The 259,384-nt window shown below is 36.6% G+C and overlaps 1 long non-coding RNA gene and 1 other non-coding gene across 3 annotated transcripts; one reads left to right on the forward strand and one right to left on the reverse strand.

Annotated features, from left to right (window-relative positions):
* The first annotated feature begins 75,803 nt into the window (after nucleotides 1-75,803).
* Nucleotides 75,804-75,906, forward strand: LOC145511762 (U6 spliceosomal RNA). Its single transcript, XR_014058143.1, has one exon. It is a non-coding gene; the product is annotated as a U6 spliceosomal RNA (small nuclear RNA).
* Nucleotides 75,907-121,176: 45,270 nt separating this feature from the next.
* Nucleotides 121,177-243,262, reverse strand: LOC145510421 (uncharacterized). 2 transcript variants are annotated; one of them, XR_014057005.1, is made up of 4 exons: nucleotides 243,074-243,262; nucleotides 162,136-162,242; nucleotides 141,982-142,060; nucleotides 121,177-123,033 (listed from the first exon to the last, which is right to left on the reverse strand). It is a non-coding gene; the product is annotated as an uncharacterized LOC145510421 (long non-coding RNA). The 2 variants fall into 2 exon arrangements; XR_014057006.1 differs by lacking the exon at nucleotides 141,982-142,060 and having other exon boundaries at nucleotides 162,136-162,245.
* Nucleotides 243,263-259,384: the final 16,122 nt, after the last annotated feature.

Raw genomic sequence — 259,384 nt, forward strand, 5'->3', positions numbered from 1 at the left:
TTAGATTATTGCTATTTCTCCCAGCCATCTTGATTCCAGCTTGTGTTTCATCCATGTGCTTAGAACATGCTAGAAGGTTATAAACTAAGGCAGGATTTAACACTGCAGTTTTGAAGCAGAATTTCTTCTCTGGGAATCCTGTTTTTTTCCCTTAAGGTCTTCAAATGCTTGGATGAAGTCCCGTCCAAATTATCAAGGACAATTTCCTTTAGTGACTCATTGGAAAAGACCCTGATGCTGGGAAAGATTGAAGGCGGGAGGAGAAGGGGAAGACAGAGGTGAGATGGTTGGATGGCATCACCGATTTGATGGACATGAGTTTAGTAAGTTCTGTAGTTGGTAATGGACAGCGAAGCCTGGTGTGCTGCAGTCCATAGGGTCACAAAGAGCCGGACTCGACTGAGCAACAGAATTGAACTGAACTGAAAATCAATTGATTGCAAATTTCAACCATATCTATAAAATGCCTTCAGAGCAACACCTACTTTAGTGTTTGATTAGAAAACTGGGTTCTCTAGCCAAGCTGATACATAAAACTAACCATTATGCATTTTCCCTTGTATGATAAAAGTGAGAAAATGAGAAAAAGAACAATACACACACACACACACACACAAAGTGGAAATGGTTGTTCCCAATGGAATGTTTGGCATTCATTATAATTAATGGAATGAGAGTTTAACATAATTAATGCAAAGTTCAAGTTCAGTTCAGATCAAGACACAGATTGAGCTATGCATTTTGCTCTTCACAAAGGCTCTGGAATTTGTCTGTATTATAATCTCAATGACATTACAAACTAGAAGAGAAGACAGGTATGTAGATTACCTTCAGCTCAAACAGAAAGCTTGAGAAGCTATAGAAGTAACAACATTCCAAAAAATACATATCATATCTGTGTTTTTTAGATCAATACACAATCCTCTCAGGATATGTTCTAAGGATGAAAAGTTTTCTAAGACTGCTTTTACTTTTTTTCCCAGGAACAATTCCCAGAGCATAATTTAGCTCTCCTATGACTTAATATAGTTATTTCCTTATCAGAAGAGAAAAACAATGATTTAAAAAAAAACACACACACACAAAAAAGATACGCTCAAAATATTTTCAGCCTGTGAAAGTTAGGCTCAGGAGGAAAAACCACTGTGCTGGGGGAAGACTGAGCATAAAACTCTGCCCATAATAGTCACATATCTTTTCTCCTTTTTTGGCCTGCGTTTTATTGACAGAATCTGTGACAAGAAACTGAACAGTTGTGTTGTTCCCAGACGGAAGGGCTCATATTTGTAGCAGTCCCATCTTTTGTTAGAGGTAAGCGCTAGCACAAAGTTGATGGATGAGACCATTATCCATTGATAGTCATTAAGATCGAATTACCCAGATAATCTTCTTGTCTTTCTTCTCCCAAATTCTTGGGTAGGATCCAGGAAAAGAGAGAGGTGCTGAATTACTATATTTATTATTGTGCAGAGCTTGTAACTCAACCCTCATTCTCCTTCATTATATTTTCAAACTATCAGGGTTAATTGACAGCAAGCCTTTATATCTAGATTTGTTCCCATTACAAGTTCTGTGTCCTTGACTACACAGGTAAGGTAAGAACTTTAATTACTGCTGTAATTAGATGTATTCAGGCAGCTGTGCTTTAGTTAACCAAAAGTAAACCTCAAAAATGAGCTATCTTTCTGCAACATTGACAGGGATGCCATGTTTAGTGTCATTTTCTGAGCAATCAAAAGCGTGGTAAGTAGGCAAGAGAATTTAGTCTGAGGGATTTCTACTCCCTCTCTAATTCTAATCACCATCCTCACTTTATCCCTCGTCAATTTTTGTTTTTTTTTAAATAGCAGAGTACTATAATCTGTAAGGAAAATACTATGAAAGAGATAGGATGGTTTTGAAAAACCCATACCTTATTGGACTAACAAGACGCCAAAGAAAAAGAAATACATCTTTGATGTGGTAAAATGACAAATTAACTTACTATGTCTAATATGTTATTATTTGAATTAGTTTCCTTTAAAGGAAGACATTCAGAGGAGTATGTGCCACCAAAATGTACATAGTTTTCTACCTGTACTAATTCACCCCTCCCTTACCTAATCAATTATGGAAAAAAATTTTTTTCACCAAAATTATTTACATTTCTCCAAAGAGAGTATACAGGGGGCTTCCCAGGTGGCTCAGTGGTAAAAGAATCTGCCGGCTAATGCAGAAGATGTAGGAGATGTAGGTTCTATTCTTGGGTCAGGAAGATCCCCTGGAGGAGGAAATGGCAACTCGCTCCAGATTCTTGCCTGGGAAATTGAATGGAGAGAGGGAGGCTGCAGTCCATGGAGTATCAAAAAGTTGAGCATGACTGAGTGACAGGGCATGAGCATATGTGCATGAAAAAGAATATACAGTCAGCCCTTCCTATTGTTGGGTTTTGCATTTGTGGATTCAACCAACTGTAGATAGAAAATATTCTGTAAAAAATTCCAGAAAATTCCCAAAAACAAAACTTAAATATGCTGGATGCTAGCAACTATTTACATAGCATTTACATTGTATTTATAACTATTTACATAGGACTTACATTATATTAGGCATTATGAATAACACTGAGGTGGTTTAAAGTCTACTGGAGGATTGTGTAGGTTATATGCAAATACAACACCATATTATACCAGGATATGAGTATCTGTGGATTTTGGTATCCATTGGCTAATTTCTGATATATATCAGCTGAAATGGCTCAGCTGGAGCTGAGGATCCACTTCCAAGATGTCTTCCCTCACATGGCTGGCGATTTGTGCTGTATGTCTCCAAGAAAGTGGGGAGTGGAAGGCACACTATCTTTAGGGTTCCATGAAATTCTGAAATCTATACAGGTCCATATTCCAGTTCATTTATTAGGGCTTAGTACTACTGCCTAGGAATGACTCTCCTTAGGTTGTTGTTCTGACCTTTAGGCTCTTGGTTCTACCTTCTGTGTCTTCCTTTCTTTTCCATAAAGAATAACTGTTTGCCCCTGAGTAGTTTTATCAGGCTGCTTTATCTTATAGTGGTTCAAAAATCTAAAGGTCACTTTTCATTTTTTTTCATTTTCATTTGTACTGTCACTGTCCATGTTAGCCCAAGGCATCACTGTTTCCAACCACAAAATTTACTTAAAATTCAGTAGCTTTTAAAATGACTCTTATTCCTGTTCATCTAACCAAAGTCATAGTCAATAATCTTTTTAGGTAAGTCCTTCTCCATTTTTGTCTTCCTGTAAGACTACTGACATGCAGCTCTCTTAAGAATTTTAGCACTGTTGTTTAATGGAAAAGAGCTATGAGCTGTACTCTTAAGGTTCTTAGAAGACTTGATATGACTGAGTGAATTTCTAAGGCAATCTTTAAATCTTCAGAGGTATTAAAAATGATGCCATATTCCCACCCTGGATTTGATATGTGCTCTGAAATCCATTCTCATTTGAGAATCTTGGAGAGGCCAGTAATATGAAAAGCTTTTTTTTTTAAATTTCACAAGACCTGGCAGTTTATATCTCCTTTAAATTCACTTGAAAACTAAACAATACTTATAAAACTCATTTCTTTTCTCTCTCATTTTGATAGGATAGTTATACTGATTGCTGTTTAAGTCCCAGTAGGAGACTATAGATAGACAGGGAAAACTAGGAAACTTTGAGAGACCACTGTAAGTTAATAATCACTCAAGAAAGCAATCAGAACATCGTGGAATGAAGCATGCTTGCTTAACTATAAAGTCGAGAAATAAAAGCACAAGATATGCCTCAGGCCATTAGGTGGAAGAAGATTGTCACTACTCTTTCACTGACTTGAATAGGAGCTATCATAATCCTAGACTGACTTCATAAGGTCACACAATCTCCTGCCTGATATGAAAGGGGAGCTAGTGATGTAAGCCTGATGGCTATTTGAAGAAGGCAGTCTTTTCCCACTCCCCCACTTTCCTTGGACTATAAAGTTGTAGCCAACTTAATCCTGGAGGGCAGAGCTCCCTCGTCAGCCTACTTGCATCTCTCAATAGCATCCTATGTTAATAAATCTAATTCTTGCTTATCATTTTGCCTCTCACTGAATTCCTTCTGTGCTGAGACACAAAGGACCTGATCTTCAGTAAGTCCAGACTCCAGGTGAGTGGTTCTAATTAAAAGATTTTGAGTTCAAGTCCTAATTAGGGCTTTGGCCAGGTTTGAGTCCTGGCACGTAGGTTCAATCCCAGTCTGAGGTTCATGGTTTCAATTTTGTCAAAATCATCTGTGAGAAGGAATTGGGTGGAAATTTCAGTAGTCTGCCCAGTAATCTCTAACTAGATCATTCAGTTCATTAGGTACATGTTCTGTCTTCCACATTGTCAAAGGCTAAGTGTGGTTACACTCTTTGTCACTATGTAACAAGGGTCTCCTTTCTTCCAGCTTCCAATAATGTCTTTCTCTTATTCTTTAAGCCATCACTAACATCTTTGAGTGCCATCAAAGATGTGTTAGTAACATTTTCAAGACTCTTTAATATTTCCCTGACATCTTCCTCAAAGTCTTTCCAGCTTCCACCCATTATCCAGCCCCCAAGAAGCATGTTTTATATTTTGCTGTGGTAGCACCCTACTTCTCATTAACAAAATTGATTGTGGTTATCTATTACTACCTGAAGTCTATTCCAAAACCTGGTGACTTTAAAGAGAAGTAACATTAATTTTGATCATGATTTTCCCATTAGGTGAAGGCTCAAAAATAGCTCATCTCTGTTTTATTTGACATCAAGTGGGGCAAAGGTTAGGGATTGTTCTCTCTTGAAGACCTGTGCATTCGTATATCTGCCAGTAGATGCTGGTTGTCAGCTGAGACCTTAGCTGGGGATGGTGACTAGGACACCTACACATGGCCTCTCTGTTTGACCCAGGCCTCCTCACAATAGGGGGGATAGTTTCTATGGGCAATCATCCTAAGGAGAGAGGTGGACAGAAGACCGATCACCTTTTATGATCTAGGCTGAGTTGAGTTTTATGAGATAAGGTAAGCAAAAGAGTGAGATCATAATTTTAAACAGGAAACCTTTTCATTTTCTTTTACTTTTTATTTAATTTCTAACCAGATATATTGATTTTGAATAAACATCTTTAGCCTTCTAAAATTAAAAGTTTATATTAAAAGTGAAAATTATATAATGTGTGGGTGAGATACTGCTAGATGTACTATAAATGAAATAAAATTAGCAGCAAATATAAAATTAAACATTAATTAGCAAATCATATATGAATAAGCAATATTACCAAAGATGAGAAAATTCTTACTAAATTCTTAACTAAAAGCAAAAAATCTTTTAAAGTCTTAGAGCAATAAAAAGAGTTATAATTATAAACAAATGTAAAAAATCATATGAAGGACCTTTTAATTATCCACCGAATAATTCTCTTTGTATTATGATAATATTTCATAATATTTCATCTATATGTTAATTAAAATAAACCCAGTAACTTCTAATGGCATCTTTAAATGTATTTCTTTGTCCCTGGAAACAAAACAATTCAATGTGTACTGTGTGTGCAAGGTAGATCGCTTCAGTCATGTCCGACTCTGTGACACTATGGATTGTAGCCCTTCAGGCTCTTTTGTCCATGGAATTCTCCAGGAATACCGGAGAATACCAGAGTGGGTTGCCATGCCCTCTTCCAGGGGATCTTCCCAACCCAGGGACTGTACCCAGGTCTCTTATATCTCTTGCATTGGCAGGCATATTCTTTACCACTAGTGCCACTTGGGAAGCACCTCAATGTATGCTAAGGTGAAGTGAACGTATCAGTTCTAGATAAGATATTTCACTATTAGAGTGTCAGAATTATATGGAACTTACCCTACAAACTTTTAACAACATACTTGCAAAATAACCTTGAGCCCTACGTAAATCTAGCCTGGTAAATGCAGAAAGACGAATTTCACTCATCTATACCATCACTCTAACACTTCTGAGATTATCTGGAGTTTCCTTAGAATTATCATTTTTACAAATACAATTCCTGAGTTATCATACTTCACCATGTAATATTTTTAACTTTTAGTAAAATTTGTGTTTTTCTAATTCCACAGCAAAAGTGTTTTCATTTCAAACTAAACCCAAACAAAATAGAGTTACTTATAATTTCACTTAAGTAATCATGCTACAATTTTTATCAATATCCTTCTTTTCAATTGCCTCTTTATTCTTCTACTTGCTTCCATCTCTCTATTTTTGCTTTTTTTCTAGTTTTTCTCTGTAATTATCATACACAGCACTTTTTGTCTTAACAATCACTGAGCTAGAATATCATGATTAAAAAATTTATAGTTAAATGTGACAATATTCTATACCTATATTTAAATAATTTCATAAGAATCATTTAACATAGGAAGTTTATGTGTCCATTTCATATATTTAAACATCTGTTATCATAGATAGTCTTACTGGAAATGAATTTTTGCACTTAATTAGCACAGCACTTGAGCGAGAGATTTTGGAAACTTTAATCTTGGATACTGGTAATGGGGGTTTATGCGAGCTCTCTGTACCTAAGTTCTCTCCAAGTCTAAGAAAAAGAAGAAATCATGAGGTCTGTTCAAAGACACTTCATAAGTAAACACATTTCTGATTGTGAAATCCATTCAATTTAAACATATTTGAAGTGTCATTTGTGCCTTATTGGAAGAGCAGACATGATTCTAGAGGGATGCACCAATGATTCTTACATTAAAGGGATATTTGCTTCAAAATACAACTTGTATTATTTAAAAGTTCTTTTTCAGCTATGATTCAACCCTGACTTCAAACCGTCATCACACTCCCACTGTTTTCTGACTTAAGAGCTACCAAGATAGTGTGCCATGATCAAACCCCAGTATGCTCGAACAAGTTAACTGCTTTGTAAAAGCGTTATCTTCTAGGAAGAAAAGAACTGGTCCAGAGACAACTATCTACAAGATTTTTGTTGTGCGTGAACGATATTTTTTTTTCAAACTTCAGGTATTAAAGGGGAAGCTCAGATAGCAAATATTACATAGTTCAAAGCTGCTTTCAAACAGAGAGGTTTCTTTCTGTTACTGTTTACCTGAATGAAAAATAAATTGTAAAGGCTAACTGACCAATAAATGGTTTTTAAGCATGCCATTTAGTTGTGCTTTCCCCCCTTTTCATTTGAATCCTGTTTTGATTACCATTTTTCAGAAGCTTTCAAATGTTTATAATTTATCATAAGGACTTTCCTTTCATACAGCCCTGTACTTCCTTCCAGCGGGCACATCCCAGCATGACTCCAGCATTTACAGAGCAAGGATGACTCCTAATAGCCTAGTTTTTCAACTGCAAGTGGAATAAAGGCTAATTGCAACAAACCACCTCAGTTTAGTAAAACTAGAAGTCTCCTGGCCAGTCAGACAAATCCATTAGGATTTTATTGGGTCCTAAAAAGAGTTATGTGATTCCCTAGGATCCAATCCTTGTCAATCAGGCATGGTAAATTGGATTCTTGAATAGGGAAATCCCTTAGGGAGAGTAGATGTTATCTAGATCAGATGGAGTGATTTTTTTCGACTCTGTGCTCACTAGATTCTGTTCTCTCTTTAGTGAACCAATAAAACCATAATAAGTATTGATTAACCCATTACTGAGCATTATCCACTGGCTTCTGCCTGGCTGTATTTAAACACTACATTGTACTTTCACAGTGCCACCGTACAGACACTTGCCTTGCTTTGGCCCACTTGCCAAGATGGCACCAAGTGTACTTCTTTTCAGCACAAGCTAAATATTTCAATTATACTGCCTCTATCAGCTTCCAAGATGTCCTGCTGGCTTTCTGAAGGAAGAAGATCATGCCGTTGTTTCTGGTACAATCAAATATATGTGTAATTCAAGTGTTGAGTATTTTCAAATCTCAGGGATTGCTTTTCACTAGTGGAAAAAATACAAAATCTCACTATAAGACCTAAGAAAGTTTTTCATGTTGAAAAAGAAATTATCCTGTAGAGTCGTCTTGCATGCATACCTCTTTAGACAAATTATGTAACTTGCAGACTATTTACGATGTCAATACAGGAAGTTTTCACGTGCACACAGCTGATTTTATTAATTATTGAAAAAAATGTTATGACATTCAGTTTTCAGAACTTTGTCTGAAAGAAAAATCTACAATATTTTCAGAATTTGCTCCTGACTACTAGCTTGCTCATGGCTCTCTGCCCTTCTTTCTGTGTGCTTCTTAATAGTTAGAAATGCAAAGATCAGGCAGATAAATTAAGTTTGATTAAAGAGGACAAGGTCATGTGCTGAATGAAGATAGGTCAATCTCAGGCATCAGAGCAAAAAACACACACACTTTTTAAATTTGCATTCGCATGAATTATTGTCCTTTTGGAAATTATTTTGTTTCATATTTATCCAGACTACATACATAGTTTTTAGGGGGAAAAAACACACTTTGAAAAATTGATGTGTATTTATGTTATTTTGTAGTTTATAGTCCCCGAGCCTATATTGCTTTTTGTGTTCATTACAGAATAGTCATTTGATCAAGTGATTTTCAATACATTGTCAAAATAAATTACATTCACTTCATTAGATGTACAGGAAGTGTAGCTAAAGCAGGGACAAGTATTAATTTAGGACTCTGCAGAAACTGACACTCCATCTTATGACCCTGAGGCTGTATTATTCAAGATACCTAGTGATGGAAGGAAGTCTGTCTCCATAGCAATTACCTAAATCTTTTATCAGTCATTTCTGGAAAGAAAATTAGAGCAATTGTGTCAGGATGGTCATATGGGCAGAAATTGCACACTCATTCAAACCACTTATGTCTCTGACTTTGTCCTTGCTTGATCGCTGCTTTTGTTTACTACTCTGTGTTTGAAAGCTTGATTGGACATGAGCAGATGTGCCAAACTGTAACCACAAAAGGTCGGCCTTTTGTTTTCTTCTCATTTCTTTCTTCCTTCTTCCTTCCTTCCTTTCTTTGTTTCTTCCTTCTTTTTTCTTTCTGTTTCTTATTTTTATTTTTCTTTCTTAGTAAAATTACTGGATTGCACTGCTTCACTCTAGTAAACAAATTACTCAAATTAGGCTAACAATATTAAGAAAACTCAATTAGATATACTTAAAATAAGCTGCAGCATCTTTTCTTACTCATTAGTATTACACTCAGTAATATTTAATAGTCAAGAGTGCAAAGAAAATAATGCAAAGAATGTATCTCTTATCATATTATATGACATGTGAGTATTAATTGATTAAACAACTGATGTCATACCAGGAAACTTGTCAGTGTGGAGGGCCACTGTTTAAATGTGATTTTATTAATCTCATCTAGAAGTTTTAAATGTATTAAAACAAATTGGTAACCAAAGAAGACTTTCAGATGCACCATGGGAAAAGCTTGAAAAATCCCTCTGGACATTCAGATTTTTGCACTGTTGGATTTTGAAATAAGAATAAAAAACTTAACTCTTGATCAATAAGAGTTGCAGTTTTCATTGAGTGGTATGAACAACGCAGTCTAAGTTCTCCCTTCAAGTTCCTTGTTCAGGAAAATTTACAATTAATGGCTTTCTACAACAGCAAAGATATCCCCTTCTTCATGGCTCAGCTAGGGACCTGCCAGACTAATCTATTCCCAGTGGGCTGGCCATGGTCTTTTACTCTATCTGTCTTAGCATATTGATTTCTGAGCTGTCTTATTGGTTCCTAACATAATTATAGCAGGAGTGGGTCTCTTAGTACAGCTAATACATTTACACTATGGCATCTAAGGGAGCTTATTATAACGGCATCCGGTAGTGCCACTATAGTTAAGAATCAGTTTCTATTTCTATTATAAAGCCCATTTTTCAGGAATTTTTATCTTAGCAGTTTTAATTTATTCAAAGGGAAAAAAAACCCAGTGGCTTTGTGTCATCCAAGATTCACATATCTCTGCCCTTAAAAGTTAATATAACTGAAGTCTCTATCCTTGCCACACTTTTGACATTTTCAAGAAAACAAATGATATTTTCTACTCTCTAAGATATTTGACATAGCAACTAATTTGACACAGAGTTCAGTTGTGGTATCGAGAGAGGTGGTTTTTAATAACTTAAATATTTTATGAATAGCATCTATGATTACATTTTCATCTACAAAAGGTACGATGATTCCTTGACCCCAAAGATAAAGTAAATATGTTGATCCGCTAAATAGATAGAGATTTGACAGAAACAATATTTCTTGAATAGAAAGACACCATCAAGATGATCTTTTACTGAAATATTCATAATAGACTTCTCTTTATAAATATGATAGCATAGTATGTAAAGAAAGAGACATTGTCTGTGTAGGACAATTTTGCTCATTTTGCTCAAGTTAAGATATACAAAAGATTTCCGATATGACTGATAGAAGATTGGTTTGTATTTTCATAGATTTAAAAATATGAAGTTGTCTTGTCTAAAAAGTATCATGGTTAATTGGGAGTTAGGTGATCTGGCCATGGATGACTCATTCAATTTATGAATGTGCATTTGAAACATTAAGCAGTAATGTCTCATAAATTAAAATTTTACTGAGGAATTGTGTCCTCAGATCTTTGAACTCAGTATGGACTCTAGAAAATACCACAACTTCCCTGCTAGATTATATCTGTTTTCTCTGACCATTCTTAGATGTACAGGAAGATGATGTGAAAGATTCAAAGTTAACTTTGTGGTATGGTAAATTCATGATCTTTGAATTTTCCTTGTCTATATTTATACATGCAAACTCAAATTAGGCTATGGTAAAATGAAATTCATATAACAGCCACTTTGGCACTGGAATTATTTTTATCTTTTATACTTAACAACAGCATAAGAACTTGATAGTATCATATTACACATGATTTGTAATTTGTATATAAAATATATACAACATTTTACCATCTACAATATATATGTAGATAAATAAACCTTTCTGATAATATAAAATTTATTTCCCTAAGAAAATGAAGTTATAATCTGAACATTCATTTCTAAATTGGTTATACATCATCAGTTATACTTCCCCCTACTATAATACAAGATTTCATTTAATATTACTGAAATGGGGTTTGTTTCACCTATTACACCTATTTTTATATGTGTTAAGCATAAAATGGGAAAAGATTAAAAAATCCCTTGTGTACAAAGCTTACAGCTTAGAAAAGTGAAAAGTGTTATAAATGCCATAGTGGAGGTAAGTAAAAAATATTGACAGATTTAAAGCCCAGAGGAGATAGTGACAATTTTGAAAAGAGAGCCAAGAAAGGCTTCAAAAGGGATGTTAATGTCCCCTTTATCTGCAGTTTTACTTTCCCCAGTTTCAGGTACCCAGAGCCAACTAAAATCCAAAAATATTAAAAAGGAAGATCTCCAAATAATATCATAAGCTTTAAATTGTAGTTTTTTTCTGAGTAGTGAGATGAAAACTCATGTCCTCTGGCTTTTTCTCATCTTGGATATGATTCATCCCTTCTCTCAGCATATCCCTCCCCGTTAGTCACTTAGCCTTCTAGGTTATCAGATCCACTGAGGAGATATTGCAGTGCATGTTTTTGTTACCCTGATTCTCCTTAAAAATGGCCCTCAAAACGCAAGAGTAGTGATGCTGGAAACGCAGATATGCCAAAGAGAAGTCAAAAAGTGCTGCTCTTAAGTGAAAAGGTGAAAGTTCTTGACCTAGATGGGAAGGGAGAGAAGTGTATGCTGAGGTTTCAAAAAATGTTCAGTAAGACAAATCATTTATTCATGAAATTATGAAGAAAGAGAAAGAAATCTGTGCAAGTTTTGCTCTACCATCCAAACTGCAGAAGTTACAAACATCCTGGACGATGAGTGCTTCATTAAGACAGAAAAGGCATTTTCATGTGTTCAGTTCAGTAGAGTTGCTCAGTCGTGTCTGACTCTTTGCGACCCCATGAACTGCACCACGTCAGGCCTCCTTGTCCATCACCAACTCCCGGAGTCCACCCAAACCCATGTCCATTGAGTCGGTGATGCCATCCAACCATCTCATCCTCCATCGTCCCCTTCTCCTCCTGCCCTCAATTTTTCCCAGCATCAGGGTCCATTCAAATGAGTCAGCTCTTCGCATCAGGTGGCCAAAGTATTGGAGTTTCAGCTTCAACATTAGCCCTTCCAATGAACACCCAGGACTGATCTCTTTCAGGATGGACTGGCTGGATCTCCTTGCAGTCCAAGGGACTCTCAAGAGTCTTCTCCAACACCACAGTTCAAAAGCATCAATTCTTTAGCACTCAGCTTTCTTTATAGTCCAACACTCACATCCATACACGACTACTGGAAAAACCATAGCCTTAACTAGACAGACCTTTATTGGCAAAGCAATGTTTCTGCTTTTTAATATGCTGTCTAGGTTGGTCATAACTTTCCTTCCAAGGAGTAAGCACCTTTTAATTTCATGGCTGCAATCACCATCTGCAGTGATTTTGGAGCCCAGAAAAACAAAGTCCACCACTGTTTCCCCATCTATTTGCCATGAAGTGATGGGACCAGATACCATGATCTTAGTTTTCTGAATGTTGACAATAAGATATTTTGAGATACAAAGACCATTCAACTTTTATTATAGCATATTATTATAATTGTTCTATTTTGTCATTAGTTATTAATCTCTTTCAGTGCTTAATTTTTCAATTAAGCTTTATCTTAGTTATGTTATGAATAGAAAATAATGTAATATATATATGTGTGTATATATATAATAGAAGGAAGGTTATGGCCAACCTAGATAGCATGTTTAAAAGCAGAGACATTACTTTGCCAACAAAAGTCCGTCTAGTCAAGGCTATGGTTCTTCCAGTGGTCATGTATGGATGTGAGAGTTGGACGGTGAAGAAAGCTGAGCGCCCCAGAATTGATGCTTTTGAACTGTGGTGTTGGAGAAGACTCTTGAGAGTCCCTTGGACTGCAAGGAGATCCAATCAATCCATCCTAAAAGAGATCAATCCTGGGTGTTCATTGGAAGGTTTGATGTTGAAGCTGAAGCTCCAATACTTTGGGCACCTCATGCGAAGGGTTGACTCATTGGAAAAGATCCTAATGCTGGGTAGGATTGGGGGCGGGAGGAGAAGGGGACAACAGAGGATGAGATGGTTGGATGGCATCACCGACTCGATGAACATGGGTTTGGGTGGACTCCGGGAGTTGGTGATGGACAGAGAGGCCTGGCGTGCTGCAATTCATGGGGTCGCAGAGAGTCGGACACGACTGAGCGACTGAACTGAACTGAACTGAACTGATATTATATATAGTATTCAGTACTATCTGTGGTTTCAGGTATCCACTGGGGGTCTTAGAACATATCCTCTTATATGTTCTAATGGAGGGCTATGATATTTGGGGGGCTTGCCAGGTGGCTCATCAACCCTGATATTCATTGGAAGGACTGATGATGAAGCTGAAGCTCCAATACCTCAGCCACCTGATATGAAGAGCCAATTTATTTGAAAAGACCCTGATGCTGGGAAAGATTGAGGGCAGGAGGAGAAGGGGGCTACAGAGTATGAGCTGACTGGATGGCATTATCAACTCAATGGAAATGAGTTTGAGCAAACTCCAGGAGATAGTGAAGAACAGGGAAGCCTGGCATGCCACAGTCCATGGGGTCACAAAGAGCTGGACATGACTTAGTGACTGAACAACAACAATACAAAATGTGGTACAACAGTAAAGAATCTGCCTGCCAATGCAGGAGACATGGGAGAGGTGGGTTCAGTCCCTAGGTTGCAAAGATTTCCTAGAGAAGGGTACGGCAACCCACTACAGTATTCTTGTCTAGAAAATCCCATGGACAGAGAAGTCTGGCAGACTATAGTCCAGGAGGGTCACAAAAGAGTAGGACACAATTTAGCAACTGAGCACATAGCACATTATATTTTGGAGCTATGTTTTGAAACATAAGTAGATAGTTGACCGTATATTAAATAGCTTCAAGCTGTCATGGCTGATGGAGTAATCAATTGATTGGTTTATGTGTTTATTTACCTATCTTATAGTCTTCCTTCCATAGGAGGCTGTTTTCAGTGTACTTGCCTATAGGAATATCTTTTTTTTTTCTCATTCTCATTTATTTCTTTTAATTTATTATAGGAAACCAAGTAACATACATCAGGTCAACACAAGGATCAAAAATTAATTAAAATCTGGGTGGCCATTCTAGTGGCTCTGTTACATGTAAAATGCAAGTGTTTTGTGTCCTTTATGATATCTATTTTAGATGCTCTTAGTATCTCTTGGCTTGGCTGCATTCCATCTATGGGATGGTGGTGGTTTAGCCACCAAGTCGTGTCCAACTCTTACAACCCTGTGGAGTGTAGCCCACGAGGCTCCTCTGTCCATGGGATTCTCCAGGCAAGAATACTGGAGTGGGTTGCCATTTCCTTCTCCAGGGGATCTTCCTGACCCAGGAATTGAATCTGGGTCTCCTGCATTGCAGGTAGATTCTTTACCCACTGAGTTACAAGGGAAGCCCCCCTGCTATAGGAGGAAGTTACTAAATAGTTTGCTTCAGAGTAAGTAAAGTTGAAATTTAAATTGAAATTTTTGGTTACTGTGTACATATACTGAAACAAATCTGTTTCCCTCTTCCTAGTTTTGTGGTTAGCTGTGGCTTTGTGACTTTCTTCAAGTCAATAGAAGGTAGAAGGAAGGGATGAGATGTTGATATGCTTTCATGCTCTTTTTGTTCTTCTTTAGGATAGATAGCATGGCTCTATTAGGTGCTAGAACCATAGAATGAAAGGTCCTCGAATCATCCTGTGTAGAAGAACCATTCTCCCTAAGCTTGCAATTTCACCAACCTGGAACACCCATATGACCGAATGTAAGGTGTCTACAACTGTTACAGTAATCCAGGTGATCTAAATTATTACAACATGCTATTTATGTTTGGGTGTATATATATATATATATATATGTATATACTTATTATAGGTTATAATTTTAAAGTTTATGTATATTACATTTCAGTTTCTAAAATTTTCAATTATTTTTTTCTTAAGTATATTTTTAAAAGCTGCTTTTTATTTTTATTTTGTTTATCTTTCTTGCTTCATTAGTTTTCTTTAGAGAAATTCTGGGTAAGACAGATTCAATGACTATATGGGATATAGGTTTACTTGTCTGTTTTTAAATGGATTGGCAAACTTAGCTCAAAAAATCAAGTTCAGTTAGAACTTGTTCAAATTTCTGATGATATGGCTGATAGTTTTGAGTGCTATGTCACTCCAGTGGTGTCTGACTCTTTGCAACCTATGGACTGTAGCCTGCCTGACTCCTCTGTCCATAGGATTTTCCAGGCAGGAATACTGGAGTGAGTTGCCATTTCCTTTTCCAGAGGATCTTCCCAACCCAGAGATCAAACTCAAGTCTCTTACATCTCCTTCAATTGCAGATGGGTTCTTTACCACTAGTGCCACCTGAGAAGCCTTCTAACCTATAATATGTCATTCTTTCCTGTTGCAGACTCTATTCACTAGATTAATTTCAAATATCGATGCATATGATTTTAAAATTAAGAAATCAACTCATGATTATACTACCAAAAGGTCAATCCTGGAAGTTTATAAGTTAGATAAAATTGCAATAAGCTTTAAAGACAGCATTTAGCCAGCGCTCTTGAGTCATTTAGATTTTGTCAGAACATTTCACAAAGCATTACAGTTAACTTTTTCATACTAAAAATACTAGACATTTAACTTTTTTAAAGCTATCTTGTGTGTTCTGTATAAAGCATGGAATTGCAGTGGCACAGGAATTTTACAAATAAGTAAAAACAGCTTAACCAAACTTTTCAAATCTTCAAAAGGATTTTACTCTGGTTTATAATAGAAGTGCCCATAGATTCCCAGTCACAGCAAGATGGTTGAGCACTGCAGTAATACAATTCATATTCATAAAATAGGCTTTTCCGTGGTAAAGATGGCTTTACATTCCCTGTCATAACAAAGAAGAATTGCCAACTATTTATTTCAGTGTTCCTAATTGTTGTCAAAATGTGACCTGAAACTCTGACACAGAATTTTTCAAAGTCAGGCTTGCACAAGGCATGCGCATTTATCAATGTTTATCCCTCATTCACCTAGGCTGCAGCACTTGTGAAGGTCTGTTTTTATTTAATTCTCAAGATTTTGTTGTTAATGGGAAAGCTGTCTCATAAATTAGGGAAGTGCTCAATTACAAGCCTGACAGAGATTGATTTTTGTTCTGCTATTGGTCACTACCAGCAAGTGAAGGCCACAGAAACCACAACTCCAGCTAATGCGCGTCACTTCAAAGGTAATCCCGGAACAAGCATTCCTCAGGAAGGCAGAGAGCATTGGCAAGCATTGGGATGTTGTTTCCTGTTCTTTAGCAATGACCTGAACGAGTATGTCCTGCTACCTGGTTATATGTGTTCACACGATAGAATAATGTAACTTTAAAGAGTTTGCATATAGATTTTACAAAAACAAAAGGAGACAAATTAAAGACTTCAACCATCCAAAGTAAAACAAGAAAATATATCTTAAAAGATTTGATACTATGTATCAAATAGATAAGGCTTCCCTGGTGGCTCAGCTGGTAAAGTCCCATTTGGGCCATGTAACTTCACAGTATTGATTCCTCATAAAGGAACATGTTGGATTTAGTCTCAGTATATCATCATTTGGGCTTCCCTGGTGGCTTAGACAGTAAAGCATCTGCCTGCAATGCAGGAGACCTGGGTTCAATCCCTGGGTTGGGAAGATCCCCTGGAGAAGGGAATGGCTACCCACTCCAGTATTCTGGCCTGGAGAATTCCATGGACTGTATATATACAGTCCATGGGGTCTCAAAGAGCTGGACAGTACTGAGCTACTTTCACTTTCACTTTCATAAAATAGATCACTAATGAAAACCAACTGTAGAGCACAGGGAACTCTACTCAGTGCTCCGTGTGGACCTAAATAGGAAGGAAATCCAAAAAAGAGAGGATATATGTATACATAGTGCTGATTCACTCTGTTGCACGGTAGAAAGTAACACAGCATTGTAAAGCAATTATACTCTAATTAAAAAAAAAAAAAGATTTGAAGTTGTAGCCACCACATTGGACTCTGCAAAATAAAATGGTTCCTGAATGATATTAAGACTCAAATGTGAACTTTAAAGTATCTACCTTAGTTCAGCTAAATATTATGAATTCAAAGATTCAAAGTAATCTTAAAATAAGCTATAATAAAGAAATGTCTGAATTCTAATCATTGAAGAAGAAATTTTGGTAGTTTAAAAATGTAACTTTTTTTCCTTTGGCTTTAAGATGATGAATTAAATTTCTCTTTCTTTTTTTAATATCTAAAATGACAGCATGATATTAAAGAACTTATTTAATGTATTTAGAAAAATCTAGGGTTTTTTTTGCCTAAAATAATAAAAATGTGCTATTTATACACAAAAACTGTGAGATAAATCATGTTAATTTTAATTCTCAGGAAGATCCATTCTTGCTATCTCAACATGGTGTTGCCTACGTAACAACCTCTTGCCTCTGATATCTTTTATCATATTTTGACTGCTAACCAAATCATCCTGTTCAGTTTTGTCAACAAATTATTTGCTTGCATAATTACATAAAGCAAAGTATAAGAGTTAACAGATGGAGGTCTTGGGAACTAACACCCCTATGGTTATAACAAAGTGTCTAGATTATTCAAGATATTAAGTGATTGAACAAAACACACCCTAAATACGAACTTTTGCTCCCTAGGATTAAAAAGGACATTTAAAACATATGTAACTATTGTGTCATTTTAGCATTCTGACATGTACTTCTGTTAGCTATCACTTAGGCTTCATATTCAGGTTGTATATATAAGTAAAGGTATGGTTTATATAAAACTATTATAATTATTTATATAAAACTATTTATATCTCTTCTCGTACATTCCCCGCTAAGTTAAAAGTTTATTTAAATGCATCAAATCCACTGAAAGATCTGAAATGGATAAATATCTCAAAATTTTCTACAAAACTTCTAATTGATCTATATTTTTAATAATATGAAACAAAACAATGCATATGTTATTTAGAGTTTCAGAGTTTGTTTTTGGTTGAGCAATATAGTGCTAGGATATTTGTGTTGTGTAGACAATAAAATTTAACAATGTTTCCCTGGAACTCAAATACACATTTCAGACTTTTCTATGAGAAAGGAATAAAATCAATTTTCTTAGGAGCAAATATAAACTGAAAGTGCTTTCAAGAGAAATAAAACGGTAATGCCCTAAAATTTAAAGTTCCTTTCTTTTTTAAAGTAACATCACAGAATCTTGGGATTTTTATATATATTTTTTTTTCTGCTTTGTGATGTTTTCAAAGTCACCTAAAGGCAAGCCTGCAAGCCTGGAATATACATCGACTATGACTCTGTTTTATAAACAGTCTTCATGAAATAGCACATTTGTTGGGAGCCGAGGATGAATATCACTATGGTTATTAAATTATTGTTCTTTAAAAAACATTAGACAAATAACAGGAAATCACGCTGTGCAGCAGGATAATATAATAAGGCTTCAATTATAAGAGTTATGAACAATAAGTGAGCCTCTAAATGGCAAAGTTGAAAGTGGCCTTTTATTGTAACTTAACATTTTCATGGTTTAGAACTTAAATCACTGTTTCTTTAGCAAAAAAAGTGTGCCTATCTATATAGTACATATAATTTTCTATAAATCTATAGTGCAATAGCATTTGAGGAAATTTACTTTGTAGTTTAATTTAATGAATGCTATTTACAGCTGCATTTCATTTTCTAGTGACTGAACATTTTATTAGCTTTGATAGTTACCAAGGACCCAAGTATCATGCCCCTGTCATACTTAAACATACTTTGTAGACCATGATTTCAACTCCATGATAGTGAGTGGTTAAGACTGTGTGTTGCCAATGCAGAGGGCCGTGGTTTGATCCTTTGTCAGGGAACTAGATCTTGCATGGCTCAAGTAAGAGTCCACATGCCATGTCACAACTAAAGACTCCACTCGCCATGTCACATGGGCATTGGATAGAGTGATAAGGTTATACATATCATACTTCATGAGCATGAGTTTAGGACATGTAAAAATTCCTCAGAAGTTTATTCATTCTCATTCATTTAATCTAGCAATGATTAATCCCTTGATTATCTTTAATTATTTCATTGGCTAACAAAATCCTTCAACAATCGTCTCAAATATCGTTACCTCTTTGAAGATACTCTCACTCTCATTGCAAGAGTAATTTATTTATTCACTACTCCAGTATCTCCACATTTCGTGACAACTTCAAAGGATATTGTAATAGCTCTCATTCTTGATCATTGATTCTGTGCCTGACATGTGTGTGTTACTGCATTTGTTTCAACAACCTCATATATAGAGGTAAGACCTAATGATATTAATTAGATAAATATTCTCTAATTAATAAGAGAAATATTCTCCTTTCACAATGAGGAAGACTTACAAAGGCTAACCTATAAAGTTGTCAGCAGAAAAGTGATGAAGCTTGGTCTGTACTCCACGTCTTTCTAATTACACAGTTCATTCTCTTCTCTATTGTTTTTACTTTACTCACAGATACAAAATCATGTAGATTTAGTTAAAAGTAATGTGATTCATAAAGTAATGTGAGTCTATGTTAGAGACAACCTTTTGCTTCAGATTGTCCATTTAAAAAACACCCCCCCCCCAAAAAAAAAACAGCTTAGTTTATCCATACACAAATAGGATGAGTAACTTTCTAGAAGCTCCCTCCCAGAGACTTGTATGAGAAATTGGCAGGGAAGGTAGGGAAAGAACACCAGTATGTGTGGTAGGCTTCATTATTCACCTCATTTTTCCACTCCTTGATTCAGAATATTTTGCCATGGCCTCATCATAGATAAGTATACCTTTCTGTTCCTTGACTTGGAGCTTGGAGATGTGACTTGTTTTGGCCAATGATAAATAGGCACATGTGATAGTTTGCTAGTTTCATGCCTGAGTCAAGTTCACACATGTCTCTCTCTGCTTCCTGACTTGCACTGTTGTCATTGCCAGAAGAAGAATATACCTTGGGTTGGCTACAAAAGGATGCTGAGTGAAGTTGTCTAGATGGACATGTGCTGTGCTGTGCTTAGTCGCTCAGTCATGTCTGACTCTTTGGAACCCCATGGACTATAGCACCCCAGGCTCCTCTGTCCATGGGTTTCTCCAGGCAGGAATATGGAGTGGGTGGCCATGCACTTCTCCAGGATATCTTCCCAATCCAGGGATTGAATCCAGGTCCTAGATGGACATATCTATGAGCAATTGACCCCAGCTGGCCCTCAGACATGTGAATAATATTAGATGATTGTTCCTTTAATTCACTGGATTTTGAGATATTTTGTATTTGTTATGCAACAATGTCTGTGACTAAATCCTCATGTGTAGAGAAAGAATCATATTGAGTTAGTGTTAGTTTAACACTATTCTTGGTGAATGAAATATAGTATTGTAATGGTCAGTAAGGCATTGCCAGTATGATACTTTGATTTCCATTATTTCTAAACTTTATCTTGATAAGCAGGATAAAGTCACTGAGCTCATGATAATTAGAAAAATGCTTTAATGATCAGATTTAATCTTCTACTTCTGACATAATAAACTTAAAGGAGTTAGATCAGTAAAGACTGGCTGGGCTCTTGTAGGTGTAATGTGATGGGAAGGTCTGAGGAAAGTGGTACTCTAATGGATTACTGTGTGTCACTGTGTAACATCCTTCCTTTAACACCTTTAATAGGTGTGTGCTAAGTTGCTTCTGTCACGTCCGACTCTTTGTGACCCTATGGACCATAGCCCACCAGGCTCCTCTGTCCATAGGACTCTCCAGGCAGGAATACAGAGTGGGTGGCCATGCACTTCTCCAGGAAATCTTCTCAACCCAGTGATCACATCCAGGTCTCCTGCATTGCAGGCAGATTCTTTACCATCTGAGCCATCAGGGAAGCCAAAAGGATGATATACTGAGACTAAATCCAACAAGCTCCTTTATGAGGAATCAATACTGTGAAGTTACATGGCCCAAAGGGGACCCTAACATGGCCATTGTTCTCTGTATATTCTAGTTACATCCTGAATCTAACTCAGAATTTCCAGTAAATAACTCTCAAGAAATAGAACCGATAGGTTCCAGTGCATAAAGTTCTCAGGAGAGATTCCCATAAAGACCATAGCCTACGTTCAAGATGAGACAACAAAGGTAAAAGCTCTTTGGCCCAAGAGGTGCCTCTTAAATTTGAGATGCAGCAGTAAAAGATAACATCTGCCTGATGTTTGGCTTGCCTTTCAAAATAGTCCAGAAATCCTGCTAAATGTCTCTGGCCAGCTTCCTCTGTAATCATCCCAGCATGTATTCTAAAGCTTCATTATTATTCTGAGACTTCTTTGGTTTCCCACTCCTCTCCTACTCAAAACAATGACTTTTATTTTTATTTCACATAGAAAATGGAGGTTACATGAACTACCTCAATTTTCTTCCCTTCCATTTGTATACCTATTAGCATTGGCATCAATCTCAGGAATTCTTCCTATACAAAGCTTCTCCTCTAATGCAATGCTAATTTATTCCCATGAGCTCTTGATTCCTGAGTCCTCGACCTTTCATTTTCCACTGAATCCTTTAGTACACAAGCATGCTGACATATCATCCACCTTCGCACACGTTCCAACTCACTCTCCTCTCTAGCTATCTTTACACAACTCTGTTTTTTAATCAAACTTATAGAAAGAGTAGATTAATTTCCAGTTTAAGCCTTAATAGCGTTATTCATATCGACTAATTTTCCATTAGACACGACCACAAAAGTCAAACAAAATACATAAACTGTTTAGAATCATTATGGTATCGATGCAGGGGGGATTTGAGGAACCATAATTTTGAAAGGAAGAGGGCACACAGAAGTCAGTTTTTCACTAACATCTGCTTTTTACCACAGGTAATTCACCACTTTTTGTTATAGAAAAATAAAATTCCTTTGAAGGGAGGCAGATTCTCTGTGCTGAGGAGAAAAATATTAGTTAGGGGCTGCCAAAGTAGCTAGTACTGGAGGAGAAAAATCCTACTGAGGCGGGAACTGCAAAAATGAAACATTATTTGGCAATAAAAAGGAATAAAGTATTCACATGATACACACCATGCATGTTGTAACTCATCTAGTAACTACTAAGATAATATTTAATAAAATTTCAACAAGAAACTAGAAAAAGAGAAAAATAAAAGATACTAGAATAATCCTAAAGTAATAAATAACGGAGAAACGATAAAGGACAAAATGACAATAGGAGGAAAAGAAAATAAGAAAAAAAAAAGATTTTTAAATTACTGTTAGTACATACATGAAATGTAAAATTGAACAAATATAAATAATACCTTAAGTGCCAAAGACTGTCAGACTGAATAAAAAGCCAAAATCCAAATACATGTTGTTGATAAGAAACATATGTTAACTATGTGGGCAAATAAAGATTTAAGAAGAATATTAAGCATAAAAACTCTAACAGAAAAAAGCTAGGACAGCTATCTTAACTGTAGAAAAAAGTGGACTTTAAGGCAAAATTATTACAAGATACAATGATAAGCATTTGATTTTAAGAAAGATAAATTCAATGGAAAGAGTAATTCTAAATTTATATATATCTACCACAGTCACAAAATTCATAGAACAGAAATTTATACAACAAAAATAGGATTAGACTAATTGACAATCCTATTTAGACAGTTAAAAACACTTGTCTCAGTAATTGAGAACGAACAGCAGAAAAAAAGATAGTAAGATTAACAATGACCTGAGAAACACAAATAATCAGTTTTAACTAATTATCATATATCAAACACTATATACAACAGTGACAGGTTACTTATTCTTTTTAAGCATGCAAAACACATTTATCTGGTTTGATATAGTAGTAAGCAAATGTGTATCAAACTGATAAATGAGAAAAACGGGATTAAAATATTTTAATAATTAAAGTAATAAAAGAGAAATGATAGAACAAAAATATGAAATAAATATAAAACAAAAAGATGTAAAAGGATCTGGTAATTTCATAAAATTATATAGTAATTATATAAAATGTAAATTGGATAAATGATTCAGTGTTCACAAGTAGGAGTATTTACTGCTTTTAACATGTCAGTTCTATCTCAACTATGTTAAAGAATCTATACAACCCCCCATAGAAATTATATGTGCAGACCAACAAATTGTTCTATTATTCATACAGAAAAGCAAAGGACCAAGCATAGCTAATACAATATTGAAAAGCCATCAGTAAAGGAAGACTATGATACCTGGTGTAAACAATGAATATAAACTATAGTTACAGCAGTTAAGATAGTATTGTACTGATGCAAGAATAGACAAAAAGACAAAGAAATCGACATACACAATGCGAAACAGATATGTTCATATACTGCCATCTGCAAAACAGCTGTGAAGGACTTATTTTCTATAAATGGTGTTGGTTCTCTGGGATCTCTATATGGGAAAAACACATAATCCATACATGATATTACGAACAAAAATCAATCACAGATAGATTGTAGACTTCTATGTAGAAAGCAAAACAATGACGCTTCTAGAAAAAAATGGCAAATAACTCCATAATCTTGAACTGGGAAAAACATAGTAAATAATACACAAGAGCATTAATAATTTGAACTTTGTTAAAAGTAAAATTAAAATTTCTCATTTTAAAAACACCATGAAGAGATAGAAAGACAAGCCATGCTATGGAAGAATATATTTGTGCTACACATGTTGAAAAAGACACTCAGAACACACACAGAACTTGAACAAACCAATAAAAAGACAGAAAAACAAGTAAAAAAAAAATGGTCAAAAGATTTGAATGTATATTTCTCAAAAGAATGCTAAAATAATTAGGTTTCAGAAAGATGCAAATTAAAATTACAGTGAAATAGAATATATAACTGCCAGACTGGCTAAAATGAAAAAGATGGAAAACAGTAAATGTTGACAAAGATACAGAGCAACTGTTTTGCTGATGGAATGTAAATTAGTACAACTTTAGAAAACTTTATTTTTTATTAATGCCAAATGTATGTCTACATTATGATTTAACAATTTCTTTTTTAGACATATACCCAAGAGAAATGGGTACACAACGCCCAAAATATATGCACAAGAATGTTAATAGTGGCAAAGGTTGTAATAACTGAAAAGTGATAGTCACTTTAACAATGAAGAACTTTTCACCAAAAGGACTAAAAAGTGGTTATACATTTTCGAGTATATCCATACAATTGAATATAATGAAATGCAAAACAGCAAATTATAGTTACATGCAACAACAGGGGTGGATTTTGCAATCACTGCTTGAGAGAAAGAAGCTAGACACAAAATAGTATGTTTTACATGATACCATTTGTGCGAGGCTGAAAAACAAGCAAATATAACCCATGACGATAGAGATCAATATAGCGGTTGTCTTCTAGAGATGGGTGGTTATGACTGAATGGAGACACAATAGAACCTTCCGAGGAGCTGGAAATTTTCTGTCTTGAACTGAGTGATTGTCACACAAGTGTGTCTGAACATAAGTATTCACTGAGCCTTTCCCCTGAAGCGCTCTCTTTCTCTCTTTCTCCCACTCTCTCTTTCTCTCTGTATTTACTGTCTCTTAATTCCTCACTGTGACCATTTCACTACATGCTGCAACCAGCTTTACCCCTCACCACTCCACTGAATCTGCAATACTAGCTATGTCCATCAATCACAACCCTTTGCCAAATTCAATGAAGATTTTTATTTTTGTGCTTTTCCATTTTTAAACTTATCTTTAATTGGAGAATAATGCTTTACAATGTTGTGTTGGTTTCTGTTGTACAATAACGTGGATCAGTCATCAGTATACATACATCCCTTCCCTCATGAACCTCCTTCCCACTCTACTCCCCATCCTACCTCTCTGGGTCATCACAGAGCATTGGACTGAGCTGCTTGTGTTATACAGCAACTTCCCTGTTAGCTCTCTCTTTTACACATGGTAATGTATATGTTTCAATGCTATTCTGCCAGTTCATCACATCCTCTCCTTCCTTCAGTGTGTCCACAATTCCATTCTCTACATCGGTGTCTCTATTCCTGTCCTGAATGGATATTTTTAAATTCCAGTATTCCTTTACTTCTTTGCGGCTACATTTCATATCATTTATTGTCCTTCTGTCCCTCACTATTTCTCATTCACCAAACTACCAGTCTCTGCTGTCTCCGTGCCCTTCCATGTTCTTTCAAAGAGTTGACTATGCTTTCCAGTAGCACAGAGGTTGCCTTGTTACACATGATTTTAAAATGCCTGCTCTGGGCAGATGGATTAGAAGAAAGCATTTGCTCTGAACAAATGAATTAGCAAGAGGACCTCTTTTGGATTCCAGGTGTGCTGCAGGGAAGATGGCCTTTCCGATGAATAGACAGCCATATTTCAGCCTAATTTTCCCCCTTCCTTGGCTAGGAGCCCTTATGTAGAACTTCACCCGGATAACTCTTCTTTGTGATAGCTTGCCTTGAATAAATTTGTTAAAATCCTACTCATTGTGTGTCTCAGTTCAGGTGTGGACTTCTCTAGGATACATCCCCAGCCTTAAGCAGCCTGGCACAGGCATCTGCTGGCTCATTGTGTCCTGCCATCCTCCAGTAGAGCAGTGAACACATTATAGTTATCTGCATGTCTGACTCCAAGGGCAGACTCTAAGGGTAGAAAATGTATCTTTCCAAATTTGTAAATTTAGTAGCATACACATAATGGGCTTCTCAAGGAGCACTAGTGGAAAGAACCTGCCTGCCAATGCAGGAAATGTCAGACGCAGGTTTGATCCCTGGGTCAGGAAGATCCCTTGGGGGAAAGCACGGCAATCCACCCCAGTATTCCTGGCTGGAGAATCCCACTGGACAGAGGAAACTAGTAGGCTAGAGTCCACAGGGTCACAAAAGTTTGGACACAACTGAAGAGACTTAGCGAAAATGCATGCATACATAATATGGCCTATACAAAAAAAAACAAACAGTAAATATGTGCTGAATAAATGAGTGAATAAACCCAGTAGCAAATGAAGTCAAAATAATAACATCAACAAGAAATATGTGGTAATTGAAATGACACATTCAGAGCCACATTTGGAAAACTGAAAAGTTCAGAGGTTTTGAAAGTTAATGGATTTACACAGAATGTGTGCTATGCTGTGCTGTCATTTCAGTTGTGTCTGACTCTTTTTTTACCCCATGGACAGAGGAGCCTGCCAGGCTCCTCTGACCATGGGATTCTCCAGGCAAGAATACTGGAGTGGGTTGCTATGCCCTCCTCCAAGGGAGCTTCCTGACCCAGGGATCAAACCCGCATCTCTTAATCTCTTGCATTGGCAGGTGGGTCTTTACCACTAGCGCCACCTGGAAAGCCCTTACATAAAATAAAAAAGTTAATTTTAGTCCTTTTAAACCTAAGGCCTCTATAAATCATGTGTATTTATTCAGTGTATATGTATATAGTCTTCTCATAAATAGTTATATTTTAAAAACTAAATAATGTTGAGTTCCATTTATCTGTATTTGTCTTAGGCTGAGTCCCTTGGACTGCAAGTAGATCAAATCAGTCAGTCTTAAAGGAAATCAACCCTGAATATTCATTGGAAGGACCAATGCTGAAGCTGAAGTTCCAATACTTGGGCCACCTGATGCAAAAATCCAAGTCATTGGAAAAGACCCTGATGCTGGGAAAGATTGAGGGAAGAGGAAAAGGGGGTAACAGAGGATGAGATGGTTGATAGGCATAACTGACTCAATGGACATAAGTTTGAGCAAACTCCAGGAGATAGTGAAGGGCAGGGAAGCCTGTCATGCTGCACTCCATGGGATCACTAAGAGTTAGACACGACTTAGTGACTGAACAACAAAACTGACAATTTAAAGAACTTGTTGGGTATATCAAAGTAAGGCAGTATAATCATCTGTCTTCAGATACAGCAGCAACAAAATGCCACATAAAATTTACTAACCCACCCCCAAGCATTCCTATCTAAAGTTTCAACACTACACACAGTGACATAGAAATATATAATGTCATAGAAAGTGAGATTTTGAAGATATTTTGCAGTATTTCAAGAATTTGCATTTTGAATTTCATTTCTGCAGTGATTACTATGAATAAATTCATCTTTAGAATTTTGAAAACATCAAATAATTAGGTGAAATAATTTTATATGAGCACATTTGTTATCTAAGACAATGTGCCAGACACTGTGGGTGACATATAAAAATAAATAAGTTATTAAAGCATTTTCCATTTTCAGTGGGGGAGAGACAAACAGTTAGACCAATGATTTGAGATGCAGACATTACTTAGATTGCCCTCTGTGACATCCCCTACCAGCAGTGAAAGTCTGGCAGACTGTACCACTACCAGGTTTTAAGAAGTATAAAAAATTATTTTTTAAAAGAAGATGACCATTTAACTATCATTTTTAGGGGAAAAACCTAGTCATTGGATGCTTTTATTGGATGCTTGAATTCTTGGTAAAAAGAGTTCTGAAGAAAGACTTATTAGTAATAGAGTTTTTCCATTAATGACATTCTCGTATCTAGCTCTTTTCCCCCAGTATAGATCAAACAAAGAAACTTACTTTTTGAATCGTTACTGCAGTTCACACTCCTAAGTTCATACATCATGTGATATCTCGGGGGGAATTCAGCTCTCAGTATCACTGCTGTGGCTCTTCACTTATATTGGCTCTTCCATTTGTACTTATGCTGGGACATGTGCGTGACATCTTTTCAGTGTGAGATGATTATTTCGCTCTCACTGCCTCTTATTCTACTTCTACTTTTACCTCTCAGGTTCAGAACTCTTAGCCTTCTTGAGCAGATGAACTACAGCAATTTCTCCTCCTATGAAAGTTCTACATTTTGAGGTGCACTCAGCTGCAGAATTGCAATGGGACACAGATGTGAAAGTTGAGGGTGTTAGAGGGGTTTGCGACTTCTCCTTGTCCGTCCTGCTGTCTCAGGAAAACAACCCATGTGTCCGCTCACAAAATTCAATCTTTCTTCTCTCACTAGAAGTGCAACTTACTAAAAATATATGCTTTCTTTTTAACTCCGGATGAAGAGAAAGAGAAAGAAATAAGAAGAAAGTAGGAGCTAAAACACCCATTTTTGTCAACTTATATAAAGAAAATTAAGTTTTAGGAAGAGATTTTCCTTGGGAGAGAAACAAGAAGATGTTTATTAGGCTGCTTTGTGTTGTCTGCCATTTAAAAAATGATGTCATTATGATTGTATTTAAGCAGCTGACCAGGAAAATAAATTGAGTCATAATTAGGTTGCTTTCAAGTTTCTCTGAAACAATGAGAGTGTAATAATTTGAAGTTTAGGAATGAAGTGAGATTCCCAGTTGAAATAATGACATTTTGCTTAAATTATTTTTTTAACTTCTATCCTGTTTTGGTCTTGTTTTGTTTGTAGTATATCATTTAAGGTTTTAGTTGAAGAATAGACATAACACTATTTTCAAGTGATAATAAGGACCTAATACATACTAACGAAAAACTGAGGGATAGATGCAAAGATAGTGTAAAAACAGAACAATGGTTTAAAGGAATTAATTGCATGAATAAAGAAAGAATGGTTGTCATCTTGTCTGAGAACTGGAAACAGGGAAGAGGAACAGTTTTGAAGGAAAGACATGTAGACCTTGACAGTTCTCCAGATCTCCCAAAAGAAACATTTCATAATGTTGCCAAAACACCAGTCAGAGAATTAGGAAGTGAGACACATCTAGAGATAGAGTTTTAATAGTCTTTGGCACAAAAGTGAAAGTTGAAATAGTGGCAACTGTTTGAATTTGCCAAACTAAAATGTGTAAGGGAAGAGAATATAGTGCAGGCAAAAATGAGAGGGCAAATTAAAGAAAAAGATCAGAGTTAGAAAGACAATACAGAGATTTCAGGTTTGTAGAAGGCAAGTGAGAGGAGTAATTGAAAGGAAAAGTTTCAACCTTGTTAATTTATGCTGATAGAAATTCAGAAAATTAGACAATAGGGGATAGATTGAGGAGAAATCATGGTATAGGAAGTGTTAGCATGAGAAAAAGCTGAAATTCTTGAAGACTGATGGGAAAAATTTGGGTAGAATTCATATATACGACAGACAAAGGAGGTAATTGTTGAAGGACTCTAGAGAATATCCTGGTATCATTAACACAAATATAAGGCCTTGTCTTGAAAAGAAGTGTTTTTGTTGTTGTTGTTGTTTGTTTGTTTTGTTTTTACTTTGATATTGGAAGAAAAAGAGCAAAATTAATGGTGGCTATATACAAGGAGAATTTGCATAATAGGGGAAGACTTGAGGTTAATTCTCACCCAGATTCTCGGTTCATTAGGAGTTGAAGGTAACTCTTCCAAGATATGTGATATAGTATGTAGTCCTTCAGTATCTCTCAATAGGGGATTGGTTCCATGATACCCTGAAGATACTGAAATACAAAGATACTCAAGTCTCTTATATGTTGATACAATGTGTAATATTTACATATAACCTACACAATCCTCTCATATACTTTAAATCATTTCTAGAGTACTTGTAATACTTTGTGCTTGCTGTTGTGCTCAGTCATGTCCAACTCTCTGCGACCCCATGGTCCATAGCTTGTCAGGCTCCTCTGTCCATGAAATTCCAGGCAAGAATACTAGGGTGGGTTGTCAGTTCCTACCCCAGGGGATCTTCTGTCTCTTGCATTGCAAGGCAGATTCTATACCATTGTGCCAGCTGGGAAGCCCTGTAATATCTAACACAATGTAAATGCTATGTAAATATTGCGTTCACAGTAAAATAAGTTTTGTTTTTTGGAACTTTCTGAAAAGTTTTTGTTCGTTTTTTTTTTCCTGAATATTTTTGATCCAAGGTTGGTTGAATCCATGGATGACGAGCCCATATATACAGGGCCCCGATTGTATATGTTGAGGCAAGATGAATGGGACAGCTGATGTGCAAAATATGAGTAAAAGAATATAGAGTAGCTTTTAGAATCCAACTAAGATTGGTTAGCATGAATTTAGACTGTAACCATTTTAAATGCTTTGTGGTTATTTTTTTTTCCCAGAAATACTTACAATCCCAGAGTCAGGACTTTTTTTTTTTTTTTTTGGCATTTGAGTCCACCCAACATTAGCTGAAAACTTCAAAATCTGGCAGAAAGACAAATGAAGTATGGAATCATGTGAGGCAAGGATAAGGAATGCTAACCTGTGTTAATGAATAGAGTTAATAGCTTAAAAATCATAATAAAGCACATTCAAGGGAAATGAATATTTAAGAAAATTAAGTTTCAAATCAGCATTCAATTTTTCAAATATTTGTGGGTAATAGAAATTACAAAAATGTATGTTTATAACACATTTCTGACAAAATTTTGTTTTTAGTAAAACCTGAATGCTAAAAAGCTAACTTAGGAATGTATTGGAAATTCCTTTAAAAACAAGATAAAATGTAAAGGTGCTGGGGGAATGCTTATACAGCTTCCAACATTGTCCCATAAGTAAAAGAGAATGGAAAGAATGCCATGAATGTAAATGAGATTTACATTAATCCTGCCAAAAATCAAAGTACTCTGAACTCTCCCCAAAGTTGCCCTCAGAAGTGCTTGAAAGAAAATGAGGAGAGATAGCATACAAAGTAAGAACAGATGCTAGAGCCAGACTGGAACAACAAACAACAAAAAAGAAACCACCTTCAGATGACACATTGCTACTCCAGGGAGCAGAACTTGCAACTTCAACAGGAGGGACACTAAGCCATTTAGATAGAATAAGAAAAACAGGAAGCAGGTGCAATAGCAGAAGTTCTCAGTCTTTCAAATGAAAGCCTCCCAACCCCTGTTTCTATTTGATCAAGTAGACAGGAAGTGGCTCATCTATGAGAGACATAAATAAAATATTTTCTAGTTTTCATCCAGAATAAGAATTTTTATTGGTATACGCAATGGAGGAAGATGGGGTGGAAAACTGAGAGTATTTGCAAGGAAATAATTATTTTAAAAAGTTCATTACAATTTGAGTTAAAGAAAAGGAAAAAAAAAAAAGAATGAAGCACATTGAGAAATGGAGAGAGCATAATGGAGTCAATGGATTCTGCATAGACATAAAAGACTTTCATGAAAGAAAAATTTGCAAAATAGGAAGAGGAAAGAAGTTATGATTAAGAAGCAGAGTTTTAACATGAACTGTTGACTTTGTTTTTTAAAAATTAAATGCCAACATTTTTTTCTTAATAAATAATCCATAAAAGCAAGAACAACTCTTTGTTATATATTTGTTGGCTTTTCCACAAGCTGGCTTTAAATGGCCCTGCCTGTCACAGTGAGTGGGTGAAAGTTACTGACTTGCTATGCAGACATGTTCCCATATCACCAAAGAAATGTCTCACTAGTTATGAAATAGCAAGAGGATAATGAATGCCATTGCTGTTGTTTAATGAATATATAAGCAAAGGTAATGTAAGGGAGAACCAAAGGGCGTTATTTTAGGAGTCATGGGGAGAGGTGGAACTATTTGTACATTAATCTAACATTGAGAGTTTTTGACATTCCACATTTCATCATGACACAGAATCAAATTTTGATTATTTGAGTTAAGCTTTATGTCTTTATAGGGAACTCCCCTCTAGCACTTAGGACTCATGTGTACCATGTGGTTATTTATGCTAATTTTTCATCTGTCATTATTCTATCTTTCTTACAGAAAGTTGATAGAACCAAACAGGTGGCCAGAAAACTGGAAGGGAAGTTGCAAAATTTAAGATTCTATAATGAAAGATTTTGAGCCAAGATTTAGAGTTTTCAATGACTGACAGAGAGCAGCAATAAGGAGGGAGAGAGGGTGCTCCATTTGAGATTATGGGCCTCAAAGGAGGTTTTATATGACAAATCTAGAGCCTTGAAGAAGGCCTAGGGACTGGTGCATCTTCTGGAAATTAACTCCTGAGTTGTAGTGAACAAGTTGCTCCCATTGAAAAAGGAGGTCAGGGGAGCAGTGACTTAAGAATCATCTTGCTTCAGTTAAATCATGGAGGTGGCAAAGGTGAAGCTGAAAATAGGGAAAAGTTAATTGAGAACAGAAAATGTTTGTAGGAAGCTGAGGAGGTTGACGTTCAGACTAGATTTCAAGAAAAAAGGCAAAGAGAAGGCTTGCATTTCCAGTAGTGACCATGTAAAACTAGGATGGGAAGTATGGTAGGAGATCCCAATAGTTTCTGACGTCAAAGTGGGTGAGTGCTTCTAATGCAAGGCTCAATGCTCTAGCAGTTTACAGGGCAGTGGCTCCCCAAATCACTCTAGAAAAAAAAATCACTTTTCTAGATGTCTCTAAAAGGCACCTGGCATCTAAATTTTCTCTTATTTATCAACACTGAAGAATCAGTTACTCTTCTGCTGCTCCCATGGGATTTGGTGTTTTTCTATATATATTTTAATATATTTTAATATTTTGTATATTTTTATTTTTAATATATTTTATATAACAAATATATAATATATATTTTATATAAGTATATAAAATATATATCTTATGTATATTTGTATATATTGATGAAGTTGTACTTTTTTCTTTGACTGGAAGTGTTATATCTTAGATTATAAAGGACAGAGTGCTTAATAAGGTACTTAGTCTTAGATCCCGGCAATAGTAAACTAGTAATTATAGGCATAATAATAATAGTACAACAGTGACTTCTCTGCTAGTTGCTAGCATATACTTTTATTATGAATTATTTTATGTTAGACATTGTTTTGTTCCGTTATCAATCAGTCAGAAAATCAGTCTTCTAACTAAATAATTGGGTTCTTCATCCAGGACATTTGGAATGATGACTGAGGCTAAGAGGTAGCAAGTCAGTTTGGGCTGGTCTCCTAGTGAGGGAAGGTATTCACTAGGGCTACAAATAGTCATTTGTCAGAGGTCTTCAGTGTTTGTTCTAAAGCTGAGATGAAATGAATCATTTTATTGGAGATTTAGGAGTACTGTCAATTCTTTTGATGACTGGAAACCAATTAAGCAAGGTAAATAGAGATGTAGATCATGTGTAGGTAAGTGGATAAGGCCACAAATGGTGATTCTAACAGCCCTAAATCTCAAGGGCCTCCTGCTGCGGCTGCTGCTAAGTCGCTTCAGTCGTGTCTGACTCTGTGCGACCCCATAGACGGCAGCCCACCAGGCTCCCCTGTCCCTGGGATTCTCCAGGCAAGAACACTGGATTTCCTTCTCCAATGCATGAAAGTGAAAAGTGAAAGTGAAGTCGCTCAGTCGTGTCCGATTCTCAGCGACCCCATGGACTATAGCCTACCAGGTTCCTCCGTCCATGGGATTTTCCAGGCAAGAGTATTGGAGAGGGGTGCCATTGCCTTCTCTGCAAGGGCTTCCTACAATTACCTTAATCTAGGCATCATAGAATCAGATTCAAGCGTTTACTGAGAATCTACCATGTGCTAGCCACAGTGCAAGGTGTCACCTCATCTCATCCTGGTAACAACTACCCTACAAAGGATAAATGATTTGCAACATTTCACAACTGTGATTCAGGCCCTACGACTCTAAGTTTTGTATTTTTTCTACTATATATGGCTATCATTCAAGATCATAGTTTGTTTGTTTGTTTTCCCACAGCAGAAAACAAATAGATTCTTAGAGCTTAATAACATATATTTATTAGCACTATTTCTTTTCTTTCTTTCTCTCCCTCTTTTATTTCCTCCCTTTCTTTCTTTTCTTCTTTATTCCAAAAGGATAGAACAGTACAAACAAATAGGTAAGCAAATTTAGACAAAGAGAAATTTATGTTACAAAATTTAATCAAAATCACGAGTAAGATACATCAGTTTGCTTTTATTACAAGGGGAAGGGTTTTAAGCTCACGAGAAATCAAGGGAGGGTATGTGTGCATGTGTGTGTGAATACTGGAGTGGGTTGCCAGTTCCTATCCTACTCTATGGCATCTTTCCCACCCAGGGATAAAACTCACATCTCTTGTGTCTCCTGCATTGGCAGGTGGATTCTTTATCATTACACCACCTGGGAGGCCCCAAGGGAGAGAGAAAGAGTTTAATATGTGCCTTAGAGTATTTACATACTATACCATCATTTTTGTTTCCTTTTTGAGTTACTAACTAGAGTATGATAAAATGTTAATATATCTCTAGTACTTTCCACTGTTCCTAATACTCACTGGAACCTCAGCAAACTTTTGTTGAGTAAATGAAAAAATAAATGATTGGCTCAGACTAACCATGAAATCAATTAATCGTCTTGTGAAAATATAAAAAGAATTGTAGGAATTAGCTCATGATTTTTTTGTAATGGTTCCCTCACACCGCTACACTAAAGTGGATATATCCCACAAAAATGTGGCTCATAAATCAGCACTGCTCTGTACCTTTCTCTTTCTTAAATGTACCAGTCCCCCTCTGATCTTTCGTTTTCCCAATAAAGAGATCCTTTATAAGAATTTTAGTCCTCAAGTGTATACATAAGATTGAACAAAAAGAAATTACCAATATTCAACCATATTTACTAAAAACAATTATTTCACATACTGAATAACGTATTTTATAATTTTTAGCTCTCCAGTAAGCTGCCACTGCTGGCCCTTCAAATATGATTGTATTTGAATGCATGCCCAGGTCCTTAATCTTGGATGGCTTCATTTTCCCAAACACTTAGATAGATTCTCTAGCACTCACAAATGTTATGCAACAAACACTTTCTGGTTGGGTCCATGAACAATCATATCAATTTTTATCAACTGTTGCTTTTCCTTTTTAAAGCTTTATAATGCCACCTGCAAGAAGAATTTGTTATTCTCACTTTTCTTCCTTCCAAATTAGGTAGAATATTCTGATCCAATATTAAATCTGCCACTTATTTAGAAATATATTGAATTTGCCACTTAGGCAATAATTCTTTTCTTAGAAAGACAGTATTCAAATATATATAGTCTTTGGAAGTTTTTGCAAAAGTTTAAAATTGCCTTAATTCAATCAACATTATATTCAACACTGAAACACAATAGGTATTTATTTTTAAACTTGTTAGGAAGATCGACAATGTAGTTTCTTTTAGAGCTTATAAGGATCTTCCAAGACAAAATAGCATTTACTCAGGGAGACAAAAAGAAAATTTGCTTACAGCATTTTCCCCAAAGAAAGTAAGAACATGTGAAGCTAAAGTATCCCGCCTTTTTTGGCTACTGTTCTGTTTTGCTTTTCCCATTTGTTTCCCAAATATTGATATGGAAATGATAAAATAAAGAATAAGCTGTTTCCTAATTTTGTACAGCCAAACATTTCTTTAAATTTCACAAATTAAAAAAGTATATGTATTCACTATTGTACAAGTTGTTCTGTGAAATAACTCTAAAAATCATAGTTTATATGCTACATTAGTGTGCGGTTGTGTGGTTTTTAAAGAAAGACTTCAGCAGCTCATAATGTGGTAGTTATTAAGGAAGCAGAATTTTTCCATGAATAGTGAAGGAGCTTGTTTATAAAATCTGCACTACAGGAATTGCCCAGTGCCTGAAGTAGAGGAGCATGACTCTTCTTAGGAGTTGTTTTGTTTTCTTTGTTAATAGTCAATAGAGATTATGATTAACTCATAAAAGTTTTTGGACTGGGGTGTGGATGTGACTCTAAGATAAGACCAATGAAAATTTCATTATTGCTAATTAGAATTCTCTAGTGAGGCTTAAACCAGAAACAATTTTCAATGAGTATAATTTAGAATAAGATGTAGATTTTACAACATAAATATTCAATGTCTCTTTTCAATAGTCTCCTAAAACATCACCAACTTATATTAATATATTTAAGGATACGGTTTCTCTGATTTTGATAATCTATTGGTAATGATGGTAATAGAGCTTCCATTAGTACCTTCTAAAATGTTTATATTAAAACTGTTAAAAGCTCTCAGTATAAAGATGATTTCTAGAAACCTACCAGTGATTTTCATTAATTTTCACAGTAAATGACTAACCACAAATTGTTTAAAAATTCCTTGCTTTCATTTAAGCTCTCTAGTCTCTAACCTCTAATTTCTGGGTAAGGAAAAAAAAAATGCACTAATACATGAGCCAAGGTATGTTCTGGCTTGGGTTGCAAAATTCTATGAGGAAGAATCCAAAGCAAACCAGAAAACTTTCACTTCATTACAACTGCATTAGGGTAAGAAGTCTAGTCTCCTCTCATAGTTGTTTTATGAGGTGATAATGAGGGGAAAATTCTCTGGCCTAGACAATAACACATATTTTAAAGTGGGTTACAACAGATCATTTCAACCTACCCAACTCAATGATAAAAGGGGTTTGAATGACATCTTCTGGTTGAGAATAAGTAGATCTTTTTTTAGATAAAAAGAAGGAAGTACTGAAGCATATTAATGGATCAGCAAACTAAAAGGTGTACTAAAAAAAAAAAAGACAAGCTTTTCCTTATACCCACAATCATGGCAATCTTGTAGATTTCCAGTATATCACTTTGGTCTTCTTAACAATTGGAGATGAGTAGGTCTGAATTCAGTATTGGTATTCCAACTCCTTCAAATTATGTACAATATTGTCCATAGTACTGTGTAATATTCTGATATAATGTAAATCCCAGAGAAAAAAATATAATGTAAATCCCAGAGAAAAAAGGTTATTGAGCATGAAATATGAAGAATATAAAATAAGCTACTTAAATTGTAAAGTATGAATTACACTTTTTGCTTTAAAAGAATGTGTATGTCACTCCATTAATGTTCTTATTGTAAAAATTAACAACAAAGAACAAACCATTAGTACCATGTCTTAGAGACACTGATCACTACCGCAGTAAATCTTCTGTACTCTCCTGACATTCTTTCTCTCTCCTCCTAACACTTACCAGACGTTTTCTTTTTTTATACATAGAACCTTTGATTGGGTATATCATAGTGACATTAATAGTGATAACAATAGTATCTGAGAAACCTTTGATTGAGTATAACAATCTAATAATAATAGTAATGACAAAAATAATAATAGTTTTCATGTTTAGTTTTAAAACTTAGTAGCACTTTCATATTTACTAATCCATAAATCCTCACAGCAATTTGGTAAGAAAACCAAAGCTCAGTAGGTTAATTCACACATTCACTGACACATATCTACTAAGTAAAGGAGTTGAGAAAGGATTCCCCCAACAAAGAATACAACTGAAAATATATTACAAAGTGTTCTAAAAAGCTAACACTTTGATTTGACTATGTGCTGAAAGGAAGATCATTTCTTACACTGTATAGTGAATAGTAGGTGCTCTGCAATATTTAAGGAATGAATAAATTAAGTAAATAAAGAATCAAACCATGCACTAATTACAGCTCTACATTTGACAAGTTTCTAGGGATTTGATTTTCTTATACATACAAAACTACATGGAGATCTGGAGAAGAGAACATTATGTAGAATCTAAAGAACAAAATGGAGACTTCCCTGGTGGCTCAGACCATAAAGAATCCACCCGAAATGCAGGAGACACTGTTCGATTCCTGGGGTCGGAAGATGCCCTGGGGAAGGGAATGGTTACCCACTCTAGTATTCCTGCCCGGAGAATCCCAGGGACAGAGGAGTCTGGTGGACTGCAGTCCACAGGGTCACAAAGAGTTGGACACAACTGAGCAACTAAGCACACACAAAGAATGGAATATCTTCACAAAAATATTTAAATATTTATTCAAATAGGCATAAAAAAGGAGTTTGAAAATTTTTTTAAAAATTAAGTACACCAGTATTTTTTATTTTAACTCACACTACACAAATGAAAAAAATTCCCCCTTTCAGAAAATGCTAAATATACTTTTTACCATAAAGAATACCTAAATCCATAAAATAAGACACAAGTTGTTGTTGTTCAGTCATCCAGTCATGTCTGACTCTTTGCAACCCCACGGACTGCAGTAACCAAGTAAAACAACTTAATTATATGGGCTTATTTTTAAAATATTACTTTACATTCATAATATTTAGAATGTTCATTTAGGAAGAAGAGTAGAAAATTTAACAACCATGTTTTTAATTTCGTTGGTTGCTACTTTGAGATAATAATATTTTGTTTTATGAATTAAATATGATCATATACAAATGTTATGCTTAAAATAAGGAAATATCATTTTAAATAGGAAAATGCCACAGTAAAGTAAACACACTGATGATGTTGACAAAAGTGGAAAGCCGGTGTTTAGCTGCCAATTTTCCCAAGGATAGGAAATTTGAGCCAAACTTTTATTCCTAAAAGTACATACATAGATCTAATGTTGAATGAGGCATGATAGAAGGACTCCATGAATAAGGAAGGATAAATGACAATTAACTTAAACTGATTTGATGTTCTTCATTAGTGCTAAATATTCCTGAATTGCCACTGCCTACAGATGCAAGACACAAAATCTCCCAATCTAGCTTTGCATATTTAGTAGCATATGGAGTCTTGTCAGGCAGCCAAGAACTTCCTCAGTTACTTCATTCTGAAGAACAGGGGTTGCCTCTAATATAATACCTTGAACTGATTCTATTTAGGGTGTAATCTGCCTTGGGTTGCTATTAAGATATTGAATTTTATGAAACAGCTGTTTAATACCATTTGTGAATTAATGAAATCATCATGTAGAATAGAAAAGGCATAAAAAAAATTTAAAAGATTACTTTAAAGCCAATTTCTCTATTAATGGTGTTTCAGAACTTTCTAGAGTTTCCAAAGTGAAATCCTCCAAGAAGATTTTCAATTACAAGGTAGACTATGGAAATTTATTACCAAAATTCAGGAACAATATTCTGAAGAAAAATCTGTTATGCTTATTGCCCAAGAAATAAATGTTAAGATCTTTTAGTTCTTTCCTTTTATCTGAAATGAGTACAGTTGGTACAAATATTAAATTATTGAAGAAATTTTATCAGTGAAATATACAGACTAATGGGGATGCATTTTTGTCGACAGTTGTAATATGGGTTTTCTTGCACGATGAATCATAGGACTACTTTGGAACCAAATCTGACATCTTAAAATGCCCAGAAAAATGAGCCAGGAATGTGGGAAGAGAATCCTATAGGAAAGCTGTTCATTGTGTTGAAGTAATGAACTATTATCAAATGACTAAGACTTTTTCTATACCAGAACCCATATAGATGTATTCAGATATTATTATTCTGGTTTGGATTACAAAGAGTTCTTTAATGTCCCAGGAACAAATTCAATGATGTGTGTGTGTGTGTGTGTGTGTGTGTGTGTGTGTATTAGTTGTCAGTTGTGTCTAACTCTTTGCAACCCCATGGACTGTAGCCTGCCAGGCTCCTCTGTCCATGGAATTCTCCAGGCAAGAATATTGGAGTTGGTAGCCATTTCCTTCTCCAGGAGATCTTCCCCACACAGAGATCAAACTGAGTCTCCTGCATTGCAGGCAGATCTTTACTGTCTGAGCCTCAATGATACAAGCATTTTATTCACAGCTGGACACTTTGAGAGAGTATGGTATGTTAAAATCTCTGATAATTGAACCTATACAAGTGTTTCTTACACCTTGGATTTAGGCTAGACTAATACAGTCCAGGGGCTTCCCAGGTGGCACTAGTGATAAGGAACCCGCCTGCCAGTGCAGCAGACATAGGAGATGCGGGTTGTATCCCTGGGTTGGGAAGATCCCCTGGAAGTGAGCATGGCAACCCACTCTAGTATTCTTGCCTGAAGAATCCCATGGACAGAGGAGCCTGGCAGCCTACATTCCATGGTGTCGCAGAGTTGGACACGACTGAAGCGACTTAGCATGCATAGCATGCAATAGAGTCTAGATTATATAGTTGGCCAGGGAAAGACAAAGTGATACAGAATTAATGGAGTGAACAGGGCAAGATGTACCTTGATCCTAGGGTATTTGGAAATCAATCATAGTTGATAAGAACACATTCTCACAGAAAATTTTCAAAACACTTGTCTAGATTTTGGAGACTATCAAATTGTCTTCCAGATTGACCTTATGGAATGTTGTCATGAATATGCATCTTGCTACCACATGGAGAAATTTACACTCATTTTCCATTTCATCTAGGTCAACCACGATCTTTGGTGGAAATCGATTCTGATCTAGAGAAAGAGTATCCAATGACATGATCTTTAACAGAGTCCATAAGACTATTTAGAAGAAACCAAGTATATCACTTACTGTGGGTTAGTCTTAGGCAGTTCGTTTGAGCGGTTGGCGTTGTCTATTGGGATCTGTTTGTGCATGTGTGTGTGTGATAAAAAATAAGACGGCAGCAGATATAAAGTAAACAATTTCAAAATATCAACTATCTATATTAAAGTAGTGCCTAAATAACATATATAGGAAACATTAGAAACTGAATACTAGTTATGCACAGTCATTTGTCATATCAATAAAATATTTATTTTACAGGGACAGAAAATCTTAGAAGTTAGTCATCTTTTTGTTTGATGTGATAGTCCCTTTATTTTAATTGAAATTTTATACTGGTTATTCAGAAAGCAAATATTAGTATCTAAAAATGGCAGTAGACTTTCTAAGAATGAACAAAAATGCAGAAATTATAATGGAAAAGTAGGTGGATTTTAATAAAGGTAGCATACACCCAAACATCTATTTCTGCTTCATTGACTATGCCAAAGCCTTTGACTGTGTGGATCACAATAAACTGTGGAAAATTCTTCAAGAGATGGGAATACCAGACCACCTGACCTGTCTCTTGAGAAACCTGTATGCAGGTCAGGAAGCAACAGTTAGAACTGGACATGGAACAACAGACTGGTTCCAAGTAGGAAAATGAGTACATCAAGGCTGTATATTGTCACCCAGCTTATTTAACTTATATGCAGAGTACATCATGAGAAATTCTGGGCTGGAGGAAGCACAAGCTGGGATCAAGATTGCTGGGAGAAATATCAATAACCTCAGATATGCAGATGACACCACCCTTATGGCAGAAAGTGAAGAAGAACTAAAGAGCCTCTTGGTGAAAGTGAAAGTGAAGAGTGAAAACATTGGCTTAAAGCTCAACATTCAGAAAACTAAGATCATGGCATCCAGTCCCATCACTTCATGGCAGATAGATGGGGAAACAGTGGAAACAGTGGCTGACTTTATTTTTCTGGGCTCCAAAATCACTGCAGATGGTGACTGCAGCCATGAAATTTAAAGACACTTACTCCTTGGAAGGGAAGTTATGACCAACCTAGATAGCATATTAAAAAGCAGAGACATTGCTTTGCCAACAAAGGTCCATCTAGTCAAGGCTATGGTTTTTCCAGTGGTCATGTATGGATGTGAGAGTTGAACTATAAAGAAAGCTGAGTGCCGAAGAATTGATGCTTTTGAACTGTGGTGTTGGAGAAGACTCTTGAGAGTCCCTTGGACTGCAAGGAGATCCAACCAGTCCATCCTAAAGGAGATCAGTCCTGGGTGTTCATTGGAAGGACTGATGTTGGAGCTGAAACTCCAATACTTTGGCCACCTCATGCGAAGAGCTGACTCACTGAAAAAGACCCTGATGCTGGGAAAGATTGAGGGCAGGAGGTGAAGGGGACGACAGAGGATGAGATGGCTGGATGGCATCATCGACTTGATGGACATGGGTTTGGGTGGACTCAGGGAGTTGGTGATGGACAGGGAGGCCTGGTGTGCTGCAGTTAATGGGGTCACAAAGAGTCAGACACAACTGAGCGACTGAACTGAACACCCAAAATAAAACATGCATATTTAATTCAGTTCAATATTTTAAAATTATTCTACTATATTGATAAATGTAGTTTAGGATTTATTAGGGGGAAAAATCCCTGTATAATTTACTTCTGGGTAAGATATGGATCTGACTATTGTGCTTTTTTCTTATGGGTAGCTAGAATATTACATGTAAATAAAAATTTACATGAAAATGTAAATGTCACATTTTCAAAGACCTGTTTATGCCAATCTTAATTGTTCTCTTAATCCTATAGTAAATATACAAGTAGTTTGGCCCTCACTCCAGTATTCTTGCCTGGAGAAATCCGTGGACAGAAGAGCCTGGTGAGTTACAGTCCACAGGATCTCAAAGAGTTGGACGTGACTGAAGCGACTTAGCATGCACACATGCCTCTGTTGGCAAAAAAAAATCAATCCAGAGTCTACCACTCACCTCATATACCATGCTCTTGAACTTTGGACCATCATTTTCCTACCTTAATCATCCCAAGGACAGACCCCAGACAACTAGAGAAAACTCCTGCACTCTGCATCCTGCTGGCATTATTCAAACCAGTCTGCTTACCCTCTTCTTTCCTATGAAACTATAATAACGGCTCTTGATAGAATTTTTCTCCTCTCCTTCTTCTCCTACCTGGCCCTGGTCCTTCCCCACATTATCCTGCAAGGCATGGCCTGCTCCTTTCTTTTGGGAACTGTGAGGCACACACTATCTTTTCAGTGTCAATTATCTGCTGATCTGTTGGCCTTACCATACTGGAATAATAATAAAACTTTTACTTCAAAACAATTTCAATGGTCTGTCAGTCACTCTAACCTTTTTCCTTACAGATACCCTTTTGTGTATTACTTTGTAATACTCTCAAATATTTTGTAACACAAAAGCCCTCTCACTGTTTTTTGAATCTCATAGTAATATGGTTGGCTGAATAAAGATCTGAATAAGTTAACACGAGCATGCTCCAAGAAAGCTTCTTCAAATATATCCAACATAAGAAAATGTAGTAAAATGTTGCATTTAATTTTTAGAAATATCCAAAATAATAGAACAAAAATGGTGAACAAAATAAGTATAAAGCTAAATGTGAAGAGATTGGAAATTTGGTTCCAAATCTACTATGTAACTTGATATCTTAGAAATATCACTAAGCTGCCTCAGCCTCTTGTCTATCTTCCTTTCAGAGATGATGGGATCCTTTCCATTTTAAAATTACTGCATCTATAATTCTAATGCTAAACTTCTACCATCCATCAAATGCACATGTCTTATGTGGGGCACAGTCTGGCAAAGAGAAGCTGTTAGTTTATAGACACAAATTGCTATCTACCTCATCACACTCTCATGATTACCACTCTTTCTGTGCACCTTTATTTTCAGTGTGTGCTTTTTCAGCATCATTTTATCCTCATTAAGATGTTTCCTTCTGCTCCCTCATACTGAAGTTAAATCATCTCCTCCCACCCTAAAATGTTCTTTATTATTAAACTTTGACATTCCAGACAAGTTCGTCTTCATTACAGTAATTGATTTGATCATTATGATGTAGACTTGATTTAAATGTCATAGCTGAAAAAAGTTTTGTTTTATTCTGCCTCAGGCAAAAAATTGTTTAGTTTAGTCAACATACAGTAATGAAGACTTCATGCAAAGCAACTGAAAATACTAACTGTGATATATATAACACTTGAACATCTTTAATTATCTAAAAAAATGATCAACTTTTTATGCATTACATAATAGTTAAAGTACCTATTTTCAAGTGGAGCTATAAAGGAGCAGAAGAATCTTATAACTGTCAACAATTTATTCTACATAATAAATCTTGTGACAAACGTAACTACACACAATATACTACCATATATATATATCTATATATATATCTGTTATAATTTTGCTTTTCACTGAAATTAATAAACTAAAATTAATCATTGGTGACAAAAATGCAATGTGCAAGATCTCACTCACTTAACAATCAATATTTGTTTCAAATTCATTAAAATTATAAGAAATATATGTATTAGACAAATGTCAGTCTTTTGCTCAGAATCTGCAAAAAACAGAATCCTTTTAGTGACATGTTTCTGTTTTCTGAGTTTATATTTTTAACTAACTGATAATTGTTCAAAATCTGAAGTGAGACATAAAGATGTAGGACTGCCACAAATTTATCACACTGTGCTGTTGACATACTAGGGAAACACACTGTTAATAATTTCTCTATAGACATTTCCATCTTAATAAGCTGCTTATTAAGACAGGGATCAAGACCATCCCCAAGAAAAAGAAATGCCAAAAAGCAAAATGGCTGTCTGAGGAGGCCTTACAAATAGCTGTGAAAAAAGTGAAGTGAAAAGCAAAGGAGAAAAGGAAAGATATACCCGTTTGAATGCAGAGTTCCAAAGAATAGCAAGGAGAGATAAGAAAGCCTTCCACAGTGATCAGTGCAAAGAAATAGAGGAAAACAATAAAATGGGAAACACTAGAGATCTCTTCAAGAAAATTAGAGATACCAAGGGAACATTTCATGCATAGATGGGCACAATAAAGGACAGAAATGGTATGGACCTAACAGAAGCAAAAGATATTAAGAAGAGGTGGCAGGAATACTTAGAAGAACAATACAAGAAAGATCTTCACAACCCAGATAATCACCATGGTATGATCACGCACCTAGAGCAAGACATCCTGGAATGTGAAGTCAAGTGGGCCTTAAGAAGCATCACTACAAACAAAGCTAGTGGAGGTGATGGAATTCCAGTTGAGCTATTTCAAATCCTAAAAGATGTTGCTCTGAAAGTGCTACACTCAATATGCCAGCAAATTTGGAAAACTGAGCAGTGGCCACAGGACTGGAAAACCTCAGTCTTCATTCCAATCCCTAAGAAAGGCAGTGCCAAATAATGCTCAAACTACCGAACAATAGCACTCTTCTCACACGCTAGTAAAGTAGTGCTCAAAATTCTCCAAGCCGGGCTTCAACAGTATGTGAACCCTGAACTTCCAGATGTTCAAGCTTGATTTAGAAAAGGCAGAGGAACCAGAGATTAAATTGCCAACATCTGTTGGATCATCGAAAAAGCAAGAGAATTCCAGAAAAAAAAATCTACTTCTGCTTTACTGACTATGCCAAAGCCTTTGGCTGTGTGGATCACAACAAACTGTGGAAAATTCTTCAAGAGATGGGCATACCAGACCACCCCACCTGCCTCTTGAGAAATCTGTATGCAGGTCAGGAAGCAATAGTTAGAACTGGACATGGAACAACAGACTGGTTAAAAATAGGGAAAAGAGTACATCAAAGCTGTATATTGTCACCCTATTTATTTAACTTATATGCAGAGTACATCATGAGAAATGCTGGGCTGGAGGAAGCAGAAGCTGGAATCAAGATTACTGGGAGAAATGTGCCAACACTACAACATACCTTAAACTTTTAGCTTCTAACTATTCTTAATTATTCCTAACCCCTAAACTCAGCAAACTTCTTTTGCCATAAACATCCCCCTTACAAACAGGTTTCAGATAACAATGTTTCCCATGGCCTCAAGCTGCAGCCTATGTGCTCATCCTGGAACATTCTTTGTAAAGATCCTTGAACAAATGTCAATAGTTAACTTTATGGATTATAACATTCTTTCCAGCCAACTCAACCGGAGGAAGGAAGGAATCACAAGACCTAACTCCTTCATCCCAGGACCGTGCCTGCGGGATGAGGAGAGGGGGTTGGGGCCGTGCCTCCATTTTGTCAGTAATGCCTATCGCGGCTCCCGACATCTTGAGAGTCCCTTGGACTGCAAGGAGATCCAACCAGTCCATCCTAAAGGAGATCAATCCTGAATATTCATTGGAAGGACTGATGTTGAAGCTGAAAATCCAATACTTTGGCCACCTGATGTGAAGAACTGACTCATTTGAAAAGACCTTGATGCTGGGAAAGACTGAAGGCTGCAGTAGAAGGGGTCGACAGAGGATGAGATGGTTGGATGGCATTACCGACTCAATGGACATGAGTTTGAGTAAATTTCCGGAGTTGGTGATGGACAGTTAGGCCTGGAGTGCTGCAGTCCATGGGGTCGCAAAGAGTTGGACACCACTAAGCGACTGAACTGAACTGCGTGAGTGAGTGAGTGTGAAAGTCGCTCAGTTGTGTCCAACTCTTTGCGACCCCGTGGGCTATACAGTCCATGGAATTCTTAGGCCAGAATACTGGACTGGGTAGCATTTCCTTTCTCCAGGAGATCTTCTCAACCCAGGGATCGAACCCAGGTCTCCCGCATTGCAGACAGATTCTTCACCAGCTGAACCACAGGGGAAGCCTGAAGTGAACGGAGCTTTGCCTTAATATGAAAACAGCAAGAAAAGAAAAATAGGGAATATATATATACTACATATGCTTTGTTTTCAGTGTTTGTTTCAATCGGTTGCTATAACAAAATATCATAGATTGTGCAGCTTATATGCACAGAAAAGCATTTCCCATGTGGAGTCTGGGAAGTTGGAGAGCAAGGCACTGGCTAATTGGATAACTGGTGTAAGTCAGTTTCCTGATTCATAGACAGCCTCCATCTTACTGTGTCCTTACAAAGGGGAAGTGGGATTTCTTTTAAAAGTCATATAATCAACTCTCAAAAAAGATGTCCTTTTCATTATAGGGGACTGGAATGCAAAACTAGGAAGTCAAGAAACATCTGGAGTAACAGGCAAATTTGGCCTTGGAGTACAGAATGAAGCAGGGCAGAAGCTAATAGAGTTCTTCCAAGAGAATGCACTGGTCATAGAAAACACCCTCTTCCAACAACACAAGAGAAGACTCTACACATGGACATCACCAGATGGCCAACACTGAAATCAGATTATATTTTTGCAGCCAAAGATGGAGAAGCTCTATACAGTCAGCAAAAACAAGACTGGGAGCTGACTGTGGCTCAGATCATGAACTCCTTATTGCCAAATTCAGACTTAAATTGAAGAAAGTGGGGAAAACCACTATATCATTCAGGTATAACCTAAATCAAATCCCTTATGACTATACAGTGGAAGTGAGAAATAGATATAAGGGACTAGATCTGATAGACAGAGTTCTTGATGAACTGTGGACGGAGGTTCATGACATTGTACCGGAGACAGGGATCAAGACCATCCCCAAGAAAAAGAAATGCAAAAAAGCAAAATGGCTGTCTGAGGAGGCCTTACAAGTAGCTGTGAAAAGAAGAGAAGTGAAAAGCAAAGGAGAAAATGAAAGATATACCCATTTAAATGCAGAGTTCCAAAGAATAACAAGCCTTCTTCAGTGATCAATGCAAAGAAATAGAGGAAAACAATAGAATGGGAAAGACTAGAGATCTTTTCAAGAAAATTAGAGATATCAGGGAACATTTCATGCAAAGATGGGCACAATAAAGGACAGAAATGATATGGACCTAACAGAAGTAGAAGATATTAAGAAGAGGTGGCAAAAATATACAGAAGAACTGTACAAAAAAGATCTTCACGACCCAGATAATCATGATAGTGTGATCACTCACACTCACCTAGAGGCAGACATCTTGGAATGTGAAGTCAAGTGGGTCTTAGGAAGCATCACTACGAGCAAAGCTAGTAGAGGTGATGGAATTCCAGTCGAGCTCTTTCAAATCCTGAAAGATGATGCTGTGAAAGTGTTACACTCAATATGTTAGCAAATTTGGAAAATTCAACAGTGGCCACAGGACTGGAAAAGGTCAGTTTTCATTCCAATCCCAAAGAAAGGCAATGCCAAAGAATGCTCAAACTACCTTGCACTCATCTCACATTCTAGTAAAGTAATGCTTAAAATTCTCCAAGCCAGGCCTCAGCAACACATGAACCGTGAACTTCCAGGTGTTCAAGCTGGTTTTAGAAAAGGCAGAGGAACCAGAGATCAAATTGCCAACATCCACGGGATCACCAAAAAAGCAAGAGAATTCCAGAAAAACATCTATTTCTGCCTTATTGACTATGCCAAAGCCTTTGACTGTGTGGATCACAATAAACTGTGGAAAATTCTTCAAGAGATGGTAATACCATACAACCTGATCTGCCTCTTGAGAAATTTGTGTGCAGGTCAGGAAGCAGCAGTTAGAACTGGACATGGAACAACAGACTGGTTCCAGATAGGAAAAGGAGAACCTCAAGGCTGTATATTGTCACCCTTCTTATTTAACTTATATGCAGAGTACATCATGAGAAATGCTGGGCTGGAGGAAGCAGAAGCTGGAATCAAGATTGCTAGGAGAAATATCAATCACCTCAGATATGTAGATGACACCACCCTTTTGGCAGAAAGTAAAGAAGAACTAAAGAGCCTCTTGATGAAAGTGAAAGAGGAGAGGGAAAAAGGTGGCTTAAAGCTCAACATTCAGAAAACTAAGATCATGGCATCTTGTCCCATCACTTCATGGCAGATAGATGGGTAAACAGTGGCTGACTTTATTTTGGGGGGCTCCAAAATCACTGCAGATGGTGACTGCGGCCATGAAATTAAAAGATGCTTACTCCTTGGAAGGAAAGTTATGACCAACCTAGACAGCATATTAAAAAGCAGAGACATTACTTTGCCAACAAAATTTCATCGAGTCAAGGCTATGGTTTTTCCAGTGGTCATGTATGGATGTGAGAGTTGGACTATAAAGAAAGCAGAGCGCTGAAAAATTGATGCTTTTGAACTGTGGTGTTGAAGAAGACTCTTGAGAGTCCCTTGGACGTCAAGGAGATCCAACCAGTCCATCATAAAGGAGATTAGTCCTGAGTGTTCATTGGAAGGACTGATGTTGAAGCTGAAACTCCAATACTTTGGCCACCTCGTGCGAAGAGCTAACTCATTAGAAAAGACCCTGATGCTGGGAAAGATTGAGGGCAGGAGGAGAAGGGGATGACAGAGGATGAGATGGCTGGATGGCATCATCGACTCAATGGACATGGGTTTGGGTGGACTCCAGGAGTTGGTGATGGACAGGGAGGCCTGGTGTGCTGTGGTTCATGGGGTCGCAAACAGTCGGACATGACTGAGCCACTGAACTGTAACTGTAATCAACTCTCAGACTCCAACTCCAAATATCATTGCGTTGGGGACTGGACTTCAATACCTAGTTGGGAAACTAAGATCCTACGTGCCCCTGAGCAACTAAGCCTCCGTGCCACAACTAGAGAGGCCATGCACCATAATGAAAGGCCCTGCATGAGGCAATGAAGACTCCATGTGTTGCAACTAAGACTCAATGCATTCAAATAAATAGTTTTCACAAAATGAGCAAAGCATATTAGTAAAGTCTAAATAATGGCTTGAAGGTGGTTGTCGAGTAATTGCAAGTGTTTGGAAAGAATTCCTGGAATAGATAAGACATAATGAAGGGACATAAACATTCAGTCTATAGCAGTATTGTATCTGCTACTCAAAAAACGTAACAGCAGGGCCTGTATATGAAGTAGCTGTACCATTAAAAAATGGGTATGTTCTTTAGAGCTAAATGAACAACAAGTGTACCTGTATTACTGAATAGTGGATAGAAAAAAAAGATGTATTAAGCCTTGATCTGAAGGAGGCACCATACAGTATTGGAGTGCTTCAGAAAAATATCATGATAGTTTTTATGCACTTGATTTAATAGAAGTTTAGGAACAATAGTTGTATATGGACACAATAGCCATTTTCTATGCTGTAATATTTAACAGTATTAAAAAAAGCTACTTTAAAGGTATTAAGCGGATACACGTATGGCTGTTCCACCTGAAACTATTACAACAGTGTTAACTGGCTACATCCCAATACAAAATAAAAAGTTCAAAAGAAAATAAAAAGATATCAAACAATATTACTGCAGATTATGTGTTAGCATGCATATACGAACTGCTGAGAGCTGGGAATTAGCTGCACTTTTCCTTTTAATAGTAAAGTGAAACTAATCCCTTTAAATGTGCTGAGATGCTGTTCACTGCCTAGTTTCTTTTGTAATATTTATAAATAATAGATTAGTAGTTCCCATTTAGTAGGTGTATATGTTATACTTTCAACATATTTTTTAGCAACTAAAATTTAACTTTAATTCTATTTTATGTAATCAATTGTAGGATAATTTCCTAGCCTACAATTTAAAAATCATGTCCATTTTGAAATGTATAATAATTTCAATCCTTTTGTTGTTGTTCAGTCGCCAAGTCGTGTCCAAATCTGTGATCCTGTTGACTGCAGCACGCCAGGCTTCCCTGTCCTTCACCATCTCCTAGAGTTTGCCCTGGTTCATGTCCACTGATGGCATCATGTCAGTGATGCCATCCAACCTTCTCATCCTCTGTCATCCTCTTCTCCTCCTGCCCTCAATCTTTCCCAGCATCAGGGTCTTTTCCAATGAGTTGGCTCTTTGCATCAGATGGCCAAAGTATTGGAGCTTCAGCTTCAGCATCAGCATCAGTCCTTTTAATGAATATTCAGGGTTGATTTCATTTAGGATGATGGGCTTGATCTTGCTGTCCAAGGGACTCTCAAGCGTATTCTCCAGCACCACAGTTTGAAATCATCAATTCTTAGATACCATCCAATAGGAAAAACAGATGTGAGAGTATCAAGGCCTGACCATCCCTGAAGAATCCACTGAGCTCCAGAGCTCCATGTGTTATCAATCAGACAGGAATCTCTTCTGTACACTCTGAGACTTCCTTCCCCTCTTCTCCACAAGTGTTGGTTCCTGGGCACTCCTTCATAAATATCCTCAATGTGACACTCTCTCACAGTTGACTTTCTGAATAATCTGTCCTGCATCTGGGTGCTTATTGTGCAAGAGTTTTTAAAACAGTAGGACAGTACATAGGATAGTACATAGGACAGGATTCAAACTCAAGTTTATACAGCTCCAGATCAGCTCTTCTACACTATACTCACAGCCTTCTCATCCCACAAACTAGAAGTCTGTTTCATTCGATCTTCAATCATTTCAGTTCACTCGCTCAGTCGTGTCCGAGTCTTTGTGACCCCATGGACTGCAGAACAATAGTCTTCCTTGCCCATCACCAACTCTTGAAGCTTGCTCAAACTCATGTCCATAGAGTCAGTGATGCCATCCAACCATCTCATCCTCTGTTGTCTACTTCTCCTCCTGCCTTCAGTCTTTCCCAGCATCAGGGTCTTTTCAAATGAGTCAGTTCTTGCATCAGGTAGCCAAAGTATTGGAGCTTCAGCTTCAGCATCAGTCTTTCCAATGAATAGTCAGGACCAATTTCCTTCAAGATTGAACGGTTTGATTTCCTTGCAGTCCAAGGGACTCTCAAGAGTCTTCTCCAACACTGCAGTTCGAAAGCATCAATACTTCAGCACTCAGCTTTCTTTACAATCCAACTCTCACATACATACATGACTACTGGAAAAACCATATCTTTAGACAGACCTTTGTTGACAAAGTAATGTCTCTGCTTTTTAATATGCTGTCTAGGATTGGTCATAGCTTTTCTTTCATGGAGCAAGCATCTTTTAATTTCATGGTTAAAGCCACCATCTGCAGTGATTTTGGAGCCCAAAGAAATAGTCAGCCACTGTTTCCACTGTTTCCCCATCTATTTGCCATGAAGTAAGGGGACCATGATCTTAGTTTTCTGAATGTTGGGTTTTAAGCCAACTTTTTCACTCTCCTCTTTCACTTTCATCAAGTGGCTCTTTAGTTCTTCTTTACTTTCTGCCATAAAGGTGGTGTCATCTGCATATCTGAGGTTATTGATATTTCTCCCAACAATCCTGATTCCAGGTTGTGCTTCATCTAGCCTGGCATTTCTCATGATGTACTCTGCATATGCGTTAAATAAGAAAGGTGACAATATACAGCCTTGACATACTCTTTTCCCTATTTGGAACCAGTCTGTTGTTCCATGACTAGTTGTAACTGTTGCTTCTTGACCTGCATACAGATTTCTCAGGAGGCAGGTCAGGTGGTCTGGTATTCCCATCTCTTTCAGAATTTTCCACAGTTTATTGTGATTCACACAAAAGTTTTGGCATAGTCAATAAAGCAGAAGTAGATGTTTTTCTGGAATCCTCTTGCTTTTTCGATGATCCAACAGATGTTGGCAATCTGATTCCTCTGCCTTTCCTAAATCCAGCTTGAACATCTGAAGTTCATGGTTCACGTACTGTTGAAGCCTGGCTTGCAGAATTTTGAGCACTACTATGCTAGCATGTGAGATGAGTGCAATTGTGTAGTAGTTTGAACACTCTTTGACATTGTTTTTCATTGGGATTGGAATGAAAACTGACCTTTTCCAGTCCTGTGGCCACTGCTGAGTTTTCTAAATTTGCTGGCATATTGAGTGCAGCACTTTCACAGCATCATCTTTTAGGATTTGAAATAGCTCAACCAGAATTCCATCACCTCCACTAGCTTTGTTCATAGTGATGCTTCCTAAGGCCCACTTGACTTTGCATTCCAGGATGCCTGGCTCTAGCTGAGTGATCACACCATCATGGTAATCTGGTTATAAAGACCTTTTTTGTATAATTCTTCTGTGTATTCTTGCCACCTCTTCTTAATAGCTTGTTTTCTTGAAGAGATCTCTAGTCTTCCCCATTCTGTTGTTTTCCTCTGTTCCTTTGCACTTAAGGAAGGCTTTCTTATCTCTCCTTGCTCTTCTTTGGAACTGTGCATTCAAATGGGTATATCCTTCCTTTTCTCCTTTCTTTTAGCTTCTCTTCTTTTCTCAGCTATTTGTAAAGCCTCCTCAGACAACCATTTTGCTTTTTTGCATTTCTTTTTCTTGGGGATGGTCTTGATTACTCCCTCCTGTACAATGTCACAAACCTCCATCCACACTTCCTCAGGCACTCTATCATATCTAATCCCTTGAATCTATTTGTCATTTCCACTGTATAATTGTAAGGGATTTGATTTAGATCATACCTGAATGATCTTGTCGTTTTCCCTACTTTCTTCAATTTAAGTCTGAATTTGGTAATAAGGAGTTCATGATCTGAGCCGCAGTCAGTTCCCGGTCTTGTTTTTGCTGACTGTATAGAGCTTTTCCATCTTTGGCTGCAAAGAATATAATTCTATCTTCAGGATGTCAAATTCTATCCATTATAAAGCATTTCAGTGTATGACTAAGTTTTTATGGTCTTTGCCACACTCAAATTCTCACACAACCGCCTAATTACAGGGATGTGGCAATTTCAGTTCTAATTCAATTACTGTCTTCCCATAGCCCCATTTCTAATTAGCCTTTTCATTTCTTTGAAGCTTTATTTTAACTTACAAGTGGCTAAACTGTATAATAGTTGTAATTGTGCACACAAATTTAGTGTGGTCTAAAGCGATGACCAAGAAACGTGCTTTTTAAATACATCAAACACATATTATAGATATTATATTTTGTCACTTGTACTTTATCATTTTCAAGATTTACTTGAAAAATCTCTGGCACTCTTTAACAACTGGATTTGTACTTTCTGTAGCCTGACAGCTCTCAAAATAAGGTTTTAAATATAAAAGCAATTTCTAAGCTTTCAGCGAGATCATAACAATAGATCCATTTGCCTGTGGAATTAACATCGTACCTCAAGGCTATCAGTATGTCTGCACAGGTTAGCAAAAACATATCTTGATTGCAATGAATGTTCCACATCTCAAAATGACTTTACTTTGCATGCATCATGACTAATGAATACGTGCCTCTTAGCAAACAGCATTGTTTTTGGAGGAAATAAACTGTCGCTAGTCATGTGTGTTGATTGCTCAGATCCCCTATTCAATGAAAAACATCAATGGTTTTTATTTGTTATTTGTGTCTGATAGAAAATAATACCAGAAGCCACTGTTTCTCAGATTTCTTTCCCAGAAAGTCTCTGCGAATACAGCAGCATCTACATGGCTAAGTGCCCCGTGATCTGGGAAGTATTTTACCAGAGCTGCTGCTGCTTCTTTTACAGGGAATGGGCGGGGAAATTCTTTTAAATTAATTCTTTGGGCTGTTCTGAACCCAGACCTCAGCCCACCTTCAGATGTGTGCCTCTGTCCTGGACACTAGAAGGGCTGTTTGAATTTGGACTCAGCTGTCAGCTTCTCCCCCTGGTGTCATCTCTTTCTCTTTTTCTCTTTCTTTTCTTTTTTTTCCTTTTTTTTTTTCCTTTTTCCCTTTCAAAGCCCCATTGTTGCAGAAACTCAGCAATGGGCAGGGACCGCGGCACTCTCTGAAAGGAGACCTAGCTCTACTTTGCCACGGTGCTAAGTTGCGCTAAGCATAACCCACCCCACATCTGTCTAAATCACACTGGAGCGAATGAACTTTTAAACAAATGAGCTGCGTGTTTTTCTCTAATGCTTATTACTAGCTGTGCAGTGAGGCTGCACCAATTTCAAAGGCTTTTCAGTTCCTGCCCAGAACTGAGAGACTGTAGCAATGGTTCTTTGAAGAGAAAACACCACTGTTGGGACAGGCGTTCAGCTTGGGCTTGGCTCAAAGACCTCCAAAAGTGACAGGGAACAGCAGAGGGGACAGTTCTGGTGACAAGCAGCTCAAGAAATTAATATAAATAACATTTTTCTCTGTCCCCTACTGCAAATATTTTCTCTTGCAAGAAGAATCCTTGGAATCTGTCATACATATGAATTCTCTTTCAACTCCAAGGGGCTAGCTTTCATACCTGCCTTTTGGCATCTCTCTGGATTTTAGACATTTTAATCACTACCTTTGATTTAAAAAAACAAAAAACAAAAAAACAACTTTTGCTGCAGCTAAGCCTCTCTCTTTTTGCTTTTCCTGATTTGACATTTGTTAAGCATTTCTAGGAGAGGCTGATTTATTTTTTATTTTATTCTTTTTATTCTCCAAAAATGGATTCCTGAAAGAATCAGATATATATATTTTTAATTTAATTTAGGGATAAAAAACTAAATAAAACATTTTGGTGCGTTTCGCATGAAAAGAATTCACAATACAAGCTTCAATCAACAGGATTTTGGAGAGTGCTTTGGTATGTTAATTAGAAATCATTCTAATCTGTTCAACTACAGAACTTCTATTAGGTGCCCTTGATTGGGACAGTTCAAGTTACAGTCTCTGCCTAGAAGTGATGAAGCTATATTTCTTCAAGAATATCTTATAATTTGGACTTTTCACTCATTTATCCCAACTATTATCTCTTTGATCCAAATTAGTAAGGTTTAATGTTGAAATTTTGGACAATTCAGAAATTCTGATCTAATGAGGGGAAGAATCTAAAGAAAAATTAAAAAAAAAAACAAAAAAAACCCTTTGTTATATATTTCTAAAACTGACAACTGCCCAAGTGTCTCATAGAAATCCTGGGAACACAGCATATCACTTCATATTATAGAGAATATTCATAAAAAATTCCAAGTCAAAATGAATCAATTTGTGAAATTAAACAGACTTAGCTTTATTGCTAGTTCTGTCATTTTACAAAATGGAGATTTTGGTCAATTTTCTTAACATCTCTGAGTCGTGAATGTTTCCTTTGTAAACTGGGAAAAAGATTTGTGAGGGAAAATGTGAAAATAATTCACTAGATAGTACATAGTCAGTAAATATCATTGCTTCATTTTTCCCTTTTCATTGAACTCTTTAAAATTAGAATCCAAGGATTTCCCTAGTGGTCCAGCGGTTAAGACTGGACCGCTTTCCAGTGGTTTGCTTTCCAATGCAAGGGACATGGATTCAATCCCTGTGCAGGAAGATCCCACATGCTGTGGGGCAATTAAGCCTAAGTGCCACAACTACTGAGGCCACACTCTAGAGCCCATGAGTCACAACTACTGCAGCCTGTGAGCCTAGGGTCTGTGCGCCACAAGAGACGCCAACTTCAATGAGAAGCCCACACATTGCAGCTAGAGAAAGCCCACACATAGCAATAAACACCCAGTGCAGCCAAACATAGTAATAATAATAAAACAAAATAATAAAATAAAATTCTTAAAAAAAAAAGAGTTCAAACGTATTTCACTTAAATTCTCAGAAAGGAAGCTTGTCTGACATTTTATAGCCTCTGTTCAACTTCTTCAGAATTGTCCCTGATTTCTCAGGTTGTTGTAATTATTGTTACTATATCACAAAATATTTGCAATTTTGAAAATTCTATTGATACCTAATTTCCATAAAATAAATGCAGTTTGATGAGTTTGACAGATATATATCAAGTAAATAACCCCTCAAATACAGATACAAAGCATTTCTAATACTCCTCAAATTCCCTCATCCCCCTTCCCCATCAACTCCCTACCTCACGATTGACTGAATGTATACCCCTAAAATTCTTATGTTGAAATATAATCCTTAATGAAGTGGTGGTAGAGAATAGAGTTTTTGGAGGTGATTAGGTTATGAAAATGGAGCCCTCATAAAAAGGATTGAAAATGAAAGAAAGAACATGAAAGTAGCCCAGTCGTGTCTGACTCTTTGGGACTCCATGGACTATACAATCCGTGGAATTCTCCAGGCCAGAATACTGGAGTGAATAGCCGTTCCCTTCTCCAGGGGATCTTCCCAACCCAGGGATCAAACTCAGGTCTCCTATATTGCAGGCAGATTCTTTACCAGCTGAGCCACCAGGGAAGCCCAAGAATACTTGAATGGGTAGCCTATTCCTTCTCCAGCAGATCTTCCCAACCCAGGGATCAAGCCCAGGTCTCCTGCATTGCAGACAGATTCTTTACCAACTGAGCCACATGGGAAGCCCAAAGATACTGGAGTGGGTAGCCTATTCCTTTTCCAGTGGAGCTTCCCAACCCAGGAATTGAACTGGGGTCTCCTGCATGCAGGCAGGTTCTTTACCAGCTGAGCTTAGTGCCTCAGAAAAGAAATTCCAAAGGATGTCTCTCACCTCTTCCACTGTGTGAGGACACAGTGAAAAGCTGTTTTTGAACCAGGAAGAGGGCTCTCACCAGAGACCACTGGTGCCTTGATGTAGGACTTCTCAGCATCCAGATCTGTGAGAACGAAACTTCTATTATTCATAGCTGCCAGTCTATGGTATTTTTTATTATAGCAGCATAAGTGGAATAAGATACCCCAAACCTAGGAATGATCTGTTTTCTTTCATAGAAGATTAGTTTTGCCTATTCTAGAATTTCATGTAAAAGTAATACTATAGATTCTCTTCTGTATCTGACTTCATTCATTTGGCATAATTTTAAATGTTCCAAGCTGTTATGTTTATTAGGTTTCCCTGGTGGCTCAGACAGTAAAGAATCTGCCCACAGTGCAGGAGAACTGGGTTCAACCCCTGGGTCAGGAAGATCTGCTGGAGAAGGAAATGGCAACCCACTCCAGTATTCTTGTCTAGAGAATTCCATGGAGAGAGGAGGCCAGCAGGTTAAGTTTATTGCTTTTTAATTTATATTTATTATATTATGTTTATTATGGAAAAGATCCTGTAGCTGGGAAAGATTGAAGGCAGGAGGGGAAGAGAGCAACATAGAATAAGATGGTTGGATGGTATCATCGACTCAATGGACATGAGTTTGAGCAAACTCTGGGAGATAGTGAAGGACAAGGAAGTCTGGCATGCTGCAGTCCATGGAGTCGCAAAGAGTCGGACATGACTGAGTGACTGAACAACAACAGCAACAAGTTGTTATGTGCATCAAAGGGCTTGATTACTGACTAGTATCCCATTATTGTATATAAATACACACTTATTTATCTATTCACCTGTTGAATATTTGTAATGCTTTTAGGGCTTTTATGAAATAAAAATACTGTGAAACTTTTTGTACACATTTTTTGTAGACATACATTTTTGCTCTCGTGGTTAAGTATATAGGAGTGAAATCGCTAGTGTGCATGGTAAAACGTATGTTCGACTTTTATGAGAAACTGCCAAACAGTCTTTCAGTGAATATAACAGATTATGCTCCCACCACCATTGGGTAAGTGTTCCATTTGCATTATCCTCAGATGTGGAGGATTCATTCACTCATTCCTCATTCATTCATTTCTCAGATCATGGCATAATATTAGTATTGTTCCATTTTATTTGTTATTTACTAGTCTGTTTATTATTGCTGATGTGTATTTATTCTATTTTATCACCATACCTCAATTCCCTTATCCTCCTCTTATGAAGAAAACCACTTTATTATGTTTAATGTGTACGTTTTGTGTTTGTATTCTAATAAGATTTCCTGTTGCTTTCTTTGCATATATTTTTAATTCGCCTAAATCATTTCATCTGATGTGACTTTTCTTACTTTTTTCAAACCACAATGTATTTTTTAAGATCCCTTTATGTTGGAGGTAGCTTGAGTTGCCTTACTCAACAGTGTGTATTCATAACATTTAGCTTACTCTCCTCCTGAGAGACACAGAGATTCTTTCTAATTTCTGCCACTACAAATGACATTTTCATGAACATCCTGCACATGATCTGGGTTTGTATCACTTTTCTCTGGAATATGAATATTCTGGGTAGAATTGCTCTCCTCTCCCTAGGAATGGTAATGATTAATCCAGTGTGCTCCCCAGGCTAACTGTACTAGTCTATGCTCTCATCAGCAACACCTGAGTGTTTCATACTCCCCACACCTCCACCAACACTTGGCATTAGCCATCTTTCCAGTATTTTTCAGTCAATTGATGTAAAAGCATATCTTCTTTCAATTTGCATAATAGAAATTTATAGTGATTTCAAGCATATCTTCATAAGATTTTTTTTTACCACAAGATAAACTTAGAATTAAAATAACATTTGATAACTTCTTAAATGAAGATAACCAAGCCCATCCTCCAAATTCACCATAGACTTTAAGTCAATACCACTGTTTCTTATTTTAATCTTCCCTTCACATACATATTTAATCAGAAAATATTTAAGCTAAAACTGATCTCAGTCACTTAGACCAAGCTTTTGGTTTTAAGCGTGGGGACAGTTTCAGATTTGGGGGGAAATTTTGGAGTTATAATAAAAATCTAGAGGAATTTTGTCTTGGAGAATAATATCACTACTGATAATAACTATGCTCCAATATTTCTCAATTCTTTGCTTTTCTGTCTAATCTACCAGTTACCTACTCTTTAGCAATTAGTCTATATAATCGACTCTAGCTGCCCTCTTAATTTTTTCAAGTCTTTGGACAGACTCACTTTTTTAAAACCTACTTTTAAACAGCAATTTTAAAACAGACATTGTCAATATTTCACTTCTGTCACACTCATTTTGAAAGGTATGTGCTATGAAAGTGATTTTTTTTTAAAGAGTCCTGACATCAGCTGGTGGGCCCTTTGTCATATACCTAAAGGTGTCATGGATAAAAATGCAAAGGGAGATACATACTTGCAGTTTTTTGTTTATGGGATAGATTGAATTTCAGTTTGGAGTGTAATTTACACCTTTCTAATTTATTGAAGCAAAGCACCCCAAGCAACAAGGAAATCTGGTTTCCTTGATTTCTTGCTATTCTTCTGTCCAATTAGCTTTTTATTTATCTCTTCCCCATAGCCTAAACACTACACAATTACTTAATTTTATTTTCTAACTCTATTTTCCTTTAGTAGATTCCAAAAAGGAAAATTTCTCACTCTGAATGTAGGATCTTCATAAGTTTCTGATGGATTTTTGTTTGCCCAATATGGTTTATAATAGATTATAGTTTATATGTTTTTAATATATATTTAATTCTTCACCAGTTTAACTAGCAAGATGTTCTCTCTATAAATGTCAATGATTGATTAGACATAACAGCTGCATCATTAGGCCTGTGGATTTTGTTTTGTTTTGTTTTACTTTTTCTCTAAACAATAGAATAATAATTGCGTAAAAAATTATGTCAAGAATTTATTCCCTCTAGTTTCCCTCCCTATCATCTTTTGGAGGAGTCCAACTCAATTTCATACAGATATTAAAATGTATTTTATATGTGTTGATTGTGTATAATTGTTCTATTGCTTTATATATTTTATAGATTTCCTGTCAACCATTACTTAAATTCCAAGTAGAATTACAGATGACTATAACCTTGTCATGACACAAATATAGGTGCCTCTCAAAGAGATAACTCCCAAACAGTTGAAGTATTTCATCGGTAATAGAAGTAGAGCACTAAATCTGTTTTAACTTTTTTACTACCAGTTGGGGATAAAAGAGAATAGTGAAGACCAATATCTCAACAAATAACATGAATCTCTATTTTTTCTATAATTTTAACAATATTGTCAAATCATAAAATCCAAGCGATAGAAACTTTATTTTAAATATAGTTACTCAACAGATTAGAACAGAACTGAAGTAAGTAATACAAATTCTATTTTAAAGTGTTCAAAACTTTCTGCCAACCCAAAGAGTGTTGATTGAAAGAGTGTTTCTATAGATCTTTATGAAACTGGACAGTTGACGTAGGCTTGGATCTGAGTTCTGATGCAATTTAGTTCAGTCACTCAATCATGTCTGATTCTTTGCAACCCCATGGACTGTAGCATGCCAGGCCTCCCTGTCCGTCACCAGCTCATAGAGTTCACTCAAACTTATGTCCATCGAGTTGATGATGCCACCCAACCATCTCATCCTCTGTCATCCCCTTCTCCTCCTGCCTTCAATCTTTCCCAACATCAGGGTCTTTTCAAATGAGTCAGTTCTTCGCATCAGGTGGCCAAAGTATTGGAGTTTCAGCTTCAGCATCAGTCCTTCCAATGAACATTCAGGACTGATTTCCTTTAGGATGGACTGGTTGGATCTCCTTGCAGTCCAAGGGACTCTCAAGAGTCTTCTCCAACACCACAGTTCAAACACATCAATTTTTCAGCACCCAGCTTTCTTTATAGTCCAACTCTCACATCCATATGTGACTATTGGAAAAAACCCATAGTTTTGATGCAGTTTAGGGCCTCAATAAACAAGTAGAAGAGGAACTGCTTCCAGTACACATCTTCATCACAACTGAAACCTCTACATTTTGCACAGCACACTCCATTCAATATTATCATGAAGAGACATGATATTATATTGAGACACTAAGAGAATCCAAGGAAAGAGAAGTAGTATGCTTTGGATTCTAAACTATCTATCATACACTCATTTATTAATATACTGCAAGTAAATTACTTATTGTATTTCTGTTTTCTGCAGTGTTCTAGTAGACATAAAATCACCAAGTCTCTTCTCTTCTGTTATCAGGACTCTCAAAGAATCAGGTTTTGTTTTTGTTTTAGTATTTAAATGCATGTCTTTGAGATGACTACAAGACATAAGGAAGATATTTAAGTGTCAACCTGTCTGTGATAATCCAGATTTTATACATAAACATTGTCATATTTTATTTCAGTGAAAAGAATTCTTATGTCCTTCTTTATCAATCTGGTTACAATGAAAACAATGATGTCTTTTTTTATGACTTCTTATTGCCTTTCCTTGAGCTTCCCTAGTGGCTCAGATGGTAAAGAATCTGCCAGCAATGCAGAGGACCAGTTTAGAACTTTGGGTCAGGAAGATTCCTTGGAGAAGGGAATGGCAAACCCACTCCAGTATTCTTGCCTGGAGAATTCCATGGACAGAGGAACCTGGTGGGCTATATAGTACATGGGGTTGCAAAGAGTTGAACCTACTGAGTCACTCACACACACTCACATACATAGCCTTTGTCTTAACTGGTTCTTGAAGATTAAAAAAAAAATAGTTTCTGAAACAAACAAAAGCATTTTTGTCTTCCAACAGAAAATAGCTCTTTGACAATAAAATTAAGCTTATTTGATGTGTCAAATATTCTGCTACTATGATGTTTTCATTTTTGTATCCCAATAAACTGTGGAAAATTCTGAAAGAGATGGGCATACCAGACCATCTGACTTGTCTCTTGAGAAACCTGTATGCAGGTCAGGAAGCAACAGTTAGAACTGGACATGGAACAACAGACTGGTTCCAAATAGGAAAAGGAGTACGCCAAGGCTGTATATTGTTACCCTGCTTATTTAACTTATATGCAGAGTACATCATGAGAAACGCTGAGCTGGAAGAAACACAAGCTGGAATCAAGATTGCCGGGAGAAATATAACCTCAGATATGTATGGCAGAAAGTGAAGAAGAACTAAAGAGCCTCTTGATGAAAGTGAAAGAGGAGAGTGAAAAAGTTGGCTTAAAGCTCAGTGTTCAGAAAACTAAGATCATGGCATCTGGTCCCATCACTTCATGGGAAATAGATGGGGAAACAGTGGAAATAGTGGCTGACTTTATTTTTTTGGGCTCCAAAATCACTGCTGATGGTGATTGCAGCCATGAAATTAAAAGACGCTTACTCCTTGGAAGGAAGGTTGTGGCCAACCTAGATAGCATATTTAAAAGCAGAGACATTACTTTGCCAACAAAAGTCCGTCTAGTCAAGGCTATGGTTTTTCCAGTGGTCATGTATGGATGTGAGAGTTGGACGGTGAAGAAAGCTGAGCGCCGCAGAATTGACGCTTTTGAACTGTGGTGTTGGAAAAGACTCTTGAGAGTCCCTTGGACTGCAAGGAGATCCAATCAATCTATCCTAAAGGAGATCAATCTTGGGTGTTCATTGGAAAGACTGATGTTGAAGCTGAAACTCCAATATTTTGGCCACCTCATGCGAAGAGTTGACTCATTGGAAAAGACCCTAATGCTGGGTAGGATTGGGGGCAGGAGGAGAAGGGGACAACAGAGGATGAGATGGTTGGATGGCATCACTGACTCGATGGACATGGGTTTGGGTAGACTCCGGGAGTTGGTGATGGACAGGGAGGTCTGGCGTGCTGCAATTCATGGGGTCGCAAAGAGTCGGACACGACTGAGCGCCTGAACTGAACTGAACTGAACTAACTGAGAATCTATGCTACTGTTGATTTGTAGAAAATGTTCTTAAAATATTGCTGTCAATATAGAAATCCAGAGTCTGGCCAGTCCTCAGAACATTTATTGGAGCTAGGGAACTCTCTCGGTAAATATCTGTATCTGTACTTCATCGTTCAGGCAATACTGACAAGTTCATTGAAGCAGACATTTTTACTGCACTTAATATGTTTGCTTCTTTCCATCTCTATGTTCATCCGTATGTTTTTTAATAATAAGAGCTGAGGAAAAGCTATGGTTTCAGCATGGGTAAATCTATTCTGAGTGACTCATTTCACTATAATCCACATGTCCTTCTAGTTACCTTCATTGTGTCATCAGACTTCCCAGGAGAATACTGAAGAGGGTACATTTCCTGTCTTCTGAGTTACAGTAGATATGGAACTAACTCTCATACCATCGTCTTGTTTCCAGTGAGGATGAACTTGAGTGGCATAGTTATAGAGTGGCTCTTGTGGGTTAATTAAAATCTAGATGAAAGATGAAAAGTTGTATCTTTCTCATATGTGGACAGGGAGAAAAATGAGTACTCTATAAGTTTGATTATTAAGGCTTTCAAGCTTTGTCAGATAATAAATTTTTATTCTTTTAATACATTCTACATGCATTGGTCAATACTTTTTTCATGAATTTAGGAAGACATTCACAAACTTGAAAATATACTCAATCTAGGTACTTAAGTTTTAAGTAAATACTTAGCACTGTTAATACAGCTGGTTTCCCTTTGTAATTAGGAAGAGCATCATTTTATTAGATGCTCAAAAGTTGCTTCTGCTTCCTCAGAATATAAATAAATTTATTTTTCAAGTTGATTGGCATAATTATCTTTTCATATTTGAAACAGCACCAGCTACTGTTTAAAGCTTTTAGTTCTCTGTAATATATACTGGCAAAACTTCTGACAATATGTTATAGTTATAACACTTTTCACTTTGGTTTTAAATTAGAATTAATCCCCAATATGCTAGGATTTTTTTTGTGTGTAATAAATGAATTTCTATGTATCTATTTTAGAAAGTGAAAATGTTAGTCACTCAGTCATGTTTGACTTTTTGCAACGTCATGGGCTATAAACTGCCAGGCTCCTCTGTCCATGCAATTCTCCAGGGAAGGATATTGGAATGGGTAGCCCTTCCTTTCTCCAGGGGATCTTCCTGACCCAGGAATCAAACCTGGGTCTCCTGTATTGCAAGCAGATAATTTCCCCTCTGAGCCGCCAGGAAAGCCCATTTATTTTAAAATGTTACTAGCTATTTCTCATTCTGGAGATAGCTGAGAAAATAATCACTCAAGTAATATCCAGCAGAGCTTAATACTCTGTAAAAATCCAGCTGAAAAAAGTTGGATTTAAGTATTTCCAAACTTTTTTCAGAAATCAGAATAAGTTTTCTTCAAATAATATGTTATGTTAAAGCCAAAATGGAAAACAGATAAGGGCTGGGTAGTTCTAGTTGAACTACAAGAGGGGTGCCTGGAGATTCTGTGGGTATGTTTGAGCAATGTCCATAGGTGTATGGTATATCGTTACAAACCTGTGATATTTTGAGTGGTATAATTCCCTTAAATAATGACAACCAGGAATATTATGTAGTGTATACCTAAGAAACTTCTATCATGGCCTTTTGGAATAATGAGTTAAATTTTCTCAGAAAAAGAAACATAAATATATATTCACAGCTCCGGAAAAATAAATCAAGTGGTAGCTAGTTCTGGAATTATGGAATAGAAATACGTTTTTCCTCTTCTATTAAGTACAATTCAAAGCTCTAGATATTACATATTTAAAAAAGAAACATAGAAAGCCTGGAAGGTAGAAAGATGAAGGCAGACCAGCTAGTGACATGGGACCCAAATAATGACACAGTGGTGAGTTTACCAGATATTCTTTTTGTTTCATATAACCAAACTTGGAGCTAAAGAAGGTGGTGACCTGGAAATACCAACAAATACAAACTATAAAGGGTCCATTGAAAGGGTATTCTTGCTGCCAAATATTAGCAAAATGGTAGTCCAGTAAGGGTCTTCCCAAGTAGTTCAGTGGTAAAGAGTCTGCCTGCCAATACAGGAGATGTGGGTTTGATCCTTGGTCGGAAAGAGCCCATGGAGGAGGAAATGGCAATCCACTCCAGTATTCTTGCCTTAAAAAAGCCCATAGACAGAGGAGCTTGGCAGTTACAGTTCATTGGATCACAAAGAGCTGGACATGACTAAGCAACTGAACACACAACCCAGTAAAACAAAAAATGTTTAGGCAGTAACCACTATATGCCAACCAAAGGACACAGAACAAAAGACCCACCCCCAGTCACGCCAGCAAAGGCTGACTGACGATCCTAGACTTCCACACTTACCAGAATAAAATGAGATGCCTCAATCCACCTGCTAGTGTGATGTCAGACAAGACCAGGTAGAGGGCTGTGGGCCATCCCTGACAGTTGGTAATGAGCCCTCTATTTACACAAGCTTTGGTGTAAGTACTGCACTGAGGGTATCCTGAAATTCCAAGGTTATATAGCAGTAACAAGGTACTTTCCCCTCTAGAGTGGGGTGATAGCAAAGGAGGACTAGTGTAAAGTCAGAAATTTTTTAGTGTTAATGAAGCCACATCACCATTTCTGCGGGGCTAGTGGAATGATGTTAATGAAGACCAAGTAAGGAATACCAACAAGGTGCTCCTACTTCTTCCATTCAAAGAAGGGCGGCCTAGTGAGGAACATAAACTCCCACCCCTACTCTGCAGTAATGTTGACCCATTTCCTTGAGTCTCAAAGGAGGCCACAGGGGAAGCTGTACTGCATTTACTGCCACCTGGCAGGTGGGAGCTTTTGTCTTCTTCTTCCCTTGTTAGAGAAGTATCAAAGGAAGCCATCCAAAACTGATTTAAATAAGATCCAGAATCCCATTACATAATGCCTAAGTGCTCAGGCTTCAATATGAAACTGTCAGACAAGAACTAAGAAGATCTCAAACTAACTGGGAAAAAGAAAAAAAGGCACTTAATAGATGCCAACACTGAAATGACAGAGATGTTAGAATTATATGAAGAGTTAAAAAGCAGTCATCATAAAATTCCTTCAGTAGACAATTACAAAGGTGTTTAAAACAAATCTGAAAAATAGGAAATGTCTACAAATGGATTTTTTAAAACTGAATAACACAATAATTGAAATAAACACTCAAACAGATGTGCTCAAAAGCAGAAGGGGACAGAGGAAGAATCTGAGAAGTGGAAGAACAATAGAATTACCCAATGTGAGAAACAAAGAAAATACACTTAAAAAATGAACACAGTTCAGAGATCTCTGAGACTTTGATAATAGAGTTAACATTTGTGTCGTTAGAGTCCAGATATAAAAGGGGAAAGTGGGGAAATGAAAAAGTAACTGGAAAATAATGGTTGAAATAAGTTCCCAAATTTGGCAAAAGACATATTAATACATTTACAAATTCAAGAAGTTGAGCTAAATGGGATAAATCCCCCAAATCCAAAATAAGACACACTATAGTCAAACTTCTGAAAACTAAATCCAAAGACAACATTTGAAAACATCAAGGGAGAAATGATATCTTATCTAAAGAAGCAGAACAGTTTGACAGCAATTTTCTTTTTAGAAACTATGAAAGTTTAAAGGAAGTGGCACAACATTTTTCAAGTGTTATAAGAAAACCGTCAGCTAGTTATCTTAAGTCCAGTGACAGTATCCTTCAGAAATGCAGGGGCTATCCAGACAAAGAAAGACTGAAAGAATTTTTGCCAGCAGACCTAAACCAAAAGAAGGACTAAAGGAAGTTCTATAAACAGGAAAGAATGATAAAGAAAGAAATTTGGGTACATCATAATGGAAAAAGTAATAAAGTAGGCAAAAATATGGAATTATATAATAAACTTTCTCTCACCACTTTAGTTTTCCAAATAATGCTTGATGGATGGAACAAAAATTATAATACCACTTGACATGGCTCTAAATATATGTAGAGGAAATATTTAAGACAATTATATTACAAATGAAGGAGGATAAAAAGATGTAAAGTGAAGTAAGGATTCCACACTTCATATGAACTGGTAAAATGATACCACCAGTAAACTGTAAGTTATCTATATGTAATATTTTGAGAAACCATTGAAAAAAACTACAAAAAGATATACTCAAAAATCCCATACATAAATCAAATTGAAATTCTACAAAAGAGTTCAAATATCCCATAAAAAGAACATTTAAAAAAAGGAGAGAAATTAAAAAATAGAAAAAAAAGAAAAAATACAAAAAATAAAATGATAGACTTAAACATTAATATATTAATAATTAAATCAAACAAATGATCTAAATGCATCAATTAAAAAAAAACAGACTGGCAGAATTCATTTTAAAACATGATGCAACTATATAATGTCTACAAGAAACTAATTTAAATGTAACAATGTAGGCAGGTTAAAGTGGAAGGATGGCAAAAGTTATATCATATAAATATTAATCAAAAAAACCCCAGAATTGACTAAATTAAAATTACTAGAGATCAGGAAGGATATAATATAATGAAAAAGGGCCAAGCTATCATGAAGAACAGTAATCAAAAATGTGTATGCACTAGGAACAGAGCTGTAAAATATATGAAGTAAAAACTGATAGAACTAAGAAGAGATACAGACAAATTCACAACTATAGGTAAAGATTTCAGAGACCTTCTCTCAACAGTTGATAGAAGAACTAGATAGAAAATCAGCAAGAGAAAAACTCAGTGGTGCCCATGGAGCATATACCAAAATAGTCCATACACGGGCCATAAAACAAGCATCAGAAATTTAATTTGAGGTTTAATAACTGATTCATATAGAATGTGTTCAAAACTCAGCATTCAAAAAACAAAGATCACGGCATTTGGTCCCACCACTTCATGGCAAACAGATGGGGAAACAATGACAGACGTTATTTTCTTGGGCTACAAAATCACTGCAGATGGTGACTGCAGCCATAAAATTAAGAGATGCTTGCTCCTTGGTAGAAAAGCTATGACAAAGACAGCATATTAAAAAGCAGAGACGTTACTTTGCCAACAATGATCCGTATAGTCAAAGCTATAGATTTTCCAGTAGTTATGTATAAATGTGAGAGTTGGACCATAAAGAAAGCTGAGCGCTGAAGAATTGATGCTTTTGAACTGTGGTGTTGGAGAAGACTCTTGAGAGTCCCTTGGGCTGCAAGGAGATCCAATCAGTCCATCCTAAAGGAGATCAGTCCTGGGTGTTCACTGGAAGGACTGATGCTGAAGCTGAAGCTCCAATACTTTGGCCACCTGATGCGAAGAACTGACTTATTGGAAAAGACCCTGACGCTGGGAAAGATTGCAGGCAGGAGGGAAAGGGGATGACAGAGGATGAGATGGTTGGATGGCATCACTGACTCAATGGACCTGAATTTGAGCAAGCTCTGAGAGCTGGTGATGGACAGGAAAGCCTGGTGTGCTGCAGTCCATGGGGTCTCAAACAGTCAGACCCGAGTGAGCGACTGAACTGAACTGACTGATAATGTGTTCTCTGGCCACAAATGAACCAAACTAGAAATCAATGGTAAGAGTAGAACAGGAAAATATCCAAACACTGATAAACTAACCAATACACTGCATCAAAAATGGAACAAAGTTTTTAAAAATATATTGAACCGAATGAAAATACAATATACTAACATTTGTTTGGCACGGTTAAAGGAAAGTGAGAGTGACATTTATATCACTAAATTCATATATTAGAAAAGCTTATAATCTAAACTATCTCAAGAACCTAGAACAACAAAAGCAAAATAAATCCAAAGCAAGTCACCAATCATGCCTAGTGCCATTTAATATGGACCTGTGCCAAAATTAAATACTATCTTACTGTAATGTATAATTGTGTTCCATGCTGAAGAGTGAGTCTCACCAAACATATCTAGCAATAGAAGACAAATATTACTAATTGCATCATCAACTTACAATTAACTCACATATATTTTTCTCTTGCCTTTTCAGAGATAAAATGTTTTCAAAGTACAACATTGTATACACACTTTCCCTAGTGGCTCAGTGGTAAAGAATCCGCCTATCAAGTAAGAGACTCGGATTCAATTCTTGTGTAGGGAAGACCTTCTGGAGAAGGAAATGGCAACTCACTCCAATATTCTTGCCTAGGAAATTCCATGGACAGAGAAGCCTGGTGGGCTACAGTCCATGGGGTCACAAAAGAGTGGGACATGGCTGAGCAACTAAACAGCAACAGCAACACACATTTTCACTACATATGTACTTGTCTATTCAATTAGTAAAATGCATTTGAACATGCAGTACAAACTTGTGTAGCCAGAAAAACAGCCATTGTATTTAGTCTCCTTTAGTTTACAGATAATAAAAAAAGTCAGTGATTCTAGAAATATACCATTTTAACCAATTAACCAAATTAAGACAAATTAAACAATAAACTTTTGTACTACATAATGAATTAATTTTATTTTAGCAAATCTTGAAGAAAGTATGTGTTATGATCTCTGGACTAAAATATACTTAAAAAATAAAAATAAAGACATTGTCTCACATTTTGAAAATTGATGTCAAATTAAGTGACTAAATTAGAGTTTCTATAATTACATACTTTTCTACTTCACATATTCAAGAGCAATGTTATGGCATAAAGGAAACTTTTCTTTGAATACTTGAAAAACAATATGGCATTCAATGCCTACAAAATTATCCCTTTATCTCTGACCAGGGTATGTGCCAAAGAAAATTAAAGGAAGAAAGTAAGTGAATACCACAATGGGCAACTTGATTTGGTAAAGATCACAATTTGAGTTAGATCAGTTATGTCCTATTGAAAACTATAAGATAATGGTAAAGCTATTTACATTTGAGCATTGCTGAAACATTCTTCTTTGCTTTTCATTGGATGCTAGGGAAAATTATGTAATTACTAAGTATAATGATGCTTTTTTAATAAGAGATCGTTTCATAGGATCAAAAGACAGGCTGCCGAATTTCTTTTTTTTTTTGCCCATAAAGCAAAAGTAATTGCTTTCTGTTTATTCTTTGCCTATTCTGTGAAACTTATTTTGAAGGTAGTCATACAAAAAATGCTGGCATGGACAATAAGAGGTACTTTCTAGGGTAGGTGTTATTTAATTAAATACAAAAAGAAAATTTAAAATAATACTATGCTCACAATAATGAGACAGCTCTAATTGAAAGCCACTAGAGTGCTTTTAGCACACTCCTCAGCATCAAGCAGCCATGGCAAAGTAGTTGTTCCTTCACAAATCATCTTTCATCAGTTCTGTCTTATCCTCTTATCCTGAGAGGCATATTCAATATAATTATATCTTCCATTTCCCCATTTGTCTTTAATTGGTTAGAATACTATCAATTGTCTGAAATGGGGGTCCTTTAAAAAAATCTATATGTTTAATTTATATATTTATATATATATATATTTGAAGATGTAGAATATTACAATCTCAAATTGCATCTTTCTTTTATTAAGACAATAAAATACAACTCAGAATATTTTTGAGTCACCATCATTAAATTATTAGCTCAATATTACAGGAACAATAGAGCAGAGCACTGAGGTTATTAAACAGTATAGATCTAGATCATCAACTTAACAATAAAATCAAATTTTTGTTCAAAATTAAAGGACTGCATAAATTCGTTTCCTTTGCCAAATTCTACTACATCCTCTTCCATGTTCCGAGTTATATTTGTCAGTGTAGGAAAATATTTAACACCAAATTTAGACATCTTTGAGTTATGCTGTCTTGAATACTAATATCTCTCAGCCAATTTGCATTTAGATACTACTATTAGCTAAAGAGTTATTGATCTATGATAGGTATTAATTCAATGATCAACATAAATACTCTAAGTAGAGCTATAATTACACAGCTAAGTGGATGCTTTCTCTTGAAAAGATTTTAAAACTATTTTAGTGGTATAACAGGATCAGCACAATACCTCCAAACTAGCACCCTGGGACATTAATAAATGTAAAGTTTTAAAAGATTCCATGGCCAAATAAGCAAATACAAAATTAAATACACTCTTGTTTTAGCGTAGTGTGTCTCAGAATTTTTATTATGTTGATGAGTATATTAAGTGGGGCAAACATTTAGAAAAGCTAATCTTTCAATAGGATTAATGAAAAGAAGATTTCTATGAGTAAATATATATAAGAAATATTCTCTTTTCCAACAGACGTAAACAGAATTGTCTGACAAAGTCGTCTGGCCCAGGACATAAGAATAATGCATTTAAAAGAATCATCTGCTGCACATTTTTCATTTGTTGTGATATTTGATCCAAACTATTTCATGTCTTCCATTTAACTTTTGAATAAAAAATTAAAGCTAAAAGCAGGTTTAGTACAGGAGAAGAGCTGCAGAGGGCCAGAGCTAAGCCAGTGGGCTCTATTTTTGAAGCAGCCTTTTATTTCTGCATCTCTGATATCCAAGGCATAGCTTTCAAAAACACTTCTCTTGTGACTAGGTTGCTTTTATCTTTCCCATTTTATTAAAGGAGTTAAATGGAAAGTATTCTGAAACTCCAATTTAGCTTTTATTTTTCAATAAAAATGACAGTCGAAAAACAGTATAACCACAGGAGAGGCAGGGCAACCTGGCACAGAGGGGGTGGATGCCCGCTGAGCTGGGACTACAAAGTGTTTGGATAACACACTCACCAGGCTTTCTAAATACCTTGGTGAGACACTGTCAGAGGAGGGCAAATAATGGTCTTTATCTTTGAATTCACCCCAGCTCTTTCTACTGTCATGAAATTTTTATTTAAAGAAATCTAAAAAGAAGACCATTTGAATATGGTTCTTAAATACTCTAATGCACTTATTTGGGTTTGATGTGCCTTTATGCCATAACTTAGAAAGTATAAATTTCTCATCTTCATTATAAGTAGAATAGGCTATCCCCAGGCCTCTCCCATTAATCATACTGCTCATTCGACAGTATATCCTTAAGTAATATTTACTGAATTTATAGTGAAGTCCTAAGTTGTGAGCATGAACTGCCTCCATAAATAACCTTCTAAAACATCATGTATTTAGAAAAGGTTTGAGATTGTCAAAAGTGCCATAAACCTTGAATAGTTTTAGAATAAAAATCTCAAAACAGGCAGTAATTTCTAAAATATATCATAGATATATTAATATAACTGATAGAGAAGAACGTTCTGCATTGGTTTATTTTATTTTTTGCCAGCATCATGCAGGGTTAAGGTGCTCCTGTTCACTTATTTATTTTAAGGATGGTGTGTGTTCATTGATGATATGATGATACTAATACTTGGTAGATTACGGTGTGGAGGTTTATATTGAATTCAGTATAACAATATAACCTGAAATTACACAAAAGAAATTATGTTAATATTGTAAGCTTTATTTTTCAAAATCTTAAATGAGAAAGAAATTTACATTAGTATTGACCAATAGAGACCTGGAGGTAAATGATAGAGGTTGAGATGAAAGAAGGGGGAAATCTTTCCTTAGTATATTTTGGGAGAGGCACAGAGTCAACAGCTCAGATTCGTGGGTCTGCTATCCTAAGCTGTAAATTCCAAGATCTGAGGAGCAGATCTTAATGTTCTGCCTGGCTTTGCCTTGATCCTGGGTGGAGATATTCTGAATTGGTTTAAAGATGAATAACACTGGGTTTTGCAGTGAGTGGTCCCCTCCAAGTCTTTTCACTTAGACGAGCCAAGTTAAAATATTAGTGAAAATGATTTTCTATAAGAAACATGAAATGAGATACTTAAAGATGCTTCAGAAACGTAATAAGTGTGCCCTAATTGTTAGATGTTATTAAAATGTGACATGGAGGGTCTTCTCCACATTCACACGGTTATCAGATTAATACATTAGTGCATTGTCCTCTCAATCTGAAATTAGTAGTAGCTGCTCTAGGGGCATAAATGCTAATCTAGCCTTCTTTTTACCAGTAGTTACAAGTTCATCAAAGTACCAAAATAATTAGAAGGTTATAATAGATAGATGTGGGCTGAGGGTATGGGAAGTTCCACGATAACAATGTCTGAATCTTCAGGGTGTCTTTCACATTATTTTAGAGGTATGTTTTACTGGTTTTCCATGGTTTCCCTTTTATCATGAACCAGATTAACCAATAGATTTCACTTGATAAACTTCTGTTGAATTTGTGACCATATAAATTGTTTTGACAAGCATGCTTTGTGAAAAGTATTTAAAAGGTGGCTTTATATTTACAGCAAAAGAACCTGTCCCCATATTTAAAATATAGTTATAAATCTGAATATTTTAAATCTACAATTAGCTGCATCAAATTACTGAAAATCATAATGCATCAAGAAAAAAATTTTAATATGTTGTCACATTTTTGGTAACTGTTTAAAGTTAAAGAAAACAGACATGCCAAGTAGATAATACCTAACTTCCATTAAAGAAATAAGATTAACTGTTACACGCCTTGTTTTATAATGAAGAAAGCCATCTGCTTTATCCAAAAAGATTCCTGGAATTGTAACTCTTATTTGGCTCCTTTATTATAGTTTCCATTTGGTAACATTGACTAATTAATAGATTGATTGCCTTTTGTCTATTTTGACTTTGCCGAAAGAAAGAAAGCTTCTTGAGAGATGTGATAACACCAGAAATGGTATTCCAAAGGCCCTGTGATTGCATGACCTGGAGATAACTCATTACTGAGGCAGAAAGAGTTGCTATTAAGGATGGAATATAAGATGCAGAACCTTTATGACTATGTTAAAAACGTTTATGCGTCAACATATCCTACTGCCCACTGACCCAGGAAGTGGAAAAATAGATTTATCATCTAGATAATTCAGGGTAACCTTTCCCTTTGCTAAAATTGTTTGGAAAATTATATAAATTTTCTTTGCTCAAATCAGAAAGCTTTTTTTTCCTGAAATTTGAGATGCTGTTTTGACCAATTGAAGACATTCAGAAACTCCTCTGCCCTCTTTAAATTCAACATCATTATTAGAAAGTGTGCTTTCTGTTATATTCATAGCACTTATGCTGAGCTTAATTTCTAAACAGGTTCAAGTTTTATTTTATTAGGAAAATAATATACAGTCATTGGAAAAATTCAACCAATGCAGGCATGTATAGAGTGAAAATGCATGCGTGCATTGTCACTCAGTTGTGTCTGACTCTTTGTGACCCTGTGGACTCTAGACCACCAGGCTTCTCTGTCCATGGGATTCTCCAGGCAAGAATACTGAAGTGGGTTGCCATGCCCTTCTCCAGGAGATCTTCTTTACTTAGAGATTTAACTCATATCTCCTATGTCTCCTGCATTGGAGGCAGATTCTTTACCCACTTAGCCATTTGCGAAGCCCTTAGGATAAAAGTAAAGGCATCCATATTCAAACATCCCTACCCTGATACTGTCCCCCATGGACAGAGGAGCCAGGGGGTCACAAACAGACAAGACTGAGCAGAAAAAAAGACCCTACTACTCTCCCTAGAACTAGCCACAGTCAGCATTGTTAAGATCACTTCTCTAGACATTCAACAGTTCAATATATCTTCATGGGTGTATACTGTATAGTTTATACATATAAATCGGTACAGATGTTTTTCTACTTCTGGCTTTTTTTAGATAACACTACATTTTGGAGATCTTTCCATGTCAGCACAATGAAAACTGCATAAAGTACCAAAGCATTGAAGTACCAAAATTTATTCAACAACTCTGTATTAAGTTGTGCTAGTCTCTTGAAGATTCTGCTAGTCACAAGAAACGGTGGTCACCATGAAGGATTTTGCTGTTTTTCTAGATATGAGGAGAGACAAGAATTGGGCTCATAAAATCAGTTCCTGAGAATATCTAACTATCTAAAGACCTGCCCTATCAATTTTCCAGGACCACAAAGTTCATCATTTCTGCTCTCCACCCTGAACTCCTTTAAGGGGTGATGGAGATAGCAGCTGCAGCAGCACATGATTTAATCCTTGAAGAGGTAGATTGCAAGCACCCATGGCAAGGGCCAGTGTGTAGCTGACAATCCTCAAGAAGCAATAACTTATTCTGTATTTCTGACATTATACCTGTTCTTTGTAAATCTTTCTTTCAATAGAATAAATACTCATAATACTTCTTTTTATATTTGTTGTACCCTTGAGTATTTATATTTATTAATTTCTCTACTATATGGTGAGGTGTTATTACTGCTGCTGCTGCTAAGTCGCTTCAGTCATGTCCGACTCTGTGCGACCCCACAGACGGCAGCCCACCAGGCTCCGCCATCCCTGGGATTCTCCAGGCAAGAATACTGGAGTGGGTTGCCATTGCCTTCTCCGGTGCATGAACAGGAAAAGTGAAAGTGAAGTCGCTCAGTCATGTCTGACTCTTAGCGACCCCATGGACTACAGCCTACCAGGCTCCTCCGTCCATGGGATTTTCCAGGCAAGAGTACTGGAGTGGGGTGCCATTGCCTTCTCCGGTGTTATTACTATTATCACATAATAAATATGCTGCTTTAAATTATTTATATTGAGTTTTATTTTACATTTCTCTTCTTAAAACTATTTTTGAATATCTGTTTTTTACTTAGACTACAGTATAATACATCTGAGGAAAGCTACTTATTTTAATGAGAGGCAAAAAAATTATACTAACTTTCTTGCAAATATTTAAATTGTGTATAGGAGTACATTTCCCTAACTTCCTATTTCTTCTCTCTCTCCTTTTTTTTTTTTTGACCAATGTTCCATTATCTCTTTACCCTAAGGACCTACAGTTTAATGACAATTGAGTTATCTTAGATAAGATAAACCACTCCCTAGGATTCAATATATTATCTGCTCTTGGCTTCCTAATTTAAGCCCACAGCAGAAGAGGCAATAGTTTCCCCTTGGTTATGCAAAGTTTTAGCCTAGAGGAAAAAGTAAAGAAAGTAGGAATAATATCTGAAGGTTGAAAGGTAGTTTCTGTTTCTTCAGGATTCGGTTAATCCATACTAGTTTTCAAGTGCTTATTACTGAATTTAAATACAGTTGGGAGAGATATCCCTTTGAGATGAGATGTTGCCATTGGTTCCTATTCCAAAAGGATTCTATTCCTTCAAGAGGAATCCTCTACAGTGCAATTGATTTCTTTCCTATATTCTAATCTGCTCCTGTCAAAAAAATAAAATGTGGTTGCTTCGGCAGCATATATACTAAAATTGGAATGATGCAGAGAAGATTAGCATGGCCCCTGTGCAAGGATGACATGGAAACTCCTGAAGTGTTTCAAATTTTTATTTGTGTCATTGTAAGGCAGAAACCAACACAACACTGTAAAGCAATTATCCTCCAATTAAACATTTTTTAAAATAAAAAATAAAAATAATTATCAAAAATTAAACAAAATTACTGAGAAATTTACAAATTGTCTTTCTCTTATTTTAATATCTTTTGATTTCCATTCATAATGTGTTAGGAGTCTATTCATGTGTCCCTATACCTTTTTAGGCACTTACTCCCATATTCATTGCAGCACTATCTGCAATGCTGCTAAGTCACTTCAGTTGTGTCCGACTCTGTGTGACCCCACAGACGGCAGCCCACCAGGCTCCCCCGTCCCTGGGATTCTCCAGGCAAGAACACTGGAGTGGGTTGCCATGTCCTTCTCCAATGCATGAAAGTGAAAAGTGAAAGTGAAGTCGCTCAGTCGTGTCCGACCCTTAGCGAACCCATGGACTGCAGCCTACCAGGCTCCTCTGTCCATAGGATGTTCCAGGCAAGAGTACTGGAGTGGGTTGCCATTTCCTTCTCCGCTATCTGCAATAGCCAAGACATAGAAACAACCCAAGTGTCCATTAATAGATGAATGAATAAGAAAGGACACGGTATATATACACAATGGAATATTACTCAACCATCAGAAAAGCTGGAAAGGCAGGAAAGAAATTCTGCCATTTTCAACAAATGGATGGACCTTGAGCACATTCTGCTGAGATAAGTCAGACAAAGGAAAACAAGTACTGTATGATGTCATTTGCTTCCCAGTAGCTCAGGTGGTAAAGAATCTGGCTGTAATGCAGGAGACCCAGGTTCAATCCCTGGGTTGAGGAGATCCCCCAGATAAGGAAATGGCAACCCCCTCCAGTATTCTTACCTGGAGAATTCTGTGGAAAGAGGACTTGATGGGCTAAAAAGGGGTTGCAGAGTTGGACATAACTGAGTGACTCACACACACATGCACACACTCACACACACAAACACAAGATGTCACTTACATGAGACATAAAAAAGTCAAACTTATAAAAATCATAGAGTGAAACAATGTTTAGCAGAGGATGGAGAAGGGGGAGTATAAAACCGATGTACTTTAAGGGTACAAACTTGGCAACGAGTAGTAAATAAGCTGTAGAGCTCTTCCTAAACTCTTGTATTCCTACCTGCTAAAGTCCTGAATTAAGTGTGGAATCTGACTTCAGTGAGAACAGCTCCAATCGGTATTGTTAAAAAATAAAATTTATGACTTTGGCAATTTCATCTTTCTGTTTCTGTCTGATGTATTTCTCTAATTTCAGCAAGATCTTAAAGTCATCTAAGTTTTGTGTTACTCTTTGTATTATTTAATTTTCTCCTGTTCCTGACCTCTTTGTGGCTGTAATTCTTTTAGGAAAAGGGATGTGTCGCTATTCTCACTTTCATTATGTTTACTATCTGCAAAATTCCACTCTAAAGTTCTTTCACTCGTCTCTTGAGATATTTACCAGTCTGGGACGTTAAAGTTTCCAAAAGTAACAAAAACTTCTCTTTTAAAAATTAGTGCTTCCTTTTTAGAGTAGGAGATTTCTACAATGTTGTTTTTATTTGATATTTGCATTTTGCTGACATGGAGTGATAGTGACAACAAAAGGTACATTTCTACTATGATCTCTGTTTACTGCTGTAATGCTTGTTGCTTCTTTCTCATTATTCTTTTATTTATTTATTTTTTTAAATTTTTTGATATGGACCTTCTTCCTACTTACTTTCAGTGCAGTTCAGCTGGACTTGTCAGATATTAACCTTTCTTGCTGCTGGAGCTAAATCTAACTGGACTCAACTAATTCAAACGTTTTATTTCCCTTTCCCCCTCTTTCCAAATCTCCTGTTTGAAATGTAATAATAAAGCACAATATTTAAAGTTGGTTCCATCCCTCACTGACTTGTTTCGCATCAGAATCCAGGACAATCTTATGAATACTTATTTTAATACTGTATGAATTGTATCATGGCCATTGTGATTTGCAAACTGGGCTATAAATACTCTTGGGAACACAGCTTCTATAGTAGGAATACTAAAAGCTCTTGCAACTCCTTAGAGAATCAACTCTACTCAAAACCTTGGGAGAAAACTATTTAGTATTTAAAAAAAAAATTGGACATATTATAGGAAACATCATAAAATTATTTTAAAGGGTAAAGATGAGACTTTAAAGGAATTTTATGACTACATTCAGCAGTTTTGATCTAAGCTCAACAAATGAATGAAAGTTTACATTCATTCTTCTCTATCATTATTGACAGATGCTGCTAAGAAGTACTGACCCAAATGTTTTGAAATAGTTATATCAAATAAGTATTTTCATTGCCCCTGAGCAAGCAAAGATGCTTCAGAATGAAACACTAACTTAATTAATGTAAAATATATACAAACACACATAGACGTTAAAAATTCAAGTTTTCAAAAAACATTTAATAACATTAGAAAAGTTCATGGACTTTTTAATTAAGTGAAAAATAAAGCTGGCTATGAAGCTTATTGATGATGGGAATTCAACTTTTGGTTACAAAATACATATATTTTATTATGTGTGTGTTAGTTGCTCAGTCATGTCGAACTCTTTGTGATCCCATGGACTTTCACCCACCAGGCTCCTCTGTTCTGGAATTCTCCAGGCAAGAGTGCTGGAGTAGGTTGTTACTTCCTTCTCCAGGGGAAATTCCCATCCCAGGGATCGAACCCAGCTCTCCTGCATTGCAGGCAAATTCTTTACCATCTGAGCTGCCACTATACATATAAACTAAATGCAAATGAACACAACACATAAACATGTTAAAATGTCAGATGCTCTGTTATGTTGGTGGAATTTGATAATTTTCATTTTCTTGTTTATATTTTTCTCTATTTTTATCAATAATTAAACATTCTATAATCAGAACAAATCTGTTTTAGTATTCAATAAAAACTTTCATATTCTATTATATATTCTTTTAGAATAGTGATTATATCCTATTTAACTTTGAGTCACTCAAATGAAAGCTGAAACCACCTACAGCACACAGCTTATTCTCTACATTAACATAACTCTACTCCACCATTAGGCTGTCTTCACCAATATCACTTTACTATTTCATTGTCTTCATCAACCAACATACGTTTACTATTCCAGGAAACTCTTGACCAGGAAGATAAGTTGAAAGTAACTTTATTGTTCATTTAGAAGCTTCCAGGAAAAATCCTTTAAATGAACATCAAGCCATCAAAACTTTTCAATACACACTATTACCTCATATTTATTTTTCAGTGCTAGTCACTCCTTCCCCCATCACCCCCACATTGAAAGATCCTCCATAAACTGACTCCGAAATCTCATAAATATCCTAACTTTGCCTTCTTTCTTCTCTGAGACAAGGAAATCTCTGTCAGAGTGGTGTCCTCACTTATAACATAAGAATAAACTTACTTTTGTTTTATCAACAGGTTTGCCTGGTGAAGTTTCTTTTAGGGAAGGAAAGTTTCTTTTAGATGACAAAAGTGTGAGTAGCACAGAGCCTTATACCATAACAGGTGTTTGCTAAGTATATATAATCTACTACCTGTATATATGAGTATATATTATCCACTAACTACTACTGTGGGTAGGAATCCCTTAGAAGAAATGGAGTAGCCACCATAGTCAACAAAAGAGTCCGAACTGCAGTACTTGGATGCAATCTCAAAAATGACAAAATACATAATCGTTCACTATCACGGTAATTCAAGTCTATGCCCCGACCAGTAATGCCGAAGAAGTTGAAGTTGAACAGTTCTATGAAGACCTAGCTAGAGCTAACACCCAAAAAAGATGTCCTTTTCATTATAGGGGACTGGAATGCAAAAGTAGGAAGTCAAGAAACAACTGGAGTAATAGGCAAATTTGGCCTTGGAGTACAGAATGAACCAGGACAAAGGCTAATAGCGTTCTGCCAAGAGAACGCACTGGTCATAGCAAACACCCTCTTCCAACAACACAAGAGAAGACTCTACACACGGACATCACCAGATGGTTGACACCGAAATCAGATTGATTATATTCTTTGCAGCCAAAAATGGAGATGCTCAATACAGTCAGCAAAAACAAGACCGGGAGCTGACTGTGGTTCAGATCATGAACTCCTTATTGCCAAATTCAGACTTAAATTGAAGAAAGTGGGGAAAACCACTAGACCATTCAGGTATGACCTAAATCAAATCCCTTATGACTATACAGCAGAAGTAAGAAATAGATTTAAGGGACTAGATCTGATAGAGTGCCTGGTGAACTATGGATGGAGGTTTGTGACATTGTACAGGAGACAGGAATCAAGACCATCCCCAAGAAAAAGAAATGCAAAAAAGCAAAATGGCAGTCTGAGGAGGCCTTACAAATAGCTGTGAAAAGCGGGAAGCAAAAAGCAAAGGAGAAAAGGAAAAATATACCCACTTGAATGCAGAGTTCCAGAGAATAGCAAGGAGAGATAAAAAGCCTTCCTCAGTGATCAATGCAAAGAAAAAGAGGAAAACAATAGAAAGGGAAAGACTAGAGATCTCTTCAAGAAAATTAGAGATACCAAGAAAACATTTCATGGGCTCAATAAAGGACAGAAATGGTATGGAGCTAACAGAAGCAGTAGATATTAAGAAGCGGTGGCCAGAACACACAGAAGAACTGTACAAAAAAGATCTTTACGATCCAGATAATCACTCACCTAGAGCCAGACATCCTGGAATGTGAAGTCAAGTGGGGCTTAGGAAGCATCACAATGAACAAAGCTAGTGGAGGCGATGGAATTCCAGTTGAGCTATTTCAAAACCTGAAAGATGACACTGTGAAAGTGCTGCACTCAATATGCCAGCAAATCTGGAAAACTCAGCCGTGGCCACAGGACTGGAAAAGGTCAGTTTTCATTCCAATCCCAAAGAAAGGCAATGGCAAAGCATGTGCAAGCTACTGCACAATTGTACTCATTTCACATGCTAGTAAAGTAATGCTTAAGATTCTCCAAGCCATGCTTCAGCAATATGTGAACTGTGAACTTCCAGGTGTTCAAGCTGGTTTTAGAAAAGGCAGAGGAACCAGAGATAAAATTGCCAACATCTGCTGGATCATCAAAAAAGCAAGGGAATTCCAGAAAAACATCTACCTCTGCTTTATTGACTATGCCAAAGCCTTCGACTGTGTGGATCACAATAAACTGTGGAAAATTCTGGAAGAGATGGGAACACCAGACCATCTGACCTGTCTCTTGAGAAACCTGTATGCAGGTCAGGAAGCAACAGTTAGAACTGGACATGGAACAACAGACTGGTTCCAAATAGGAAAAGGAATATGTCAAGGCTGTATATTGTCACCCTGCTTATTTAACTTGTATGCAGAGTACATCATGAGAAATGCTGGGCTGGAAGAAACACAAGCTGGAATCAAGATTGCCGGGAGAAATATCAATAACCTCAGATATGTAGATGACACCACCCTTATGGCAGAAAGTGAAGAGGAACTAAAGAGCCTCTTGACGAAAGTGAAAGAGGAGAGTGAAAAAGTTGGCTTAAAGCTCAACATTCAGAAAACTAAGATTATGGCATCTGGTCCCATCACTTCATGGGAAATAGATGGGGAAACAGTGTCAGACTTTATTTTTTTGGGCTCCAAAATCACTGCAGATGGTGACTGCAGCCATGAAATTAGAAGACGCTTGCTCCTTGGAAGGAAAGTTATGACCAACATAGACAGCATATTAAAAAGCAGAGACATTACTTTTCCAACAAAGGTCTGTCTAGTCAAGGCTATAACTTTTCCAGTAGTCATGTATGGATGTGAGAGTTGGACTATAAAGAAAGCTGAGCGCCAAAGAATTGATGCTTTTGAACTGAGGTGTTGGAGAAGACTCTTGAGAGTCCCTTGGACTGCAAGGAGATCCAACCAGTCCATCCTAAAGGAGATCAGTCCTGGGTGTTCATTGGAAGGACTGATGCTGAAGCTGAAACTCCCATACTTTGACCACCTGATGAGAACAGATGACTCATTTGAAAAGACCCTGATGCTGGGAAAGATTGAAGGCAGGAGGAGAAGGGGACGACAGAGGATAAGATGGTTGGATGGCATGATCGACTCGATGGACATGGGTTTGGGTTGACTCTGGGAGTTGGTAATTGACAGGGAGGCCTGGCGTGCTGTGGTTCATGGGGTTGCAAAGAGTCAGACATGACTGAGGGACTGAACTGAACTGAACTGAATTCACTAAATTATTCTCAGTGTCTTTGTATCTCTAAGGATACAAAGACTCAATCCTCTTTGTGACTGTGGACTTCCATGATTCAATCCACTTTGAAGACAAACATAAATTGCACCGTACTTACCTTTTGGTGTCAATGGGCACATTTCATTAGAGAAATTTAACTTATACTTTGATATTTGCCCTCATTTCAAAAGCATACTTCAGTGATATTGTTCAGTATGAGAAAGTGTTTTCCATACTGTTCTTTTTCTTTATTTCCCATTGAAAAGGTAATATTTAGTTATGATTTGTTGTGTTCAGTCACTCAGTCATGTCTGACTCTTTGCAACCCCATGGACTACAGCATGCCAGGCTTCCCTGTCCTTCACTGTCTCCCAGAATTTGCTCAAACTCGTGTCCATTGAATTGATAATGCCATCCATCCATCTCATCGTCTTTCATCCCCTTCTCCTCTTGTCTTCAATATTTCCCAGCATCAGCGTCCATTCGAATTTGTCTGCTCTTTGCATCAGGGGACCGAAGTATTGGAGCTTCAGCTTCAGCATCTGTCCTTCTAATGAATATTCAGGACTGATTTCCTTTAAGATTGAATGCTTTGATCGTCTTGCAGTCCAAGGGGCTCTCAAGAGTCTTATCCAGCGCCACATTTTGAAAGCATCAATTCTTCGGTGCTCAGCCTTCTTTACCGTCCAACTCTCACATCCATGCATGCAGAAGTACTTAAAAACCATAGCTTTGGCTATAAGGACCTTTGTCAGCCAAGTGATGTCTTTGCTTTTTAATACGCTGTCGAGGTTTGTCATAGCTTTTCTTCCAAGGAGTAAATGTCTTTTAATTTTAGCTACGATGGATTAATGTAATTAATTAATTTTATTGTCCGAGTCTTCTTGTAGACCTAAGTTTTGAAATATTAGCCTAGTAACAGAATTCATTAGCGCTATTAAGAAATGCAGTGGGTGCTTGATTTCTGGAAGTGTGTTTGTAATGGTTATTCCTAGGCTTTCAGAAGGTAAGCCTTCTCCTTTCTTTGCCAGTTTAGAGCTGAAGAACTTAAGAATGTGCACTGAGAGTTAAACTAAAATCACACACATAATAATCAGCACAGACTTGTGCCAAGTCACTTCAAAGGGAAAGTGTATAACAGCATTTCCTTTAGAAAGTATTGACATGTGTAAAGACAGAACGTTTCAATGGATAGTGGCTGTGGTGAATTCCTATTATGAAAGCAGAGACAGAGGACATTACTAGAGACAAATGGGTCTACCTGGGCAAAGCACTTTTAGGCTCTGTGGCACTATCATAGTTAGTGTGATCAAACTTTAATGTATATACAAATCATTTGAAAATCATAGAAAAATTCAGACTCTTGTTTGAAGGTCTAGAATGAGACTTGAAATTCTGCATACTAAAAAACTGCCAGGTTATGCTAGCATATTTTGAATAGTAAAGATTTAACTGAAAGAAACTATGGCAAGTGGACTTGTCTTGTTTATCTCTGCTTTTTCGATCTTACATCCATCCAATCAACTTCTGATTGCAACATGGCTTCTTTTTTGGTTTATCTAAATAAGAATATTGTTAATCCCAAGGTTGTACTTCTAATTGTCAGTTAATATGTGAGCATTTTAAATTTATGCACTTACTTCTGTGATTCATTAACATGCATTTGCTTCTATCACATGAGATTAACACAAACAATAATAGTTGATATTTATTGAGTACTTATTTCGTGACAGTTATTATGGTCCTTTATATACACAATACAACCTAATCTTATTCTTACAACAATCCTACAAGTTCCTATTTTGAGTATCACTTCACACATAAGAAGATTTAGGCTTGGGACATTTAAGTAATTTGCCTTAAGAAAAAACAGCAAACAGCAGAACCAGATTGAAACTGAGGCCGTCTGCCCTGTGGTAAACAGAGTAATGGCCTCCGGAGATATCCACTGCCTGATCCCCTGAACAGTGAATATACTTTACATGCTAAAAAGGACTTTGAGGATACGACTAAGTTAAAGACCTTGACATGGGGAAGTCATCTTGGATTATCTAGGTGGACTCAATGTAATCACAAAGTATTTACAGGAAAAAGAGATAGATAGTAATACTGGAATCAGAAAAATGAGATATAATGATAGAAATAGTTGGAATGGTGTGAGTTGAAGATGAAGGAAGGGGCTATGATCCAAGGAATGCAGGTGGTCTCTAGAAATTGGAAAAGGTATGTAAACAGATTGTCTTCCAATGTCTCCAGAAGGAATATAGCTCTATGAAAACCTTGATTTTAGGGTTATATCTTGATTTTGAACACAAAATAAATTTGTGTTCATTTAAGTCACCAAGTTTGTGCTGGTTTGTTATAGCAGCAATAAGAAAGGCCCTGAAACTCAGGCTCTTCAATCAGGTATTATGGTTTCAGAATAAGAAAGAGGCAGGGAAAATAGAAAGGAGGAACTGAAGGCAGATTTTAGAAAAAAGAAGCAATAAAACTAGTGACCAATGAGGAATAACTATTTATTTAGCAACTGCTTTGTATATAGCACAGTGCTTGACTTTTATAGATTATATCTTGTATAGCTTTATGACAATTTTCTTCAGTCTTTTATTTTTAATTGGAGGATAATTATATTTAGATCAGTTCATTCTGCCTTCAACTGAGTGACATGGATGACAGTAAATGATGAGAGTACAAGGGAGAAACCAGAAATCTGGGAGTAGGAGCTGAGCATAGGAACTTGGAGCCACCACTCACTAATGCATGGCTGTGGCCAAGTTACTGATCTTCTAAATACATCAGGGTCCCTCTTTGGTAAAGAGAAATACTATTAATTATATCTCTATTATAACATTAGGAAAATTAAATAAGCGAATTTCCTAAAACATATAGAATGCTTGGAGTATAACAAAACACTATTTAAATGTTTGTAAATAAATTGAAATTTTTCAACTCTGAGCAATATAGAAACAGTCCAATGTTCTAAGATAGCAGCATATGTCTAGAGTTAAGAGAAAAATAGGCGAGTTCAAAACAATGAGAAATTGTTTTAACTTTAAAGTTCATTGTAGTCTTTCCTAGCTGATCTTTAAAGATGCGTTTAAAATGTTAAGTGGGAGGGGAAAAGTTGGAATCTTAAATCACTGAATATTTGAAAATTATTCTCTCATCTGTGCATCCTTAGGTATGACATCCTGTCTTCGTACAAAATTTAATTACATTTACTATTTGTTTACTATAATATTCTGACCTTTCTGATGGGTAATATCCTTTAATACAAAGAAAGAAATATATTATCTTTCCTAGGTTTTTGGTTGTCTTATCCCCTTTCCATACAACAGCAATTAATGATCTAAAGTGGCACTGTTCTCCAAATATTTCAAGTTCAGATTGTACCCTCATCCTTCATTTCACCACTAACCATTTTCATTAGCCTCCAATTTGTTAGTAAACTTGTCCAAAAATTTCTGTTTTTAACTTTCCAATCATTTTGCTAATAATAATCCATGATTGTTTCTAGCTTAATTTTTTACTTCAGTCTCAATTATGAATCACTCTCTTCCATTTAGTTGGAGATCACTTGAGACTTATTAGTTAATGATTGGGCTCTCTTTGCATTCAGTAGTACTTTAGATTTTTACCTTTTGACAATATTGATTAAATCCAATGCCTGCAACATTTATTGAAGACCTTTTCAGAACTAGACATAGTGCTAGGTTCAGAAGTGGACGTAAAAGGATAATCAAAACATCCTTTGTCTAAAGGAGTGTACAGTCTGATCAGGGAGAATGATAGGTACATAAATAGCTTTTTGAAAAGGCAGAAGAGATTAGATTTGAAATCTATACAATGGACAAAAGATGGCATATAGCTTCCTTGAATCTCATGCCCAGATTTACTGCAATCACTACTCTTGGCTTCTCCTATGTTTCTTGGTGACAATTAGGTCTAATGGCCTCATTTCTATGTGGAGGATCAGAAGCTGAGCAAAGGATAAGATATTTTAGACCTTTCTATAAAATGTTATTTTTCTTCATATGCTACCGAATTTCCTGTAAATGTTCATTTCCCTTTACGTTCTAAGAGAGCTTATAATATGTATCATGTAAAGATCTTTATAATAATACACTTTTGAATTAGTTACCCATACTTCTAGAATATTAGAAATATATGAATTTTTTAAAGAAACAACTCTAAGAGTCTGTGCTCCCACAGACTTACTCCTAGTCAGTTGAGGAATGTGGGTTTTATTTTAGGTTAACACACGTTTTGTATTTTCATAAAGTATTATTGAATTTGCTTTCTCAGTGTTATTCTTAGATTCCAAACATTTGAAATCTGGTTTTAAATAAGAAACTTGGTGAAGGCATTTAAGAATTTCTAGACTTAATTGATTCATTTTTACTTACTTCCTTAGTGTAGAATTCAGCACATGTGAATGAGAGCTGCTCATGTTGTTCCTTAAAACTTACTGTACAGTTTTGGTAGGAAAAAAACCCCATGCTGAACAACAGAGCTAATACTGAATTTCCCTTCTACCACTGAAGAACAATATGTGCTTAATATTCATGTCTGCTAAGTGACTATATAGATATATTTAAATTATACAAAGCATTAAGGTAATAAAAACCCCATTTACTTCAGAAAATTTGCTTAGCCCCAACTATAAATACAAAAGTTTTTTTTCCTTTTCTATTCTTAAAAATGTAATTTCCTTGCTACCATCTCTTATATCACCAGACTAAAGAAAATTGTACCACCAGCTAATGACCTGAATATTCCCATTAATTTGGAGAATTTTGAAGAAGAGCAAAAAGAAATAGTGACGTACAAAAAGATGTTAAAATGACTAGATGTTTTGGTGACAGTTCTTCAAATACCTTAATTAATTCCGAGGAGATTCAGTGATAAAGAATCCACCTGCCAATGCAAGAGATGCAGGAGCTTCAGGTTCAATCCCTGGGTTGGGAAGATCCCTTGGAGGAAATGACAATTCACTCCTGTATTCTTGCCTGGAAAATCCCATGGACAGACCAGCCTGGCTGGCTACAGTCAATGGGGTCATGTAGAGTCATATTTTAGATCTTGGTGATATCCTCAAAATGTTTTGAAATCACCCTGAAAAGAGATTGCTACCTTTTTCATATTCTCTGCAACTTCCTGCGGTCCCAACAAAAAAGACAGGCAGCTAGTTGCAGAGATTTAATCTTCACCCACTGATCCCCTCACCTCATTCCAGCTTTGATAATGGAATGTCACTAATAGCACATCATTCTTCTTCTATCCCTCCCTGGTTCTCCTGAAGGAAAAGATTAGTTCCATTCATAAAAGTGTAAGGATTTATGCTGTTTCTGGTTTCACGTGATTACATCACCAGTTAGTCAACAGCCGAAAGTCAATAAATATTTGCTGAACACATATTACATGGTAGGCATATTGCCACTTAACATCAATGTGGATTAGATTCCAACAGTTATGGGTTTCTTGGCTATAGAAGAGTCGGGCTCAAAGAAATAAATAAATGCAACATTTCTATGGAAATATTCATTTATATCCTCTCATCTAATGAGATTTAATGGTATCTGAGGCTATCGTGAGAAAAAGAATTTGAACCTTGTTTATAATTAAAGATGAGTAAAAACAGGCCTGATGGATTTGTGGGAGCCCTAGTATATGTCAGATGATATTAGCAAATAAAAGGTCTTCACCCTCAAATGTCAGAGACAAGAGACCCCATTCCTATATGACTCTGGTAAAGAATCTCCTCTTCTATCACCAAGAGAATCTGACTTTCAAAGATTCCATTCTCTGAGCACAACCTATTACTTTTCAGCTAATTCTCTTTTAGTATTGCACTCATATCATTCTTTGATCTGTTTTGGTCCTACAAGTGATTTTATCCTACCACTTTTTATTATCTCTCATCAACTCATATGTCTTCTTCTTTTCCTCACCCAACGTTACAATCATTGACTTTTATTAAACAAAATATTAGGTGCATGGATGCATGCTAAGTCACTTCAGTTGTGTCTGACTCTTTGAGACCCTACGGACCGTGGCACACTAGGGTCCTCTGTCCAAGGAATTCTTCAGGCAAGAATACTGGAGTGGGTTGCCATTTCCTTCTCCAAATACTAGGTAATCTTAGAAAAATTCTGTATCTCAAAAATTCCAATGCCACATGAAATATAGATCTTAATATATAGGACTCTTATTTAATTTGATTTATTTGATCAAGATAGTCAGGAGAAATATCAATAACTTCAGATATGCACATAACACCACCCTTATGGCAGAGGTGAAGAGAAATGAAAGAGCCTCTTGATGAAGATGAAAGAAGGGAGTGAAAAAGTTGGCTTAAAAGTCAGCATTCAAAATGCTAAGATCATGGTATCCAGTCCCATCACTCCATGGCAAATAGAAGGGGAAACAATGGAAACAATGACAGACATTATTTTCTTGGGCTCCAAAATCACTGCAGATGGTGACTGTAGCCATGAAATTAAGAGATGCTTGCTCCTTGGAAGAAAAGCTATGACAAAGACAGCATATTAAAAAGCAGAGACATTACTTTGCCAACAAAAATCCGTACAGTCAAAACTATGGTTTTTCCAGTAGTTATGTACAGATGTGAGAGTTGGACCATAAAGAAAGCTGAGCGCTGAAGAATTGATGCTTTTGAACTGTGGTGTTGGAGAAGACTCTTGAGAGTCTCTTGGACTGCAAGGAGATCCAACCAGTCCATTCTAAAGGAGACCAGTCCTGGGTGTTCACTGGAAGGACAGATGCTGAAGCTGAGACTCCAACATTTTGGCCACATGATGCAGAGAACTGACTCATTGGAAAAGACCCTGATGCTGGGAAAGATTGAAGGCAGGAGGAGAAGGGGATGACAGAGGATGAGATGGATAGGTGGCATCACCGACTCAATGGACATGAGTTTGAGCAAGCTCCGGGAGATGATAAAGGACAGGGAAGCGTGGCGTACTGCAGTCCGTGGGGTTACAGAGTTGGACACGACTGAGCAACTGAACAACAACCATTTAATTTAGTATAGGACTGTACCTGTCTACCCTCTTATCCATAGCACCTAGTGTGATATCTGACACATAATAGGTACTCCGTTATTACTTGCTGAATACATAAGTAGATGAACACATATAAAAAGTATTTGAGAACCACAGATTTGTAAAAACCTAAATTTAATAAAAAATTATCTGAAACTATAAATATTTCTGGTTTTGTGAATGGCAAAAAGACATTTAAAACAGATAAAAGTTAATTCTTATACATTTCCATCGAAGTAACTAGAAAATAATAAATATCATGAAATGTGCAGGTTAAGTGAGATTTGTAGTTGTCTGTTCTATCAAGTATGCTGTGTTATGAAACTATTATTATTTTTGGTAACTCTACAGCTAATGGTGTATATTGAAGTACATGTGATTGTGCAGTCACCCATGTACTTTGTTGTGACTGTATCAAGCATTATGTTAGTTCTTTTGGGGTTCACTCTCAGTTCCCTGGATTTTGAGAGGTAAAATAAAAAACATAATTTTTAGTGCAAATAGAAAAAAAAAGCCCTTATGCTGTGTCATCAGAATAAAAACTATCCATTCAAATTCTACCTTCAATATTTTCTCTCAGCTTTGAAAAACAGTGAAAATGAAAGTGTTAGTCACTCAGTCATGTCTGACCCTTTGCAACCCCATGGACTATGTAGCCTGCCAGGCTCCTCTGTCCATGGAATTTCCCAGGCAATAATACTGGAGTGGGTAGTCATTCCCTTCTGCAAGGAATCTTCCTGATCCAGGGATTAAACCTGGGTCTCCTGCATTGCAGGCAGATTCTTTACCATCTGAGCCACTGGAAAAGCCACAAACTATATTACTGAGAATCCATGTACTTTTGTAAAGCAGCAATTTATTATTCTAATATATTTCCTGAATTTATTAGTATTATTTCCTTGAGATCATACAAATCCCAGTGTTATAATAGATATTTGAGGTTCATTTTGTCTAGCCTCCGATTATTGGTGCTGCCTAATGCATGAAAAGCAAAATCACTTGAGAATCACACTGGCCATGAATTATCTGATTGAAGAAGAGAAACAACAGCAATCAAGAATACTCTTTAATGCATAACTCTAACAGATAGTTTTTAGTCTCCTAAATGGCATTTTTCATCAAACTAGAACAAAAAATTTTAAAATTTGTATGGGAACACAGAATGTGCTAAATGCCTGTAACAATCTTGAAAAAGAGCAAAGCTGGACATACCACATTTCCCGACTTCAAAGATACTACACAGCTACAGAAATAAAAATACATGATGCTGGAATAGAAACAAACACATAGATCCATGGAACAGAATAGAAAACTCAGAAATGAACCCACACTAACATTGGCAATTACTCTCCGGCAAAGGAGGTAAGAATATGCAGAGGGGTAGATAGCCTCTTAAATAAATGATTTTGGGAAAACTGAACAGCTATATGCAAAAGAATCAAACTGGACTACTCTCTTATATGCACAAAAATAAGTTAAAAATTGATTAAAGACAAATATAAGACTGGAAACCATAAAACTTTTAGAAGAAAACATAGGCAGTGGGTTCTTTAACATTGGTCTGAGTAATATTATTTTTTTGGATTTGTCTCCTCAGGCAAAGGAAACAAAAGAAAAGTAAGCAAATGGGACTATATTACACTAAAAACCTAATTAAAAAATAGTTATGCACCTCTATGTTCATTGCACCATATTTACAGTAGCTGAGATATGGAAGCAGCCCAAGTGTCCATCAGCAGGTGAATAGATAATGAAGATATGGTACACATACACAATGGAATATTACTCAGCCATAACAAAGAATGAAATCTTTCCACTTGTGGCAACATGGATGGAGCTAGAGGATATTATACTAAGTAAAATATGTCAGATAAAGGGAAATTCCATATGATTTTGCTTTTATTTCAAACCTAAACACAAAGCAAATGGACAGATATAACAACAAAAAGTCTTACAGACACAAGGAACAATTGGATGGATGTCAGAGGGGAAGGGGGGAGAGGGAGGGAAAGAAATAGGTAAGAGAGATTAACAGGTACAAACATTAAGTTGCAAAATGAATGAGTCATGGGTATGAAATGCAGAGTGTAGGGAAAATAGTCAATAACTATGCAACATCTTTGTATGGTGACATATTGTAATTATACTTATCCTGATGATCATTTTCAAATGTTTAGAAATATAAAATAACTATGTTGCATAACATGAACTAACCTAGAGTTATAGGTTAATCGTATATCAAAACAACTCATACAAAGAGATCAGATTATTGGTTACCATAGGCAGTGAGTGAGTTGGATGGAAAAAATATAACTTCCAGTTATATGATAAGAACTTAAGTTGTAATGTGCAATATGGTAAATATAATTAATGCTGTTGTATGCTACATATGGAAGTTGTTAAGAGAGTAAATCCTAAGAGTCTTCATCACAAGGAAAAATATTTTTTTCTATTTCTTTAATCTTGTATCTATGAGATGATGGCTGGAGAAGGGAATGGCAACCCACTCCAGGATTCTTGCCTGGAGAATTCCACGGACAGAGGAGCCTGGTGGGCTATCGCCCATGGAGTCGCAAAGAGTCAGACACAACTAAGTGACCAACACACACACATGAGATGATGGATGTTCACTAATCTTGTGATAATCATTTCATGCTATATGTAAGTCAAATCATTGTGGCGTACAACTTAAACAGTGCTATATGTCAATATATCTCAGTAAAACTGGAAAAAAACACCAGGGGTTTCTGTCTAGTAATCTTTATATGTAATTCTTAGGTTCCCCAAAGCCTGGTACTTAATAGGTTTACAATAAATATTTAATGAATGGCTGAATGAACATAATCATGATCTTCAAAGAATACATGCAATATTTTATTATCATAAATTCCAATTCTTTTGAAACAGATTTATTGATATCAACTAAGGAGTTCAGTGATATTCTTGGCATTTCTTTCTTCCAATCACTCTTTTTCATCTCTGTTCTGTCAATCTCCTTTTTCTACCCCTTAATGATTTAAAACCTTTTTTATCACACTCTTTGATTAAAATTCAGTTTGGCTTGGATAAAACTCCTGTATTCCAACTGAATCAAAGTTAACAATCATTCTCTTTCCCACTAGGTAAATTCATGGCTGGAATGGAAGTCCTTTTGCTTCTCAATTGTCACATTCCTTGAAAGTGAAAGTGAAAGTCGCTTAGTCATGTCCAACTCTTTGCGACTGCATGGACTCTCCATGGAATTCTCCAGGCCAGAATACTGGAGTGGGTAGCCTTTCCCTTCTCCAGGGGATCTTCCCAACCAGGGATCAAACCCAGGTCTTCTGCATTGCTGGCGGATTCTTTACCAGCTGAGCCACAAGGAAAGCCCAAGAACACTGGAGTGGGTAGCCTATCCCTTCTCCAGAGGATCTTCCCGACCCAGGAATAGAACCGGGGTCTCCCACATTGCAGGTGGGTTCTTTACCAACTGAGCTATCAGGGAAGGCATCACACACTTCTTGACTCATTAGCATTTTACATGGTGGACCATGCTTTCCTTCTTAAAACAATTTCTTCATTTGACTTGGATGCTGCATTCTCTTGGGTTTGCCTTTCTTCATGGACTGTACCTACTCAGTTTCCATTACTTAATCCAGTTCTTTTGCTGCTCTCTTTTTATTTTTTATTTCTTGAACTTTGTACTTTATTTTTTTTTTTTTTTGCTGCTCTCTTAACAATGGAGTGCTACAGGGCTTTGCCTGCAGTTTTCTTCTCTTTCTCGTATTTACTTTCAAGATAACTTCACCCTAGCATAATGTTAAGTGCCATTCATATGCACATGTTAATCATTCATATGCATATGTTTGTCACTCAGTCTTGTTTGACTCTTTGAGATCCCATGGATTGTAGCCCAACAGGCTTCTCTGTCCATGGGATTTTTTCAGGCAAGACTACTGGAGTGAGTTGCCATTTCTTTCTCCAGGGAATCTTCTGGACACAGAGATTGAACCTGCGTCTCCAGCTTTGCAGGCAGATTCTTGACCCTCTGAAACACCAGGGAACACCAAAATATGTATCTTCCTTATTTTCCTTATCTCCAGAGTTATTTAACTCTCTCATATCTAATCACTCATGTTTCAAACTTCAGTGACAAAGACAGAACTCTTAAATTTCCTTCTTTTCATCATCCTCACCTCAGGAAATGACCTCTGTTCATCCAGATGATGAGACCAAAAATTGGGAGTCAACCCTGACTTCATTCTTTTCTTTACATCCCAAACTAGTATAATATTCTCTCCTAAACTAGTATAATATTCAAGGCTTGCTCCATCTTTATCCTACTCTTATTCCAGAGTACTTTCCTGTCCCCAAAGGACTGAGACTGAAAACTACATTTTGCAATGAAAATGGACCCCTTTGAAGCTAGGTTTCTCAAATGTGAATTTGTTTTTAAAATTATATATACTTGCTCAAAATTTGAAAGGCAGAAGTAAGGTAGAGACTATCTTCTTCAATCTTAGATTTTATTTTTCCATGCTCACTAGCAAAGATATGGAAATTGAATGTTTTCTGTGGCATCTCTCTAGAGTTCATTCTCCAGTTTCCTGGGTGCTGAAAAATAGTTCTAACATCATAGATGATGACCAATGACATCTCACTTCTAGCTTTCTGGTTCTTTCTGACATAGCAGAAGCCATACTCTAGCTCCTTCCTCCGATCATTTAAAGGAATTTTGGAGGCTCCTACTTTCCTGCACCACATTCTTTCCTGTTTAAAACAGCTAGAAACATTTTTAATTCTCTGCATTGACAGAACTTTTAGTTGGCATTTCTCCTTTCATTCTTGCTTCTTAGAGTCCTTTCTTCACTCAATAGCCAGAACAATCAAGACTTTTCACTCCTCTGCTGAATATCCTCCAATTACCTTCCTTCTTATTTAAAATTAACTCTATATCCCTCACCATAATCTCTAAGCCTATTTCTGATTGGTCACTGCTCACATTTCCTACCTCTTAATTCACTCCTCTCCTCTTAATTCTCTTAATTCACTCCTCTCCTCTCATACTGCTATAATATATCAGTTACATTTCAAGATATCTGCACTTTTTATCTTTTCTCCCTAAAATTCTCTACCTTCCTTTGCTTTATTCTGCTCTTCATTCATAACTCTCCGTAAATACCACCTTCAGGAAAAGGCCTTCATTCCCTGAATTTGCATTAATATTTCTGTTTGTTGGCCCACCTCTCCTAGGAGAGCAAAAATCCCATGAGGACAAGGACCTTGCCTGTTTTATTTCTTACTGTACTGACACAGAACAGTTCCTAAAAGAAACTTAAAAAAAAAACCAATGATGTGGATTAAATAAATAAATAAGTAAGGTCAGTTTTTGCAAAAGCTTTTGGCCGCAGAGAAAATGTATCCAAATATGATCAATTTTTGACCATTTAAAAATAACATAAAGGTTGGATTTGAAGTGCCTGCTACCTACATCTTATTTGAGGTTAAATATATAGATTATCTTTTTTCTAATAATTCAAATTCACTAGCGTTTAAATGCTTTGGACTGAATTGAAATTTAAATGTTATAGCTTGCTTCCTTACTCAGTTCTGTTCAGTTCAGTCGCTCAGTTGTGTCCAAATCTTTGCAACCCCATGAATTGCAGCATGCCAGGCCTCCCTGTCCATCACCAACTCCTGGAGCCTACCCAAACTCATGTCCATCCAGACATCTCATCTTCTGTCATCCCCTTCTCCTCCTGCCCTCAATCTTTCACAGCATCAGGGTCTTTTCATATGAGTCAGCTCTTTGCATCAGGTGACCAAAGTATTGGAGCTTCAGCTTCAACATCAGTCCTTCCAATGAACACCCAGGACTGATCTCCTTTAGGATGGTCTGGTTGGATCTCCTTGCAGTCCAAGGGACTCTCAAGAGTCTTCTCCAACACCACAGTTCAAAAGCATCAATTCTTCCCTGCTCAGCTTTCTTTATAGTCCAACTCTCACATCCATACATGACCACTGGAAAAACCATAGCCTTGACTAGACAAGCTTTGTTGGCAAGGTAATATCTCTGCTTTCTAACATGCTGTCTAGGTTGGTCATAACTTTCCTTCCAAGGAGTAAGCATCTTTTAATTCCATGGCTGCAATCACCATCTGCAGTGATTTTGGAGCCCCCAAAATAAAGTCAGCCACTGTTTCCACTGTTTCCCCATCAATTTCCCATGAAGTGATGGGACCAGATGCCATGATCTTAGTTTTCTGAATGTTGAGCTTTAAGCCAACTTTTTCACTCTCCTCTTTCACTTTCATCAAGAGGCTCTTTAGTTCTTCTTCATTTTCGCCATAAGGATGGTGTCATCTGCATATCTGAGGTTATTGATATTTCTCCTGGCGATCTTGATTCCAGCTTGTGCTTCATCCAGACCAGCGTTTCACATGATGTACTCTGCATATAAGTTAAATAAGCAAGGTGACAATATACAACCTTGACGTACTCCTTTTCCTATTTGGAACCAGTCTGTTGTTCCATGTCCAGTTCTAACTGTTGCTTCCTGGCCTGTATACAGGTTTCTCAACAGGCAGGTCAGTTGGTCTGGTATTTCCATCTCTTTCAAACTTTTCCACAGTTTATTGTGATCCACACAGTCAAAGGCTTTGGCATGGTCAATAAAGCTTGCTTACTTGGTACTCAGTATGTGCTTACATTGGCTATACATGTATAAATGTTAGGTTTATGGGTCAAAATAGTCTTAAAATGCACCTTTAAAAATTTTAAATACTAGTTTTATTTTTTTTTTCTTTTTTATGGCTGATTCATGTTGATGTATGACAGAAACCATCACAATATTGTAAAGTAATTATCCTCCAAATAAAAATACAATAAACACATCTTTTGATATGGAGAGGACCTACTCTCAGGCTGTTGGCTTCACACACACACACCTCATTCAGCTTCATAACTAACCTCTTCTTGAGCTCAGCACAACGATGCAAACACACCTTGTGGGGCCTGATTCCATCGCTCTTATTAAAGTCATTATGGGCTTCGGAGGTGGTAGAGGTGGCAGGGGGGTAGTATGGGGGAGACTTTTGGAGTAAAGGCTGTAAGATCAAGCCCAAGATGACTACTTTACTTGGAAAATGAGAAACACTCTAAGGTGTAAACACATAATGTACACTTTCAAATATCCAGAGGTAGTTATTGCTACTGTGTGAGAAGGAAAGAATATATTATTAAAAACATTGTGATCTTAACTAGAGAAAGAGAAAGGCTATCAAAATCCTTGGGTTTATTTGAACTTTATTTTGTTTTATACTTTATTTTACACGATTACTGCAGAAACAGTTCAATCAAAAAGACTAATGCCATTCAGGCAACATCCCTTTTGTTTTTTTATTGGTGTTGTTTCATTGAACAACAAAACTTCAAGACATTGTTTATTTATTCAATATGTAAATGCCAGGAAGAAAAAATATATAACAGATATTAATACATAACAATGATTAAAGTACATAAGAATTTTTGTTAATTAAAGTATGCTGACAGAATAAATTTATGTTCCAAAGTCAGTCACCTTAACGTTTATCTCCCAGATCAAAATGTTTATTATGCTTTTAAATATACTATGTATGTATATGACCTCAACAGTAGGAATATAAGCATCATTGTTTAGTTTATACTATTATTAAATTCTGAATGGGTTCCAATAAACAATGAAAATTGCTCTTTAAATTATTGTCCTAAAGAACTGTTTAGCATCATGTGGGTCAAAAGTCAAACAGTTGCTTTCAGCTGACATTCTCTAGTGTTCAAACAGGCAAAACTACATAACCATTTCCTGCAGATCAGTTATGCCATTATTTGAACCAGTGATGAGCATGTTATATTGAACTATTTAAAATCAATTAACAAACAGGTGGCAAAATGGAACTATTTCATGGTTAGCTAACAATTGGGAAAAATTACTAGGAAAATACTTTTTGAGATTTAGACCTCAGTTGCATCAATAACTGTAAAAAAAAACGTTCTTCCTTTTTCACCACAAATGACTGAAATTAGCTGAAGACTGGAAGCTTTAAATTAAAGGCCAACTGAGACCACTTGATTATAGATGCAGCTTCTTGAACTTAGGTGAAAATACTATGTGTCAATTGGAAGAATTTTATCATTAAATTTCTTTTGAGGTTCACAATTTGTTTTCCTCTTGCCTACTTGCCTTTTTTTTTTTTTTGTAAAATTCACAGTTAAGTGCTCAGACTTTAAAGAGTCAATTCACAAATAATAAAGATACTAGAAATACCCAAATAACAAAGATACTATAACATTTTCCTTATTCCTAGAAACACCTTCATGCCCTTTTACTTCCTTCTCAACTCCTATAAGCAAAGATAGATTCAACTTTTGCTGAAGTTTTAAACAATGTAAACAAAATCAAAGAATATGCATTCATTTGTGTCTGCTTGTTGTTATGTTTTTTTTTTTCTTTTTAAAATTTCCATTGTGTTTATGTCATTGATTTCAGGTCTCTCTTCTTATAATACAGCATTTTAAGTTATAAAATTAATGACTTTGGCCTACTTTATATGCATGTGAACATTTCCTTTTTTTTTTTTTAACTAATATTCAGTTGAAATATTTTCGAGCTTTCTTTGTGAACTATATGTTATTTAGAAGTGTGCTGCTTCGTTTCTAAGTATTTGGAAGTTTCTTAGTATCTTATTGCTATGGATTTCTAATTTAATTTCATTATAGCCACAGACTATACTCAGCAAATTTCAAATTTTTCAAAATTTGTTGAAGATTTATTTTTGCCCTAGGATAACATTTATGTTAACAAATATCCCATGTGCATTTAAAAATATTGTGCACATTATAGATTTTGGGGGGTAATATCACATAAATCTTGGCTCCCCAGGTAGCACTAGTGGTAAAGAACCCACCTGCCAGTCCTGGAGACATTAGAGACATGGGTTTAATCTCTGGGTTGGGAAGATCTCCTGGAAAAGCAAATGGCAAACAACTTCAGTATTACTACCTCGAGAATCCCACGGACAGAGAAGCCTGACGGGCAACAGTCCATAGGGTCGCAAAGAGTTGGACACGGCTGCTTGACATGCATCACATAAATCTTAATTAAGTTAACTTGGTTTATCATTTTGTTCAAAATCTTTATCTTTACTGATTTTAATCTTCTTGTTCTATCAATTATGTTTCTTCCTGTATGTATGCTCAGTCATGTCTGACTCTTTGTGACACTTTGGAATGTAGCCCGCCAGTCTCCCTGCCCATGGGATTTTTTAGACAAGTACTGGAGTGGGTTGCCATTTCCTCCTCCAGAGAATCTTCAAAAACCAGAGATCCAACATACATCTCCTTAGTCTCCTATACTGCAGATTCTTCACTACTGAGCTATCAAGGGAGCCCTATCAATTATGATAGTGGATGCTAAAAATTTCAGCTATGATTATTTGACTTGTCTAATTTTACCTTTAGTTATGCCAATTTTTGCACCATATGTTTTGGCATTTACAATTTTCTATCTTCCTAATAAATTATCCATTTATCTTATCAGTAGTCACTCTTTTTCTCTGGTTAATATCCTTTGTTCTGACATCTAATTTACCTAATATCAAAATAGCTAGAAAACCAGGAATAAAACCACTGTATGACCCAGCAATCCCACTCCTAGGCATATACCCTGAGGAAAGCAAAATTGAAAAAGACACATGTATCGCATTACTATTTACAATAGCTAGAACACGGAAGCAACCTAGATGTCAATTGACAGATGAATGGATAAATAAGCTATGGTACATATACACAATGACTATTACTCAGCCATAAAAAGGAATGCATTTGAGTCAGTTTTGATGAGGCGGATGAACCTAGAACCTATTAGGTTCTGACTCACCTGAAGTGAGTCAGAAAGAGAAAGATAAATATCATATTCTAACACACATATAGGAAATCTATAAAAATGGTACTGAAAAATTTATTGACAGGGCAGCAATGGAGAAACAGACATAGAGAATAGATTTATGGACATGGGGCGAGGGGAGGAGAGGGTGAGATGTATGGAAAGAGTAACATGGAAACTTACATTACCATATGTAAAACAGATAGCCAATGGGAATTTGTAGTATGGCTCAGGAAGCTCAAACAGGGCTCTGTATCAACCTAGAGGGGTGGGTTGGGGAGGGAGATGAGAGGGAGGTTCAAAAGGGAGGGGATATATGTATATCTATGGCTGATTCATGTTGAGGTTTGACAGAAAACAACAAAATTCTGTAAAGCAATTATCCTTCAATAAAAAATAAAAAATAAAATAGCTAGACCATCTTTTCTATGCTTAATATTTGCATATATGCCTTTTACCTTCCTTTTCTATTCAACCTATGTCTTTAGAAGTAGACCAATTATGGATAAGCCTTCCTTTTACACATAGTCTGACTCTCTCTTCAATAGCAGTATTTACTCCATATCTATTTACTGTAATTATTAATGTGATTGTACTTAGATCTACCATCTTGCTATTTATCACTTGTCCCATCATTCAACTCCTTTTTAACTCTTCTGCCCTCTTTTTTGTATCAATGTAGTATTTTTTTTTTGTATTTCATTTTATCTTCACTATTGTCTTATCAGCTCTTTGATTTATTTTACAGTCATTACTCTAGAGACTGCAATATGAAATCTTAACATGTTATAATCTAATTAGAGTTAATATTTACCCTTTATTTTAAATGTTAAAACTTGAAAAATACAATCTATTGTTTTCACACTCTGTCACTTTATTTATAAATATGTACATTATAAAGCTCCACAGTGCAATGTTATCATTTTATTAAAATATTCAAGTAACTTTCAAAGAACTAGACAAGAAAAAGAAAGTCTTTTATATTTACCATCTACTGTTTTGGGGTGCTTTTTCGTCTTTCTTATCGACTTCAGTTTGTGGATATTTCCCTGTAGTCTGAAGAATTTTTCTTAACATATCTTACAGCAGAGTAAGCTTAACTCAGCTTTTATTTATCTGAAAAAATGTTCTTATTTCACCCTCATAGGCAAATAATGTTTTTCTGGATAAGTAATATTCAGTTGACATAACTTTTCAGTAATAGATGACCTAAGAGACATAGTAATCATTTCTTCTTACAGATGTTCCATGTATATCTATATGAATTCAAGCCCTGGAAATGTCTATATTATTAGCTCATTACAGATTGTCTTCATTCAGTTAGGCATTGACATAATATCATTGACTTCTACATTCATAAAAATCTTAATGAAGAAATTTTTTTACATATTCTATAAAAGCTCTATAAAATATGTTGTTTATCAATGTCCCTCACATTAAGATCCAGAATTCTATTAAACTTTAGAAATAGAACAAAAGTTTATCTAACTAGGAATATAGGTTTTCTTTAACTAAAATAATTACATGAAAATACATCATATTTCCCTTTTTTACCTTGAGAGTCAAAACAAATCTTAAGGAGCAGTTTGAGTAACTGAATTAGCATAGATGCAGAACATAAAAGAAAATTGCTTTTTTGTATGTGATAATGTTCTATTTTAATTTTATTTTTTCAGGTAGCCAGGGTATAGATATTTTACAAATTATTATCTTACATCTGGCAGAAACAACATAAATCAAAAAGGATTTATATGTATAAACTTATATCATGTTGGCCAAAAACTCTTTCAGGCTTTTTGCAGAAGCTGGTACAGAAAACTCAAATGAACTTTTTGGCCAACCCATATATACATATATATTCAGTTCTTTTCTATGGATATCTTGGATAAGATATGGATATCTTATCAAGTTTCAACCCCCAACCTCCCCCCACCCCCAGGCCACACCGTGAGGAAAGTTTTCTGAAGGCAAATCTCTTGTCTAGAGCTATGGCACCCCACTCCAGTACTCTTGCCTGGGAAACCCCATGGAGGGAGGAGCCTGGTAGGCTGCAGCCCATGGGGTCGCAAAGAGTTGGACCCGACTGAGCGACTTCACTTTTACTTTTCACTTTCATGCACTGGAGGAGGAAATGGCAACCCACTCCAGTATTCTTGCCTGGAGAATCCCAGGGACGGAGGAGCCTGGTGGGCTGCCGTCTATGGGGTCGCACAGAGTTGGACACGACTGACGCGACTTAGCAGCACCATGGTTATGTCACAACTAAAAGAGTTGAGAGTTGAAAGGTAAATAAATGACTACAAAGGAATCATTAGTACAAACAGAGAGTGGAATAATTGTAGGTTTTGAGAATTGGAGTACAACACAATGAACTAATGATAGGAGCACTGAAATAAGGCTCTGTGAACAAACAGGAGGCAGATGTTCAAAAAAAAAAAAAAACTAAGAAAACTGTCTGCTACTTGTACCTGCTTGAGCACGTTCTATCTAAAATGATGTTTAGTACTTTGGCTCCATTAAGAAAAAGTTGATGGTTCACAAACAGAAAAAAATAAAAGAAACTATAGGTGTGAGAAAGTTTTTTCAAAAGTAGTGCTTATTTTAAAACATATTTGACAAATAGGATAAAAACGATGCATTGCCCATCCTTGAACTTTTTCTTTTTTATATACTGAAATATATTTACTGAATACATAACATAATCAGTTCAGTTCAGTCGCTCAGTTGTATCCGACTCTTTCCCACCCCATGGACTGCAGCACCCTATGCTTCCCTGTCCATCACCAACTCCCGGAGTTTACTCAAACTCATCTCCATTGAGTTGGTGATGCCATCCAACCATCTCGTCCTCTGTCATCCCCTTCTCCTCCCACCTTCAATCTTTTCCAGTATCAGGGTCTTTTCAAATAAGTCAGTTCTTTGCATCAGGTGGCCAAAGGATTGAAGTTTCAGCTTCAGCATCAGTCCTTTCAAGGAATACTCAAGACTGATTTCTTTAAGATGAAACCGTTGGATCTCCTTGCAGTCCAAGGGACTCTCAAGAGTATTCTCTGACACCACATTTCAAAAGCATCAATTCTTTGGTGCTCAGCTTTCTTTATGGTCCAACTCTCACATCCATACACAACTACTGGAAAAACCATAGCTTTGACTAGACAGACCTTCGTTGGCAAGGTAATGTCTCTGCTTTTATTATGTTATCTAGGTTGGTCATAGCTTTTATTCCAAGGAGCAAGTGTCTTTTAATTTCATGGCTGCAATCACCATCTTCAGTGATTTTGGAGCCCCCCAAAATAAAGTCTCTCATTGTTTCCATCATTTCCCCATCTATTTGCCATGAGGTGGTGGGACTGGACGCCATGATCTCAGTTTTCTAAAAGTTGAGTTTTAAGCCAACATTTTCACTCTCCTCTTTCACTTTCATCAGGAGGCTCTTTAGTTCTTCTTCGCTTTCTGCCACAAGGGTGGTGTCATCTGCATATCTGAGGTTACTGATATTTCTCCCTGCAATATTGATTCCAGTTTGGGCTTCAACCAGTCTGGCATTTCACATGATGTACTCTGCATATGAGTTAAATAAGCAGGGTGACAATATACAGCCTTGATGTTCTCCTTCCCCGATGTGGAACCAGTCTGCTGTTCCATGTCCAGTTGTAACTGCTGCTTCTTGACCTGAATACATTTCTCAGGAAGCAGGTAAGGTAGTCTGCTATTCCCATCTCTTTAAGAATTTTCCACAGTTTCTTGTGATCCACACAGTGAGGTGTGTGATCCACACATTTAACATAATGAGGGCATATGAATTGCGATGAAATAAACATAGACTTAATCTTAAAGTCATTTTATTTTCATCTAGTAGAGAAAGATAAGTTCATAAATATCTAGAGTCCAAGGTAAATGTGATCTATAAGAGATGTATAGAAAATATGCTAAAGAAGGTGACGAATGAAATTATTTCTGATGAAGACTTTATATATGGTTCAAAAATATCCTTGACTTTAAAGAAAAGATTGATGATTCAAAGTCAAAGATATATATGAAGACAAAGCATTAATTTTTATGAATGTACATTTTTTCTTTCTGTTTCTTTGTTTTTTTAAATAATGGTAATGAGGGGAAGGTCTGGTGGTGATCTTAATAATGGTGGTAAACAATGATTGCACAGAAAATTTTATAAAGAACATAGCACCATGTGTCCTCCAGGATATAGTTACTATTTTAGGAACGATGCTCATTACGTGTGCTGTTCTTAAATGTTGTAATTATAATTCTGTTTTATATAATTAGACTATAAAACATTTTAGCTAATATCCCTGTTGACTTAAGTGGCACAAATACCACCTTTCCTTCTCCTATAAGGTAGCAAACATTCCCTTTGCCTCACTGTTTGCTGTGATCCTTCAGAAGATTTGCCATGGTAGTGGATGGAAAAGTATTTAATCCAGTCATGGGACAATCTGCACTATTTTAGGGAAAGAACTCAGTAACTTGGGTTTACATAAAGGGCCTGCTGGCCAGCAACTCCCTTGCAGCTCATCCTGTAATCATAGGATGAGTGACATGCTCATTTATTTCTTTTGAAATACTTATTAGTCACAGCAGCAAGATTTTTCCCAGGAGCAAATAGCTGACCAATTCTTGCTGCAGTTTAATAGAACTTCTTAGCCTCGGGGATCTCTCTAACTGGGGATTCCACTCGCACAGGTACATGACACAGCCAAGGAAGAAAGCAAAGGTGAGCTCTGCCTTCACCTGCCAAGGGCTCTGTGGTTGACCTCTCAATAAAGGAGGAAAACGGTTTGAAACAGTGGTCGTGCCTGACTGACTAGTGACCAACCAAAGTCCTCAGAGGAAAGAAGATATTGGGAAAGGTGTTTAAACTCTGCCTGAATTGTTTGGTACTCAGACAGTCAGCTTCTCTGAGAAATTATGAACCTAGATGACCCTTGTGGAAAGTCTGACTTTCTGCTTTAAAAAAGATAATGTAAAAATGAAAGCTAATCTTTTTAATCTTTGGACATTCTAACATGCCTCATTTATGAATTTGTTAATGTCGTTTAAAAAAAATCAGAACTTTGCAACTTGCAATGGGTGATGAGTCGTCCTTCAGGAACACACTGTACATTATACATTTTCCTTTAACTACTCATTTATGACACAAAATCCATTGTCTCAAGCTTAGGTGCTTTCCTGTACCTGATGCATATAACACAAAGACTAGAAGTTTTATGAAGGCAAGGACTTTATCTGTTTCATCTTTGTCTCACTAGGGTCTAACATAATGCCTGGTTTGATTGCCAATGCTTAGTAAATATAAAATGTTTAATAAAATTACTTACCATATGCTCATGTATACTTATTGGTTTAGATGTTTCACAATGATTAAAAAATTTCGCAAATGAAACATCATACTAGCAACACAAACAAGACAACTCCAGTCCTCTTATTTAATTGTTCATCACCACCTAGAGTGGTGATCCAAGTGGAAAACTTCAGAATCTTCTTATCAGAATCATTAGTCATTAGTATTTGAAAATGTCAGTTCACTTCTTCAACAAATATTTTGTGGTTTCTTATAGCTATACAACATGAATTACACTAAAATGCATAAGTTGTGATCCTTCAGTCTGCTCAGAGTCATCCTGATACAGAATAAGAGCTTCATAATTAAGAGCTCACATTCATGGTGCAATTATTCAAGTTGTTCTTTTAAACAGTGTAAGTGATTACTCTCATTTAATCAACAAAAAATTAGGTAACTGCTATTATGAGGAAACTGAGTCACAGGGAACTTAATTGTTCCTTAATATTATTCAAATAAGTATGGAATCCAGTAGACCCAGAGACTGAATTCTGAATGACTGCTATGGTGGTTGTTGTTTTGATATTGCATACTGACTGAGTTTTTTTAAGACTATTGGTTGTATTTCTTTTAATAAACTAAGATATCTTGAGCTAACTTTTTCTTTACTGGAGTTTCTTTCAGAGTCAGGTAATGTTGATTTTTGGGAACAAAGACAACAGGAGTATCTGATTAATTGGAATCTGTTATTGAAAAGGGATTGATAGGCATGTATTATAATGACTAATGGAAAGACAAATAGTAATGGTGGAGAAAAATCCATGCTTTTAGGTTATGCTTTCATGTCAGCATGGTAGTGATGGTGGTTTATTTGCTAAGTTGTGTCCAACTCTTGAGACCCCATGGGCTATAGCCTGCCAGGCTCCTCTGTCCACGAAATTTTCCAGGCAAGAATATTGGAGTTGGTTGCCACTTCCTTCTCCATCCCATCAGCATACTGGTGCCTATATCCTTTCCCTACACTTCATCTCATTTTCACTTTTCTAAGTTTTCAGAAATGTTGGAAATATTTCTATCTTTCTCCATCCTCTCCCTTCAGCTTATTGATATACTTTCAGTGGTAATTTGAGTAAACAAATCTTTGCTCTTAAAGCTGTTAATTCAGTTGAAGTGGGTAGCATTTTAGACAATTTAGTCAGTGAAATTAACTTTGTAAAAGATCCAAAGGGTTTGGTTAGGACATCTGACATTCAGTCAGCAACTAAAGTCCAGGATCTGTTCATTGGCACCCAGATGACAAGAAAAGGCATCCAGGAGCTGGGGAAATCTGTCCTGCAATGGGAAGTAAGCATTCAAATGTACAATTGGCAAAAATTCCACAATGGATAAGTTAGTATCCAGTAACTGAATTCAATTCAATTCAATTCAATTCAGTTGCTCAGTCATGTCTGACTCTTTGCAACCCCATGGAGAGCAGCACACCATGCTTCCCAGTCCATCACCAACTCCCAGAGCATGCTCAACTTCATATCTATTGAATCGGTATTGCCATCCAACCATCTCATCCTCTGTCATCCCCTTCTCCTCCTGCCTTCAATATTTCCCAGAATCAGGGTCTTCTCTAATAAGTCAGTTCTTTGCATCAGGTGGCCAAAGTATTGGAGCTTCAGCTTCAGCATCGGTCCTCCCAATGAATATTCAGGGTTGATTTCCTTTAGGATGGACTGGTTGGATCTCCTTGCAGTCCAAGGGACTCTCAAGAGTCTTCTCCAACACCACAGTTCAAAAGCATCAATTCTTCGGCACTCAGCTTTCTTTATAGTCCAACTCTCACATTCATACAAGACTACTGGAAAAACCATAGCCTTGACTAGACAGACCTTTGTTGACAAAGTAATGTCTCTGCTTTTTAATATGCTGTCTAGGTTGGTCATAGCAGCATTTCTTCCAATGAGCAAGTGTCTTTTAACTTCATGGCTGCAGTCACCATCTGCAGTGATTTTGGAGCCCCCAAAATAAAGTCTCTCACTGTTTCCATTGTTTCCCCATCTATTTGCCATGAGGTGGTGGGACCGGATGCCATGATCTTAGTTTTCTGAATGTTGAGTTTCAAGCCAACATTTTCACTCTCCTCTTTCACTTTCATCAAGAGTCCTTTTAGTTCCTCTTCACTTTCTGCCACAAGGGTGGCATATCTGAGATTATTGATATTTCTCCCAGGAATCCTGTAATCAGGTAAGTATCTTTCCTCAACTGACATGGGGATTTTTAGAAAGATATTTAGAGAGAAAATATCATTGTCATAAAAGAGGTAAGAAAAAGATCTGTTTAGTGGCACTTATGGATTTAGTTTTTGATGCATAAAATGGGAAGAGTCAGCAGAATACTCTAAGTGGAAGATTTTAAAAGTTAAAGATACTATACAAAAGTAATTGAGAGAGCATAATCACACATTATGGGGGCTTCCCAGGTGGCACGGTGGTAAAGAATTTGCCTGATAATGCAGGAGATGCAAGAGACATGGGTTCAATCCCTGGGTCTTGAAGATCTTTTGGTGTAGGAACTGACAACATACTCCTGTATTCTTGCCTGAATATCCAATGGACAGAGGAGCCTGATGGGCTAAAATCCTTGGGGTTGCAAAGAGTTGGACACGACTGAGTGGCTGAACTTACGCACAGTCACATTATATAGTGAGAGTTCTGTGTGTCCAGTCATTCAGTTGTGTCTGACTCTTTTGCAACCATTTGAACTGTAGCCCACCAGGCTTCTCTGTCCATGGGATTTTTCAGGGACAACTACTGGAGCGGGTTGCCAGTTCCTACCTCAGTGTATCTTCCTGGCCCAGGAATCGAACACATGTCTCCTTTGTCTTCCGCATTGCAGGCAGTTTCTTTACTGCTGAGCCATCAGGAAAGCTCCACACAAATAATACAACGTCACATGAGTGGTTAAGACTCACTGAAAGAGTGTTAAAAGGATAGGAAGAGGTAGAAAACAGTGATATAAAAGTTAGGGCTGGAATTTAGACAATGTCTCTAGTTGGCAGCAAGAGAAAGAAGAGCAAAAAGTAAAAGTGATAAACCAAAGAAATTCTAGAAGGAGTTAAATGATTCTGTTTGTTACTAAGTATTAATACCACAGCTGGGTTTTCTGTTTGTTTGATATTTTTAAATTAATAACTCTTACATCTGACCCCCTCTCTCTATTCATATAATGAAATCTCTGTTACTGCTGGCCTTTATACTGAACACTTGATTGCTTCTTCATTTATGAAACTGGTTAACTTTATTATGCCCTTTTGTTCTATTCAACTCTGATTGTATGATTCACATAATTAATTTTGACTGAGTGGTTACTCTGTATGTGGCACTGTAAGAGTTTTTAACAGTATTATTTATTTATTTTCCAGGAGAACGTCACACAGTCTCAAAGATTTGGAAGAATTATGAACCCACCTTTTCCTTGATTTTGTGCCTAGGTTGTCCATAGATATATCCATCCTAGTTCTAGTTCCCAAGAGAAAAGAACCTGGAGCAAAGGTTAAATGCTGCTGCTTTCTTTGCAAGGTAAAATCCCAGAGCACTGAGACTGAGAGGAAAAGGGAGTAAGACAGAGGGGAATGTAAAGTAATGTGAGGTAACATGTTGTTGTGCTGCGCTCTGCCTTATGCCAGACCACAAAGATACAGCCAGCATTGACACATGCATCTGCTTAGCCACTCATGACTTCTTTGGATGCACTGTGTGAATCAAACATTGCTCAGAGAACTCTATGGAAGGGAGAAAGGAGAGGAAATTTATCCTCCCATCTTCTGTTTTCCATTTAATGAAACGACTATCGGAGAATTAACTGCCCCACATTTCAGAGCTGTATTTTCCAGTCCCATTGGTAGTTGTTTGGAAAACTATGCCTGTATCCAACCTGGAAGTGATGGGGAAACCTGTCAGGGCTTGTGGTTGGCTTGGCCCTGAGGCCAAAGGAGAAAGGCCTCAGACCTTGTGAGTAGCCCCAGGTGCTGGCACTAAACATTCCCTGGGCTAAGTCAGTATGCTGTGACTGTAGAAGTGTGGGTGGTTCCTCTGAGAGGCTATGCCATGGTGATGATTGAAGAGGGACCAACAACTGAGGGGTTGGAAGACATGGAATCAAGAGGATCACAGAAGATGCATTAACCTGTGCCTGCTATGATATCTCAGAGAAGGCAATGGCAACCCACTCCAGTACTCTTGCCTGGGAAATCCCACGGATGGAGGAGCCTGGTAAGCTACAGTCCATGGGGTAACGAAGAGTCGGACATGACTGAGTGACTTCACTTTCACTTTTCACTTTCATGCACTGGAGAAGGAAATGGCAACCCACTCCGGTGTTCTTGCTTGGAGAATCCCAGGGACAGAGGAGCCTGGTGGGCTGCCATCTATGGGGTCACATAGATTCGAACACGACCGATGCAACTTAGCAGCAGCAGCAGCAGCAGCTATGATATCTAAGCAGTACTAGCTTCTGCTTATTCAGTTTCTATTTTATCATCTCTTAGGGTGACAAGTGGATCTTCCCGGGTGGCTCTAGTTGTAAATAAACTGCCTACCAATGCAGGAGACTTAAGAGACACAGGTCCAACTTTTTGGGAAGAGAAGAGCAAAGGTGTAATTTAAGGTCCCTAAAGAATGATTGAGGGGGGGTGTGTGTGTGTATTTGTGCTAGTTGCTCAGTCATGTCTGACTCTTTGCAACCCTATGGACTGTAGCCCACCAGGCTCCTCTGTCCATAGGATTTTCCAGGTAAGAATACTAGAATGGGCAGCCATTTCTTCCTCCAGGGGATCTTCCCAACCCAGAGATTGAAACTGGGTCTCCTGCATTGCAGGCGGGTTCTTTACTTCCTGAGCTACACTCTGAATTATGTTGATTGCCTTCTTTATTCATTTCACCAGGTAAGTCCATCACTATCTGGTCTTGGCCGCTATAAGCATTTTTCTATTGCTCTTTGTCTCAGGGAGCACTATCCGCCTTTCAGGCAGAAATTGTAATTGTAAAGGTTTATCAAAGAAGTTCAGGATGGTGCAACAATCTCAGATCCTGAAAACCTAATGCCATACCATAACTCAGTCATTACGTGAACCAAAACACCTCTACAATTTCCAGATACTCCTTAAAGGGGCAGTACTGTCTGAGAAAAAGCTCTGTACTGTTCTGTGTGATGAGCATTTATGAGATCTTGGCTTCATGGGGCTTGTACTATAGTGAAATTTTTATTGGAGCAAGTTGAAAACATATTCATGTGACCAATGTGGACACTGTTGGACTCTGTTAGTTCAGTTCGGTTCAGTTGCTCAGTCATGTCCGACTTTGCAACCCCATGGACTGCAGCAAGCCACACTTTCCTGTCCATCACCAACCCTCAGAGCTTGCTCAAACTCATTTCCATTGAATCAGTGATGCATCCAACCATCTCATCCTCTGTTGCCCCTTTCTCTTCCTGCCTTCAATCTTTCCCAGCATCAGGGTCTTTTCCACCTTTTCACATCAGGTGGCCAATATTGGAGCTTCAGCTTCAGCATCAGTCCTTCCAATATTTAGGACTGATTTCCTTTAGGATTGACTGGTTTGATCTCCTTGTAGCCCAAGGAAAAGAGTCATCTCCAACACCATAATTCAAAATCACTAATTCTTTGGTGCTCAGCTTTCTTTGGTGCTCAGCTTTCTTTATAGTCCAACTCTCACATCCATACATGACCACTGGAAAAACCATAGCTTTGACTAGATGGACCTTTGTTGGCAAAGTAATGTCTCTGCTTTTTAATATGCTGTCTAGGTTGGTCATAGCTTTTCTTCTAAGGAGTGAGTATCTTTTAATTTCATGGCTGCAGTCACCATCTGCAGTGATTTTGGAGCTCCCCCAAAATGAAGTCTCTCACTGTTTCCATTGTTTCCCCATCTATTTGCCATGAAGTGATGGCACCAGATGCCATGATCTTAGTTTTTTCGAAGTTGAGTTTCAAGCCAACTTTTTCACGCTCCTCTTTCACTTTCATCAAGAAGCTCTTTAGTTCTTCTTCACTTTCTGCCATAAGAGTGGTGTCATCTGCATATCTGAGGTTTTTGATATTTCTCCTGGCAATCTTGATTCCAGCTTGTGCTTCCTCCAGCCCAGCGTTTCTCATGATGTACTCTGCATAGAAGTTAAATAAGCAGGGTGACAATATACAGCCTTGATGTACTCCTTTCCCGATTGGAATCAGTCTGTTGTTTCATGTCCAGTTCCAACTGTTGCTTCTTCATCTGCATACAGATTTCTCAGGAGGCAGGTAGGATGATCTGGTATTCCCACCTCTTGAAGAATTTTCCACAGTTTGTTGTGATCCACACAGTTAAAGGCTTTGGTGGTGTAGTCAATAAGGCAGAAGTAGATGTTTTTCTGAAACTCTCCTGCAATGATCCAACAGATGTTGGCAATTTGATCTCTGATTCCTCTGCCTTTTCCAAATCCAGGTTTAACATCTGGAAGTTCACAGTTCACTACTGTTGAAGCCTGACATACTTTAAAAAAAATTCCTACTCCCTCTCCCCAAAATTATCCCTCCTGATCATTGTGTCTAGACTTCTGTTATCATGGAACTATGAGCCTTAGAATACAGATGTTTTATTCCTATAATATGCAGTGCCTGATAATGAAGCCAACTCTGAGAACCTCAAGGTTCAAAATGGAGTTTACATGATATCATTTGTACCCTCTATTAAGTGGTAGCTAATAGGAGATTAAACCAGTCCATCTTAAAGGAAATCAACCCTGGATATTTATCGGAAGGACTGATGCTGAAACTGAAGCTCCAACACTTTGGCCACCTGATTCAAAGAGCCAACTGATTGGAAAAAACCCTGATGGTGGGAAAGATTGAGAACAAAAGGAGAAAGGAGCAGCAGAGGATTATATGGTTAGATAGCATCACCGACTCAATGGACATGAATCTGAGCAAACTCCAGGAGATAGTGTAAGACAGGGCAGCCTGGTGTGCTGCAGTTCATGGGGTTGCAAATAGTCAGACAAAACTTAGCAACTGAAAAATACCAGCTATTACTAGATTTTTTTGTTAAATGAGCCAATTATCTCCTTTTACTTCTAAAACTCTTTTATGGGCTTATCTTTGATACTTCAAAAACAACAAAAAATCATATGTGATGCATGGATAGTTTGATGGTATTCTTTTTATGTGCGACTTAGCCATTTCCATGTGTTGAAATGGTGAGTGAAGAGACCTAGTTTATGTCTCTGTTTGCCTATTTTCTCTCATATTGTCTACATGTCAACTTGGAAACAAAAAAGAAGACAACTGAAGGCAAATATGGTATTTAGGCAGGCATAGAAATTTAGCTTTTTAATGTTGGGAACTCCCTATTCTCATTAATATAATCAAAAGGACTTAGACATTTTCAGTGAAGGTCGCTCAGTCGTGTTCGACTCTTTGCAACACCATGGATCCAGGCCAGATCCCTGGAGTGGGTAGCCTTTCCCTTCTCCAGGGGATCTTCCCAACCCAGGGATTGAACCCAGGTCTCCCACATTGCAGGGGAATTCTTTATCAGCTGAGCCACAAGGGAAGCCCATTGTCTCTGTGGGGAAACACTTTTAAACATCATATTGTTAAAAATGCTTCAACTCAAAGCATTTTGTAAAGATAGTGTGTGTGTGTGTGTGTGTGTTTAGTATAAGGTAAAAAATTGCTTGTGCCTTAATCTTATGGGCTTCCCTGGTGGCTCAGTTGTAAAGAATCTACCTGTGATGCATAAAAGGCAAGAGACATTGGTTGGATCCTTGGATGGGAATGATCCCCTGGAGGAGGGCTGGCAACCCACTCCTATATTCTTGCCTGGAGAATCCCACGGACAGAGGAGCCTGGCAGGCTACAGTCCATAGGGTCTCAAAGACTTGGACATGACTAAAGTGACTGAGCATGCACATAATCTTATGTTACATATTTTGCTGCTTGAATTCTAGGATGGGGTTTTTGGTGTCACTTTAATAAGTATGAATGATGCATTTTATTGTGCTATGTATACTTGAGCTAAGTATTAGGAAGTGCTTAATCAATGTTTTGATGTCTGTTGAAAAGACAAAGTGCAAAACTAACCCAAATAGTGTTTTCAAAAATGCACTGCAATCATATTGCATATGTGTACATATTGCCCATGTACTAGTGTGTTTTAGTCTAGTAGTTCCATTAGATCACACTTCACCGGTAATTTTTACTGGTAACTTTATACAGCTGAACTTCACTTATGAAAAAATAAAACATCTATGTTTCTATAAAATCACAGTATTTATTTATTTATTTAATAATTCAATAAATATTCATTGTACCTTTTCCATATTCCAGGTTATCAGCAAAGTGCTGCGGAAACAGTGATGAAGAAGACAGTTATGGTTCTTGCTTTCAGCTAGAAAGCTGGAGATTAGAAGGCATTAAATAGAATGTAATTATAGTATGTAAGCTCTAAGAGGCCTGGAACTTTTGTTTCTTTTGTTCAATGTTGTACCTAGAACAGAACAAGGACTTCACATATATTTGTTTAGTAAATAAATAATAATAATAAAAAAAAACAAGAACAAAGGAGTGTAATATAAGGTCCTATGGAACTGTATAACAGAGAGATTTAACTTAGTGTAGGGGTCAAGGAGGTCCCTCTGTTCAAGTAAAAAAAGCAGACCTATAGTAATTAACCTTATGGAAAAAAATCTGAGGATAGTCACCAGAGGTAGGCATAGGCCAGTAATGGACGAAAGCAGTCAATACTTATCCCAGATGACCTAAGGTAACAGAGCAAGAGTTGACAGGACACTTGATCAAGTGGATCAAAGGGATTTAGTGGGAACAGAATGAGGCACTCCCAAGCCTATGGAGAAGATTATGATTCTATGGATTCAAGTGTCTATCATTTACAATAATGCTTGATTAGAGGCTTGTCTCTAGGTCCCAACGAAAGAACACTGATAAATGATAATGGAGACTTTCACCCCAATACATTCTGAAATACCTTACTAATTGCTTTCTTAAGTCTATTCTCTCCCTGCTTTAATCCATCCTACTTATGCTTGCAAAAACCTCCTCACTGGGCCAAGGAGCAAGGAAGCATTGTGGGAGAAATTATTCAAAAGCACAATACGTGATGATATACCCAAAGTCCCCAATTCTTTTCTTTTGCAAGGGAGTATGATGATCCATGGTAATTATCTGTAGATTCCTATCATTATCCTTACACCAAAACAGTAATGGATAAAGACCGGCCATTGCTAGCACCTTTCAATTCCTTCTGGCAACTAAATGGAAAGGAAGGAGGAGGTATTTGGATTCTAATTTTGGTAATAAGTTTGGCTTTTAGATTTTTGTTTGTAAGACAGTATTCAGTGTGCAGGCATTGTCACTTTATAGTTCTTCATAAAGAAACATACTTGTTCCCCTATTCTTAACACTAACTTCATCATTCAAGTTTCTATTGTTTTGGTGAACACAACTGCTTATGTATGCTGATTTTTATAAATTCTCTTGAAGGAAAGAAGAGGGTACTCAATTGTAATTTTCCAAGAATTTTGCCTTTAAAAAGTTGATATGTAGTCACGGTATCTCTAGGGGCTTCCCAGGTGGCACAGTGGTAAAGATGCAACAGACAAAGGAGGTACAGATTCGATCCCTGGGTCAGGAAGATCCCCTGGAGGACTAAATGGCAAACCACTCCAGTATTCTTACCAGGGAAAATCTTATGGACAGAGGAGCTTGGCGGGCTACAGTCCTTGGGGTCACAAAGAATCAGCCATGACTAACTGACTGAGCACACACACACACCTCTTACCTCTTCCTTCATGATGTGAAAGAGTTAAAAGTCTATTTCCTGGAATTAAATAAGATGGTTGAAGGAGACAAAATAGCCAAAGGCTCTGTTTGAAAGCTGGGGAAGCTTTATGGCTTCAAATCCCACCCCTCTCCCATCACTCTCACCCTGTCACTTCTTGAAATTAACAGTTTCAGTTAGATTTTGTTTGGTCTTCTCAAGTTTGCTCATTCTTCCTTAAATGCAGAAGAAAACTGACGGTCTCACACGTTAGTAGGAATGGGGTCCAATCAAAGGTCAGGTCTTACTGAGAGAGTTTGAATCGGTTCAACTTTAATGACTAAATGCAGTCGTCTTCATTTTCTCTTGCATCAGCATTTAAACAGGGATCTGTAAAATCCTAATTACTGACTAGAGTAACATTATCTGCATTTATCCTCTGTTAACAGATATTACTTTTGCTTATTTCAGGAGCCCTGCCAGAAATTACCTACTGTATGCTCAATTATCCACCTCCCCACAGCAACACATTATTTTAATATAAACTTTTCACTGTAGTCAGCAACTATTGTGTATTTTCTTTAAATTGAGTTGTCATATCTTATTATAAAATATAAAAGGAAATGACTGGAACTCTTAGGGTTAGACAGAGTCATTTTACTGTGGTTTGGCTTCTATTTGCAGCATATTTTCAATCCAGCAGGCCTTAATATGACCATGGGAAAATAGAAGAATCTATGAAATAAACAGAGCAGTTAAAATGAGAAATATGCACTGTATATCCATTGAGTTAAGCCATTTTTAAAAAATTAAATGCAGATCTTTTTTAGTACTAACCTACTGTGCTATGCAAGAAATGTAAATATGTCCTTAATATGAAGATTAATATCTAGGTTAAATCAGTTTCAGGCTTCCTGCCTGATAACAAATCTCATTTACATTCTGAATACCAAATGGGGTTGAGCCAAAAATGTTTGCAAGCTATTTTTTTAAGTTCAATCTTAACATAAGAGTGACAATCTTTAAAGGTTCTCATTGATTGTGGTTTATTATTCAATTATCTAAATGCTGAGCTCAAGAGTAAATGGGAATTCCTCATTACAATCTCACTATGAAATCAAGAAATGTAGACTAAATATGTCAAAATATCTCTCCCACAGTATCTTCTGAGCCTCCTCATGTTATAATATTGGTTATCAAAATATCAGGTTAGATAATTAAAGCAAGGATTTAAAATATAGAACCATTTCTTATCCCTGAAAAGTGATAAATTATAGTCTGCTATCTGCTTTCCCACAATGCAGCAACAGCTTATTTTAAAGGAAGGTGCAAGAATGCTAATGAATTATTAATCAGCCTGGTCTTGCTTCTTTTTAATAATGTTAACTTTCAGCATAATTCACAATCACAAATAAGACTTCCACTGACCAAGCTAACATGTAAACGTTTGATTACTCAAAACATTCAGATCTTTATTTCAATCACTTTATAGGTGTGAAAGGTCTGCTCCATACAATCTCTCTCAATAATTAGGCTGAAAATCTTATGTTTCACAAGGACCTGCTGATGACAATAATAATCACCCAGGCAAACAACACTTGTATTTGCTACTATTATCATTTATGTAAAAGCATTTTGAAAAGAGCCAATTTCACATAGCAGCTGAATGTTTGAGTTCAGAGAAATTGTTTAAACGTACCTGGGAGAAAGAAGTGAGGTGCATAGGCAGCTTGTGAAAAAAACAAATTTTCTTTGTTTATATTTTGAGAATCATAATGTAAAGGAATGTGATTTGCTTTGCTTTTGACAGGGCCCTAATTTGGAAACACTGATTTTTTTTTTTTTTTTCCAGTTGAATGATCCAGGATTGTTAGTTTATATATTTGTTGAAAGTTGGGTCAATAGAATATTTATCAGTGTTTCCCAAGTGTTACTTCTCTGGCAAAGGTATGTAATATGATCTTGATTTATTCCTTTAAAAAAGCCTCAATGCTTTGTTTATCTAAAGCTTTGACTATATGGGAAGCTCTCCAGACCACTACTAGTGATCTCAGATCAACTGTGGGTCTAGAATAAATTTCAACATTAAGCTAAGTGGGATCCAGTTCTCTCTCATGTCTTAAAAAGTAAGGACATGCACATTTCATTCAAGTATACAGTGATAAAGATACTCTCAGAAAATGCATGTAATTCACCTATCTATTGCTGTATATCAGTCTTTCCCAAAAGTTAATGGTTTAATGGTTTAAACAGCAGCCATTTTATTAGCTGACAATTCTGAGGAGTAAGTGTTTAGACAGAGTTTAGCTGAGTGGATTTGTGTACTACATGGCATCAACTAAGGATTTCCCATAAGGTTTCACTGAGAACATAGATTTAAAGCCTGGCAAATGTGGTAAAAATTGCAGCCTCTCTACCTCTGTACCTTTTGGCAAGCCATATAACTTCTCTAAACTTCACCCTATCCATCCATAAAATAATAGCAGTATCTATTCTGTACAGAAATGCTCTTCTGGCTTTTTTTTTTTTTTTTTGGCTAGATTGTCAAGCACTGATGAGCTGAAGTTATCTCTTGCTACAGACACTGAAAGAAAAACTCCTACACTCCCCTTTACATGTTTCTGCTTCAGACCCCTGGATGCACCACTTCAATTGCAAATGCAGTAGTCGAATTCACTAGTTAGAACAGAGCCCCAAAGGAACTTTTCTCTCCTGCTGATCCCTTGTAATTGGTATGTAAAGGGACCCAGGGACACTCCTGGGATATCTTCTCTCCCTCTCCTTGCAAACTCACCTAAGTGTGTGGATTCAAGGTTTATTTTTAGGTAAAGCTTGCAGTTCTATGTCGGGTTTAAGCTTATGCCCATAAGCAATAGGTTGGCTTTTATAACTTTGATTACATTCTAAGAAACTTGTGACTTACTAAAGTCATTTCTCTATTTTCGCTTTCCCATTTTGGAAAAATAAAATTATTTCATACTTCCAATAGAGTTCCACCGAAAGGAAGTGTGATCCACATTTCCCTAGACTTCTGGTTATAATCCCTAGTATTAATAATAATGCCCCAATAACAGTGGTTTGAGGATCAGAGAGTACTCAATCAACTTTAGTTGCCTTCCTCATTTATAAGTTAACTTTTGAATATTCATTATATGAAAGATAAAGACTGTAAACTTTTATATATGAGATATAACTTGAGAACTAAACATAAAAACTCCATTCTTATGCAATTTTTACAAGTTTTGTGGTTGTTGTTCAGTTGCTTAGTCGTGTCTGACTCTTAGTGACCCCATGGACTGCAGTATGCCAGGTTTCCCTATCCTTCACTGTTTCACAGAGTTTGCTCAAACTCATGTCCACTGAGTCGCTGATGCCATCCAACCATCTCGTCCTCCATCGTCTCCTTCTCTTCCCGCCTTCAATCTTTCCCAACATCAGGGTCTTTTCCAATGAGTCAGCTCTTTACATCAAGTGGCCATAGGATTGGAGCTTCAGCTTCAGCATCAGTCTTCTCAATGAATATTCATGGTTGATTTCCTTTAAGATTGACTGGTTTGAGTTCCTTGCAGTCCAAGGGACTCTCAAGAGTCTTCTCCAACACCACAGTTCAAAGGCATCAGCTGTTTGGTGCTCAGACTTTTTTATTGTTCAGCTCTCACATCTGTACATGACCTTTGGAAAAACCATAGGTTTGGCTATACGGACCTTTGTCAGCAAAGTAATGCCTTTGCTTTCTAATATGCTGTCTAGGTTTGTCATAGCTTTTCTTCCAAGGAGGCAGCGTCTTTTAATTTTTTGACTGCAGTCACCATCTGCAGTGATTTTGGAGCCCAAAAAAATGAAGTCTGTCAATGATTCCATTGTTTCCCCATGTATTTGCCATCAAATGATGGGATGGGATGCCATGATCTTAGTTTTTTGCATGTTAAGTTTTAAGCCAGCTTTTTCACTCTCCTCTTTCACCTCCATCAAGAGGTTCTTTAATTCCTCTGTGCTTTCTGCCATAAGGGTGATGTTATCTGCATATATGAGGTTATTGATATTTCTCCCTGCAATCTTGATTCCAGCTTATGCTTAATCCAGCCCAGCAATTTGCATGATACACTCCACATATAAGTTAAATAAGCAGTGTGACAATATACAGCCTTAATGTACTCCTTTCCCAACTTTGAAACAGTCCATTGTTCCATGTCCAGTTTTAACTGCTGCTTCTTGACCTGTATACTGGTTTTGCAGGAGGTAGGAAAAGTGGTCTGGTATTCCCATCTCTCTAGGAATTTTCCACAGTTCATAAGTTTATAGGTATCTAAAATAGTAATAAAGATGTAGCTGATTTCAAGTTGTAGAAATAGCTAGAAATGACACAAGCTTAATGTACACAGTGAATTTTTAATTTTCAATAAATTCTTATTGATATATTTACATAGTTATTGAGACCTACTATGTACCACACTATGGTTTGTATGATATGGGGAGGAACAAGATGAAGCTCACATTTAATGAGTTTATCTAGTGAGTGAGTTGGAGGCTGGGAAGGATGGTGAATTATGGCATAGACAAGTATATGGTTACCCAAAGATACAATAATTTCTGTGACAGTGTTTAGTAGGTGGTGCTATGGGAGCACAGAGAAGTGTCTGACTGCAAATAGGGTGCCAGCAAGTGCTTAAAGGAATAGCTTTCTGTTCCCTTACTCTAATACCCCCAGGCACCCTCTTCTCAATACACACAATCCCTCCATATGGATTCATTACCTGAAAATAGCATAAAAACTCTCAAATCATACTAAAGATCTTTCTTGATAATCCCTTGCCCCAAGTGGCCTAAATAATAAAACCAAAGATCCTTACTATGATCTAAGATCCCTATATAACCTGATCTTCATTCATCTCCAAGTTTCATCTAATGTGTTCCTCCCTATTCTTTGTGTATTCTTAATATCAAACTGCTTATATATTCCCCACGACATTGCATATGCTGTTTGTTCTGTATGAGATTCCCTTATCATCATTGGTTGGGAAATAGACATATTTCTGTCTATCCACATATTTTTCCCTCTAGATAGTCTCTTACCAGTTATTTTCCATTCCAAGCTACTATTGCATAGGCAAAACGTCATTCCCTACTCCCATTATCTTTGGGGTATATGGGAATTCTCTGTATCTTCCCTACAAATTTTGCTGGGAACCTAAACCTTCTCTAAAACAAATTAAGTTTTAAAAAAATGGAACTGAGTTTTCATCTCATTTCATAAAATTGTGCCCGGTTCTTAATTTTTCTTATAATCCTTCAGAAAAATGGTTCTCTCAGTTTTGTTTTGCCCTTCATTGTCATTTATGTTGTGCATAGTGTTTATTATTATTGTAAATAAAGGGACTGCTCTGCCTGGGTGGCTTGCAAAATTCAGTGTTATTTCTTTCTAATCTTTTTCACATATATTATTGCCAGTTACTATTCCATTAACTTCAGAGAAGCAGAAGCTCAAGCTCATAAACCATGGTATTAAAGTCTAAATTTCCATTGTGCTAATTTAGGAGGCTGTTTAAATTATGTGCTGAATTTTTTTGTAAAACTTCATACAGTTCATGCAATTTTTCAAACTGACATCTAGAACTTCTGGTGAAAGGTAGAAATGAGTATTTGGCGAGTATTCACTGACATTTCAAACTCTTTAGGAATATGAAATTACCAATATGAAAGCTTAAGTAGGTAATTTTTATGTTCAACCCAAAATAGAATGATTGATTTTTATATGTAAATTTTATCTTTTGAGCTCAGTTGAAATCCACACTTTTGTATTCCAAGGAAACTCCTCAGAAACTTAATTTGCAGGAAAAGATGCTTTCTTTTGAAGGAAACATTTTTTATAGAGACCTCTTCACTGAAATGTAACTGAGTGAAACATGAGGCTTTGACCATTTGCAACTTTGACCTGAAATATCATTTTGGGTGTGGTATTTATGAGAAAACTTTTTAAAAATAAAAATTAACATAAAGCACACCCCAATATTTTGTGAGAGTAAAAAAATATTGCATAGAGGTGATACAGGGTTTTTTCCTGTAACAGGAGATTTGATAAAATGCTTGGCCAGTTTCATTTGTATAAATGGTCTGGAATGGTTTATGTTCCCACATCAGTTCAGTCATTTAAATGCCAGAGTCTAGTTCTCATAGTTGAGCCTGTATGAATCTGGAATCAGGTAACTAATCATTTGTATTGCCCTGAGCTGCAAGAATGGGAACAGCAGCATATAAACCAGATGAAACAGCTTCATTTACAATTACAAAAGCAAGGGCTTTCACAGAACAGAAAGCAGTTTTACTGTACCAATTCTATTTTCTAGATGGCATCTTCTTATTTGAGAAATATGTAAAAGCATTGAAAATGGTTTTCCTTTTTTTGTGTATACTAATTTTTGAGTTGTTTTATATAGAAACTAGAAACGGGGAGAGCATGTTGACTTATTTCAAGTATATTTTTACTATATAACTTTTTTTGAGGACAAACTATTTATTTTGGGTTATAAAATAATGATCTGAAATATTTGTCCACAATATACTGGATCCTATAATATCATCACTTTTGTATTTTTTTCATATTAGAAGGTGTCATTCACAGCAAATCCTATTATGTTTTAAGATAAGACCATAGTAGTATGATAATGTTATGGATAAAATGATTTCTGAGTATATTGTCTTTTGTATATTCAAAATGACACAAACTTTCTACATAGTAAGACAATGAATTTTTATACAGAGTAAAAACTATATGCTGTATTAGTAACGTGGATAGAAAAAAATCATAATAAATAATTTTTTCTTCTTGACATCAACATAATTTCAGTGCTGCATATTTTTTGGGTTAATGATCACTGGATGATGACATCCACAATAAATTTGACGTAAAAGGCAATAAAGTCTGCTGTGTCATAGAGATATTTTGGAGAAAGAAAATACTGTAACATTTTGGTTTGGGATTTTTATTTTTTAACATATACAAAAGGTTCTTAAATGTAGCTGTAAAGTAATTGTCTTAGAAAGTTGACTCTTAGTCAGATTTTGACATCTGTTAACTGGTTTTATAGAACAGTTTTTAAAGCTGGCTTCAGAGATCATTATGTAACTATATACAAGAACCAATAATGTCAGCATGCCATAACAACAAGTCACTGTGGTTCGATTTCAAATACTGCTGTGCATTTAATAGCTTCCTGAATGCATTGTGTTTTTGGCCCAACAATATGATTGCATTTTGGGGCACAAATTAGCAGATTAGTATTGATAGTTCTTTTGTTCGATTAAAAAAATTGTGTATGTTGCTCTACATTTTCAAGTAGAAATTTTCTTTTCCCTGGAAAGCTATCACATTCTTAGAACAAATAATGAGAAAATGGTTTTATTGTAGGGTCCAATTCTCATGATATTTGGTTTATCATTATGTTTTCTCTGTTTCTTAGAGTCTTGAATGTCAACATGTATTCTCAAATGAAAGGTTTTCTGATTTGAGATTTCTAAACTGAATATAAAAAACAACTGTTGAAATTAAATAAGAATAAATACCCTTGGGATTTCAAAATTTATTTTGATCTTATATTTGTTTTTTCTTACGAACAAGTAACAAGGAATAGTATTTCTCCTTGCCAGTAAAGATGTATTCCATTGTGATATGAAATGATGTATTTCACCCCAAAATGTAGCTCCAGACATAAAACTAATTATGTTCTTTTTTATGGATCCAGTGTCCTAGCTTTATGGAAGATGTTCATCAAACTTTGGCTATGATTTGTGTTCACCAAAGCCCAGGCTCACACATACAGAAAGTAGTTGATAAGTCACATTATGCAATGAGAATGTAAAATTCAATTTTATCCATGTAAAAAGCCCTCAAGCAATATTTGCTGGGTGAGAAAAATACAGACAGCAATTTTTTTTTTATACTGTTCGGGTGGTGCATCTGAATATCATAATACATTCTAATCTGCTACATACATTACAAATCCAGCCATAAGAACACACTTAAGATTTCCAAAGTTAACCTCTGAAGAGAACACTAAAGCCAAATGCTCCTTAGATTTTCATTTCACTACATTAGCAAAAATGTCCTTGGGGAATGGAAAGGCCCCAGCTCATTTTGCATTTCCAATTGTCATACATAAACACATAAAATCGGATATGGACGATTTGATCCATGTTGCGTATGGATTACAAATAAATATGAAAGCCTTAATTCTTCCAGGTCCTGTTCACTTTCAACATGTCTTCTCTATTACACTGGCAGGTGATTTTACCTTCTCTTAACCATGCAAAAGCTATACTGTTTCAAAGCTGCAGATTAGTGATGGTGGCAGCTTATTTCTTTTGGTTATCTACAGCACCATCTTAGTGTCTTGAGGCATAAAAGAATATTATCTGGGTGACAGTTATGGCTGGAGCCATCTATACTGTTCATGCTATCAGCACTCCAAGTGCTCTGAATAGAAATCACTCAGTTTAAGACATTTTCTGTAGTTTCATTAAAACTTAAAATTGCAAAGTGCTGGGAGTTACAACAAAATTTTCAATGAGTCTCTTATGTGGAAAACCATATAAGTGGTTGTTGGTTTTGTTTTCTCTCTCTCTTTTTCTGGATGAGTTTTATCCATCTACATTTGCTAATCTTTGTAAAGGCAATGACCGTGGCAAAGCAACCTATAAATCTGCTTTGTTTCTTGACTTAATTTTCGCCACAAATAATGTGTCACTCTGATTGCATGGAATCATCAGGAGTGTCTTCAATTACTGCACACAGCCTCTGATCATAATACCTTCCTTCATTCTGAATCTGGGGGAGGAAGTAGAGAAAGAGGTGGGGTGAGTGGTGGGAGAGTAAAGGCGCAGCTAGTTCTGTTACAAATGTCAGGTTACAGAGAAAGCGTGTATAGTCACATAAGATAATTTTGAAGCTGGAGTTGTGATTGCAATAATGCCTCGTTCATATCTGCATTTCATTTAAATGCACTGTTTTGACTCACTGAACATTTGTCAAAGACGGTACAGCTAAACTTTCTCACATGACCACTGAGGTAATGACCGCATTACATTAGCAGGAAACTGCATAGCTTGCTGATACTTCCATTTTCCACAGCAGCTTACGAAATAATCAAAATGTGTGCATGAAATGGCGGCCTGCTTTGAATTTATTTTAATACAGAAGGGCTTATGCCGAGAGAAGAAAAGTCTTGGACCCTTGACACGAGAGACAATGACTTTGCACAAAGCTGAATTTTACTAGCATAGAATATGGATATATGAGTACTAGAATTTTCATAGCTATAGGAAGGATAATCTTTCAATCAGATTAATGAGAAAATATATTGCACGGGCCCTACAGCACTTTTTGCTTCCCAGGCTAATGCGTGATTTAAATCCCCAAAGTACATTTTCAGCATTACAATATCCTTTGATAATAATGTTGCTGACACAAAGACAGATAAAAATAAAACAGTCCCCCTTGATTTCCTATTTCAGATTTGAAGTATATTTTCTGTTCTTTGCTACCAATGAAGTGAATTCTATTGAGAAGAGTCACATTTAATAAGACAAAGAGAATTTTCTAATTATGCTACCTGTCAAGATGGAAATCTATGGGATTGCAACTGCAATTGAAGAAACTGGAAGAAGCAGTTGCATATAGTCCCGTTTACTTTGGTGTATGATTGCTATTTGCACATAGATATTGCTAAATGTAAATCAAGCAAGCACAAAGAAGCATGCTTTGAGGTAAACACCAAAAGGCAAGATTCAGAATGATTCTACCATTCCCGTTTCATTTTCAGTAACCAATTTCCTGAGATTTTCTAATTCATCTGTTGAAAACAACATAAACCACTGGAAATGTTTAACAAAGGACAAAATCGAATGCTGTGTTACATAACCAGCTAATGTGAAAACTTGTAAAGCCAAATATACTTATGCAATAAATATACATATATACATAATTATGCATAATAAACTAGAAGGAAGTGACTTTCAGGAAAAATATATACTAGGGAAAATAAATACAATGACTCTAGAATATATCTATATATTTTGTTATTTTGACCTAATTTGTATTATAACTGTTCAGACATTAAACCAAATCTCACTAGTATTCAAATGCTTTCCTGGAAGTTATCACATGCCATTCTGTGTGAGCCTCTGGGGAATGGTTCCATGTGCCCCATCAAACATTACTCCTTTTTTTTCAGCACTGTAATTGTTGGCGCACTATGGCACATTAGACAGGGAAAATAAATACTGTGTTTTCAATGATTTCCTCTTTTGTTATGTAGACACAAAGTTGCACACAATCAATAATTATAAATACCAGCATTTGCTAAAAAATAATTCCAGTAGGTCTCAGATGATAATAATTATGATAAATTGCAATTTACCAGTAACACATTTTCAGAGACACAATGGAAAGAGCAAAAATGGTTAGCAAAATATATAACAGCAGAAAACTTATGTATAGGGATTTAGTTTTAAAAATTAACCTTTAATCTCCAAGAGAATAGACTCTATTAAGTTCTACAAATACATTGACAAGGTATTAAAATGTTCCTATCATGCCATGTGGAGTCACTTCAGTTGTGTCCTACTTTGTGTGACCCTAAGGACTGTAGACTGCCAGGCTTCTCTGTCTATGAGATTCTCTAGGCAAGAATACTGGAGTGAGTTGCCATGGCTTTGTCCAGGGGATCTTCCCAATCCAAGGATCTAACCTGCAACTCTTAAGTCTTCTGCATTGGAGGGCAGGTTCTTTACCAATAGCGCCACCTGGGAAGTCCCATTAAAATGTTCTTAGTTTTGCATAAATTTCAAATAGGTGTTTCTAACATGGAAAAGACCTTGATACTGGGAAAGACTGAAGGCAAAAGGAGAAGAGGGAGGCAAAGGATGAGATGGTTGGATAGCATCACCGACTCAGTAGAATGAACTTCAGCAAACTCTGGGAGACAGTGGAGGACAGAAGAGCTTGGTGTGCTACATTCTATGGGGTCCCAGAGTCCAACACAACTTAGCAACTGAACAACAAAAACTACATAAGTCATATTTTTGGTTTTGGATTCATTTTGTTATCATGCAGAAAGAATGGATATTCTCAAAGCATTAATATAAAAATTAAACTCTGCACATGATTTTTAAAATAAACTATTAGATACTTTAAAAGAAAATCTATCAATTATTATAGCACCACTGCCTTATTTTTTTTTACAATAAGATACCCATTAGAATTAGAATATGACCTAAAAATTACTTTCTGGATCAAAGTTCTGAATAAGCAAAGTTAATAATGCTCCATTTTATATCTACTATTTCACAATCTAATACCCACATGTTATCAGCTGAATTGTGATGCTGGGAAAGACTGAAGGTGGGAGGGGAAGGGGATGACAGAGGATGAAATGTTTGGATGGCATCACTGACTCAATGGACATTAATTTGAGTAAACTCCTGGAGTTGGTGATGGACAGGGAGGCCCAGTGTGCTGCAGTCCATGGGGTGGCAAAGAGTCAGACATGAATGAACGACTGAACTGAACTGAAAAAAATGCATATGTTGAAGTCCCAGGGCCTAATATCTCAGAATATGACTGTATTTGGCCATAGGATCTTGAAAGAGGTAATAAAATGAGATCATTAGGTTGAGCACTAATCCAATGTGACTGATATCCTTATAATAAGAAGAGATTAGGATGAACAAGGTACATAGAGAAGATCATATGAAGACAGAGGGAGGAAATAACCATCTGTAAGCCAAGGAAAGAGGCCTCAGCCAAAACCAACTCTGCAAAGACTTTGATCTTGGACATCTAGCCTCAAGGATTGTGAAAATACAAATTTCTGTTGTTTAAGCCACTCAGTCTGTAGTGCTTTGTTATGGCCTCCCTAGAAAACCAATACACAACATAAGAACATGAAACATTGAGCTGTGGAAGGTTCAAGCCCCTTTCTGAATTTTATCACACCTATCTCTGAATTTTTGAATTATGGGTTGATAATATGATTTTGTATCAGGCTACTTATATGGCCTGATTCTAAGTTCTGTCTTCCGTTTCAGTTCAGTTCAGTTCAATTCAGTTGCTCAGTCGTGTCTGACTCTTTGCGACCCCATGAATTGCAGCACACCAGGCCTCTCTGTCCATCACCAACTCCCGGAGTCTACCCAAACCCATGTCCATCGAGTCGGTGATGCCATCCAACCATCTCATCCTCTGTCGTCCCCTTCTCCTCCCGCCCCCAATCCTACCCAGCATTAGGGTCTTTTCCAATGAGTCAACTGTTTGCATGAGGTGGCCAAAGTATTGGAGTTTCAGCTTCAACATCAGTCCTTCCAATGAACACCCAGGATTGATCTCTTTTAAGATGGATTTATTGGATCTCCTTGCAGTCCAAGGGACTCTCAAGAGTCTTCTCCAACACCACAGTTCAAAAGCATCAATTCTTCGGCGCTCAGCTTTCTTCACCGTCCAACTCTCACATCCATACATGAACCAAATTCTCAGCAAGTTTATGGAATCAGGTCTACACAACCTGAGTCAGATTAGGAAGTTATATGTATGGCCCAAACCTTGTACGTATTTTTGTACCCACTGATTTATATATTATTCTAATGATGTCATTTACCATGTGATTGATTAGATATTAATGAATATTCACTTCATGTTGTGCTAAACAAATGAAACTTAGTCTATGTAAGTGCAATGACCCAGTTTTTTGAGTTAATATAATTTTGTTCAACTTCACTTTGATGATTAATACAAATTAATAAAGTAACTTGAACTAACATTATGCCTCAATCTGAGTTGCTGAGTAATCATTAACCCTAAAAGTAACAATAGCTATTATGTATTAAGATTTAATTTGTTCTAAGCACTGAACTAAGCATGAATACATATTGATTTTTTAAAATTCTCACAGCATTATCATATAGATGAATCTTATCTACATTTTAAAGAAAAAAAGATAATTTGTGTAGTTTAGTCAGTTGACTAAAATACACAAGCCTGATTCAAGTTTCAGATGGTATATTCCTGAAGTTGGACTCTGAAAAAGAGTATCTCAGGGATAAAATTAAAATGATAACTCAGCAGTGGCCACAGGACTGGAAAAGGTCAGTTTTCATTTCAATCCCAAAGAAAGGCAATGCCAAAGAAAGCTCAAACTACTGCACAATTGCACTCTTCTCACACACTAGGAAAATAAGCCAAGCCAGGCTTCAGCAATACGTGAACCATGAACTTCCAGATGTTCAAGCTGGTTTTAGAAAAGGCAGAGGAATCCGAGATCAAATTGCCAACATCCAATGGATCATCAAAAAAGCAAGAGAGTTCCAGAAAAACATCTACCTCTACTTTATTGACTATGCCAAAGCCTTTGACTGTGTGGATCATAATAAACTGTGGAAAATTCTGAAAGAGATGGGAATACCAGACCACCTGACCTGCCTCTTGAGAAACCTTTATGCTGGTCAGGAAGCAACAGTTAGAACTGGACATGGAACAACAGACTGGTTCCAAATCGGGAAAGGAGTATGTCAAAGCTGTATATTGTCACCCTGCTTATTTAACTTACATGCAGTGTACATCATGAGAAACGCTGGGCTGGAGGAAGCACAAACTGGAATCAAGATTGCCGGGAGAAATATCAATAACTTGATATGCAGATGACACCACCCTTATGGCAGAAAGTGAAGAAGAACTAAAGAGCCTCTTGATGAAAGTGAAAGAGGAGAATGAAAAAGTTGGCTTAAAGCTCAACATTCAGAAAACTAAGATCATGGCATCCGGTCCCATCACTTCATGGCCGATAGATGGGCAAACAGTGGAAACAGTGTCTGACTTTATTTTGGGGGGGTCCAAAATCACTGCAGATGGTGATTGCAGCCATGAAATTAAAAGACACTTACTCCTTGGAAGGAAAGTTATGACCAACCTAGAGAGCATATTAAAAAGCAGAGACATTACTTTGCCAACAAAGGTCTGTCTAGTCAAGGCTATGGTTTTTCCAGTAGTCATCTATGGATGTGAGAGTTGGACTATAAAGAAAGCTGAGCAGGGAAGAATTGATGCTTTTGAACTGTGGTGTTGGAGAAGACTCTTGAGAGTCCCTTGGACTGCAAAGAGATTCAACCAGTCCATCCTAAAGGAGATCAGTCCTGGGTGTTCATTGGAAGGACTGATGTTGAAGCTGAAACTCCAATATTTTGGCCACCTGATGCGAAGAGCTGACTCATTGGAAAAGACCCTGATGCTGGGAAAGATTGAGGTCAGGAGGAGAAGGGGACGATGGAGGATGAGATGGCTGGACGGCATCATAGACTCGATGGATATGGGTTTGGGTGGACTCCGAGAGTTGGTGGACAGGGAGGCCTGGCATGCTGTGGTTCACGGGGTTGTAAAGAGTCGGACACGACTGAGCGACTGAACTGACTGACTGACTGACTGATAGATCATCAATCCCTTTTACAGTTCTTCATGTTGAACAAATTTAGAAATAATCCTCTTCTTTCTAAATGTGTTAACTTCAACTAAGTTTAAAATGGTAAATTGAAAGAGCACTATTGTACCACATTCCACATCGGGTTTTTAAAACTTGAAGAAGATAGGCAGAAATTATTCAACTAGAGGATAAGAAAATCATTTACTGTAGATTTTATTAACTAGTAGTTTAGAAAGATGAACTCTATAATGGAAGTTGGAAAGGAAAAATAGTTTGTCAGGCTCGCTTACAGCTGCACATTGTCTTACAATTAGATGTGGACAATGAACTATAAACAGAAGTCATAAAGCAGCTTCTTCTCATAGGGGAACACCACTTTTTAAAAATAAAAACATACCTTTAATCCTTTCAAACTCTGCTTCCATAATATAGGGAATCAAGAAGAAAGGGGACATGACCTTCTTTAATTAGTCTATAAAATTATTAAGCTTTATAACCACTGAAAGTAAAGGTCCTATATAGCTCCTTAATAGCAAAGCAACAGGAGTATTTGTGCTTGCCTTTCCTGGTGGCTCAGAGGGTAAAGAGTCTGTCAGCAGTGCGGGGGACCCCAATTTGATCCCTGGGTCAGGAAGATCCTCCGGAGAAGGAAATGGAAACCAACTCCAGTATTCTTGCCTGGAAAATCCCATGGATGGAGGAGCCTGGCAGGCTACAGTCCATGGAGTTGCAAAGAGTTGGACACGACTGAGCGACTTCATTCAGGAAGAAAGAAGTGGGGGAACTGTGGCCATTTGAAAGTTTTCTTATCGGAGATAGTCATACAGCACTCAGAGATTTGCAGAGTGAAAGTGAAAATGTAAGGCATACATGACTCTTTGTGGCTCCATGGACTATAGCCCAAAAGGCTCCTCTGTCCATGGAATTATCCAGGCAAGAATACTGGAGTGGGTAGCCATTCCATTCTTTGAGGGATCTTCCTGAAAATGAAAGTGAGAAGTGAAAGTGAAAGTTGCTAAATCCTCTCTGACTCTTTGCACCCCATGGATTATACAGTCCATGGAATTTTCCAGGCCAGAATACTGGAGTGGGTAGCCTTTCCCTTCTCCAGGGGGTCTTCCCAACCCAGGGATCAAACCCAGGTCTCCTGCATTGCAGGCGGATTCTTTACCAGCTGAGCCACAAGGGATCTTCCTGACCCGGGGATCAAACCCAGGTCTCCTGCAGTATAGGCAGAGTTTTTACAGTCTGAGCCACTAGGCAAGCCCTTGCAGAATAACCAAAAGCAACAAGTCAAACTAATTTTCTGGAGCCTGATGAAAACAAAAATGTAGCAGCACAGAGGAAGTAAACCTTTGTCTATGAAGTGAAAATGGGGAACATTCATGGAAAATTTTGACCCCTCACAGAACATAAATATATACTGGAATATATTCCACTGGAAGGCCAGGTGGAATGAATTAGGAGCTTTCTTAAGAGATTTGAAATCTATTCCTTGACTAATTTGTATCTGCACTTATAACAGAAATAATTTGTTTTAACCTTACGTATCATAAAGTTCTCACCTGCAAAATGTGGTAAATGATATAATCTATGAAAACTTTCTAAAGCCTTTAAAAGAAACATATTGTTGGTATTGCTAATGAAATTGTGATAACTTAAATTACAGAATTGAGTTTTCAGACTGTTAAGAACATGATTCAAAATTGATTTCATCTGGTCTATGAAGAAAATTTCTTGTTAATTCTAAACAATTAAACTTCTGAAAAAATTAGGAAAACTTTCTTTAGAAAATCTACTTTTTAGTACTATCAAAAAGAGAAAAACATTTTATAGATTTTGGTAAAAATATCTTCTTTCACTCATGAAGAATGCTTTTCTTTTGGGGGGGAGGTTATTTGTTCTGCCTTGGCTAACTAGGACGGAAAGAACTGAGGTAAACCTTACCTCAATGCTCATTTTCTGACTGGAGGCAATTTCCTAAGCAGGAGCAGGAAGGGTGGAACAAAACAGGATTTGAAGTTTTTTCTGAGTAAGGAAAGAAAGCTTAGTATTTTGGGAGACAGAGGTTTCTAGAATTTATAGGGCAAAGTGACAGATAGTAGGGAGGAAGACAGAGAAAGAGCTTCATTGTATTTTTGTCAGAACCCCATCTGTCATCCATAAAGTGAAATTCCATGAGACTGGCAAAGACCAACTTCAGAGGAAGAACAATTATTAGAAATCTATAAGCTTAACAATTTCGGAGCTTAGAGACATCTGAGAGCAATTCCACTTTTTCCAATAACCAAGGTGGAGAGAAATTATTGTGGAGTCACATGACCAGACATTCCAGAGTTTCTCCACCCTCAAGAGCCTGTGCCTGGGGTTACACGTCCACAGTCTTCAATTCATTCCCTCCCAGACCTGGCACCTAGGGTCACAAGTCCACAGTCTCCTGTGTGATGTCACTTCCCAGAACACTAGACCTGTGGTCACAGGTCCACAGTCTCCAGTGTAAGGTCCCCTGCCAGTCCCTGTATTGTTTTCAAACATCCACAGTCTCAAGCACGATCATGTTCCAATGTGTTGCACCTGGAATCATATGTCCACAGTCTCCAGGTGAACCCCATTTCACACACTGTACCTGGGCTCACATGTTACATTCTCCAGGGTGACCACCCTTGAAGACCCTTTACCTGTGGTTAATATTTGCAGTCTCAGGAGTGACCCCACCTCCCAGACACTACCTGGGGTCACATGTGATGCTAGCTGTAGACTATAGGCTATTTAGACTCACCTTATAAAAATTCAAAATAAGCCTGAAGAAACTCACATTGTTATGCAAGGAATTTAACTGCCTATTAAATTAAAGTATGTTCTTTAAAGAAATATCATATAATCCAGTACTCAACATTTAAAAATTTTCAATATCCACCGTCCATTCAAAATTTAGTAAATATGATGAAGCAGAAAAATGTAAAATATATCCAGAATAGGCAGTCAATAGAAACAAATAGGAAAATAACAGATGATAGGATTAGGAGACAGAAATTGTAAAACTGCTGTTATAAATATTACAAATATGTTCCAAGATTTAAAGACAAACATGAATATAATGAAGAAAGAGATGTAACATATAAAGAGAATCAAATGAAATTCTAGAGATAAAAATATCTGGAAATAAAATATTTTGAAGTAAAAATTTCACATTTGAATCAATAGCAGATGAAACATTAAAAAAATAAGTGAACTTGAAAACAAAGCAATAAAAACTATAAAGATGTAGCCTAGAGAGAAAAGAGTAGTCTAATATATGTGCACCTAGAGTTCCAGAAACAGATTAAGAGTTATAAAATTTTCATAACTATAAATACACAGATCCAAGGTGTTCAAATAACCTAAAGTGAATAAACACAATGAAAACTACTTGTTGAAAGGAAATGAAACACCATATTTAACACATGCAGAAAAAGAGAGCACATGCACTAGAAGTTAGACCAGAAGTTTCCAGAGTTCTTTTTAGAAACTGCAAAAAAAAAAAAAGAAACATAAACAGTTGAAAGAAAATCTAGCAATTTAGTATTCTATAGCTAGCGAAAAATGTTTATGAAAAAAGATAATGAAATAAAGAACTATGAATAAACATGACAAAACCTGTTGCCAGTAGGTGTAAACTAAAAGAAATGTTAAAGGAAGTACTTCAGGTTGAAGGAAAAATGACACTAGACAGAAACTAGAGTCTACCCAAATATTGATGAATGCAAAAATTGTAAATGTAATGGGAAGGGATAAGGATAAAGAATGAAAGAGAGATGGAAAGATACTGTCGTAAAACAACTGACCCTTGAACAACACTGGTTAGAACTGTGAAAGTTTATCTATAGAAGGATTTTCTTTTCAATAAATACACCAAAATATAAAATAAGATAGCAAATATCTTCAAACCAGGAAGAGGAGTATAATAACTGACATATTCAGAGACATAAGATATGATATTTTTATCTTATTCCTGAAGTCTTATCTGGATAAATTTCTGTATAACAGCTTCTAATTTCCTGCTTTTGTAAGAATACTTATGAAAGTTTAAATACTGTAGATGTACAAAAATGTCTTATACCTCTCATTATTAGGAACAGGAAAAATAATTGCCTTTTGATTCTTGAACTTTTGAATGCTTGCATGCATAATGTTGATTAGTTATGAAAATTCATCATAACTTTTCAGATCAGTGGGTAAATAGTGTGGTTGCTATATCCTATGTTGAGATTATATTTAGCATTACAAGAAACTGTCAAAGTCTTCCAACATGACTGTACTATTTTGCATTTGCATGACTGTACTATTTACAACAATCTCCTACCTGTTGTTTTGCAACTTCACAAGCAACTGATATTGTCAGATTTTTTTTTCGGTGGGGGGAGGGGTGGTCTTAGCCATTCCTGCCAAAGCAGAAGATGTGGGTTTGATCTCTGGATGGGGAAGAGCTCCTGGAGAAGGAAATAGCAACCCACTCCAGTATTCTTGCCTGGGACATCCCATGGACAGAGGAGCCTGGTGGGCTACAGTCCAAGGGGTCGCAAAGAGTTGGACACAACTGAGCAACTAAACAACATGTCATTCTAATAAGTGCACAATGGTAACTTGTTTAATTTCCAGTTCTCTACAGAAAACTCAAGTTGTGTATATTTGTATGTGTTTATTTTCCATTTGCATATCTTCTTTGTTAAAGTGTCTGTCCAGGTTATTTTTGCCCAGTTTTTAAATGGGTTTTCTTATTAAGCTTTAAATGTTCTTTGTATATCTTGAAGTCATCTGTCACACATGTGATTTGCAAATACTTTTTTTTCCAATCTATGGTCTGTCTTTGTTTCTATTAACAGTGTCTTTCAGAAAGCAGAAGGTTTAATTTTAATAAAATTCAACATCATTTTTTTTTCTTCAATGGATCATCCTTTGGGTGTTGTATTTCTCAGTTTCATTACCAAAACTAAGGTTACTTATATGTTTTCCTATGCTTTCTTCTAGGAAATTGTTTAATAGACAATTGTTTCACCTGTGAATAAATACATTTTTATTTGTTATTTACTTTTCTCTCTCTCTTCTTTTCTTATTTCACCAACTAAAACTTCCAGTATGATGTTGAATAAGAGTAGCAAAATTGAACATCCATGCCTGTTCCCAAATTAGGGGAAGGTGTCCCACTACCATTAAAGAAATAGTCTGTCTACATTTAGTATATTACTAGCTATAGGGCTTTTTTTTTTAGACATTCTTTATTAAGCTATAGAAGTCCCTATTATTCCAAGTTTGCTGAGAATTTTTATTAAGAATGTGTATTGGATTGTGGAATGTTTTGTATACATCAATTGATATAATCATGTGATTTTTTTTTTCTTTAGCTTGTTGATGTGTTGGATTATGTTGATTGATTGTCAAATGTTGAATGAGCCTTTAATACTTGAAACAATCCCCACTTGTCATAGTGTATAATTCTTTTTATGCATTGTTGAAATTTGACCTAGCTTTTTTCATTGGATATTCAATAATGGGAGATAGGAGATGGCTGAGACTCCAAAGAATTATTGTATAATAGTGCCTTCCATCTTTGTTTATAAAGAATGCCATGTAACATACTGAGTTGCTATTCCTTTAAATGTTGAAGAAGAAAGTTAGACAGTCTTTAAATTAATAAATAAACATTAGAGAAAGCTGGGGAATGGTTGAGAAGAATTGACAAAAGGCGATTAGAAATAGTAGTAATGGGGAAATTGTTAATCACAAAGATTCAGATGATAAAAAATAAAGAATGCACAGTGAGCAGATAAAAAATAAGAGCAAGGTTTTGGGAAAAATGTATCTGACTGGACTGGAAAACCTTAACCCAACTCATTGATTAAAACTAGCATGCCAAGCTCTCTCAGTAGCTCTTGAAAGTGCACTGAGACTTTCTCACTTTTATTCTTTACAGAAGTGTTCATTTAAGAAAGAGAATTATTTTTACTACTCATAAAAATATAAAAATGCTTTTTATTTTATAATATTTCTTTGGCTAGAGGAAATGCTTTTATGCAGTTCTTGATTGACATTTCTTTTCAGTAGTCTTTCCTTATGGGAGGTGAAAGTTTATTGAAGAAAAGATGAGATGACACAAACCTAGAGCTATTCTAGGTTATTTTTTCCCATCTCATAATGCCATGAAAATGTAGAGAAGGGTCATATTATGGTTCTTTCTTTTGCCAAGTTTTGAAAATGATCATGACGTTAATCAATATGATGATGACCCTCATTTTCTCACTTCTCCTAGTCATCAATACATCATATACTATCATAATTTGAAAACTGTGGACCAATGTTTCACTTGTATTTATGCTAGAAAAATAAAATGCTTGATTTCCAGTTTTAACTCTGGCATGTAAAGAACTCAGAAAATTTCACTCCATCCTTACAACAAGAAAAAACTGAACTAACTAAAAATATCACCTTTTTAGCAGCCATCAGAGAACTAAGGCTTCAGGGCAAAACACCACCCTATCTGGAAATAGGCAAATTCAGATATGTTTACCTAGAGCAAAATCCACTTCTGGAAATATAAACTGCTGGAGCAATGGTAATGATAATTTTGACGAACTGCTAGAAATTGAGTATAGACTGTATTGAGAGCAATGAACTCCTTGGATCTGCAGTCTTAGGGAGTTCCATACCTCACAGGGGTTACCATTGAAAAACTATGCTATTCAAAAACAAGGGGATCACTCCCTTAGATCCAACCTAAATCTCTTTGTGGTTCTGGCAGCAAGAGGTGAACAGTAATCATTGCAAATATGCCCTACACATAATCAGTAATTAATGCCTAAACCTAGAATAGAAGACTTTGCCAGGGACTTATCCCACCTGGAGGAACATCATTCCTTCAACTCCAGCCCTCTCTCGTTTCCTGTCTAATCTCTGGGAGATATTAAGTCAATAACAATGAAGAAACACTTTTGGAGTCACAGTTCAGAGACAAAAAGATCATTAAGTTATGATTTAATCAGAATACTGTTCAAAACTTCCCATCTTTCACATATAACCACCACAAAACATGCAAGTATGATGCCAGTGGATAGCATCTGAAAGAATTTCAAAATGCATTCTTTGAAGAGGAGTACTTGAGAAGACAAGAGGTGAAGACAAAAAAAAAAAAAAATTGCTAGATAAATTGAAGCCTTTGACACCTACAACAACCACAGCCCAACATCTAACCAGACTGAAATAAATCCTCACACTAATAGCCTATGTAAGCCAGTTTCTAATACCCAATACAAAATGTTCATCTTCCAAGAAAAAAATTCAAAGCATGAAAAAGGTAAGAAAAAAAAATTTAAGAAGACAAAATAGTACCATAACCAGACCCTGATATGACACAGATAACAGAAGTCTCAGTTTAAAATGACTATGATTAGTATATTTAAGTGTCTAAAGGGAAAAGTAGACAACACATTAGAACAGACTGGTATTCAAAGCAGAGAGGTAGAAATTTTAAGAAAAAGATCTGCTTAAAAATCAAAACATTGTAACAAACATGAGGGATGCCTTTGACGGGCTCAAGTGTAGACTGCACAATTAAAGAAAAGTAAGTGAACTTGAAAATGAATCAATGGAAGTATCTGAAAGTGAAATGTAAAGAGAGAGAGAGAAAAAAAGAGGAATGAATGGAATAGAATATTCAAGAACAAAAGAACCATGTCAAAACTGTAACATACGTGTAACCAGAAGAAATCAGAATGGAACAAAAGAATTATTTGATGTAGTAATGAGAGCAAACTTTCCAAAATAAATGTCAGACACCCAGACACAAATACAGGAAGCTTATAGATAATCTAGCAGAATAAATACCCAAAATATTACACAAGATACATTATATTCAAACTGCAGAAAACCAAAGACAAAGGGAACATCTTGAAAGAAGCTACATGGAAAGAAAAACACATTTTCTATACAGGAACAAGGATAAGAATTTCAGTAAATTGCTTGCCAATCACCATACAAGAAAAACAAATAGAGTAAACTAAAATATTTAAATTATTAAAAGAAAAAAAATTACATCCAGAAAAATTACTCTAAGAAGTGAAAGAAAAATAAATATTTTCTGACAACCAAAAATTGAAAGAAGTAAACACTGCCATAGTATTCTTGCAAAAATATTAAAAGAAGTTTTTCAAGCAGAAATAAAATGATATTGGCCAAAAACTCAGATCTACATAAATAAAGGAAGAGCTATTTTATAGCACTCCAATATAGAACAGAAGAATGCCCTTGCTTCTAAAGCTCATGTACAGAATTCACCAATATAGACCATATTCTGCATCATAAAATATACTTAAACAAATTAAAAAGCAGAGAATTATGCAAAATATGTTCTCAGTTCATAATGAAATTAAACTAGACATACAATTGAAAGATAGCTTCAGTTCAATTCAGCTCAGTCATGTTCGACTCTTTGTGACCCCATGGACTGCAGCACACCAGGCTTCCCTGTCCATCACCAACTCTCAGAGTTTACTCAAACTCATGTTCATCGAGTCGGTGATGCCATCCAACCATCTCAATCCTCTGTCATCCCCTACTCCTCCTGCCTTCAATCTTTTCAGCATCAGGGTCTTTTCAAATGACTCAGCTCTTTGCATCAGGTGGCCAAAGTATTAGAGTTTCAGCTTCAGCATCAGTCCTTCCAATGAATATTCAGGACTGATTTCCTTTAGGATGGACTGGTTGGATCTCCTTGCAGTCCAAGGGACTCTCAAGAGTCTTCTCCAACACCACAGTTCAAAAGCATCAGTTCTTCAGTGCTCAGTTTTCTTTATAGTCCAACTCTCACATCCATACATGACTACTGGAAAAACCATAGCTTTGACTAGATGGATGTTTATTGGCAAAGTAATGTCTCTGCTTTTTAATATGCTGTCTAGGTTGGTCATAACTTTCTTTCCAAGGAGTAAACATCTTTTAATTTCATGGCTGAAGTCACCATCTGCAGTGATTTTGGAGCCCAAGAAAATAATGTCTCTTACTGTTTCCATTGTTTCCCCATCTATTTGCCATCAAGTGATGGGACTGGATGCCACGATCTTCATTTCTTGAATGTTGAGTTTTAAGCCAGCTTTTTCACACTCCTCTTTCACCTTCATCAAGAGGCACTTTAGTTCTTTTTCGCTTTCTGCCGTAACGGTGGTGTCATCTGCATATCTGTGGTTATTGATATTTCTCCCAGCAATCTTGAATCTAACTTGTGCTTCATCCAGCTCCTCATTTCACATGATGCACTCTGCATATAAGTTTAATAAGCAGGGTGACAATATTCAGCCTTGATGTACTCCTTTCCCTATTTTGAACCAGTCCATTGTTCCATGTCTGGTGCTAACTGATGCTTCCTGACCTGCATACAGGTTTCTCAGGAAGCAGATAGGGTGGTCTAGTATTCACATCTCTTGAAAATTTTTCCACAGTTTTTTGTGATCCACAATCACAATGAAGCAGAAGTAAATGTTTTTCTTTAATTCTCTTGCTTTTTCTATGATCCAATAAATGTCAATTTGATCTCTGGTTCCTCTGCCTTTTCTAAACCCAGCTTGAACATCTAGAAGTTCTCAGTTCATGTATGTACACTAAAAATAGAAATAATTGATGTCAATAATTTATAATCACAGGAACTCTCATTCATTTCTCAGTTCAGTTCAGTTCAGTTGCTCAGTCATGTCCGACTCTTTGCGACCCCATGAATTGCAGCACGCCAGGCCTCTCTGTCCATCACCAACTCCCGGAGTCTACCCAAACCCATGTCCATCGATTCGGTGATGCCATCCAACCATCTCATCCTCTGTCGTCCCCTTCTCCTCCTGCCACCAATCCTATCCAGCATTAGGGTCTTTTCCAATGAGTCAACCCTTCGCATGAGGTGCTCAAAGTATTGGAGTTTCAGCTTCAACATCAGACCTTCCAATGAACACCCAGGATTGAACTCTTTTAGGATGGATTGATTGGATCTCCTTGCAGTCCAAGGGACTCTCAAGAGTCTTCTCCAACACCACAGTTCAAAAGCATCAATTCTTTGGTGCTCAGCTTTCTTCACCGTCCAAATCTCACATCCATACATGACCACTCGAAAAACCATAGCCTTGACTAGACGGACATTTGTTGGCAAAGTAATGTCTCTGCTTTTAAATATGCTATCTAGGTTGGCCATAACCTTCCTTCCAAGGAGTAAGCGTCTTTTAATTTCATGGCTGCAGTCACCATCAGCAGTGATTTTGGAGCCCAAAAAAATAAAGTCAGCCACTGTTTCCACTGTTTCCCCATCTATTTCCCATGAAGTGATGGGACCGGATGCCATGATCTTAGTTTTCTGAACGTTGAGCTTTAAGCCAACTTTTTCACTCTCCTCTTTCACTTTCATCAAGAGGCTCTTTAGTTCTTCTTCACTTTCTGCCATAAGGGTGGTGTCATCCGCATATCTGAGGTTATTGATGTTTCTCCCGGCAATCTTGATTCCAGCTTGTGTTTCTTCCAGCCCAGCGTTTCTCATGATGTACTGTGTATATAAGTTAAATAAGCAGGGTGACAATATACAGCCTTGACGTACTCCTTTTCCTATTTGGAACCTGTCTGTTGTTCCATGTCCAGTTCTAACTGTTGCTTCCTGACCTGCATACAGGTTTCTCAATAGACAGGTCAGATGGTCTGGTATTCCCATCTCTTTCAGAATTTTCCACAGTTTATTGTGATCCACACAGTCAAAGGCTTTGGCATAGTCAATAAAGCAGAAATAGATGTTTTTCTGGAACTCTCTTGCTTTTTCGATGATCCAGTGGATATTGGGAATTTGATCTCTGGTTCCTCTGCTTTTTCTAAAACCAGCTTGAACATCTGGAAGTTTACGGTTCACGTATTGCTGAAGCCTGGCTTGGAGAATTTTGAGCATTACTTTACTAGCATGTGAGATAAGTTCAATTGTGCGGTAGTTCAAGCATTCTTTGGCATTGCCTTTCTTTGGGATTGGAACGAAGACTGACCTCTTCCAGTCCTGTGACCACTGCTGAGTTTTCCAAATTTGCTGGCGTATCGAGTGCAGCACTTTCACAGCATCACCTTTGAGGATTTGAAATAGCTCAACTGGAATTCCATGACCTCCACTAGCTTTGTTCGTAGTGATGCTTTCTAAGGCCCACTTGACTTCACATTCCAGGATGTCTGGCTCTAGGTGAGTGATCACACCATCGTGATTATCTGGGTCATGAAGATCTTTTTTGTACAGTTCTTCTGTGTATTCTTGCCACCTCTTCTTAATATCTTCTGCTTCTGTTAGGTCCATACCGTTTCTGTCCTTTATCGAGCCCATCTTTGCATGAAATGTTCCTTTGGTATCTCTAATTTTCTTGAAGAGATCTCTAGTCTTTCCCAATCTGTTGTTTTCCTCTATTTCTTTGCACTGATCGCTGAGGAAGGCATTCATTTCTAGTGAAAGTTAAAAATGGCACATCCAAGTTGGAAGACAGTTTGGCAACTTTTTAGTGGTAAAAAGAAATAACATATCAAGCCACAACAAGACACGGCTGAATATTAAGTATACACCGCTAAGTGGAAGAAGCTAGTGTACAAAGTCTACGTATTGTATGATATTCTGTGAAGGTTCAAGTATAGAGATGGTAAAAAAGATCAGTGGTTGCTGGGACATTAGGGGAAAGACAAAGGATTGACAAGGCGAAGCACAAATGATGCTTTAGGGTGGTGAAACTACTTTTTCATGACAGTAATGACACATACATGACATTATACATTTGTCAAAAACCTTAGAACCTTCCAGCACAAAGAGTGAACCTCAATGTGTGCAAGTTTGTTAAAGTCATTTAGGCTGTTGGGAGCTCCCAAGAATGATTGAGTATGTGACAAACCAAATAAATATGTGAAAAACCTCACCAAAGGAAGTTCAGAAGAAAGATCTGGCCAAAGTTAATTTGTAAATCAGTAGAAACAATAAGATTAAAGACAAAAGAAAAGTACTAAAAACTATACTATTAGTTGATGAAGCTGTTTCCCACAAGAGTATATGTTAACTACTCTGTTACTGCTATATATGATTATCACAAGTGAATAATAAGTGAGTTTATGTTAATGATGGGAGTCAAATTATTCACTGTTGGATTGAGGTTACATATAACCAAATGTTGGAGATTAGAATGATCTATGTTTAACAGATTAGAATTTTACCCATCAGTATGTACTTATGTTTAGCTTAATATAGATATGGATGGTTACAGACAGAAATACTTATTGATATATAAATATACATGAGTAATTATAATTATATATATTTCATCTATAAATCATATCTATATATAATTACAATTATATAAAAAATATAATTATATTTCCTGGTGGCTCAGATGGTAAAGAATATGTCTGCAACACGAGACCTGGGTTTGACCCCTGAGTTGGGACTATCCCTTGGAGGAGGGCATGGCAATCCACTCCAGCATTCTTGCCTGGAGAGTCTCCATGGACAGAGGAGTCTGGCAGGCTTCAGTCCATGGGGTTGCAAAGAGTCGGATATGCCTGAGCGACTAATTATATATATTATATTAATATTTAACAATCCATTAAGCATGGATCATTCTAATCTCCAACATTTGCTTTATGTAACATTGATTCAACAGTGAATAATTTGACTCCCATCATTAACATAAACTCACTTATTGTTCACTTTTGATATTCATACATAGCAGTAACAGAGTAGTTAACATATATTTCCTTGCATTGTCAGCTGAGACCGGTCAGAAGCAACAAGTCTAGATAATAATAGTACACCCAGTAATGAGCAAACCTGGTGCTCAAATATTGTTTTCTATTATTGGATTGACCAAAATGTTCATTCAGGTTTTTCATGAGATGTTATGGAAAACCAGAAAAAACTTTTTGGCCAACCCAATATGATTCTCCAGTGAAAGGAACCAAGGCTCTTCAGAGAATTTATAAGTGGGGCAGGAAATATGCAAGATGAGCCTGGAGCATTTGTAGTGTCAGAAAACAAAGAAGTAATACACACACATATACACATGAACACACTAACAGGAATATGTCAAAGGGATACAGGAGTCAACAGAAGGAGCCCTCAAAGGCCAAACCTGAAGCAGTTTTAACAAAATTAATGAAATAATATTGGATTACAACCCTAAGTATAAAATACATATCTCTGAGCCTACACTTATATAAACAAATAATTGAATAAACAAATAAATGAGGGAGAATGAGTAAAATTCACTTGCAGCATTCCAAATAAATTATGTACATACTCAGCTTAAAGAAGATGGGACATAAATTCCCTCTCTGTAAGTGTCTGCCAGGAACAGTGGCTTCCTTCCAAAGAGAGCACTTTGAAAAGAGAGAAAAGATCATAACTACAAAGCAGAAACCTGACAAACAATACCTCAGTCACGTAATCAAGATCAGCATCCTTAGTGATATCAAGTTAATAGTATGTACCTTGATATGATAATAGTTAAGTGCATTGAAGTGATGGAAATAAATGACACTCTACCTCTGTGGTTTCCTTCTGGAAACACATAACCTCAATTTGAGTATGAAGAAAATATCAGACAAATCCTAATTGGAGACCATTCAAAAAAATACATTACTTATACTCCTCAAAACTGTCAAAGTCATCAAAAACAAGGAAAGTCTGAGAAACTACCACAGGCAAGAGCTGCCTAAGGAGAAATAATGACTAACACAATGTGGTGTCCTTAATGAAATCTTAGAATAGATAAGGGAAGTAGGTAAAAAACAAAGGAAATCGGAGTTGAGGGCTTTTGTTATAATAATGCATCAATATTGGTTCATTAATTGTAACAAATGTATCCTAAAAATGTTTAATGGTAACAATACAGGCAAATAAGTGCAGTCAGTTCAGTTCAGTTCAGTCGCTCAGTCATGTCCGACTCTTTGCGACCCCATGAATCGCAGCACGCCAGGCCTCTCTGTCCATCACCAATTCCCGGAGTCTACCCAAACCCATGTCCATCGAGTCAGTGATGCCATCCAACCATCTCATCCTCTGTTGTCCCCTTCTCCTCCTGCCCCCAGTCCTTCCCAGCATCAGGGTCTTTTCCAATGAGTCAACTCTTTGCATGAGGTGGCCAAAGTATTGGAGTTTCAGCATTGGAAGGACTGATGTTGAAGCTGAAAATAAGTACAGAGAATATTGCAAATCTCTTGTATGATCTTTCTGCAAATGTAAAATGTTTGTAAATTAAAGACTCTATTTTTAAAATATACTTGATTTCACATCATCTTTGAATCACTGTAGTAACAGTTATCTCCTGTTAACACATCTGACAAAGTCCAGACAAATATAAGTTAAGGAAAATTTCCAATTTTTGTTGAAAGTCAATTTTTTAAATTTAATTTTTATTTTATGTCAGAGTATGGTTAGTTTACAATGCTGTGTTAGTAGAAGTGAATTCTTCGTGAATCTCTGTTTCTCTACATTTTCTGAACGAAGAACTGATTTTCCTTTATTCCAGACTATCTTGAAAAAGATAATTGTTAATGAAATAGATTTTGAAGACAGAGATGGTGTCTACTTCCTAAGGAAAATGCAGGCAAGCACTTTTATTTTGCTTAAATTCAGGATTCATTTGTAATGCAACTTTCTGTGCATACAGACTTTAATCTGGGTCCATTAACATTGCCTAGTGTGATTTGGAGCAAGAGGAACTGACACAAATATGCTGATGATCGTGTTGCTTGCTGGACCATGAGTAATAATGTCTTTTTTCTCTGACCCAGTGATCGCACGTCTTCTGTCAGCTTCCCTGAAACTGTGGCATTTTAACTTCTTAGCTTTCATGTAGGACAAAATCTTAAATCCATTACAGTTCTTGATAATCTCTTTATTTAAATATTACTATTGATTTGTTTTCACTTAGTTAAAAACATTCTATAATGTACAGGGGCTTCGTCTTATTTACTCTGGAATTTTCTACTAAATATGAAATTTCTTGCTTTTTCCTTCCACTTTCCATTATGACTTCTTATTAATACTAATAATCAAATTTTTTAATCCTCCTCAATAAGCTATTTTATACATATACACTTCCCTCATACAAACTTCATAATAAACACAAGTGGCCTGATCCTCATTCACCAATTTAAGTATTTATAAAATGTCTTTGGTTGATAAATAGCTCCTGTTCTAAAATTTCCCCCCTCAATCTACTCCTGTTGTTCCTGACACCTTGGTATCTTCCCAAGATACCCCCATCACCTTTTGAGAAAGAAATTAAACATTTGTTCTAGTCCTGGATCAGGAAATGGCCAAAGGAGCTACAGTCTCTTCAATTTGTTCAAAAGCAATATTTTTTTAAATATTATACTTGATAATGTCCACATTGCATTGACAATGAATCTGAGGGTCAGAAAAAATGGTAACGTAACCAAAGCACATAGCACATAAATTCCACTAAGTTCCATAGCACATAAATTCTGAAGTCAGAATTTAAATATAGAACTGGTTGAATCAAAAGACCTTTCTTGGTCTTCTGTGTCCTTTGCCTGTGTTTTTCTAGGCAAATATCCTTTTTTTAATTTAGTCTTTTAAATAAAGGATGCTTATTTACTTTACTCTTATCTTATCTGTATCTCTATTATATGACTTGAAATTCTCATTAGGAAGTCCTAGGTGTTAGCATAATGGTCTACAGGCTTAATATCTGATAAATGGCAAAAGATCCTAGGATATGATATGGAAAAATGCAGCACTTGAAGTCCTTCACATATCAGAAAACTTGTATGTTATCTACTGTGGGTCACAGTGCTTTCCCCTACCTTAACTGGCCCAGGAATCAAATATCTGGACAAAATTACAATGTCACTGAGCCTTGATGCATAATCAAGGCCTAGGAAAAATTTCAATCCATTTGAACAGAAATATAATTGCTACTAACTTGCAAATTTTAGCATTTAAAGTATTTTTTAAGCATACTTGTACAAACTTCCTTTTCTTTAAGCCCTAGAATATCTTGAAAGATATTTCCTTTGAAATTATTTTGTTATTTTCTACTTTCCAAGGCTGTAATGGGATTTTGCATAGGATAGCCAGCCACAAACAACATTTGATAGAAAAGACCTTTGATAAACTTCCACAGCCAGATATGCTCATGTAAACCTCTGAAGCCTGAATGACATAACTGAATGTCTGTGTTCTCTTCTCAGTCACAGAGGGTTGGAGCGTAAATGCTAGAAGATTCAAAAAAGTAAAACCGAATTCTAGATAGAAAAGTCCAAGACATCTATTTTAAAGTAGAATTAAGGTATTAAAGGAGGTTATTTAATCTGAATTTGCAAAACTACCCTATAAAAATTAATGATTTTATTGAGATTGGAAAAGAAGAGAGTAGGTAGCAAATATCCTCTGCAAATTCCTTTAAAAACTGCATTCCTTGTTAGCTTGATGCACATAACTTGTTTGGTAAATAATCAGAAATATGTGTATGAATTAAAAAATAGTAATGATTTTTAATAACACTTTTCTGGTGTGGAATTAATTTGTTGTTATAATAACTGAAATGCTGACTTTTAAATATGTGAAAAGCTTTGTGTCACTAATTTGTTTTTAAGAGAGCAAACTATAGCCCTCTCTATAGACTCATGTAATTGATTTGTTACTTTAAAGAGCCGGTTACATAAAAATAGTTGGGAACAGGAGCTTTCCAACAGATTATTATATGAAATAACTAATTTAAGCGTGTATAGACTCAATTACCTGTTTGGCAATACGAGACCATATCTTCACAGGTATAATCAGAATGGTGCTCTAGTTTAGAGTCAACAGCTACTCTCCAACCTAACCTTCACCAGCAGTGTCAAGAGACTTCAGAGGCTCTTTTATCTTCCTTCAAAATCCCTAAATTGGTTTGTATAATTTGTCCAAATATATTTGTTTCGTCTTTGCAAAGCCAAAAACAAAGATGATGTTAATATGAAAGGAGAAATCTATTTTTCAAAAAAAGACAATGTATTTTTAGTGGAATATATTTTTTCAAAACATTTTACCATAGTTAAAAGTTTGGATTCATAATTTAGCTAGGTAATATAGATGAACAGCTTCCCAGGTGGTGCTAGTGGTAAAAAAAAACCCACCTCCCAATTCAGGAGATGCAGGCAGGAGACACAGCTTCAATCCCTGGGTTGGGAACATCCCCTGAAGAAGGGAATGGCAACTCACTCCAGTATTTTTGCCTGGAGAATCCCATCGACAGAGGATCCTGGTGGACTATAGTCCATAGGATCGCAGAGTCGGACACCACTGAAGTGATTTAGCACACATACACGATGTAAATAAAAAACAGTAGTTAGTGTATTTGCTGATTCTTAAGAAAAAAAGTCAGTTTTTGTTTGTTAATAGTGTTAAGACTTTAGAAAATTGCTATGGATGCTATTAAAATTTGATTTGCTAAAATGTAATTAATTCAGGTTGCTTTCAGGATGTCTATCTATGGCTAAACATAAAGGATTCCACAGCATTACTTCTGCCTAATGGGTAATAATGTTTAAGCCTGCAAAGGACCATCACTAAGGACTTTGGTCTTCATTGCTACTGGGGCAATCAATGACTTTTAATTTTTAATGTGCACCTGACCTGTTTGCTGATTTAGGAAATCTGAGGTGGGATTCATGCTTTTGCATTACTAACAAGTTCAAGATGAAAATTATGTTGCAACTGCATGTATCATGGTGGGGGTAACAAAGTATGGATACTAGAGAACACATCTAAGAAACTTTGGCTTTCATGTGATACTCTTAACTCTGTAGGTCTAGTTTTGAACCAGGATAATAATTACCCATCTCTTCAATACCAGTTCACTTTTCTGCTTGATGAGATTCTAGGTTCTAGGAGAACATTATCACAAATATTGTAAATGTTAATATGGATACAAAAACCATCATTTGTACTCAAAATTAAAGGATTAAGTTATGTTTTAATGTTTATTTCTGTACATATATATATATTTTTATTCGAAGTCATCAGTTCATACTGATGTCTCCAACAACAAAGGGTTCATTCTCATCCTCTCTTTTCTTATTACTAACTTTCTTTTCCAAAAGAGAGAAATCTGCTTATTTCTATTCAAATACATTCACTAATTTGCTCAGTTGAAAAATTCAAAAAAAGTAGCTTCAGAATTGCTAAGCCATACTACTATGACAAATGCTTATTAGCTAGAACAATAATTATTTATAATTCTATTTGTCTTTGAAGTGGAAGTCACTCAGTCGTGTCCGACTCTTTGCGACCCCATGGACTATACAGTCCATGGAATTCTCCAGGCCAGAATACTGGAGTGGGTAGCCTTTCCCTTCTCCAGGGGATCTTCCCAACCCAGGGATCGAACCGAGGCCTCCCACATTGCACGTGGATTCTTTACCAGCTGAGCCACAAGTCTTTAGTCTTCCATTATTTGGTCAAAGTGCTGTGTTCCAAAGTTACTTAGATTGGTTCTTCCTGAGTACCAACTCTTGTCACCTTTGTAGTGTAGGTGAGAAATATTCACTTGAAACACAATTAAACTTGTTTCATTTTATATTTGATATTGGCGGGTTTTTCTCTTTCACATCCTCCAATATTGGTTGATTTTATGTATCTACTTTTCAACTATGTAAAACACTGGCATGGTTCCAAAAGTCCCAACTACATAGGCATGTTTACCCAGAAGTGTGTCATTTCCTCCATCACTCTTTTTTATTCCCATCCCTCTGTCTTTTCTAACTTATTCCTACCTTTTCCCATAGAGAACCAATCTCAATCATGTTCGCTATTTTTCCTGTTTCTTTTCATATAAATGAGCAGAATCTATGTCCTAGAAGAATTTATTAAAAATACTATCTTGAGATGATAATTTTATCATTTACTAAATTTCCATGTGTAGTTGCTCTATTTCTGAGATTTTATTCTATTTTGCTGATACGTTTGTCTAGCCATGTTCTAGTGCCATATGTTTTAATCATAGAGACTTTATGGTATGCTTACTATTTGATAGGAATCGACTTCCTCATGATCTCTTATAAAAAGCTAATATGTTTTAGATAATATTTTGCACTTTCCTTCCTTCTTTTAACAATATATCCAAGAAAACACTCTATGTATGTTCATAAAATCTGTCATTTTTTTCAGCTTAATAGTATTCACACAATTTAACCAATTGCATTATTTTATATGAGCATTTTGTTTGTTTTCGAAATTTAAAACTATAAACAATACAGTCAATAAACTTGGCATGTGCATTTCACACTTTTGGAAATGCATCTTCAGGATAAACTACTGGAAGTAGAATTTCTTTGCCAAAAGATAAGAGTTCAATAGTTTTGTTAGGTGCTTTCAATTTCCCCTCTAAAAGGGATACACCAGTTTGCTTTCCCAATGACAATAAATGAGAGAACTATCTGTCCCTTATAGCTTCCCTAATAGAAGCCACAATAAACTGTGGAAAATTCTGAAAGAGATGGGAATACCAGACCATTTGGCCTGTCTCTTGAGAAACCTGTATGCAGGTCAAGAAACAACAGTTAGAACTGGACATGGAACAACAGACTGGTTCCAAATAGGAAAAGGAGTATGTCAAGGATGTATATCGTCACCCTGCTTATTTAACTTATATGCAGAGTACATCATGAGGAACGCTGGGCTGGAAGAAACACAAGCTGGAATCAAGATTGCTGGGAGAAACATCAATAACCTCAGATATGCAGATGACACCACCCTTATGGCAGAAAGTGAAGAAGAACTAAAGAGCCTCTTGATGAAAGTGAAAGAGGAGAGTGAAAAAGTTGGCTTAAAGCTCAATGTTCAGAAAACTAAGATCATGGCATCCGGTCCCATCACTTCATGGGAAGTAGATGGGGAAACAGTGGAAACAGTGTCAGACTTTATTTTTGGGGGCTCCAAAATCACTGCTGATGGTGATTGCGCCATGAAATTAAAAGATGCTTACTCCTTGGAAGGAAGGTTATGACCAACCTAGATAGCATATTTAAAAGCAGAGACATTACTTTGCCAACAAATGTCCGTCTAGTCAAGGCTATGGTTTTTCCAGTGGTCATGTATGGATGTGAGAGTTGGACTGTGAAGAAAGCTGAGCGCCAAAGAATTGATGCTTTTGAACGGTGGTGTTGGAGAAGACTCTTGAGAGTCCCTGGGACTGCAATGAGATCCAACCAGTCCATCCTAAAGGAGATCAGTCCTGGGTGTTCATTGGGAGGACTGATGTTGAAGCTGAAATTCCAATACTTTGGCCACCTCATGCAAACAGTTGACTCATTGGAAAAGACCCTAATGCTGGGAAGGATTGGGGGCAGGAGGAGAAGGGGACGACAGAGGATGAGATGGTTGGATGGCATCACCGAATCGATGGACATGGGTTTGGGTAAACTCCGGGAGTTGGTGATGGACAGGGAGGCCTGGCGTGCTGTGATTCATGGGGTCGCAACGAGTCGGACATGACTGAGCGACTGAACTGAACTGAACTGAATAGAAGTCAATATCAGTGAGATATCATGAATACAAGTGAAATACGGTATCTGAATTAGTTTCAAGTTGCATTTCTTCAACTATAAGTGAGGATGAACATCTTTTCATAGGCTTAAAAGAAAAAATATCCATAAATTATCAATTTCTTTTATTGCCCACTTTTCTTTCTTTCTTTTTTTTTTTTTTTGCTTTTGTCTTATGTATTAAAAACTTAAGAAATGCATTGAAAATTCCAGGAGTTTTCAAGTCCACCTGGCTTTTACTTTCTGCTCTCACTGACTCAATGGACACGAATTTGAGCAAATTCTGGGAGACAGTGGAGGACAGAGGAGCCCAGTATAGTGCAGTCCATGGGGTCACAAAAAGTTGAACATAACCTAGCGACTGAACCACAGTAAGCAAAATGCAGTCAAGGGCAGAGAACTAAACCGTCTTTAGCAAGTAATCTAAAACAAGCATTGTAAAAGAGATATGATGAGAGAAAATAAGATTGGATGATTCTACTTTATATTGGGGAATAATTCAAGACATTTTCATGGAAGAACCTTTGAAAATGAGACATAAAATTTGAATAAGAACCAAAATAATTATGGGAACAGTAGGAGCCGGGTACAAGAACACAAGACAATAATGATTATAGTCCTAACAATCTGATGTGCCTAATTATAATAGAACCTATCAAAGACCTGCTAGCATACTAAGGGTTAGTCTCTCAGTCATGTCTGACTCTTTGCAACCCCATGGAGTGTAGCCCACCAGGCTCCTCTGTCCGTGCAATTCTCTAGGCAAGAATACTGGATTAGGTTATCATTTCCTTCTCCAGGGGATCTTCCAGATGCAGGGATCGAACACAGGTCTCCTGCATTACAGGCAGATTCTTTACCATTTGAGCCACCATGGGGGTCACTTGCATACTAATCACTCAACAATTTCCTGTAACACAAACCTCATAACAATCCTATGAGAAAAGGATGATAACCTTCTCTTGTTGAATGGGAATATGTGTTCTTGTTCAAGTTTACAAGTTTGATCTCATAAAGAACTGGAATTTAAATTAAGTCCTCTGTTCACTAAACCCCATATGAATCCCCCTCCGTGAGGAAATATCTATTTCAGGCAATATTTCCTCCAGAGATTATGCGCAGTTCAAACATGTCTTGCAAACTGTGTGAATATTTTTTTTAAAAAAAATAGCAAATTACATAAATGTTCATAGTAAAATTGTCTCAGGTGCATAAGTACACTGAAAAATCTTCCTCAAATAGTTCTCTATTTAGAGGAAAAGTCCATAGGACTTGATCTGTTATACTTTTCTACTTATAGCTCTTTCTTCTGACTAAATATTTTAATCATTTAGGGAGAACCCTTAAATAATCTTGATAGAAGGGGCAAAAGTGAAATGAATTAAATCAGAAATTCCATGGTTGGATCACAGGAACTAGTATTGATTTTTAAAGCTCCCAGCGCTTCTAAATGGGCATTCACAGTTGAGACTCTGATCTAGAATGAAATAAAACCTACTGGGAAAATAACACTAATGAACCTTCAAAAACAAAACATTAACCTGAATTTATCATTTATTATGTGTCATTCCCCAGGGAATAACTTCAATCTTTGTTGTTCCCTTGAAAGCTACCATAATCACTTATTTATGCATTATTTTATTCAACTTATTCACATTTATTGATTTCATGCTTAATTCAAACAATACTTACTGTATTATTGCAGTAGTTCTTATTGTAAATTTGAAAATAATTTTGAGAAACTGGTACATAAAAGACAACAGTGTAGCCATTGTGAGGAACAAAATAAAGAACATTTTGCCAAAGACACTATTGCATAAAATACATATATAGACATAATGCAAAAATTTTAAGAACAAGAACTATATAAAAATACAGTAAGAATTGAAACCTGAGAAATATAACTTCTGATTTAGAATATCAAGAAAGAATTTTTGGAGGACATGGCTTTTAAGCAAGGCCATCAAGAATGGATAAACTTGCTGACACTATGTGAATAATCATGTTCTAAATAGATCTTGCTTACAATAGCAAGGCAACTGCCATTTTGAATTGTACCGACAGCTAGAAATGTCCATGCTTCTCAACTTTCTGTAGTGGAACAATATAATAGTGACTCAGAAAAATCAATAGCTTTGGAAATTCTGTAGATAGCACCAGAAATTCTAACTTATTAACTGAGATTAACTGGTTCTTTCTTCCAGTATGGTTTATCATTTGTACTTTTATACAGTGTTACTATATCAGATCATTTTCTATTAGACAAATAGAGGAAAATTTTTCATAATTAACAAAAGTCTAAATTTTCAAAAATAATTCTTTAATTTATTTTCAGTTGTTCAGCATATATAAACCATCAAAGTGCATGTTCCCACAGATGACTGCTTTAATAAAAAGATGACTGTTGCAATTATTATGTTAATAATTTGCATGTAAATCTAAAGCAATGAAGAAAATAATATTTGGAAATTGATTGCTATTTTGAATGAACATTGACCCTGATCTTGTTTGCACTTTTCATTAGTTTAGGAAATTATCTGTTATTCTTTTGTTGTGGTATGTGAAAAGGTTATCTCAATAGCTTTAAATACATTTGATTTATTGAGTATTTTAAAACATGTTAGATATCAATAATTGCCAGGGTTTTTTAGTGATCTTGGGGTTTTACTTTCTAAATTATTCCCACACTAAAATGAATCATATAACTACTAAGAATGATGTTTTAGAGAGGAACTGCCCAAATAGCATAAATTTAATTATCTATCAAGTAATATAAAAATTAAGGAAAGGTTTCCTGGGAAAGAGCAGCATATTCTCTGCTGGACAACGATGTTCTTATAAAGAGTTTCCAGAGGACTTTCAATTTTTGTAATTTTACAAATAACCCCCTAAATAGACGGAGTGAATTATGAGTGCATGTTCTCATTTATTCATTTAACAACATCTACTCTATGCAGGAGACGTTATTAGATTATGTTTATCATTTGGAAGAAGTTAATTTGAGATTAATAGTTTTGTGGTTTTTTTTACAAAAGTAAAATTAAATCTCGTGATTATTCATGACTAAATAATGCTAATATGTACAAATTTCAGCCAGCAGGCAATGAAATAGTTCTTGGCATAAGCTGATTATTGATTACAATGCTTTGAACAAAGCCAAAAGTCTATTTCACTAGTTTATTTAGAATCATCATAATATTATATCTTAACATTAAATTTTTATTCAATAAAATTATATTAATTTTATTTAAATCACAACATTGAGAGGTAAGAAATTGGTCAGGCTTGGTAAACTAAGTTAATAAAAGAAACATGGCTTGAGACATAACTGTTTTTAGAATGGTTGCAGTTTCTCAAGAAGGTCTAATAATCTTTTCAATCAAATCTTATTGTCACAGATTCATTTTCCTTTTTCCAAAGAGAAGAGTCCATCCTTAATAGACATCTCTTACAGAAACCATAATGCCATCTACTGGCAGCCTCCAAAACTTTGTAAACTTTTAAACAAAACCATTTATGCTTAATCAATTTAAAAAAAGATATATATTTTTAATAAAGAAATACCTACATTCTGAAATAGCTATGTTAATATGTTCACATATTTAAAAGTTGAGGTATTGTCCAAATGCACGTTACATTTTATTGCCTTCATAGGAAAATGCTTTCATGGAATAATATAAATGATATAAGTACCAAATAGCTAGTATCCCATGTTCTTACTAACTTGCAGGGTAAAAATCCCTTAAATAAAAAAGGTATTCAGAGTTCAAAAGTATTGCTTAATATTTCTGGGTATCATTAGGTCACTGATTCACTTCTTAATATTTAGTTCCAAAGAATATTGATAGAAATTATAAATAACAGACATACGAGAATTCTACTGAAAAATGATTTTGTGATTAAAGGCTGCAGGAAGTAACAATGAAGTTTTATAGTTAGTTATGTAATTAATTGACTTAATAAGCTTTTTGAGGAAAGGCTTTAAAAATAGGTTCTTACCAAGTATATAATCATTAATTTTAAATAGTTAAAGTTAATATTAAACATATCTATACTATCATAAGTACATACACAATATATGTATGTATATTCCAGATGCATATATATATATACACACACACATATATATATATGTATATATATATATTCCAGATGTCTCATTCAATTGATTCTACAGTAAAAGAAAATCATGAACATGGAAAATCAACTTTTGATTTTAAACACCAATAAGTGCCTTAAAAAATAATCCATGCATCATTTTAATGGTTTACTATAAGTATTTCCTTAGCCTTTTATTGTTCTTTCATGTATAATTTTACACACTTTTAGATTGAATTCTAAGAGAAAAATTCACACAAAGATTTTGAAAGCTTTGGGAATGAATGCATATCATAATTTGTCTTGTAAAACAACCAATTTCCCTACATTTTGTAGGAGTCTTGTTCCCTCAGACTATCAGTAGGAGGCTTTATAGAGAAAGCCTAAAGGCAGCCATGCCATCCTACGAATGTGCATAATTCATGCACAAGAATGTATTTCAGGGAATCTTGAAATCTTGTCATGTCTTTTTCAGTTAAAGTACAAGAAGAGTACTTAAAAAGTAAGTCCTATCAGTTCAGAAAGGCATTTTTAAAAGGCCATTATAAAAGAAGTTCTCAGAACTCTGGCTCCAGCAAAGATATAAAGGTTAAAAATTGCCTAGGCAGCCCTATTCTGTGATTATCTTATTTTAAATGCAGATTGTCAGCAACTTTGAACCATGCATGTTCATGATAAAATTTAGAGAAATGAAAAGATATGATAGGAGGAATGAAAGCATTTTCTTGCACAGAAATTTAAGGGAGAGGACACAATGTTAGATAAACCAGCTTTAAAAGTACAATCATTCTTATACAAGGCAAAAACAATAGTTTTACTTTATTTTCAAACTGCTCTTGTATATTAATATTTGGTATACTGTTATTACTTAAAAATATTAGTAATAGTTCACAGGAAAAATATTGTGTAGTGATATACTCAGATTTTGAATGATTCATATAAAACTATTCTTAACAAAGGAGTTTTGTAATCTACTTTCAAAAATGCAAGAGAGATGCTAACATTAATTCATAAAGAAAATTGAAACTAATTCATGCACTTACACAGATACTTGTGCTCTTATTGCTTAGATAAAAAAAATCATAAAGTAACTGAACTATCTTGCTCTTGTAAAAGTGCTTTAGTTTAGACCACAGAACAATATTTAAAAATGAATTAAAATATTATTCATCATCTGCTCTTCTTTCTGTCCTGAAAAAAATTTTCAGGTAGCCAACTGTTTTGAAATAAATTTCCCTGCAGTTGCTATAGTGATGATAATAAAGTTCTTGCTTCTATTTGTGTGATAGAGGTTCCTAGCAGAATACTTGAAAAGGTAAGCTAATCAAAATGAAGACACTGTTAGTTATCATCATGAAGGCAGCCTCCTTGAATTTAGTTCACAATTGTAGGACTCAATCATTGTCGACAATTTTATTATATGTCTATTATCATAATCCTTCTCAATGTCACCCTAAAAATTATACCACAGAGAGGAGCCCTGTTTTTCATTATAAGTTAAAGTCATTGGACAAAGAATATTTAAGTTAATTCTGGATATTTTGTGAGAAAATCAATGATTGAAGCAAAGATACCACTCCACTAGCTGTTTTTGTCCATTAAAAAGCTTTATTTTTCTAACAATACAATGACTGTATGTCGTTTTGCTTCAATGGCACATGGTGTTCAAGTCTCGTTTTATATCAGTGTGGACAATAACCAAAGAGCTTAAACTTGTCAAACTGGATGAATCATCAAAGACATGTCATAGATACAGCAGTATTACTTAGATACATGTTCTACCACCGTGATGTAAAAAAGTAAATACTAGTATTTACCTTAAAACATTTGGGAAATGTAGATAGTTTTAAAAATTGTCGGTTCGAAGAGAAATTATCCAAAGCAGCTCAAGCACATATAGAAGGCATTTCATGTCATTTTGATGAAGAAGCAGAAGTGTTTATTCTGACACTCAAAACCAAATTGTTTGTTAAAAATAACCATCACATTTGAAGCAAGTATTTTACTGAAATAGTTACCACATTTTCCAATCACGGTTATATTATAAAGATGTACAGCACTTGTGTGCTAGTAGAAGCCTTGAGTATTACTTCTTTTATATTTCATTAGCTCCTAAAAGCAACTATTTTGTTTATAAATAAGCTATTATAATGGCATATATTAGTTTTCTACTGCTGTGACAAATTATCTCAAATTTAGTATCTAAAACAACACTGATATATTGATAATAAGTCTAGGCACAGCATGACTTTTCTGGTAGCTCAGGTTGTAAAGAATCCATCTGCAATGGATGGCTTCTTTCTGCAATGGATTGAACCCAGGAGACCTGGGTTCAATCCCTGGGTGGGAAAGATATCCTGGAGAAAGGAATGGCAACCCACTCCAGTATTCTTGCCCAGAGAAGTCTATGGAAAGAGGAACCTGGCAGGCTATAGTTCATGGGATCACAAAGAGTAAGACACAACTGAGCAACTAACACACACCCAGGCACAGCATGACAGGCTCAAAATTTCTGGTCATGATCAGAATTTGCTTAAGTCTGAAACCAAGGCGTCAGGCAAACTGAGTTCTCCTCTGGATTCTCTCAGACAGGATCATTTTCAAATTTATTCAAGCTATTGGAAAATTCAGATATGACCTAAAGCAAATCCCTTATAATTATACAGTGGAAGTGACAAATAGATTTAAGGGACTAGATCTGATAGACGGAGTGCTTGATGAACTATGGACGGAGGTTCGTGACATTGTACAGGAGACAGGGATCAAGACCATCCCAAGGAAAAAGAAATGCAAAAAAGCAAAATGGTTGTCTGAGGAGGCCTTACAAATAGCTGTGAATAGAAGAGAAGCAAAAAGCAAAGGAGAAAAGGAAAAATATACCCATTTGAATGCAAAGTTCCAAAGAATAGCAAGGAGAGATAAGAAAGGCTTTCTCAGCGATCAATGCAAAAAAATAGAGGAAAACAATAGAATGGGAAAGACTAGAGATGTCTTCAAGAAAATTAGAGATACCAAGAGAACATTTCATGCAAAGATGGGCTCGATAAAGGACAGAAATGGTATGGACCTGACAGAAGCAGAAGATGTTAAGAAGAGGTGGCAAGAATACATGGAACTGTACAAAAAAGATCTTCACGACCCAATTAATCATGATGGTGTGATCACTCATCTACAGCCAGACATCCTGGAATGTGAAGTCAAGTGGGCCTTGGAAGCATCACTAGGAACAAAGCCAGTGGAGGTGATGGAATTCCAGTTGAGCTATTTCCAATCCTGAAAGATGATGCTGTGAAAGTGCTGCACTCAATATGCCAGCAAATTTGGAAAACTCAGCAGTGGCCACAGCACTGGAAAAGGTCAGTTTTGATTCCAATCCCAAAGAAAGGCAATGGCAAAGAATGTTCAAACTACCGCACAATTGCACTCATCTCACATGCTAATAAAGTAATGCTCAAAATTCTCCAAGCCAGGCTTCAGCAATATGTGAACCGTGAACTTCCAGATGTTCAAGCTGGTTTTAGAAAAGGCAGAAGAACAAGAGATCAAGTTGTCAACATCTGCTGGATCATCGAAAAAGAAAGAGAGTTCCAGAAAAACATCTATTTCTGCTTTATTGATTATGCCAAAGCCTTTGACTGTGTGGATCACAATAAACTGTGGAAAATTCTTCAAGAGATGGGAATACAAGACCACCTGACCTGTCTCTTGAGAAACCTGTATGCAGTTCAGGAAGCAACAGTTAGAACTGGACATAGAACAACAAACTGGTTCCAAATCGGGAAAGGAGTATGCTAAGGCTGTATATTGTCACCCTGCTTATTTAACTTATATGCCGAGTATATCATGAGAAACGCTGGGCTGGAGGAAGCACAAGCTGTAATCAAGATTGCTGGGAGAAATATCAATAACCTCAGATATGCAGATGACACACCACCCTTATGGCAGAAAGTGAAGAAGAACTAAAGAACCTCTTGATGAAAGTGAAAGAGGAGAGTGAAAAAGTTGGCTTAAAGCTCAACATTCAGAAAACTAAAATCATGGCATCTGGTCCCATCACTTCATGGGAAATAGGTGGGGAAACTGTCACACTTTTTATTTTTTGGGGCTCCAAAATCACTGCAGATGGTGATTGCAGCCATAAAATCAAAAGATGCTTACTCCTTGGAAGGAAAGTTATGACCAATCTAGATAGCATATTAAAAAGCAGAGACCTTTGCCAACAAAGTTCCGTCTTGTCAAGGCTATGGTTTTTCCAGTAGTCCTGTATGGATGTGAGAGTTGGACTATAAAGAAAGCTGAGCGCCGAAGAATTGATGCTTTTGAACTGTGGTGTTGGAGAAGACTCTTGAGAGTCCCTTGTATTGCAAGGAGATCCAACCAGTCCATCCTAAAGGAGATCAGTCCTGGGTGTTCATTGGAAAGACTGATGTTGAAGCTGAAGCTCCAATACTTTGGCCACCTGATGCAAAGAGCCAACTCATTGAAAAGACCCTGATGCTGGGAAAGATTGAGGGCAGGAAGAGAAGGGGACGACAGAGGATGAGATGGTTAGATGGCATCACCGACTCAATGGGCATGAGTTTGGATATACTCCGGGAGTTGGTGATGGACAGGGAGGCCTGGCGTGCTGCAGTTCATGGGGTCACAGAGAGTCAGACACGACTGAGCGACTGAACTGACATGATTGGAAAATTTCAACTCCTTGTGATTGTAGTACTTACTAAACTGTATGTTTCCTGACAGGCTATTACTTGGGGGTTCATTCTTCTCAGAGAAGTTACCTGCATTCCTTGTCTCATGGCCCCTTCTACCTTCAACATCAGCAATGGAGAATCTTTCTCATGTGGAATTCCTCTTATTCTTACTTTTAAAGGGCTCCATTGGTTAGGTGCAGAGAAGGCAATGGCACCCCACTCCAGTACTCTTGCCTGGAAAATCCTATGGACAGAGGAGCCTGGTAGGCTATAATCCATGGGGTTGCTAAGAGTCGGACACGACTGAGCGACTTTACTTTCACTTTTCCCATTCATGCACTGGAGAAGGAAACGGCAACCCACTCCAGTATTCTTGCCTGGAGAACCCCAGGGATGGTGGAGTCTGGTGGGCTGCCGTCTATGGGGTCGCACAGAGTCGGACACGACTGAAGCGACTTAGCAGCAGTAGCAGCATTGGTTAGGTGAGGTTCACCCTAATTAACCTCCCTTGTTTAAAGTCTACTGTGGCATAGAAATTAATCTAACATTGGGAGTAAAACCCTCTTTATTCACGGTCCGACGGATTATGTAGTATGTATTTACCTTAGTGTTGATATTGTGGGAATCATCTTAGAATGTTTCTACCTTGTGATACAAACACATTTGGTTATTTAATGAAAGGTATCATTCATATGACTCAAGATAGACTGCATGCAATAAAGTACTAAGAAATTTATTTTTAAACTAAATTGTAATTTTTTTCCAAGACAGAAGGTATGTGTACAGATATAGGGAATTACTAGTTTTCATAGAGCATAATGTCGGTCATACAATGTAATTGGAGCCCTTTTCTCCTTTTCAAAATTGCCAATAATAGACCACAATCATAATCCAAAATTCAATGACACTGAGAGGTAACTCAAGTAGTTCACAGAAGCACTTTAGTCAAAAATCTAATTCACCTCAGTTTCCTGTCATTTTTTTTTCTTTACTACTAATAGTAGACATTTAGGCAAGCTATAAAAATACAGATACATAAAAAAGAGATTGAATATGAAAGTCAATTTTTTTCATCATTAAATTAGGATGTTGTGTATATCAGTGTTTCAGTTTAGGAATCACACTACATGAATTTTATTCGGTGCTGTCACTTATTAGCTTTGTGATTTTGAACAAACTAATACACACTTGATCTCCAATTTTATTACCAGTAAGATGAATATAGTAATAGTATGCCTTAAAACTGTTGTGAAGAAAATTGAGACAAAATATATAGCCTAATTAGTCCATAAAGCCAAGTGCTTAATAAATGGCAGTTGTTGCTATTATTATTGTTATTGTTGATATTACTACCCAAGAACTTATGCAAGATGTTCAAGGAATAAGAAAAAAATACTAATATATTTATTGTTATATAAATAAAGAGATGATATTGATACAACATAGAATTTTAATTAACCCTGACAACATTTTATGATATAGATATTATTTCCATTGAACAGGTAGGAAACCAATTACAGTTGTTTGACATACTCAAAGCCCAGAATTGGCTGGTAGCAGAGTGAAGTTTCCAACTGACCCCTATGCTTGCAGTCATTCCTCTCTGCTGCTCTCTGTCCTAAAAGTCACAGGAGACAATATACTTCAGTTATATAATCTGACTACAAATAGGATGGCTCCCGATCTCCTGATATTCAGAGAAGCTAAAAAATGTTCCTACGGATTGAAACAGCTATCAGAGAACATTACCTAAAGGAGAATTTTCTTATATTCTTGGACGTAAAGAAGTCATATTGATCAAACACTGGAAAATTGAGGAAACCAAAGATAATCTTGATTAACCATACAATATTGGAAAGGGTCGGTCCTGGATAGATTTTCTTTAGCATTCTTTCTCAGTACACCATAAAACTGATTACTATCTAAATATATATATATATATATATATATATATATATATATATTTGAGTTGGCCAAAAAGTTTTTTCAAGCTTTTCCGTAAGATCTTATATAAGATATACATTATAAATATATATATTTATGAAAGTGCAAGGAGAACACCTACCTGAGACCATGAGGTCATTTACACAAAGTCTTTTACAGTTATTGGTAGTTTCAAACCATGTAACAGCTTAGTCTAAGTCATCTTAGTGACAAAAGCATATGTGTGTAAATTTCTGATTATGAAGCTAATAATTTATTTTACTATGAGCATTTAAAACCAGAAATTTACATTTAAAACAAATATTTTCCAAAACAAAATATGTTTATAGGCCAGAGATGTGAAGCCATAACCTGACCAATGACATATGGGTCATGAGTAAACATATGATCTGCCACGGTGACTCAATTAACCATCCATCAAAGTAATTGCATAATACCTCAGAAGAGCTAGTCTCCACCACTGAGGGTCAGCATCCCATATTAAATTTATCAGGCCAAAGCATCACTTTGCTGTAGCTTATCTGACTATATTATAGAAAATATTTTAAAATGATGCACTTGATATTGTATTTATATTTTTGCTCTCTGGAAGAAATTTTTGACAAACTTAGTCTTGGACTGCTGTTAAGAAATTATTTGTTTTATGATAAGTATAGGTGAAAAGCACTACTTACAAGTATAGCACTTTAATCAATTCTAATCGTGCTAATGTTGAAATAAGAAAGAAGGTATATCATTTATACATTATGTAAATTATGTATAAAGGTAACACATTACAAACTTCCAAAAAGAGCCATGCCTGAAATGATTTATGCAACTTTCTAGACATTGAATCTTTCTGGAATACTATACATGATGAAATAATGACAATACTCTATAAATAATTTTAAAAATGTGTGTGTGAGAATTGACTTAGATCAGAAGTATGACAGTGAAAGAGCTTGAAATTATGAGCAAATAAACATTGTGTTGGATTTGTAATTCATAATTAAGATGTACTTATTAAATTAGAACATGCCACGTTCCTATCTGACATCCTTCTTCTTCATTAAGGTTTACATCCTGAGAAGTAATTTCGTATCATTAACCTTATGTGAATTTACCCATAAGCCTTAGCATAACAAGGAAAAAACACTTGAGAGGAATTAAAGGGTATATTTTAGTCAATCAATACATAGTTGCTTATTTGCATTTTATGCAATTTGTATTACATTTGGAGAGAAGAAGGAATCACTGGCCAGAGCTCTAATCTTACATGATTCTTGATATGGGAAAAGAATTCCATGCCACCAAATCTATTTTTCTACTTCTTCAGAATGTAACCTTCCTCTGGTGTGTTTCAAATTTTTCTGACCTATATTAGTTTGATACAAAAATCTTACTAAGTTTCTGGTTTTTCTTATTTTTTTCTGGAATTGGCTCACTATTTTAGAATAAGATATAATAATACTTAAAACAACAAGAAGAAATATTAACTATATTAACCCTCTAAGAAAGCAAAACTGTATGTGGTTAACTGTCAGTTGTGGTAGGTAATTTTTTTTTTTTTAAGGAGAGACCAAGTAGAAGATATGAACAAGTTTTCAAAAATTGTTTTTGCTATACAAACTAAACTACTATGCTGTTAGCACTGCTGAGCCTGGTAAAGTTATCTGAAAAAGAAACCAGGCACTAACATGAAAAGATATTCTCTACTAGTAAAATTAACTTGAAAAGTCAGAACCTACACAGACACTATTAGCCTAGTTGGACCCAAATAAGAACTACTTGGAAATTGTCAATTCTCCCCATCCTTTAGATTTTCATTATCAAAAAGTCTGATAATTCCTTAATGTTAGTGTATACTCCTTATCACTTCTTCAGATACAGAGATTTAATCTAAGAATAAAGCCTTTCAGCACTTGGATGCTCCTGCAGGAACAAACACCTTTTGCCACAACTTCACTGCTTCAACAGAAAGTCATGAGAGCTGCTGGGATTATTCTTGCCCATCAAAATCTCTGCCACCCAATATATATCCCATCATTCAAGAAAACTACGTATGATATCCTCCTCACACACAAGATAGCCAGCCGGCAGCTTCAGTGCCAATGCCAAAGTCATTCAAAGATGTTTAAAACTGGTAGATTTCCACTTGAAAATTGTAAACTGAAACTGACTTACCTTTACCGTTATGGATGGGCTTGAGGCAAACTTGGTTTATGTCATTGCATCGATGAAATTAAATTCTTGTAAAATAGCTCTGTCTGATGTTAACTTCATGCTTTCATCTACTTTAAAAAAAGAAAAAGAAAATGAAAACGAAAGAATTGATTAGAGTTTCCACAATAAAGCAAAATCTCTGTCCTAACACATTCTTTCACACTTCAATTTGAACAGAAGATCCACTTTTTTGATTGAATGCATAAAAGTCATGCTAGTTTAATTTTCGCAGTTCTTTTATGCTACCTCCAAGAGTACTTATCCCTTCACCGAAGATTTACTCCTTTGTTTCTTGGGTTAGGGGCCAATGATTTTTAACAAGATGCATGATGTTCTTCCTGGGACTTGGAAACAGGCGGGATCAGAACCATCAAACTGTTACAGAATTCTACGTAATCATCATGGGATGGCTGAAGTTTCAGAACCCAATCAAGTTATTATGTGGGAATTAGGTACTTTATGCTCAATATTATCAGTTATTGAAAATGCAAATTAAATCCAAAATGAGTTACTTTGAGAGAATGGCTACAAAATTAAAATTAAAACTGACAATTCCAGCTGCTGACAAGAATGGGGAGCATCTTGAATTGTCAGATTTTGCTGGTAAAATGCAAAATACTACCATCACTGTGGAAAACAGTTTTGATATTCACACAATAACCTGCCTGTGCATGTATGTAGCAGCTTTATTTGTAATAGCACAGAACTGGAAACAACCTAAATGTCTCTCAAATGAGGAAGGGAAAAACAAAGTGTGGTTCATTCACATCAGGAATTACTCAGGAATGAAAAGAATTGACTCTTGAAACTTGCAACAATGTGAATGAAACACAGATGCATTCATAGGTATAGTCAGTAGAAAGCTAAAATTCTACTCTCCTCTTATATTACATTCTAGAAATGACAAAATAATAAGAATGGAGAACAGATAATTGGAGTTAAGAGAGAAAGGAGGGTTTAAATACAAGGAGTAGCATACAGGGAGAGTGATGGAACTATACCAGTATCTTAACTGTGGTGGTGCTTATGAGTATATACATTTATCTAAACTCACAGAATCGTTGACCCAACTGTGTGGATTTCATTATATGTTAAATTTTTTAATTTGAAGAACATAAACTTAACAAAGTGAATTTTGAACAACTAATACTCTCTGCAGTGGGAAGAGTATGACTTTCTTCTCTGGAAAATAGAACATTCAAGCCCAGATACTAGCACATGATGATTGATGAAAATTCTTGGAAGTAGCAATTCTTAGGGAACAAGAGCTTGGTCAGAGAAAGTACAAAATGAGCCTGAAACATCTTGTGACAAAAATTTTAAAAGTACTAGAATAATGATGACAAATGCTAAAAAGACACATGTCAGCTTGAAAGGGTTCCCACTTACAAAACATGGGATAATATTAATGGATTTTTAACCCATTAAAAAAATAGGAATCCATAAAGTCATATTGGTGCATACATATACATACACATATGGAGAGAGAGAGGGAAAGAGAGGGTAGTTTTTACTTACAATAGGATACTAATACATTTAGTAGGAATTATGGAATTAGAATTAGAAAATAATTATTTGGCAGCTATCACAGTGAACATCAATAGATAGACTGTTGGGTTAAAATATTTTTTAATAATGGAATATTTATGTAGTTTCAAAAACATTCTGCAAAGTACTTATTAATTACAAAGAGGTAAGTGAAGAAACTAAGTAGATAGCACATTAATCAAATAATTAAAATTAATGTAATAATGTAACAAATAAAAATCATGCACTACTTAATGAAATGCAAAAAAAGGAACAAAACATCACCTCTATGATGTTCTTTTCAAAGTGCATAATATTAATTTACTCATGAGGAAATATCAGACAGACCCAAATTGAGAGACATTATGCAAAAGAATTGGTGTATAATATTTAAACATATCAAAGTTATTAAAGTCAGGGAAAGACTAACTAGACCAGATTGAAGAAGAATGAAAAGACATAGCAATTAAAATCAAATCCTGGATTTTATCTGCTTGCTCTAAAAAGAAATTTTTGAAATAACTGGCAAAAAAAAATGGGTCCTTATACTGATACAGTGAAAGTATTAGTTTCTTGGTCGTGGTTGACTCCTTGTGACCCCATGGACTATAGACCACCAGGCTCCTCTGTCCATGGGATTCTCCATGCAAGAATACTGGAGTGGGTAGCCATTCCCTTCTCCAGGGGATCTTCTCAACCTAGGGATCGAACCCAGTCTTTTGAATTGCAGGCAGATTCTTTACCATCTGAGCCACCAAGGAAGCCCGTTGTGTTGTGTCAATATTTATTTCTCAATGTTGATGATTATATTGTGGTTATGTAAGAGAATGTTTTGCAGAAATTCCCCACTTAACCATTTGGGGGTAATAAAATGTTATGCCAGCAACTTACTCTCAATATGTTTTTTAAAAAGTTATTTCTATTAATTTTGTTTGAAAGTAAAAGAGCTTCCAAGACAGCCTTTTGTGATTATTGGTTGTGTGTCAATATGTGGGACTTTGACAAACTATGTGAAATGCCTTTCAGGATGTTCTTTTGATGAGGAGAATAAGAAAAGCGTTTTCTACCAGCTGCCATCTTTTATTGTTTTATGGGTTGCTGCACATGTATTAACTCTTTTGTACTTTCAAGTTGCACATGCATATGGAACAGAATGAGTTCCCTCTAAACTGACCCTAGAGAATCCAACAAAGAATTCTTAAGAAAGGAATTTAAAGGTGTGCATCATGATTAAAGTGATCATGGGATCACTTTAAAGTGATCATTAAAGTGATACCAAGTAGGACATTGCATAAAGCTGTGCTGAACTGGTTTTCATAGAGGTGACTGGAAAGAATCAGGTGAGATAGAGTATCAGAAATGGTATGAAAGAAGTGAACACCCTGACATCATTCAGATGGCTCATGCCCTCTATTATAGCTGGCTACCCACCTACTATATGGAGCCTAATGTTTGTGACTGAAGAGTGGTAAAACATCAATTCATTCCAGAGTCATTTCAGATGTTGGCCAAATACAATCTTTGTAAAAGGTAATATGGAGCAGTGGCCAGAGCTGCTGGAGATATTTTTAGATTATTCTTAACTATGGAAAGTTATATATTTGCTCTGGAACCTAGTCTATACGTGAGCTCAACAATTGAGGCTTGCCACATAGCATCCTTGTACAACAAATATACTACAAACGGCATCGGATTGACTTGACCATAAGTCCCTGTGACTTAAGGAAGTCTTAGGAAAGACTTCATTTTAACATAGGTTCTATTTGAAACTGGCACATTTTTGTATCTAAGGACAGCATTAAATTGCTTTCAAAATTCACAGAATTCCACCAAACACTGAAACTTCTTATGGTAGTTATGAATGGATGAAGAAATTGAAAATTTTTTTAAAAAAAGGAAATAGATGTCCCATAACAGACGACTATCTTCAAACTCCTAAAATACTCACTTAAGTTTTTTCTTAAGACTCAATGGTCCACCCTCTCACACATGCCTTAAAATTTTACTAGGGCAGATAGCTTCTTTCCTGATCCTTGCTCACCAGGTTCAATTGAAATGATATTATCAATACTGTGAACCAATATGACGGCATGGCATCTGCAGAATGTCAAGATAATTCTGTTTATCAGAGTCTTTGCAGAACTGGCCACTATGTTAATGGATGAAATAAAAGACAGATAAGTCCAACAGGTTCTGAAGTGATGCATAAATGGTGTCCAAAATAAGCAAGTAGCAAATAACAGAATCTGGAGAACAGAGCAAATGAGATTTTTATTGCTGTCATAAAAAATTAGCACAAAACTTAGAGGCTTAAAACAACCCCTGTTTATTATCTCACAGGCTCTTTGCTTAGGGCCCAATTTCACTCCATGAAGTGGATCTACATGGCTTCGGCTCAGTCATCTCAGCCCTTATCTACTCAAAGGTTTCTTCCTTTTCATGAAAAATGGTTCATACTTGCAACTGAGTAGCCTTCTCCACTTTCTTCTTTGTCATACAATGAGCTTTTTTTTTTTTCTTTTTTAGTTGTCAGCACTTTTAATCCAAGCTGGTATTGGTTCACCCAATACAATTCTCCTGAAACTTTGTGATTTAGCGTGCAGTGGACGGCACTTTTAAGATTTTAAGAAGGCTCTTCTCCTAGCTTTCTGAGACACAGCTTTCACTCTTTCTGAGGTTTCAAAAAGTATCCTTCACTTTCACCCTAGGCTTACTGTTTACTATGAGTTTGTGTGTCACTAGTAGCATCCAGAATATGATCTTTATCTGAATTGATTTCTATTTGTATTCAATAATTTTCAGAGTTTTCTGCCAGAAAACCCTGAAAGTGAAAGTCACTCAGCCCTGTCTGACTCTTTGCGACTCCGTGGACTATACAGTCCATGGAATTCTCCAGCCCAGAATACTGGAGTGGGTACCCAGAGATTGAACCCAGGTCTCCCCCACTGCAGGTGGATTCTTTACCATCTGAGCCACCAGAGAAGCCCAGAAAATCCTAAGGATAGAAAAAAAAATTTTTTTAAACACAGCAAGTAGTAACTCCTAAACCTCTAATTTTGCTTAAATACTGAACAGTTATTTCTTTAGTTCATCTAAGTTTTCTCACATTTTATGATAGGAAACTAAATATATCTAGTTGGCATTTCCAATTTTTTACCTAGAAATCTTACCAAAGTCACTAAATACTTTTTTTCATGTTACTGCAGGTGACGATCCCACCAATCATTTTGCAGAGTAAATTTGAGTCCTTTTACTTCAGCCTCCAATAGCAATTTTCTTTAAGCTCTCAGGCCTTCATCTGACTTCTGGTCCCAAAGCATGTGCCATGTAGTTTTCTGTTTTGTTACGATAATATCCAACTTGTGGGTACCACTTTCTGTTGCAGTTTTCTGTTGTTGTATAAGAAACCACCTTAACATTTAGTGACTTAAAACAAGAAATATTTATTTGTTCATGATTCTTTAATATTGAGTGGCCTGATTGGAACAGCTCGCCAGTGTTCCCTACTGTATCTCCTAGGACTGGAAGCTCATGAGAACTTCTCTCACACACCTGGTATCATAGCTGGCTTAGTTAGAACAACTGGAGCCAGGCTGGACATCTCTCTCTTCACATGGCTTTTCCATGTCTTCCTCAAGGCTTGGTAACTGGGGTCCAAAAAAAGGAATCCAAGAAGACAAGCACTAATGTCCCAAGTTCTTACAGAGCTTCCACTTGCATTATGTTTCTAATGCCCCTGTGGTCAAAGTTAATTGCGTCTAGTTGCAAGGTCAAATTTGGAATCAACAGGAGAGAAAAACACACAAAAGTGTTAATTCCAAAAGGTTCTAGGTTCATTGAGGCCACCAAAGTAACTGTATACAACAAGTTTCTTATATAACTTTCCTGCCTTCAGTCTCAATCTCTCTCCTGCCTCATTCATTCTCTAGCCTGTTAATGGCATGCATGTTTTGTCTTTATCAAATAGAGATTTTATACAAACCATATTTCTTGAAGAATATATTATCATTGAAAAAATTGTATAAGTATATATTCTCATTAAATATCAATTTTAAGCTTCAGGCAAATTAACTAATTTTATCATATTAATATATGAATACATAGGATCTGAAATATGTTCTATTATACCACAACACTTATTATTCTATTCATAGCAAAAACTAATGAGCATTGAGTGGTTACTGTGTGCCACTATGGTAGGGGATTTGTGCATTATATGTGTTTAAGGAAACAACATTTATGGAAGTGAAACAAAGTCAAACAATTGCTCATATGCAGGAGCTGCCGTGCAAATCTAGGTATCTTTGTTTCTAGAGAATGAAATATTAACCACTGAAACAATACTATACAGTCTTAAACAATATTATACAGTCCGCAAAAACACCAGGAGAGGACTGTGGCTCAGATCATGAACTCCTTATTGCCAAATTCAGACTTAAATTGAAGAAAGTGGAGAAAACCACTAGACCATTCAGGTATGACCTAAATCAAATCCCTTATGATTATACAGTGGAAGTGACAAATAGATTTAAGGGACTAGATCTGATAGACAGAGTGCCTGATAACTATAGACAGAGGTTCGTGACATTGTACAGGAGACAGGGATCGAGACCATCCCCAGGAAAAAGAAACGCAAAAAAGCAAAATGGCTGTCTGAGGAGGGCTTACAAATAGCTGTGAATAGAAGAGAAGCAAAAAGCGAAGGAGAAAAGAAAAATACACCCATTTGAATGACGAGTTCCAAAGAATAGCAAGGAGAGATAAGAAAGCCTTCCTCAGTGATCAGTGCAAAGAAATACAGGAAAACAATAGAATGGGAAAGACTAGAGGTCTCATCAAGAAAATTAGAGATACCAAGGGAATATTTCATGCAAAGATGGGCTCAAAAAAGGACAGAAATGGTATGGACCTGACAGAAGCAGAAGATATTAAGAAGAGGTGGCAAGAATACACAGAAGAACTGTACAAAAAAGATCTTCATGATCCAGATAATCACGATGGTGTGATCACTCACCTAGAGCCAGACATCCTGGAATGTGAAGTCAAGTGGGCCTTAGAAAGCATCACTACGAACAAAGCTAGTGGAGGCCATGGAATTCCAGTTGAGCTATTTCAAATCCTGAAAGATGACGCTGTGAAATTGCTGCACTCGATATGCCAGCAAATTTGGAAAACTCAGCAGTGGCCACAGGACTGGAAAAGGTCAGTTTTTGCTCCAATCCCAAAGAAAAGCAATGCCAAAGAATGCTCAAACTACCACACAATTGCACTCATCTCACATGCTAATAAAGTAATGCTCAAAATTCTCCAAGCCAGGCTTCAGCAATACGTGAACCGTGAACTTCCAGATGTTCAAGCTGGTTTTAGAAAAAGCAGAGGAACCAGAGATCAAATTCCCAATATCCACTGGATCATCGAAAAAGCAAGAGAGTTCCAGAAAAACATCTATTTTTGCTTTATTGATTATGCCAAAGCCTTTGACTGTGTGGATCACAATAAACTGTGGAAAATTCTGAAAGAGATGGGAATGCCAGACCACCTGACCTGCCTCTTGAGAAACCTGTATGCAGGTCAAGAAACAACAGTTAGAACTGGACATGGAACAACAGACTGGTTCCAAATAGGAAAAGGAGTACGTCAAAGCTGTATATTGTCACCCTGCTTATTTAGCTTATATGCAGAGTACATCATGAGAAATGCTGGGCTGGAGGAAGCACAAGCTGGAATCAAGATTGTCGGGAGAAATATCAATAACTTGATATGCAGATGACACCACCCTTATGGCAGAAAGTGAAGAGGAAATAAAGAGCCTCTTGATGAAAGTGAAGGAGGAGAGTGAAAAAGTTGGCTTAAAGCTCAACATTCAGAAAACTAAGATCATGTTATCTGGTCCTATCACTTCATAGTAAATAGATGGGGAAACAGTGGAAACAGTGAGAGACTATTTTTTTGGGCTCCAAAATCACTGCTGATGGTGATTGCAGCCATGAAATTAAAAGATGCTTACTCCTTGGAAGGAAAGTCATGACCAACCTAAACAGCATATTAAAAAGCAGAGACATTACTTTTCCGACAAAAGTCCATCTAGTCAAGGTTATGGTTTTTCCAGTGGTCATGTATGGATGTGAGAACTGGACTATAAAGAAAGCTGAGTGCTGTAGAATTGATGCTTTTGAACTGTGGTGTTGGAGAAGACTCTTGAGAGTCCCTTGGACTGCAAGGAGATCCAACCAGTCCATCCTAAAGGAGATGAGTCCTGGGTGTTCATTGGAAGGACTGATGTTGAAGCTGAAACTCCAGTACTTTGGCCACCTGATGCAAAGAGCCAACTCATTTGAAAAGACCCTTATTCTGGGTAAGATTGAGGGCAGGAGGAGAAGGGGACAACAGGGGATGAGATGGCTGGATGGCATCACTGACTCAATGGACATGAGTTTGGGTGTACTCCAGGAGTTGGTTTTGGACAGGGAGGCCTGGTGTGCTGCAGCTCATGGGGTTGCAATTAGTCGGACACGACTGAGCGACTGAACTGAACTGAACTGAAACAGTACTATATGTTTTATATCACTTTTTCTAATTCCTTCTCTAATGCTTCCAAACAATCCCTCTATTTACTTTCATGAGATCTAAAATCACTGGAACGGTGAATGTAGCCATGAAATTAAAAGTCATTTGTCTCTTGGAAGTAAAGTTATGACAAACCTAGATAGTGTATTAAAAAGCAAAGACTTCACTTTGCCAACAAAGGTCTGTATAGTCGAAGTTGTAGTTTTTCCAGTGGTCATGTAGCGATGTGAGAATTGGACCACAGAGAAGGCTGAGTCCTGAAGAACTGATGCTTTGAATTGAGAAGTCAATTGAGAGAGTCGTTTGGACAGCAAGGACATCAAACCAGTAAATCCTAAAGGAAATCAGCCTAGAATATTCATTGGAAGGACTGATGCTGAAGCTGAAGCTCTAATACCTTGGCCACCTGATGTGAAGAAACAACTCATTGGAAAAGACCCTGATGCTGGGAAATACTGAAGGCAAAAGGAGAAGGGGACAGCAGAGAATGAGATGGTTAGATAGCATCACTGACTCAATGGTCATGAATTTGAGCAAACTCCAGGAGATAGTGGAGGACAGAGGAGCCTGGCATGCTACAGTCCATGGGGTAAAAAGAATTGGACGTGACTTAGTGACTAAACAACACAAACAGTCCTACAGAAAAAAATCTATCTGTAAGTTTTCTCATAATTATAGAGCTCCACTTTGCTGTGTCTTCCACCATTCACTGGATACACAGGCACTTCCTTGCTGTACCATTGCTCATGCCCATTTTCTTTGAAATGGATTATTTCACCCAGAATGGGGAAATTCTACTTATTTCTAACATCTCAATTCAAATGGCACAGTTTCTTCATAATCTTCCTCAACAATCCATATTTCACCCTCTTCTCCTACAGCTAAAGTGGAGATGTATTCTGGTTTGCTTGAAGCAGCTATTGTTATAGTCCTATCGTTTCAACGTAAGTATTAATAGCTTAGTTTTCACCATCAAAAGTACCATAGTTTTGAAATGATTCCTACCCACAATTAATCAAGCCTACTTCTGAACTCAGAATGTAGATTATTAATATTGTGGAACAACATTTATATTATGTATGTTGTTTCTATTACAATGTGAACATTTGGAATACATACTTTATTAGTATTTTGTCTCCAAGGCCTTTTAGAATGTCTGTGCCAAGAATGATCTTTCAGTAAATGAAAGGTAAGAATATTCAGAATAATTAAAACTCCTTCCATATTCCAGCAGAACTGATAATGTTGAGTCCCATACAACTGAGAACTATAAATTTGAAGTCAACCAATTCACTAAATTTCATTTCCAATCCCAAAGAAGGTCAGTGCCAAAGAATGTTGAAACTACCATACAATTTCACTCATTTCCCATGCTAATAAGGTTATTATGCTCAAAATCCTTCAAGCTAGGCTTCAGCAGTATGTGAACCAAGGACTTCAAGCTTTACAAGATGAGTTTAGAAAAGACAGAGGAACCAGAGATCAAATTGCCAATATTCATTGGATTGTAGAGAAAGCAAGGGAGTTCCAGAAAAACATCTACTTCTGTTTCATTGACTACATGAAAGCATTTAACAGTGATCACAACAAACTGTGGAAAATTCTTAATGAGATAGAGCTACCAGATTACCTTACCTGTCTCCTGAGAAACCCATATGTGGATCAAGAAACAATAGTTAGAACCTTTCATGGAATAACTAACTGGTTCAAAATTGGGAAAGGAGTACGACGAGGCTGCATGTTTTCACTCTGTTTATTTAACTTGTGTCCACAGTACATGATGCAAAATGCCAAGGTGGATGCATTACAAGCCGAAGCCAAGGCTGCTAGGAAAAATATCAACAACTTCAAATATGCAGATGATACCACTCTAATGGCAGAAAGTGAAGAGGAACTAAAGAGCCTCTTGATGAGCGTGAATGAGGAGGGTGAAAAAACTGGTTTAAAACTCAACATTCAAAATAGTAAGATCATGGCATCCAGTCCCATCACTTCATGGCAGATAGAAGGGGGAAAAGTGGAAGCCGTGACAAATTTTCTTTCCTTGGGCTCCAAAATCACTGCAGATGGTGACTATAGCCATGAAATTAAAAGACACTTCCTCTTTGGAAGAAAAGCTATGACAAACCTAGATACTGTATTAAAAAGCAGAGGCGTCACTTTGCAGACAAAAGCCCATATAGTCAAAGCTACAGTCTTTCCATAAAGAAGGACCATAAAGAAGGCTTAGTGCCAAAGAATTGATGCTTTTGCATTGTGGTACTGGAGAAGACTCTTGAGAGTTCCTTGGACAGCAAGGAGGTCAAACCAGTCAGTTCTAAAGGAAAACAAACTTGAATATCATTGGAAGGACTGATGCTGAAGCTGAAGTTCCAATACTTTGGCTACCTGATGGGAAGAACAGATTCACTGGAAAAGATTCTGATGCTGGGAAAGATTGAAGGTGAAAGGAGAAGAGAGCAGCAGAGGATGAGATGTTTGGATAGCACCATTGACTCAATGGACATGAATCTGAGCAAACTCCTAGAGATAATGAAGGGCAGGGAAGCCTGGTGTGCTATAGTCCATGGGGTTGCAAAGAGTCAGACATGACTTAGGAACTGAACAACAATTCACCAAAAACATATTGCTGAGTGCCAAAAATTAGTGTGATTTGGTCTTTCACTAAATTGGACATTTATCAATTTGCTTTTAGGCAAATTGGCACCCTATGAATTGAGTCTTGGTAAATCTACTAATACTCTCTGTAAAATGACCTTAAAAGAGTCAACCTGTATAATGAAAGAACTTGATTCTGTATGGTTTGATTTGTAGGGAGAGCAAATTAAGCTGCATAAAATTTGCTTCTTTATAGTTATTTTTGTCAAGATGACAAATAATAATTTTTATTTTCTTCCTTCTTCTAGACATCAAAATTCTGGTCAGCCTAATGAATCTCATCTTTAAAATGAAAAGAAAAGAAAATAGCTTATCTTAATGCCAAAACTGCTTTGAAAGTCATCCAGGATTTAGAGAAAGCCTAAAAAGTATGTGAGCAGTACACTTTGCTCTTAGTCCCCACCCCCTTTCAATTCAAAGCACTGCTTTTCATGTGTTAATTCAATAGAAAAGAGACATGGTATCAACTCTGTCTCTCCAGTATGTACTACATACTGGGAATGTGATAAATGTATTTATTCATTTTAACCAAATTCAACCACAACAAAACGATTTAGAGGCCCCATGGAGTCTATTATAATGGGATTTTACCTGTACTTTGATAGAATTAAAGGATCCTACACAGAAATCAGCTATTTAAACATCATCCACAAGGAGCTGAATCATAATGTCTTTCTCTGAAGGAGAACATAATTTACCATAGTTTTGGACAGAAACTAATTAATCCACATTTTGGATAGTACCACTGCTGGTTTCTGACAATGTGCTCTGCATCCCACCACTCACAGAATTTTCTTTGTAGACAACCCTTATGAAATTTTGTAAGCAGAATTCTGCATGAATTTCTTGGAAATAGCTCAGGCTTTTCATTATGCTTCTGATGTTTGTAGGGGATTTTTTTTCACATTAAATAATATCGTTTATTGGGAATCAAAAATTTGTTTACACAACTTTATCCTAGCCACTTACCTTTCTTCCCAAAATGTGTTTTAATATAGATGGTAAATACAGCATAATTACTTTATATAATCATAACATCCACTGAAATAGGATATAATGATAAGCAATAATCACCAGAAAGCCTTCTCATTATAATTGTTTTAGCATTTGATAGAAGGTTTGCCTAAGGCAAAGCCAGGAGCTTCATTTATTTCAGAGAGATAAAAACAAGAAAATATGCACATTTTGCATTAAATGTTATTATGCAATCAAGGTCTATGAGAGGTGGAGAGGAAATTTATATTCACATGTAGATTCTTTCTAAGCTTTGAGGCTTTCTAGTGACCACAAAGAGACTGTCATGCCAGCCATTCTGCAAGTCTAACTGCCAGCGCAGTCTGAGAACCCAACGATTACACACATATCGGTAACAACATCAGATTTCCATGTGACAAGACATTTGCTATTATGTGTTATTTTTTTAATTGCAAAGCTGATGAGTTTAAGTCAACATATTTCTTTCCTGCTCCTTCTGCTTGTCAGCTGTAGCTGGATTGATAAAATGCAAATGAACAAATCATTAACGAGTACTGGTTATGAATCTCTCAGGCAGTTCAGGACCCTATCAAATCCTGCACCTATTACTTTGTGTGATTGATGTACTATTGTAAGTGATTGTTCCTGATCTTATTAAATCTTATTGATTTTTTCCCAGTTTCTATTTTATGCAGGGCCAGGCTTGGACTATTATGAATGTTGCTGAACACTGTTAATCAAGCTTACACAGCTATTTTGATGGCAAACAATTAGAACTCTGCCGCTCTACCTTGCAATTAGCTTCAGGGATATGGACCTCAGCACCATAATAATGAAAGAGACCTCCTTCAAGCACGGTAATGAGATTTACAATTATGACCCCAAATAACCTCCAAAAATCACCAATCTGCAAATTTAGATGTGTTTATCAATAATTTCTCCCTTTTATGAAAATGAATTTGTGAAATTTTCTCAACAATAATACTTCCCAGATCACTCATTTTTCTTATCCCTGTAGTATATCACAAACAAAACTTAAACAATTTTGATTATGTAACTTGCTATTATAAATATTTTATATGACAGCTAACATATAAATTAAAAACTCTCAAGTAATTCCTTAAATAGAGTCATAATATTCATATTTTCCAAATATGACACTAGGATATGTTCAATGAAATACAGATCATATGGATTGTTCATTTTTTTCACTGATTCATTCTTCAAAATTTAATTAAGCATCTAGTATCTGAATTGAACTATGGTCAAATCTATGACTTCTACAAAGATAATTGAGCATTATTTTCTGCTCTAGATTGTTCTTACATAATATTATGAATGTATAAATTAATATTGTTGGAGTATTCTTACAAATATAATTTTATTTCAAATCTATTCAAGAGAAACACAGGGACAAATTATATCCCAAATCTTCTCTACATTCCTTAGATATAAGTTATTTCTAATCCCTTATTCCTAGCCAATCACATCGCCTACCGTCTTATTTAGAAAGTAGTACCTGGTGACATTTTTCTCATTCAATTGTATCTTTTCCTTCTTGTCACTTAAAGAAGAGGTACATGTCTTTGCCTATTTCCTCAGCAATGATTTTATTCCCATACTCTCTTCCCTTCCTATTTGCCTCATTGCATTTCCTTTGTGTTTCCTGTTTATAACCATATTCTTTTAACAAACTCTTTTCTTTATAAAGGAACAAGTTACCAACTTCCTAAAACAAAGAAACTAAGTAACTAACCCTCTCAGTCTATAAGTAATCTGATATTACATAACTCTACAATTTTGTTCACTTTTCTGCCAAAATTCTGCAGCTAATGTTTGATAACTATGATCTTCACTGTAAGGCATATGGCATTTTGAAGAACAGCTCTGTTGGCAAAGGCTAAAAATAAGCCATTAAACATCCAGGGTGTTTGATAACAAGAAAATTAAGACAGACTTCACCCATCTTAGAGCCTCATTAAATATCAGGCATGGGGTGAAGTTGATACAGGGGTCTGAGTTGTGATAAGAGTCAGGTATATTAGTTGTCTAGAGTTACTAACATCCGGCCCATTATAGTGTGGCCGGCATGACTCACGATTAAACAAATAGCCATTTTTATTTTAACTTCCTTATTTTTCTTAGCGGTGTGTTGCAATGAGAAGTAGCAAGAGCAGATAGTAGTTATTGGGTCAGAAAGTAGTGGATTTGAAATCTTGTCTAAAACTACTGGTGAGTTACGTAACAGTATTTTACCTAATTCCTCCAAAGCCTCACTTTCCTTTTCTGATAGTTAGAACTCACTGTAGGCCATTGTCAGGGTTAGAAATCATGTGTATTGCATGGCACAAAACCATAACATTTTTAAATGCCTTCTTCACTCATGCTGTTTTTCTCTTCCAGCCAACTTTGAGATAAATAAGTCTCCTAATTTTCTACCCATCTACCCACAGCCAATGCTAATTAGACTCAAGCCTAAGCCAGAGAGGAATCTCAAAATCCTCTCCTTCTCCCACCACTCCTACTTTTGAACTAACACAGGAAGAGCTTATCAGCATTTGAGAGTGGACCTTCTATTCCATAAAATCTAAGTCAAAGTCTTCATCAATTCAAGACAAAGCTTAATGCAAGTTAAAACTATAGGGAAGTGTCTGCATAGCCTGCCAATACAGGCAGAGAATGTGTTTATTTTTACATATCCAAAGGTGGAAAGAAATGAAGAGACAGGGATAAAAAGAAAGCCAGAGCAAGAGAGAGAAAGACAAACAGAGAGAGAGATTGGTTCAGCATACATTCACACCCACGTGAGCACAGTAGTCTTTGGTCTTTATGTTCTCTAGTTCTTGTGAAATCTGGCTGTGTTTTACTAGCATGAAACTTTATAATCTTAACCTTCCCTTATGTTTCTTTATTTTTTTTGCTTGAGCTAATCTTAGTGAATCTTTGTACAATACACTGTAGTGTCTCTGTTATTTATTTATTTAAAGGGCATTTATGATGACCTATTCTAGTCTTCAGAGAACAAAAGTGAAAAAACTAGATAAAAATCCTGCCCTTCAAAGTTTTCATTGCACTTCCTCTTTTACAACATTCTTCTCTCAAAATCTTGGAATAATTTACGTTACTTAACTGTTTTAAGTCAAGAAATCTTACTTATAGATAGACATTGCCTGTTCTTTCCATTGTCTTAGCCCTTGGTCAGACCCTCATGGCAGCATATATGCCTACTGAAACAGACTGTTTATCTTTTGTTTCACAAAATGCCAGGCTATCCTACAAACTTCTAGACAGATCTTCATAAAGCCAGTCTTTGAATATATGATTTCCTTGTTTTAAAAATATTGATGACTAACTATTCTAACCACAATCAAAGAAAATTTAAAATAAATTATAACTTTTCACTTATCGATAAATCTAAACTCCTTCACCATATGTTAAAAGCTTATTGACATCAACCAATTTTTCCGACTAGATTTCCTACCAACTTTTAAATCGATTTCTCTGCATTATTAATATTATATATAATTTCACACTTGCATTTCTGTTTTGTGGTTATATTTTGTTTCTTTCCTAGCATAAAGTGTTTTTTTTTCTGTTTGAATTTTAACTTATGGGAATCTTTTTATACTTTGCAATAATACTGTTTGCATCCTAGCCTTTATCATTTTTTCAGCTATATAAAATTGAGGAAGGTATTTAAACAACCTTGTCTCAATTGTCTTACCTATATAAAATAGCACTTGCCTCGTAAGGCTGACTTATTTATTTTTTTAGTACTGCAATAGACAATCTCTGGATTTCCCCAGAGGTTCAGTGGTAAAGAATCCACCTGCAGGGCAGGAACTGTGGGGGGCGCCGGTTTGATCCCTGGGCCAGGAAGATCCCTGGAGGAGGGCATGGCAACCCACTCCAGTATGCTTGCTTGGGGAATTCCATGGACAGGGCAGTCTGGCAGGCTACAGTCCATAGGGTCTTTAAGAGTCGGACATGACTGAAACAACTTAGCATGCCTGCAAGACAGTCTCTAAGATGGACTCTAGTTATCCTTTGCTTTATGGTTTTCATATCTTTTTGTAATGCCAGCCCTTTAATTATGGGCTGAATTTCCTGACTTGCCTCTAATGTATAAAATATGGCAGAAGCAATGATGTCACCTCTGAGATTAAGTAACAGATGACTGTGGTTTCCAACTTGGGTACTCTCGCTGGTTCTCTTTTGTTCACCTTGGAGAAAATCAGTTGCCATGTCACAAAGTATTTCCGTGGGAAGGCCCATTTGAATGGAGCTGGAAGCAGATTTTCTGAGGCCCGCCAATAACCAAGTGAGTTTAGAAGTGTGTTCTTCAGCCCCAGATGAGCCTTGAAATTACTGCTGCGTTGACTCAATGTCAACTTGAGTGTAACCTTATGAGACACCTGGAGCCAGAGGGCCCTGTTAGGCTGCACCTAGACTCTTGACCAACAGAAACTGTGAGATAATAAGTGTTTATAGTTTTAAGCTGCTAGTTTGGGGCATAATTTGTTATCCAACAATTAATGACTAAAAGGAGAATTTAATGAGATAATTCATATCAAGAGCTTATTATCAATAAAACGTTAACAACAACACAGGTATTTATGTTTGTATATGTATGCTTGTATTTATATGCCTGCATATCTAAATTTGTATCCATATATACTTCACATATTATCTATACATGCCCATGTCAATATGATATCAATATACTTATGTCTTTGAGGTCAAGACATTTTTGGCTTTACCTTTCCCAAGCACTGTGTTAAGCCTAACACAAAATGTGAATTTATTGCATGATGAATAAATTGGTGCTAGATAGAATGACACACTTTGATCCATTAGGCTTGCTTTAAGAAAACTCTGCAAGCTGCAGAACTGGTATTTCTGGAATCCATTTAGAGGTGACTGTGAACTGGGTCAAAGGGAATTAAACAGATGGCATTATCTGGTTTCATTTGAGTGAGCTGCAAAAATAGAGACAGTATACTCTTGGTTTGCATAGTCAGCAGCATATAGACTTTGATTTAATATTGGACTATATATATATATATATAAATGTAAAATTAAGACCAAATTATATGATCAAAAATCATTTCAAATGCTAGTGAATAGTAAACCCACATACCACTAATCTTGAAAGCTTACATTGTGTAGGAAGAAACTTGAATTGCTTTGTGTCTGCTTTAAATATTATTGAACAGCTAGATTATGAGTTTATGTGCCGTTTTTCATTACATCCATTAGTTTAAATATTACGTGGTTGCACAAATTAAACTGATACAGACATTCAGTTAGAAACCTGGAGGCAAGTTTCTGACCCAAAAAGCACACGGATTTGATAGACTGACAGATCCGTGCCCAAATCCAGGTTCAGTCACTCACTAAATTTCTGCCTTTGAGCAAATGATATAAACTTTCTTAATCTTGGTTTCCCATTGTCTAAAATGGAGAGAACGATATTTGCCTTATAGAATTATTTTGGTGATTAAATCAGGTTATAAAATATCTGCTACACAGAAAGTACTCTTCCCATCCTCATATTTTTGAATGTTTATTAGTATAAACAGTTCATAATTTTAAAAACATATAACGACGAATTAGAAAATGCCATGAAAACATCCAAGTTCAGAATTAATACCTGATGTTCAGCTAATTTTTGTTGACTGTTTTATTGTGGCCAGCCTTGAATGGTACAATATGACAAAGCTAGGAAAGAGAATAGCAGCCAAGCTGCCAAAGGATTATGAATACATTCTTTGCTCACCATAATTCTAAGACTCAAAACAGTCAAATTAGCCAAAGGAATTTTACAAGAGAAACTATTTTAATCATTTCTGGGGAAAGAAGAAGTTGCTTAGATTTTCTTTCTTGCAGTTAAATCTTCCTACCTCCCAAGTATCAATATGTGAATATCAACTACCGTGTATTTTTATTTCCTTGTTTTTAAATTGTCCCTCAAAATAATTTGGAGATTAACTGAACAACTGAGGTTAAGTGATAATATAGAAACATTTGATTGAATAATATAAAAACAGCAACTGTAATTTTAAATACAGTGGTTTCTATATAAATTTATACTCGTTTTTTGAAATGGAGATTTAAGAAATAATACAGTTGACTCAAATGAGATCATTTTTTTCCTCCATCTTTGTAATCACTCTTTTGCAACTGACCTCAATTTTCCTGCATTTCTCTCCCTTCTTATAATTTCCTGACAAGACCACAACCATAGTTAAAAGATAGCTTCCCTCCTGAAATAAAAAATAAATAAATAAAGAGCTAAACCCAAGTATTCACCTACTCTATGCCTATAATAGGGGGAAAAAATCCCCTGCCTACTAGGTAGGGGAAAAAAATCTTCAAATGCTGAGTAGCCTTAATCCATGACCATAAATCTCAAATGAACATGAAACCAAATGTGACTGTGTTATCACTTTTACTGAATATATTAATATTTGCTTGCATAAAAATGACCATTTCATACCAACTTTTCTGTTCAGACTTTCAAAATGCTCTTGAACTTTGCAATGACTCACTCATAATGCATAATTGCCATTACCATTTACACGTGAATATATACTCCCAAAGAGGCACATGGAATAAAAATTTATCTCGAGTTAATTTTTTTCTACATTTTATTCCATAACATGTAAACATACTCTAGTATCTTGAATCCTTAAGACTGTACTTTTGGTTCATATCCCATATTTTGACTCTCATTCACATAAAATGTTTCAAAATGTCCAATTTCCTCTCTCCAAGCTTTATACCATTTTCTTTCCTCAACCTGCCCAATAAAGTGTCAATGCACACTCTTTTGATGAAACTTGTCTCACTAAGGTATTACAAGAATTATGTATGCTGAAAAATGTAATAGTTACTTTTCAGTTCTTAGTTTGCTCCCATCCTTAGTAACTTTCAACATAATTGACCAGTCCCTCTTTTTCAAAACATTCTCTAGAATTTTAAGACAATCACCTCCCCTTGTTTTCTTTCTGTAATCAAACTGATGTTTCACAGCTCCTCTGACGGCTGTTCTTCCTTGTTTGAACTCTATGCTTTGGTAGGTTCCAGGAGTCCATCGTAGGTCCTTTATTCTCTCTATATTGAATCTCTGACTAGGTAATACCATTCCATGCCATGACTTTGAACTATCTAGACCTGATTTCTTTACGAGTGACACTCCAGGCATTTTTATAAATGCTCTGACAGAATTGTGAACATACATTCTTCGTCATGTCTGACTCTTTGTGACCCCATGGACTGTAGCCCGCCAGGCTCCTCTGTCCATGGAGATTCTCCAGACATGAATACTGGTGTGGGTAGCCATTCCCTTCTCCAGGGGATCTTCCCAACCCAGGGATCGAACCCAGGTTTCCCGCAATGTAGGCAAATTCTTTACCATCTGAGCCACCAGGGAAGCCCAAGAATACTGGCGTGGGTAACCTATCCCTTTTTCAGGGGATCTTCCTGACCCAGGAATAAAACCAGGGTCTCGTGCATTTCAGGTGGATTCCTTACCAGCTGAGCTACCCAGGAAGCCCGTGAACAACGTAGTAAGGATATCATCATGTAACAGTTTTTTCCAATTATTGCCTTCAACTATAATAGGTTAAAATTCCCATAATAATATCCATGGCAGTAAACATATCTTTCAATTCGCTTTCCGCTATTAAACTAATTCAGTCAAACTCAGTTTAAAATTCAATCTCGTATCCGGTTTTTAATTAATTAATTAATTAAGTTAGTTAGTTATTTTTGGCCGCACTGAGCCATTGTTGCTACACACCTGTTTTCTCTCGTTCTGGCGACCTGAGTATATCCTTCATTGTGGTCCGCAGGCTTCTCATTTCGGTGGCTTCCCTTGTTGTAGAGCATAGGCTCTAGGGCATTTGGGTTTCAGTAGTTGTGGCTCCGGAGAAGGCAATGGCACCCCACTCCAGTACTCTTGCCTGGAAAATCCCATGGACGGAGGAGCCTGGTAGGCTACAGTCCACGGGGTCGCTAAGAGTCGGACACGACTGAGCGACTTCACTTTCACTTTTCCCTTTCATGCACTGGAGAAGGAAATGGCAACCCACTCCAGTATTCTTGCCTGGAGAATCCCAGGGACGGCGGAGCCTGGTGGGCTGCCGTCTATGGGGTCGCACAGAGTCAGACACGACTGAAGCGACTTAGCAGCAGCAGCAGCAGCAGTTGTGGCTCCTGGGCTCAGCAGTTGCTGCAGACAGGTTTAGTTGCTACGCAGCAAGTAGGATCTTCTCAGACCAGGGGTCCAACCCATGTTCCCTGCATGGCAAGGCAGATTCTTAGCCACTGGACCACTAGGGAACCCCTCATATCCAATTTTATAGATATTTCTTCCCTGCTCCTGAAACTCCTGAGGAGAAAGGTATAACTAGCAGTACTTTGGTGGCTCTCAGTAAACATGCAAAATGCCTAGGATCTAATACTTCAGCTTTGGAGACTTAGTCATCTATCTGGGCCACATAAAGGTAGCACAGAGCATGCTGTTACACTCATATACTCAACCATCTACCTGTCATTTCTCCTTGGCTATCTACTGGATGTCTCAAAGTTTTATGGTCAAAATATGAATCTTGATTTACCAATCCCTTCCAGAAACCTGTTTCTCTTTCAGTCTTTCACATCTCACCACATGTCACTATTATCCATTCTATTGATCCAGATCAAAGCATAAATTATTTTTGATTCTTCTTTACGCTTTACCTACCTCCATGTGCAGGTCAAAGTAAGTCTATCATCTGTTATCTTCATTTTTAAACACTATTCCAAACTCTCTCTCTTTTTTTAACATGTATTCAATAGTTTAGGCTAAATGCTTCTTTTTTTTTTATTGGAGTGTAGTTGCTTTACAATGTTGTGTTAGTTTTTACTGTATAGCAAGGTGAATCAGCAAATGGTATATATATATATATATATATATATATATATATATCTCCCCTCTTTTTCAATTTCCTTCCCATTTAGGTCACCACAGAGCACTGAGTAGAGTTCCCTGTGCTATACAGTAGGTTCTCATTAATTATCTACTTTATACATGGTATCAATAGTGTATACATATGTCAATCCCAGTCTCCCAACTCATCACACCCCCACTTCTCCTATAGTGTTCGTATGTTTGTTCTCTATGTGTGTGTCTCTATTTCTGCTTTGTAAATAAGATTGTCTATATCAACTTTTTCAGATTCCATATATATGTGTTAATATATGATATTTGTTTTTCTATTTCTGACATCCTTCTCTCTGTATGACAATCTCTAGGCCTGTCTACTCTCTAAAAATGACCAAATTTTGTTCTTTTGTATGGCTGAATAATATTCCATTGTGTGTGTGTGTGTGTGTGTGTGTGTGTGTGTATATCTATCTATCTATCTATCTATCTCACATTTTCTTCATTCATCTGTTACTGGATAATCTGTTACTGGTTGTTTTCATATTCTGACTATTATAAACAGTGCTTCAGTGAACACTGGGGTACATGTGTTTTTGAATCATGGTTTTCCCTGGCTATATGCCCAGTAGCAGAATTGTTGGGTCACATGTTAGTATTACCAACTTAGTCCACAGCAGTATTTCTTACTTGACTGCTGCAATAGTTCACTAACGGGCCTCCCACTTCCTTTCTTGCCCCTCTGAACCCATTTATCACATAATGAAGAGAGTGATCTCCTCAATGTGAGTCTGATTGTCATGTCTCTCATGAATGCTTCAGTGGTCAGCCACTGCATTTCATACAAAATGAAAATTCCTCACTATCACCTAAAAGAATTTAATGAGCCAGCTCTTACCCATTTTTGGATCCCATATCACTCTACTACAATCCCACAAGTCTTATTTGTGTTGTTTAAAAACACAAGCTAGTTTCAATTTAGCGCACAGTACTTGCTACTCGCTTTCCCTGGAGCAAATCATATCGATATCTTATCATAGTATCTCTCCCTTTTTTTTTCTTTTTATAATTTAGGTTTTGGTTCAGTTCAGCTCAGTTCAGTCACTCAGTCATGTCTGACTCTTTGAGACCCCATGGACTGCAAAACACCAGTCCTCCCTGTCCATCATCAACTACCAGAGTTTATTCAAACTCATGCCCATTGAGTCGGTGATGCCATCCAGCCATCCCATCCTCTGTCATCCCCTTCTCCTCCCGCCTTCAATCTTTCCCAGCATCAGGGTCTTTTCAAATGAGTCAGTTCTTCTCATCAGGTGGCCAAAGTATTGGTGTTTCAGCTTCAACATCAGTCTTTCCAATGAATATTCAGGACTGATTTCCTTTAGGATGCATTGGTTGGATCTCCTTGCCATCCAAGGGACTCTCAAGAGTCTTCTCCAACACCACAGTTCAAAAGCATCAATTCTTTGGCCCTCAGCTTTCTTTATAGTCCAACTCTCACATCCATACAACTACTGGAAAAACCATAGCTTTGACTAGACAGACCTTTGTTAGCAAAGTAATGTCTCTGCTTTTTAATGTGCTGTCTAGGTTGGTCATAACTTTCCTTCCAAGGAGGAAGCATCTTTTAATTTCATGGCTGTGGCCACCAACTGCAGTGATTTTGAAGCCCAAAGAAATAAAAATCAGCCACTGTTTCCACTGTTTCCCCATCTATTTGCCATGAAGTGGTGGGACCAGATACCATGATCTTAGTTTTCTGAATGTTGAGCTTTAAGCCAACTTTTTCACTCTCCTCTTCCACTTTCATCAAGAGGCTCTTTAGTTCTTCTTCGCTTTCTGCCATAAGGGTGGTGTCATCTGCATATCTGAGGTTATTGATATTTTCCCTGGCAATCTTGACTCCAGCTTGTGCTTAATCTAGCCCAGCGTTTCTCATGATGTACTTTGCATATAAGTTAAATAAGCAGGATGACAATATACAGCCTTGATGTACTCCTTTTCCTATTTGGAACCAGTCTGTTTTTCCATGTCCAGTTCTAACTGTTGCTTCCTGACCTGCATACAGATTTCTCAAGAGACAGGTCACGTGGTATAGTATTCCCATCTCTTTAAAAATTATCCACATTGAAGAATTTTGAGCATTACTTTGCTAGCCTGTGAGATGAGTGCAATTGTGCAGCAGTTTGAGCATTGTTTGGCAATGCCTTTCTTTGGGATTGGAATGAAAACTGACCTTTTCCAGTCCTGTGGCCGCTGCTGAGTTTTCCAAATTGGCCTGCATGCTGAGTGTAGCACTTTCACAGAATCACCTTTTAGGATTTGAAATCCATCACCTCCACTAGCTTTGTTCATAGTGATGCTTCCTAAGGCCCACTTGACTTCACATTCCAGGATATCTGGCTCTATGTGAGTGATCACACCACCATGGTTATCTGGGTCATGAAGATCTTTTTTGTACAGTTCTTCTGTGTATTCTTGCCACTTCTTCTTAATGTTTCTCCTTCTGTTAGGTCCATTCCATTTCTATCCTTTATTGTGCCCATCTTTGCATGAAATATTCCCTTGGTATCTCTAGTTTTCTTGAAGAGATCTCTAGTCTTTCCCATTCTATTGTTTTCCTCTATTTCTTTGCATTGATCTCTGAGGAAGGCTTTCTTATCTCTCTTTGCTATTGTTTGGAACTCTGCATTCAAATGGGTATATCTTTCCTTTTCTCCTTTGCCTTTCACTTCACTTCTTTTCACAGTTATTTGTAAGGCCTCCTCAGATAACCATTTTCCTTTTGGCATTTCTCTTTCTTAGGGATGCTCTTGACCCCTGCCTCCTGTACAATGTCATGAACCTCTGTCCATTGTTCTTCAGGCACTCTGTCTACCAGATCTAATCTCTTGGATATTTTCCATGTGAAAATATCCTTGACCACCCAAACCACATTAACTTTCTCCATTTCCATTTTTTTTTTTATCATATCATGTAGCTTTAATTCTCTTTGGAACCTTTGTCACAATCTGAAATTAGCTTTTTCATTTTCTTTTTAATTAATTACTGCTGATTCTCCCAATAGTGTTTCAGCTCCATGAGAAGGAGAATATTTGGTTTGGCATAAGTAATAATATATGGCCATAAGACTTAATTTCTTTTCCTCTTGGCCACACAGACTGTATTTTCTGTCTCCTTGGAAGCTAGATGTGGTCATCTGGCTAGTGTCAGATGATGGAATGCGGGCAGAAGTCTTCCAGAATGCTTTCATACCTGGCCTTTAAACCATCCTGAGACCCTTAAGGATCTCTCTTCATCACCCACACCATTGTAAACAATCTAGTGACAGACATTGAGAAATCATCAGCAGGCAGGAGCCATGATCTCTGCATCACCATATGGAGTGATAAATCCCAAAACTCACATGGACTGCAATATGGGTGAAAAATAGCTTCTAATGCATTAAGGAACTGAAATTTTAGGGCCGTTGCTATAACAGTTTGCCTACTCTGACCAAAATATCTGTCTTGTACATTGAGATACTTACAGTACTCTTTACCATCTGGACACAAAATATTTTGAATGAATAAATGATTGAATGTTTAGTAACTTAATTCATATTTGCAAATTTGAGTAGTTTTAAAGTCATATCTATGTGTACTTAACAGAAATTTTCAAGCATAGGCTTTTAGATGATTTGTTTATTTCTTAGTAGCAGCTTAGGACTAGGTAGAAAGTCTAAACTAGAGAGAAGATTCAGATAGACTTATTAGATTGGTTTAAAAATCAATCATATAGTCTTCAATTCAGACAAACTGTAAGAATATAACCAAAGAGAAACTAAGTGGGAGATATTTGACTTTTCTTATCTGAGAAAAAAATAAATTTCTTTGAACAGTAAACTACAAAAATTGTTATACTTATAAAAAACACCCCACTGACAATCAGATTTTTTTCTTTAAATCTTGTTCCAAATGAAAATCAATGTATTTCTTTATATGAAGGATGATGGCTAAAAAGTCAAATTTAAATAATCTTCTGGAGTTATAAAAAATCATAGAAGCTGATGTTTTACTAAGCTGGTAAATGAAACTGGAAAACTTAACTCAATTTCCCAGTCATGGTGACAGAAGTTTGATCTGAAACTAGGACCTAGATCCTCTAATATTTAGTCACCTTTTCATTTCCTGCCACTGTTGATTTTGAAAATTTGTCTTTTGCATAAAGTGACTACTTTTCATTTTTCATCTTAGATTTACCTGCTCACTCTGAAATAATTCTCTGCTTATAAATACTGAACATTATTACAATTGTTTTTAACTAACATAAATTGTTGAAAATATATCCAATGCTTTGTTCAGTAGGTATGAAAGAATACGTAGTTGCAAATGATAAATACAAAATCTAAAATATTTACATACTTCAAAACTATCTCAAAAATAAGGTTATCATTACCTTTTTCTCCTATTATCTCTCTTATCAAACGCCACCTGGATATTTTGATTCTATCTCAACAATATTATTCATTTCTCTCTTTATTTCTATTACCATGGTTACAGTTCTAATTAGGACTCTCATTATCTTTTGCTTAAGCTATTTCTCTAATGCTGTGAAATTAACATAGTTGTAAGAGCAGACATTTTCTCATTGTTTAAGATGGACTCTGCCATGCATAGCCCCCATAGCCTTCTCAAGTTTTAGAACATTGTTGTATTTGTTCAGTCAATTAGCAAAATTTTATTGAGCTTCTATGCTTGAGCTAGACATCATAGATATGGAGATCCACTCATTATCCAGCCAAAGGATAGATATTAACAGAGCTTTATAAGTGCTAGAAATGTAACTCATATAAATATGAGTTCACAGCTATGAAATAAAAACAACAAAAAAGCACTTCCTAAAAGTACTGAAGACATTTCTCTGAAGAGGTGGCATTTTAGGTGGAACTCGAAAACCCAGTAAATATCAATCAAATTAAAAAATTGTTGAAAATTGCACTTGAACTAAAAGTCTTAAGATAAAAAGTTCAAATATTGCTAGTAGTATGAAAGACTATAAGAAGTTTAGAACATTGGGAATATAGGTTAACTGGGGAAGGGAAGGAGATATGCTCCAACATCTGACATCACAAATGCAGCCAGAGGTTCTTTATTTTCTGGCTGATTAATCAGGTGCCTTTATCTTTCTACATATTCCGTGAGCCTCCTTCCCACATCTACCTTCTTGATCAAAGAAGGTTAGAGAATGCCTGAGGAAAAGTAATGGGAGGCAAGTCTGGAAAAAAGGGACAACCAGGTAGTGAAGTCTTATGTTTCTCTTTCTGAGATAATTTAAGTTTTGTTCTTTAGGCAATAAGAAAGCAACAAAAGATTTAAATAATCAAGTTTATGGAGAGTGTGGTCAACTAGTGGCAAAACTAAGGACAGACTTCAGAGTGATGTAAGGAAGGATTTTTAAAGCTCATGGCATGATGAAGACCTAGACTAACGCAATGGAAAAAGAAAATGAAAAGAAGCAACATTCAAGAGTGGTCACTGAGGCCAAGGAAAATGTAGAATTATAGGCTTTGTCAAGTGAATGAGGAAGCAGACTCTAAGATCACATCAAGTTTTATAGGATGATTAGCCCTGTGTTAATAGAGAAAATATATGTATAGAATAGTAGTACAAGCAGTGAAAAAAAGTGATTTAACCTGAAGACTGGGGGAAGGAAGTGGGTAATAAGATACACTTTTAGACAAGTATCTGGAATTTAATGTAAGATAAACTAGATGATTTGTATCAAGCAAGAGAAAGAAAGTAAAAAAGAAACCTATTTTTTCATTTAAAAATACACTTTAAACATTATCAGAACTGTTAGTAAATTATATATTAGAATATTACTAAACATAAAATCCTAAATTTAAGCCAATATTTAAATAAAATTCTTGATCAAATTAGTTTTACTGTTCTAAATTTTTTGAAGCCTATAAAACTAATTGAGTAATGCTGTGAGCATATTCTTAAGAAATTCTACTTGTATTTTGAAATCATGTTTCTCCTGAAATGTGTAACAAGAAAATACTGAGTTTTAGTGAATCTTTAGTGATAAGCATGGATTTGTAACTTTCCTCTGTTAGGAGGGCAGATTTTATTTATTTGGACTAAATAACCTCAAGCTCAGTACAACCTTGGGGCTTGAAGCTATTTCTAAGGAATATCTTAAATGACCCTATCAGCTATATCTAGTTTATTCTGACTCAAGTTTTCTTGAGTTAGACAGAGAGTAAATATATATATTTCTGTCTTTTTTTCCCTTTAATTTCAAGTTAGTATAAAGGTTATTAGAGTTTCAAATATCTTGCTTATTTTAAAAGTGTTCTCATAATAATTCCTTATACAAACTATTACTTGATGAATAACAGCTATTCTAAAACTGACTGAAAAATCTATGGCCCATGGAGCTTGTAAAACACCTGCACTCATTTCAATCTTTTAAAATATTTTTTACACTATTTATACCTTTTAAAAGATTTGTTTACACTACCATATGGTTTTATCATTCTACTTTTGAGGCAAACATACAATAAGTAAGCCAAGCTGAAGTTCCAATACAAGAGATCAATTTTCTATGCTAACCTTAACAGACCAATCTCAAGAGTAACCAAAGTTACTCTTAGTTGTAGGCTTACAAATTTATTTCAGCTATCACTTTGCACCACAAAGTGATGGGGTTATATAGGGGTTATGTAGACAATGGCTGAAAACCTCAACTGTTAGCAGAATGTTGCTTCTAAGGCAGGATCTGCTGGTAACTTGTGGCTGTTTGTTAAAATTAGCCCTAATCTAGCTCTGAATTCTTGCCTGGAAAATCCCATGGACAGACGAGCCTTGTGGGCTGCAGTCCATGGGGTCGCTAGGAGTCGGACACAATGGAGCGACTTCACTTTCACTTTTAACTTTCATGCATTGGAGAAGGAAATGGCAACCCACTCCATTGTTCTTGCCTGGAGAATCCCAGAGACGGGGGAGCCTAGTAGGCCCCCAACTATGGGGTCGCACAGAGTTGGACACGACTGAAGCGGCTTAGCAGCAGCAGCTCTGAATTTCCTTTCCTCCAGTTGTTTAAGGACATACTCATCTACTCTACACAAAACCCCATATTAGCAGCTTTAAGTATGTTGTGTGTGTGTGTGTGTAATCTGGAGAGGGAAATGGCAACCCACACCAGTATTCTTGCCTGGAGAATCCCATGCACAGAGGAGCCTGGTGGGCTACAGTCCATGTATTCACAGCAGTCAGATATGACTTAGCGACTAAACCACCACCACCATATACATAATTATAATAAAGAGAAACAAAAAAAAAAATGCATTCAGACATGACACATATTCCTAAGAAGTTATTATCTACCTGAGAGAGACATGGAACATGTTAGAAATTGTAGTAATAAACAAAAAAGTGAAAATTCGACCAGAAGAAAATGCTTAAGGAGGACAGAGAAATTAGCTTGCTTAATAAAAATTAAAATTGAGGAAAAATATCCAAGGTGAGATTTTTTTAAGTAACATATTATTACTTTTGGCTTCCTAAGTGGCGCAGTGGTAAAGAATCCGTCTACCAATACAGTAGATGCTGGTTGGATCCCTGGGTCAGAAGATCCCCTGGAGTAGGAAATGGCAACCCACTCCAATATTCTTGCCTAAAGAATTCCAAGGACGGTGGAGCCTGGCAGGCTACAGTCCATGGAGTCACAAAGAGTCAGACATGACTGAGTGACTAAGCACAAGTAGAAAATATTAGGAAATTTAAATAACACTACATAAAAGTCAGTTATAATCCTACTAACTGGAAATGAGGGCTTCCCTAGTGGCTCAGTCAGTAAAGAATCCACTGCAATGTAGGACCCCTAGGTTCAATCCCTGGGTCAGGAATATCCCTGAGAGAAGGAAATGGTAACCTACTCCAGTATTCTTGCCTGGGAAATTCCATGGACAGAGGAGACTGGCGGGCTGCAGTCCATAGGGTCACAAGAGTCGGACACAACTTAGCGGCTAAATCACCAACTGGAGATAATAAACATGTTCCTGTGTTTCTCTGTGGCTCTTGCTCCTATGATTCTGTTATTTTTTAAAGGTACTATCTTCATCTCTAAGTGGAGGCTATGCCATGCCTCCCAGGTGTCTCTTCAGCCCACGGCATTCACTTCTCAGCTGCTGGGAGTGTTGGAGCTGTTAGCTCTCAGCTGAGTGGCTCTCTGACAACCATCCTCAAATGAAGAGCTCCTTATGAAACTGGTTGAATCCATTGTTTCAACCATATTATAGTTCAACAACTTCCTCAGTTCAGTCCTGCTTCCCTGAGTCCCCGAAAGTTATTGAACCAAATAACAGTGTTCACAAGGACTTTGTGTTAGCAAATGTCTATCTCAGAGCCTGGGGTCCCAGGAAACCTCAGTTAAAACACTCTTAAAATAATTTTTAATCCATTTTCTCCCACTTGAAAATATTTATCACTCAGCTTATGAATTTAAAACTATGTGTAAAAATATTCTCAGGGACTTCATGGTCTTTTATTACATGAACATATCATATTTTACTTAACCATTGTTGTTATTAAATACTTAAGGAATTTGGTGTTTAAAATACAGAAAAGCTGTGGGAAAAGAGAAATCTGACCTGATGGCTGGGACTTAAAATGGGCAAGCATAGAGAAGGAATGCATGTTTAACCTGACAAGAGCAGAAAATCTAAAGAGCAGGGATGATAAGGTAGGAAAAGCAACTGACAGTAGAACTCTGAAAGCAAAGATGAGATAGCTAGATTTAAAATAATAGAAGGAAAGAAAATTACTTTATGAAAAAAAAAAAGGTGTTTTTTTTTTTTCTTTTTTTTAAAGCATTGAAGGAAAGTTATTCCAGAGGATATAAGGGAACTGAGCATACTGGAGAAACCCTAAGGGCAATGAAGCAACTAGGTCTCTAGCACTATCATGCAGATGAGACACCATGAATGCTTGGGATAAAGTGTTGACTGTTAAGTTGGAAAGGGAGGCTCAAGAAATATAATAGACCAAGCAAGAAAAAGTGTCAAAGCTTAGTGATGGATTAGATCTAGTGAGGAAAACAGAAAGGGAAAGTGAAAATGATTATAAGATTTTTACCCTGGGGGACTGGAATGAAGACAAAGCTTTTAAAATTAGAACTGGTGACTGTTGGAAGCAGAAGATGATTAAATTACACTCATAGGTTAAATTCTTGGTGTTAGGAGTTCCTAGAAAAGATAATGTGTGGGCAACTTGAATTATATAATGCAGAAAGAAGGAGACTATATATATATGTATGTGTATATATATATTTATATGTATAAAATGTGTGAAAGAAGAAAAGATGTTTTAATTTTAGCAAGATACAAAACAAAGCAGAGTTACAGAAACTAATACATATAAGTATGCAAGGCACTTAGCATATAAACAGACGTCTTCTCCACGTAAAAAACTTATATATATATACACATATATAAAGATTAAATTAGCATATTAACAGAAGTCTTAGTCATGTAAAAAGTTATATATATGTACATATATATACACATCCATATATAGTCACATAAATTTTCTCTAAGAATACTATAATTATAAATTTCCCCAATACTCTTGAAAACTTGAAAGTATAGCATATCAAATGTCTTGTGACAATAAGCAGATTTCATATTTATAGAGATATAAATACTTTTTTTAATCAATACTAAGTTTAATAATAACAAAAATGAAAATGAAAGTGTAGTTTCTCAGTCGCGTCCGACTCTTTTTGACCTCATGGACTGTAGCACACCAGGCTCCTCCTTCTTTCGGATTTTCCAAACAAGAATATGGGAGTGGGTTGCCATTTCCTTCTCCGTATAGTAAGAAAAGCATAGTCTAATTTTTATCACTGGACCTGGTTCACTACACTTGGATATATTCTTAAGATATATTTGGAAGTAAATCTAAGATTAGAATTATGTGATGAATAAAAAGTAATTAAAATCCTTTTGAAGAATTAGCTTAGAATCTTAAATTTGCATTGTATTCATTTTAAGGATCATTCATCTTTTGAACCGTTGTGAAAATAGCACACCAGGGCACCAGTGTATTGATAACTTATTAGTACAATCTACTTTTCATGGATTATCTCCCCTACTTGCTCATGGAATACATTCATATCTTACCTTCACACAAAATCTTCAAGTTATTTCAGGGACTTCTTGGGGAACGCAGACAGTCCTTGGTTAGAACATTAAGTTCTGGCCTTCCTGGCTGATATTGGTGGCCCTTGAAGCCAACTGAGGGCCCCTTGGTTCTTCCCTTGCTTCCAAGCCCCACTGATATAAGGATGACATTTGTGGTAAAGGTGCAATGTTGCAATATCCAAAAACCACAAAAAGATGCATAATGGACACCAGTTTCTCTGGAACTGCAGAGTTTAAGGAACCTTATTATATTGTGCAGGTTAATACAAGAGACACTTTCCTAGGCTGCTTCACATTTTGTCTTTTTGTCTTGTCACCTTGTTTTTGTCCCATAAAATAAAACCCTATAAAAACAGTTTCCTTTTTTTTCTTGCATTTAGAACTTTGCTCCTCAAGGCCCCGAGACAAGTCCAATCTGAGACAATGACCATGCTCTCATTCCCTTTGCATTTCCCCTCTATGACTTGTGCCTCTTAGCTCTCTTTCCCTCAACATTCTTAATAAAAATGATTCTGAGGAGTGATATCAGCAATATAGCTAAAGAAGACATAACTCATGGTATCCTGCTCAACAATAATTTGGCATCCATCCATGGACAAAGGTGCCTCTGTGGGAGCTGTAGAATTCAGCATTGTACATCAAGGGGCCCAGGAGGAGTCCTGCCCATTCACATGTCAGGTAATAGACACACAGACCTCACCACAGCTTGGGACCCTGCAGTGGCCTGTAAACTGGCTCCAGCCCCGCTTACTCATGGTCCAGGAGGCCCTTTAGACAATCACCCATGGATGAGAGACCTGTTGTGAAAGTCTAGGTTTCCAATGGATGAATTCTAATACAACATTAGAGAGAGAAAAAAAAAAAGTGAGCTTGGAGGATACTCATATTGGACTGAGGAAGAGGAAGATTTTGACCTTACCTATAGCAACCCTCCTGCAAGATGTCACGTCTCACAGCCAAGAGAGATCTTCTTGGCCTGAGGTATCTTCTGCAGGGGAAAGATATGAGTTTCCAGTTTCTCCAGCCATGGGGGTCATTGGAATAGAAGCTCATGTGAGCTGCATGAGCAGGTAGAGGCTGGGGGAGTGCCAGATAAGATTCTTGAGGAAATTCAAAGAATATGGATCCTATTAATTACATTGCAGACTCCATCAAGATGCCCAATGATGAGCTGCTGGGGACACCTTGCCAAGAGCTCTCCCAACTGGCCCAAGGGAATCTGCAGCATTCCATGTGTCTCACTCACAAACATCCCACTCTGTGGTCTGTGGTTGACTCTGCATGGTTCTGAAGGTGGGGAGACTGAACTTTGGCAGATGACCAATAAATACTTGCAGAAAGCTGGCCTAACCTGCAGGCCAGGGAGAGACAAGAGGCAAAAGCAAAAGGAAGGTTGTCAGCACCTGGCCTCACGGGCTGTAGGACTGAGAGAAGGCACACAAATTAAAAAATTCCCCCACCAAGGGAAGCAAGAAGCTTGGAACAGGCTTATCCATAGAACATCTAAGAAAGCCTCAGAATCTGTAGCAGGACTGACAGATTAAAAGCAATTAGTAAATTATGAAGAAGGTGACAATTACTGCAAAGGCAAAGACAGCTACACAAAAATTCAAGAAACATGAAAAATTGAGGAAACATGACACCATTAAAGGATCACAGAAGTCTTTCTGTAACTGACTCCAAAGGCAGGGAGATCTGTGATTTGCTTGATAAATAATTCAAAATAGTAGTTTAAAGGAACCTTGATGAACTATAAGAAAACAAAGAAAGACAATTCAATTAAGTTAGGAAAACAATGGACAAAATGAGAAGTTAAACAAAAAGAAATCATAAAAAAGAACCAAACAGAAATTCTGGAGATGAATTATACAATGAGTGAAATGAAAATGTGATACAGTGCATCCTTGTGGTGCAAGGATGGTTCAACATGTACAAATCAATCAGTGTAATATACCATATTAATAGACTAAAACAGAAAAAAAGTATAATCATCTCAATAGATGCAAAAAACACACCTGCAAAATAGAGAATTCTTTTCATGAAAAAAATGCTCAACATACAGAGGAAATGAACCTCAATATACTAAAGGTCATATATATATACCAAGCTCATAGCTAACCTCATACTCAATGATAAAAGGCTGAAAGTTCTTCTTTAAGATGAGGAACAAGACACAGGAGGCTACTTTCCCCATTACTATTCAACATGACAAAAGTAGTCCTAGCCAGATGAATCAGGGGATAAAAAAAAGAAATAAAATGTATCCAAATCCAAAAGGAAGAAGAAAAACTATCTGTTTGCAGGTGACATGATCTTATATAAAATCATAAAACCACCATACACATACACAAACACAAAACTGTTAAAACTAATCAATGAATTTAGTAAAGAAGTAGGATACAAAATCAACATATAAAAAATAATTGAATTTCTACACACAAACAACAACATACAGATATTCCTTGACTTGTGATAGGGTTGTTGTTGTGGTTCAGGTGCTCAGTTGTGTCTGACTCTTGCAACGCTGTGGACTGCAGCACGCCAGGCTCCTCTGCCCTCCACTATCTCCTGGTTGTTGTTGTTGTTAGTCACTCAGTTGTGTCCGACTCTTTGTGACCCCATGGACTGTAGCCTGCCAGGTTCCTCCGTCCATGGGATTCTCCAGGCAAGAATACTGGAGTGGGTTGCCATTTCCTTCTCCTGGAGTTTGCTCAAATTTGTGACCATTGAGTCAGTGATGCTATCTAACCATCACATCCTCTGCTGCCCCCTTCTCCTTTTGCCTTCAGTCCTTCCCAGTATCAGGGAATGAGTTGGCTCTTTGCAATGGGTGGCCATGGTATTGGAACTTCAGCTTCAGCAACAGTCCTCCCAATGAATATTCAGGGTTCATTTCCTTTAGGATTGACTGGTTTGATTTCCTTGTAGTCCATGGACCTCTCAAGAATCTTCTCTAGTGCCGCAGTTCAAAAGCATCAATTCTTCTGCGCTCAACCTTCTTTATGGTCTAACTCTCACATCCATACATGACTATTGGAAAGACCATCCATCCCTTTGACTATACAGACCTTTGTTGGCAAAGTGTTGTCTCTGCTTTTTAATGTGCTTTCAAGGTTTGTCATAGCTTTCCTTCCAAGGAACAAGCGTCTCTTAATTTCCCAGCTGCAGTCACCATCAGCAGTGATATTGTAGCCCAAGAAAAAGAAATCTGTCACTGCTTCCACTTTCTCCCTTTCTATTTGCCATGAAGTGATGGGACTGGATGCCATGATCTCACTATTTTGAATGTTGAATTTTAAACCAGTTTTTTCATCCTCCTCATTCACGCTCATCAAGAGGCTCTTTAGTTCCTCTTCACTTTCTGTCATTAGAGTGGTATCATCTGCATATCTGAGGTTGTTGATATTTCTCCTGGCAAATCTTGGTTCCAGCTTATGATTCATCCTGTCCAGTATTTTGCATGATGCACTCTGCATAGAAATTAAATAAGTAGGGTGACAATATACAGCCTGGTCATACTCCTTTCCCATTCTTGAACCAGTCAGTTATTCCATGTCCAGTTCTAACTTTTGCTTCTTGACCCACATACAGGTTTCTCAGGATACAGGTAATGTAGTCTGGTAATCACAGAATTTTCCACAGTGATAGTGCTACGTTTTGATAAACCCATCATAAGTTGAAAATATTATAAGGTGAAAACACATTTAATATGCCTTACCTACCAAACATCATGCTTAGCCTAGCCCAACTTAAACACGTTCTAAATGCATTAGCCTTCATGGGGCAAAATAATCTAACACAAAGCCTATTTTGTAATAAAGCCTTAAATATCTCATGTAATTTATTGAATACTGTACTTAAAAAAAAGGTTGAATGAGTACAGAATGGCTGTACATGTATCAATTCTTTACCTTCATCATCACATGTTTGGATGTGAGCTGTGGCTAGCTGATGCTGCTCAGCATCACAGGAGAATTTTATACACTCACCTGAGAAAGATCAAAATTCAGATTTGAAGAATGGTTGTTACTGAATGCTTACTGCTTTCACACCATAAAGTTGAAAAATTATAACTCTAACCATTTTAAGTCTATACTTGAAAAGAAACTTCCTAAGAGAGTAAATCTTAAATATTCTCACTACAAAAAGAGAAATGGTAATTACATGAGGTGATATAATATTAACTAACTCTACTTGGAGATCATTTCACAATATTTAAGTGTATTAAATCATCACATTATACACCTTCAATTTATGCAATGTTATATGTCAGTTATATTCCAATAAAGCTAGAAATATAGGTAGATAGATAAATGATTCTTTTCTTCTACTGGCCCTTTATCAGACACTTTTTGCCATATATTCCAACAGTAGCAAAATCTACAGGTGAGATCCCTTTTACTTTTGTTTCAGGGGAATGTTTCTGCTATGAACAAAAAGTCTAGATGATCTAAGATGCTCAGAAAGAGACTAGAGAAAGAATGAGAGAGCCCTTCTCTTCATACCCTTCCTCCTCATTCCCTGATGTGCATATTTGCCAGAACTTGTGAATCAGCTGGTTGCCAAAAGGTCCATTTGGGGCTAATAATCAGGATAGGTGAAGTCAAGTGGGCCGTAGAAAACATCACTACAAACAAAGCCAGTGGAGGTGATGGAATTCCAGTTGAGCTATTTCAAATCCTGAAAGATGATGCTGTGAAAGTGCTGCACTCAATATGCCAGCAAATTTGGAAAACTCAGCAGTGGCCACAGGACTGGAAAAGGTCAGTTTTCGTTCCAATCTCAAAGAAAGGCAATGCCAAAGAATGCTCAAACTACCGCACAATTGCACTCATCTCACATGCTAATAAAGTAATGCTCAAAATTCTCCAAGCTAGTAAAGTAATGCTCAAAATTCTCCAAGCCAGGCTTCAGCAATACGTGAACTGTGAACTTCCAGATGTTCAAGCTGGTTTTAGAAAAGGCAGAGGAACCAGAGATCAAATTGCCAATATCTGCTGGATCATCAAAAAAGCAAGAGAGTTCCAGAAAAACATCTACCTCTGCTTTATTGACTATGCCAAAGCCTTTGACTGTGTGGATCACAATAAACTGTGGAAAATTCTACAAGAGATGGGAATACCAGACCATCTGACCTGTCTCTTGAGAAACCTGTATGCAGGTCAGGAAGCAACAGTTAGAACTGGACATGGAACAACAGACGGGTTCCAAATAGGAAAAGGAGTACGTCAAGGCTGTATATTGTCACCCTGCTTATTTAACTTATATGCAGAGTACATCATGAGAAACGCTGGGCTGGAAGAAACACAAGCTGGAATCAAGATTGCCAGGAGAAATATCAATAACCTCAGATATGCAGATGATACCACCCTTATGGCAGGAAGTGAAAAAGAACTAAAGAGCCTCTTGATGAAAGTGAGAGAGGAGAGTGAAAAAGTTGGCTTAAAGCTCAACATTCAGAAAACTAAGATCATGGCATCTGGTCCCATCTCTTCATGGGAAATAGATGGGGAAACAGTGGAAATAGTGTCAGACTTTATTTTTGGGGGCTCCAAAATCACTGCAGATGGTGATTGCAGCCATGAAATTAAAAGACGCTTACTCCTTGGAAGGAAAGTTATGACCAACCTAGACAGCATATTAAAAATCAGAGACATGCTTTGCCAACAAAGGTCCGTCTAGTCAAGGCTATGGTTTTTCCAGTGGTCATGTATGGATGTGAGAGTTGGACTATAAAGAAAGCTGATTGCCGAAGAATTGATGCTTTTGAACTGTGCTGTTGGAGAAGACTCTTGAGAGTCCCTTGGACGGCAAGGAGATTCATCCAGTCCATCCTAAAGGAGATCAGTCCTGGGTGTTCACTGGAAGGACTGATGCTGAAGCTGAAACTCCAATACTTTGGCCACCTGATGCGAAGAGCTGACTCATTGGAAAAGACCCTGATGCTGGGAAGGATTGGGGGCGAGGAGAAGGGGACGACAGAGAATGAGATGGCTGGATGGCAACACCGACTCGATGGACATGAGTTTGGGTAAATTCTGGGAGTTGGTGATGGACAGGGAGGCCTGGCGTGCTGCGATTCATGGGGTCACAAAGAGTCGGACATGACTGAGTGACTGAACTGAACTGAGCATCAGTAGCTACGCACATTAAAAACATGTATTAATGTATAGGCTTCCCTGATGGCTCAGTGGTAAAGAATCCACCTGCCACTGTATGAATGAAAGTTCGATCCCTGATCTGGGAAGATCCCCTAGAAAAGGAAGTGGCTACCCACTCCAGCAGTCTAGTCTGGGAAATCCCATGCACAGAGAAGTCTGGAAGGTTAGAGTCCATGGTGTTGCAGAGTCACACTCGACTTAGTGACTGAACACACACACACACACACACACACATGAAATTTTAATACTCCATACCATGTAGAAAATCACATTAATGCTGGAGACTGTTTCTCCAAAATATATGTTTCAGTTTTGTTTTCAAAAGCAGACTTGTAAAAAAAACAAAAACAAAAACAAAAACAAAAAGCAGACTTGTGTGTGAGTTTTTAATTTTCTCTGCATGATTAGCAATATTTTGTAGAATGAAAGAGTATTATTTCAACAATTTTGATGATTCTATATAAACTTATCTAAGTGGAATATATGTGTGTGTGTGTGTGTGTGTGTGTGTGTGTGTGTGTATACATGAAAGTTTAGGAATTAAGTGAAATAAAATAAAACTACCAAACCTTGAGTGATCTGGTATATAATATTAAATGTTCTATGACTTGGAATTATTTTCAACCCAGGTTGCAGGGGACAGTGAATTGAAGGGAGTTAGAGTGATGCTTAAAAAAAAAAAAAAAGTCTTCCAATTCTTTCTTTCAGGAAAAGACATGACATTTTGGTAAATTAGAAAGTAGAGGGTGCTGGTGCCTTTCAGAAGATGTAAAACGCTTCACTTGGTACTAATGTACATAAAGCAATTAGTTACTTGTCATGATGGGTGTTCCCTAAGGCAGTGCGCTTTCTCCATTAGTATTTATATCTACATGCCATTACACATTGGGTAGCACTAAATAGATGAGATACGACCAGAGAATTACTCATCATCTGCCATGAAGGAAAAAGATATTAACAAACTTTATTAGCATACAGGTGGAGTTGGATCACTTAATTTCCAGTGAGATATTTATTTTTAAATGCTTGCTAAGAGTGCAACATTTAACCCTTAGAGAAGAAGTTATTTTTTTATTGATTGGTAAATATTTTTGGCTACTGAACATGACCATGACAGTTTCATTAGAGGTCATCTTCCCTGAATATTCTGCCTACTCTGGCTGGAAAATTCAAGGGTCTCTTCTATTTGGAAACTATGACTAATATATTAAGAGAAACTTCAAGGACCTTAAGTATAAAGCCATATTCTGTCACATTTTAGGCTTACCATAGATATCTGAAATGAAACCAAGACTGTGTTATTCATCCTTAAATATATTTTTCCTATTCCTCTCCCTCTCTCCCCATCTCTCTCTGTCTCCACCCTAAGATATTGAATATTCATATCTCTTAAAAGATAATCTATTTTTAATTTGACCCTCTTCAAATATATGTTTCTATTTAAAAAGCTATTAAATTTTGATTCATCAGCTTTTACAATGAAATTATTAAAGCATAATCTGCCTCATTCACCACACTTGCAGAAAATATTTATGAGTGTCTCATATATTCACAGTGTTAAAAGTTATCAGAGAGAGTGTCTTTTGACATAGGGTTCATTTTTTGTTTAGAATTTGCCACACTGTGTGCCATTTACATCTATGTAGGTTTCTTTCTTTCATAATAATTCTCAATGCATTTTCAGGCCAAGAAGATTAAACCTGTATATGTAACACAAACAGTGAAATGTTGAAACCTTTAATATAGTTATTACTGATACTTTTTTCAAGAATTTGAAAACATTCTTAGTTGTTTTTCACCTAAAAATAAGGGCTCTTTTCCAAACAAGATACTATGTTCCATTATGGGGAAAGAGGGCTTCCTTGGTGACTCAGATGGTAAAGAACCTGCCCGATAAGCAGGAGACCCAAATTTGACCCCTGAATCAGGAAGATCTGGTAATGGGAATGGATAACCCACTCCGGTATTCTTGCATGGAAAATCCCACAGACTGAGGAGCCTAGTGGGCTATAGTCCCTGGGGTCACAAAGACTCAGATGAGACTAAGCACGCATGCGTGCTTAGAAATATTAAGCTTATCTACAAAAGTATATTTTTAAAATATACAGTAAAATATTGTTATATTAATATTGATTGGCAATATTACTTCTTAAGCAAATTCATTGTTTCTTTGCATACTTAGAAATTCCAAATATTATGCATAGAAGGTAATTTAAATGCAAGACAATTAATTTGAAATTTTTAAACATACAGAAGTTTTGAATTTTAAAGAATTTATCATATCACATTCACCTACTATAATTTTGGGGTATGTACATATCAACCTGTTATTTGGCAGTCAAAAATTATCCACGGCTTAAAACATACAACATTTCCTAAATCATGTGTTCTGAGCCTTAAAAATTAAAATCATGGCAACTAAATAAGAATCATTTTTACCTATTATTTTATTATGGCTACATAGATTTTTAAAAAATTGTACTCTGAAATGTAAATATATAACTTAAAATAGAAAGAGAAAGATACTGCTGTATGTCCACTGGTGCTTAAATTCCTCTTCTGTGTCTGGATTCTTGTGCAATTTTATATACGGTGAAGCATTCAATATACAGAGGAAACACACAGTGTCCTTGAAGGATCTTTTCTATTGTGAATCTTGGGCAGGAGATTTAGCCTTGAATATGTACTCAAGGGAAAATCTATAGAGACTAAAAAGACTGAATAGTCTGAAAATATTTCTAGATCAACATTCCCCAAAATAACTCAGAGAAAAATTCTTGCCAGAGAGACTTTACTGCCAAGGATGAGCCACTCAGGATAGAATCTAAGGCTTGCCAGCCTTCTTTCCAAATATAAAATGCTATACACTCTTGTTTTATGGTTGTTCTCTAGGTAATAATTATACAAATGTGCTTCTAAACACTATATCAGCCTTAAGAAAAGTCTTATAAATTAGTTAATGTAACTGAGTCAATGGAATAGTGAATCCCTACCACTTGCAGTATATTGTGGTAGATACATAACAGATACATAACAGTAATTCAGTCAGTGGTAAAAAATCCACCTGCCAATGCAGGAGACATGGGTTCAATCCTTGGATTGGGAAGATGCCCTGGAGGAAGAAATGACAACTCACCCCAGTATTCTTACCTGGGAAATCCCATGGACAGAGAATCCTGGTGGGCTGCATGCAATCCATGGGGTCACAAAAAGTCAGACACAATTTAGCAACTGAGCACAATTCAGTCATTGCAACCATAGCTATCAATTTCTAGGTCAAACATGAAAATCCAAAGCCATATTCTTTCTAAATATTAAGACAACAAGCAAATCATCTACAAAAAACCTATCCCAAACTCTGTGTAAAGCTGCAAACTTTTTTTCATCTATGGCATCATACTAGAATAAGTGTAAATTTTAGTATCTCTAAAATATTTCACTTAAAATAAAACTAAGCCTCACTGCAGAGTTATAAATATAAAAGCACCAACTGAGTTATGTTTCAGGTTTTTACCTGGTTTTGTTACAATTGGGAGAGAAATGAGTTGGTAAATTGGCAAGAGTTCCATTTAGCAGGTATTTATGGAACAATTACTGGGCAAAACAGGCACCACTAGACAGGACTGACCACATGATTTGTGGAGCTCAGTGCAAAAAGAAAGTTTCAGGATGCTTGTTCAAAATTTAGTAATTTCAAGATGGAGATGGCAGAGCATTCAACCAAGCATGGGCCCTTCTAAAAGTGTGGCCCTGAATAACAGCACAAGTCACAAGCTCATGAAGCTGGCCCTGCTGCTGGATGGTATGAAGCACTAGGATGAATATAATTTTCCTACCTTGAGGAGAAATGGGAAAGGTCCTGGGGGAGTGGGGTGGACTGTGCTCACCTGAAAGCTAAATCAAATGATGGTTTTTAACTTGAGGAACCAGGAAATGTTTATTTAAAAATTAGTATCAGAACAGCACCCATCCTGAACAATACATTGAGTTTATCATGATGAAAATGGGGAAATGAAACTATTTTGGACAAGGGCGTACAGTTGAGTATAAACTTGGGGTAAGAAAAGGACAAGGTGTGCTGGATACAGTATGTAGATTGTGTTCTTGTGGAGGAGACAAAAGAGACCGAGTTAAAACTACAGATGTGGATCAAAACAAAGAATTATATGAACACTAGTGTAGTGAGTTTGAATTTCACCTTGTAAGCAAATGGAAGGCTTCGAGTAACATGATCACAAGCAGGCTGCAGAGTGAAATGAGAGTAGAGGATGAAGAGAGATAATCAGAGTCTGATGTCTGATTACTAAGCCAGTTATACTAGTTATCAGAGCTTGGATTAGAGAGACAGCAACAGAAGTAGAAAACACAGAATGGTCATGAAAAGCATTGCAAGTGAAGTATTGGTATACACATGAGGGAGCAAAGAAGGTTTAAATGACAGTGACTTATCAAGCAACTCGGCAAAAAAGAAGAAAAAGCAAGGTTCTTGGACATTCCAGAAATCATTCCTTGAAAAAGTAAATGATAACTCTATTAGTAGACTTGGATGGAGGAAATGTGCTGTGGAATAAGAAGGGATTATTTGGTCATAAACTAAAGGATATTGATTTCTAGAAAAATGAAGTTAATGATAAAATTTGAGAGCATGGATAGTTCCATTTGTAAGTAGATAACACTTAAGAAAATATATTATTAGATAACTATTGCAGGACAATCAAGGATCATGTATGTGTGTCACATTGTCTGGTTTGAACATATTCTCAGCAAATTTAGCAACATCTGATTTCACGTTATGGGGTATATGAAAATAATAGTAATGCAACCATTTTTTTGTTTGCTTGTTTTGAATTTCTGAACTCTTCATATTCTTCACACTAACAAATGTGTATAGATCACCTACAAATTACCAGGTGTTAGAAGGCAGAGGCACAGGAGAATGGAGCAGAGGAGGGGTGGAGAGATACATGGACAAGAAGAAATGTCCTCAGGCAGCCCACAGTCCTACAGGAAAAACAGATGATGATATCCATTCTGACTGCAGGTTGAGGCACCCAAAGAAAGAGGAAATACAATAGCCAGAATGTGGAAGCAACCTAGATGTTTGACAGATGAATGGATAAAGAAGATGTGATAGATGTATACATGGACTATTATTCAGCCATCAAGAGGAATGAAACTGAGTTATTTGTAGAGGTGTGGATGAACCTTACTACAGAGTGAAGTCAGTCAGAAAGAGAAAAACATATATGGTATATTAGCGCATGTATATGGAATCTAGAAAAATGGTACTGATGAAATATTTGCAGGGTAGGAATAGAGACACAGATCTAAAGAACAGATTTGTGGACACAGCAGGGGAAGGAGAGGGTAGGACAAATTGAGACAGTAGCATCGACATATATATCGCTATCATATATAAAAGAGAGAGCTAGTGGGAAATTGCTGTATTAACACAGGAAGCTCAGTGCTTTGTGATGACCTGATATGGTGGGGGGTGTGATGGGGGGTAGCAGGAAGGTTTAAGAGGAAGGTATGTATGTATATATGTAAACTTACATACAAAATATGTATACATATGGCTGATTCATGTTGTTGTACAGCAAAAACTAACACAACATTGTAAGCAATTCTATTCCAACAACAACAAAGAAAACAACTGGTTCACATTCACCATCCTTTTATAGAATCTTTAAAGGGACAACTTTGCCAGTCTTGAATGTCTATTTCACTCTCTGTATACATTAACATGTTACAGAGTTTGCAACAAACCATTTTGTTACAACTCTTCTGAAGATAAATATAATTAAATAAAATGCTTCAGCAATAACAAAATATTTTATGTTTAAATATTTTATATATTTTTGCCAATTAGAAATATATAAAGTGGTATCTCAAAATTAAGAGACTATTGGAATAAGGGCTTAAAAACATAGTACTTGCAGCTTTTTCTGATTTTTTTTCCATTTCATAATCTTAAATATATTTTTTAAGCTCAAAATCTCTGTTATATACACTTTTATAACACACTTGAACATTGCAAAATTGAGCCATGTGTATTTTAGGACAAATATTGGGGAAGCTATGTTCAATACCAATGTCTATCCCATTAAAACAATGGAAGCATCAGGTAAGTAACAACATTTAGACAGCAAGTCAATATGACTATGAAAGGTCTCCAATAATGAGCAAATTCAGACCAATACGTAGTTTGAGTATTTGGCCTTCTTATTGACAAAGGTTGCTTTCAATCACACTGTATCTATTACCATATCAATCATCACTCCAAATGAATACAATGTTATCATTGACAAAGACATCACTTAAGCTGAGAAAGTAAAGATTCTAAATAACAAAATAATGAAAGGTCGGTTGTTAACAGCAAGAAAATGAAAAATACACCTTAAGAATTTATTCATTGGAAAGTAAAGAAATTGAGGACCAACATGAGAAAAAAAGCTTACTTGCTCACAAGGACCTTGAAATAGAGTACACTTAATATCATACTGTTATTTATTAAAGTTAATGCAGCAGGGTATTTTCTTTGGTATACAAATTAAGATATGGAATTGAACTGATAAAATGATTTACATGCAGGATTAAAATATTGGCAGCTTTATAGAGTGAAATGTCACTATTTTGTCGTACTTTCAAGTTTTACATTTCCTCCTTTGAATCCCTGTCAGCCTTCATGAACAGTGGAGGGTTTAATCAATGCTTGAGGTAGCAATAACATAACACTGAGTATTTTTCTTGCTAATAATCAAAATGATGTTAGTAAACATCATAAAATAGAGCAAAACACACATACATTATCATATTACAAATTAAATAAGATTCCATGCTTTTAAAAAATGTGCATTTAAAAGAAGCTTGCATTTCCATTAAATAAGCTGTTTTATAGTTACCTGTTTAGCCTAAGGCATTTAGTTTTAACAATAGATTCAAAGATCTGGAGATTCAAAATCCACAGTTATCACAAATGGAGCCATTTTTTGTTAATTCTGTGATGCAAAGCTCTTGTAGAATCAGACTGTGTGCCTATATGCGTGTGTTTTAATATTCTTCAAAGACTTGGGTTCATTTGCCCTTTTATTCCAGTATAAGTTCAGTTCAGTTGCTCAGTCCTGTCCAACTCTTTGCGACCCCATGGACTGTAGCACTCCAGTCATCCTTGCCCCATCACCAGCTCCTGGAGCTTACTCAAACTTATGTCCACCCAGGCAGTGATGACATCAAACCATCTCATTCTCTGTCGGCCCCTTCTCCTCCTGCCCTCAATCTTTCCCAGCATCAGGGTCTTTTCTAGTGAGTCAGTTCTTCACATCAGGTGGCCAAACTATTGAAGTTTCAGCTTCAGCATCAGTCCTTCCAATGAACACCCAGGACTGATCTCCTTTCGGATGGACTGGTTGGATCTCCTTGCTGTCCAAGGGACTCTCAAGAATCTTCTCCAACACCACAGTTCAAAAGCATCAATTCTTCAGTGCTCAGCTCTCTTTATACTCCAACTCTCACATCCATACATGACTACTGGAAAAACAAAAGCTTTTTCTAGATGGACGTTTGTCGGCAAAGTAATGTTTCTGCTTTTTAATATGCTGTCTAGGTTGGTCATAGCTTTTCTTCCAAGGAGCAAGCGTCATTTAATTTCATGGCTACAGTCACCATCCGCAGTGATTTTGGAGAACCCCCCCCCAAAAAAAGTTTTTTCCAGTGTAAATAGACATACTCTTAAGATTCACTTGAATTCAGATAAGTTAAGTAAAGAGTGGTGTCTCACATAAAGAATGTGAGATTTGTATTTCGGTTAATTTGTTATAAACCAAAACAATATTCAGGAAACAAAAGAGAGGGAAAGATGGTATAAAATGACAAAGGAAATCAAGAGCAAAATTTCAAGCAGATTCACGGGAATGAAGAGCCCACATGGAATAGCATGACACATATGACCATTAAGGCAAATCACACAAATGAGTGTGAGAAATGGCTGGACAATTTTATGGTGGAGGTAGGAAAACCTGCAAAGTGTGGAAGCATAAAGGTCACACAGAAGGGATGTGAGAGGAAAGCGGCTTATAGCAATCTGCCTTTATTAGGCCAATGATTCCTACTCACCTAGAGATTGCTTCTCAGTTCTATACACTGTCTCAGCTTTCAAGTAAAAAGGAAATATTGTTGCTACTTATGAATGTTTTAAATGACCAGGATGCATTTCCTCTTCAAAGGTTTGGAGAAAATAGTTTAATTAGAAAATGAAACATTCTTTGATTTCAAAATAATTCTTGCAGATTAACCTTTCTTTTTTGTTGCTTATAAATATTTAAAGTCTTAAGTTAAAAATCTTTGTATAATGAGAAAAGAAATAAAAATTAGTAAGCAAGGTTTTTTTCCAAATAAAAATTTAATACATGATTTTCACATTACACAAAGCAAGTAAATATATCTTTAATAAGCAAAGGGATGTAGGATACTTAACCAATACATATTATATTTGCAACCTTAGTGATCTATTAAAATATTTTTTTCTCTTTTAACTTTTATATAGAAGCATAATTTTCACAATTAGCACATGTCAACAGTTTCATTCTCCTTCTTATTGTCATATATACCTCATCATGAATTTTATGTCCTCCTCACATATCTAAGCCATTGCCTCCTTGAACTGAATTATACAAGGTAGACTGGCTTTTGACATTAGTCCTAAAATGACATTGCTATTTACACCTTCATTTTTGCTTCAAATTCTGAACATTTTACCATCAATTGTAACTATATTTGCCAATGTATGTCTTTTCGCATATTTCATAGACTCTTTTACATAGAGAATTAACATATTACTCCTTTAACCATTGAAACTAAAAATCAAATACTGGTCTGGGCCCTTTATTAAATCGCAGTTTGTATCTTGAAAACTTTGATGCCAATGAAAACTTTTGTTATTTCATGAAGCATATTGCCACAGCACTTATGAAAGTTTTAAAAAGTCAGAACATCATATTTAATAACTCCTTTTAGAAGGACTAATTCATTTAACTAAAAAAATAGGAAAAATTGGGAATTAAAAGCCTGCAGTGAGGCACATTTTGAAATCCTAACGAGAAGCTGGGATGATCAAATTACCCTACCAGTGTGAAATGGGCATTACACAGACAGATTCTTATCTGATAATAATATAGAAATAGAAACCAGGAGACACTGAAAGAAGTTTTTAACCAGTGTGAAGAAAGAGACTGCATGTAGAGCTATTTTATTCCCCCCAATATAAAACAAAGAATTCGTGAGAGAGAAATTGTTTTAAAAAAGACATGTTGCTTAAATGTAGGGGGAAAAAAATAAAAATGAGCTAAAAGATAAAAAAAAAAAAAAAAAAAAACAAAGACCTAGCCAGGAAAAAAGGCATTCTTTGTAAAGGATTTATAAAGAAATTCTAAGAGGGGCACCATATAAAATTCTGATCTTCCCAAGTTATAGGCAGCAAAAAGGGGCGAGAAACAGAGAAAATTGAAAGCATTTCTGTAGTTCTTACACCTGGATTTCATAAATACCACCTAATCATTAAAGTAAAAAAATGCTAATAAAAGTAGAAATAAAACAATTACTACACAATAGTGATTCAAAGATGATTTTAGAGAACCAAAAGTTACTGTTTTCAAATTTATTTCCTCATGGATATCAGAGCTGAAATATTTCAGAAGATCACTGGTTCTAGCCAAAGGCCTCTAGCTAATAGAATTTTTGTGTCTTTATTTCATAGAAGAAATATGCAAGGACTAGGGAATTTCAAAAAAATAGTTATAGCAACAAAAAATAGCCGCTAAATATATAGCTAATGTTAATATCCTTAAGACTGCTGCTAAGTCACTTCAGTCATGTCCAACTGTGTGCGACCCCATAGATGGCAGCCCACCAGGCTCCGCCATCCCTGGGATTCTCCAGGCAAGAATACTGGAGTGGGTTGCTGTTTCCTTCTCCAGAGCATGAAAGGGAAAAGTAAAAGTGAAGTCGCTCAGTCGTCTGACTCTTAGCGACCCTATGGACTGTAGCCTACCAGGCTCCTCCATCCATGGGATTTTCCAGGCAAGAGTACTGGAGTGGGGTGCCATTGCCTTCTCCGATCCTTAAGACAATAATAGCTAATTCATATACCTAATAAATACATATTTTTATTTAATGCCATTCAGCTGGCATATTCAAGGGAAAATTACCATATAATTGCTTTATTCAGTTTTTGCCTATCCCAATTTCTCTTATCTACAAATTTTTGTCAAGATGCTGTGCATCTCTGCTCTTTAGGAATTAAGTTAAACCAGTTTGTGGTGGGTAATATGGCAGTTGTAGTTTAATGAGGGCTAATTGTCATTTGAATAATTTTTTCTAGTTTATTTGAATTCATATCATTCCATTTTTATCTGAAGAATTTTTGGCACCCCATGAGGATGGAAAAGTACCTATCTCTAAGTTCATCTGCCCACTCCAGAAGTGTTTACAGAAGTACTCTACAAGGCAGTTTACATGTGTTATTTGTAAACATCACAAAGATCTTGCAAATAAATGATTATGCCCACTTCACATATGAGGAAATTTAAGCTTAGTGATGCAAATGACTTACTGTTGGTGACAAGCCCAGTGAGTGGGCACTGGCTTGTATGACTTTGGAGCTCACATTATCTCTACCAGACTATTCAACCTCAAATCATGAGTATCAGTCCTTTTCTGATGATGATTATAGATCTGATGATGCAATCATATAGAAATACAAGTTTGAGCCTAATGCCCATGAAACAGGAACATAAAAAGAAAATACAAGAGAACTGACTAGAAGTCTACAGATTACTGTACACCATTATAGGTGCTTTAAAAATGAAGAGAAAAAAACTGGAAATGACCAAAATATTTTTTGAAGTGAGTTACTGATATTACAAAATATTATATTGTTATATATATACATATCACATATATGTATTAAATATTACATATGTATGTATGTACATGTATATGGAATATACATCTAAACATGTATTATATATATATATATTATCCATTCCTTAAAATCTTTACATTTTTTCATTTTCAAGATATGATTTTTGTTTTATGTATTGTGGTTGAGAAAAAAAAATGCCCATGTACATATGACTAATATATTGTAAGAAAAAGAACTTAAAGATCTTACTTTACAAATCTTATACAAGTTATTATACTGCATTCCTAAAAGATGAGAGATCACTAATCTCTTCACATCTGATAATTTTCCTTTATATATATATAATATAAAACTAAGGCATATAATATAAAAACTATAATATAAAATGTATATATAATATATTACATATATAATATAAAACATAATATGTAAAGATAAAACTTTATATATATATAATATAAAACTAAATTTTATATATAATATAAAACTAACCAGACCATCCTAAAGGAGATCAGTCCTGAGTGTTCACTGGAAAGACTGATGTTGAAGCTGAAACTCCAATACTTTGGCCACCTGATGCAAAGAGCTGACTCATTTGAAAAGACCCTGATGCTGGGAAAGATTGAAGGCGGGAGGAGAAGGGGACAACAGAGGATGAGATGGTTGGATGGCATCACCGACTCAATGGACATGAGTTTGGGTAAACTCCGGGAGTTGGTGATGGACAGGGAGGCCTGGCGTGCTGCAGTCCATGGGGTCGCAAAGAGTCGGACACGACTGAGCAACTGAACTGAACTGAAGATAAAACTACATACACATAATATAAAACCATGTATACAATAAGGAGTGCACATTAAGGAGAAGGTTTCCTTTCCTTTCTACCTATTACATCATAGACTACTTTGTGGGGCAGTGATTATTTGTCTCTGTATGTTTGATGCAGGTCAGAAAAGGGGATTTGTTCATGTCACCAGTTTAAGTTCTACCACGTTGTGTTCTACCAACTTGACAGATAAAAAGTTACTTTCTGGACTTTTAGAATTGGGCCATGCAAGGTATCAGTATGAAACAAAGCAGAAAGAAACCATTTCTGGGGAATGGACCAAGGAAAGCTGAAAAATGAGAACCATTCTTTGCTAATATCAGGGTTAATGCCTGAAGTTAAAGTAGTCTCAAATAGCCTTGTTTTCCATGAGAGAAATAGCACACAACTCAGGGGAAAATCCCACCCAGGAAGTCAAGTCATCTACACGGTTCAGTTTATTTCTTTGATGGTTTGTTTTCATGTTTACCTGCATGGTTAAATTTTTAGCTCAAAAGGAAAAGGACTCATTGGTTTTCTTATTAATTAGTTCAGAATTATACTGAGACTCTGTGATGTACTAGGCACCATGGAAGCTGTTACGGATATCTACATATACCACCTAGTAATTTCAGGGAGAATATAGGAATAATTACGAAGGATAAGAATTCCAAACTTGGGGAAATCCTTATATAACAATGAATTGCTTCTTTAATTTTAGATACACTTGGTTTTCTTTAATTGCTTTTAAAAATTATATGTAAATATTGTGTTTTGAATAAGGTTTATAGTTAATATACTTTTTTCTAAATATCAGTTCTCAAAACTCAGTTTTTAAACTCTAATTCCCACATTCTCAAATCATTTGCTTAGATTTTAGAAATGTGATTTCTATTAAAGCCAACAGGAATAGTGTTTCTTCAAACTCCAACCAGTACTTTGAAAAATGACCTTTATAAAGTATTACAAGCCTTTCCAGCTGTTGATATTAATGTTTACCAAAAGTTGAATTTGGAAAATGTCCACAGTTGTAAACAATTTTATCAGAATTTTCATGATTTCTCTTTGTGCATAAACTACCACATTGAATCATTTGAAAAGTGTTTACAAGAAAATTAAATTTTTTCATAGGTTAAAAATTGCTCTTTGTAACACTTAATAATTTTCCTTTAAACAGGAAAAACATGTATGTTCTTATGTATATAAAAACAGTAGCAAATATTAATTTTATAAAATCTAAATATGAAATATATCAGATATATTTTAAAAATTTATTGCGTTTGAAAACCTTTTCCTGAAATTCCATAGAATTCTACATATGGTTAAAAAAACACACAAGTTATGCACAAGTTATGTGACATATTAGAATCTACTTTGAAGGCAAATTCTGAGCAGTGAGTACCTTTCCCACTTAGGGAGTGAGAGAGTGAAAGTCGCTCAGTCAAGTCCAACTCTTTGTGACCCAGAATTCTCCAGGCCAGAATACTGGAGTGGGTAGCCTTTCCCTTCTCCAGGGGATCTTCCCAATCCAGGGATTAAACCCAGATCTCCCGCATTGCAGGCAGATTCTTTACCAGCTGAGCCACAAGGGAAGCCCAAGAATACTGGAGTGGGTAGCCTATCCCTTCTGCAGTGGATCTTCTCGACCCAGGAATCAAACTGGGGTTTCCTGCGTTGCAGGCAGAAGCCCTTTTCCAACTTAAGCCTAAGCTTTTTCATAAATGGAAATTAAGATAATAAGTTAACATCAAATAATTTCATATGATTATGAAGAATGACAAATGTTTTATTTGTGCAATTTAAATAATTAATGGTATGCTACTAATCCAAGGTGTCTGTTTTGCTCATTTCCATTTCCTCTTCAGGGCTAACAAAGCAGCACCTTCTAAACAAACAATGGATCTAGTTGTATTATTTATTGATAGTAATTTAATAATAACAATTTTACATTGTATATTTGTATAGTACATTACCATTTGCAAAGCATTTTCTTTTTTTTCTCAGTTTGTCATTCAATTCTTTTAAGAACAGCAAATTGCATATGGCTGCAGTCAGGTAATGCTCTGCGACAGACTGATGAAAACAGTGATGCCCAGAATGAAGCTACCCTTCCAGGTCCAGCCACCACCTCCCTGCCTTACCCAACTCTCTATCTGCTCCCATGACTTCTACTACTTCCACTACAGTAGTCCGTGTGTGTTTGTGTGCTAAGTCGCTTCAGTCTTGTCCGACTCTTTGTGACCCCATGGACTGTAGCCTGCCAGGTGCTTCTGTCTCTGGAATTCTGTAGACAAGAATATTGGACTGGGTTACCATGACCTCCTCCAAGGGATCTTCCAAATCCTGGGATGGAAGCTGTGTCTCTTACCTCCTCTGCATTGGCAGGTGGATTCTTTACCACTAGGGCCAACTTGGGAATTCCATAGTAATGCATAATCATACATGCTTGGTTAGGTATCTGTCTTCCCAATTACAGACTATGTTTCCTGAGTCTAGACCCTTTATTCTTTTCCTGAGTATCCTGTGTGTCCCAAGCACAAAGTAGGTTTAAAATCTTAATAGAAAATCAATGAGTCCTTAATTTTCAGGCCAGGAAAAAACCTAAAGGGGAAAAAAGTCATGTTTCTAGTATCAAGGTTAGTCCTTTAGCTCTAGATGAACTTGAGCTCTGCTTTGCAGTATAAAATTAATTTTATGTGGGAACTGACTTGTTATGAATTCAATGAATTCAACTAATGTAATAATAATAATAATGGATGAAGTATTGTTGTTGTTCAGTAGCTAAGTCTTATCTGACACTTTGCGAGGTAGCCCACCAGGCTCCTCTGTCCATGTAATTTCCCAGGCAAGAAAACTGAAGTGGGTAGCCATTTCCTTCTCCAGGGGATCTTCCTGACCCAGGGGTCAAACTTACGTCTCCTGCATTGGCAGGCAGATTCTTTACCACTAAGCCACCTTGGGAAGCCATACATTCTACCAAATAATTATGGCATTTACTGATACCCAATAATTACAATCTTCAACTTTACACTTGCCTAAATCATCAACCCAGGTCATTGCATGATGTGGCATGGTGTAAGCTCTGAGATAAAATTCTTTGGGGTCACAACTTGGTTCTGATATTAATTGCTGGATCTTGGACAAATTACTTAAATTTCTACATGTCCCAGTTTTCTTGTCCATGAAATATGAAAAATAATATTATCTTCTTCAGATTATTGTTAGGGATTCCTTGAGTTTGGGCTAAAAAATCACTGCAGATGGTGACTGCAGCCATGAAATTAAATGATGGTTGCTCCTTGGAAGAAAAGTTATGACCAACCCAGACAGCATATTAAAAAGCAGAGACATTACTTTGCCAACAAATGTCTGTCTAGTCAAAGCTATGGTTTTTCCAGTAGTCATGTATGGATGTGAGAGTTGGACTACAAAGAAAGCTGAGCGCCACAGAATGGATGCTTTTGAACTGTGATGTTGGAGAAGACTCTTGAGAGTCCCTTGGACTGCAAGGAGATCCAACCAGCCCATCCTGAAGGAAACCAGTCCTGAATATTCATTGGGAGGGATGATGTTGAAGCTGAAACTCCAATACTTTGGCCACCTGATGCAAAGAACTGACTCATTTGAAAAGACCCTGCTGCTGGAAAAGATTGAAGGCAGGAGGAGAAGGAGATAACACAGGACGAGATGGTTGGATGGCATCACCAACTCAGTGGACATGAGTTTCAGTAAACTCCGAGAGTTGGTGATGGATAGGGAGGCCTGATGTGCTACAGTCCATGGGGTCACAAAGAGTCGGACACAACTGAACGACTGAACTGAACTGTGTTTAGTAACAGGAAACATACAAGCTAGAACTCGACAAAAATAATTTTCAGTAAATGTTATCTATTATTATGACTATTTTATATTTATTTTTATCAGTGTCTGAACAGTTTAGATGGCCCTAAACTTGAACTGCATCTGCTTTTCCAATTAACTGTTACTAAATACCCTCTGAAAGGTAGCCTGATCTAATACTGACCTTAGAGAAATTCAATTCAGTTGTTCTTAGTGGCAGGATTTTCTATTCAGAATATTTTTTCTTGTAAAACTGAAGTACAGATTCCTTTCAATAAAAATTTCAGCAAGTTGTGTTTCCATTAATAGGTAGAGGTGAAGGTGGAGAACTATGCATGCTCATAGGTGATTTGTTTATACCCATGTTTCAAACTTACATTAGTTAAGTTCCATTTAGCTTAATTTGAACTATGTCTCTTTTAAAGCACATATTGCTGCTTTAGAATAGTACTCAGCTTTCCTCCTTGCCTTGAAATTATCATCTTAACTGAAAAGCAGGTAATGAATAGGGTCACCCTGAATCTACTTGCAAACTGTACTTTAAAATAGGAAAAAAACAGTCTGCATTTCCAAAGTTGTTACTGATAGCTCACTTATAGCCATAATTCTATTTTCTTGTATCTTTTATTTCAATTTAGTCAAGATATTTTCATTATAAATGATATCAATAAATGTAAATTTTTTCATCCCTTTTGCTTTTATTATTTTGAAACAATGTACAATATTATTTAATTCAATTTTGTCTTTAAATTGCATGAGTAGTAAATAGCTCAAGGTCAGCAAAAGGTTCCTGGACTAAACATTATATCTTTGTCATATGTCTGTGTTGTATTTTGGAGGACATTAGGGAGGCCTTATACAATGTAAATATCCTAAATAAAAGCTTTAACGGAGAACCATTCATCTAGATATTTTGATCTATATCTACATTGCATAAACTAACTGCGTTGTCTAAAATACCTGCTTGACTATCTGGTTTTCTCACTTATCTAATTATATGACTTTACATAAGCCATCTTAAATGGTGTTGGTCACTTGAGGATATAAAAGGAATTTATTTTAGAGAGAGTAAATAAAAGCACAAGTTTGATATTTCATCTGATGGAGTTTGTTGTAATCATTAAGACGATGAATTAAGTTCACAGGATCCTTTAATGATGAAGGGAATAGAGTAAGTCATTGCCTTTTTTAGTATGATGAATATTTATTCAGAACTGTCAGGAATACTTACTACATACTATGTCATGTTCATTAAACATGTTATACAGCAGTCTGTCAGGGAGAGAATCAAAAGATATGCTAGAGAAAAATACGCTTCACAAGCAAAAGAGGTCATCATTAATTCAAAAGCAGAATGCACCATTGAAAACAATATTTTTCTTTCCTGTTCCTCTCCCAGCCCCCAATATTCAAAATTCAATAAGATGGCATCAAATACAAAGTGTCGCACAAATAAAATCCTAGATGTTCCCTTGATACATGTCAGAAAGTTGGAACTGTGTGGTTACATGCAAATAATCGAAGCGTTTAGTACACATTATTATCAAAAAGAAAAAAATATTCATACAACATCTACAGCCAGAAAGTAACTAGTAACTAGCCATAATTCACTACTTCATAAATTATATTATCATCAGAAAATGTGTATAGTAATGGAAGAAGAAAAAGGAGGAGAAATGGGAAGGCAAGGAGAAAAGAAAGCATGTACTGTTAAGATCTCTACAGCAGACATAGACTGACCTTTCATCACCATCTTTTTGAGAATAAATAATATGAGGTAGCTTATTTAAAAATTTAAATAAAAAGTAGAAAGCAACTCATTGTCATATGAATTAACATTTTCAAAGCAGTTCTGTTCATCTTGAATGTCTATACTCTGAGCATGATATATTCATAAGTTGCTTGTTTAACCAAGTATGATCTGTATATATTGAAAAAGTAATTTCCTTTAGTTTCAGTTTTATCTTTAACTACTGAAAGAAAAATGTGAATTGCCAGTGGGACATTAAAAAGCAATCAACAGGACTTCCCTGGTGGTCCAGTGGTTAAGACTCCTGACTCCTGGTGCAGGGGGCATGAGTTCAATCCCTAATCAGGGAGGAAAGGATCCTGCATCCTTTATCCTACATGCCATATGGTGTGGAACCTAGCTAGGGTTTAAGTTGTTTGAGTTTTGTTTGCTTGCTTGTTTTGATGTCAGAATGAGATTCCTTGGGGAGGAGAAAGAATATAATCCCTGGGGAGCATAGTTAACAATTCTAGGGACTGTTAGGGTTAAGAGTGCTACATCTGTGAAGAGATATCTAAGGGAGTTATTATTACAAAGGAGTATCAGTAACAACTCTACTGCTTCCTTCTCAAGGGTTAACCAGTACTTGCTGATTATTTTCCTTTTTCTGTCAAGAATTATTAAGTGGGGAAATTTAGAAGATTTGGATTTACTTAGGGCATCCACTAATCATAAGAGCATAGGCAATTTTTACTAAAGCTCACTTTTCATAATTTGAAAGTTGGGAACAATAATATTTTTCCTACTCTTGAAAATCAGCTTCTTAGAGGTTATAGTGATGTAATACATGTGATTAAAACCAAATAAAAAAAAAAAAACACTGGTAAATGATCTACCTGCCAATGCAGAAGATGTAAGAGACAAGGGTTTGATCCTTGGATTGGGAAGATCCCATAAGTATCTTCAAATAAGATAAAATTCTTGTCTGAATAAATGTGTGATGTAGCTGCTTCCTAGGATGGAATAAAAACTATTTTACTGGAATAAAAACTATTTAAGAAACTGATTTGCAAATCGCAACCCACTCCAGTATTCTTGCCTGGAAAATTCCATGGACAGAGGAGCCTGGCTATAGTCCATTGAATCACAAAGAGTTGGACATATCTGAGCAACTGAGCACATGTATAGATTTAATATGTGTCAAAAATCTGCTAGAAAAATGTGCTTCACAAGTAAAAGATGTCATCATTAACTCAAAACAGGATAGTCCATCGGAAACAATGTGTTAATATATTTTTCTGTTTCTAAACCACTACTCTTAATTTTTTTTTCTTACTTCCCCTGGTATCACTCTCCCCAACCTTCTTTATACAAAGAAAAAATTCTTGTTTGAATAAATGTGTGATGTAGCTGCTTCCTAGGATGGAAATAAAAATTACTGAAAAACTATTTAGGAAACTGATTTTCAAATCACAAATAATTACCATATTTTTACAGATGTAAGAGTTGGACCATAAAGAAGGCTCAGGACCAAAGAATTAACACTTTCGACTTATGGGGATGGGGAAGACTCTTGAGAGTCCCTTGGGCAGCAAGGAGATCAAACCAGTCAATCCTAAAGGAAATCAACCCTGAATATTCATTAAAATATTCAGCTGAATATTTAGCTGAAGCTGAAGCGCCAGTATTTTGGCCACCTGATGTTAAGAGCTGACTCTTTGGAAAAAACCCTGATGCTAGGGAAGAATGAGAAGGGGGAAGAGGAGAAGGGGCGGCAGAGGATGAGATGGCTAGATAGCATCATCAACTCAATGGACATGAATTTGAGCAAACTCCAGGAGATGGTAGAGGACAGAGGAGCTAGGCGTGCTGCAGTCCATGGGGTCACAAAGAACTGGACATGACTGCATGACTGAACAACAACAACAACCATATTTGAGCAGGAAGAAATAGAGATTTCTTTTATACATAATTACTTTATGTATAAAGTCTTTAATGTATATAAGAAATGAAAACTAAGTGGAAAACAAAACACAACAAAAAACCTAAAGAAACAGTGTTTTTAGAATGATCACCCTGACAATGCAGTTATCTAGCATTTCTACGGAGAAGGCAATGGCACCCTACTCCAGTACTCTTGCCTGGAAAACCCCATGGACGGAGGAGCCTGGTAGGCTGCAGTCCACGGGGTCACGAAGAGTCGGACACGACTAAGCAACTTCACTTTCACTTTTCACTTTCATGCATTGGAGAAGGAAATGGCAACCCACTCCAGTGTTCTTGCCTGGAGAATCCCAGGGATGGGGCAGCCTGGTGGGCTGCTGTCTATGGGGTCGCACAGAGTCGGACACGACTGAAGTGACTTAGCAGCAGCAGCAGCAGCAGCATTTCTATACCAATACAGAATATTTATACTTAACGGACACAACAATATAGTACAAGTCCAGGAAGAAGCTTCTGAAATGCTAAAAGAATTTCTATATATTTTATGTCTTGTATTTGAGAACATTTCATTATAATTATGTAAACATAGGCAATCCACTTATGGCTTGTAAAGATCTACCTAGATTATTTTCTTAATCTTTAACTGATTTTCTAGCCCTATAGATGTCTCCTACACTTGATTACCTGAATTGGGAATAAGAGTTACCCAAAATAAGGAGGTTATGCTTCTAACATTGGTTGATTATTAAAAAAAAAAAAAAAAGTTCCAAGAATAGATACCTCTATTTCTTCACTGGAGTTCGTCTAAAATGAATCCTATTTTACAGGCTTATCAATTTGCTATTTCTTTGACCATTGTTATTATTTTTCCAGTTGTACATTTAGGAATTCTTGACATCACCTTGACTTTCATTCAGTTCCTCAGTCCCTGTTACACATTTTTGAGATTTGCTTGCTCTGCCTGTCCTCATGCCACCAGCTAATCTAGGTCTTTATTACTTCATCTCTGGATCACTAAGAGAGCCTCATATCTGGTCTCTCTGGTCTCTGGTCTCTCCTTCAATCTATCTTTCATGCTTTTGACAGACTAATTTGGCAAGGGACCTATTTCATCATTTTACTTCTTTGGTCAAAAATTAAAAAGGGCTTCCTCTTATCTACCACATTGAATCCAAATTCTTCTGCTTGCCTTTCACTGTGCTTTATTATCTCTTTCTTCCCCTTGCAAACTTATTTTATTGTTCTGTGCCAGAAAACCTGTCAAAAATATCTCTTAGTTGTCCTTTCCAAATGCAGTGGTTAGACTCTAAATTTGTCGTGTATCCTTATTCCTAAACTGCATTAAATAGGAAGGATTTCTTTGCTTCTTTTATTTCCAAATTCCAGCCATTGTTAAAGTCCAATCCTTTCACACATTTACTGGAAATCATTATTTTATATTGATCTCATATTCCTTTATTTGAAGCACTTATTTTCAGTTTCAGTATGTTCAGTATTTTATACATGAATAATTAATTTTCATTTCTAAAACTACGCTCTCAGACAAACACTATGCTTATTGTACAGTGAGTAGAATCTTAATCAACCTTCACAACAATCCTAGGAGGTAGAGATTCATAATGCTTATAGATTAACACCTCATGTTTCCAGAAACAATGAATGACCCTGAAGATCCACTGTTCTTCCTACAAAGAAATATTTTAATATGCTTAATTTATGGTTGCCAAATTTAGCAAATAAAAATATGGTAATAAAATACTTAAATTTGAATTTTAATTAAAAAATCAAATATTTTTGTACAAGATGTTTCATGCAATATTTAAGACATATTCATACAAAAATATTATTTATGGTTTACCTGAAATTCAATCAAATGATTTCCTGCATTTTATTTGACAACTTTGGCCTAAATCTGACATGGATCTCAAGACTTTTCATACCAAATAGTATCTTTTTCATATGTTTTAAGAATATGGACAATAACAAGGCTCCTCTTCCCCTGGGCTCAGCTTATACTTTTAGCGAAAGTAGAACTAGAAGTTGGCACTCTGATCTTCCTCCTAGATTGCTCCAATACATGGCTATTAGACATAAAATATAAAAGAAAAAATAAGTAAATTCAAATCAAAATCTTTAGGACCAAAAGAGAAATAAATGCTAAGCAGTTAGTGGGGCTTAAGCCAAATGCTGCTAGATCCTTGGTCAAGAAGCAGGATTAGAAGGAAAGGTAACTGGCTCATGAAGGAAAAGGAGAAAAAAGATGCTGAGCATAAGACAGAGTCAGGAATCAAGGGCAGTATTTGAAACTAGGGTTTGAGGTAGGTTTTTTCACTCATGAAAAGTGGTTGGAAAAAAGCCATTGCCAAGCACATCCTGAGGTTATGCTCAAGTTGTATTGATGCTTAAGGAGGTGAGTTACATTTCTTACTTCAGTTTTTTCATTCAAAAACTAAGGGAAATAATAGATATCTAACAGATTTATTCTGAGGATCTAATGATGAACACTCTTTAAAGCAATAAATCAATAAATTAGAACATTTCTAAACAGCACCTATAATCAGCATACAACTGTGATTATGACTTTATAAACATGGTCTCATTATTACACTGAGGTGGTAAAATTAGGTCATTTACACTTGTCTTTAAAAGTGGAATCTGAAGATCAGATAAATTAGGTGTTTTATTCTAACCTATACTAAGGAAGAGGGCTTCCTTGGTGGCTCAGTTGGTAAAGAATTTGCCTTCAATGCAGGAGATGCATGTTTGATCCCTCGGTCGGGAAGATCCCCTGGAGAAGGCAATGACAATCCCTTCCAATATTCTTGCCTGGGAAATCCCATGGACAGAGGAGCCTGGTAGGCTACGGTTCATGGGTGTTGCAAGAGTTGATACAACTTAGTGACTAAACCATCACCACATATTAAGAAAATGTTTGGGCCAGAATTTGAAACCAAGTCTGACCAATAATCACTGGTACCATGTGTGCTGTCATCAGTGGTGTAATTTATTAAGTGGGAAGCAAAGCGTAGAAAGAAGTGATTAAGTTCAGTCAGTAGATGGTTGGAAGGGGTGAAAAATAAGCAACTTTACAGAAAACAACCATTTGAATTTTCAGACTCTAAGCATGATTTGTTACCATATATATATTTAATTATATTGTAGATACGTTCATATATATTGGTTTGAAAATTGACCCTATAAACATGGAAGGCAGGGAGGCTGAAAAAGAGGCAGATCACTGCAGACTGGTAAACAAGGGAACATACGAGGCTTGTCTTGGGCAGTCGCAAGGTGGGCAGGTCTCTGCACCTGTCTTTCAGAATCTTAAAAGGTTATCTACAGACTTTAACTAGGTTCAGTCACATCCATAGTCCAGATGGTCTCAACACACACTTCTCTCTCAAAGCTGTGTCCTTGAAATAGTTACTATTGTGGCAACGGTGAGCAGAAGGCACATTCCACGGACAGAGGAGGGGGTGAGGGGCCACTAATTGCCCAGGTGCAGCTCTTGGTCATGTCCTCTCGATCTCTGCCAACAGTGCCCTCTATTTTCTCATCAATTACTTTATCCAGGGGAATGTTAGCCTTAAAACAGACGTTAAACAGATAGGGCTTGGTCAATCGTGGGGCTTCCCAGGTGGCGCTAGTGGTAAAGAACTTGCGTGCCAATGCAGGAGACAAGAGACTCGGGTTCCATACCTGAGTTGGGAAGATCCCTTGGAGGAGGGCATGGCAGCCCCATCCAGTGTTCTTGCCTGGAGTATCCCATGGACAGAAAAGCCTGGCAGGCTACAGTCCATGGGGTCACAAAGAGTCAGACATGACTGAAGTGACTTATGTACCCACATACAGTCAATGTATTGATAGCAAGAATATCACCTTCCAGAGATCATTCCTATCTAGCTGAATAAAGCAAATATATATAAGGAAGTAAGGAGTCTCTTGATGAAGGTGAAAGAAGGAGTGAAAAAGCTGGCTTAAAACTCAAAACACGAAGATCATAGCATCCGGTCACATCACCTCACGGCAAATAGATGGGGAAACAATGGAAACAGTGACAAACTTTATTTTCTTGAGCCCCAAAATCACTGCAGACGGTGACTGCCATGAAATTAAAAGAACTTGTTCCTTGGAAGAAAATCTATGATAATCTAGACAGTGTATAAAAAAGCAGAGACATTACTTTGCCAACAAAGTCCGTATAGTCAAATCTATGGTTTTTCTAGTCATGTGTGGATGTGAGAGCTGGGCAATAAAAAAGGCTGGGCACTAAAGAATTGATGCCTTCAAATTGTGGTGCTAGAGAGGACTCTTGAGAGTCCCTTGGACTGCAAGGAGATCAAACCAGTCAATCCTAAAGGAAATCAACCCTGAATATTCATTGGAAGGACTGATGTTGAAACTGAAGCTCCAATATTTTGGTCACCTGATGTGAAGAGCTGACTCATTGGAAAAGACCTTGAAGCTGGAAAAGATTGAAGGCAGGAGGAGAAGGGGACGACAGAGGACAAGATGGGTGTATGGCATCACTGACTCAATGGACAGGAGTTTGAGCAAACTCCAGGAGACTGTGAAAGACTGGGAAGCCTGGCATGCTGCAGTCTAGGGGTCACAAAGAGCTAGACATAACTGAGCAATTGAACAACAGGGACCATTTGATTAGAGTTTGCTTTCCAAGCTGTAATATCTGTGGAAGTCACCTGGTACCTATGGTTCTAAGGAAAAATGGATTAGTGAGGGTACTTGAATGACTACAGCAAATAGCCCAGAGCGGTATACTAACATGATAGACAGTTACATTTCACCTGTTTCACTATCTGAAGTAGATGAGAGAATGGAAGAAGAGAGGAAAAATGGGCAGGAAAGAAGGTAGCTTACTCCATGTAGTCAGTCATTCATGGAACAAGGCTCTCCATCTGGTACCAACATGCTCCCCTACAGTCTCAGAATTTTTTGTTGGATTCTCCATCTGATGACCCAGTGAGCAAACATCCAGCATGGAAAATAGTGCAAGAGCTTATGGAGGCTAAGTCAGAAGTGATAATAGGTTACTTCCACCCATATCCCTTTTTTTAGAACAATAGTGCCACAGGCTCACTGCAAGAAAGGCTGGTCATTGATGTCAATCTGTGAGCCTGGGAGGGAAATGAAATGCATTTGGTGAAATAAGGGCACTGTTTCTTCCATCCTAAACCTATAAAATATGAAATGGGGCCTAGTTGCAGGACAGTCAAAACCAACAATAATCATAATATGGCATAGGAAGAGTTTATCATTGGCAGTCTCAGACTGTGCTTTAAATTCTTAATTATTTTATCACTAGTGGTGGCTTCTTTTCACTCCAAGGATATCAAGGGATCCTATGCTTTATTTTTGGAGGCTTCGCTGAAGCCTCTTCTTGTAGCCTTAATGCATTTAGAGGTATAAATGATTGATATGCTCTTCAAATGTAATAAATTCATGACCTGATTATTTATGATGGTAACTTCTACTTGTGTAATGTTTTATAACAAATTCTCTCATACATTATATTACTATATCTTTCAATATATGCTATTATTTCTAATTTCATAGACATTCAATCAAACACAAGTAATAGGCTTGCCCATCATAGCCCAGTTTGTAAATCAAAGAGAAAATCAAATACAAGATTCTTTGTTTTTTTAAATCCAAGGTAAGCATTATTGGTACTTTGAAAACAGAATTATAATAGAACAAAATGGCTATTAGAAGTCCAGATGATCTTTTTGCACCCTTTGCAATTATAACATAGATATATTAATCTATTTATTATCACTGTGTGTTCACTCTTGTTCACATATTACCTACTCTAAATGTGCCTACTATGTCATTTTAGCCATGTAGGGTTCCACATGTCTGCAGGGCTGGGTTTGATTAGTTGGTGACATGCCAGACATAGTTTTTTCTGGATGGTGAGAGTTAAAAGTTACCTTTTATTCTTGCTGAGCAAAATTACCTTTGTTCCTGCTGAAAAGTATTTCAATTAAATATGCATGCCACTGTCATTATCATGGATTCCATATCTGAAATTCCATCTACTCATCAAAATTTACTTGTAACCCCCAAATCAATATTTGCAGTCATTTTGGGGATCATCTGTGCACATGTACATGACAGCAAAAACCTTGAGTTTTCCGAGGTACATATTCCCAGATGAGGCTGAACAAAGCAATGCTCTGACTTCTTGGTGTTTTAAGTAGAGGGTAATTACTTTACAAGGTAGTGTTAGTTTCTGCTGTACAACAATTAGGCACACTTATATCCCCTTTTTCTTGAACCTCCCTCTTGCCCCTCAACTTCTTATTTTAATTTTCACATTGTCAACAAGTGTTCTTTATTTGGCCTATTCAGTGCTACATTTTTCTCTTTTTTTTTGCTTTTTTTTCATGCTTTTACCTTTTTAAGTGGTCCCCAAGTTTAGTGCTTAAGTGCTGTCTAGTGTTCCTAAGTACAAAGCTGTGATGTCTCTTATGAGAACATGCATGTGTTAGATAAGCTTTGTTCAGGCATGAGTTGTATAGTTCTGTTGGCTGTGAGTTCATTGTTAATAAATCAGAATATATATTAAATAAGATGTCTTTAATCTCCTGATAGCTCAGTTGGTTAAGAATCCACTTGCAATGCAGGAAACCCTGGTTTGATTCCGGGTCGAGAAAATCCACTGGAGAAGGGATATGCTACCCACTCCAGTATTCTTGGTTTTCCCTTGTGGCTCAGCTAGTAAAGAATCCCCCTGCAATGCGGGAGACCTGGGTTCGATCCCTGGGTTGAGAAGATCCCCTGGAGAAGGGAAAGACTAACCACTCCAGTATTCTGGCCTAGAGAATTCCATGGGCTGTGTAGTACATGGTGTTTCAAAGAGTCGGACACAACTGGGCAACTTTCACAACCACCAGAAGAGAAGGTTATGTATCAATTGGTTGATAAAAATGTGATGGGAGGCTTTGAGGAACCTAACCCTGTATTTCAACAAGGAGCAATGACTCAGTATTTGCTAATTCAGTGTTTGTGATGATTTTATAAAACATAACTACTGTGAATAATGAAAATCAACTGTACATGGCTGTGTCAGCCACAATCAACATAGCTCCAAACCCTTTGAGCAAAGAGCACAAATCTTTTTTTTTAAATGTATACACGTGTCTTTTGTAATAATATAATATAATGTCAGCAAGAGAATTTTGATATTACTTATATTAAAACAAAATATCTTACTATCCTTTGATCTAGTTTATGATGAAAAGCTAAAGGTTTTAGTGATTATAAGCAGACCAGAGATATTTGACATTTAAGAGAGAGAGGTAGATTAATGATGTTTGATAGACAAGGTGTGCTGCTCTTAAAATATATAGAGTAGGCATATGTCCATTTCTTTTCTCCCATTAGAACTTGTAAAACATTGTGAGAAAAGTACAGATTCCAGCATTCCCATCCAGCAGGTCAGAGTTTGCTTCCCTGAAATCATCACTAGAGACATGACAAGGAATGGAGGATAAATATTTCAGGGCAAGGAAGAATTGTAGTAATCTAGTAATGGTAAACTCCGCAAATGAGTTTTGTTCCTTTTCCTCTAGAAACAGAACCTTGGTGTGTTCTTCACTGTCATACACAGTGATAGTGCAACGCAGTCTTCATGTAGAATGCTTGTAGATGAATTTGCTATGGTGTAAAGATAGGCTAAATCAAGAAAAAATAAATAAGGTGGTCAATAATAGAAAATCAAATGTGTTTATTCTAAATTTTCCCTGGTTCAGTTAGTTCCGCTAACATATACTAAGATTCTTCCTCTACCCTCTTTGATATATTTGGTAAATGCTATAAAACAATAACTACAAGGGCTTTTTGCTTATGGCTGCCAGGTTTTTCAGCTGCCTGAGTCCCCAGAAGGCTGAGTGCCAAAGAACTGATGATTTTGAACTGTGGTGTTGGAGAAGACTCTTGAGAGTGCCTTGGACAGCAAGAGATCAAACCAGTCCATCCTAAAGGAAATCAGTCCTGAATATTCATTGGAAGGACTGATATTAAAGCTGAAGTTCCAATACTTTGGCCACCCGATGGGAAGAGCTGCCTCATTGGAAAAGACCCTGATGCTAGGAAAGATAGAAGGCAGGAGGAGGAGGAGATGACAAAGGATGAGATGGTTGGATGGCATCACCAACTCAATGGACTTGAGTTTGAGCAAGCTCTGGGAGACAGTGAATGACAGGGAAGCCTGGTGTGCTGCAGTCCATGGGGTCACAAAGAGTCAGACACGACTGAGGGACTGAACAAAAACAACTTGTTTATTACTTGTCATGATAATTGATAATTCCTATTTAATAGGGCTTCCCAGGTGGCTCAGTGGTAAAGAATCCACCTGCCAATGCAGGAGATGCAGAAAACTTAGGCTTGATCCCTGGGTCGGGAAGATCCACTGGAAGAGAGCATGGCAACCACTCCAGTATTCTTGGCTGGGATACCCCATGGACAAAGAAGCCTGGTGGGCTACAGTCCATGGGGTAGCAAGAGTTGGACATAACTGACCAACGAAGCATGCATGCATGCATTAAACAGGGAAGTTATCCATCCATCAGTCAACCAATCCTTTTCTCTTCTCCTACCCTCTACACATTTATTTAGCTACAACGTCATCATACAATGCCAGTGCTTATTAAATCACTTTATTTTCTCTTTGCACTAAGAAATGGGGATTACTTTTCCAACGAATATGTATTTTTCTATTTTGACAATGTGTTGTACATTAATGGCTTTTAGGGTATTTAAATTTTTTTATTATTATACAACCATGGGATAACTGCAACACTTAAACACTTAAATTATCACTTGGAACATTCTATGAACACTTTAAATTTTGGTAAATATTGAAAACAACACTCTAGGAAGGACATATAGGTTTGCACATCTTCCAACAGAGTATGTAGGTGTTATTTTCCCAAACCCTCGCCAACTCTAAAATCAGCATTTCTATTTTACTGTAATATTTAGGCCAAAAACTAAAACAATACAATTCAAAAAAAAAAAAAAAGAGAGAGAAAGAAAGAAAACAGAAGGAGAGATAAAAGAGAAGAATCACAGAACATAAAATCTTAATTTACTTTTATATATTATTTTTAGTAGATTAGCCACTTTCCTATACTTATTAGACATTTGTACTTGATTGAATTACCTGTTATATCTTTTACCCATTTATATTTTAAGGTATTTTTATTTGTAAACTTCCCTGGTAGCTCCAATGGTAAAGAACCTGCCTCCAATGCAGGAGACCCAGGTTTGATCGCTGGGTCAGAAAGATCACCTGCAGAAGGGAATGGCAACCCACTCCAGTATTCTTGCCTGGAGAATTCCATGGAAAAAGAACCTGGTGGGCTACAGTACACTGAGTCACAGAGTAAGACGCGACTAACTGACTAACACATACACACATTTGTGAACACTTTTTAAAATGTATATTATTTTAAAGAATACTATTTGTGACTTAATAAATATGTCATTTTAAAAATTCTTTAATCAGGAACTGAAATTTTATATTAGAGGAAGCCTTTCACATAACAATATAAAGCGATACTTTCAGTAGTACTCTACAGTTACATTTTGCATTACAGACATTTGGTGGGTTTTGTGAGATGTGTGTGTGTGTGTGTGTGTGTGTGTGTGTGCGCGCGCACGCATGCGTGCATACTCAGTAGTGTCCAACTCTGCAACCGCATGGACTGTGGCCCACCAGGCTCCTCTGTCCATGGAAATTTCCAGGCAAGAATATTGGAGTCGGTTGCCATTTCCTAAGTATAATTCAGAGCAGTCTTTGTATGAGAAAATAATTAAATATATCAAATTGATATATTAATTAAAGAATGCTTATGTCTACTTTTAAAGCATAAATGTGTCAAAGAATTTTTGACACCTGTTTTATCTCTCTTCATGTATCTGTTATAACTGTCATATTTCTCTAATATTATGACAAACATAATACTAAAATTGAGACTATGGAATGTATGCAGTTCTACATATATAACCACTAGCAGCTCCAAGATTGTTTCAGTATTTTCTTTTACTCACATCTCTTTACCTAGACTCCTAGTTAATAGACCACTTGGACTCTATTCTTTGCGGCTAAAACCCACCACGATTTGAAGACTTCCCCTGTGGCTCAGACTGTAAAGAATCTGCCTGAATGTGGGAGACCCAGGTTCAATCCCTGGGCCAGGAAGATCCCCGAGAGAAGAGAATGACAACCAACTCCTATATTCTTGCCTAGAGAATTCTATGGACAGAGGAGCCTGACAGGATACAGTCCAAAGAGTGGTCACAGAGTCGGACATGACTGAGCAACTAATACTAGACATTAAATCAGGTATCTGCTCCTTTTATTTCTTTCTTTCATTCAATAACTCTTCTTTCCTCTAATAATAGTGTTCATGCGTAGTGATTTAACTACTAAAATTTATTACCTCTCTTTCATCTTGTTCTTTTCCTTTTTTTTCCTTGTATAATACATAAGGCTAAAGATCTGAGATCAATATATTAGCCTAAACTGAACAGAGTCTTAGAAAGGTACTCTCAGTAGGGTTTCCAAAAGTTAGACAGCTTGCCAACAAGTGTTCAGTGCTACCCTGAATGTAACTGAGTGGACATCAAACCTCAACCAAGAAAAGCCTGGAAGAAATTTTCAAATTATATGTCCTAAGCATTTCCAACAGATATCATGCCCACAGCGTATCATTGTGGTCAGTTTAGCAAATATTATTAGCCAACATTTATTCAAGATTTATATTCTGGGATCATTCAAACCTGTATGCAGGTCAGGAAGCAACAGTCAGAACTGGACATGGAAAAACAGACTGGCTCCAAATAGGAAAAGGAGTACATCAAGGCTGTATATTGTCACCCTGCTTATTTAACTTATATGCAGAGTACATCATGAGAAACGCTGGGCTGGAAGAAACACAAGCAGGAATCAAGATTGCCAGAAGAAATATCAATAACCTCAGATATGCAGATGCACCACCCTTATGGCAGAAAGTGAAGAAGAACTAAAGAGCCTCTTGATGAAAGTGAAAGAGGAGAGTGAAAAAGTTGGCTTAAAGCTCAACGTTCAGAAAACTAAGATCATGGCATCTGGTCCCATCACTTTATGGGAAATAGATGGGGAAACAGTGGAAACAGTGTCAGACTTTATTTCGGGGGGCTCCAAAATCACTGCAGATGGTTATTGCAGCCATGAAATTAAAAGAGACTTACTCCTTGGAAGGAAGGTTATGGCCAACCTAGATAGCATATTTAAAAGCAGAGACATTACTTTGCCAACAAAAGTCTGACTAATCAAGGATATGGTTTTTCCATTGGTCATGTATGGATGTGAGAGTTGGACGGTGAAGAAAGCTGAGCACCGCAGAATTGACGCTTTTGAACTGTGGTGTTGGAAAAGACTCTTGAGAGTCCCTGGGACTGCAAGGAGATCCAACCAGTCCATCCTAAAGGAGATCAATCCTGGGTGTTCATTGGAAGGACTGATGCTGGAGCTGAAACTCCAATACTTTGGCCACCTCATGCGAAGAGCTGACTCATTGGAAAAGACCCTAATGCTGGGTAGGATTGGGGGCAGGAGGAGAAGGGGACGACAGAGGATGAGATGGTTGGATGGCATCACTGACTCGATGGACATGGGTTTGGGTAGACTCAGGGATTTGGTGATGGACAGAGAGGCCTGGCGTGCTGCAATTCACGGGGTCGCAAAGAGTCGGACACGACTGAGCGACTGAACTGAGCTGAACTGAAATGTATTCATTCATGTCATTCACATAACAGGACCTCAAGGCAGGTACTATTAAAAATTCTTATCTTACAGCTGAGATAAGTGGGACACTGAGAGGTTTAATCATTTGTATAAGATCACATAACCAATAAAGGTTACAAGAAATTTAGAATCCAGATTATTTCACTGTAGAAGCTTTGAGTATAGCTATTAGGTTAGTGGTTGTTTGATGAGTTGAAAAGACCTCGAATTTAATCTTGTGAAGTTGGGATCCTAAGGATGTCTAGAATTCAACTGTATGGAACTGGAATTTCCAGTAAACTCTGCAGAGTCATGTATCAGGGCCATTGGAGAATCTTCACAGGTTCTTAGAACTGTCAAACTGCCAAATATGCAGCCCCACCTTCGGATGATATCTCAGCCTTAGCCATTGAGAATGCTACATCTAAAGGTACCATGAGCTACCCAATCAAAAAGAGAGAGAAAAATATTTTCCAAAACAATATTGAAGAAAACAGCATTGAGTAGTCGGGGATGAAAGTGAATCTCTGAAATTACTCAAAACACCTAATATTTGTTCTCAAACTAAGACACTCAGAAGATGATCAGCCATGTAAAGACTGTTGTGTTTGACTCTCAAGCTGAGCAACAAGCTGAAACAATAGCCCATTTATCAAAATTGCACTCAACAATCAAAGATGTGCTGCCTTCATAGGACATCAGATAAAACAAAGTGATATTGATGTTTCTGAGGGTCCACTATATTGTAGATTCTGGCCCAGTGACTTCAATTATTTTTTAAAATATGATCTTCACAATATAGCTGTTGAATTTGATTTTGGTAAATTGGTTGCTGTTGTTTCAAAACATCCTCTAATTTAAATGGGGGAGCTTCTGTATTCCTTTCTCAGGTTCAGAATCAAATCCACCTTTTAATCCATTAAAAGTGAGGTATGAAAATCTTCACTTTAAAGATAAGGAACCCAAGACTCCTCATATTTCATAGCTACTAAGTGGCAGAACCGGAGAAGGCAATGGCACCCCACTCCAGTACTGTTGCCTGGAAAATCCCATGGACGGAGGAGCCTGGTAGGCTATAGTCCATGGGGTCGCTAAGAGTCGGACATGACTGAGCAACTTCACTTTCACTTTTCCCTTTCATGCACTGGAGAAGGAAATGGCAGCCCACTCCAGTATTCTTGCCTGGAGAATCCCAGAGACGGAGGAGCCTGGTGGGCTGCCGCCTATGGGGTCGCACAGAGTCGGACACAACTGAAGCGACCTAGCAGCAGCAGCAGCAGCAAGTGGCAGAACCAAGTTGTAAACCTAGACTTTTTTTTTTAATTCAAAGCAAAACAAAAATAAACCTGAGATTACCTGTTATTCAAGCCAGCATGGTGACACCTGAACCCAGGTCTCATCTATATCCACAATATCTCTTCTCCAAGCTCTGTATTTTCAACTGATGTTCATATGAAATTATTTTAGGACTTTATCACAAGTCTGGCTACCTCCTTCTGAAAATATGTTAAGACTCTTTAAAGACAGACACGAATAACTGACCACTCTTTTCTGACCACCAGAGAATTACATCTCACACCTTAGCCTCTCTAGGCTTCAGTTTTCCATAAATTGGTTTATGACATTTAAATACTTTCTATTTCACAGAGACATGAATTTCAATTAAATCACATGGCAAATTTTCCAAATTATACATTGCTATACTTTTGTACCAGCATTAAAATTACTACAAGAGGTATATTTGAAGTTCAGTATTTTTAAAAAATTATCTGTAGTCATAAGCTTTTCTCTTAAAAGACATACTATGATTTCTATTGATATACATTCTACATACTTCAAAAGGTCTCTAAGTGTTTCCTAAGCATTAGCTTGATGTTTCATATGGTGCACAGACGGAGTGTACTTTGTACTATCTCTAATTTGCAAATCGAAAAAGACATGAAGTAGAAACCATTTGGTAAATTAATGAAACATTTAACAATTATACAAATTTTGTGACTCCAAAATCAGTACATTAAGGTTTTTGATTCACTTATCTTTAATTCATGTGTAGTTCACTGATGCAAATGTTTTGGCTATAATGTTTCTATTGAATCAAACGTATGCTCCATTAAAGACTCTGAGTGACCTTAGGGCCTTATCTGACTTAATTCAAATGATATTAATGATGGAACACATTCTCATTTACTATAAATTTTGAAAAACCTTTCATACCGTTGCTCTGGAAAATGACTGCCACAGGTAGCAACTTTTACTACAAAGAAAATTTGTGTGGTATTTATTTGCCTATTAGATTTACTCCTGATTAGCATAGAGAAAATTTCTGGGATTTATTTTATTTTTAACTATAAAATATATAATAAATATATAGAAAAAGCATAGCATCAATAAAAAAAAGCAAGAAATAAGTCAGTATTTCTAAAAGTTCATGTTGATCTATATATTTCCAGACATTTTTATGTATGTATATATTTTATGCAGTTATGTTTTACAGTATGCTCTCTTACTAAATATATTGTAAACATTTCCAAAATCAATAAATACATTTCTTCAAAATCATTTCATTAATCTCTAGCATTTCAGTATATAAATGGAATGATTTCTCAATCACTCTTTATAGAAAGGCCTTTTTATTCTAATTTTACTTGCTAAGTGATACAATAACTGTATTTGTGGTTAAATTTTATCCTAATACTTCACTGTTTCCTAGAGATCGATTACTAACACTGGAACTGCAGTCTTTAAGGGTTTAGATATAGATTGCCAAATTGATTAATAGAATGTGTTTATGGATTTTATGAATTGACTTCCCACAAGCTCCTTGTTTTAAGGCGACGCTGGCTGTAGTCATTTTTAAGTTAAATCTTTCTCAGTTCCATAAATGATACATCTTCTTAAAAATTGCACGTCTTTCCTGGTCATTACAATTTTAAATTGTTAATTGGCTATTTTAATATCTTTTCCTGCACAGTTCATGTTCATTTCATGTTCATTTTTTTTTTTTTATTATAAATAGAGTGTTCTTTTTTTTCTTTTTTTTGGTCTTGATTTTAAGAGTTTTTCTTAACATTTATTTAAGAATAATTATCTTCTCTATGTTTAGATTTTTAATTTATTTTAAAATTTACAATTTTTTCATATGAAAAGTTAGTGTGTTTTGAATGTAAGGGAGAAAACATTTTTGCCTCTTTTCTTGAGTTTTTTGGTTGGGCCTGAGAATTAAACTGACAAAGGACAGATTAATAGGAGAAAAGCATATAAATTTATATGTTTTACATGACACAAGAAATGAGCCCCAAAATAGTGGCAAAACCTAAATCCTTTTATACTAGATTGGACAAAGAGAAGCAGTTTTAGAAAAGGAACTAAAATGTATGGGGAGGCTAAAGGAAGATAAGAAATGATTTTCACAAGGTCTGTTTGTACAGAGTTCCCTCGACTTTGACTTCCATTGAAGAGTTATTCATTTCTCTTGGTACAAGAAGGGCATCTTTCACATGGGAACTTTTGTCTCCTGTTTTTAGAGGAAAGGGGGAGATTTGAGTGCTGGGTTTGCATTTGCTGTTGTTTTTTTTTTTTTTAAGTGCCTTTAGCTCAAAATAATCCTGATGTCAAAGTAGCATACTTCAGAGTGTCATCTTCTACCACCTTCAGAAATGTAGTTTTACTTTCCTTTTCTACATGGAAACATATTAAAGATGTATGTAATCAAATTGATATTTGTTTGTTATTTCTGCCTTTTTTGTCACGTTTTAACATCCTTTCTCATTATAAAATTATATACATATATATTACTCACATATAATTCTAGTGTTCTTATTCTGTTTAATAATTTCAATCTTTTAGGAATTTTATTGATTTGTATTTCTCAAAATCAAAATAATTCTGTGGTCATTTTTATCCAAAATATTTATGCAGTATTCCATTATTCTCTACTGATTTGAACTATAACATTTATCATATTTTTCTGCTTATCTAGCTCTATTCCTGAGATTTGTCTGCTGACAATTTATATTGTTTATTACATCCATAAGACATTGTTTAAAAAAAAGTAACATGTTTTAATATCTAGTAGTATAATTTTTTATCACTCTACTTTTGTAAAATAAAATTTAAAATCATTTTGTCAAGTTCCAAAAAAAATGCTACTTTCATTTCATAGAAATCACATTAAATTTATATATTAATTCTGAGAGAATGGGCACAAATATAATACTGAGTCTTCCAAACAAAAATATGAAATTTAATCTTCATTTATTCATTAACTCAACTCTCAGTAAAGTATTTAAGGTCCCAATAACAAGTAAGTTTCTTAGTTTTGATTAACATACCATAGTTATATAAAATGTTAACATTAAAGGAAGCTGAATGAAAGACAGATATTGGAATTCTATATTAAACTTGCAAATTTTCTGTAACTCTAAAATAATTCCAAAATAAAAGTACACTAAAACCATTAGATTTTGGTTGTTTCTGTTTATATCCACTTAATGAGTGTTTTTAATCATACATTTCAGTAGACTCCAGGTGAATTTCATGATGGTGGAAGCTAATGAATGACCCTCCAACCACATCATTCCTCGTTGTTTCCAGAAACTTGGATATCAACCAGAAAGCCTCAGTAGGAAACAGATAATCACTCAGCCAAAGAGGTTTCTTAGAATTCTTCCTTTCCTTCTTCTTGTTCTCCTCCCCTCTTACGAACTTATCCAGGTAAGTGGATTTTCAAGATGTGGGAAGGGTGGAGAAAGCTCTGTCTTGCCAATGCACGGTGGTGCTGACAACACCATGCCCTCATGCCCCAGATACACTCCAAAGACATGGAGGCACAAGCCTTAGTGAAGATTGCCCAATCAATAAGTTGTTGTCAGAAGTTACCATTGGTAGCTGACAGGCTCAGGGTCATTGAGTTGGGTAAGCCAGCTCAATTCGGTTCTGCATATTGACCTTGATCACTCCTTGTCTAAACTATGATACTGTAATACAATTATAAAAGGGACAAACCTAGAGATAGGCATTATACACTAATTCTGACACTTGCGTGTGTTAGTCGCTCAGTCATGTCCTATTCTTTGAGACCAAATGGACTGCAGCCCATCAGGCTCCTCTGTCCATGGGATTTCCCAAGCAAAAATACTAGAGTGGGATGCCATTCTCTTCTCCAGGGGATCTTCCCAACCCAGAGATCAAACCTGGGTCTCCCGCATTACAGGTATATTCTTTACCCTCTGAACCACTGGGGAAGTCCATATCATTTGTAAGCTACTCAACATCTCTATGCTTCAGTTACTTCATCAGTGAAATTTGGTTGCTCATTCACATCTCTTGCCTTTGTCCATATGCATTTGTACCTTAATTTTTTCAAACTGTATATTGATTTTTTCAAATATATAATGAGAGGTGATAATGATATAGCTTTTATTCCAGGTGCTGGAGATACACTGGTTTCTTTTACAGTCCCTAGACTGAGTTACTTGGTGGCAGAAAGCAACTTTTACTTATTTTGCTAGTGAATATTTAACAAAATAATTTCAGCAAATATTTAGCAAAATAATTCCCTGGGCAATTATAGTCTCATATATTCTAAAGCTGCTGAGGTTTCCCCACAGAGTGAGAGGTAGCCTATCCTTTTCCACTATCCAAGAAATCCTGAGGTCTCAAGAAACTCCATTTGTTGTTTCAGAGCATATTGAAGACAAAGATTTGGGGGGAGAAGGAAGCTGTATTTAAGAGGTGCTATTTTTATTACCTTTCTAACACTCTCTGCCATAAAGTAGAGAAATACTAGCATCTAGTAGAGTTGTCATGGCAGAAAGGTCTGATATTCTCTAAAGAATTTACTTGAACCCATGGGAATGTATCTAGGAAATGAGAATATTGGCTGGTTGTGAGCTTGATACAAAACTGCAGAGGCCAAGATCATGTTTGCTTAAACCATCAGGAAATTCAGATGGAAGGGACAGTGCTACCATGTCTGAGTGAAATACAGGACATTCTCCTCTGGGTTTGTGGACTCAGGATGCCCAGTTTTCAGTATTTATTATCAACATGACATGTGCTCCACCGACTGTGTTCCTCTGGGTTGCTTTAGCCCCATGAACTGTATTCTCTTGGCTGCTATAGTTATATAAATGGCTCTGGACTGGGAACACAGTTCTTTGTTAAGAGAGATACTCACAAATTAAAGGAAGAGGCTAAAGACACACCAGCCCCTAATATAGATCTCCTTTCTGAAGTGATCAGGAGAACTAAAAGATCTGGGCAGACACAAAAAGAGACCTGTGGATTGTTTTAGGTTGAAACCCACAACTTAAAGTTGCCTAATTCTAGAAATCTTTATACATTTCATCCTTCAAGAGAGAAACCTTCTTGAGCATACATCATGCACTCAGAAAATAAGTTCACATGAGATTTGACAAGCTTTAATATGTAGTTGTCATTAGCATAATTTTTGAAATCGTATGTAAATATGCAAGTGTTTTGGAAATTTATATTGCCTATCTAGAGGACAGTTTTTTTACCTTTAAAGATTCAATTTCTTCCCCTTCTGTTCTTTACCCTGGTCTGCCCTCATTGTCACTGATGACTCTTTCTTCCCTGCCACATGTGGGCCTTCTATGGAAAAAGGGAACTTTTAACACAAATTACAATTATTGGTTTATCTGTTTATCTCTTCCATTAGATAATGGAACACATTGAACACAGTATATTCAGTCCTGGAACACAGTGAGCAGCAAATAAATGGCTATGAATTGACTAATGAACCATACTTATTTGGTTAGTAGGCATGATTAATGACGAAATACTAAAATATGGCATTTTTTTAAAAAAAATCTTTTCATTTCTAGAATTATTGCAGAAGTTGATGCAAAGTTGGAAATTTTTCTATTTAAAAAATCACAAAATAAGATTATTTTTAGTAATTATGGTAAGAGTTAAAGAAAGTGAAATGAAAATGTTCATTATTTTAATTTTTATTGTTTTAATCTGTAGAGTTAATATTTGAATATACTCTGAACAATTTTTCTCATTTTCAGTTAGATGTATTATATTTTAAGTGAAGAGTTAATAGCAACAACAAATGACAAAACTTGAAATTGAGAAGCATTAAAGTTACCATAATAAATATTTCCTTTGAAACTTATGAGAATTTTTTGTGATGGTATTTTTTAAGAAGCCTGTGCTAGTCATTCTCATTGTAATGTAATTTATTTCATAAAGGTGTACTTTGGTCTGGCACTTACAGTGATTTAAAAGGAAAAAGAATATAATACATGATCCCATTTTACACTGGAGCTTAATTTATGTGGAAATCAAAGGAAAGACTCCCAAGAACCCTTTGATTCCTTTGTACAAATACCGAGTTACCTAAAATACTGGCACACAGGACAGAAATAGCTGTGTATTTATCCTGTAATTATATGTAACTTAACCTTATAATTAAAGGAACAACAGTTGCCACGTACACAAAGTGCACTTAGAGGAAATAAAAGCACTGTAAAATAAAGCAATTACAGAAATAAACTATATAATTAAAAAATCTCTTAAGGCAGCAACAAGACTTGCCCAGCTAATTCTGAAAGCTGCAGGATAGTTACTCCAGATGCATTATCCTGTAGTTTACAAAGAATAGAAAATGCATCTTTTTCAGAAGCATGTTCTCTGGAAAAGAACACAAACAAGCTAAAACCTTCCATTTGTTCCCAGAGCTCCTATACCCACCCTATTTGGGAAAAGACTGAGTTAGAAGAGCATTCTGAACACTAATGTCCAAATGCATTTTTGATAATAAGTAATGATTCAAAGCAGACCTATCCATTGGCATTGAGAGAAATGGTGTCTCTTTCTAAAGGCTCATCCCAGTAAGTACTATGTCACTTTTCCAGAAAAAACTCAAAAGTAGTTGGACAGATATTTCTCTTTCTGAGAGCCATATATATTTGACCCTGTCTACCCTTTGTTCTAAATATGCATACAAGGACTGAGTAAGATTCAGGGAAGAACTTGTATGTGGTTCTCACCAACTTTCACTATAGTTTCTCCAGAAATATCTTCTATTTCTAGCCTAGCATTTGTTTACATTTTTGCAACTGTTTTTAATTGCATCCTCTTTTGTGGGAAATAAGATCTTATAAAGCCTTACTAATTAATTGCATATCACAGATAATGCACATTGAGTATCAAAAATGACTTCTGAGTTTCTGACTTATGCAACTGAGTTGATGTAAAGGCCAGTCACCAAGATAGAAACTACTGATTAGTGTGGAATATGGTGAGCTTATTTTGGACCTGTTGGATCTGAAGCTATTTCAGAACTGACGAATGATATTTTAATGTACACATATGAACTCCAAAGATAGATCAAGGATACAGAGGATAATGGAAGTCATGAGTATGGGTAAGGTTTCCTAGAGAGAGAGAGCACGTTGTGATAAGGTCAGGTGTAGGACTAAGGTTGTGCAACACTGACAAGGGATGAAGGGATGAGACAGCCATAGAGACTGAAAAAGAAATGATCAGTCCGGGAGGAAGAAACACAAGAGAGCACAGGGACAAAAATGCTAAGGAAAGGCAGTTTTTCCAATAAGGCAGAAGAGTCAACAATGTTAAATGCTCCTGAGGCATAAAGGGATATGAGAACTGAAAATTACCCTTTGGATTCAGTTTCATAAAGGACATTGATGACTGAAAGAGGTCACCAATAACGGTGGAGCTCTACAGTATTTTTGTGAATCAGAGGACTTTTAAACCCAGGGTGCAAAACCCACAAGGCAATGTACCCCTTTGAGGCAGATCCCGGATGGAGAAGGAGGGCTCATCCAGATAAACATCCCATTTTCCACTTCTGATCAGTATAACTGGAAAAGTCATAGTAAGGGGTTGAGGGAAGATCCAGATGGGTTTCTGAGTTTGATTAGAAGAATCTTTTGGACCTATGATCCCAACTGGGCTGACATCCAGAGCCTCCTCAATGTACTCCTAACAGGGAAAGAAAAAGTCCTGATCTTTTCAAAAGTCAGAGAGGAAGCAAAGAGACCACTGAAGCCAACTGGGACCATCAAGACAATGGAAGACAGAGGCCGACCCATTATAAAAATATGATCCTAAATGGTATCAGGCAGCAGGAAGGAAACCTGTTGATTGGAATAAAATAAAGGAAATCAATCAGGAACTAACAGAATACACTTCAGCATGCCTAGAGCAGGGAGTGTCTCTCATTTCTCATTTCTACCATTTCTGACCCAGAGTCATTGGAAGCAAATGGCAATCCTGAGGTTGTATTTCACTTCTCAAAGTGCCTCTGACATTAGGGAAACTTCAGACATTGGAAATAGGACCACATACCCCTACCTCTTGCTTGACTGAGGTTTTCTATTATTACTATAATGATGATGATAATGCTAAATTGCTCAGTTGTGTCAGACTTGTTGCTACCCCATGGACTGTAGCCCACCAGGATCTGTTGTCCTTGAAATTTTGCAGGCAAGAACTGGTACAGGTTGCCATTTTCCTCTCCAGGTGATCTTACCAACTCAGGGATAGAACCCAGGTGTCTTGTATTGCAGGAGGATTCTTTACCACTGAGCCACCAGGGAAGCCCCTGGAGCACAACTGTATAGAAACCATAGACATGATCTACTCCAGTCCCATTGACCTAGGAAGTAAGCCTTTCCTAAATGCTGAGGAGGAATGGTTCAGAGACAGGAACAGTTGCTGAAAGAGGGAAAGGGGCTGGAGGGATACTTTAACTTTCCAGACCCAAGTCATAGAGGCACAAGGCCTATTCCTGGGGACTTCGGCCCAAAAGGTCAAAATGATAGCCCTCACCCAAGCCCTAGGGCTTGGTTGGGACAGGAAAGATCTTAAATGTTTATATAGCCTCCCAGTATGTGTTTGCCATCCTACACATACAGCCCTATTTAGAAAGAAAGGGATAAGCTTAGTTCTTAGAATAAACAGGTGAAACATGGCTTAAACATGTTGAGTTTCCTAGAAGCAGTGCAGCTTCTGAAAAAAGTGGCATTAATTCACTGTAGGGATCATCAAAAAGGGAATATAGAGTTACTAAAGGGAAACAACCAAGCAGACACAACTTCCAAAAGGTCCAGTAACTTGCAATTACTCCTCATTCCTGACACCACATTCATCAATTACTTCCTGGTCTATACAAAGGAAAAGTATGGGGCTTCAGTAGAGATCTGGGAGGTCGTGAATGGCTAATTAATGAACATGGGAAATTATTCACCCAAACTGCAGCTTGTCAACCCATCAGGGAATGCATCAAGGAACTCGCTATGGGAAGGAAGCCCTGTAAAATGGATTAGTTAGTCATATTAATTCCTGGCATGTAAAGCTAGTTGAGATATGCCCCATATGCACCTGATCAACCCCAACAACAGACCCCTCAGAAGATCCCAGATTAGATCCATCCAGACCAAAGGATGGATCCTGAGGAAGACTGGCAGACTAGTTGCACTCTCATGCTCAGAGCATCAGGCAACTTCAGGTATTCCAGTGCTATGGACACATTTTCAGGATGGGTAGATGCTTTCCCTACTAGAACTAAAATAGCAGCTGAAATGGCTAAAGTATTACATATAGAGACAATTCTCAGGTTGGGACTCCCAGGATCCCTACAAAGCAATGATAACTTAGCATTCTTGCCTCCTGCCTCAAGTGATAAAAGGGATAAAAAATGCCTTGGACATAAATGGCCCTTGGACTCAGCCCGGAGACCCCAATTGTTGAGCAAAGTAGAGAGATTGAATCAGACCTTGAAAGGAACCTTAGTCAAACTATGCCAAGAGACTCAAGGAAATCAAATTGTTACTTCCAATTGTCCTGCTCTGCAAGTGGTTAGCTCCAAGAGATAAGTTAAAGTTAAGTGATTTTGAATTTATGTATGGTAGACCCTTTCCCCAAGCCAGAGAGAAGTTTCACCTTCATCTCCTTGAAATGGAACAACTTCACGTATGCCCTCTAGGTGTGTGCCCTCCAGGTAGGAGAAACCACGAAAGTGTGAATTTCACAGAATATGGCAAGCAGGTGCTACCAGCACCCACCAATCTGGCCTCCCATCCCTTCCAGCCAGAAGACTGAGTGAATAAAAAAACCCTGGAAAACAGGCAGCCTGCAAGACCAACTCCCTTCTAGGTGGAACAGGCCCCTTGGGTGATCCTAACCACCCACTCAGCCCTTAAGTTACAGAGGATGACTTGGTGGGTACATCACACCTGAATGAAAGGGTCCCAGAGCCCCAGTCTCCAGAGAGACAACCTGGGAAAACAAACCCCTTCACTACTCATGTGAATCTCTCTCTGATACATGAATCAGACAGTTCAAAAGGGAAAAACACAGCTGAAAAGGGTAACCTAGATGCCCCAATAAGACCCTAGAATCATTATATTCACAGAGGTGCTAGTAACCTTGGTCAGGGACACTGTATGTAACAGTACAGGTAACAAACACTATAACCATAGAAAAGGTAACTGTTAGCATGGTGACAGTGGCCCAGGAGGTCAACTTTGACTTCACTACATTAACTAGCTAATATTGTCCTGGGTAACCAAATTGCCCTACATAACCTGTCAATTGAGGGGCACAGAGAGGGGCCTGCACACCAGTCAACACTTTATGCTATTGGCCTAATTGAAGAAAGTGCAGAGAGACCACTGGGAAAAGCAAGTTGTCTTGAGAAACCAGGTAGCCTAATCTAGCAGAACAAATTTGGAGCAGGGTAAAATGGGCCCTGGCTTTCCAGGTGCCTCAGTGGTATCTGTCCGCAGTGCAGGAGACACATGGAGATTCAGGTTTGATCCCTTGGTAGGGAACTTCCCTTGGAGGAGGAGATGGCAACCCACTCCAGTATTCTTGCCTGGGAAATCTTGTGGACAGAGGAGCCTGGCAGGCTACAGTCCATGGGGTTGCAAAAGAGTCGGACACAACTGAGCAACTAAATAGCAACAACAACAACAAAATGGGGCCTCCTTGGCATCGCTTACTTTGTATTGATACCTTTTCCTGGGCCCCTTAATGATCATAATTGTCTTGCCGATATTTGGGCCCCACACCCTATATTGTCTGCTGTCCTTTGTCTCCAAAAGTTTAAAATCTGTAAAACTCCAAATGGTGGTCTCTCAGGAATAGGAACAGATAGGGCTGCGGTCCAGTGACTATCAAATGAATCTAAAGGCAGTTGAGAGGTTCTGCTTCTCCACCCAGGATTAGGATGATGCCCAAACTCATAGGAAGCTCCTCCAAAAGGAGGAGCCAGACAAGAGGCAGAGGAGGGATTTCTCACTGCCAAAGCCTGTCAACTAAAAAAATGATGTACAAGTTGAGAGTTGCAAGTTAAGTTTTATTTGGGGCAAAATGAGCACTGCAGCCTGGGAGGCAGCATCTCAGATAGCTCTGAGAGACTCCTCCAAAGCAGCAGTGGGGGAAAATCAATATATAAGGTTTTGGTGAAGGGGGAGTTCAATACCGTGAAGCACTCATTTTACAAAAGCTTTTTGTTATTCATGAGGATCTGATGTCACCATGAAGGGATTTAGTGCTTCTCTAGATATGAGGAGATGCAAGGATTAAGATAAAAAAAAATCTGTTCCTAAAAACATCAAACTATCTAAAGATCTGTCCCACCAGATTCCCTGAAGCACAGAGTGCCTCACTCCACCCTGAACTCCCTCAGGGGTTGTTGAAGGTCAATAGCTATAGCAGCATGGGGTTCAAACTCCATGGCAGATGGCAAATGCCTTTGTTGTTCAGTCTTTGGCAATGTTCTTGTCAGTGCCAATTTGTAGTTGGCAAGCCCATGAACAATACCCAGGAAATAAAAATAGAATCTAAAAATAAAGTCTAACCTTTTTTTCTTCCTTTGTTCTTCGTCTGGTTTCACTGGCTCATATTGGGCCAAGGGCAGAGGCCTCACACCCAGCACTTGAGGCCAGCATTCCTTGTGTGAAAAAGCCACGCAGACACCAACATCTCAGCTTGGAGGGGTCTTGTGCAGAAGCGCTACATGAGCACCTAGATTCAAGATGGCCACGGCCGGCTACGGCCGGCCACGGCCCCGTGAGAACTCCGCCTTCTTCCCGCGAGAACAACTCTATACAGCAGCCCTGTCCATGAGCCTCAGTGCTCTAGAGCACAAGCTCATACCTGCCCACTCTCTGCTGTTGTTGTTTAATCGCTAAGTAAGATCCGACTCTTTTTCAATCCCATGGATTGTAGCCCGCCAGGCTCATCTGTCGATGGGCTTTTCCTGGCAAGAATACTGGAAGAATGGGTTGCCATCTCCTTCTCCAGGGGATCTTCCAGACCCAGGGATCAAACCCGAAGCTCTTGAATTGGCAAGCAGGGTCTTTACCATGGAACCACCAGGGAAGCCCATTTAATCAAAGACTAATCTTTCCTTTGCTTCTGAACCAAATTCAACTCCTTTTCTATTGGCATGAACAGTGTCAGGCAGAAGAACCCTTTCGGGGAACTGAAACAGGAGAATAAGTAACAAACTCACTGTTCAGAAATCCATTTAGTGATAGTTACGCATTTAGTATCAGATCACTGATGAAACAGATAATATGCTATTCTTTGAGTAGTTATTTTGAAAGACTTTTTAGCAACATGCATTTGAAAAGAGATATATATGCATTCCAAGCAGCATAATATAATCTGACTTAGTATTCATACGACTTGTATTCTGCTTGCCGTCACTCTCTGATCCATGACATTTGAGTCATAACTTTTAGACTTAGTTTAACTTGTTTTAATTGACTTTTTAAAAACAAATAAGCAGAAATGTTTGAATTTTTAAAAACTGGTATGTTTATCTATTTTTTTTCCTTTTGACCCAATGTAAAAAGAAAATGGAAACAAAATAGAAATAAATGTCTATTTCCATTAAACATTTTGTTAAACCCTTTCATCTTCTGTGCCTGTTTTTGTCATTTATCTATTACACCTAGTATATCATCATGTTCTTTTCTTCTATCCCATTATTCAATAAGTCCCTTGTTGTGGGAGCAAAGGCACTACATCTTCCTCCTAATGATATCCCTTTCAAAACCTAACATAGAACCTTGAAAATTTTAGAGATTTCATAAATACTTGGTAAATAAAAGTGATAGAAATAGATGTATAGGATTTTTCACTCTACTAAGCACACATAATTTGCATTCCAATTAATTTAACATGGGGTTATAACTTTTGCTGATTTAAAGCCTTTGAGTAGCATGCCTACAGCCCCAGGGAACACTCATTCTTTCAAAGATATTCTTCAGTTTTCTACTCTGAACAGACACTATGACAAAGAGGGACAGAATCTTTGTCCTCACTGGAGTTAAGACCTCAGAGGTGTGCCCCCTTAAGTGAAGTTTAAAGCAACTGACTACCTCTTTTTATTTTACAGGAAGAATATGCCTCCTTTGGAACTCTCGGAACTAACAGATTTTATTTTTCTCTTATTTTGTTTCACTTATTTTATGGTTATGAGTTCCTGTTCACACTCTGTCCCAGGCTTCTGACTCAACAATGACTTCCAGCAGATTTATAATAGTTGTCCTCCCCCATCCCCACCCTTTTTCTAGGACTCTATATTCCAATACGTTGTTAGGAATGGGGTTTTTATTGTTCAGTCACTAAGTCCTGTCTGACTCTTTGTGACCTCTATGGACTGCAGCACACCCGGCTCCTCTGTCCTTCACTATCTCCCAGAGTCTGCTCAAATTCCCATCCATTGAGTCAGTGATGCTATCTAATCTTCACATTTTTTGCTGCCTCCTTCTTCTGCCTTCAGTCTTTCCCAGCAATGAGAATTCCTGGGATTGGGGAGGGGAGGACTGATTATTTCCATTATGAGAGATTCTTTTCAATTTCTAGCATACTGACCCACCAAGTATGGCTCTCTCAACCAAAGAGGCAATTAGTGAGTTGGGGAAGAGAAAAACCCTCCCAGCTCCCTGCCATGTCCTTCCCCACAGGGTTCCCCAGGTTGTCAAGCAACCACTGGATGGAGTGGTTTGTCTCAGCCACTCTGTGCTGTGATGCAGAGGCACTAGGCAGCCTGGGTGTGTCTAGCACTGATTTTGACTAGGAGTGCAGACTTGTCTAATCTGGGGGAGCATTGCTCAGAAATACTGCCCACCCTAGGCTCATGCTTATTAAATGTTGTTATTATTCAGTCATTCAGCTGTGCCTAACTCTTTGAGACCCTATGGACTGTAGCATACCAGGCTTACCTGTCCTTTACCATCTCCCAGAGATAGTTCAAACTTATGTCCATCGAGTCAGTAATGCCATCCAACCATCTCATCCTCTATCTTCCCCTTCTCCTCCTGCCTTCATTCTCTCCCAGCATCAGGGTCTTTTCCAATGAGTCGGCTCTTTGCAACAGGTGGCCAAAGAATTGGAGCTTCAGCTTCAGCATCAGTCCTTCCAATGACTATTCAGCACTGATTTCCTTTAGGATTGACTGGTTTGATCTCCCTGCAATCCAAGAGACTCCAAGAATCTTCTCCAACACCACAGTTCAAAAGCATCAATTCCTCAGTGCTCAGCATTCTTTATGGTCTAACTCTCACACTCATAACATGACGACTGGAAAAAACAAAGCTTTGACTAGATGGACCTTTGTTGGTCAAGTAATGTTTCTGCTTTTTATATGCTATCTAGGTTTGTCATACTTTTTTTTCTAAGGAGGAAATGTCTTTTAATTTCATGGTTTCAGTCACCATCTGCAGTGATTTTGGAGCCCCCAAAAATAAAGTCTCTCACTGTTTCCGTTGTTTCCCCATCTATTTGCCAGGAATTGATGGGACCAGATGCCATGATCTTAGTTTTCTGAATGTTGAGTTTAAAGCCAACTTTTTTACTCTACTCTTTCACTTTCATCAAGAGGCTCTTAAGTTCCTCTTCACTTTCTGCCATAAGGGTGGTGTCATCTGCATTTCTGAAGTTATTGATATTTCTCCCAGCAATCTTGATTACAGCTTGTGCTTCATCCAGCCCAGCATTTCTCATGATGTACTCTGCATATAAGTTAAATAAGCAGTGCGACAGTATACAGCCTTGACATACTTCTTTCCCGATTTGGAACCAGTCCATTGTTCCATGTCCACTTCTAGCTGTTACTTCTCGACCTGAATATAGGTTTCGCAAGAGGCAGGTAAGGAGGTCTGGTATTCCTACCTCTTGAAGAATTTTCCACAGTTTGTTGTTATCCACATTGTCAGAGGCTTTAGCATAGTCAATGAAGCCCCAGTTCTTTGACATTGCCCATCTTTGGGACTGGAATGAAAACTGACTTTTCTACTCCTTTTCAATATCACCTTCATAATTGTGCTTTTCAATATCATCTTCGTAAAGGTGGCCTATGCTAAAGTCCTCTTTTTAACAGTTCCTACTTTGCAGGTGGCACTAGTGGTAAAGAATCCACCTGCAATGTAGGAGACATAAGAGATATGGATTTGATCCCTGGATCATGAAGACCCACCTGGAGGAGGGCATGGCAACCCACTTCAGTATTCTTGCCTGGAGAATTCTGTGGACAAAGGAGCCTGGCAGCTACAGTCTATGGGGTCGCAAAGAGTTGGATGGGACTGAAGTGACTTAGCATGCAGGCATACTCAGAGAGGGGGAAAAGGGCCTTATTCACTCCTCTCTCCAAGTGTCAATGAGTATAAACTTGAAGTGGAGTCTGGTGTCTTCTCTGATATGACAATCTTTTCCTTCCAAGCATGCTGTAGCAGATCCTTATATCCCCCAATCTTTATTTAATTTCAAAATTTGAGAATTTTTCTGAAAGAACTCTCATACAGTCCATATTCTTATTTTTTTCTGCCTATATGGTCAAGTATTTTTTTTTATTTGCTTTTGATTATAACATTTCAAATACAAGAAAGTGTAAAGAGCATAGTTATATCCTTATAGTTACAAAAAGTTCATAATTCAGACTTTGCATGTTCTTTTTTAAAAATTTTGCGGCTTTTCTTTAGTAATAAACATGCTATAAATGATGCATGAGACAAATGCTCAGGGCTGGAGCAATGGGATGACCCAGAGGGATGGGATGGGGAGGGAGGTAGGAGGGGGCGTCCAGGAAGGGGAACACATGTAAACCCATGGCTGATTCATGTCAATGTATGGCAAAAACTACTACAATATTGTAAAGTAATTAGCCCCCAACTAAAATAAATAAATTTATTTAAATTAAAAAAAAATGATGATAGCAGCTGTGCTGAAAGTCACTGAAGTCATCGTTAGAAGAAATGAATGAGAGAGAGGGGAAGATAAAAAGATGCCAGAGTACTTAATCTTTATCCACCACAAGCTACTTCTTCAGCCTTAATGGATGTTAAGTCCAGCTCAGCCTAGCAAACACAGCACATTAAGAAGGGCTGTCTGCCTAAGGAAAATTCATCCAATTCCAACTCCACTCTCTCAAAATTCAACCTCTATGACATTTTTCATGTGTGGGAAATAATATTTCTATCAAATATTATAGCAATATGTTGGTGACATTACCATGAAAAGTGGCATTAGCTAGATAAAATGAGTAAGGATAATCAGGCAAATATAAAAATAATGTTAACCTATTTTACTTATAAAATAGTGCATGTTATTTTTATTTAAAAATAAGGATTAAAAGCAGATACAATTCTGACTCACAAAATTCATTAGGGAAATATTCTTAGGTTCAGTTTCTTTTATTTTTTATTTTTTTTAATTATTTTAATTGGAGGCTAATTACTTTACAATATTGTGGTGGTTTTTGCCATACATTCACATGAATCAGGCATAGGTGTACATGTGTTCCCCATCCTGACCCTCCCTCCCACCTCCCTCCCCATCCCATCCCTCAGGGTCATCCCAGTACAACAGCCCTGAGCACCCTGTCTCATGAATCGAACCTGGACTGGTGATCTATTTCACATATGATAATATACATGTTTCAATGCTATTCTCTCAAATCATCCCACCCTCACCTTCTCCCATAGAGTCCAAAAGTCTGTTTTTTAACCTCTGTATCTCTTTTGCTGTCTCGCATATAGGGTTATCGTTACCATCTTTCTAAATTCCATATATATGCGTTAACATACTGTATTGGTATTTTTCTTTCTGACTTACTTTGCTCTGTATAATAGGCTCCAGTTTCATCCACCTCATTAGATATGATTCAAATGCATTCTTTTTAATAGCTGAGTAATATTCCATTGTGTATATGTACCACAGCTTTCTTATCCATTGGTCTGCTGATGGACATCTAGGTTGCTTCCATGTCCTTGCTATTATAAACAGTGCTGTGATGAACATTGGGGTACACATGTCTCTTTCAATTCTGATCTCCTCAGTGTGAATGCTCAGCAGTGGGATTGCTGGGTCATATGGCAGTTCTATTTCCAGTTTTTTAAAGAATCTCCACACTGTTCTCCATAGTGGCTGTACTAGTTTGCATTCTAATCAACAGTGTAAGAGTTAGGTTCAGTTTCTTTTAAAACACAAATCTTTTTGTATTTTAGATTTCAGAATTCTAGACCTGTTTCCTTGGAATCTTCCACTGCCTACACTACAGTAGATTTTTTATATATATATTAATGTTTACACATAAAAATTGTACTTGTTCTTTAATGAAAGACATGACATGGTTAAAAACTCTTTTTTAGAAAACTATGGTTAGTACAAGGATTTTTTTTCCCTTTGTGGTTTTGTGTAACTTATTTCTTAAGTTTCAGTAAATGGTCCTAATTATGGTTTAGCTTTATAAAACAAATTAAATAAAGATCCCATTTGAAGCTAAATTCTCAAGCAGCAACTATATCTATTAAATATCTGGTTTGCACTAGTCCTAGTCCGATGTGGATTGCAAAAGCAACTAATATAAAGTCCCTGTCATCCTAAAGAAATGTGTGTTTTCAAGGAAGTGGTTTACATTTGCCCACACACACATATACACAGACACACACAAAATGGAAATGAAGAAATTAAAATGTTAGATCTACAAACAAAAGATTGAAAGAGATTATAATAGGATGATGTGACTTCCCTCTATGGAAATCAGAAAAGGAGGTGGGGTTCCACATTGCCTAATTGCACAGATAGGTAAAATCAGAGGGGAAGAAAAGCGTCCAGCAGATTTGTCATATGGGAAGGCATTGGTGAGCTATGCTGGATCAGATGCAGTGGTGTCTTTGGGAGGGAGTCAGGGAGAAGCCAAGTTGAAATAAGTCAAAATACGAACAACTCATAAAAAGTAGAAAAGAATTAATAGCTATAGAAATCGCTTAGGGCAAGAATATAAAGATTGCAAATGATAAGCAAAGGAGACTAGATTTCTTGGTGAAAAATGGGTTGTCATAGAAGATCTATGCAAAAAAGGTTTACTTTTTTTTTCTTTTTAACGTTTTAAATTAAGCTTTATTTAGAAGTAGTTGATATACAACATTGTGTAAGTTTAAGGCAATATGATAATTATAATATGATAATTTGGTCACATTATATTGTGAAGTGATTACCACAGTAAAGTTAGTTAACACATGCTTCATTTCATATAATTACCATTTTAGTCTGTTATTGTCATGGTGAACATGTTTAACACCCACTCTCCCCTGGTGGCTCAGCAGTAAAGAATCCACCTGCCAATGCAGGTGACACAAGAGATCCCTGGGTTAGGAAGATTCCCTGGTGAAGGAATTGGCAACCCACTCCAGTATTCTTGTCTGGTAAATCCCATGGACAGAGAAACCTGGCAGGCTACAGTCCATGGGGTTACAAAGAGTTGGACACGACTGAGTAACTACAACAACAACAAAAACTCCTAGCAACATTCAGGCATACAATACATATTTTTAACTATAGTCACTATCCTGTATATTACATCCCCAGAACTTATTTCTCTTCTAATTGGAATTTTATACCCTTTGAATGACATCCTCTCATTTTCTCTACCCATTAGCCCCTGGCAATCACCAATCTACTCTCTGCTTCTAGGTGCTCAACTTTTATAGACTCCACATTTAAGAAAGATAATACAGTATTTGTCTTTCTCTGTCTGACTTTTTTCATTTAGCATAATGCCTTCAACTTTATGCATGTTGTCCAAAAAGTCACAATTTCCTTCTTTTTCTGTATAAATAAAATATATAAATATATATTATACATATTTATATAATTTTGTGGTTATATATGTGTATATATATATATGTGTGTGTGTATATATGTGTGTATATATATATATGTATATATACATATGTGTGTGTGTGTGTGTGTGTGTGTATATTCATTGGAAGGACTGATGCTGAAGCTGAAGTTCCAATACTTTGGCCATCTGATGCAAAGAGTCAACTCATTGGAAAAGACCCTGATACTGGGAAAGATTGAGGGCAGGAGAAGAAGGGACTGACAGAGCATGAGATGGTTGAATGGCTCCATCGTTTCAATGGACATGAGTTTGAGCAAACTGTAGAAGATGGTGAAGAACAAGGAAGCCTGGTGTGTCACAGTTCATGGGGTGGTAAAGAGTTGGACATGACTTAGAGAATGAACAGCAACAATACATACACACACACACACACACACACACACACACACACACATATGTATATATGTATGTATTCTGTTTTCCCTGTTGACTACACAAATGGATATTCTAAACAATGGTGCACAAAGTTTCCCTATTCTCCACATCCTTGCATTCCTTATCCCTTGTCTTTTTGATGAGAGCCATTCTACCATCAGGAGGTGATACCTCATTCCAGTTTTGATTTGCATTTCCTGGCTGATTAGCGATGCTGAGTTGCTTTTCAAGTATTTACTAACCATTCCTATGTCTTCCAAGGAAAAATGTCTATTCAGGTCCTTTGCCCGGTTTTTAGTCAGAAATTTTTTTGCGGCTATTGTATTATATGAGTTCCTATATATTTTTGATATTGGTGCCTGATCAGATATAAGGTTTGAATTTTTTTTCCCCATTTGGTAGGTTACCCTTTCACTTTGATTGTCTCTTATGCTGTATAGAAGATTTTCAGTTTGATGTAGTCTCGGTTTATTTTTTCCTTTGTGGTTTGTGCTTTTAGTATCATTCCATAAAAATCATTGCAAAGACCAGTGTCAAAGAAGTTATTCCCTGTGTATGCTTCTAAGATTTTTACAAGTTCAAGTCTTATATTTAAGTCCTTAATCCATTATGAGTTAATTTTTGTGTATGGTGTGAAGTTCTCTATTTCTGCTCTGATCTTTGTTATCACCTTCCATCTGATAATTTTAGGATTAGTTTGTTCTTCATTTTTTAGTTTCTTAGTGTGTAAATTTCTTTTCCATGGGGATGATCTTGATCCCCGTCTCCTGTACAATGTCACGAACCTCTGTCCATAGTTCATCAGGCACTCTGTCTATCAGATCTAGTCCCTCAAATCTATTTTTCATTTCCACTGTATAATCATAAGGACTTTGATTTAGGTCATACCTCAATGGTCTAGTGGTTTTCCCTACTTTCTTCAGTTTAAGTCTGAATTTGGCAATAAGGAGTTCATGATCTGAGCCACAGTCAGCTCCTGATCTTATTTTTGTTGACTGTATAGAGCGTCTTCATCTTTGGCTGCAAAGAATATAATCAATCTGATTTCGATGTTGGCCATCTGGTGATGTCCATGTGTAGAGTCTTCTCTTGTTGGGGTCGCAAAGAATCAGACATGAGTGAGCGACTGAACTGAACTGAGTGTGTAAATTTAGATCTTTTTCAACTGTAAGTTTTACTTATCCTGCTTAAAACATATTCTGTAGTTGATACTCAATAGTTTGTTATAGAAGCTGCTATAACTGAAACCAAAAACAGGAGGCCATTGGTATACTAGCTAGAGGACAGCCAGAGAGGAAACTAATATTACGGTCAGAAAAATGGTCATAATTTTCAGTGACAAACATTTGGAAAAACGTTGCCTGTGATAATCTGAAAGATAGCACTGTTGGAAATAATTGTTGTTCATTCACTAAATTGTGTCCAACTCTTTATGACCCCATGGACTGCAGCACACCAGGCTTCCTCGTCCTTCACTATCTCCTAGAGTTTGCTCAAACTCATGTCCATTGAGTGGGTGATGCCATCCAATTATTTCATCCTCTGTCGCCCCCTTCTCCTCCTGCCCTCAACCTTTCCCAGCATCAGGGTCTTTTGCAATGAATCAGCTCTTTGCATCAGGTGGCCAAAGTATTGGAGCTGTAGCTGAAGCATCTGTCTTTCCAATGAATATTCAGGGTTGATTTCCTTTAGGATTGACTAGCTCAAAATTATAATATATGTATATATGTAATTGTCTACATTTGGCTGTGCTTGGCAAGATATTCCAAACACAGAATGATATCAGGTGAAAATTACCAAGATTGACAGTAAGAATGAGAAGAATAATGATTGTCTTTAATATAGGACCTTATTATTTCTTGAAAAGTATATTGTTTCTATAATCTCATTAGTGGCAGATATAACTGAGAATTCTTTCCATATTAATTTCTACTAACACTTAAGTTTGCAGCAAAGTTTAGAGTAAGAGGTGTAGTCTATTCTTTCAAGCTTGATAGTCGTAAATAACCTCTGAGAGGATAAATCTTGAAGTCAAGGAACAACATAACAAGAGAATTTTCTAAGACACCAAAATTTGGGGTAGTCAAGGAACTATACCTATCAAGAGGATTAGCAGCTTTCACAATGTTTGGCCTGTAAGATCTCAAAACTGCTTTAGGCAAGTATCTATTGTGTGTTTGTGTGTATTGTAGTCCCTTTTCTCAATCAGGATTATAATCATGGTTATCCCCACTCTGCTACACTGTTTTATACTATGTATCTGTGTGGTGAGGGTTAAAGGATATTAGCATAAAAGATTCTTTATCTCTTTATTAGAATAACTACACCAGGAGCCACACCTAGAAACAGACTGGACTTTCCAGGCTACGCAAAGGATAAAGAGTCTGCCTGCAAAGACCCAGGTTCAATCTCTGGGTCAGGAAGATCCCCTGGAGAAGGAAATGGCAACCCACTCCAGTACTCTTGCCTGGAGAATTCCATGGACAGAGGAGCCTGGTGGGCTACAGTCCATGGGGTCGCAAAGAGTCAGACTTGACTGAGTGACTAACTTTTACTTTCACACATTGAGCTGGATGCAAGGTCTGGGTGGGACCTGTCTCCTTAAGGGAAAACCAGATAAAATGGATACTTAGTGGTCAGAATTGCAGATATTAGAAAGACTGAATCTATGCTCACCATATGGATATTTTTCTTGTTCTTACTGGGCATATTAATTTGTCAACCACTTTGAATTCGGGTTAAGACTGAGATATGGCCAATAAAATGTGGGTGAAAGTGACGTATGTTATTTCCATCCCTAACCCATGAAAATCTTCCATTTACAGTTTTCCATGGGCTTCCCAGGTGGTGCTAGTGGCAAAGAACTCACCTGCTAATGCAGGAGATGCAAGAGAGGTACGTTCCATCCCTGGGTCAAGAAGATCCCCTGGAGGGGGTCACAGCAACCACGAGATATTCTTGCCTGGAGAATCCCATGGGCAAAGGAGCCTGGCAGGCTATGGTCCCTAGGATGGCCAAGAGTTGGATGTGACTAAAGCGACACATCCAACCTCTAGTGACTTGAGGACACATAGTGAAGATGACAATATTCCAAGTGGAAGAAGCCACCCTATGATATGAAGTAGAACCAAATGGACTCTCATAGATTATGACATGAGTGTTAAATAAATACTATTATATTAAACCACTGTGATTTGGGAACTATGAATTATTTTATATTCATTAATATACAACCTCAAATGTTATTGTCAAGATTAAATTAACACATCCAAAGTATTGGGAAGCATGTCTGTATGTTAATCACTCAATCGTGTCCGACTCTTTCTAACCCCATGGACAGTAGCCGGCCAGGCTCCTCTGTCCATGGAGTTCTCCAGGCAAGAATACTGGAGTGGGTTTCCATTCCCTTCTCTTGGAGATCTTCCTGATCCAGGGATCGAACCCGGGTCTCCCACGTTGCACGCAAATTCTTTACCATCTGATCCACCAGGGAAGACAATGTCAGCTATTCTTTTAACACGCTGTCCAACAGGTATATGTGTTTAGATGGAATGGTTTTCTCTGTCAGACACACCATATTGGTCTCGTCTTCCCTCTTTCATTTCTGATATTAGTAATTTTCTTCCTCTCTCTCTTTATCTTAGTTAGCCTGACTAGAGGTTTGTTTTTTGTTTTGTTTTTTCCTTTCTTTTTTTTTGACTGCACCCTGAGGCATATAGGATCTTAGTTTCCTGACCAAGGATTGAGCCCATGTCCCCCGTGATGAAGTGTGGAGTCCTAAACACTGGACCCAGGGAAGTCCTGAGAGGCTTACTTTTTATTGATCTTTTCAAAGAACCAGCTTTTGGTTTCACTAACTTTAACTATCACTTCAAACTTTATTGATTTCTACTCAAATCCTTACTTTCCCTTTTTCTTTCTGTTTATTTTGGATTTAATTTGCTCTCTTTTTCTAGTTTCCTAAGGTGGAAACTTACATCATTGATTTTAGATCTTTCTTCTTTTCTAATATATGCATCGAGTGCTATAAAATTCCCTCTAAGTCCTGTTTTCACTGTATGCCACAAATTTTTTGATAAGCTGTTTTTTTCATTTTAATTTTATTCAATGTATTTTTTTTTTATAAATTTATTTATTTTAGTTGGGGGCTAATTACTTTACAATGTATTTTTAATAACTCTTGATATTTCTTCTTTGATCCATGTGATTTTTAGAAGTGTGACATTTAATCTCCACCTGCTTTGAGATTTTTCAGTTATCATTCTGTTATTGATTTATAGTTTAATTCTGTTTTGATCAGAGAGCACATATTGTATGATTTTTATTCTTCTAAATTTGTTAAGCTGTTTTATGGCCCAGGATGTGGTATATCTTGGTAAAGGATCCATGTGTACTTGAGAAGAAAATGTGTTTTGTGCTTATTGGGTGAAGTAGTATATGTGTGTTGTGCGTGCTAAGTCACTTCAGTCCTGTCTGACTCTGACCCTATGGACTGTAGCCCACCAGGCTCCTCTCTCCATGGGATTCTACAGGTAAGAATACTAGAGTAGGTTGCATGCCCCCTCCAGGAGATTTTCACAACCTAGGGATCGAACCCACATCCCTTACATCTCCTGCACTGGCAGACAAGTTCTTTACCATTAGTGCCATCCAGGGAGCCCAAAGTAGCATATAGATATCAATTATATCAGCTTGATTGATGGAGCTGATGAGTTCAGCTCTGTCCTAACTGATTTTCTGTATTATAGAGACTTTCTGCCTTTTGAATCTGTCCATTTCTGAATGGAGGGTGTTGAAGTATTCAAATATGATAATGGATTTTTTATTTCTCATTAAAGTTCTATCAGTTTCTGACACATATAGCTTGGCTCTTTGTTGTTAATATATTGATTTTTTAAAAAATAAAATATCTGTCTTCCAAGCAAGACTGCACACTCCTGAGGGTATTTTCTCACTATTACATGTTCAGTGCCCCATACTGTAAGTAGTCAAAATATACACTCATTAAATAATTTTCAAATGAATTAATGAATAAAGTGTTTTCTATTTTCTAATTGTTAGTTGCTCAGTCATGTCCGACTGTTTGTGACCTCATCGACTATAGCCTGCCAGTTTCCTCTGTCCTTGGAATTCTCCAGGCAAGAATACTGAAATGAATTATCATTCCCTTCTCCAGGGGATGTTTCTGACCCAGGGATCGAACTTGTGTCTCCCATACTGCCGGCAGATTCTTCACCATCGGAGGCACTATATTTTCAGAAATGAGTTGCCATGGAAAAAATGAGATTTATGAGTTGTCTTCATTGTCAATTGATCTTGTTTAGGAGTGACTTCTAATTTAGGTTTCCCTCTGGTAGGACACATACAGCAAACAGCATCTAAAAATCAGCAGTTCAGATTGATCAAATGTTCACTATTTTTCTGGTTAGACGGTCTTATTTCCATTGTCATGTTATTCTCTCAACAGTCATATAAAATACATGATATTGTTATTCAATAGATGAGTAACAGAGGCTTAGAAAGGTTAAACAAGTTTTTTTTTTTTAAGGCTAAAGAGCTATTAAGTAAAGATCTTGAGTATTGAATAAAGTGTTTGACTCCCAAAGCACTGCTCTGTATCACTAAAACAAGGATATTAGAAATTAGGTCTGTTCTGGTAATTCTATGTTTGCTCTTGGGAGATTGGTCAACATGTATGAGCAATTCAGACAGCTAATAAGCAAAAAATTTTCCTATCCTTGGGGAACTCTGGCCTCCTTGACAATAAAAAATTGCTAGGATAAAACCTTTTGTGACAGGAGAATAGTTCTCTGATTTAGCTGCTCCATAAGTTTGGATTTCCAGGACATTGGGCAATCTTAAAGTGAGACACTTAGGCACTTGAGTTGGAATTACCTAGATTATCTAGGCAAAATGTGTTTTGAGCTCTTGGAGACTTAATTACTAGAGCAATTGCACAACCCTCCACTTCAGTGTGGCTCTTTAGACACAGTGACCAAGTAATTGAGGTGGTTTTCTCAAATTGTGGTTTCTCAATTTTACTGTTACTTCTTTTAGATTGAAGTTCCCTGTTGCCGTCCTTTATCTTCTAAGATGACAACGTTGATAAGGGTTACGGTCAGTATGTCTAAGTATTGCTTTAAACACCAATGAACACCTAACAGTTTTTTCTTCTCCATGAATACAGGAGAAATAATGTGTTAATAAAATAAAAACAGTAAAAAATTTTCATTATAATAGAGATGTTTAATGGAAAAAAACAAGGAATATTAAGACGGGTATATATATAGAATGTCTAATGAGATAAAATACTGAACATTTTTAAGACACACTGAAATATTCACACACATATATATTAGTATAATTATAAACTCAAACATATGTTATTTTTTAAGGTTTTCGTACTGACATTGTAACAGCCATTAAACAGAGTAGCAGAATAAAATGCATCAGAAAATAAGAAGACATGCTGAAAACCTAAGTAATCAGGAAAAACAGAAAAAGTAAGTATGACTAGTCAACAAATAAGTTAATGTATGAGTAAAAGTATCAGTATATTTGGTCCCTTTCTCCTCTTAATCATGACTTGAGCGGTTCTCCTCAAACTACATCTTTGCTATCACATAAGTTTTCAAATGTCAGTGAAAGCACTACTTGGTTTGCGTCACCTACTGTGACTAAATTTGAAAGAAACTATGCTCAGTCTGAGAAACAGACCTTAGCTGTAGTGACTGGAGTAATGAAATTGCCCAAATAAATTCTTGGAAGAGAAATTACCTTGACAACTGCCCATAAGCTCTTATTTGAAACCTTAAAACCTTAGATTGGGTAGCATCTGGAGGAGCTGCCAGAGCGCTGTGATGAACTTTAATCCTGTCATGCATTCAATATAAATATTTTCTGGATTACCCGAATGCAGATGTCTTTCTGAGGCTGCCCTGAGAAATGTTGTCACCGAGTCTACTCTAAAATACTTTTGAAACCCCTTTTCTTTAAATATTACAAATGGTATGATATAGTATATTTCCAAGGAAATAAGATGTAAACAATTCTTACTATAAACGTGATTAGAGCTCTATTACTTACTTTAATATAAAAAAGCACCTAATCATTTATAATATACAATTATGATGACTTACTAATGGTTTCAGAAATTATTAACTACCAACTTTGTGCTAATTGCTGAGTTGAATCCTCCTTGAGATTAAAATATAATAATCTAAAAATAGTTTGCCATGCACGTCTTAAAATTTAATTTCTCTATTCTCTTTATTTTGTGTAATTATGTATAAAAATATGTGTTCTGGTCAGAAGTCCTAGGCTGGGTTCCTGGTACCACTTTTTGACTTGGACAAGTAAGTAAGTACCACTCAGAATTTCCTCATTCATAAAGTAAATACATGTAAATTAAATTTAATGAATGAATTAGAAAAATAAATATTGGTTTTTTCTTTGTTACATCGGAAAATATAATTATCTGTAGGTCAATTTTCCTATCCGAGTGTGAACTAAGACTTCACCAAAAGATGTTTTCTTCTTCTAGTTTAATTTCTCTTTATGAATTAGCAATAAAAGGCTGCAAAAGTTTACCAGTATTATCAATTGGTATAAGGATTGATGTTACATATTTACCCCAGAAAGAAGAGACAAAATTCTGTTTCACTATAAGTGCATGATAGGGTGATTGAAGGATCAGTGACAGAGGAAAATATTATGTCATGCTTTTTTAACATGAAACATGCTGACAAATTCTGCTTCTTGGCTTGATTTGTTTTCCAGTCATTCTTTATTTAAAAATTATTCAGATTGAGTTGGTGTAGTGTATTCTTGGTTATCAAAATACTCTAGTTTTGGGACTTTGAAATGGTAAATATTCATAATGTGTGAAACAGCATGATACATAACTATATGATCTTAATTACATAAAAAATGGATGCTTAGTTGTGAAAATAAACAAATGAGACCTAGAAGGACATGTCAAACAGTAAACTGCTTGTGATTATGAATGACTTTGTTTTTTGCTTCTTGTGCTTTTTGATTTCCTATTATGCACATGTTAACTTTTAAGAAATAAATGTTATTTTAAAAACTTAAAAAAAATTATTCAGTTATTACAGTAGAAATTATTGCTATTGATATACCCTTAGAATAGAGTTTGGTTTTTGAGTAGGAAATAAAGGAGTTTAAAAATCTCAAGGATCTGAAGTGAAAGACAGAATCAAACTGAAAGGGTTTCATTTATTTGAGACATCTGTAATGTTTCATGTTGCTGAAAACTGACTTTATGTTTCGGAATAAAGCTGACTTCATATTTCAGAGTAAGCAACCACATCATCATTAAGCAGGAAAAGGCTTGTACACTGACTTCTGGCTGGTTTGCATAATATGAACTGCAGTCCTCTTCCTGCTGGTCTATTTCCCAGTTCCCCCAGTTCTCTGCAGAGTTATGAACTTGACCCATGGTCATTACTTGAAGCAAGGTAGTTTGAATGTGTCCACTTCACACCTAAGTGCATCTTCCTCCTTCCACTTATCTTTTTTTTTTTTTAAACTCTTCTCCAATCTTTCCTCCAGTGGTTGTGGTTCAGAATTCTGATGAGAT

Source organism: Giraffa tippelskirchi, chromosome 6, assembly GCF_054371585.1.
Source record: "Giraffa tippelskirchi isolate mGirTip1 chromosome 6, T2T-mGirTip1v1.2.pri, whole genome shotgun sequence".
Lineage (NCBI taxonomy): Eukaryota > Metazoa > Chordata > Mammalia > Artiodactyla > Giraffidae > Giraffa > Giraffa tippelskirchi.